The sequence below is a fragment of the Leopardus geoffroyi genome, chromosome D4, assembly GCF_018350155.1.
Source record: "Leopardus geoffroyi isolate Oge1 chromosome D4, O.geoffroyi_Oge1_pat1.0, whole genome shotgun sequence".
NCBI classification, from domain to species: Eukaryota; Metazoa; Chordata; class Mammalia; order Carnivora; family Felidae; genus Leopardus; species Leopardus geoffroyi.
In genome coordinates this window covers 30,023,797-30,312,154 of record NC_059342.1, presented here as the reverse complement: position 1 = coordinate 30,312,154, position 288,358 = coordinate 30,023,797, and the positions used below count along the sequence as shown (strand labels likewise).

Below are 288,358 nucleotides of genomic sequence, written 5' to 3'. Positions count from 1 at the left end.
TATTCATAAATAGCGAAGGAGTTAAAGAAGAAATCAAAAAGAAAATTATAAAAGGCTATGAAATGAAAGAAAATGAAGATGCAACATATGAAAACTCATGGGATTCAGCTAAAGCAGTACTCAGAGGGAACTCTAAAGGTGTAAATGGCCATATTAAGAAAGAAGAAAGATTTTAAGTCAATAATCTAACCTTTTACTTTAAGACCCTGGAAAAGGGAAAGCAAACTAAACCTGAAGCAAGCAAAAGAAAAGAAATAACAAAGATTAGAGCAGAAATTAATGACAGACAATAGAGAAAATCATTTAAATCTGATTCTTTGGAAAGGTCAACAAAATTGACAAACTCTTAGTTAAGGGTCAATAAAAATAAAGATTGTCAATAAAAATAAAAAGAGAGAAAACTCGAACTGCCAAAATCAGAAAAAAGAAAAGGGACATTACTACTGATTTTAAGAAATAAAAGCATTACAAAGGAATACTATAAACAATTGTACTCCAACAAATTAAATACCTTAGATGAAATGGACAATTCCTAGAAAGACAGAAACTAATGAAACTGACTGAAGAAAAAATAGACAATGTGAATAGAACTATGCCAAGTGAAGAAACTGAATTAGTAATAATAATAATAAAACTAACCAAAAAAAGCTGATACCCAGATGACTCCACTGAATGCTACCAAACATTTATAAAGAAGAATTAATACCAATTCCTCACAAACTCTTTCAAAAAATAGAAGAGAAAGAAACTTCTTAGCTAATTTCATGAGGCCAGTATTACTCTGATACCCAAACCAGGCAAAGGCATCATAAGAAAACATAATTGCATACTAGTATCTCTTATGAACATGGACATAAAATTCCTCAACAAGATACTAGCAAACAATCCAGCAACATCTAAAAAGAATTATACATCCTGACCATGTGGGATTTATCCCAGGGATGCAAGGTTGGTTAAACACCCAATTATCAGTTAATGAAAAATAAAATATTAATAGAATAAAAAAGAAATATCACATGATTGTCTTATGGATGCAGAACAAGAATTTGACAAAATCCAACATTTTTCGTGATAAAAAGACTGAATAAACTAGGGATAAAGGGGACTTTCTCAAACTGATGAAGGGCATCTATGAAAAATCCACAGCTAACATCATAATTAATGGTGAAAGACTGGATGCTTTCCCACCATGGTCACGAACAAGACAAGGGTATTTGCTCTGTCATTTCTATTCGACATTGTACTTGAAGTTCTAGCCAGGGTAATTAGGCAAGAGAAAGTAATAAAAGGCATACAGATTAGAAAAGAAGAAATTAAATTATCTCTATTCTCAGATGACATGATCTTCTATACAAAACACCTAAGAAATCGATTAAAAAACTGTTAAAACTAATGAACAATTTTATTGAGTTTGTAGGATACAAGATCAATACATAGCAATAAATTATATTTCTATACATTTGCAATGAACAATCCAAAAATAAAATTAAGAAAATAATTCTATTTACAATAGCACCAAAAATGCTTAGAAATAAATCTAACAAAAGAAGTACATAACTTACCCTTTGAAAACTGTAAAGATAATTCAAATAATTGGAAAAACGTTTCATGTTTATGGATCAGAAGGTTTAACATTGTTAAGGTGACAATACTTCTAAAACTGATCAACAGATTCTGTGAAATTTCATCAAAATTTCAGCTGGCTTCTTTGTAGAAGTTTACAAGCTGATTCTAAAATTCATATGGAATTTTTAGGGTACTAGAATAGCCAAAATAATCTTAAGAAGGAATAACAAAGCAGAGGGTTCATACTTCTTTATTTCAAAACTTAACTATAAAGCAATGCTAAGACAGTATAGTACTGTCACAGGATAGACAAGTTGATAAATGGAAGAGAATTGAGATTCTAGAAATAAACCCATACATCTATGGTGAGTTGGTTTTTCAAAAGGGTGCCAAAACTATCCTATAGGTCAAGAATAGTCTTTACAATAAATGGTGCTGGGTCAATTGGATTGCCACATATGAAAGCTGGAGTTTGGATCTTTACCTGACACCATTTATAAAAATTAACTCAACATGGATCAAAGACCTAACTGTAAGGCTAAAACTATAAAACCGTTAGAAAAAAACCACAGCAGTACGACAGATTTGGCAAAAGATATAAACACCAAAAGCACTAGCAACAAAGAAAAGTGAGGTTAGACTTCATCAAAATTGTAAATTTTTGTGCTTCCAAAGACACTATAAAGAGAATGAAAAGATAACGGACAGAATGACAAAAAATATTTTAAAATCATATATCAGGTAAGAGACTTAGACCCACAGCATATAAAGAACTCTTACAACTCAATAATAAAAAGCCAAATAATACAATTAAGAAATAAGGAAAGGATCTGAAGAAGCATTTCTTTAAAGAAGACATATAAATGGTCAATAGCACATAAAAAATGGTTGATATCATTAATCATCAGAGAAATGCAAGTCAAAACAACAAGATACCACTTCACACCTATTAGGATGGTTGTAATCAAAATGTCAGAAAATTACAAGTGTTGATGAGGATGTAGAAAGGTTGAAACCTTTCCTACACTGCTGGTAGGAATGTAAATTTGTGCAGCCATTTTGGAAAACATTTCCTAAAATGATTAAAGATAGAATTACCATGTAACCCAGCAATGCTACTCTTAGGAATATATCCAAGAGAACTAAAAACATATATGCACACAAAATCTTGTACATTAATATTTATAGCAATATTATCCATAATAGCCGAAAGAAGGAAACAGTCTAAGTGTCCATCAATGACAAATAGATAAATGAAATGTGTTGTAACAATGCAATGGAATATTATTCAGCTATAAAAAAGGAATGAAAAACTGATATATGCTACAACATGGATAAATCTTGAAAACACTGTGCTAAGTGAAAGAAACCAGCCACAAAAGATCACATATTATATTGTTGCATTCATATGAAATGGGAAGAAGAGGGAAATCTATAGAAGAGGGAAATCTATAAAGACAGAAGGTGTTTGTGGTTGCCTAGAATTGGGGAAGCTGGGGATGGCAAATAGAAGGTGATAGCTAGAGTACCAGGTTTCTTTTTGAGGTGATGAAAATATTTTAAAATGGACTGGTGGTGATGGCACATATCTGTGAATACATTTTAAAAACGATTGAATTTTATACTTTAGGTAGTATTGTATATGAGCCATATCTTAATTAAACTGTTAAAAACAAAACAAAAAAAACCCTACCCAGAATGAAAATATAGCCTAACACCAGAATTCCAGCAATGTAATACACCCTCCTACAATAAGGGCAGACCCACGCAGGGCAACCATCTGTGAAATCTCTATAAATTGGAGTATTGCTTGAGATGGGGGTGGGGAGGGTGCTGTCTTAATGCTACTTCTCTTCATTGAGTGTATGCAAATGCTTCGACAGAGTTCCATCTACCTTCTTCTCTTTGTTTTCCTGCTGTTCTATTATTCTTCCTCCACTTAGCTCCATAGTCATAATTCTGAGGACTGAAGAAGAACCATTTCATTTCCCATTTGTCTGGCTAAAGCTGGTTGTTGTGACGGAGGCTCTGGTCAGGCAAAAACAGAAGAGCCATTTTGGATCTTTTCTGAGATCTTACCCTCAACTCTCCCATCATTTGTGAGCTCCACAGTTTATTTGTACCTTTAAAGCCCTTTTTTGCCTTTTCTTTTTGCTTTATATAATGCACATTTATGTCACAATAGAGCCTGATTTTCTACAATAGGCTTTTATGTGTGCTTTGATTCAAACACAAAAGCTCCACTTCAATGTAATAAATAAATACCCAGTCATTATGGTACTAAATAATTCACAAGCCTCAAACACACTTGGACTCAGACACACTTCCTGTCCTCCTTGCTGAAGTCCACTAACATGTCCCCTCCCCCAACCTCATTACGGAGCTTGAGAACAAATTACTGTGCTTTTCAGACAATGAGTCTACATTTCATCATTGAGGATAAGTAAATTTGCAGTTTGCTGGTCACTGTCACTGCTATGCCTGCTGGAAGTCATGCAGGCAGGACTTGGATTCTGGGTCTGGATATGCCACTGATTTATTCTTGGGCTGATTCTGTTTGGAGCATTTTCTATGCTCTAATCAATATTACACACTTACACCCTCATGTGCTGCTGGAGACTTGGAAAGGAAGGTCCACCTGTTGTCCATCATGTGAGTTACTCAGCTCCAGACACACCTTGCTGCTTCTTATCTCTGACACTGAACTCAGTTTGGCTTACTCACTTTGGCATATATTGTGCTCCTTATCTTAATGGATGGGGCCACAAACCAGTGCACACCACTAATTTTCCTACTTTTTACGTGAGAGAGATTTTAATCTGGTTTAAGCTGCCATATTTTACTTGGTGTACCAGTTATCCTAACTGTCAAATGTATCTCTACATGTATAATGCTTGGACTCAAGCTGGTATCCACAAGGAAGGACATCCACCCAACTAAATTTCAGAGGTTCTGTCATTGAAGAAAGAAGGGGGCATTAGGATATTAGGAAACATTGCACTTCATATAAAACAACCCCAAGCCCCACTGACCAAACTAACAGGAGATCCAGAGCCTCCCAAGGCGGCTTCCTTGATTTGTCAGAGGTCCTCCGAGGTGCTTCAGTGTTGGGTCCTCATTGCTCACTTGCGTGGATTCCTACAGCAGCTACGGAGCTTCCTCGGCACCAGGCTAAATACGGATTCTGTAGCAGATGTGCCTCTGTGCTGTCTCAGCCACTGCTGCTGCCAGTGACCCTCAGAATACTGAACACTGGGCAGAGCTGTCCCCAGTGAGGACCAGAGTGAGGGATGTTTTCCTCTGTACCACCAACCAGCCTTTCCCCTTAATTCTCCATACACAGCAGAGACCAGACAGTACCCTCAAGAGAATTTTCTGAACTTTGAAGACAGTGAGATGGAAATAAAACAAGGACAAGGGCTTACAGTGACCACACAGGCCCAGACATTCCAGGTTTCTTTATCAGACTGCTCCCTCCTACCATCTTTGGAGGTACTCTGAACATCTCCTCACTTCAAACTCTAGAAAATGACCCTAAGAATGTGGGGAGGAGGAAATAAAAAATCTCATCTCTAAGATCCGCGTCTAGAGCCCCTATTCCTTAGACGAGAACATCCACTCCCCAGGGTGGTAACATCTGTTCCTTAGACAACCACCTACAGCGTGAAGCCCCCACAAGAATTACATAATCACCAGAATGTTTGCAGGGTCTGGACTACTGACTGTAAGTATCCTCAGCCCAGCCGAGCAGGGCTGAAGGAAGATCAGCCCTGCTTCTCTGCAGTCTCGTCTCTCAACTGCTCAACCCAGTTACTCAATCTCAGCCGTGCTCATAAACAAGCACCTTCCTTTCCACAGAACTCTGATTCAGTCCACATAGCTTGGCAGGCAAAACAGCCTCCCTTGTTTTTCCCTGAATTTGTCTATCTCTGTTGATGCAGGAGTTTTCTCAATGAGGATGTGCCCGATAGCAAGTCAAGTCTCTCGTGAGGCGAGGAGTCGGAGTCTGGCACTGTTCCTGGGAGGAGAGGGAGTTAGGAGGTCAGATGTGACAGGAAGCCATGCAGCAGCCCTGTTTTACACATTTATGTTCTGGAATCGGCCTTCTGGCAGTTCTGTCTACCTAATTCATGGTGACAGTTTCTCCTACAAGAGAACTAGGGGACAGATACAAGGGCATTTAAGGAGGGAAGTGTATCCTTCTGGATCCAGCACCCCCTGGAAACTGTTTCTGCTGACTAAAGTAATAACCTCTTGACTTGCGAAGTCACCTCTGAGAATCCTAGAAATAGAAAGCATGGTCTAGCTGCAAAAGGGCAGCTCTGGGTTGCGCCTACTTTCATGTGGATTTTTGTCCTTGTTTTCATGACACTAGCGCAATGAAACGGTTCATCCATTACAGGGGTAAAAATACGAGATTTAAATATTCATTTTCTGCTCATGTGATGAAATCTTCGCGTATCTGAAATTTTATGGTCTCCTGTCATTGGAGACTCATGTTTATTTTATGTGAAAGGTGACCCCACACTGAACTTTGTAAACCCTTTACATAGCTGAAACTGTGTCTCTCTTCTATATTCACCGGTGCACATTTATATTTCTTTCTCCTTGCGCCTTTACCATCTGTTATTCATGGGAATTATCTTGCTATTGGGATGAAATTGTCTTTAGCTGGAATCTCCTCTGTGGGAAAGCAGTGCAAGAATGTGCTTACCTTTGGTGGTGGTGATGCTTTGGCATACGAGAAATGGAAAAAGAAATGGTGGAAGGGAAGAGACTGTGGGGCCTAGGAATGGGGTGATTTCTATGTTTAGCAGGAAATGTCTCTGCCACATGTAATAGAACAGGAGGCCTCAGGGGTGCCTAGGGAGTGACACCCCGCAGGGAGCTCTCTGTTTCCAGGCCCTGACGAAGCAGGTTAGAGTTTTCTCTCCATGGATATAATTTTATTGTTGAAACACCAATCAGAAAACAAGCAGAAAAGCACAGAGGATAATAAATAGGCATCCAAGAATCAGCTGTCCCAAATGATCAAATGTGAATCTTCGAACACATTTACTTCTAACCTTTTTTTCTAAAAAAGAAAATATTATAGACATTTTGGAGCCTACAAAGTTCCTCTCTCAGTTATCCCTGCTTCATCCCCACTCACCATCCCTATGGTATCATTCCAGCCAGGTTATCAAATGTTTATGCATTTATGTGTCTACACATGCTAAAGAGATTTACTTTGCTGTTTTTTTTTTTAAAGACCACATAAATGGCATCAAACTGTACCAACATTCTGCAGCTAGCTTTGTTCACTCTAGATTGTTTTCTAGATCTATCTATGTTGAGACGTACAGAACTAGTTATTTGTACTGTTGTATAGTGTTCCTTTATATGACTATGTTAAATTTATTTATCCATTTCTCTACTAACAGACAATTGGGGAGAGCTTTCTTTCTTTTTCTATTGTAAATAGTGCCCTTGTGCTATTATTTCTAGAATTGGAATTATAGACATGTCTCGGAGATATTGCAGATTTGGCTCCAGACTATGCAATAAAGTGAATATTGCAATAAAGCAAGTCAAATGAATTTTTTCTTGTTTATATGTTTACTCTATACTGTAGTCTATGAAGTGTGTGATAACATTATGTCTAAACAATGTATTTACCTTAATTAAAAGGTAATTAAAAAATACTTTATTGCTAAAAAATGCTAACCATCATCTGAGCTTTCGGTGAATTGTAATCACTGATCACAGATCACTATAACAAATACAGTAATAATGAAAAAGTTTGAAATATTTCACGAATTACCAAAATGTGACACGGAGACATGAAATGAGCAAATGCTGTTGGAAAAATGGTGCCGATTGACTTGATCAATGCAGGGTTGCTACAAACCTTCAATTTGTAACAAAACCACAGGATTTGAGAAGCACAGTAAAACAAGGCACAATAGAATAAAATATGCCTGTACCGGGTTACCGAGTTTATTAATCAGGGTAGCAAGAGATAGTGTAACAAATGCAAATGTATAATGGCTCAGACAAGCCAGGAACTTACGTCTCCTTCCTGTGAAGACTAAAATGGATTGTCCTTATTGGGAAGTTGCTGTCCTCCAAGTGGGTTTCAGGGATTAGGCTCCTTCTCTCTTTGGGTTTTTCACCACAGGAATTCCCAGGTAGCCATGTTGGCCCAAATCCAGCTGGTGGAAGAAAGGAGACGGGGTATGAAGTCATACCCTTCTCAACCACCTCAGCCTGGAAATGGTACACATCACTGGGTCACATGGCCCCACGTAGATGCCAGGCAGGCTATTTCCAACACACGGGTAAACCTAACAATATCAAAGTTTGGGGGAAATGTAGGAAAACAGAAACTCTCATATACCGTTCTGGGGATGTGAATTAATACACCACTTTGGAAAGCAGACATTCAGTGAAGGTTTGGGTTCTGGAGAGAGATTAGGTCCCTGCATGTGGAACAAAGGACTTGCTAATGGAGATTAGGACCCCATCTCTGGATGTTTTCTGACTCCTACTGTCATTCTGGCTCTCCACCTTGCTTACTGTACTTCCTGTAGGTCATTTCTTCTTCTCAGCCTTCCTGGGGCAGTTAGGATATTTTAGTTGCTGCAACAAAAACTTCTGACCCAGTAAGCAAAAAGGACAAAAACGTAATTTCTAGGAAGGATAAGGAATGAGTGAGGAAATGGAAGGATTAGCTGAAGAACGGGACCCCAGCATGGATGGGAACCAGGATTTCCTGGATTCAGGGGGCAGGACATAAGGGAGAGTCACTGGGATGGGTTAACTCCACCCTCCCATCCCTCTACTCCAAGAAGAGGTCTGATTGGCTGAGGTTGGGTCACCAACCCCTCTCCCCACCCCCCACCCCCCACCTTGACTAGAGAGTTGGAGCACAAGTGATTGACACTAAACCAAATCAGATTCACCTGTGCTGGTGCCTGGGGATACTCTGGTGCCTTTGCCAGAAGAGGGCGAGTGGGTGCTAAGCAGGCACTAACATAAATCTCAGCCTCTGGCCTCCTGCTTCCTCTCTTCACTGACCATCCTCAGAGCCATGTCCTTTGGAACACAGAACCTCAAAATTCTTCCCATGCTACTTCACAGAGCTAGTCACCTCTTTTTCTCTCCCCCAGGCTGACTTGTCCAAGCCTTTTGGAGATAAATTATGCCACTCCACTCTGAGACACATCTGGATGCAAGAAGTTGTGGTTCCAAGGAATGCCTTTGCCTCTGCTCTACACTCACACTGAAGAGAGAGGGCATGTTCCTGCGACAGTCTCTTGTATGGTTGGGTGGTGTTGAGGATAACAGCAGGAGAGAGAATAAATATTGGGTAGAAAAAAGGAAAAGGAGGGTGGGGAAGAGTGACAGAAAACAGAGAGCCTAAGAGAAGACAGCACGACAGTAGATTGAACTGTGTGTTTTTTCCAGGTGATGGGTTGGGTTGGGTTGGATTGAGATTCTTAACTATTTTTATGGCATTGGAGTACATTTCTGGTCGCCTTATCAGAAAAAAAATGTTTTTTTTTTAATGCATGAGATGAAATACATAGAATTACAAAGGAAACTAATTATATTGAAATACAGTTATGAAAACTTGTTTCGTCAAATAGTAATATGTGTGCTTCTTAATGTTTAAATGACGACCTAGTGGTGGGTCTAATTGCTGTAATGCGAAGAAGTGATGAGCTTATGTGATATAAAGATATCCATGATTTTACTGGTGACAAAATTTCTGTACTGCAATTGGTCCTAGAAGGAAATGCTACATTTCAGTTAGAGGTTCATGAAAATAAAGATGGGGGGCCGGTTTCCCCTGCAAGTCTACCAGGCTCCTGAATTCTATCTTGATAGACACCAAGTTCAGAATTTCTGCTCTGAGTGGAGGGTGAAGAAGCTATTTCCATGAGACACTTTGGAACAAGGAGCTTAGGCTGCGCTGCTTCAAAGCACCAAGTATGGTCCCGAGGCAGGCAGAGGGCCATGCCCTCCTCTGTGTGGGACTCTGCCCTGATGTGGCAACTGGGGAATAGCGGCTTTGGGAGGACCACTAGTGGCCTTGTCACATGGATGTGCTCAGTGGTACCCATCTTTTGGTTCCTCCAAGTGAAACCCCACACAGGGTAAGAGCAACATGGTGGTCAAGGTCTGTGGAGGAGGTGGAAGGGAGTGAGTGGCCTGTTTCCTTTTCAGCACCTGGCACCACAAGGGGCCTTCAGGCTCCAGGAAGAAGCCTGTCAGATTTTTGAGAGCTTTTTCAACATAGGTAGGGATTTTAACCAATCTTCTGCACCCAGTGACATTAGCCAGATTTAGGATCGTCTTGCTCATCTTCTTCCTGGAGTTGATGCAAAGCTCTGGGAGTTCACACGGGTGCTTTGAGGGCATTGGTTTGAAGGGGCCTCTGCATCTTGATCTTAATCTTGGTCCTAAACTGAAATAGAATTTAACCTCTCTGGTCCATGGGTGGTTCTACAGACATGTGAGGATGTCCCATGTGAACCCTGGCTCCAGGATCCCCTTGTCTTAGATGTCTTTCTCTCTCTCTCTCTTTCCTCCTCCTACTTCATGAGCTCAGGAAACACTCAAATGCTTTTCACATGGGGGACACTGTGGGCTTTTGCTGGATCTTTAATGCCTGGACCCCATACATGTCATGACCTACTACAGCACCATAATGGAGCAGAGGCTGCCCTGTGAGGTCTGATGACTCTGCTTGGGAAAGAAGGGGCAGGTGAACTCCATCCTGGCGTCTCCAAACTTGAAGAGAGATTGCATTATTTTTTCTTTTCTTGGACTTAGCTGGTGAATGGGAAGGGCAAGCAGAGGCACCTCACACATGAATCGCCCTTTTGCCTCCCCAGCTCCTCCCTCCCCAGTTCAGACCATATTTATCCAGTCTTCCATGGGCATGTGCTTTGTCTACTTCTCTTTCCAGTCTTGTTATGACACAAACTATCTGTTTTCATGTTTTGGGAGGGGGTAGCCTTTTGCAATACAACCCGCCTCCCTTCTCTCAAAATTCTCAACTTTTACAAGTTAGGATATGGGCTTTCAAGGCCATTAATTCTGAGTTTCAGGAGCCTATTTAACACCAAAAATCCAATAATTCTTTTTTTTTTTTTTGGTTTCTGAATCTGGCTCTTGTCCTGCAGCCATGAGTAAAAGCAGGTAGGCAACAAAAGACAGAGTGGGTCACAGGGTAACTTTTGTATGAGGAAATGATTTTGTATCTCAGATTGTCATATCAGCATCCTGAGATGTAAAATCTCTGGACATTCATGGGCATGTGAGCATTCTAGCATCAGCCACATTTTCTGTCCCAGAAATGACACTATTCCTTCTTGTAAAGCATGAACATATTGTAAATTCTAATTTCTGTTTTATTGCATACCAACCGCAGAGAGAGAAGGTATATGATGTTGATGACAAGACAGGTCTCATTCCATTTGGAGATACACTAGAAGTGTTTTTATCAAGAAGAAAGAGAATGAGGGGAAGGGGAAGAATAAAAAGAAGAAGGAGGAGGAAGAAAAAATGAAGGCAATTAGCATGTTGAGAAACTCATCCATGCAATGGACAGCACAGGAGATAAGGGGTGTTGGGGGAAGAGGCCACATGTATCATTGGGAGAAATAGTGCCCTGGCCTTGCTGATGGCCTAGAACATGGACTTTGGCCATGAACACCTTTTTCAAGGAGCTAAGTGGAGGCTTGGGTATCTGATCCCAGGAAGATGCAATTCCTGCCTGCATTTATGTGCTCGTGCTTTTCAGTCTTCTCAGGGAAACCACCTCTACTCTCCAGAATCTTCATTCCTAAGAGGCTCAGCCAGACTCTTCCGGAGTCCTGGTGAACACTCAGCAAGGACAGCAGGACAGGCAGTTTGGCTGAGGGAGCTGTGAGCAGCATCACCCCCTCAACCCCACTGGTGCCTGAAGTTATGTGAGGGAGGAACACTCTGTCTCCACAGGGTGGGCCCCAGTTGGGAAACATCATGTGGTCAGGGCTGAGGGTAAAGATGGCAGTGTGCCCCCGCATGAGCTTGTTCCCACAAAGAGTGCCAGTCAGAAAGTTTCCTTGGTGGGGACAAATCAGTGGAGTGTGAATGGGGCCCAAGCAGCACATAGGCATCACGGGCCAGCAGCTTCCCAGTGTCCCAGATAAAACTCACAGTGCCTTACACCCAGCAGAAAGCAATGGATGCTCCCTAATAAATGCTCTCATGCATTTATTAAATGTTCCTCATGCCGAGGAACGCTCCCTTGACTCCCACTTTGAATGGATTTCCTGCATCTCAGTAAGCAACCAAACAACCTTAGCTGGAGGGCACTGAGAGCCCAGGGACAATGCGTGCCTGGGCTGAGGGTGAGTGTCTCCCTAGCTGTCTTGTTTTCCTCAACTCTGTGTCAATAAAGTATTTCCTCCTACAAGGCAGGACTCCCTGGGAAGTTTGCATTTTCATATCACACTACCCCCAGAAAACCAGTACGTCACGGAGGTAAGGGTGTGGGCACCAGAGATCTGGGGCCTCTGTCTTCTCATCTGGGAAGGGAGACTGCTGCCAGTACCTACCTCACAGGTGACGTAGGACTAAGTGAGATGACACATGAAAAGTGCCTTAAAACGGTGGCCACCAGGAGTGCTCTTCAGCTGTTTCCTGACTGCACCTCAAGCAAATCCAAAGCCACAAGGCTATAGCAAGCAGCAGAGAGTTATTTACAATTTCATGGAGACACAAGTTTGTACATAAGTCCTATGCCACAGGCAAAATTCTCGTTGGTCACTTCTGTCCTCTGCCCAAAATTCCCTAAGGTTGTCGTCCTTGGGCACTGCCTTTCAATCACATCCACCTGTCTTCAATATGACTGTTATCATGAAAGTTTTCGTTTGTGATAATAGTGGAAAGTCTTAGCAAGACCATTTTATAGTGAGGCAAGGGCTGTTTAAGGCAGTCTGATAGCACTTAAGTGAAGTTCACCTAAGATCCACACCCAGCAATTCTGCGTCTATGCACCCAAGAAACTCGCCCATGTGTTGTGGGGTCATATACCTCAGTGGCTGTGAGGTTCATCACAGCATGACCTGGAAGTGAGAGAAAAAGCATGAGGGGTGCTGGCTTTGGAGCAACAGACTAGGTGCACAGCCATGCAGGAGAAAGGCTCTTCAACTGGCTCTCAGTGAAAAGGTAGAAACAAAATATCTAGAGGCTCCCAGTGCTCAAAGTGATAGTGGGGACCGGCGCATGGATGCAGGCCTCACCTGGTGGTCTGTTAAAAAGGCAGCCTCTGTGGCCACCAGACCGCCCCATTCCAGACCTGCACGTTAACAAGATGCCCAGGTGAGCACATTAAGGTTGGAGAAGCGTCATCTGCTGCAAATAAGGCAACAGCATGCTCTTCCCACAGCCTCGGAAAATAGAGGGACTCACGTCAACACCTTAAATGTTTGCCTTTGGGAGAAGAGGGATGGGACAGGAGAATGGAGATAAAGGTTACTACAGAAAGTAAATGAAAACTAAGCGGTGAAATGTGTCTCCTGGGGATGGGGATGTGGGCACTTTCTGCCAGCAAGATTATTGAAGATGCAGATATATTTTTGCCTCTTCCCTCCTGGTCCACAAGCCCCTAAAGGAATCTCTGACCTGAGGACAAGCTTGGGGTCAAGGTCTCAGCGTTGTAGACACACTTGCTTTGCCGAAGCTGGGCAGGGGCATCAGGCTTGGACTCTTGTGGTCCATTTGCTGGGGCTGCTCGTAAGTTCCAAGTACTTGCACATGGAGCCGCGTGGAAAAACAGGCGGGGCACTTAAGACAGAGCATTTGCAAGACACACACAGAAGAAGAGAGGCCTTTTCATCTAGCGCTGATTCCCAGTCAAAGCAAAATTCCAGAGATTGTGAAGAGCAAAATAGTATTAAGCAGAAAATCATTTTGTGTTGAGAGACTCCGTACTCTGCCATTTGCTTGCAGTCTGTCTATTGCTTTATATAGTTACTTCAAAGCGCTGGATGGTGGGTTCAGAAGGAACTATTAGTAACAGAAGCATGGTTTAAAAAAGAAAGCGTGGGGAAGGAGGGTTGGGGGAGGACGGGATGGACCCAGACCACTTCAATAATGCCCAGAATATCCACAATGAAGCTGGAGCTGGAACTCCTCGTTTATGGAGCTAGAATAACAAGAAGCTGGCTTTTTGGCATCCTTATTTGGCTCTGTGTGTGGTGTGTGTGTGTGTGTGTGTGTGTGTGTGTGTGTCTTTTCAAATCTTGGAAAACTGAGGATAATTCAAACACAGGCTCTGAACTCTCCAGCTCAGAGTCAAGAAAACCCTGGATGAGATTACCATGGACAATTACTCTTCCAAAATAGTTAATGTAGGAAGTGTCACTAAGTAACTTTTCAAAACCTAGGCCCATGCCTGCCATGCTTCATTTGCATGGCCCTGGTGGGGATGAGCAAGACAGGGTTATTGCAGAGGAGAGAAGCTGCCTTTTAGGAAGGAAATGGAGACTGAGCCCTGGGGCAGGGCCAAAGAGCCTTGGCCCTGTTTGCAGCAGAGAAATGGTTGGGGGCCTGCCCACCACTGAGAAGAAAACCTAAGGACTTGGAGACACCATAAGGATTCTTTCCACTTTGCTTTTCCTTTCATCAGAGAAGCTCAGAAACCCTTTTACAGAAATTAATGAGGCCCTCATTGTCATTGAGTATTATCATTTCCGTTCTACAGATGGGGTAACATCTAAGGTTATAAAATGAATGAGTGATGGAGTCATCCTTGTTTTTCAGGAATCCCAGTTTTCCAAACCCATTCTGTGGATATTGAACATGGGCTGTAGTAAAAAGTTTCCAAAAAAGAAAAAAAAAAGTTTTGGAGTAGTCTTTGGAATTCTGTATGTGGTACTGTTTAGTCTGTAAGATGCATGGTGCATCTTTTCTGCTTAACTTGTAGAGTTTCGGAGCAAATCAAAAGAGGTTAAAGGGATGTGTAAATACCTTGTAAAGTCTACCACGAGACCCAAACATAAGGTACTAGCACCAATAAAGGATATGTTTTCTGTTGTGTAATTCTGCTTACCCAAGACCCTTTGGGGAGGAGAGTCATCTAAGGGCTGTGCTGCCAGGCCTCTCCCTCTGGTTTCTGTTCCGACCTTTCATTACCCTGTGCAACTGTCCTGAGCCATTTTATTCACCTGGACTCCCGAGAACCTGTGAGAACCTGTGCCCCTGGAGGCAGAGTTTTTAAGGTCCTTCACAAAATGTTCAAAATAAAGGCCATGCAGTGGGATTTTTTTTCTACAAAGCCAAATTTATTCAACTGAAAAAAACCTGTCCTTAAATCTGAGGCCCCCATTCCTTTACTTGGCGTTACAATGCCATTCTAACATTTGGTGCTAAAATGATGGTGTCAGTGGATGGTAACTTTTTCCCCCCTTAATGTGTTTACTTGGAAAAATTACAAGTTGGCCGCTTTATATAAGTCCTCTAGTTTTGTTTTGTGTTTGAAATTTTATGGGTCCATTAAATTCCACAGTCTGGGAATCACTGCTAAATGCTCTATTGCTTGCTTTCTGAAGGCCTGAACTTGTGCCTGTGGGAAGCAATGAAGTGCATATACTAGACCCTTTATAGGACACTGATGAGGAGGGGTATTTGGGCTGGGCAGTCTCTGACTTAGGAACGCAGGCTTCCCAGAATTTGGGTAAGCAAATGGGCGTCAGAGCTCTCATCAACAAGAGGCAACTGCTTGGACCATGATTCAGATCTCAGAGGGTGGCCTTGCCGCAAAAGTGTGGCGGGGGTGGTGGGGAGGACACCTGCTTCGACCTGCTGCCTGGGTTAGAGTTTATTCACAGCATCCTTAGAGCTAGCAGAAAATAACATTTTGGGTGATCATTAGGGGTAATTCAAGCCACACTGTGTTTGACAGGTCTATTGCCCATTAATTAGGGCTTTGTGGGCAGGCCCAATACTTTAATGGCCATTTATAGTGTTGTTTCTAAGGAAAATTGCCTTCTGATTCCAAATCGCTATATTAAAATTAAACTCTTGAAATGGTTCATACAAGGTAGGATCTGGGCCCCATCCAAGAGACCCAAATGAATGAAAACCAATAATTAGCTTTTCTATCGTGTATTCTTACGTGTCAGCATTAAGGTCTGGTGAGCTTTCTGAGGTAGACAGAAATGCTGGGTTCTAGACCTGGGGGTTCTCTATGCAGCCACCAGCCACATGTGGTCCCAGCTGTGATGGGCTCTATTAAGTACACACTGGATTTCAAATATGTAAAAAAAAAAAAAAAAAAATATATATATATATATATATATCTCATTAATAATTTTTAAAATATTGATAGCACATTGAAATAATATTTTGGATTTATTGTGTTTAAAATATAATATTAAAATTAGTTTCACCTGTCTCTTTGAAATTTTTAAAATATGACTAGAAAATACAAATTACATAAAATTTTAAATTACATATGTAATCTGTGTAATTTATGGCTTGCTTTATTTCTATTGGAAAGCACTTCTCTAGACCAGGGAGGTTGGCAAAGTACAGCCCATAGCCAAATATAGGTCATTGCCTGTTTTTGCAATAAAGATTTATTGGAACACAGCCACACCCATTTGTTTACATATTGTCCCTAGCTGTTTTTGAGCTATAACAGCACAGTCAGTAGTTGTACAGAGACTGTGTGGCTTGCAAAACCTAAAATATCTACTATTTGCCCTTTGACAAAGTTTGTCAACATTTGGTCTAGACTATCAGGGTTCAAATCCTGGTTTCTAGATTTACTAGCTGTGTGACTTGGGCAACTTTATCTATGTGTGCTTCTGTGCTTTCTTTCTTTCTCTCTTTCTTTTGTTAGAACAACTCAGCAAAATAGAATTCCGGAATTATTTTTGAACAACACTGTTTCACACATAAATCAAACAGGCCAAAAAAATAAAAATAAAAAGCAACTTCATAGACAAAAAAGCTAAAAACAAAAGAAAACTTTCATGTTTTGCCTTTTTAACCATCTTCTATAAGCCAACTACTTATTTAAAAAAATTTTTTTTGAGTTATTTATTTATTTTTTAGAGCGAGGGAGAGAGACAGGGAGAGAGAGAGCATGAGCAGGGGAGGGGCAGAGAGAGGGAGTAAGAGAGAACCCCAACCAGTCTCCACACTCCTAGCACAGAGCCAGTTTTGAGCTCGAACTCACAAATCGTGAGATCATGCCCCAAGCCGAAATCAGAAGTCAGATGCTTAACCAACCGAGCCACCCAGAACTACTTATAGTACAACTAAGTATATACACACAAAAAGCTACTGGAATGCTGGGAATAAGATTGTTTTGTTGTTGTTGTTTTCACTTTTCTTATAACGTTTGTCTTCTTGAAATTATAATGGACATAGTCACAGCACAAGTAAGGCCAGAAGTAGGACAGAGAATGCTGGGAAGTCTGGTTAGGTCATCAGAGATGACCCCTAACAATATGTACAAAAATATAAAATGTAAATAAAAAATAAAATTTTCCTTTTTAAAATACTTAAAAAAAAATAAAGCAGGGCCTTGGAAGTTTTGGTTCTTTTTTCCTCCCCTGATGTAGATTTCCAGTGTGGTTTGGATGGGTGGCCAGGTGCACGTGTCACTTGTGGTGGCACCACTGGGTGGGACTGTCCACTGGAGGGTGACCAAGTTTAGCGTCTGAGATGGGAAGTGGAGGGTGAATAGGTCACAATGGCCTTTTGTTGTTGTTAAGTTTAACTTTTCCTTTCTTGCTGGCTAGTCACCCTCGTTGGTCTTCTGCTTCTCGGTATGGACATCAACATCCTCATCATCTTCAGCTGCTGTGTGCCCGCAGCTGCCTCAGCTTCCTCATCTTCCTCTCCATCCCCTTCCTCGCCATTGCTTTCCTCCTCTTCCTCCTCCCCCTGCCCTTCTCCCTCTTCTTCATCTACCTCATTGTCGGCCTCCTGCTCCCCATTTGCCTCACAAGCTTCCCATCACCAGGTGTGGCTCTTCCAGTCTCCACCTCCTGCACAATTTTCTTCTCTTGCAAGTCCTTGCTGGTCATCCTGAAGCTGGTGCCCAGGGAGTCTGACAGGAGGAGACCCCAGTAATCCCATGCAGAGGGTCAAAAGGAAAGGAAGAGGAAGAGAGGTGCCTGGGTGGCTCAGTGGGTTAAATGTCAGACTCTTCATTTCAGCTCAAGCCATGGTCTCAGGGTTTGGGAGGTCCAGGTCCACTTTGGGTTCTGCACTGACAGAGCCTACTTGGGATTCTCTCTCTCCCTCTCTCTGTCCCCGTGCTTGGTCTCTCTCTCTCTCTCTCTCTCACTCTCGCTCTCTCTCACAAAATAAATAAATATTTTTTTTTTTTTTTTTTTAAGGAAAGCATGAGTTGGAGGACTCTGGCCACAAAACTGCAGGAGTCCAAGGTGGCAGAGGTGGTTGTGGTCAACCGAGAGCAATGTAAACATGGCTTTTCAGAGCAGCAGTTGGGGGGGTGCTCCATGTTTTCATCTGTAAAATGGGGGTAATGATGAAGCTGACCTTATTCCAAGAGGTTGTGGTGAGGATCAAGAGAAATAGTACGTTGGGGCACCTGGGTGGCTCAGTCGGTTGGGTGTCCGACTTCGGCTCAGGTCATGATCTCGTGGTCCATGAGTTCGAGCCCCACATGGGGCTCTGGGCTGACGGCTCAGAGCCTGGAGCCTGTTTCAGATTCTGTGTCTCCCTCTCTCTCTGACCCTGTCATGCTCGTGCTCTGTCCCTGTCTCAAAAATAAATAAATGTTAAAAAAAAAAAAAAAAAAAAAAGAGAAATAGTACGTATCAACCATAGAGTCAATGTTGGATAAATGCATCATCGTCATTTTTCAGATGACATGACTAGAAATCAGAGAAAACAAAAGAGGCATGCCTGGGTGGCTCAGCCAATTGAGCCTCTGACTCTAGATTTCGGCTGGGGTCATGATCCCAGGGTTGCGAGATCAAGCCCAGGGTGGGGCTCCACACTGAGCATGAAGCCTGCTTAAGATTCTCTCTCTCCCATGGGGCACCTAGGTGGCTTAGTTGGTTGAGCATCCGACTTCGGCTTAGGTCATGATCTCACAGTTTGTGGGTTCGAGCCCCGCATCAAGCTCTGTGCTGACAGCTTGCTCAGAGCCCGCAGCCTGCTTCAGATTCTGTGTCTCCTTCGCTCTCTGCCCCTCCCCCACTCATGCTTTGTCTCACTCTGTTTCTCAAAAATAAATACATGTAAAAAAAAAAAAAGATTCTCTCTCTCCCTCTGCTCCTCTCCCCGCCACCCCTGCTCACACTCTTTCTTAAAAAAAAATTAAAAATTAAAAAATATATTAAAAACAAAAGAAAAAGTCCTTTAAAAAAAAGGATTATTAGTGCCAAGAGGGTAAATTCACAGCCTGCATGAATACCGTCTCCCTGCTCAGATGTGTCCTCAGAATCGTTCTCAACACAGTTTTCCAGGCAGTAAACACAACTGGGCCTGGCATGTGGGCAGAAACCTCTTTGTAATTTCTGCTCCAAAGACATGGAATTTGAGGTCAGTTGTAGACCTGTAGATTCTGTAGACAGAATCCAATGTAAGTCGCTCTTGGCATATCAAATAAAAACATATTGTACTTTTGATGTCCCCTAAGAGTTATAGAGTTTTTTTTTAATTAGGGGCATAAAATACAAATAATATTTTGCATTTACAAAGTCCTTTGCAATTTGTAAAACATTCAGATAAAGTTAGTAGAGCAGACACTGTTATTCTACTTTCGAAGATGGGAAGATTGAAGGTCAGAGAATTGATGATTTCTCACCAGTAGAAAGCTAGAGAGAAAGAAGCAGGACTTAGGCCCTGGTCTGCAGGTCCATGATCTTGTATCTCTGGCCACCCTTAGAGCCAGAGCCCTCAACAGAAATGCTTTAGAGAACTGGCAGTATAAAATTTTGAAGCAAGCTGGGTATTTGTGTACAAATTCTGTAGGAATTTGTCTTCAGCTCCAAAAATGTTTACTTTCTTCAAATTTTCCAGAGATATGTCTCCTTCTTACATACCTTTCTTTTCTCCCTAAATTTGATAATGATAGGGTGTTTAAAAAATTTTTTTTTAACGTTTATTCATTTTTGAGACAGAGAGAGACAGAGCATGAACGGGGGAGGGTCAGAAAGAGAGGGAGACACAGAATCTGAAACAGGCTCCAGGCTCTGAGCTGTCAGCACAGAGCCCGACGCGGGGCTCCAACTCACGGACTGCAAGATCATGACCTGAGCCGAAGTCGGACGCCCAACCGACTGAGCCACCCAGGTGCCCCAATGATAGGGTGTTTTGATTAGCTATTGCTACAGAAGAAACCACCCCCAAACCTAGTGACATAAAATAACCACCAGCCACTTACTACATCTCACAATTCTGTGGGTGGGCTGGGCTCTGCTGGGTGTTTCTTTCACATCATGGTGTATTAGCTTGAGCGGTGGTCAACAGAAGGCTCGACCAGGCCGGAATGTCCAGGATTGCTCATTTATATGGCTGAGAATTAGGTTGGCTGTTGGCTGGGAGCTCAACTGGGGTTCTGGAATGTAATGTTCTATTCCTTTCTAGATGGCCTCAATAAGTGGAGTGGGCAGGATGGCTGAGTTCCAAGATGGAGTGTCCCAAGTATGTGGAAGCAGAAACTGCTAGGGTCTTATGACCCCATTTAAGATTAAGATTAAAGAAGTTGTGCAGCATCACTTCTACTACATTCTGTTGGAAAGAGCAAGTCACTGGCCAGTCTTGATTCAAAAGGGGAAATTGATTTCACTTTTCGATGGGAAGAATGACAATGTATTTGCAGCCATCTTCAATTCATAACGTATGGGCAGAGAAAAAATATGTCTCTGCTGTAAGGAAAACAACAGAGCAAATAAAATGATAAATTACATCTGACGTTCAGCTGTGGTCTGAAGAGATAAGAGAAAGTGTGAGACCATGGCACTGAGGGACAGGCAGGCCTAGGCAACTACTGCCGGGTAGGAATGTGGGCTCACCATTTCCAAAGGACCTCTCAATTTCCAAGAGAAGGCCAGAATATGAATTTTCATGTGAAGCCTCTACTTTTTCCATGTGAGCTCAACTTTTAACATCATATTGCATGGGGCGAATTGACCTGTGAGCTTCCAGTTTTCAACATCTGCCTTATACTCTCATGGGACAGCTCGTCTTTTATGTGAAACTCCTGTTGGCAAGACAGTTGTGAGCAACCCATTTACCAGAGAATATAATGTCACTGCTTTGTGGTTGGTAATAAAGGGAGGAGAAAAGAACAAGTTAATTATCATGAAGCAGAGTAGTCGCCAGGGGGAAAAGGCATTTCTGTCATTTATTTACTAGTATTTACTTATAGGACAATAAATCAAAGTCTCATGTCTACCAGGGGAAGCAGCAGTGGCCACAGCTGTGTCAGACACAGGTTTTTATATGATGAACACCTGGGGAAGATGGTTTCCAATTATTTCATGCAACTCTTATCAGATTCCAGGCTGGAGAAGACTAGGGAAGGGACAAGAAGGGCAGACTGAGTGGGGGGAGCCTAAGAGGAGATGCCCCAGCTCCCGGAGAGATGCGCTGCTGTCTGCAACAGAATGGAAGAAATGGGCAGAAGAGGGACACCCTGGCTCGAGTGGTGTTCAGACCTATGGCCACCCGAAGTGATCCACCTGCCTGGGCAGGAGGTCCTCACACCCTCCCCAGCCCCACGCTCAATGTCTGGGCCTTTTCTCCCCATGGAAACCAAAGAGCATTCAGTTCAGCAATGGAAAAAAATCTTTCCTGCAGGATAGGGAAGAGACACCCCTGTTGAAGAGCTCCCTAAACAGACACTGGCTGTGGCGGGTAGTGGAGAGAACGCTTTGAAATCTGACTCCTGGGATACTGCACACACCAAACAATTCACAACATGTAAGGCCACCGGCGACTGGTGCCTTCTGATGGGAACTCTAGAGGGGACAGAAGCCACACTGGGGATAACATCCTCCTCCAGGGGGCTGCTTGAAGGGTTTCCCAGGGTGGGAATAGGAGCCAGGGATCTCTCCTTGCCTGCCGCCCATCCACACAGTATGTATGGGTACACATGCCAGGGCCTGGTGGGGCGTTTGTGCCTTCATTTGCTCCAGTCGTTCACTCAAGAGGGTTTATGAGCCAGGTGATTCTCCGGGCTCTGGGAACCCAGTCTTGACCTTGAGATGAGTGCAGGCTTTCCCTGCAGGACCCGCACTGCACAGCCCAGGAGGATGGGGTTATAGGCCAGGCGTCACCCCCGCTGCTCCCTGACCGCCAGGTGGATTAGGAATGGGGCTGCTGTCCCCGTGACCTCAGTGAGCCAGAGGGCCAAAAGGATGTAGGTCATATTTTCCAAATGTAAACAGGAGTTAAAGTTGAAATTAAAAATATATGTATTTTAGTCTCCGCTTTGGGGTGAAAGAGGCAGTCTGGGAGATGTAGTTTGGGTGAGGAAAATATTTTGTTTCTAAATGTTTATGAGGACTGTTGGTCAGGATATTTGAAATTAGGGCCCTCTAGTGAATTCCTGACTACGTGGGATAAAATACTTCTGGGAAGAGCAGTAGAAACATGGAAAACAAAAGAAGAATTGTAATTCTGGGGACAGAATTCTTATTTGTAATATTTATATAGCATATTCATTGCTGGATGGGAAAACTGCCCTTATTTTGTATACGAGCATGAGAAGTAATTAATAACTAATAATAGCTGACATTTGTTGGACTCTTATTCTGTGCCAGATATTATCTTAGTAACTTTGCTATATTGTCTTATTTAATTCTTGCAGCAACCATCTGGGATGGGTACTCTCATCACTCCCAGAGGTAAGACACTCCCCCAAAGTTTCCCAGTTCATAACTGGCAGAACCTAAAATCAAACTCAGGAAATCTGAAAGAGAGAGAGAGAGAGAGAGAGAGAGAGAAGGAGTGGGAGATGGAGAGAGAATCCCAAGTAGGCTCCATACTCAGCATGGAGCCCGACGTGGGGCTCGATCCCTAGGATCACGAACTGAGCTGAAATTAAGAGTCAGATGCTTAACTGACTGAGATACCCAGGCACCTCTTTTGTATTTCTTTTTTAAAAAGTAATTGCCTTTAAGGAAACATACATACAAATGACTTGGGAAGTGCTTAACACATTCAAAGGAGCAAACTATTTTTGAGCAATCCAATTTCTTAGGTGAAACAACATAGAAGTACAGGACTTTCCCTGTTTATTACAGCAGTTTTGTCCAGGGTGTCTCCAGCAAAGTACTCCACCAGCACTTCCATGAATAAGTACTGCTAGGTTTGGAAACCACGAGACCATGTGGTTACGTCTTCTAACGTATTTTGTATGACATAATCATTTCCCTAAATCTCTGTGTGCCCCCCTCCCAGCCCATATCAACACAATTTCATTATAATCTCCAGCCAATTCCATTTTAGCACAATAAAAACTAGCGAGTTAATGGCCGGCAACTGAGGGTTCTGTTGAAAGTTTCATCTGGGAAAAGATATAGAAGATAGAGCTTTTGATCATCTTTGAGAACGCTCTTGCCTGCAGGCTGACGTGGTGGTCTGGACTTCCTCTGTGTTTATAGAACAGCCCTCCCGTGCTGGTCTTCTAGCGCAAAGCCACAGCCACATCTGCAGTGCCTCTGGTTTTAGAGCCTGCAACTGAAGCACTAGAAATGTTACATTTGTCCCCTGTTGCCCACCTCTCATTTTAGGTTTTTTTTTTTTTTCCTTCCTATTCCCAAAGGGGGACCATCTATTTTTGGTTAGATAAATGGTTCATCATCTATTGCTGTGGACTTCCTTTTATGATCAATTAGTTTGAGGCTGTCAGCGCTGCTTCAAAGCTACCATGTATCTTTCACACCCCTCTACCCTGTAATTTATAAGCCCTATGGGTTTCAAGAAAAAGAAAAAAAAAAAAGAAAGAAAAGAAACCCTCCAGTACTTTTATTAGCTGCTGAAATGCATCAGGGTACGTACACTTTGAACTGCACAGAAGAAGATAACCATGCCTATAATTGGAATAACTCACATCGGTCCCCTCTTGGCTCCCTTTAATAACCTCTGCATTGTTTTATCCCCGGGATTTATTGATGACCTGCAGTACCCTCTCCCAGGCCCCAGCCCACTGGGGTGTTTGTGGGGGAAAGGGCAATGCGCGTGGCCCACTCCCTGACCTGAGCCGCCCCATAAATCAGGGCCTGCATTCGTCTGTGATGGTGAGCCAGATGGCAGCTGTTGTTGGAGGAGCTCAACAGGAATCAAGGCCTGTGATCTTTCCTGTTGCTAACAGGCCTGATTTTTTATGGCTGTCAGCATCCTTGGAATGGCTGAGGGAGGCATGCAGGGAGGCAGGGGGCGGGGGCCCAGTGGCTCTAGATCTCTGCTTTCTTCTCCCAAGGGGGCAAGGCACAAAGGTCTTTCTCTCTTCTTCACTGGCCAGGGGGCTTGGCCTTATACTGTGTTTCTGAAGAAGTTTCCTAGGGTGTGCGAGAGGAAAGCTAAACATAACCAAATACCTTGTTACAAAGGAAAATGGCGGTCAGCTTCCCTTTGCTGTTGGTACATAGGCCCTGAGCATCAACCTACCTGAAAGATGAGTGGCCCTTTCTGTTGGAATATTGCCTAAAACTCAGTAGCTTCTTAAAACATAGTCTTGTTTCCCAAATATCTTTTATATGGAAATAAAAGCAATAAAGCTAGTTGGTGGGTCCAACATTTGGATTTTTTGCTTTTCCAGAGTGAATGGACAGAAAATTCAGGAAGGATATAAGGGTAAAGGATGAAAAGCAAAGAGCTGGCCAGACTAAAGAAAGAAACCCCAGCTAGTTCTGAGGCACCTGATTAGGGGGTGTTAGCTGCAGAGATCCGGTCATTAAGGTGGAGTTGGACCACAGTGGGTGTACCGGCCTGAACACCAGTGTGGAGTAAACAGTTTATTAACAGTCCTTGTGTGGTCCAACAGCCTGCCTCTAACAGATGCAACCTCCCAGCAAGAACAGAGCCGGCCACAGGGCAGGGCTGTGTGGCCAACACCAAACAGAGCCTACAGAAGCCCAGAGGAGATAGTAATAGAATCCCAGATGCAGCCAAGTAGTTTATAGCACAGGAGAGTGAATCTATTTATTTATTTATGTAGGGCTTGAAGCTAGCCTCAGACCATAGCGACACTAAGCTTACAGATAAAGCAGGCATACCCAAGAAATCACATGCAGAAAGTTCTGGGGGTGGGGGGGAGGTGGACATCCAAGTTCTTAGAAACATTGTGGGTCCACTGAGACTCTTGGCTGTGACAATATTTGCTGCAGTGGGATTTAGCCTGCAGCCAAGTGTCCACTTTTCAAGTGTTGAGTCCAATGGACCACAGGTCCACTCCGATTTGGGATTGTCTGTAGGCCAGTGTCATGGCTCTTATAATCTTTAGAGGTCTTGCTTGTTTAAGAAAGAAAATTACTGAAACAGCCTCAGGGACAGTTTACCAGTATAAGGCATGTTCAAGACAGGCTGGCCGGAAGAAAACCATTCAGACGTTTCCCCCAAAGGGCAGGTGGTCTGCTTTCCTCCAGACCAATCGGGGAAGGGCCCAGGTGCTGTTGTCAAGGGGATCAGGCCACAGGTTAGACCTTCCTGACTAATATCAGGGCAGGTAGGCAGGGGTGAAGGTAGGCGTGAAGAATTCTTTTCCCAGAGCCAGGCATTTTGGCTTTCTGAGACACCTGTGAGATGCGCCATTGACTCATAATGTAAAAATGGTGGTCAGACTCTGCCTTCATCTGGGCCCACCTAAGCAGATGCAGCGGAGGGTACAAACACAGGCAGACATTTTTTACTCCTCCTTGATTCAAGTGCTCTGACCAGGACTATGTTTGAACCCCTCCCATTGTAAAGCTTTCAGGAAGGATTTCCCATGTATGACCCACATGATTATATTGGGCTTTCTGGGGGAGTGCAGAAAGGCATCCACAGAGTGGCCATAGTGAGAGCCCGGGAACCTGAAGAGATAGAAGAGCCGTTGTGGTGGGCAGGATAATGGCCTCTAAGGATGTCCATGTTCTAATCCTTGGAACCTGTGAATATGTTACCTTACATGACAAAATGGGCTTTGCAGGTGCGATGACGTTAGGGGTCTCAAGATGGGACATCATCCTGGTGGGCCCAGTGGAATTGCTAGAGTCCTTAAAAAGGGCAGAGGAGGGAGGAGAGTCAGGGGAGAGGTGACAATGGAAGCAGGGGTTGGCATGATGTGACGGATGGCCAAAGGGGCCAAGAGCCAAGGAATGGGGCAGCCTCTAGAAGCTGGAGAAATAAGGAAATGGATTCTGTCTTAGAGCAGAACACAGACCTACTGACACCTTGATTTTAGCCCAGTGAGATCCATTTTGTACTTCTGATGTCCTAAACTGGAAAGGTAAAAAATTTGTGTTGTTTCAAGCTTCTAAGTTTGCAGTAACAAACTTGTGACAGCAGAAACAGGAAGCAAGTACACTCATCACTTATGAAATGGTCTTTCCATGTGTTCACCTCCCTTGTAAAAAGGCTTTGTTTCCCCTCCTATGATTGGACACCCATGATGTTCTGAACAACTCTGAACAGGTGAGAAATGAAGAAATGAGGGCTAATAGTAAAGAATTTGTTGTCTGAGAACAGATTCAGTGGCTATTTTAACAATCAGAACAAATAAGCCTTGCACGTGAGACCCAAGGTCAAGAACTAGCAAAGACAGACAAGGGGGCTAGTCAGAGACTCAGCTGGGGAGTTCACTTTCATTCTGGAATAAATATGCTGGCACAGAAGTATTTTCCCCTCGGGCATCTCTGTCCAAGAAAAAAATACTTATTTTTTTCCCTAATTGTTAAATCTGACTTAAGCAAACATACACATGCAAATACATACACAATTTGGTCCTTGTTGAATTTCATTTTACATCTGACATAATGACCTTGGCTTTGTAAAAGCTGTTGAATAGGAAGGCAGTATCTTATAGTGGTTTGAGCGTGGGCTATGGAGTCAGAGAGCTGGGTATGGATAAATGGCCTCTTTTCACATTAATGATTGACCATGGGTAGTTCATCACCATCCCCAAATCCCCATTGCCCCCATGTAAAAGGGGGCTAAATCCTGGTCCCTACATCACAGCATCATTGAAAATATTAAATGACATTGATGTCCTGGGCCCTTATCAGAGTTCTCAGCCCATAGACACATAGCTGGTGCTCTACAAATATAAACTGGTTATCTTAATAATTATATTTGGTATAACTAAATGTGCAGTTTAGTTAATTACTCATTTAACTAAGTTCATAATCTGACCCAAAGGTGATGAAGGTGGCTATGACCAAAAGAGCAAGCATTTGGGGTGCTGGGTGGCTCAGTTGGTGAAGCGTCCCACTCTTGATTTCAGTTGAGGTCATGATCTCACAGTTTATGAGATTTAATCCCGAGGCGGGCTCTGTACTGACAGTGTGGAGCCTGCTTGGCATTCTCTGTCTCCCTCTCTTTCTGCTCCTCCCCCCACTTGCTATAAAAAAAACATTAAAAAAAAGCAAGCATTTATTGATCACTTGCTGTGTGCCAGACATTCTTTGAAATACTTTACCATGCAATAATGGAAGCTCAGGGAATTTGAGTAACTTGCCCAGTCACCTGGCTAGTCAGCAGCAGAACTCGGATTTGAACCCAAGCAGTCTCAGCTTAGAGCCTAACTAACCACTCTGCCATGCTGACTTTCAAGGGATACCCTCTCAAGGCTTATGCCACGATTCCTATGACCACGGGATAACCAGCAGATTCACTTCAGCTCCTGGTTTTCTTATGTTCTATAGGGTCAGTGTGGTGCCCTGGGCATTTTCCTTAAGATTAAATGATGCTGATTAATATCTTGGAGATGCCATGCAATTAAAATCTTGGCTTCCCAGTGGAATACAGGTGGAGATGTGGGAGAGGGTAAATGATTTTTTGGCCAGGTGAGCTTGAAGCAAGTCTTCCAGGCGTCTCTCCAGCATTGTGGTCAGGGCAATCCCCAGGACTGCTAGTGATAGTTTAGGAATGATTCACTTGGCATTGTATTCTGGACACAGGGTGAGTACTAGGGCACTCACCTTTCATGGGTAGTCATTTCCATGATTACAGACAAGCATGTGCTTTCCAGGATTCTGGAACATGTGGGTGTAAGGAGCTATAAGTGTGATTTAATACCACTCTCATACTCAACTGGTGGCAGTGCACAGAGAAGCATGGGAAAGACAAGAATCTTCTACTGAAGGAAGCGATATTTAAGAATGATTTCTTTTTCTTTGCTGTCATACTTTGAGTTTAAAACTAACAGTTTATATTCATAAAGTAAAGTGAAATGAAATGAAATGAAATGAAATGAAATGAAATGAATAATGAGTTCCTGGTGTCTTGCAGTGTAATTAGGCTGTCCTTGGGGGTGGAGAATCCCCCAGTGCACTAAGTTCAAAGTTTGCACTTTGCTTCAGTAGTAGGGAGGCTGCAGATTCCATTGCATGACAGTAACATTTCAGACTCAGCTTGTGAACCCTGATGGGTTCTGTTGCTATGAATATTATTGCCGTTGGATTATTTTGTGTTGAGGCCTGTGTTCTGTTAGTATTTTCAGAATCTTATTTCAGTTTGCACATGTTTTAAATACCAGGAAGAGTTTAATGGGGAAGCCGGGCTTATGTAGGCTTCATAAACTGCAGGAAAATGAGCTGTCCTAGAGTCTTGGTCAGTTTTGTTGCCAATTTGGAGAGCCAGGGACTTTTGTCTCAGAAACAACCAGACAGAACAGCTCAATGCCAGCAGGGGCCTTGGGGAAGAAGTGGGAAAACCTAATGAAACAATGAAACAATGGGTACCCAGGAGGAGCCAAACTAATAGAAACTAAGGACAGAGAAAACTGAATGATAGAATAAATAGGGCAAAGGTGATTTTATACCCTCTCAAGCTCTTCTTACACACCCACATATGCTACTCAGTACGTCATTCATTCATTCATTCATTCATTCATCAGATTCACTTCCATCTGATCATCACTTTCAGGAAAGATTCAGAAATAATGGATCATCGGGGCGCCTGGGTGGCGCAGTCGGTTAAGCGTCCGACTTCAGCCAGGTCACGATCTCGCGGTCCGTGAGTTCGAGCCCCGCGTCAGGCTCTGGGCTGATGGCTCGGAGCCTGGAGCCTGTTTCCGATTCTGTGTCTCCCTCTCTCTGCCCCTCCCCCTTTCATGCTCTGTCTCTCTCTGTCCCAAAAATAAATAAACGTTTAAAAAAAAATTAAAAAAAAAAAAAAAAAGAAAGAATGGATCATCAAAAATAAAAGCCACAGCATGAATGCAATGAGTGAGGGGAACATACAGAAGGCAAACTAAGGCATGAAACTTAACAGAGAAGTTAGGCAAAGGAACATTGTTCTCTCCAGTTCAATACAGTCAAATGTCAGAGTGGATCTGGTGGTTGGCCTATGAGCATTTTTTACTTGCTAAAAAAAAAAAAAAATAGGATAAAAGCAACCACTTTGTTTATTTTCATATTCCTCACTTCCATGTAAATAATGGAAGGATTGGGAAATAAGAGCGGTAAACTCCAGGAGATGAGAAAAAGAAGGGAATTAGCAAGACGTGGGAATCAAATGGGAAGTCACCAGAGGGTGGCTCAGAGAGAGGGGACAAGGAGGAGAGGAAGTCACAGAGAAAGGCTCCACAGAGTATAGCATCACAGAGTGGAAAGAGCCCTGTCTGTACTCTCTAGCATCTCAACGTTCATCAGAAGGATCCATATTCAGTGAAATACTCTTTTAGCTTCTGTCTCCCCATTAGTCTATCAATTTCTCCCTAGGGAAGTTTCTAACCCATAGTACATCCATAAATGCTTGTTGGACTCGGGTCTAAAAACGATAAATGGAAAAACAAGTACAAGGAAAACATGTGTGAGATAGAGATGATGGAAAATAATAGTAAGGGACAAAAGGAAAGAGACATCTTTCAGGTGTTGGTTTGGATCTTTCCTGACCGTTCTAGAATCAAGTGCCCCTCCTGTAGGTTTCCCCAGCACTGTGCACTTCCTTCACCGCAGTCTATGGTGGCCTGGTCTGTGTCCACCCGACTCTCTTCCCCAATGGACTTCAAGCTTTGAGCAGATGGCAAGTGTGCCCATCTGGCTCATTAGGGTGTTCTAGAAGCTAGCGTGGTGACTGGCTTCTTGTAGTTGTTCAATCTATATTATTTTGAATGAATAAGAAAATGAGGCAAAAGTTTTAATTCATCATGAAGAATCACATGATGAAATAAGGAAATTTGTTTTCAAAACACCTGAGGGCATGAAAAGGTGTTTAGGCACCTCTGAATGAAGAGATTTAATTTGAAAATTAAAAAAGAAAAATTAAGGCTCTTTGGTGAAAAAGCAGGGAAAGCTGCTATAATAATAAAGATGTGTAGTATGATCTGGAATTTTGGTTTCTTTATCTTTAAAATAAATTAAGTCATCACCATATTCTTTTTGGGAGGGTTCAATGACACTGTGTGTAGAGTGTTGAGCGTTTACAATTTATTGGCCTTTACAATGAAGTTGAGTGAGATAGAAGCCCAATTTGAAGTGATTTATGAGAAAGAAAGGGGGGGTTGCTTTCCTGGCTTGTGTACCCAGGCCAAGAGGATGGCAGGAGGGGGCAGTATGGGTGAACCCCAGATTCTCTTGGTGTCTCCACAACTCTGGCTGTCTCCACAAACCTGTCACTGTGGCCACCAGCAGCTCCAGACTCATGTCAACAGTTTCACAGACAGAGAGGGAAATGGGGCTTCTCTCTATGGGCCCCAATTCAACAAAGCCCGAGAAGGTCTGTGATGAGCCCCACCCAGTTATGTCCTCACCTCCTATGCTCCACACCATGCTCAGGAACCTGATGCACCATGGATGCCCTACTCTGGGGCACATGCTCACCTTTCAAAAGAGGGCCAAAGCATTGCAGAAATCATTATAGGTCAGGAACTCATCCCAATTTCTGTCTCTGATATTCAGTAAATGGAAGCTTTTAATGATAGAAGCAGTCACAACAAAATGCAGTGAAGGAAGTGAAGGAGAGGAAATGACCAACTTTTCCCTCAATTTTTCCACTTTATTCTTAGTTTTATAGCATGGACCTGCCCCTGGCTTTACATCTCAATCCCTACTCTGTATCTGAAAGCTTAATAAATTGGAAGTCACATTCTGCACTTTGTAAATAACAATGTTCCAATTTGATCAATCTGCCAGCCACACTCAAGGTAACTGGCATCTTGTAGCCACTTCCCTTTTCCCTCCTCCTCTTGTTTGAATAAGTAAGTGTCAAGTTCCACAGAAGGAGGCACCATGCCTCCTGTTTTCTTTTGTGTACCTTGCCTTACCCACAGAGTACTGTGTTCCCAGGAAGTGTTTACTGAGTGCTTTTTAATAACTGAATGAACAAGCAAATCGATGAGCAAGCATGAATGGTGTTGCAAGATGAAACTCATGTGTCAAAACGTTTTCTCTAAAAGTAACTTGAGGTGCCTGGCTGGCTCAGTTAGAAGAGCAGGGGACTCTTGAGTTTTAGCCCAATGTCGGGTGTAGAGATTACTTAAGAAAATAAAAAACTTTAAAAAATAAAAGATAAAATAGAAATAACTCACTGAAAATAATTAAAAATTCTGCTTTAGAAAATATGTCTCCTAAGCCAGTTAAACATATTTGTTGGATGACTAAGATGTACAGATCCGTGAGTTTGGCACACTTCCTGAAGATTTGGCCTCTGAAAAGTTTCCAATTAATGACTTCTTATTGTTTGTAAAGTAAGCTATTTTAATATTTCTCAGTGAAAGATTAATTTATCCCCTCGTATTTCAATTCTGAGCTGTTTTTGCTAATCCTACAAGTAAAACGTAGTCTGAAAAGGCAGCATGGAAATCCAAAGAACACATTTACAAAAGAGCTCATCAACAAGGGAACATTAACACAGTGCCCTTGAATAGCTAAGTTCCGGGGGGCAACCAGCAAAGGAATGAATCAATTCATGTGCAATCAGTCCTGAAATGTTTCCTGAACGAGGTGAGTTTGGAGTCATATTTTAAGGGAAGTTAGAACTGTGCATTGAAATTAGGAGTGGGGACAGGAAACTGGAAAAAGGAATCATCTAGTCACAAACATGAATTTTAAAACAAGACCGATAGATCTCTTTCTCCCTGTCCTTAGGAAAATACATTACCTCTGAGATTAATGAGGGGAAGGGGGGGTGTGAGAGCAGATGGAGGAAACTCGTGGGCAGTTGCTCAGTGAGCCCCCTCCTCCCTCTGGGCTGTTTCTAGAAGTAGGATCGCTGTGAGACGTCGGCACCAGGAGGAGGATATGAGACATTGGACTAGAGTAGCTGGAGTTTGAACACTGTCAGGATGCTGACAGGCTGTGAAACTCGGCATCTCTCAAAGCAGCAGAGGTAATCACTGGGGTGTTTGGGCAGAGACAGCCAGGTAACTAGGAGAGGTAACAAAGTACGTCAGAGGCACACTAAAACCCCAGTCCAAGCGTCAGTCTGGATTTACAGAGGTGATTAGTCTGCATGAAACAAACAAACATGACAGAGAGAGAATAAGAGACAACTGACTCGTTAGAAGAGCCTTAGGCTATGCTTCGTAACAAACAATGCCCACATATCTGTGGTTCAAACAAAAGTTTGCTTCTTGCTGACACTTCTTGTCCATTGCATGTCAGCATCACAGTCGCTTGTGAGGAGAACCGCAGCGGTTCTTCAAGCTTGCGCCCAGAAATGACGCACATCTCTTCCTCTCGCATCTCATTGGCCAGAACAAGTCACGTGGCCGTGACGAACTTCAAAGTTCTCCATCATCTCCTTTTAGTTTAATTTGCTAATAAAACTCGCTTCAGATTCTCAAGCTTCACACACTGTATTTTTTCTTTAAAGCCAGTCTTCATCTGGATTTATGTTAATATCTGTGAATAAATAAGTTATAATAAATGAAGAAAGCTTGGATTGTGTTCTGTGAGGAGTCGTCTTCTATGCCGAGTGAAGGGCATTGCTACAATAGAATATTCTTTGGGAGGCAGAAGTTTCAGGTTGAGAGGCTGTTATGGTTGGTTAAGGACTGGCCAAGGGGAATTCCCTAAGTGGAAGGACCTTTGCTTTGGGTTATGCAAGAGCAGGTCCACAGCCAATGGTGCCTCAGTGTTAGGGGGAGAGCCTGCATGCGTGTAGTGGCCGGTGAAGGCAAACAGTCCACCCCTGGGTGAGTGGGGTCAAGGAGTGTCTGATAAATAGGTGTTTCTGTCAGTCTCTCTGTTTTGGCCTAAGACACTTGGGACAGTGAGGATAAGATCTGTCTCCTGTCCACTTATCTGCTCCAAGATTAATGAAGTAATGTCCTTTAGGGATTGAAATTTAAGATTAAACATAATAGCTTGGAGTGGAAATACAATGGTTATTCAAAGGGCACAGCCTGAATCTCAATCCACTAAGATTCATCTGCCAAAAACTTATTGAATTCCTTCCTGTGGACCAGGTACTGTTGTAGGCACCTGAGGCGTGGTGATGAGCAAGACAGATGTGGTGGATGCTGTGAGGTGCCACCCACGTTCCCCTTTAGGAATGCAACTACTGGGAGTTCTAATGGCAGATGGCCCTCAGGTGTCTGCCCTCTGGGGACTGCCTCAGCCACAGGAAGCTGCCTCCCTCAAGGTCATGTCCACTTTAGACAGCAGCCCACATCCAGTGACTGATCAATGAGGGGCAACCTGAGGCGGAGAGGACAAGTGTAAGGGTCCTGAGGTGGAAATAGACTTCAGGAATCCGAGGAAGCGCACTATGGCTAGAGTGGCATGAGCAGAGGGAAGTCGCCACGAGCTTAGTGAGGTAGGTGGGGACAGTCCATAGAGGCCAGGGCCATGGCAAGCACTTTAGATTTTAAGGGCAGTTAGAGACAGGGCACCACTAGTCCATAAGGGGCTGTCCGTGATTTAGAAAAGCATATTCATGTCTCAAGTTTAAAAAGAAAAAGAAAGAAAAGTTCTATTAATGACCAGGTTAGTGCACAGTTTGAACAACCATTCCTAGGATCCCTACTGGGAATATCAGGAATGAAGCTGACCGTGGCAGCTGAGACATGGAAATGGGAGGGGACAGGGGTAAGAGGGTAGGAAGAATATCAACGCTGGAGTTTAATCAGCAGCATCCAGCCTAGGTTGACCCAAACAGTGATTCCAAAATTCAAACTGCATTTTAAATCGATGGCCAAACATATGTATCCTATTAGGACTCAGGCAAAGCTGCTGCTGTGTGGATGCACCGTTGACTCAGCCTGGCTCTCCCCACATGCACACTCTTAACCCCTTGACATGGGGGTGCACATGCAGTCAGTAGTGTGCATACCCTTCCCACATACCCCCTCCACCTGTGCATGTCCCAGCTTATTTAACACAGCTGGAGAAGGCTGTGTTTCTTTGGATGGTTAGTTCCATATCTCTAAGTAAAATGGTGTATTTCTTGTATCAGATAGGAATTGTGTCCATCTGCCAGGACAGAGATCCAGCAAAAGCTGCTTAAACAAGATAAAGGTTTGTTTATCTCTCACATAAGAGAAACCAGACACAGGGAGCAGAATGATAGAAGGAAGCCCGATCCTGAATGATTATAGAGCTACCATAGAAACCCTGGACTCTACATCTGGCAAGAAAAGAGATGAGAGAAAGGAAAAGGGGAATGCCCACATGCTTTTTGACCTTTTAAGGAGCTTTTCCATAAGTCCTACCAACAACTTGGTAGGATTCAGATTTCATTGGCCCTTAGTTACATCTTCTCTCTACCTCTGTCCTGACACAGATATGTCACTATTTATAGTTAAATTAATAATCAAAATTTCTATTTCTATTTTTATGACTATGTAAATATTGTTTCAGCTCCAAGAAATGAACCATTTCTTTTCTTACAAAGAAAAATTCTTGTAAAGTTGTTGGGTTTTCCTAGAGTTTTGACTAGCCTCTCCTTTTTTGTACTGCCATTATTATAGCCCCCAGCTTCCCTCCACCCCCACCCTGACCCAGGGTCTCCATCACATTAAGTATTCTCTCTTTCTTCTTCCTCACAAAGTCCATTCTCCCAGGACCTCTTGTTCTTCAGTCTCACCCTCTACTGGTTGATCTCAGTCTGCTGCAAAACTGTCATCCTTGGACTTGTCATTACCGCTCTAATGGGTCACAGGCAGTGTGTATTGGGTTCCATATCTTCTTTCTTTGTTTACTCTAACATTTTGTTGGAACCTAGGAACTTGATCATCATAGATCAGCAACCAAAGAGGTGCTGGACTAGGCACCAGACATATGGACATCAGTGAAACATAATATAATCCTTGTCCTGAAGGGTTTCAGTCTAGTGATGGAGACAGGTGGAAAGATAAGTAATATTACTTAAGTGCACTTACATGTGCTAGTAGCTAAAGCACAAGGCAGCACATGAGCAGGAGCAATGAAATCTATTTGTGAAATCAAGAAAAGCTTCATAGTAAAGGTGATACCAGGTCCTGAAAGAAGACGAAGTGTTTGCCGAATAGAGAAGTGGAGGAAGGGAATTCCAGGCAGAGGTAACAACATGTGCAAATTCACGGAGGCACAGAAGCCAAAGCCAGTTAGAGGAATACAAATTCAGAGATACTGAAGGATAAAACACATAAGATAAGGGTGCCTATGTGGCTCAGTTGGCTGAGCATCCAACTTTTGCTTTTGGTTCAGGTCATGGTCCCAGGATTGTGGGATCGAGCACCATGTTGGGCTCCGTGCTGATGTGGAGCATACTTGGGATTCTGTCTGTCTGTCTGTCTGTTTCTCTCTCTCTCTCTTTCTCTCCCTCTGCCCTTCTCCCCCACTCAAATGCTCTCTTTCTCTAAAATTAAAAAACAGCAGCAGGGCACCTGGGTGGTTCAGTTGGTTGGGTGTCTGACTTCGGCTCAGGTCATGATCTCATGGTTTGTGAGTTTGAGTCCCGCCTCGGGCTCTGTGCTGACAGCTCAGAGCCTGAAGCCTGCTTCGGATTCTGTGTCTCCCTCTCTCACTGTTCCTCCCTTGCCTGTTCTCTGTCTCTCAAAAATTAATAGACATTAAAAAAAAGTTTTTTGAAATTAAAAACAGCAGCAGCAGCAGCAGCAACAACAACAACAACATATAAGGTAGTCAGTTAGGCTGGTGAAGTAGGTTATGGCCAGAGGATACAGGACATAATATGCTTTCCAAGTTCCAAAAACCCCTGTAAACTTATGAGTGTGTCTTATTTGCAAATTGTGGGTGGCCTAAGCAGATCTATAAATGTAGGCAGGGCATTAGAAACCCCAAACATTTCTGTAAAAGAAATAAAGTCTCTTCAATTCTGGTTGTTGATTGTTGGTTTCTCAGTCCCGATTCAGACAGAGGAGGCCGAGATGCTTCCATCGGGTTTACACACCCCTCACTAACAGACTGCTTGAAGTTTTTCAAGAGATAGAGTTTTATTAGAATGTAAAAAAGAATAATTGGTTTAGTTAATCTAGTATGCAAAATCTTTGGTGTTCCTATGGCACTATAAAATGTTAGGATTCGAAATAATTACAGATCTCTCTAGCACTCTAAATTTTCCCTGCTTCAAAATGCTAAAATGATTTTTACCTAGATGCATACTTTGCTTTCCCTTCAAAAGACAGAGTTAAACCAAGTCACAGAGGGTAAGGCCTTCCCCTTTCCACCTTTGCAGATTATTGGGTTTGTTCTATATTTGCAACATTTCTAAGTGCTTCAAAGGGGCTGTGGCAGACATAACCTCACCTCATAGTCTCCTTCTGGCTCCACATCACAAGTCTCCTGGGTATTTTTACAATATTATTAGTTGAAAACCATTTAAAATATCTTTCCTGCATAAATGCATGCGTATATAGCTTCCCTGTTTCCCTGCAATCCCCACATTATTGGTAGGAAGTAGCCAATCGGACAACTGTTTTATGAAGAGGCTCATACCTGGAGAAAAAACTCCCTCACATTCCTTAAGGGTAGACCCCAGAAAAGGTACTTCATGGTTACTCCCTTTTCAAATTAGGTTTTGCCCTCATGGATCAAAGTGTTCCATGGATTCTGCCATAATAGCTCTTTAGAGAAGAAAATAGTCAATTATTGACTGAGGGAATGGTGGAAAGGTATATGCGTAGAGGGGAAGATTATACTAACAATATTTTGAAATCTACTCCTAAACTAAAACCTAATTCATAAGTTTTGTTAGGTACATTTGAAAGTATTGGGTTCATTCATTTACTTTTCCAACTATTATTGAATGTGTATCTAGTTTAACGCTAGGCACTTGCTGGACAATGAACAATGTCCTGCCCTCAAGGACCTTAGTTGTCCCCTGGGTGGTAGATGAGGGAGACTTTCTGCCACACAGTGTTGTCAGTGCATGGCGGAGGAGTTAGAGCCCGCCACCCCTCACTGTTGCGCTCACATTTTCAGATTTAATTTCCACTCCTAAAATGACATCCTCTGTCCAATTCAACAAATTCCACTGTTATAAAATGTCTTCAAAAAAATTTTTAAGGCTTTCTGGTCATTGCTCAACTGCAGATGATTTTCTTTGGGTTCAACCTACTTTAATATGGCTTTTCTTGGCCTGAAAATCTCGGCATTGCCACTGAGGACTCTCCTTCCTTCTGGAAAAGAATGTCAACTGCTTCAGGCTTCCATTCCAAAATTCTAAACCAATCCAATATCGTTCTGGAATCATTTCTAGGCATGTGTGCATGTATATTTATACATATATATTAAAGTATATATATTCATGTACATATATGTAATATGTACACATATGCAAGTGTATATTTACACTTCTGGTTTTGCCCCTTTTTTCTTCATACTAGAAAAAATGCAGTACAGATAAAGAAACTAAAACATGAACTGGTTTAAGGCTCCAGATTTCACAACTCAGTGAATGGAAGGAATTTCGTAATGACCGAAAGAGGAGTATCCCCACGGTGTCCCACCTCTAAGCTTGCGGGGGAGACACCCTTTGGAAGTGAGTGTTATTATACAATTGTAGTTAATGAGACCATTTGGAGTTATCTTGACCCAAATCCTCATGTGGCAGACAGGAAACATCTGCGAGGGGAGAAGCTTATCCTGACAGCCAAATCCCTACAGGGCTTATCAGTTTTATGGGAACAATCGTCGACAAACACCCGTTCCATTTTGTACCCCGATCGGATACCCTGCTGTGGGGCAGCAGTTCTCAACTTTTCTGGCACTCTGGAGTCACCTGCAGAGATTCTAAAGGCATTCCTGTTGGCGTGCTGCCTGCAAGGAGTCTTCCCGGAGTGGGATGGGTGGGGCTGGGCACTGGACGCTTGAATAGTGATTCTGAAAATCAGCCCAGTTTGGGAACCACTGTGATGGAGTCATTGACCTAGCAGCTCCTGATATTTAGGGGCTGAGACTACCAAGGTGACCTATGTTCCGTCTCCCTCTCTTTTTCAAGAGTGAAAGGTCCTGGAAGCAGGACAGGGATATGTGGAGCTGCCTGGACACCAAGTGTCTGGGCGTCCCTGCTGCTGTGGCCGTGTGGATGCCGCCACACACCTGGCCCGGAGCCCCACGTGGACTGTTGTAATGGGGAAAGATAAGCTTCTTGGAATAAAAAGAAGGCAGCCTGCCTTTTCTAGATTCTTGTGCCAAAGCAAGAGGTCTCAGAACCACAGGGTGGGGGCAAGCTGGTTTGTGGACACAAAAAAGCCAAAGGACAAGAGGGCTCTGTGTTAGCAGATTCATTTATAAGGAAAATATCAGAAGCAAAAGGCACACATGGGAATATTGTTATTGGAAAGAGTATTTTGCTAAAGAATTTTTATAAATGGAAACTGCTTCAAGTTCAAGCCATATTTAAAAACACAACCACATGGGTGGCAGGAAGGAGGGTAACAGCTGTGTTCAAATATTTTTCTGAAGGGATGAACACCCGACCTCTTTCAGCTGTCCCTCCAGCAGGCCTGAAGTGGCTCTGTGGGTCTTGCTTGTGCTTGGACTGGCCCCCTCACCCCCTCTGAGGCCTCTGTGACCTGGTGAGGATGATAAAACATGGTGGTTGGTAAAAAAGATGTCCATTTTTTTTCACCCGGGTGATTCAAGAACAGTTCATTTTGGAGGTGCCTGGGTGGTTCAGGTGGTTAAGTGTCCGACTCTTGGTTTCAGCTCAGGTCATGAATGATCTCATGGTTCGTGAGTTCAAGCCCCACGTTGGGCTCCACACTGACAATGCGGAGCCTGCTTGGGATTCTCTGTCTCCATTTCACTCTGTCCCTTCTCTCCTTGCGCTTTCTCTCTCAAAATAAATAAACATAAAAAAAGAAAGAATGGCTCATTTTGGTACTAGAGGGGAGAAATGGACAGAAACTATGTACAAGTTAGTGGAAAAGTCAAGGAGTCAGATTGCCTATGAAATTCACACCCAAGGAAGATCAAAGTCTGCTCAGGAATGTTTTTTTTCTCTCTCTCTTCTTTTGACCCATGGTAGAATGGACTGGGTTAATTTTGGGTGTTTCCGGGTGGCTTTTGAGGATGGGGGTTGAGGGGATTTGGGGAACTTGAAGAAAATAACTGTTTGTGAATAGAGCAAAAGTGAAGGCTTGCTGTGGCGTGCAGCCCAAAGCATAGTGTAGGCCTTCCTTGGTGGTATTTTTGGAAATTGCTCTGATTTGATACAATCTTTTTTGGCCTACTGGAACTTTGCTTATCTAGAAAAATACATTTCTGTGTGAAACAAGGTATACGGCCCACCGCTAGACATGAGCTTCATGAGGGCAGGCGTTCTGGTCGGCTGCTCCCATGCAGTGTGCTCTGTGCCCAGACCAGTGCCTGGCACCAGGGGCAGGTACTCCAAATATATTTGTTGAACAAATGAAAGAGTAAATGCCTGCCCTATGAACTCCCAGGAAGCATTTCTGAAGTAGACAGAAGACCCTTAATACCCATTTTCTCCAAAATTAATAATTTCAGTTCCCAGGAAACAAAAACTTTTCTGACCTTCTATGTATTGTCTTATAGCATATAAATGTAATTAATGTAAATAAAATCTGTTCCATCCTATTTATAATAATTAACATTGTGTGAGCACATACTGTAGAATCAGGCATTGTTGAAGGAGCTGTGCCTATATTAACCCATTTTCATCCTATACGACTGTATAGACGAAAAAGCTCTTCCCATTTCACAGATGAGGCAATGGAGGCACAGAGGATTTAGTACCTTACTTAGGGATAGTCTGCTAATGAGTGGCAGAATTGGGACTCCAGCCCAGGCAGTCTAACTCTGGACTTTGTTCTCCTGACCACTGCCCGGCCCTGTATCCAGGGCTCATCAAGGGGACCCCTCATGGGTTTGTCTGCCTACATCACACTCCTTCCTTCTGGACCAGCCATATCTGCCACCCTAAGGAGAAAGCTGTCTGCAACCAGAGAGTGAGCAGAAGGAAGCCAGATGCTCAGAGAAACATGCAGGAGAGACCAAGAGTACTGGAGCATCGAACCTCTGCTTCCCAATGTCCTGGAGACCCGCCATGTTCCTGCCATGGGATCCATGATCTCTGCAATGTTTCCCCTTTTGGCCGAAGCTAATTTAAATGGGGTTTCTGTCACTAATGACCTAAAGTGTTCGAACTGGCAGAGGCAGAAGCTCAACTCTGAGCTCTACACCCAGGATTTCAGAGCCCTTTGCCTTTTTATAAAGAAACAGGCCTCTGTCTAGAGAGGGATGTGAGCCCCTCTCACATGGCCTTCCCCACAAGGTGGGACTGTTCAGGAGTTGCTACCCCAGATGCTTTCAAAGATGCTGCAGCACTTTGTCTTGTGATGTCTTGTGAAGGGACTTTAAGATTCCTTTCATCAAGAGGGGGAGTCTGTTTCTCTCCCTCTTAAATTTGGGCCTGACACATGACTTGCTTTGACCAATTGACAGTTATCAGAGGTAGGTTATGTGACCTTCAAGACTAGGCCTTAAAAGTCCTTGCAGCTTTTGCTCTTGCTCTCTTGGGGCCCTGCCCTGAGGCCCCCATATAAGGAAGGCACCAGCCCCTGAAGGATCAGGGGCCTCGTGGAAGAAAACTGAAATGTCCCAGCTCAGAGACAGTGGCGTCTGCCAGCAAGTGCGAGTTGAGCGTGAGTCCCTGTTGGACCTTCCGGCCCAGCTAACCCTCCAGCTGAATGCAGCCACGAGAGTGAGCTCAGGTGGCCCAGCAGAGAAACCAACTTTCAGAATCAAAAGAAATAACAAGTCATGTCATTTTAAGCCACTAAGTCTTGGATTGGTTTCTTTCACAGCAACAGATAAGTGATACAGCCAGGTTCCATGTTGTAATTTTTCAAGTTGTTTAGCTAATATTCCTAATGGGAACAAATACAGCTGGCAGGGAGCAGGAAGCTTCCAAATGGCCTCTCCCTAGGTGCCTGGGTTTTGTTATTGGTGAAGAGGTATGGGGATAGAAGGCATGACAGGAAAGGAATAATAACTTACAAAGCAGAGAGGCAATCGTTTTTTGGGTTTGTTTTTTTTTCTACGTTCAATTCCAGGAATTTTATTTTTTTATTTTTTTATATTTGTTAATATGAAATTTATTGTCAAATTTGTTTCCATATAACACCCAGTGCTCATCCCAACAGGTGTCCTCCTCATTGCCCATCACCCACCCTCCCCTCCCTCCCACGCCCCCATTAACTGTCAGATTGTTCTCAGTTTTTAAGAGTCCCTTATGGTTTGGCTCCCTGCCTCTCAAACTTGTTTTTTTCCCTTCCCCTCCCCCATGGTCTTATGTTAAGTTTCTCAGGATCCACATAAGAGTGAAAACATATGGTATCTGTCTTTCTCTGTATGACTTATTTCATTTAGCATAACACTCTCCAGTTCAATCCACATTGGTACAAAAGGCCATGTTTCATTCTTTCTCATTGCCAAGTAGTATTCCATTGTATGTATAAACCACAACTTCTTTATCCATTCATCAGTTGATGGACATGTAGGCTCTTTCTATAATTTGGCTATTGTTGAAAGTGCTGCTATAAACATTGGGGTACCTGTGCCCGTATGCATTAGCACTCCTGTATTCTTTGGATAAATACTAGCAGTGCTATTGCTGGGTCATAGGGTGGATCTATTTTGAATTTTTTGAGGAACCTCCACACTGTTTTCCAGAGTGGCTGTGCCAGTTTGCATTCCCACCAACAGTGCAAGAGGGTTCCCGTTTCTCCACATCTTTGCCAGCATCTATAGTCTCCTGATTTGTTCGTTTTAGCCACTCTGACCAGTGTGAGGTGGTATCTCAGTGTAGCTTTGATTTATATTTTCCTGATGTTGAATGACGTTGAGCATCGTTTCATGTGTCTGTTGGCCATCTGGAAGTCTTCTTTTTGAGTTTATCTTTGTGAATGGTGTAAGAAAGTGGTCTCGTTTCATTCTTCTGCATGTTGCTGTCCAGTTCTCCCAGCACCATTTGTTAAGGAGACTGTCTTTTTTCCATTGGATATTCTTTCCTGATTTGTCAAAGATTAGTTAGCCATACATTAGTGGGTACAGTTCTGGAGTCTCTATTCTATTCCATTGGTCTATGTGTCTGTTTTTGTGCCAATACCATGCTGTCTTGATGATTACAGCTTTGTAGTAGAGCCTAAGTCTGGGATTTTGATGCCTCCTGCTCTGGTCTTCTTCTTCAATATTACTTTGGCTATCCGGGGTCTTTTGTGGTTCCATACAAATTTTAGGATTGCTTGTTCTAGCTTCAAGAAGAATGCTGGTACAATTTTGACTGAGATTGCATTGAATGTGTAGATTACTTTGGTAGTATTGACATTTTAACAATATTTATTCTTCCAATCCATGAGCATGGAATGTTTTTCCATTTCTTTGTATCTTCTTCAATTTCCTTATAGGCTTTCTATAGTTTTCAGCATACAGATATTTTACATCTTTGGTTAGGTTTATTCCTAGGTATTTTATGATTCTTGGTGCAGTTGTGAATAGGATCAGTTTCTTTATTTGTCTTTCTTTTGCTTCATTATTAGTGTATAAGAATGCAACTGATTTCTGTACATTAATTTTGTATCCTGCGACTGCTGAATTCATGTATCAGTTCTAGCAGACTTTTGGTGGAATCTTTCAGGTTTTCCATGTATAGTATCATGTCATCTGCAAAAAGTGAAAGCTTGACTTCATCTGAGAAGCAATAGTTTGACTGTACAGGTAAAATGCCTTGGCACATGAGACACCTGGCTGACTCACTTGGTTAAGCATCCAACTCTTGATCTCAGCTTACGTCATGATCTTATGGTTTGTGAGTTTGAGCCCTGCATCAGGCTGACAACACAGAGTCTGCTTGGGATTCTCTCTCTCCCTCTTTCTCTGCCCATCCCTCCCACTTGCACTCTGTCTCCCACAAAGTAAATAAACTAAAAAAAAAAAAAGGTAACAAAGGGTTCTTGTTTCCTGGCATTAAGTCTGAACTAAACGTCAGATGCCTTACCAGGTGCATAAGGAGAAACAGTACCTGCCTGGGAGAATGGGTATGTTAGCTGTGCAGTGTGAATCTATGTGGATAAAGCCCTGGGTGTCATTCAAGTGCTGGTCTGATGAAGTGCCCTTGCTAGAAAAGAATGTTCTGGGTGAGCCCTGAAAATATTTGCACTTAGAGTCCCAGGATCACATGGCCATGCATCCACTCTATCAGACCCTGTAATACTTGTGCTTCAGGAGAACCTGATACAGAACTAAGGTGGTCAAAACTTGGGATATGTTAAGCTTCCAAATCTGGAGTTCTTGACTCAGCCAGAATGCTTATAAATTTAATGTGTTTTATACATCTCTTCTGATTGTACCAGTTCGTTCAGGAAAAGGCTTTCCAATGCTTTGCTGTTTTTCCTCCTGGTTTGCTAGAATGCCATGGAATATAGAGCCACGGAGCCTTGAGATATAAGGGAGGAAAGGTCCTTGTTTTCTGTGAGGTTGGGGGCGTCTCCAATGGCTAGAGACAGACTTGAGGGGTGTGGAGTTGGATGTTGGCTCCTAGGGAATCTCTGTGTACTCAGGGCCGAGAAAAATGCCTTACTTAATTGTGATCAAATTCTCATGGCCACATAAACTGGTGTCCAGCCAGATCTCTTGGGTTTCCTGGGATCTCACTAAAAAACGTAGGCCACAGGTGTGATTCAAGTGTCTGAAGGACTCGGGAGAAGGAGATTGCACGGAAATCTCTGGGAACGAGACTGTAGACAAATCTATAAGGGGACAGTTTCCTTGCATGGGGAAGGTATTCAGCATGTTGCAGGCTGCATGTTGGGTGTGGTGTGAGGAACGATTGGGGTCCAGGCAGGAATGTTCCCCCTCTGTCCCCAATGACACCAAAGCCTCTTTTTAAAAAAAGAATTTTTTTAACATTTACTTATTTTTGAGAGACAGAGAGAGACAGAGAATGAGCAGGGGAGGGACAGAGAGAGAGGGAGACACAGAATCTGAAGCAGGCTCCAGGATCTGAGCTGGAGCTGTCAGCACAGAGCCCGACAGGGGGCTAGAACCCATGAACTGTGAGATCATGACGTGAGCCGAAGTCAGTTGCTTAACTGACTGAGCCACCCAGACGCCCCTTCTTTTTTTTAAATTTTTTTTTAACATTTATTTATTTTTGAGAGACAGAGCATGAGCAGGGGAGGGACAGAGAGAGAGGGAGACACAGAATCTGAAGACGCCAAGGCCTCTTTGCCAGGAATCTTTGCCCTACGGGGATAAAACTATAGCTTCAGGGACAAAGAAACAGTGCTGCGGGAGGGATGTTTTCATGCCTGCTGGGGAGATGGACTCTCCCAGGGGTGAGGCCGGCAGAGATTAAGAGCAGGTGGCCTGGGGTGTGGAGGGCACTATGGTTGGCATGTGTGTTGAGAAGTTTGGCCACGGAGCCCACAGATCCCTGTGTAGAGCTTTAGCAGCAAGGCCATACCCTTAGTGCAGGCTGGTGAAATGAGCACAGACAGCCTGGTGGATGGATGTGGGGGCCACACACAGAAGAGGGATTACAGGGTTATTTATGTCTAAATCGTACAGCTATAGATATAGATGTAGATACAGATGTAGATGTAGATATATAGATATAGACATATAGATATATACTGTATATATGTACATGTACATACACACACATCCACTGTTGGATTCTAAGGCACACAATAAGAGAGGGCTGATGTCCCATCCCAGAGCAAGTGGGGATTCCAGTCAAATTGTTCCAATGATTCTACCAGGGACCTACAAGCTGAAAGGTCACAACGTCCTCTGGACAATTTCTAGATGAAGACCTTAGGGCTCAGAGAGTAAAGTGATGTGTCAACAAAGGACAATACTGTAGACCTCACAGGCTAAATGTGGTCCAGGTCTGTTTTTGTAGATAAAGCTGTATGGGCACCCAGCCACAGCCAGTCAGTATTCAGAGGAGGGAAGGTTGGCATGTGGCTCCATCAAGGGCTTCGTTCCAGAGGAGAAGGTATCCCCACGCTCTCCATCATGATCGCAGAGTAACGACCAGGGTGAAACCCAATGGCAATTCTGAATAGAAGTCATCAAAACAAGGGCATCTTGGAGCAAAAGATTTTATAGCTCATGTCGCTTGCGGCGTTGAAGGCTGAGAGTGGCCTTGGCAGCTATGCTGAGACAATGGCTTGGGATGGAGTCAGCACAAACAGCACAGGCACTGCGGGTCCCCAGACAAGCTTCCTTTAAATTAGCTCATTCCAACCAGTAACCTGTAGCAGCTTGAATGTCAGTTGATGTGTGCTTTTCTTGCCAAGGGAGAGAGAAATGGCATAAGAAACTTGTGAAAAGCTGCTAGAGAAGACATGATCCAATCTTTGGCAACTGTGTTTGGACTCAGAGCTTTGTGCCAGAGGTATCTCTACCTTTATTATGCACCATAGATATGCCAGAGAGCCGGGCAAGAAGGACTCAGCGGGGGAGAAGTGAGGAGGAGGGAAATTACGGAAAGAAACCGATGAACTTTATAGTCTTCAAGTGGCCGCTTCACAACATCTGGAGGCTGACAATCCCCAGACACGCAGCCATCGATCCTCTCAGACAGGCCTGGATGCAGAGGCGACCCAGGCCACAGGGCCAGAAGTGCAGCCAGCACTGGGCTGTGCGGGGTGGGAGGGTTAGGAGGATGGCCTCTGCACCTGGGAGGCCACACGGGGCGGTCTGATCCCCGAGGCTGCAGCAGAATGGGTCACGGCTGTCCCTGCTGATGTTCAGAGCCAACACAGCTCAGGTCCTTCTGCAGGAGCCGTGACGCAGCCTCACAGTGGCTCCAGTCCAGCTCCCCACTCTTCTTCCCTCGTTTTCTCCTTCAACCTCCAAGACAGCAAAATGTGCCACAGGAAAGGGCCTTGAGACTGCAAAGAAACCATTTCTGTGGGCACTGGCACTGTCACATGTGAAATGAGACAGGTGTGGAAGGGAACAATGAATTTCCAAACTATTTATTTATTTATTTATTTATTTAGAATGTGCTAATCTCTAACTTTTTAAAAATGTTTTTATATTTTTGAGAGAGAGAAATCACATGTGAGCATGCAAGCGGGGGAAAGGTAGAGAGAGTGGGGAACAGAAGACCCCAAGCAGGCTCTGTGCTGACGGCAGAGAGCTTCACGCGTGGCTCGAACCCACCAACTATGAAATCATGACCAGAGCCAAAGTCGGATGCTTAAGCTTAACTGACAGAGCCACCGAAACGCCCGACTAAACTTTTATTTTAAACCAATAGAATGGGTTTTTCAAACGAGATGTTAATCAAAGCGAAGTGGAAACTTTGGGTTGGGGGATGGCCGAGGGGTGACACACAGCCTGGCAAAGCTGCTATAACAAAGTACCCCAAACAGCAGGGACAAATTGTCTCCCAGTTCTGGAGGCCAGACATCCTGAAACCAGTGTCCACTCGGCTGGTTCCTGCGGGGGCTGTGGGACCGATCTGCCCCAGGCTTCTCTCTAGCTTGTAGATGGCGCCTTCTCTCTTCACGGTGTCCCTTCCTCTGAACATTTCCCCTTTTTATAAGGACATCGTTTGGGTGGGTTAGGGCCTGCCACCTAACACCTCACCTTGATTTGATTGCCTCTGTAAATACCCTGTCTCCAAATAGTTCATATTCTAAAGTACTGGGGTCAGGGCTTATCTGAATTTGGAGGGGACACAATTCGACCCAGAACAGAGTCTTTCCTGCTTTGGCCCACCACCTTCTGAAAATGGAAACACAGAGCTCCAGATGCATTGCAAAGCCACATGGAGAACCTTATCAGCCGCTTCCCTGAGCTGGAACAATCTACTTTGGCACAGACCTGTGCTAAATGAAACCCTTTGAGAATATGGGTGGTTACTTGGTGGCCTGATGTTGGTTTCTAAATGCCGTTTGTATGGAGTAATGCCCAGGGAAAGGTCAGGTTCCACGGCTGGCATAGGGAAATTAAAAGACAAGTCTGACATAAATGTTTGTGCTAGCAAGTAATGATGGGAGCATGTCAAAAGGACACAGCACGGGGCATGGAGGTAGAAAGTAGAGAGAGAGAAAAGAAAAAAGGACACAGAAGCCTGCTTGAAAGGGGCGTCATTAGTGAATCTAGAATCATATGAAGAGCAAAAGAAACAGTGCTTGTAACTGATTATAGCCTTTTGAATAAAACAGTGATCTAGGAGTTTATATTGATAGAAATGAAGGAATTGAAGAAAGAAACAAATGTGGAGAAAGCCATGTGCTTTCTTATAGCCATGTTAACTAATGCCAACTAATAGTTTAATAATTAGTTAGATTTAGAAAATCACCATTTGTAGCTGTCACAGTAATAATTAGCTCAGGCGCGAATGACCATTACATGTTAACACCAGTGGGGGAGAATGTGATGGCAAAGAGGGTATTTAGATACTCTCAAAGTCTCTTCCCACAGGTTATTTATTCCTTTCCAAGGGAAAAATAGTAACTTTACAGTACAGAAACCTGAGGGACATCACCTCAACTGAGTGATCATTGTTAACAAAATGACGAATGAAACAAAGTATCATCTTGTGCCTCCTCATATGATGCAGTAAGGACACAACAGCATGTCTGTGCTATTCCGCCTATTTGTTTTTTATGGCTGCTGTAAAAAAAAAAATTACAGCAAACTTGGTGGCTTAAAAAAACAGAAACTTATTCTCTCACAGCTCTGGAGGCCAGACGTCTGAAACGGGCGTCAGTGATCCAACATCACTAGTTATCAGGGAAATAGAAATCAAAACTGTAAGATATCACCTCACTCCAGTCAGAATAGCTACTATCAGAAAGACAAGAAATAAGAAGTGTTGGTGAGGATGTGGAGAAAAGGGAGCCCTTGTGCACTGTTAGTGGGAATGCAAATTGGTGCAGCTGCTGTGGAAAACAGTCTAGAGGTTCCTCAAAAAAACTAAAAAATAGGGGTGCCTGGGTGGCTCAGTCAGTTAAGGATCTGACTTTGGCTCAGGTCATGATCTCACAGTTTGTGTTTTCAAGCCCTGCATCGGGCTCTGTGCTGATAGCTCGAAGTATGGAGCCTGCTTTGGATTCTGTGTCTCCCTCTCTCTGCCCCTCCCCTGCTCATGCTCTGTCTCTCAAAAATAAATAAATGTTAAAAAAAAAAATAATAAAACAACTAAAAAATAGAATAGAATAGAAATATCATATGACCTAGTAATTCCACTTCTGGTTATTTCTCTGAAGAAAATGAGAATGCTAGTTCAAAAAGAGCCTTTAAAAAAAAAGTGTTCTTTTGGGAACACTGTATTGAGATATAAGGCACATACATACAATTCATGCATTTAAAGTGTACAATTCAAAGGTTTTTCGTATATTCACAGACTTGTGCAACCATTGCCACTACAACTTTGGAACATTTTCATTGCCCCCAACCCCCTTCCCTCCCCCAACCCCCAGCCCAGCCCAAGGCAACCACTAATCTACATTCTGTCTCTAGAGATTTGTCTGTCCTGTGCATCTCATAAGGAACCCTATATGTGCTCTTTTGTGTTTGGCTTCTTTCACTTCACATCATGTTTTCAAGGTTCATCTGTGTCGGAACGTGTATCAGCACTTCATTCCTATTACACGCATAGGCTTATTTGTGTAAAATTGTGTAAAATGGCCCGAGGTTACTTATTTCCTCACAGCAGGCTGAGACCCCTTAGTTCAAAAGTCACCGGCGCCACACTCAAATTGTGCACACCCAGTTGTTTTAAGAAGAGCTTAAACTAGCAAATTTTTAGCCAGTTGGGGCCTGCCTGCTTTTCATGCTGTGGGAATCTACTAGAGGCTTGTGGTCTTAAGGCCCAAGGGTGCTAAGGTCCTTCTGAGTTCTCTGACCTGAAGGCTGCCCGCCATGCTACTGAATGGCAACACCTAGATATATCCATCCCCTTTCTGGCCCCTCCCCTGGGGTTGCCTTTGCCCTCTTCCGCTTCAGGCTGGTGGGCGCCTTGCCATCAGCCTCTTCAGGGCTCATGTTGTGAGGAACTTCTCCTTGCACGCAACCCTGTCCAAGTGCTCCCCAGGAGAGTCTGCTGTGTGTTACTGTCACTCGTGGCTATTTCCTTTTTTTTTTTATTTAAACATTTTTTTTAATGTTTATTTTTGAGAGACAGACACATGGCATGAGTGGGGGAGGGGTAGAGAGAGGGAGATACAGAATCTGAAGCAGGCTCCAGGCTCCGAGCTGTCAGCACAGAGCCCGACGCGGGGCTCGAACTCACGAGCTGTGAGATCATGACTTGAACCGAAGTCGTTGGACGCTCAGCCAACTGAGCCACCCAGGCGCCCCAACTCATGGCTATTTTTCCTTGATCACCTCCGCAAATCACTCAGAACTCTTACAATTCCTTTTTATTGCTGAATAACATTCTGTTGTATGGATATACCACTTTCTGCTTATCCTTTCATCCCTCGATGGACACTTGGGTTGTTCCTAGCTTTTGGCTGTTGTCAATAGTGCTGCTATGAACATTCCTGAGCAAGCTTGTTTGAATGCTTGTTTTCACTTCTCTTGGGCAGAGGTGTACAATTGCTGGGTCATATGGTAATTCTATGTTTAATTCTTTGAGGAAGTGCCAGACTGTTTTCCAAAGCGGCTGCACCCATTTTGCATCCTTACCAGCAATGTATGAGGGTTCCAATTTTTCCATGTCCTTGCTAACACTGGTTATGATCTGACTTTCTAGTTATAGGCACCCTAGGGGAAGCGAAGTAGTATCTGATTGTGCTTTTGATTTTCATTTTCCTGATGACTGATGAGGTCAAGCATCTCTTCATGTGCTGTTGGCCATTTGCATATCTTCCTTAGAAAAATGTCTATTCAGATCCTTTGCTGATTTTTAAATTGGGTTATTTGGATTTTTATTATTGAGTTGTAAGAATTCTTGATACATTCTAGGAACAAATCCCTCATTTATATATATGATTTTCAAATATTTTCTCCCATTCTGAGGGTTGTCTTTTCACTTTCTTGATGATGTCCTTTGAAGCACAAAAGTTTATATTTTGATGGTGTCCCATTCATGTACTTTTTTCTTGGGTTGCTTTTGCTAAGAATCATTTTAGTTCTTCCATTTTGAGTTAATTTTTTTAATATAGTGTATGTTCTTTTGCATGTGACTATCCACTTGTCTCAATGCCATTTATTTAAAATACAACCATTGAATTGTTTCAGCGTCCTTGTTCAAACTCAATTGAGTGTAGACACATGGGTTTGTTCCTGGACTCTTCATTCTGTTCCATGCATCTATAAGTTTGTCCCTTTTTTTTTTTTCCAAACAATTTTTTTTTTATTTGAGAGAGAGTGAGAGAGAGAGCATGAGTGGGGAAGAGGGGTACTGGGAGTGAGAGACAGAATCCTAAGCAGGCTCCATGCTTAGCATGGGGCTCAATCCCATGGCCCTGGGATCATGACCTGAGTTGAAATCAAGAGTTGAAATGACTGAGCCACCCAGGTGCGCCTGTAAGTTTATCCTTATGCCAGGACCACAATGCCTTAATGCTTGGAGATGAAGTCTCTTGTGTGACTCATTCCCCCACCTAATGAACTGCTCAGGTCAGGATTCACCTCAAGCCCAGTGCCCAGCACCTGAAGGTGTGGTGTCTTTTTAGGGTGCTACTGCTCTAGGTATTAGGATTTGGCTATACTCTGTCAATGTCCTTTGATTTTTCTTCTTTCCAGCCCTTCTGTGGTCTTTGTTGCCAACAGCCATTCCATTTCTCAGGAGTGTTCCCCTTAGACTGGGGCAGTGACTCCTGCTTCCTTGAAGCAGTAAGAGATCTGGTAGAGGGTAGTGGTCAAACCCACTGTCTACAAAGGGTGGGGGGCTTCCTCTGTGCTCCCCAACTCCCATGGACACATCTGCACCTCATTTTTGTAGCTCTGGTTTAAGAATACTAACATCAAGGGGTGCCTGGGTGGCTCTGTCGGTTAAGCATCAGACTTCGGGTCAGGTCATGATCTCACAGTTCGTGAGTTGAAGCCCCACATTGGGGTCTCTGCTGTCAGTGCAGAGCTCACTTCAGATCCTGTCTTTCTCTCTCTCTGCTTCTTCCCCACGTGCATTCTCTCTCTTCCTCTCTCTCTCTCTCTCAAAAATAAATAAACATTAAAAAAATAAGAAAAAACATAATGCCAAAGTTGAACCCAAGGTATGAAATGGCCTAATTAGAGAACTGGCAAAGATGTTCAAGAAGTAGGGGAATAATCCTTGGAAGGAAAGAAAAAGGGCCCAATTCCTCAATATTTAGGCTTTTAGCTATCAAATGTTCTCCAGCCTTCTACCCCTTTGAAAGGAGGTTAAAAAAAATGCTGAGAATTGAATTCATTCGTCATCAGGAATACTGTGCCTTTAAAAACCTTCCCCAACCTGAAACATTTCCAAAAAGGGTAACTTTAAAGACTCACAAAATAGAATCTAGAACTAGAAGGGCAACTGAAAAGAGGCAAACATCACCGCTTCAGGAGCAAAATACTGGGGAAAGGAGACCTCCCCAAAGAATGTTTTCATGGGAAAGAGGGATGTGCAGAAAGCTGAGATTGTACATCTCCAGAACAAGGTCACTTTAGGTAGTTTGCTAGAAACTGAGAAGATCTTATATGATCTGGGAATGTCTTCAGTGAAAGCATCACCTGCAGTGATTTTAGACAGACGAAGTGTTGTTAATGTTTCTCATCTGGAGCCCAGCTGGAAGGGAATGGGGTGCGGGAGGGAGTCCAGGGACACCTAGAAGAGCTTCTTTGTTTCTTGGATGAAAAAACAGCATCATCATTTTGCAAATAGGAAGTGAAACATAAAGGGGTAAGAGACCAATACAAGATTTAAGTTGTGCGATCAGAATTTCAGAGTCTATGCCCAAGCTATAACCACTAGACCCTGACCCCAGAGGGCATAGGAAGGAAAAATGGAAAAGGCGTAGACTGGCTAGACTGGCCCGATGTATCCAGGATGGCTCATCTTGGGTCCCCCACCCTCCTCTGCTGGGACACGGGGATCGGTCTTTTCCCCTTGTCTATAACAAGGTGTAATTTTTTTTGGTTTAAAGAGGTTTATTTAAGTATAATTTATTGTCAGATTGGCTTACATACAACACCCAGTGCACATCCCAGCAAGTGCCCTCTTCAATGCCCACCACCCATTTTCCCCTCCCCGCCCCCCCCCCCCCCCCCCCCCCGCCAATCCACCCTCAGTTTGTTCTATTTAAGAGTCTCTTGTGGTTTGTCTCCCTCCCTCTCTGTTTGTAACTTTCTCTCCCCTTTCCTTCCCCCATGGACTTCTACTAAATTTCTCAAGATCCACATATGAGTGAAAACATATGGTATCTGTCCTTCTCTGACTGACTTATTTCACTCAGCATAATACCTTCCAGCTCCATTCACGTTGCTGCAAATGGCAGGATTTCATTCTTTCTCATTGCCAGGTAGTATTCCATTGACTATATAAACTACATCTTCTTTATCCATTTGTCAGTTGATGGACATTTAGACTCTTTCCATAATTTGGTTATTGTTGAAAGTGCTGCTATGAACATTGGGGTACATGTGCCCGTATGCATCAGCACTCCTGTATCCTTGGGTATTTTTAATAAGCACCAGGATAGACAAAGGGGTGGATTGAAATCTTTAAGGGGTCCCCTTTGCCCAAGATTAAGAGAATACCATATGATCAGAGCTCTATGGGATCTCTGGGGTTTTGGTCTGTTTCAAGGTGTTCTAAGCAGGGATTACCAACTTTTTTACATGATAAATACATGTTGATTTAAAAAGTGCAAGTAAGCAAAAGGATAATAATTACCTGGAACTCCACCTGATAAGATAACCATTGATGATATTTTCATCTCTACTCTTCACAACTTAAAAATACACACACACAGAGACACACATGTGAACACATATTTGATTTCTTCAAATATTGAGTCTCACTGTACGATAGTCTTTTGTAGTTTTTTTTCCCACTCAGCTGTGTATGATGACTGTCTTCCCTTGTCAACTGAAAGTTTTCACATCATTTTTTAGTGGTTTCTACCTATGAATGTATCACAGCCTTCTAGTGATACATTCTAGTATTTTTTAAAGTTTATTTATTTATTTTTAGAGAGAGAGAGAGAGAGAGCACGAGCAGGGAAGGGACAGAGAGAATGGGAGAGAGAGAGAATCCCAAACAGCATAGAGGTAGATGAGGGGCTCAAACCCATGAACCATGTGATCATGACCTGAGCTGAGATCAAGAGTCGAATGCTTAACTGACTGAGCCACCCAGGCACCCCTAGTGGATTGTATTTTAGATCAATTATCATGATCATAGCAGCATGTTTTTGCCTCTCCTGAGCACAGCCAGAACAGGGCTCTCTGTTGTACGTCCCTCTTGCTTTTCTTAATGTCTTAACTTTTCTTAATGAAACAAGGGTCTATAAGAGGGAGAACCAGTGACCTCATCCCAGGCAGACACGGAAATCCTGTTTAAGGATTCTTTATTTCTGGTGGTTCCCTTCCTTAAGCTCCAATGAAATTAATAGCTTTCTTTGAACAGATAATACTCAAATGGGATAATACATTTGGGATGATATGTAAGATACAAAATTGCTATATAATTGTTATAATAATAATAACAATATTGTTATTATAGATTAAGCTCTCGATTTTGGAATCCCATAGAACATTTAGAATTACACAAAGCAATATCTTGCCTCACTTTAGCCATAGATGTGCTCCTGAAATTTTGGGACAAACTAAACATTTAATGAATCAAATCATACATTCAAACCTAAATTTTAAAATGGTTTTTTTCTTCCTTTCTGATGGGTGTTCAGTTTTCCCTTCAGACTTCTAGTTCTCCCTTCAACTTTAGTTTCCTTTCAAACTTTAGTTTTAAGCCCCCACCCCCTTCCCACCAGAGGTGAAGGGTGGGCAAACACTGAAACCTTCTAGAGGGACCTGTTAAAGGGCTGGTCTACGAGCAGGGCAACCTGTTTGCTGCCCCCCAGCCCTCCCCACTCTCTCCTCCCCAAGGAGTCTGTCCTGTGCGGACTGCACCCTACAGCTCCTGGGTTCTTTGCCTTATGGGTGGATTTGGCCAGTGGCAGCAGGAGATCGGAAGGAGGGGAGAGTGAGGCCAGGGCGTTCATTGCTCTCACTTTGTCTCTGCAAAGTCATTTCTCAAGGAGATATCCTCCTCATGACTTCTCTCACCTTCTAGGTTCCCATAACCTCTCCCTCCCTCACCCCATTGGGTTTGGTGGTGGCAAAAGTTTCACTGCCTTAGCCCACACTTTGTAAGTAGCCCCTCTGTAAAGAAACCCTCTTCTCTCTTCCTAATTTGAGCATGCCTCTGTTTCCTATTGGGACTCTACTCAATAAAGTCTAGAGAGTTTAGAAACCCTTTGCTAGCAGATTGAATCCTTCCTTGATTTTGTGGCCAGAACTCAGGGGAGGCTTTGCTATTTCTCACAAGGGCTCTGTGAGTAAAGATAAGGGCATGCAGAAGAGGGATAGGCACAGGGTCAGGCATCAAGGATCTGGGTGCTGAACAAATGGCAAAACCATCAGTGGAAAGAAGAGCATAGAGTTTAGGTATGTAAGCATTGGTGCCACGCTGCCTGGGTTCAAATACAGCACACTGCTTACTATGGCAGCCAACTTGAAGATGGCCGCCAGTAATCCTGCCTCCTGTATTTTGTCCTTTTGTAATCCCTCCCTTTGAGTGGGGGTGGGAACTTGTGACTTTCTAACCAACAGAATACCACAAAGGTGATGAGATATCATTTCCATGATTATGTTGCATAAGATTATAACTTCCATGCAAGCCGACCCTCTCCCAGCTGGCTTTGATGATGCCAACTGCCATACCGTGAATTATCATTTAAAAAGGCCCATCAATCAACAGTCAGTAGGGAACTGAGGTCCTCTCCTGAACATCCCTCAAGGAATGGCCACTGGCCAACAACCCTATGAACTTGGAAGCAGGTCCTTCCCCAGTCGAGTCTCCAGATGAAACCCAGCTGATAGCCTCTTGAAAGACCCTGAGCTGGATCACTCAGCAATGCTGTGCCTGGGGTTCTGGCTCACAGAAGATGTGAGATCATAAATGTGCTTTGTTTTAAGCCATTAAGTATGTGGTGATTTGGGGCACCTGGGTGGATCAGTCGGTTAAGCATCCGACTTTGGCTCAGGTCATGATCTCGCTGTTCCCAAGTTCAAGCCCTGCATTGAGCTCTGTGCTGACATCTGGAACATGGAGACTATTTCTGATTCTGTTTTTCTTTCTCTCTCTCTGCCCCTCCTCCACTCACACTCTGTCTCTCACTCTCAAAAATAAACATTAAAAAAAATTTTTTTTAAGTACGGTGATATGTTGGCAACAAAAGATAACTACTATGGGGCACCTGGGTGGCTCAGTCAGTTAAACGTCTGACTTCGGCTCAGGTCATGATCTCACAGTTCGTGGGTTTGAGCCCCGTGTTGGGCTCTGTGCTGACAGCTCAGAGCCTGGAGCCTGTTTCAGATTCTGTGTCTCCCTTTCTCTCTGTCCCTCCCCTGTTCATGCTCTCTGTCTCAAAAATAAACATTAAAAAAATTTTTTTAATAAAAAAATAACTAATATACTTATTATCTGTGTAATTGCAAGGAAGCCACTAAACCAATTTATGTCTTAGTTTCCTTACCTCTAAGACCAGAATTAAGATAACAATCAAACGCTTCTGCTTTGCAGGGCAGACACAAGAACAAATTAAGATAACTAATATGCTTAAAGTAGCACCTGTCACAGAAGTGGCTCATCACATATCAATGTTGGCTAAGATTTTCAGAGCAGACTCTAGCCTCTTCAGGACTACAGCACCTTACCTGATCATAAGACTTGGTTGGCCCTTCTTCCTCTGCTCCTGTCCCTCAAGTTCACCTCAACTTTTTGCCCATTTGTCTCTTTGGTTAGCGTGGTATTCAATGACAGATTTCCACAGAGCAGAAAGCACCTTGCAGAGCCCTAAAGCATGAGAGTACTTCCCCAAACCTTTTCCAAGACTTGGCCACCCCTTCTGTCATTTTCTCTGTGGGCTCTCCTCCACTGCCATCTCTGAATTCCTTAGAAAACCAACTAAAACACAGCTTGGTTAACGTGTGGACAGCCCAGGAGCAGAGCACAAATCTGGATGTCTGTTCAACGGCATTTATTATAATGCATCCCTCTAGGGGCCAGCAGAGCATCAGAGAACCATAGCATGCATGAAGCTGGAGAGGAGTGTTTTCCAGCCTTGTGTCCCTCAAAACATAGTGTTCAGCTCAAATGTCACTTCACTGTTCTGCCCAGATCTTGGATCCGTTTCTCTTCCTAGAGTCTGAGAGATTTTTAGATCTCAAGGATCCTTTCCTGTCAGTCCTCTTTTCCTATACCTCCCCCACCACCCATACGCTCCAAACTTTCAGATCCATCTTTTCAACACAATGAGGTTAAGGTCTCTGAGCCACTTCTTTTCTTCTCATACCCACCCTTGTACCTTGTCTCTCACAGCACTTACATGCAAAACGATGTCTCCTTTCCCATTCAGCAACCCACTCTATTCACTTCCGCCTCCTGTTCCTACCTACCTTGGTAGATTTGGTAGACATGGCTTTTTCTCATTGTCCCAAAAGTCAACCTCCCAAAATAAACGCACACCTGTTTACCCATGCAAATAAGCCAGAAAGAGGATTAATGGTTGTCTCATCTCCATGCACAATATTTTTTCTGAGTATACGCTGCCCCACAGGCTGTGGTGGCGGGGGTGGGGTGGGGGCAAACCAAAAGAGGAAAAGGGACCTGTCCTAAATTAGCCACTTACCTAAATTAGCTCATTACCACTTCAGGAGTAAAACTCAGGGGTCCTGACCCAGAGCAGATTCTGTTAGACAACAGGATTGGCCTGTTGTCTGGGTCCAATCAGCTGGGCAACAGTTATGGTTCTTTCTGAGCTGTCAGGTAGGACAGGCCCACAGTGAATTGGAAATCCCAAAGGTCAAGGGTTACCTCCTATTTACATTCACCACAGAGAGCTGGATGTAAGAAGTACTCAGGAAACATGAGTGGATGTGACTCTGTTGTTTCTTTCAGAGAAGAAGGCAGGGAACCTACAAGAGGTTGGAGCTGGTTTGGAAAAAACAAGACCGAACTTGAACTTCCGGATGGAGTCTTTCTAGAAGTTGTTTCATTGTAGCTATTTTGCCTTTTAGTGCACCCATCGCTTCAGGGGGCTCTACTGTACCCATTCTGTGTGATCACCAGGAAAATGATTCTTGTCCTTATCAGCCATGGTTTTTTAACATGTGAGTAAGCGGATCTTCTGCATCTTTTAAATCTCCTCCAGCGGAGCAAGGAACCCTGGCACTGAGGGGAGAAGGGGAGTAATGCAGAGTGGGTTTGTCCACAGATTTATTCACTTAGCAACATCTTTGCTTTTTTCTGCTCCCCATTTTTTGGGTGGCGGAGGGGAGGACACTACAATACTGGGATGGGTGAGCTGACAAGTGGGTGGATAGACAGAAGAAGGAGTTTCCTCCTTGAGATTCTCATAATTGGTGTGTGGTTTTACATCCCACTTATCTGGAGGGTGCTGATAGGAATTGGAAACAGTTTGAGCTGAATTTGCCTCTGGTGACACAAGGTGCCAATCTCAGCTTGTCAGTGGTCTCTTGTCTCCTTCACACCCATCAGCTCCTGCTTTATTTTAAACAAAACTCCCTCCAGTGTCCTTAACCTCAAGTAACCAGCACATGAAGCTCTTCACATTTAAACTGAAAGCACGATGACGTACATAGAGTTTTAAAAAAATAGCAGGAGAAAGGTGCAATGAAGTCCCAGGTGTCCCTCTCCAAAAGAAGCTTTTAATGGCTGAAAACTTGCAGAAAAATGTTAACCTCCCAAACCAGGAAACAGTACGTACTTTCCATTTACATGAAAGGAATTTCTCTATATCCACAACTCTGGCTCTTGCTGAGTTTGCTTACTACCTATGAGAGAGCATTCAAATCCACTCTGGTTCATTCTTTTCAATGCAATATATTCCATCGTATAGTTATATTTAATTGATCTATTTCTATTGATGGTAGTTTTGGTGGCTTGCAGTTTCTCACGGGGTGGCTTTGGGGACAGAAGTCTCCTGGCTGGAACATGGGACCTCGTGGTCATTTGTGTGTTTGTCTTGTTGAAGGCATCTGTCAGCCAACAGCCAAGCACACAGACTCTTCGAGATACTCCATCTGGCAGTGCAGGCCCACCATGGGAGAGGTCAAGGCCCAGAAACTGAAAGCCAAAGAGGTACAGATAAAGGCACTTGGGCCCCTGGGTCCCATATGGAGATGCCACCACATAGGGGCCTCTGTGGGGAGTGGGGGAACGCTGTCTGGGAGTCTGAGACATGCACTCTAGTCCTACGTCTGCAGAAGAGTAAGGAACACAAGGAGCCTTTGTTGTGCTCCGACTTAGAGCCAGCCACCTTGACATGCCATGGCTTTCCTCCCCGTCCCAGGGACAGGTGTTACCAGCCCCTTGCAAGTAGAGGTGGAGTCACCTATCCCAGGCCAACACTACTGTGGTCCTGTGGTGCATGCTGGGGTCCCTTCTCAGATAATTCTGAGTCTGAAATTCTTTCCCTCCCACCCCTGCCCTGGCCTCCTTTGTAACTTTTCTTGCCCTCTCCTTTCAGGATAAACTAAATGAAGTCAACACGTGTGTATTAGCTCCTACTCTTTGCAGGGCACTTTTTCTCCCTCTCCTGTGGGTTTCCAAATGGGAGGCACCGTTGCCTAAGGGGCTCCAAGGTTTCGGATCACCCTCATGGGCCATAGATTCAAGAAGTCCCCCTTCTGGCAGCCTCCTTGGGAAGTTGTCACAGGATGCCCTCCTGACATATGGGACAACTGGTGTGAGGGCGGGGTGGGTAGGGAAGTGGGTCCTCCCTGCCTTCAGCCTCTCCTGCCAACCCGAGGAGCCCACGGCTCCTCCAGGCCACGCTGTGAGCTCCAGCTCTGAGTGTGCTGAAGGCTGGGCATCAGAGGCTGCACCAGGGCTCAGGCTTGGACTTGGAAGGGAGGGATCTTAGAGGTTCCTAGAGCCCAAGGTGGGGGATGGGTTGGTGAGGACAGACGGCACGCTTCCCCAGGTCTGGAGACTGAAGGAAGAGGTGCCTGCTGTCAGGAAATGTCAGACACCTGCCCTCTCCGCACCGCCCACCCCGCCAGCGCCCACCCGGCCAGTGCCCGTGGGAAACCGACGGGGAGAAGTGGATTGACAGCCAGTAGCCCTGGCCTCAGGCCTCCCGCTGCCATCCAGCCCCTGTGCTGTCAGCAAGGCTGTGGGACCTCCCCAGACTGCTTCAAGGTTTGAATAATAACAAGGGCAGCCTTTCACGGAGAAGTTACCAAGGCGGGAGCTCTCTAAGCCGAGGCCTTTTCTAAACCCCAGGACAGCAGGCAGGCCGGGTACCAACACCCACATTTTACAGATAGGAAAACGGAAGCTAGAGCGGGGTCCAGCTCTGCGTCTCAGTGCACAGCGCACTTGGGAGCTAGGCGGACAAAGCGCGAGGCTGAGGAGGGAGGAAACCTGGGTGGCAGGCCGGGGTGGCTGAGAGGTGGCTCTGGCTGGGGCACGGGGAAGCAGTTGCATTATAAAAGCCCTTTGGGCCTTGTCTTTCTTGAATGGGGCTATTTAGTGGTGAATCCATAATGTTGGAGCAGATTGGACTCCTTGGCAAATCCCTTGGCAAAGCCCTTGGCAGGCTCCCTCTAATGGAACATCCAGGAGAAAAAGTCCCCTGTCCTCCTCCGCGGCCCTCGTAACCTCCGGCCCCACCCACGAGGATCTTGTTTGCTCTGGCAGACAGGGAGCCCATTCAGAGCCCTCGGGTGGCACAGGCAGAGTCTGGCCCGGGATCCTGGCCAGGCCGCGTCTGGTGGGGGGGTGGGGGGGCGGGGGGCCCTCTAGGAGGCCGCCCTGGCTGGGGAGGGGGCGGGGTGCTGACTTTACTCTGGTCTGTGAGAATGACTGACTACAGTAAACCAGAAAGCCACTTCCAGCTGGTGGTACGAGGTCTGGTGGGCGGGTGTCCGGTGCCATCCTGCCGCGGGCGGGGCTGCGGTCTGTGCCAGCCGCCGGGAAGGCTGTTCCAGGGCCAGCAGCAGCCCCGGGCGGGTGCCGGGCTGCGCACACAGGGAGGATGTTCACTGTACCTGCCCCCCGGCTTTGGACACCCACAGCTTCCCAGCTTAGCACTTTAATTACGCTGCCATCAGAGGGCTTTGTTTTTATACAAGGAGGGGCTGCCTAGGCCTTTGTATTTTTCCACAGATGGGAAATACTACCTTACCTTAGGCTCAAACCATCTGATTATGACGGGGCTGTGAGCGAAAGTCACAGGCTGGCGCCCAAACTGCCCCCAGGGGTCTCCCAGCCTTGGGAGTCAGGTCCTCATTTCCAGCCTCTTGCTGGGGCAGCCCAGCCCCCACGCGGTAAGAAACCTGGCTGCCCAGGGGTGTCCCCTCACAGGAGAGCAGACGCAGCATAAGGAATATTGGCGGCTTCTGCCTCCTGCCTTTCTTGTTTGCCACAAGTGTCATGACTAGCTGAAGGTTATTATGTTTAAATATTAAAAAATGCTTAGCTAAATACATCGGCTTGTTTGCTTTTGCTGATAGTAACAGTCTACCCACAGAACCCTTTCAAACCTCTTCAGTGTTTTGGAAAGTGGATAAGGGACTCATTCAGTGACGTGCAAGTTTGACCAGAGCCAGGAATGAAGCATGGATTTCATGAAATGAGGAATAGCCTCAGACCACACACAGAGACATTTCTGAACTCAAGGCCTCCCTCTCTCCCTCTCTCTCTCTCTCTCTCTCTCTGTGTGTGTGTCTCTGTCTCTCTCTGTCTCTCTCTCTCTGTCTCTCTCTCTCTCTCTCTCACACACACACACACACACACACACACACACACTCCCCTCTTCTGACCCTGGCAAGCTAAACTGGCTGGGACTGACAGCGGGAAAGCCCTTAGTGGCATCCATAGCCAAAGGCTGAGGGGGCTTCCAGGGCTTAGGTGGCCCTTTGTTGGCAACAAGCTGATGAAAAAATGGATTAGTACAGTGTGCACCCCACCCTAAAGAGAGCTCACACACACACACAAGGCCAGCGCCACCTGAACACAGCTGTTTCAGAAGGAAAAGTTGGAGCTGAATGGAAGGTTGAAATCGCCTTTGTGCGGGGAGGCAGGAAACACACACACGTTTTCCCCAAGAATGAGGCTGATTTTTTGGCGACTTCTCCCGAGTTCAGTGATCCGGGGAGTGCCCTTGGCAGCCCTACTGCCCAGGCAACAGTCACAGGAATCAGGTGGCCCTACTGGACATAGCATTTCTTCGTATCATATGCGGTACTGTAGGTCACGAGGAACACAGGGCTGCACAAAAATGAGATTATCAGATCTTCTGGGAGACACTGGGGCAAAACTATGTATCCACCCCTTCGTTGCAAACTTCAAATGGAGTGAACTGAACCTGACTGGAGCCCTGTTTGAAGTTTGGAAGATCTTAAGTTTTCTTTTTCCCTTTTGAACTTTTATGTAAATGGAGGTTCCAATGTATCCAGAGAGAAAATGAGGCAGTTTATTCCAGAAAGATTTATGGTGCTTTCCCAGGCACAATGAGTGGGGGTGAGTATGTGGGATGAGGGCAGGGTGAAGGAGCACAGCCCCCTGTCCCTACAGCCCCAGAGTCCTAGTCACATGCCATAGGGCAGCTCATTATTAAAGCGATGAGCTCCCCCAAAGCCTCGGCCCAGGCAGATATCACCATCATATTTGGCTTGGCAAAGCCTGCAGGCTTTTTGTGGCTCTTGTTTCTCCCCCTCACCATCCACTGCCTCACACTGTGATTGTCCTTGGGGAGGTGGGAGAGGGGAATTGCCAGCACCTTCTCAGGCTGTCCCCACTTGCCTCTCCTCAGGGAGCTTCAAGGACAGTGACCTGGAAAGAAGACTTGCGTGCCTTCTTTCTTCTTACGCTCACGCTTTTGAAATGAGAAGATGATTTTGCCAAGAATAAATACAAAGTTGGAAGCCCCGAGGTTCTGGTTTCGTTTGGAATGAAGAACCCACATAGTTCCAGGATGTCTCAATAGGTCACACGAGTTCTTCACCTCAAGCAGCACAGACCATCAGGGGAAGGAGTTCTCTCTCCTGAGCTTTCTCCAGGTTTTCCTGAAGCTTCCTCACATTCTGTGACCGTGCGGGTGAGATCGTTGATCCTGGCTTCTCCTGGCTACAGCATGAACCATGGAGATGGAACAAGAGCCAAACTCAGAGGTTCCTGGCTGAGCGGCCACTAAGCATTCAGGAAGGTTTCCTCCCTCCATTCTCTTCCTGGATTGACGCCAGCTCTGACGATGATGTTACCTCCCGTGATAAACTCACTCATATTGTAACCCAAGACCTACCCTTCAATCCCTTTGCTCTCTACCCTTACGAATTTGTGTCCACAATTCATGTCCCAAACCTCTGCCTCCAAGGCAGCTCTGCTCCTGTACCTCTACCATCCCATGCACGTCGCTGCCACCTCTCAGGCACCCGGTGAACAGAGAGCTGGCTCAATAGCAGCCACATGTCCTCCTGGGAACCAGCTTCTCATCTGTGGCCCCACTGAGTCACTCTCAGGTCAACCCGACTCCACAGGCCTCCCAGAAAGGGCAGAAGAACACCTTGTCCTCCAGCAGTGAAACAGAGACCATAATTTTGACCTTGTAGGACAGTGTGAAGACCAGGTGAGATTTCCCCCTTTTCTTTATGTCAGCAAATATTTATCAAATATCTATTATGTTCCAGGCCCAGAAAAATCGCTAATTCCCAGGTATTTAATAAACATTCTGGAACACATTAGCAGAAAAAGGAGTAAGAGAGAGGGAAGGACTTTTTTCCACACAGCCATTCAAGGATCCAGACCCCCCCCCCACCCCTCCCTCTTATGGTCCTGGAAGTGTCTCCATCCATCCCGTGGAAGGGGGAAAGGGCCAAGATCGTGTGCGGGAGGGGTACTGGGAGTGGTAATCAAACTTTTGAGACAGTTGTAGAGTTACACGAAATTATAAGAAATACAGAAAGATCCTGTGGACCCTTTACATCCAGGGTGCTGCCATGGGCCAGGGTGGGGGGTCCTGGAGGGCTGTGTCCTGGCCGAGAATCGTGAGATGTGAGTGGTGCCCGTGACAGGTGCTTGTCACCCCACTCAAATCAGCTCCCTGATGGGTACTCATGCTGGGTTGAGGACTGGAGCCCAGGCTGTGAGCAATCATGGGACACCTACAGGAGGCAAGCTGGTGTGACGTGACAGACCATCCTTAGCTCATAGGTGAGATGAGGGTGATGTGCAAATAAAGCAGGTGGAGAAAGAGGGATGCAAATATTCACTTACTTATCTGAAGCTGAAGGGGTTCCATGGATGGAATTAGAGGGCTGTGTGGTCTTTGACAAATCATTCAACCTCTCTGAGCCTGTTTCCACATCATCAATAAAATAAAAAGCACAACACCTTCCTCCAGGGCCTTATGAGGCTAAATGAGAGCCTTCATGAGAAGAACTTTGTGTGGTCCATGCACATATACTCTATTTTAAATAGACAAATACCAGTTGTAACCTTACCTTGCCTCATGAAGAATATACTCCACATTTTCAGAGTTAAAAATTACATTAATCTTTAATACAGTCTGCTTCTTGGGTTTTGCCATTGACATTGTTTTTAGAGAAACAAGTTAAACCAGAAGCAACTTTAAAATGGCTTCTAAGCCTGCATTTCAGTTTCAAGATGTTGATAGACAAATTCACTCAAAAGATGGGATAAAATCCAGCCATTGACAGATTAATTTAGTTCAAAAGTTGTCTGTTTATACTTTGAAAATGTCTGATGGTCTGTTAATCCCATGAGTAAGGATTTACCTGCCGGTAAGACCTTTTAAATATCAGCAGATAATTTAAAAGATGAGAAAGACAGAAAAGAAGAAAAAGAGAAAGAAGAAGAAAGTTCTGGCTCTGGTTGATTGGTCTGAAAAATCATATAAATTGCTTTTTTATAGGTAGTAAAATTAATACATAGATATTGATGGATATATAAAGAAATATAAAAGGAAAAAGTAATAGTCACTCTTATTTCCACTGCCCAGAAGTAAACACCACTATTTTTTAAAAATGTTTATTTTTGAGAGAGAGAGGACAGACTATGAGAGGGGGAGGGGCAGAGAGAGAGGGAGACATAGAATCTGAAGCAGGCCCCAGGCTCTGAGCCTGACATGGGGCTTGAACCCACAAATCAAGAGATCATGACCTGAGCCGAAGTCGGATGCTTAACTGATTGAACCATCCTGGTGCCCCAACACCACTATTTTTTTTTAATTCCCTCCTACTGTTTCATTTTTAGCCAGCAAGAATAAAGTGATTTTCATACTGTGCTGATATACCACAAAGTACTACCAAAGTAGACAACTCACTTTAGTTAACATCAGAAGACCTTTTGGGGTTTTTTAACCATTAAATATATATATATATATATATATATATATATATATATATATATATATGTACCCTCCAATATATCTAGTTGTCTAACTTTTAATTTCACCCACATTTTCCATTTTTTTTTTTTTTTTGGTCTCTCTTAAACTTTCCTAAAAACTTCTAGTACTCTCTATCTCACTGGTGTAAAAGAACACAGCTTTTAGAACCACACTGGGATTCCTCCATGACCACAGATGCTGAGGAGCCCAGTGACAACAAATATAGGGAGAGAAGGGGACACATGAGTCCTGCCTCACATGACTCTGTCCCCACAGATATATTTCATGACCACCATGGTAGGATGGTGGTTGGGGCTCGGTCCTTCCTTCCATTCACCCTCCTCAATTGCAGGGGTTGTAATGCTACACAACTTTACCAAACTCTCTTGCAGCTGAGCTTTCGCACATGACTTTGAGTCAGCCACTCAGATCTACCTGTGATAGGTTTAGAAGATGTGAGTGAAGTGGGGACAGCATCTGTGGAATCTGGGCAAGCCTGTGGACATCAGGAGGCACAGGGGCCTTCCACTTAGCTGGGCTGGGTGGTAGTGAGCAGGTGTGTTTTCTGGAGCCTGCAGTGGTAGTGGCTGTTTCTAGATTACTGAAGAGGCAGCAGCTCCTTGGCGGCTCAGTTCTGCAGAGTGGTTTGGGGATCATCCCTGAAAGCTCAGCCTATGGGTTTTTTTTTTTTTTTTTTTTTTTTAGCCCTTTCACTGATTCTGTAAGCCATTTTGCTTAATTAAGCCCAACTCAGTCACACTAGCTAGAGTGGATTCTGTTCTCTGCAACTGAGCCTCCCACTGATACTGCTGTTGTATTGGATCTATTTTGATCATCTGTGATGAGTTCATGTCCTATGAAGCAAGAAGGGGTCTGTCAGAGAAGTGCTATGATGGCTTGCAATGTGCCAAAGTAATGTTAAGTTAATCCTCTCAATAGCCATATGAGCTTTGTACCATTATCCCTCCTAACATCCAGAAGAGGAAACTGAGTCACAGACGGATTATTTTATTTTCCTGGGGTAAAGAGACAAAAGCCAGCTTTGTCCCTGTGCAGTCTGGGTGCAGGAGGTATGCCACCTTACACCACCCGGCCTATGGTGCCTACATCAGGCTAGACAGTCTGATGGTTGGTCTAATGTGTCTGTTCTTTTGCAAGGACTAAAACCAAACACCATAAAGTACACAGTTACGAAGTGGGCTGTGTTTTGACTCTTTGATTTTGTTCATCTTAATAAAAGTTTTATAAATCAGGTTTATAAATCAGACCTGAGAGATTTTCAGATCTGAACTTAAACAAGAGACCACAAAGATCTCACTCCTACTATGTTTTCCCATGTGGAGAATTCACACTCTCTTTCCCACCCTCCCCTAACACCATGCCTCAGCAGAAGGACTTACCATAAGAAGACTTTTAGCTCTTAAAAACTGATTTCTTTCGTCTTGCATTTGAAGTCTGGACTATTAACCAAGTTAATAACATATTTTTAGTCTGTTCCCAAAGAGGGCTGGGAGTATGAATCACACATACTGTATGGTCTTGCTTTCTTTGTAGGGAAAATTAGTGGGGAAAATGCTTTTCTCACCACTCCTCCACAGAGATAATTTATCACTACTTGAGGAGTTGTGTGTTTCTGTGGCGGCTTGGTTTGGAATTGCAACAAACTCTCGGACTTCTGCAAAATTCCATTTATTTTCTGCATGGAATGCAGCTCAATGCACCGACGTCTTCCATACAGCAGTCATAGCCTATTAATAACAGTCCTCAGACCCCACTTACACTGAGAGCCTCGCCACTGCTGGCATCAAGTAGCTTGAGCTCGTAAGTTCACTGTACATATCTAAGATCTTCCCCTCACCCCCTGTCCTACTCCAACCAGCACAAAAAAGGGCAATGCTAACTTGATGGAATTAAAAAACTGCCAAAACCACATAAAAGAATTCAGGCCTGGGTGTAGCACTCAACTGCTAAGTCTGAAATCTTCCCCCGAGTGAATCCTCCACAAACCAGGTCAGTCCCCAAAGCTGACACTACCTTAGCCAGAGAGGGGCCCATGGCGCCATTAAAAACTCTTGCCAGTGGTTACTCCAGACAATGTAAATACAAAACTGGTTCTTGTGTTTACTTAAAGTTATTGGCATCAGACTCATTCCTGGTAGACAAAGATTATCTTGTTTACAGCAGCATCCAGATGATGGACAAGACTCTGTATAATATAAATTGAACTATGCAGGGTTGGGGGGGCACCCGTTAGCGTAAACAACTTCCCTCAAGCGAAACAAATCCTGCCAAGGCTCAAGCTGGAATTCATTTATTCTACTGTTTCAAGTTGACTTGCTCCAACATTAAACAACCACAAAAGCAGAGGGATAAGAACTGATGTCCGAGGCATGTGAGCCTGTCCCTTGAACTTCTGCATTTTTTTGCAGAAGGTGTTTCTGGCCTTGCCATGTTGCAGTGTTCACTTCTCTGCAAATGTTTCACCCCTGTCGCTTCCCAGGATGCTGTGGCTGTGAGCTGGGCATCCATACAGAGGCAGGAAGGGGCAGGGGCCCCCCTGAAGAGTTGCTATTGTCCACTCGAAAGCATTTGGCCTGGTGGCTAAACCCAGACTTGGGAACCTTAGTGAACTGAGTGATATAGAGACAGATTTTAGGATTTCAGGGTAAATGTGAAGAGCTTGATGATGAGCTCCACCCAGTCTGGGATTCAGACTTGCTTGGCATTGGTGACACGGCCTTGCTGAGATTTATTCACATGAACAGCCGCAGGGCCTGCTAGGAAAGACTCATCTACGTGAAGACAGAATCCAGCAAAAGAGCCAGTCCCGTAGAGAGGCGTGACTCCAGGGTCCCTCTGGTGACATGGCAGCAAAGACCCCTGAGCAGGAGAAGTCCTGTTGGGGAACACAGTGACCCCCCAGAAGGCTGTGGGGACAGGAAGGAAGAGCAGCAGTAGCAGAGGTCACATCCGGGAGCCACCCAAGGAAAAGGAGACTCTGTGTGGGGGTGGGGTGAGTGGGGGAGGAACAGGACAGAGGGAGATCATGATCCTGCCTCAGAACAGGAGAGGAATAAATGAATGAATGAATGAATGAATGTGTCCCTTGCTCCAGCACAATGAAGGTGATCCAAGAACTGAAAGGAGACAGGCTGGGAGGGGCCGGCAGGACTTTGTTTCTCTGAAAGTCCTTTCCCTCTCAGGTTTTCTCCCTCTGCTGCCTGTATCTTCTGTAGATTAGGCCCACGTCTTTATTTTGGTGCCTTTGGTGCCTTTGGTGTCTTGCAGATGGTGGGATCTGGCACGGTGAAATGACTCCAGGCCAACTCTACCATCCGATCACCGCCCTGCCCTGCTTTCTTCTGGCTGCCCCCTTAGGGCGGCCGGAGTTTGGAGTGCTCCTCTTGGCCATGTACAGGCCAGTATGCCTCCACTCTTTGGAAAAATCTCCCTGAGGCCCCAAGCCACAAAGAAGAGCCACATTTACCCCCATCATCTCTTGGCTTGTACCACTCCCCACAAGTGTTGAGACCTTTGGCATCCTAGGGTAGGTTTTTCTCTGCAGCCTGAGCCCCACCCTTGTCTTGGCTGGTTCCACCGTCCATGAGCCTTGACTCCACTGATCCTCTCCTATCCTTAGCCTCATCCACCCATACACGTTCCCCCAGACTGGAAAGCCCACTCTGACTTTACTATGGCTTGCCCACCCACCTCTATTCCCATGCATGTGTGCTTTGATTTCACAGACAGCTCTAGGCGTGTGGCTTCTCCATGTCCTTCTCATCTACAAGACAGGAGCCTTCTGGCCCCATTTGATTCTCTGATTCTCATGCCACCAACCCCTCTATCTTCATGCCCCTCAGACCTCTGCCAGGGCTCGCATGCCAAAGCTGGACTCTGGATCAGGCCCCTTGTCTGCCCTCTCTGCGCTCACACTTGGCCAGTATATGGTTTATCCGTTGCTCATAGAGATTACCCCAAAGCTTAACAGCTTACTACAACAAACACGTATTACCTCACACAGTTTCTATGGGCTTGGCTGGTGGCTGTGGTTTAGGGTCTCTCATGAGGTTGCAGAGGAGGTGTTGGCCAGGGCCATGGTACCTGAAGGCTCGACTTGAGGCTGCTCCACACAGGGCTGCTGGCAGGGGGCCTCAGCTCCTGGCCACGAGGGTGACCCTGTATGACTCCTTGAGCATCCTTATGACATGGCAGCTGTCTTCCCCAAAGCAAGTGATCCAAGCAGGAAAAAGGGCAAAAGGGAAGCCACATGGGCTTTTGTGACCTGGCATTGGAAGTCTCACACTTCACTGTCACTTCTGCTACATTTTGTTCCTTAGAAGCAAGTCCCCAAGGCCAGCCCACATTCATGGGAGTGGCATACTTTAAAACCACCACAGTTCACCTTATTCTCTTCCTCTCATGAGAGCAATCAAACCGTTTTCCTGCCCCCTTGACTGCAGCCAGAGCCAATTTAGGAAATCTTAATACTGGGTAGAAATTGCATCCATCTTCCAGAGACGGTGCACAGGCAGATGAACCCTGATGGATTCCACAAACAAGCCACGGGGGCAATGCTGATGCGTTTGCTCCAGCCTAGCTGGACCCTTCTGCTTCTGGTGCATCCTCTCCATGACCCCAGGGGACTCTCACTGCTGTTCCTTGGTGGCACATCCAAGTCCGTATCTCTCCTCACTACCAGACACCACTACTCCCAGCAGACAGTTTGCCTCTGACTTCATTGCCTCCTCTCCTCTTGCACAAATGAACCTATATCATAAACTTACTTTTCCTCCCATCTTAGTGGAAGAGGGGCTTCTCTCCTTTTATTCAAGTTGGATCATTCTGGATCTAATTCCATCCTTCCAGCAATTGGCACAGATTCCTCTCAATCTTTCATCTTTATGCTGGATTCCCTGCCCAACTATGAACAAACTCATGTTTGTTCCAGACTTTTCTTTTTTAAAGACAAAACAAAATAGCAATCCATTCTTGGCCCACTCCCTCTTCTACCACCACAACACACCCACAGCATCCTTCAGGACTGTCCTCTGTCTTCTCCACTTCACAGTTGGGCTTCTAGAAAGAGTGATCTGCACTTTGGTTACTTCTCCCATTCTTTTTCACCACTTCCCACCTCTCAATCCCCTGAAGTCTAGCCTCTACATCCCCAGCCTCCATGATATTGATGGGGCCATCATTCCACAGAATATTCCACAGAATATTCTGCTTTGTGTGGCTTCCACATAGCCCCAGGCTCCTTGTTGATACTTCCTTTCTGTTGACACACTGTCTCCCCATCCCTTTTGGCTCCTCACTCCCCTCTGGCTCCCTGATTCCTCATAGAATGCTCTTGGTGTCTCTGAGGGATCTCACCAAACTCATGCTCTATCCCCTCCCTGGCCTTTCTCGACTAAACAGTCTTTGCTCGGGAGCTCAGAACTTACTGCCCAGATGCCCTTGGCACCATTCCACCTGGATGTCACTTGTGAACATTAACCTTAACATGTCCCAAACCAGACCAGTTGTGTTCCCTCTCAAACATAGCATCCTTGTCCAACTCAAGCCAGATCCTGGGAGCCTTCCATCTTTCCCCCACATATGGCCAATCAATTAAGCAATCTTGGGAAACAAAGCAAAACAACAACAACAACAACAACAACAACAACAACGATAAAGGCTGAGGCCATATTGCTGGGGTTCCCAGCTCCCTCTGCCACCTCTCAAGCTGCTGACATAGATCAGGCAAGGTCCTTAATCTCTGGGCCTCTGTTCTCTCATTGGTAAACTGGGCATAATAACAGTATCTACTCTGTAGGCATGTTATGCTGGTAACAGGGAATAAGAGCCGAGAAAGGGTGGCTCTGACCATTCGGTCCTCTTCCCCCCAGTGGCAGGCATTGGCCAAGCAGTGCTACTCAGGGTCTGAGTCACAGACCAGAGCCAATTTGGGAAATGCTTCTTAATTGGTCTGTAATGGGGTAAGTGCAGAAGTTGAGAGTCAGTGTTTTAACATTATAACCCTAAAGTGTTTTAAACAGTTACAGGGCCCAATGGATAATTTTATACATGTTAAATCTCATAATAAAAAGCTGGGGCTTCACTTCACACCCGTTAGGTTGTCAACTATCAAAAAACCAGAAGGTAGCAAGTGTTGGTGAGGATGTGGAGACATTGCAACCCTTGTGCATTGTTAGTGGGATTGTAAAATCCCAGTACAGTCGCTGTAGAAAAGAGTATGGAGGTTCCTCAAAAAACTTTTAAAAATGTATTTCTTTGTTCTTGAAAGAGAGAGAGAGAGAGGAAGCAGGGGAGGGGCAGAGAGAGAGAATCCCAAACAGGCTCTGAGCTAACAGTGCGGACGCAGGGCTTGATCCCATGAACCATGAGATCATGACCTGAGCCAAAATCAAGAGTTGTATGCTTAACTGACTGAGCACCCCCCAGGCGTCCCTCCAAAAAATTTTTTTTAAATTACCATGTGATCTAGCGATTGTACTTCAGGGTATATTCCCCAAAGAATTGAAAGCAGGAAAGTGAAGAGATATTTGCACCCTCATGTTCGTAGCAGCATTATTCATAACAGCCAAAAGGTAGAAGAAACCCAAGTATCCATTATAGGATGAACGGATAAACAAAATGTGGAATAATATTCAGCCTTAAAAAGGAAGGAAAACTGGTCACGTGCTACAACATGAGTGAATTTGAGGACACTATACTAAGTAAAACAAGCTGTATGCAAAAGGACAAATACTGTATCATTCTGCTTATAGGAGGTCCTCATCTAGGATAGTCAAAGTCACAGAGGCAGAGGGGAGAGTGGCTGTCAGGGGCTGGTGGAGGGGGTGGGGAGCTGCTGTTTAATGGGTAGTTTCAGTTTGGCCAGATGGAAAAGTTCCAGAGATTGTCTGCCCAGCAATGTGGCTATACTGAACTCTACTGAACTGTATACTTTTAAATATTGTTTTAAGTTTATTTCTTAGGGACAGCACACGTGAGCAGGGGAGGGGCAGAGAGAGAGAGAGAAAGAGAGAGGGAGGATCCTAAGCATGCTCCATGCATCAGCGCAGAGCCCTATGCTGGGCTCGAACTCACAAGCTGTGAGATCATGACCTGAGCTGAGATTAAGAGCTGGATGTTCAACCGACTGAGCCACCCAGGTGCCCCTACTGAAATGGATACTTAAAAACGATTACAATGGTAAATTTTATGCGTGTTTTATCTCAATTAAAAATTTTTTTTGATAGAATATTAGGGCTTATATTTTGTATGTATTTTAAAATTACATTTTTCAGAGAATTCATTTTATAAAAGTATCTATCCAAGAATTGGGACCAAAACACTGCACACTACAGATGCCTCCAGAGGCACTGGCCTGGGTCAGGTTCACCTCCATTCCTTACTGGTTTGCCTGCTTGCACTCTGACCCCTCTTCCACCCATTCTCAACGTTGACCAGAGTGAGCTTTACTAAACAGCAAGGTTAACCTTGTGTCTGTCTGTCTTGGGCAAAGATTTTCAGTTGTTTCATACTTGCTTTAAGGGAAATCTCAACCCCCTTAGCTGGGCACATGGAGCCCCCTGGTCTCCAGCGATGCCCCTGCCCGGCCTCATGGATCCTCATCCTGTGATGGATCTGCCATCCCATCCAGCGCCCTGGCACCTTCTCTTGATTGCAGTGCCTTTGCCCCCGTGTCCCACCCACCTAATTCTTGTTTGTGTGTTAAAGGCCAAGGAAGCCTCTGAAAGTCTAGGCCTCACCATTGCCACATGTGTGATTAATCACGGGGAAACGAGCCTCCTTGGCATTGACAAAAATGTAAGACGCTGTAAAGTAAGAGGTCAGGCACTGTGATGGGCCACATGAGGGAAGCTTCAGGCAAGTGGGCACTCCTCAAATGTGGCTGGAAGATCCTCTGGCCTCTAGCATGTGTTTCTGGGTCTCCCCTGTTTCCTTCTCCAGATACATTAGCAAGCTGGAATGATCTGGGGGTCCTTCAAAGCTGGCAGGTGGTGGCATCAGACAACAGGACCTGTTGGCATGAACCCGTTGTCATGAAGTGCTCGGAAGATTCTGTCTTTCCTTTCAACCTGGGAGGACAGAGAGAGGTTTTGGGCCAGCTTTCTGATGTGCTTTCCAATGCGCAGGTTGCTGACTGGGCCGAGCCGGTCATCACAACCCGGTGTGACCTCTGGCTCCTTCTTGGCTTCTTCCTGGGCCTCCCTCCCCATCCTGTGGGAGAAACCCACTCGCTGCCAGCCGGTGCTGGCCAAGATCCTGCTCTGGGAGCCTGGATTCGAACTGTGTGCCCAACTCAGAATAGGTTTTTGAATGACTACTGAACGACCATAGACAGAAAGGGCCTCTCTTACTTCATGATGCCTACAAGAAGGGGCATTGTCATTCTGAGGCCAGCTGTCCTTCCTGGAGGCCTAGTTCCCAGCCTCCTGGTGACAGTGTTTTTTGTTTTTTTGCTTTTTTTAAACAGTAAAAAAATCTTTATATTATACGTAGATCTAATGGAGGAATTAGGAATTATTTATGGTTTCCTGCAATCCTCCCAGGTATAATATGTCAGATTCAAACTGGAAACTATGCCTGGAATGAAATCCTACTTGAAACAGTTTCTTGTGGTTCGTATTAATGACTGGCGACTAGCGGGTTTACCCAAACAAAATGAATATTATAATTTGGTGGATAAGCAAATAAATTACTTTTATAGGGTTTAGACACTTTCCATGGAAGCTTTGATTTATCCAAAGAGGCGTCTATGCATGCAGGTTACTAAATTGCCAACATGAAACCCTTGAGTCTTGGTTCTTAGATTAAACGGGAGCTTGGGCCCTCTTCTCTGCAGACTTCTTGTTTAAATGGGGAAATAAAATACTTGATAAGTAGAAAGATTCTTTGTTGACATTTTTAAGCCAGCTGGGAGCCTTGAGAATTTGAGAATGGACCTTTTCACAGGCCATCAAGGGCCTGATGGAGTCTGTGGAAGACAAAGGCATTTTAGAGATGGCCAGCATTGTCTCTTGCCCACTCTGGAGCTGTCTTTGGCTCTGCCATCCCCAGGCTTTTGGTGAGATTTCAGCTGGTTTTAACTGCCCCAAGGTAAGACAGGGTGTTTTGGGTTTTCATTGCCCTGGAGCATGACGTTACTGACAGATAAAAAGGCTCTCCCAGGACAGCTATTAAAGCTGAAGGGCTGCATTTGTATAAATACCCAAACAAACCCATCAGGGAGATATATGGCGAGAGACAAACTCTCAGAATCTCAGAGACAAAGATAAACAAAGCCGGTTGAAATGACAGAGCCAGACCAGACTGGGGTTCACAAGAAATGTCCCCTGAAGGAGCTGTCGCAGGCACACCTATGCGGAGAGACCAGGCTGAGAAAAAAAGGCTGAGCGAGGTGCTCAGTGTAACTTCTGTTTTAACAAAGCAGGACTCGCTCAGCTCAGCTCAAGTTGTACCAAATGAGATGAATTTGCTCTTTCCTGGAGGATCTGGTGGGAGACATGGGGGGGGGGTGACTTTTCAGATCTGGGGTCCCTGGTCTTTTCTTGATGAAGGAATGCTGGCCTTGGAGCTCATGGTGTGTGTAGAAGGTTCCCAGTGGCGGGGTAGCTGGGTCTAGCCCGGGAGCTCTGAGGAAGGGGCGTGTGCAAGCTGCCACCATTGTCCCCCACCCCCTGCCTCCAGGCACATACAGAGCTCAGGGGCAGGCCTCCAGACAAATCCATGCTACCCCAGTGACCCATGATGTGCCACTGCTCAGCCGGGGGCCTGTGATTTAGTTTTTCTACCCTAATATGATTCTAATCTTGTCCACAGTAAGCTGGATCTAATAAAAAAAATGGTGGAATGCCTGTGTGCAGTTAATGTGGATGGAGGATGACCAGCCAGCCGCTCCCGGAATAGGCCCAGATAAAGAGCTCCCAGACCAGGTCTTGGGACAACAGGCAGGGGGGCAGGTCTGCAGTGAGCAGGGAAGGCTTGTGTTACTGCAAAGCTGAACTAGGCGGTGGGTCCTCAGGGATGCGGAGCGAAGAGGGCTCAGGAATCTGTACGCTTACTTTTTCTTTGCAACCAGTTATATAAATACATATGCAAGCTGGTTGCTGCCCGAAGGGTTCTGGCATGCAGCCAAACCATCCCCTGGGTCCTGGCACTTGGACACCTCAGCTTTCTAGCATTTAGAAGGCAACTTGATTGGAGTAGGCTGTGGATTTTGCTGATGCCGGGAAATTATTTTCTCTTGGATTCAAACCCTGCTTTGCTTGTCGAGAAAGGGAGACGGTGTGTTCTGGATAGGCATTGGCGAGAGATACCTCATTCTGGTTATTTTGGATGCCTCCAAACACCCAGCATGGATCTCTGGGTGCCCTTGGTATACAAGCAAGAATTGAGGCCTTGACTTGAGTGTCATCTCCTTGGGGACATCTTCCCTGACCAGTCTTGCTCAAAAAGCAACAAAAAAACAAAACAAACAAAACAGACAGAACAACATAAAATGACCCACCCTGGCATCTTTCATTTACACCACTTAACGCTATCTGGAAATATTTATTTCTTTGCTTGTTTATTATGTCTGTCCCTCTGGACATGAGGTCCAGGAGAGCAGGGACCTTATTTGCATGGTCATGGTTCTATCCCTAGCATCTAAAACAGTACAGACACACTGTGGAATGAATGGATATACTTTAAAACATACCCAGGGTTTGTATTTATCAGGTTGGTAAGATACGCAGAAATGACTGTCATGAAGGATGAAGCCTATACTCACAGGTTCCTAGAAACAGGAGGCACGGCACAACACCATGCAGGGAGACCTAGGGGAACAGCAGTTATCCAACAGGAGGTAGAAGGAGAGAGGAGGAAGCATGGGCATGAGTCTTTACTGTGGTTTTCAAGGGGAAGGAGTCAGTGAGCAGGCTAAGCAGCTGAGCAGATTTAGGATTGGCTAGTATGCATAATTTCTGCAGACTGAGTCATGAGGGTGGTCCCTCATTGTCTAGCACCAGGAATATTGCCTATAGTGCCTCCCAGACTGTAAAAGCCAGAAAGAAGAGGTGGTTTGGAGTCTAGGTTCCGGAGGGGGTAGTTTGCATATGAAAGACATGCAGGCAAGTTGTTTGCTATCTGCAGAAAATAGCTAATTCTGGGAAGGGCAGTCCCTTGCTTGGTTGGTCCCCAGGTTCCCAAGATGTCAAAGTATCATAAAGCACAGGCAGTAGAAAACATGATCGAGACAGAATGACGCTTTGACATGCATAGAAATGTAGACGTTTACACAAATGTGAGAGAACCTTACATACTTGGAATGAGCTAAGACAACTAGGGCATCGTTCTATTTCTACAGGTCCCGAAATTGCCATGTTTCCTTTGGGTGGTGTTGCCAATGGAATACTCAGTGGGGAAAGATCTTTTCTGACATCACCTCTCCCCAACTTTTATTGAAGTATAACGTGTTTTCAGGGAATTGTATAAGGTACAGCTCATGAATGTTCATAAACTGAATAGACCCAGGAAACCAGCACCCGGATAAAAAAAAGAGAACATTACCAGCAGTTGGAAGTCCTTCTTGTGTCCCTTCCATTTCCTACGGCAACGTCGTGATGGTGCACAGGTTAGTTTTATCTGTTTTTTAACTTCACATATATGGATTCATCATTTTTTTCTAATTATATTTGCAAAATTCATGCATATCATTGCATATGGTAGAAAACAGTTGCTTCTTACTGCTATACAGTATCCCATTGTGTGTACACACCCCAACTTATTTATCCATTCAAATGTCAAGGGCCATTTGGGAAATTTCCAGTTTGGTACTAGGACCCCTCCACTGACTTTTTCCCACTCGTGTGTCAGCCAGTCTTGCAGCTGAGAGCAACAGACCTTTCCCTGGGCAATTTGACTCAGAAAGATGTATTTATTGGAACTGTTCAACGTAGCTCATAGAAGAAAAGGAGGGAACAGCCAGGCTTTGAAAAGGGATGGACAAAGAGCAGGCATTTGGTGGAGCTGTGGAGTTATATGGACACAGCTGGGATGTCTACACCATTGCAAGCAAGGCCCTTCTCCGTGAGTCATGAGCGGGGAGAGGAGGAGGGCAGGCTGCAGGCTGGGGCCGCCATGTGCAATCTGACTCAGGGCTCACAAATGTTAGGAAAGGAAGGTGACTAGGAAGGAAGGAAGGAGAAGGAAGGAAAGAAGGAAGGAAGGAAGGAAGGGAGGAAGGAAGGAAGGAAGGAAGGACCTTTTACTCGTGGCAACTCTGAATGACCACCCATCCTAACCTGGTATGGACCTGTAGGACTGGCCACTGGTTAGCAGTTACCAGGCTAGGAGGATGGCGGCGCACTCGTGGCATTTCCGGAGCCCCCGGACACTTGTGACTGACTCCCAGGAGCAAGAGTCTGAAATCCAGTCTCCCAGGCATCAGATTGGGATGACTCTGGGCACAACTGACCCTCCAGAGTCCCCAGCAGAATCAGGCTGAGCCTACTCTCAGGAGATGTAGCCTGAAATCATGCCCTTGTTTGGCTTCCCCTTCTTTCCTCCGGGCTTCTCTCCCTCCATGACCCATCTACTCTGGTGCACTTCTTTAGTATGTCACGTGCAGACCGCATCTAGTCCTGGAACTGCTCCTAGAGAACTGGACCTGAGCTAAGGAATCTCATGAGCAAAAGTATGGTATGCATGTGTCTGTGGTGGATGGTATATGTAGGTATGGTGTGTGTGTGTGTGTGTGTGTGTGTGTGTGTGTGGTGTGGTGTGGTATATGTGTGTGTGCTGTATGTGTATGTGGTGTGTGTGCATGGTGTGTTTATGTGTGTGGCGTGTGTCACTAAGTCCGGGCTGTGAGGTGGAAGGGGAAGGGCTCTGATGCTGCCCTATGTCTTGAGGGTGTTTTCTCTTCTGTGCCTTCTGCAGCCCAGAAGAAGTGACTGAGGTGGGGGAACTCTCCCACCCGCTCCCACAGCTCTGTCTCTTCCCCTCCTCATGATCCTGCTCCCAATCTCCTCCCTCTACCCTCTTCTCCCCTGTGCTAGGTATTAAGCTCCCAATCCACCCCATCCGCTCTCCTCCACAGGACTCCCAACCCTCCATTATGCGGGTCGCCCTTTGGGCTCTGCCAATAGGGGGCACCAGAGGGAGGCTGCAGGACCTGTCCCCTTCTGTTTGTTCCTGTTCCTGTCAGCATCACCCCACAACAGTCGACTGTGACCCCAACAGTGGTTGGGGGTTCCAGTTTTCCAGTTTGCTTCCCTCACTCCTGGGGTCTGCCTTATCCCCTCCCTCAGGGAGGCCAGCACCTGCTGGCAGGGAGGTCCACTTCAGAGACGTGAGCCCAGTCCTGGGGAGGTCTACCTCCGAGCTTCCAAAGCTCCAGTGCCAGCTGGCACTGAGGTCTGGTTCCAACTCCTCAGGGCCCCTTCTCCAGGCTTCTAGGACCTGGGTTCTAAGATGCTGCCTTCTTCCCTTTGTTCCTCGGGAATGCCAGCTGCTTTCTTCAGTGATTCTCTGTGTGTCTCTTTTTAGAGTCTTTCAGCCCTCCAACACCTGTTCAACCAATTCACTATATTTAGCTGTCTCTATTAAAGTATGGGGCGGGGTCTGTCTTCCTGACAGGCTCCTAACTGGAAGTCCACTCTCCCTCTCCCCAGGGCTCCCAGAGGCACGGTCTCATGCATTGCTCAGGATTCCCTTGCAAGTCAAGAGAGAAATCCAAATGATCAGTTTTAAAATTCAAATTTTGGGGCATCTGGTTGGCTTAGTTGGTAGAGCATATGACTCTTGATCTCAGGGTTGTAAGTTTGAGCCCCATGTTGGGTGGAGAGATGACTTAAAAATAAAATCTTAAAAAAAAATTCAACTCTTATTCAAGATTACTGATGAAACTATCAATGCAAACAAAGTGAAAAAGCTCCACAATGACTAAAATTGTGTATCGACAGAAGTCAAATCACCTGACAATGTTTTGATTGTTAAAGTCTGACTTAGGGAGTTGTTGGAAAATTCTATGTAGAGGAATAACAGGGTCAGATGTGTGGTGGGCTTCTGATGTGTTTTGGTTGCTCACTGTCTGTTCACACTACTCCCACCAACTGGCTCCATTCCATGCCGCCACCACTTTCAGTCCATGAGGTCAGGAGCTACTCTCCCCAGCCCAGAGGGAACATGTGACTCAGGCCTGGCTCCTTCCTACAGGACTTGGAGTTGGCAGCACGCAAGCTGGAGTTTTCTGTTGCCACTTTGCCACTGCATGCAGCCTGACGATGAAGCCAGCTTTGGAAGAAGGGTAGAGCTGAGTGGTGAGAAGGAGGCCCTGGGCCTCAGTGATGGCCATTGAGTATCCATATCAAACCAGTCCTGAAACTAGCCTCACACCAATAATTTTTCTTTTTGGTTAAGTCAGTTTGTGTCACTGCAATCAAAAGAGTTCTACCAGATGGATCTACAGATTTTTCTAGAAGACTTAAGAAGTGAAAGACGTGAAGGCACTGCAATGGTTGAAGCATTAGGACAGTGGTAGGAAATTCGAAAGGAGGAGATAGAGTCAAGAAATATTAAGACTTGGTTTCTGAGTAAACACAGTAATTGAGAGAAATGGAGACAACCAGTGAAAAAGATGGCACTCAGATTTGGGAAATAAGGTTGAAGATTGATGGTGAAATCACTGAGTTGGGAGTTAAACACAGGAGCAAGATGAGTGCAGAGCCGGAGATGAAGAAGTCCACTTTGGACACGAGTTGCCCGTGGATCGCCCAAGGCACTATGGTCACACCAGAGCAGCTGGGTGTGAGTGTGAAACTCAGGAGAGAGTGGGGGGTGGCACTGAAGGTTGGCAATCACCCCCACATAGACTGGTCACAACCATGGCAGTGAATGGAGATCGTCTGGTATGAGACTAACCCCAGGTTGAAGGCAGCCTGGCAGGACATGGAAAGGACAAGCTGAAAAATAGGAGCCTACCAGGGCAAGACTGACAGAGGTATAACGACAGACAGATGTGCAAGGACAGCCAGGAGAACAGCTTTCAAGGAAGGGAGCAAAACATTCAAGAAGGAGGTAGCGATTTGCTGTGTGATGTCATGGGCCACCCATCCCATCTAGAAAGCCAAGAGAGTTCTCTCCTGAATGACCAGACTGATGAGGCAGATTTCAAATAATGTTCATCTCTCACTTCCCTTCATACCCTCTGCTTATATCTTCTCCTCTTCCCAGTCACCAGTGCCTCCACCAAGGTGCTGGAAGGAAGGAAGGGGGAAAAAAAAGAATGAAGGGAAAAAGGTACTGATATAGGGACTCTGGCCAGGGAAAGGAAAGCTTTGGTTGCATGGTGTATGCAGCTCTGCCTCTGTTTATGATGTGACCAGACTATGGCACAGGAGTTGAATCATTTGGCTACTGGAGCAATAAGTTAGTAGCATTTCATAGGAGGTGCTTTGGTTCACTTTTGGTAAGCAATTAGTGTTTAAAAGAGGTAAAGTTAGGAAGGACCTAACTTTAGACCATCTTTGTAGATAAATGCCAATATGAAAACACCCCTCACCAGAAAAATAGTAAAATTCGTCTTGAGAAAAGAGAAAGCCACTCTTGTTTGGTTAGGATCTCTGGTTACTCTTTCATTTGATGGACATCCAGGGGTTCTTAGATTCCAGCACCCAGCAAACCCTCCTATCGTGATTCTTTCCAAACCTTGTATGTTGCACATCCTGCTGTATTTTTTGTTCTGGCCCCAGAGGAGACTGGGAAAACCTTTCAGCCTCTATTGGAGGTGGACGCCTCCTCATTCCTGCTGCAGCCCCATTTGAGAATAGAGCTTAGGCCACAGGATACAAGCTCCAAGCTGAGAATCTCAGGGCTCCATGCTGAAATTGTGCTGATTTTTTTTCCAAAGCATCAATTAGTATACTTTTTAGGTGTTAATACAAAAGACATCAAAAATGCAGTTAAAAGAAATGACACGTGTTTACACATGTGTGGACTATTTCTGAAAAAGACATACAGGAAGCTGCTAACAGTTAGGGATGGAAAAGCTTGCCCCTGGTTGAGAAGGAGGGAAACTGTATGCTTTTTTGTACCGTTTGAATTTCATTTTATGGATGTATACCCCCAAATTAATTAAAAACTCTATAAAAAAAAAAGCAATAAAGCTGCTGATAGGGTATGTATTCCAGGAAGGAAAAGACAGCATAAGCATTACATAACAGATAAGGTCACAGAATTAAAACACAGGGATTCACTAGGGCAAATGCTAATCACATAGTCCCTGTTCACTGTTGGCCTGGAGCCTCTGCCCATCTTACCCAGGTCATGGAAGAATGGGTGGGGAGGAATCACCCTAATTCCCAGGCAGGAAATGGGGGCAGGGTGGGTCCTGGAAAGGGGACTACTGCTGACTCCTGATTTCCCAGCCACTAATTAGTGATGAAAATCCAACCCCCACCCAGGACAAAGGCAGCCCAGACATGGCCTCATTTATATGCAAAGGAAGTGGCCACAGGCTGATGCTTGGCAGGGGCTCGGGATGAGAGGACACTAGTGATGCCTGTGTTTGTGGGAGAATGAGGAATATGTTGCTAGTCCTCCCTGTGGGTGGGACACCTGTGGTGTCTCCAGGATGCTCCCAAGCAAGAGGAGCTGACTGAGGATAATAGAGAAAGCTGTCAGGTGAGCACAGGAGGGGGAGATAAATGTGGAGATGGTTCTAACTTGTCCAGGCCCAGAAATTCAGACCACTAATCCACTAAAGGCTGGTGGAAGAGCAATGGGGCCTCTGAGGCATTCCAGATCAAACCTTACCTGACATCCACCTGCCCCATCCATTTAGTACTGCTGTTAACAGATCGTTTGCTGCCACCTGGCCCCCAGGATACAGCTGGTACTGTGGGTCATTCCATCACCGTTGGGAAGGTCAAGGTTTCTGCAGAAGAGCACTGCAGTGGTAGAGAAACAGACTCAAGGGCAGACTGCCTGGTTCCATATTGCCTCTGCTACTCTGTGTCTCAATTTCTTCTTCTACAAAGCAGAGATAGAAATAATACCTGATAATATCTACCCGGAAGGATTGTTGGCAGTTGAATGAGAATATCCATCTGAAGTGTTTAACAATGACGTGTATAGGAAGTCTTGCTCAATAAACGTGAGCCGAAGCCCTCAGTTTTTATTCCCCAGCCCAAGCATGCTTAACCTGAGTAACAGGGGAAATATGAGGTTTACAATCACCGAGGTCCCTGTGTGCTTTAACACGCTTTGGGGGGAAATTGGTGTTGAAAATAGATTAGGAAGGGGAAGAGGCTAAAGACTAGAAATCCAGGGAGAAGTCTGCAGGCATCCAGACGGAAGGTGGAGGGGCGGGAACTCGGGCCCTTGGCCGCAGGATTCGGGAAATATTTTGGAGAAATTCTCTCTAGGACTTGATAACAGGCTGCGAACGGGCACTTGGCCGAGGGCACCGGCTTTGCTGGCGGGAGGAAGGTTGGAAGGTAGGGAGGCAGCTGCGGGGCAGATCTTAAAGGTGTGGGAAGGAGACCGGCGGCTTGGGACTGGAAGCTGAAACAGCAGGCCCGGAGGCGGCGGTGAGTGCAGGGGTGGGGTTCGGGCTGGAGTCGGGGGACGGGGTGCCGGTTCCCGAGTGTAGCTGGCGCTCGTCTAGGTGCAGTGTGCGTAGGCGCTAAGCCCGATTTCCAACTCCGACAGTCAGCTGCGCGGCAGTCGGGTGGGCGTGGCGGAGCCGCAAGGGGCGCTCGGCGACCCAGCGCTGGGGGCCGGCCGGGAGTTCCCCGCTTCCCGCTCCCTCCCTCCCTTCCTCCGCCCCTCGCCGGGCACAGGGCTCCCATTCCGCCCAGCCCCCGGCGCCTCCGCCCTCCCGCTTCCCATGACCTCAGTTAGACGCGCTCGGGATCAAGTTCAGGCTGGTTTTCCAGCGGGCCGCGTGCCAGACCGCAGAAACCGCCGCCGTTCACACCCGGCGGCCGCGCGCCTCCCGCGGCCAGGGCGGGTCCGACGCGGGCGGCGGGGGACGGACCTCTCGGCTCGGCCCCCAGCCCCGGCGGCGGCTGGCCAAGGGGCTCGCCTTTCACTACCCGCTCAGTTCTAACCCGGCGGGGCCCGAGGGGTCTGCGCGCGGGGGAGATACGCCTCTGTGCGCCGCTAACTGGGGTGGGTGGGCCTGCAGGAACTCGCGCCCACCTCCTGTCCGGGCTCCCCCCGCCCCAGTCCAGTGCTAGTCACGGCCCACCCCCACCCCCAGCCACCGCAGGCCCCGGTCCACCCCGAGTCCCAGCCACCGCGAGCCCGAGATTTCCGCACCCCCACCCGCCGCCGCTCCCCGCCCACCTCCAACCAGCGATCCTCTCCCTCCCCAACACTAGCCGGGATTCTCCGCTCCGCTCCCCGAAAGCCCAGGATCCCTTTCCACCTCAAGCCCCTCGCGAGCCGGGATTCCCGCCCCCACGCCACACAGCCTACCGCAAGCCCAGGAGTTCCCCCTTCCACAGCCCACTGCAAACTAAGGGTCACTTCCCCTCCACCCCCGGCTCCACGCAGGTCCAGGATCTCTCCCCGCAATCCCCGAGCCATCGCAAGTCTGAGATCTCCCTCCAAGCTCTCGCTCACCACAAACTTGGGAACCCTTGCCCCGCCCCCCCCCGCCAGTTTTGGATCCCTTCCCATCCGTAGCCCTTTACAAGCCCCGTATACCCCCGACCCCGCTTGCCCCCCCCGCACCCCCCCCCCCCCCGCCGCGGGATTCCAAGACCGGTCCAGTGCCCCAGACCTGAGGAGCGGGTTGGGTATTATCACGCGCGGCACACTCTCCCAAGCTCAAGGGGGAGGCAGGACCCCACAAAGGGCTGCCCCTCCTCCCAGCCTCACGTTTCGCGGTGCACAAGCCTCCAGGCGCGACTGGGAACGGCAGCCGGCCACCCAGGGCTTCCTACGAACCCTAGAACTTAGGACTTTCCCGAGGTTTTCGGCTAACGGCAGATAACGCGCCCTGGAGGCGCAAGCCCCTGGAGTCTGCCTTCATGTTTTCCATCACTACAGCCAGAGCGTAACTTAATTAGCTTCTCCTTTCCCCAAAGGGAGAAAATGAACCTGATTCGGAGGAGCAGATTGTCTCCTCCGCCTGGGTGCGATGAATCCCGGGCTCGGGTGTTGCGGCCCCGCAGCCCGGGTTTCCAGCGAAGATTCTCAGCGGCGGTGGGTGGCCTTCTGCAAACTTCAAACGGCTTTACTTTATTTGACACAATTTCTACACATAGGCACCCTCTAATATTTGCCTGCGGGGCGGTGGGGTTGGAGGGAGGCGGGGCCCGGGGCGAGGCGGACCCTCCCGGGAAAGGAACGCAGGCCGAGGGGGCAGAGCGCGGCGCACCCTCCGCGCCCAGTGCGGGGCTCCGGCCCCGCAGAGCGGCAGCTGCGCGGCTCCCGGGGCCGACCCCGCCCTGCAGTCAGTCACACGCGCGAAAGGAAAGGCGAAAGAGCTCCCCTTGCCCGGACTCTGGAGGTGCTCCAGGGCCGGACTCCCGCGGGAAGCGCTGTCCCAGACATTCAGAGCACTTCCAGTTAAACTCCCTCCCTCTCCTCCCGCCGCCTGTTTCTCGCTCTCCTTTGGCACTTGTGTCTCCCGCTCCTTTGCGTAAGTTGGAGGTTAGGTTAATCAGAAGCGTTATGTTTGGCCAATCCCAAACTCAAACTTCTCTACAAGGCGCACATTCCTTGTCATTTGGCCTTTTAAAGTCCAGGGGAGACTGGAGGAAGTGATGCTCTGGCCTTCTCATTCTTTCAGGCTTGGCCCCCAGCCTATCCCCAGAATTTGGGGTGACCTTTTCTGATCACTCTAGCTCAAGCAGGTTTCTTCTCCCTCTTTTGGACTCTGGAAGCCACCTTGTTTCCACCAGTCAGAAAGCACACATCATTTTGTACTTGGGTTCCTTGTGGCTCTTTCCTTTTACCCACAGACCTGCTCCTCCACTCCAACATGCCCTAGCACACTGCCATGCCCTAAGGTGTCTTTTAGGAGCTGTTGTACCTTTCAGGGCAATCTGGCAGCTCCCGGCCATTTCAGGAGGTCCCTGGCACCCTTGCAGGGCTGTTTTCGACTTCTCCGGGCAGGTTAGTGAACTACTGCCCCTGGAAAGGACTTGCCTGGTGATCTGACTTCTGGAGGGTCCTGGGTTTGACATTCAGTGTTCCTCCCACCTCACTCAACCTGCTCAACTTTGCTGCTGGCATTTCCCTTGGTGTGTGTGTGGGGGGGGGGGGGGGGTGAGGGGAATGAGGGAGTGAAGAGGTTTGAGTAGGATGAGGTGTTTGGGGGAGAGCAGGGAAAGCTGATTTAGTGGGGGAAGCTATGAAGTGGCTGGACAGGGGACTGAGGCTCCACAACACTGGTGAGTGGGATGCTGGGGAGAGGGGGTGGACTTGGGAGTCAGGGACTGACCTGAAAGGATGGGGGGGGGGGGCTTTGCCAGGCAGCACTAAAGGGAGACTACTTAAGGGGTTGGCAATGGGGAGAGAGGACAGTGAGTGCTGGATGCAGAGAAAGAGTCAACTATTGGAAGAATAGGGAAGGCGCTGGCAAGTGGGTGGGTGGCAGGATGGGGCCGGTGGGCATCCTCTGATCATGTGAAATCAGTTCTCAAGGAGCATGTGTTGGCATTTATGTTTTGAAAAATTACAACCTCTTCTTGTTCTTATCAATGCTTTTATAGTTTTAGGAAAGAAAGAAATTATGAATTAGCTGTTATGAACCTTCTTTTGGAAGTCTTTCAGTCCAGAAGCATGTATCACTTTACAAAAAAATAAAATCAAAGTTAAAAGATATATTGGGGGGGGACTAATTCATATTTTGATAGGATGACTCACTAGAATTTTCTTAGAAACATATAAGACATTTAGAGATGCACACTTTCCCCCTTGTTTACATGAGTGAAAACATTATACAGTGAGTTAGTTATTTCTTTCAACAAGGGGCCCATTTAGTTAACTGAAAAGATGTCTGTAGAAAGAGGCATTCTTGATTTTTAACCATGAGAGACAGCAGTACAAAACCAAGAATGTCAGTTGGGCATTATCTGTGTCAGTGACAGAAAGGCATCAAACTCCCATAATTAAGACTAAATTTTCAAATTCAGGGGATAAATATAACCACTGCAATTGGTTAACCTACAGCAAAGCAAATAAAGTACATATTAGAAAGCTGAAAAACAATGCCAACGATAACTTTGGGTCTTGAAAAAGAACAGTGTGGCTCCACGATGATCTCTGTTGTATGTCCATGGGTGAGGGGGCTCACTGAGAATGTCAGGTAGGTGAGTCCTGCCCAGTGACAGACTCAGACATCATATCATAGTGTGAAACTTAAAAAAAAAACCAAATAGGTGCTTGTGTTGACCCCTAGACCTCCTGCACTAGAATCTCTTGGGGATGCACTTGGGCACCTATGTATGGAAAAGCCTCTGCAGGTGGCTCTGACTTGCCACTTTGGGCTGGGAACCACACAGCCTCTGACTTCCTTGAGAGGGAGGGTCAGTCTGAGTCTTTCCTCTGAAGGGCAGACAAAACACCCAAAGGGCTGTTTTTATATTTAAAACTCTGTAAGACCTTGTGAGGCAAGACAGCCCTCCTGTGGTTGCCCATTAACAGAGAAAAAGTGTGTTCTTCCCACCTGCCATAAACACCACATGAAGCCAGCACTGAGTATGTGTATGTGTGTGTGTGTGTGTGGGGGGGGGGGTTGGGTAGTGCACAAGGCTGTCACCCTGAGCAAATGCATGTCACTAGTGACAAGATGTGTTTCTGAACTTATGAGTCTTCTCTTTAAGGCTCCCAGAGGCACTGGGTAGAGGATGCTTTGCAAAAGCAGGTGGGGATGGAACTGGGGAATGAGATTACATCAATGATAACCCAGTGAGAATTAGGTGAGGGCTTAACAGGTGCCCTGCATGCTGGGCTCTTTGAAGGCAGATCCATCATACAGGATCTTATAGATTCACTGGCATCCTTGGTGGGTCCTAGACCTACTGTTACCTGGATTTATGACATTGGTAATAGCCATGGAGGTCTATTCATGAACTTTGAAGCAGGCAGTTATTATATTCTTAACGATTTTATAGACTAGTAAATGTCGAATAAAACTTTTGGGTACTGACATATGGTTATCAACTTTTATATCAAGTAAGGACAATGAAAAAGACTGAAAATTACAATCTACCATCATTTCATACAAAGAAGACAATTTTAATATCATAAAGGAAGGATAACTTCAGAATTTAAAAACTGCACACACTGAATTTTTAAACTATACTGCCCTTGGCTTTCTCATTTTGTGTGGACTGGGGAAAAGTTTATCACCAAACTCCGCTCTGCAAAGTGAGGCTCCATTGTCTTGAACACTTAGGGGCAGCCACACTGCTTGCAGATGATGTTAATTTACTCTGAGAAGTGGTTTCAAGGCTTTAAGGGAAACCTAAGGAATTCAAGTGCAAAAGTCTCTCAGTATTTTGCCTCAGTTTCCAATAGAGTGCTTTAAAAAGAAGTAAACAAAACAGACTATGGCAAATAAAATCTTGGAAACCTGAAGTTGGAAGGTTTTTTAGTAGTGATATGGTCCATGTGGGGTTTTTGTTGGTAAGTTTATTTATTTTGAGAGAGGGAGAGAGAGAGGGAGAGAGCACAAACAGGGGAGGGGCAGAGAGAGGGGGAGAGAGAGAATATACCAAGCTGGCTCTGAGCTGGCAGCCCAGAGCCCAATCAGGGCTTGAACTTACAAAACCATGAGATCATGACCTGAGCCAAAACCAGGAGTCAGAAGCCGAAGTGCCTGAACCACCCAGGTGCCTCTGGGCAGGATTCTTATTGTCAGCCCTTCATAGTGTCTGTTCCCAGATTCATCAATGGTTTCTCCAACTCCTCCTACTGTTCCAGTGCAGGGAAAGTCAACCCTTACAGTTTCTCTCCTGGAACTCTGACTGGCTCCTCTTCATACCGGACCCTGTACTCTGCTTGACACACTGTGCCTGCATGAAAATAATGACATATTTCACTGATAACTGCTGAAAACTAATTTTTAAACTCCAGGTCTGTATTTTTGCTTTCATTTTGACTTTTACTGATAAAAATATCTTTAATTGTATTTCATTATATTGTGTGAATATCATTTTATGACTTGAAAGTCATTATATTAAATTTTTTTTTTTGAAATTTATTTTTGAGACAGAGACAGCGTGAGCGGGGCAGGGGCAGAAAGAGAGAGAGAGAGAAAGTGAGAAAGAGAGAGGGAGAGGGAGAGAGAGAGAGAGAGAGAGAATCTCAAGCAGGCTCTGCACCATCAGCACAGAGCCGATGCGGGGCTCGAACTCATGAAACCATGAGATCATGCCCTGAGCCGAAACCAAGAGTTGGATGCTTAACCAACTGAGCCACCCAGGCACCCCTATATTAAAAAATGTAAAAGCATTTTATTTTATGAAAGGTCCACTTTCATTAAAAGTGGTGTAAAAGCTGAGATGAAGGGTCATCTACTTGCTTATCCAACCTCCTCCCAACAGCTAGTCCCACAGCAGGCTGACAGCATTTCTATGTCAAGTCTACCACAGACTACACAACACATTCATTTTGTAGCAAGCACCTCAGTGGTGAAACTCAGCATCTGATAAATTTGAACACAACTCAGCTGCAAGTAGGAAAAAAAAAAGATTAATCTAAAACAATGATTTGCAAGCTGTGATTTTCAATCATTAATGGGTTGTAAAATCAATTCAGTGGGTTATGAGAGCATTAAAAACCACACATACACAAGAGCCAAAAGAGCAAATTCCTACACATCTTTTCTAGATCAAAGTACAACTGCATGCCTGACAGGTAAATACTCTTTCATAAACATTTTGTTTCATCACATATATACTACGTCATGACATAAAATATACTTCACAGCCCTCAACCACATCACATTGAAAAACATATTTGGTTATTCAGTCTCTTAAAAGATTTCTTTGTTTCTTTGTTTTTGTTTTGTTTTGTTTTTTCCATTTCTCAGCCATGGCTTCCCACTGCAATGGCTGGGTACTCTGAAGCTCTCCCCGCTCAACACAACAATTTACGGTGCTCTTAGTACCACCATTTCCTGGTTCACTGCTATTTTCTATTTTTCCTCCTCTATTTTTCCACAGCTCCAGGAGCTCAACTTAAGGGAATTGCCACTGGGCATCTGCATGTGGATCAGGTCCCTGCTGCCATGTGCCAGGCATGACGCCAGGGGCTCTACACACATGACTCTTTACAGATATGGTTCCTTATCTTTCACCCGTAGCAGTATCTCACCTATCCCTCTCGAGGCACTGGCACAGGACACATAGGGACTGAGTGAATGTTTCCATGTAAATGAATTCAACAATAAGCACATTCTGTTGATTGTAAACCACATAAATTCAATTCAGCAAAAGAGAATAGTTTCAAATAAAATGTTTCCTCATTTCGCCATACTTAATACAAAAGTACTATACAAAGCTTAATTTACATTGATTAAATCCTAATTGTTGTATAAAAAGTTGAGGCATTGGTGTTCTGTGGCTACTAGTAGTAGTTATATTACTTCAGTGTCATATCTCATATAGTATAGTTATACAACATTAACCCTTTGATTTTGAGCAGTTATAAACTTATTTTAACACAACATCATATATTCATTACTAGTTATTACTCTCACCTAAAATAATTTAGCAATAGTACATGATACTGAGGGAAAGGGAAAACAGTTAACTTAATACTTTTCTAAATGCTAGTAAGAAAGAAACACATCAATGCACACCTGATTTGGGGGATGACCATAACTCGGCCTGTGACTTCAAATGGAATCTGGGAAAGTAAACCAAAGGTGTTTTTAAGCTGAAAGGACACAAATGTTGAGTTCAAACCCTTCATCTTTCATATTAGGCAGTATCTACACACGAAGGTAAATGACTTATCTACAGGCACATAATTACACAGTAAGAGAGATGTCCAAGGTCTCCTGATAACAAATCTAGACTTTTTCTATTTCATAACAGAGGTTCATACTATAATACAATCATATTTTTAAAAGATCAAATCAGATATCAAGGAAAACAAATCCATCATAACCTTTTAGGCTAAAAACAACCCTAGAGCAAGAGTTTAATAAAAATGCATGACAGCTGTGTTCAAGATAACATAGTGTGGAATACAGTGTTGTAAACATGGATGGCAGAAGTTCATGGTTACAGTAATTCATTGTGTGTTTATGCATTAGTTTTGTGCATTAGTTGTGTTTTCATCTGTATCACTTAAGCTAAATTTTTTCCACAAAAATTTCTCATTTGATTTCCAAAGCGAAGTTTCCAGCTCCTCTTTCCTTTTGGAGGATGCGGCAAGGGGCACTTTTTCACATAGAGTCTCTATCACTGCCAAGTCAGTGAGTTTACTAAGGCTGTCGTCATTCTGTTCATTCAAGATGTCCCAGAAATCTTTTGGTCTCTGTTTTGCTTTTTCCATGGGCCCTGAAAGAACTTTCTTTGGCAGTTGTGTGGGACTGTTCCCATAACTATTAAAGAGGTCATCAAGAATAGATGTGTCGCCAAGTAAGCCTACCACAGAAGTGTTTCCTAACACTGGATTTTCTACCTTCTTGTTTTCCACTTTGAAAAGGGGTCCGTTTCTTGAAATGCCTGTTCTTGTTGGGTTTTGTTGCTCTTTCATAGTATATTCTAATTTTTCTAACTCATATGCTTCAGACTTACTGTTCAGGGAACAGGATACTACAGTATCTTTGGATGCTTGGCTGTTTTTTCCATTGTCAGTCTCTTGGGTAGAGCTCATACGTGATTTGGTAGTCTCTCCATCATTAGAAAGTACCTGTTCCCTATGGGAACCGTGATTTTGAAACTCAATGGATTTTTCTTTATATATTTTTGGGCTGCAAATTTGAGAAACTCTTTTGGGAGAATCTTTAAGTGCCAAAGTTGCAGAATCTGACAGCCCTTCTTTTATAAGAGATTCTGTTTTTTCAGATTTATTCCTGACTCTCTCTCTTTTCTGACAGGAAGTTTTAATGCATTCTGAAGCAAAATCCACAAAAAATTCTTTTACCTCCGGATACTGAGAAGCATAAAAGTCTTTTAGCATTTTCTGTCGTTCTTCTGATGTAGCATTAGTTATATTTTTAGCAAATTCCTTTACAGAAGGCAAGTTAAAATAAGAAGCCATTTCTTCAAATTGTTTTCTGAAGATTTAATGAACAAAACCAGTAGTTATTTTTATTATTTTATTTTTAAAGAACTCACCGTCAGTGATATTAAAAAAAGACACAAAGCAATGTTCAGTTGATCCGTGAACAACACAGGTGTTAGGTTCCCTGTGTAGTCAAAAATCTGAATATAACTTTTGACTTTCCCCCAAATTAGCCTACTGTTGACCAGAAGCCTTATTGATAATGTAGAGAGTCAATTAATACATATTTTGTATGTTACATATATTATATATACTGTATCCTTACAATAAAGTAAGCTAGAGAAAAGAAAGTGTTTTGAGAAAATCACAAGGAAGAAAAAATATATTTGCAGTACTGTATTTACTGGAAAAAAACCTGCCAGTAAGTGGACCCACATAGTTCAAACCTGTGTTGTCCAAGGGTCAACTGTAATCTTATTGATTTAGTATATATTAACTTAATTCCATAATGAAAATGCATTTTACACTAGCAGAATGTGACCTCTTTCCTTATGCTAGTGAAAAAAAAATCTAGTTCATGAAATCACCAGCTTTGGAAGTTATTTTGATTTATACTATTAGGCATTTCCTGGGAATGATGGGATCCCAGCATGCTGCTCCTCCAGTCAGCCAACTTACGGCTGACATGAGAATCATAATTTATATAATCTGTCTGAAAATCTATATTGCATTCAAGTCCTATGAAATAAAATTGTCAAAAAAAGGTCTTAATGAAAAGAGAAAATTCTGAAAAATAAAGGGATTTTTTTCTTCTCTCCTTTTTTCCCTTTTTCCACAAATACAACAAAGAAATTTCATACAACTTTTTGATGGTCCTAAAGGAAAATTCTAAACTGATAAACCTAGATTCTTTCTTCCCCCAACTGGCCTGCCTTGAGTATAGACAGCTAAACTAAGAAATGAGATGTCATTTAAAGGAGTGAGTTTTACTCTTAGTATAAGATACTAACAAAAGCTGTTGTATGCATGTGTGAGAAAATGGACCTTCCAGAACCCTGGTAAGACAGAAGCAGAAAGATTGTTTCACAACCCTGGACACCAGACTGTGCTCCTTTCCCCAGGTGAGGGTGCTATGGACTGAACTGCAACACCCTCAAATTCATTATGTTGAAGCCCTAAACCGCAGTCTGACTATATGGAGATAGGGCCTTTAGAAGGTAATTAAGGTTAAATGAGGTCATAAGAAGCCATCAGAAATATCTTTCTCGGCCAAGAGAGGACACGATGAGGTCACCATCTGCAAGTCAGGAGAGCCCTCACCAGGAGCCAAATCAGCTGGCACCCTGATCTTCAACTTCCCAGGCTCTAGAACTGTGAGAAATAACTTTCTATTGTTTAAGCCCCAGTCTATAGTATTTTGCTATGGCAGATGGAGCAGACAAAGACAGAGGGTATTGCTTTGCTGATGCTGAGTTGGGCCATGAATCAGGAGAGCTCAGTGTTTGTAAACATTCTTTTAAAAAAAGCCAGATGGTGTTGTAACACATGATTAAAAGTCCCAAAGTTTTAGAATTATGTTTATATTTGATATAGTTCCTTAAAACATTCATTTATACATTCAACAAACATTTATAGACCCTCTATGTGCTAGGCACCATAGAGTTATACAGCAGTGAACAGCCGACCACCATATTCTTCAAGGAGTTTATAGTCAAGCTGGAGGAGACAGACACATGAAAACCAAACCAGAAGAGAGTGATAAATCCCACTACAGATGTAAATACAGGGCCCTGTGGGTTCCCACAGAAGGGGTACCTGAGCCAGTGATGGATCATGGGTAAGGTAGCAGGGAAGGCCTCTCTGGTGTCACCAGTCAGGCAAGGGTAAGTGAGGAAACCGTCCAGGGAACGGGGAACATGCACAGGTCCACTTCAGAGAGACCCTGGTACACAGAGGGGCAGGAGAAATTGCCAAGGAAGAGGCTGACTATCATGAAGGGTCCGTATGTCAATTTCGAAAGTTTGAATTTTATCCTGCACACACAACAGAGAATCCTGAGGGTAAAATAATGATTTATTTGTAATGTATGTAATTTGGAGCTTTAAAGCCACTATTATTTTGCTGCTCAGGCCAGGTTATGTCAAGTTTGTGTTTCCTGTGATTTTAGTGGCATCCATCGTGCATGCTCATGACTTTTGTGGCTTCAGATGAGCACCGTGCCTTCTAGTCCTCTTCACTGCACTGGTCCTTTTCACTGTTCCAAGTCCAGATATTATCTATGCCTGAGCAACAGCCACTCTTACTGCCAAGAGAATATTTAATAACACAAATACAAGCTTCCAAATTTCTGTCCTGGAAATTGCCAATGTTCTTGTTGGAAAGCAACAAGCACGTTCTTAAAAGGTTCCAGTTTTTACTTCATATGAAGTAACGAGGTATTATTTTGTTTATTAATCATCTCCAAATCCATTTTCATGGCCTTTCTAATAAATATTTGTGCTGCGAAGATTAAGTTATTGGCAAAGTTACAGGCTGATGTCTTATTTATCCAAGACTTGGTGGTATCTCAGCAGCTGCCAGAATACTTCACCTTTGCTGTGCTGACCTCACTCAGAATCTTACAATTCTGTCCCTTTTGGGAGGAGAGCTTCTGACCCCATGTTATACCAGTAGTATGCAAGTGAATTAGGCTGGGAGGTTGTCCTTTACAGGATGAATATGATTGATTATAATTCATTTTATTTTTGCCTTCTAACTTGCTTTCATAATTCTTGGTCTTTAAAAGAATTTTCTCTAAGTATTTAAGGAAGGTACACTCAGGAGGTATAAACTAGCCACTTTGTAAGGAAAATTTAATAAACTAAAGTAGACACTCATAAGTCACTAGAAGAAAGGAAAAAAAAAAGGAAATCAAAGACAGGTATATTTTAGCAAATATATCCAGAGTAGTTGTGTGTCATGTATATAATTCAAGTTCTCTCCCCTTTTCATGAGAACTGAGGGAAAATGGTGGGACACAGCTAAGTCATCTCTTTGCCTGAGCTTTCTTAAGTGAAGGGAGGACTGAAACTTCATTCTGATGACCTGACGGCCACAGCTGGTACGGATTCGTGATTCTCATAAAGGAGGATGATTAGTGGGAAAGATGTGTCAGCAGTTCTGACATCGATCCCTAGGTCAGAGGTTGGCATTCTAACATTAGTCTTTCACTTAGCCTAAGGCATTTATTCCCTGGGATGGGCAGAGAAGAAAGTGAGAGAAGAAAAATCTAATCATTTGTTAATAGTTTTATTTTTATATACAGTGCTAATGGAGATAAAGACACTTGTGCTCTTTAAAAACTGGTAAAATCCATTATGGTCTGCCTCTGAACAAAATAATTGCCCAAAGCAAATTACCCCAAATTTGCCCAGAATCATCATTGTAAGTCTATTTATGAGGAGAGATGCTACTGTAGCATGTAGGGTGTTTGCCTTTCTGGGCAATGGTGGGTAGCTGAGAGCCACACTCTAGCCTACCACACCAGCACCCAAGGGCTGAGGAGCTACCAAACCCGTGAGGAAAGAATTTGGAACAGGGAGAACCATCACCATTTGCCCATTGTCTGCAGAGGCCTTCAGGGTCAATTCAACCATGCCTTTCATCCCTGCTTAGCTCAGTCACTACTCCTCTGTCACCTGTAACCCCAGGCCTTTTCCTGGTCCTAGTCTCTTCCTCCCCAATCTAATCGAATCCCTCAGCCTTCCAGACCATTCCTCAGCCCCTGGAATGAGGCTATGCTCTACCAACTCCCTTGTTCTTCTCCCCAGATGGTCCCTCTATCCCCTCATGATGCCACCTCTTCCCATACGGCCCTCACAAGATAAGGCTCTTATACCTCACATCTTAAACCTCAGGGTTCATGCTTCACATGCTGCTTCCAGACCATTTTTTTTTTTTCTTAAAGATTCCTTTCCCTTTTGCAGGTTTATGCTATCCTGCTAATCCATTCTTTCCCTCAATTTGTCAACTGACCTCTTAGTCGCTTCCTCCTAGTGACTGAACTCATGATCAATCCTGTTTCCTTTCCCGTCTCCTGCCATCACTCTTGACAACACCAACATCCATGTGGATGGCCCATGTAACTCCAACTCCTAGCCCACCAATTTCTTTACCACCATCCCCCACTCCCCAAGACTCAACAGAATGTCAGGTCCCTATTCCTAAGGACATATACTGCCATTGCCATTACCATTAATTGCACAACCTGCAAATCCCTGAATTTAGTCACCTCATAATCCAGCTCAACTGTTTAATTCCCCCATGACAACAATGCTGGAAGATACTTCTGACCTCATCAAGCCTCCCCTTGTTTAGCTTAGGTTCTACTTTATAATTACTCCTTTGCAAACATCTTTCAGCTTCTTTGCTTCTCTCTCCCTCCATTCTAACCCCTGATAAACCCCAGCCATCTCCCTATTCTGTGTCTGTAACTGAGCAGTTGAAGCCTGGCTGAACAAAGTCTGCACAACTGCATGGATGCTTTTACTGGAATTACTCTCCAACAGGGACTTAACATGACCCATGAATTCTAGTCTCACCAAGCTTACTGTTCTAATTGATAAATGATTTATTTCATGACTTTTCTCTCCTGAAATTTCTCTCCCTCTGATTTGATACTTTAATTTTCAGTTAATTGAGAAAATATCACATCTATGCCCATCTTCCATCCCTCCTCTTCTGATGCCTCTCAAAGGCTAGACCTTCTTCAGTAGTCTGGATCCCACCCTCTCCTGCTCTGCAGGACTTCTGTTACCACTTCTCCAGCATGATCTCTTTTTTTCCATATTGGTTTTTTCCCTCAACACACAAATAGGTTCTATTGTCTTCCCAACTTAAAAAAATTTACCTTTGACTGCACAATGCCCTCCAACTACCACAACTTTTCACACTCACAGAGCAGTCTCAAGATCTGCCCATCCCCTGCTTCTCACCTCACCCCGAGTCTGCCTAGGGATTTGTAGACTGCTTACATCAAGGCAGCCAGTGAATTCTCCTGCCAGTTCTGGAAGGCACTTTTCCACTTCATCTGATTCTGGTTCTCAGCAGCATTTAATAAAATGAAGTGCTTCCTCCATTTTGAAATTTTCACTCCTCTTGGACTTCAGGACCTTATAGTGTGCCTCCTACCCAGCAGGCCACTGTCCCCTTAAGGCTCAGTCCTAGCTTCTCTTCTGTCTGTGCTGGGTTCCTAGGCTGTTCACATAACCTGTGGCTCTAAAACCATTTAAAATCTCAATGCTGATGACTTCCACATTTAGATCTCTAGTCCCCAAATCCTATTTCCATAGAACCTCAAATTTAATACAAGCAAAAGAGAACTCTTGATTTTTTTTCAGTCCAAACTCCTAGTTTTCCCCATTTTAGTAAATCCAGTCTGTTGCTCCATGGAAAAGTTAAGAGTAGTCTTGTTTTCTCTCTTTCCCAACAACCAGTCCATACCAAACTGAATTCATCCACCAAACTCTATCTCCATGGGAACCACTCTACCGTAAACCACCATTGGCTAGTTCCTTATGGTCTTCCCTAGTCTGCTGTCTTCCACAAAGAAACTAGAACAATCTTTGAGAAACATACACCAGATCATGTTCATGCCTCAATAGCTTTGACACACCTGGGACAAAATCCAAACTCTTATCCACAACCTACAGGGCTTTGCATGCTCCAGCCCCATCTATGTCTTGGCCTTCAGCTCATGTCTTTCTGCTTGGTTTATTATGCACAAGTACACTAGTCTTCTCTCAGTTCCTTGAGCACATCAAACCTCTTTGCTCCCTAGGGATGTCCTTAACCTAGTTCTTTGCCTGGTTATCCCTCAGGTCTCAGATGCCAACTCTGTTGCGAGGTCTTACTCTCTACCCAGTAGAAAGCCATTGGCCCCCCTCCAGATCACCTTATTCTCTACCAACCAGGCCTGTCCACTTCTTTCCTATAATAAACCATTTTATAATTATTTATAATTTTTTTTTTTACTTTTGAAAGTTTTATGGTTTAACTCTCACTGCACTGTAAACTCTGTCCTTTTTTATCCTGTCTGTGTAAAATCTAGCACAATGCCTGAGTGCATATTAGGTGCTCAATATTCAAAGAGTAAATAAAATGCAATTAAGTGTTTCATTTATCCATATAAAGTGATTTCATTTTTTTATCAATTGAGGGATTAGCTTTCTAAAAACATCTAAAACATTTTGAATTTATTTTTTGAAGTATACAAATTCAGCTGCCAGGTATGGTTAAGATTCAAATTATTTGTGTATTTTATTAAGTAGCTATATTTCTTTTGAGAATAATTTTTAAAGTCCAGTGTTGCTATACACATACCTGCGGATCCCTTTTGGCGTTTCTCCAATTATAAAGGTGGTCTGGTCTGTGCGGTAGACTTTTTTCTTCTTTTGGCTTACAGGGTGTGAAATGTAAAGGGGAAATGAAATGTTTCCGTCACTTAGTTGTTGGTCTTTCTTTGAAAGTGTCAATATATCTGTCTTCATTTTTTCTTTATGTGTCTGGAAAGAGAAGGAATGCAAAACCTAAGTCTGAAAAAATAGTCATTTTTGGTCAAATGAGGAGATGGCCTTATTTTTTTCAAAACCTCTTTATAATCAAGTATATCATATTCTCTAGTTGATAACAATATGAGAGATGTTAGTTAACTTAGATTTTTAAAAAGAAGATATAGGAATAAGTTACTTTTATATATTACTTTTATATATTTCATAAATATATATTCATATTTTATATATTTTATATAAATATAAACATTTATATTTATAAAATAAATATTTCATATAAATATATATCTTATATATTTATATTTTATATATTTCATAAATACATATTTATATAAATATATACTTTATAAATATATATATATTTATATTTTATATATTTATGAAATATATAAAGTAATGCCAATACTATGATGTTTCCATGGTGTCCATCGTTTAAAATATATGTTACAGAATATATCTTTCTTAAAGATATAATAAAAGTAATAGCAATAATATGATGCCTTCATTGTCAAGTTTGTTGGGATATTATATACATGCTGATATCCACAATCCTAAATGAGGATAAAAATTAATGATTATAAAAATAATGGCATAAAAACGAGATATTTAAAATTCTTAAATCAGTAATTTCCCTCAATATTATTAATCAGATTTTTGTTATTTAATTTTACATAAGTAGCCAAACTTTAAAATAACAATCTTTATGTGATAATTAAATAAGAAACCATTTTCATAAATCCTACCTTTTAATCTCTACTAGATTGCCAGAATATTTAGTGATTTTAAGATGCTAACTACAGTTGGTTGACACTATATATAGAATTATATTTATTTTACAGACTATACTTGTTGCTTGTCTAACATAAATTGTTAAAAACACTGAGTCAAGAAAAAAATAATTTTAATTATTGGTTCCAATTTCCCTGAGAAGATGGTACAGTGAATACATGGAAAGCCCCACCCCACTCCAAAATGAGAAGACTAGATACAATTTGGTAACAACAACAAAATTACATTTGAGCTCAGAAGTGAGAAAGGTAAATCTCTAGGTGCCAAAAACAAAGAAGTGGTGAATAGGAGCTGATGCTCAGCAGCCCAGAGTTAGGGCCTTAAGTTATAGTTTACAGGACCCCATGTATAGAGGGGAGATGGAAATGACTGAACTCCCTGCATTAAAAAACAAACAAACCAAAAACACAGTAGGAATTAAGAGGCTATCATTTGCAAATTAAAGCTAGGAAAGTCCAAACTGGGAACACAGAAGAGAAGCAGGCTACCTTCCTATTCTAGATAGGAAGAATCATTGGAATGCCCAGCCTGTGCCATTTGTGGAATCTGATTTTGTAGCACCTGGGTGGAATGGAAAATCTAAGCTAAAAACCAACATAAAAAACTGGTCCAGAATCAGTGAAAACCATAGATCTCAATGAGGAGTGAATATAAAAACATACCATGGGAAGATTTCTATAATCCAGAGAATGCTTTTGATTCTGATGGGTGGTGGTGGCAGGGCTGGGGGGGGGGGGGTTGGGCAAAAATTATGAAGAATATATAAAACCCACCACCATGAAAATGGGCAGAAGCAACAAGTGTGAGAATATGTATCTGAGGAATTATAGATAACAAAGCAATCTGCAAGAGACTTTAAATCATTAGCAAGTCCAGAAAGATAAAGGAAAGAATAGAATATACTAGGGCTGGTATTATATAGACAGATCTGAAAGAGCCAAACACAAACTCTAAAAAGGAAATGTGGTTTTGAAATAAAAATAGAGATAGGAACAAACTCAAACATGGGTTAAGCAGCAGACTAAACAGCCTTACAATGATAGTTGATAAAGTGGTAGAGAAAGAAGACATGGCAGAAGACATACCAAAGTTTGTAAAATATTAGAAGGTAAGACCAGAGAAAACAGAAGAGATAATATAAAGACATAATGGCAGGTAACTGAAGAAGGCATGAATCCTCAAACTAAAAAGGGAAAGCAAATCTCTCGTGGGAAAAATAAAAATAAATCTGTACTTTGTTATATCACAGAGAATATCTTAAAAACTGCCAGAAAGAAAAAACAAGATATCCCACAAAGAAATGACAATCAACCTGAAGACAGACTTCTCATGAATACCACCACCACCAGAAGACAATACCTTCTACATGCAGACAGGAAAAAAAATATAAACTTAGAATTCTATACTCAGTTAAACTATCTTTAAAGAATTCTTTTTTTCAGACATACATACAGGAGTTTGCTAGACACAGATTCTTGCTGATGACATAATTATTTCTTTTAAAGGAGTTCAATGGGATTGAAATGGCACATATAAATGAATGTGTGTAGGGAAGAGTTTTTCATTCCACAAATATTTACTGAGCACTTGTTATCTTCCTGTCACCATGCTATGCAGTTGAGAACAAAAATATTTACATATACAAAGAGGCCTTTCCCTTAAGGGACTTAAAAATGACAAGCCAATTTTTAAATTTTAAGATGGAACATTTAGTTTTTTTTTTTTAATAAATCACTTATCTCTTCAACTTATTATATTTAAATTCATTTTATTGACATAAACTGAACACTGGATAACATGTAAGATATAACTGTATGCTATTTATTTTATTTTATTTTATTTTATTTTATTTTATTTTATTTTATTTTAAAGTGATCTCTATCTAACATGGGTACCAAACTTATGACCCGAGATCAAGATTCACGTGCTCTACACAGCCAGCCAGGCACCCTGTAACTGTATGTTTTTTTTTTTTTAATTTTTTTTTTTTTCAACGTTTATTTATTCTGGGGACAGAGAGAGACAGAGCATGAACGAGGGAGGGGCAGAGAGAGAGGGAGACACAGAATCGGAAACAGGCTCCAGGCTCTGAGCCATCAGCCCAGAGCCTGACGCGGGGCTCGAACTCACGGACCGCGAGATCGTGACCTGGCTGAAGTCGGACGCTTAACCGACTGCGCCACCCAGGCGCCCCAAATCTGTAAGAGATTTGACACACTTATTTTACCTCACGAGAAAACAGATGACTGTTATAAGTTTCTAATAAAAAGGCTCATCATCTTAAGATGATTCCCAAGAAATGATCTATTATTGTAAGGAGAGACGGTATGTTTACGTGAGGATAAGTGAAATAAACAGAAAAAGAAGGAACTGGGCCAACCAAGAACACTCCCTCCTCATATACTGCAATTTCTGAAGCCATGGAGAAATCATGCCAGACAATGGTAATTTTCAATAATTTACATGATTACTCTTGGTCTTTCTGACTCTGGCAAAGCATTACAAAGCTCACATTTTGTATGGATACATTTTTTTTTAAGTCAGTTTTATAAATTCTTCAGGAAAATTCAGCTTTTCAACACAGGTATCAAACAGGTGGATCTTTAATTTTGCCAAGAATTCTATATTTAAAAACTTGATTGTGTTAGATAATCATTCTTTTCACACATGGGCTTAATACCCTATCCTTCATTAAAAACAAACCAAAAAAAAACCTATCTAGGTTCAGATAGGTTCATTTTAGTAGAGTACTTTGTACTGAAACAAGATTGTAAACAAAATTTTGTTTGTTAATTAACTTAATAAACATTTTAGTGGCCTTGTTACAAAGCTGGTTTCACTACTTTATAGTAGAATGGTATCCTTTACAATAGTGGATACAAGGAAAAAAGTTCCAAAGTTTAGTTCCAATTGCAGTGATAGTTATGCCATAAAGCAAAATTCAAGGCCTATGGCCAAGATGAAAAGTTTCCAGATTATGTGAATTGGACTCAAACTCATTCATTACCACTTATGTCAAAGCTGTGAAGTCATATGACACTGAGGCAACACAATGAAGTAGCAACAGTTATAAAGGCTCGAGTAATGAAAAGTTCAGTAAAAAAGACTGGATTAGGAATTTAAAAGACAATACTGTCCCTCCTTAACACTAGGAGAGAGGGTGAGGTTGCTTGCTAAAGAAAGCAAAATAAATCCACTCCTCTTTCTGCTAAAGAGTAGAATGGCCAACAACTGGAATACTATGCCTGTATTTAAAAGGAAATTTTGCAATCATGACCTGAATAAGAAAGAAATGCCAGTTTCTGCAAAAGCCCCTAACTGTTCCTAATGTTTTCTTAAAAAGTTTCTTCAAAACTATCCATCAAGATTTGTCTTGAGGAAGTACTTCTATATTCTGTGATTCTGATGAGTTTTCCGTCATATTACAATTTATGATTATAATAATAAGGAAATATAAAGATAAGAACTTTGTACATTGTATTGTATAAATATTTCTGCTAAGTATTTTAGAAAGCTTGACACTATTAGAGTATAATTTATAACTTAGTAATTGCTACATTCATGATTATTTGCCTAAGTTATTGGGTATTGTTAGGTGTTTCTACTATAGTGTTTTTATGAAAAAAATCAAATTCAATTTGTGGAATCTTTATTAAAAATAAAATCTAGTAGGTGGTTTACCCCTAGGAAATGTAAAAATACAGTTAAAAATTCATTTGATGATGAGATTAGTTGAATGGAAATGGGGGGATACTTAAGAAGAAGCTGGATTTATCGGAGAATTCTGAAATAATCATTCTAATCTATGGGTGGTAATATGTCTTCCTCCTTTGGACATACACATACTATATGCAGCCATCAGTTGAGAACTAAAAAAGTAAAGGAAAAACTGTCCCCCTTCAGACCACAGTTAACCAGGGCTAAAAAGGTAAAAGATAGGCTATGTCTGATTATGGTAAATCCTAATCTCATTCATATAATTAAGAATTTAAACACATGATATGCTGTTTTTACAAAAATAATGATTTATTATTAAAACTAAAGTTCATAAATATAAAAATTGTTTAATTCAGTTAAAACATTAAGTATATATCATTTCTGTAAAGGATAATTGTTCTAATATATTTTGGCCAAAATAGTCTCCTCATCTATTCACAGTTAAATGCTTAACTTGGAAATGGCTCACTTCAAAGACTTTATGAATATCACCTTTGATTTCATTTTCATGAAGTTATAAAATCATTATTGATTTTTCTGATTTGTCTGTAAATTGTGTTTGAAAATATATCATAAAAATTACTACTTAAAAATGTACAGGGGTGCTTGGGTGGCTGAAGCATCCAACTCTTGATTTCGGTTCAGGTCATGATCTTACAGTTTGTGGGGACATGCCCCTGTGTAGGGCTCTGCACTGACAGCACGGAACCTGCTTAGGACTCTCTCTCTCTCTCTCTCTCTCTCTCTCTGCCCTTCCTTTGCTCATGTGCAAATATGCACGTGTGGGTGCACTCTCTCTCAAAAAAAACAAAAACATAAAAAATGTATTTTGTATACATGTATACATGTATGTATATTTTGTAAAAAATATAAAAAATGTACAATGTATACATTCTAAAAAATAAAACCTATAATTATTTTAAATTATAAAAGATCTACATTAGGATTATAGTGAATAAGAGAGCACTTTTGTAGGGGAAAATTCCTTCTTCTAGAGTAGCCCAAATGAATCCACAGTAGACCTAAGCAACTGCATATAATTCTGTATAATTTATTTCTTACTGAGAAGTTCTAGGTTTATGTTGGTTCTATGAGGAAAGTTCCTTATCTTACTCATTGCTCTAAAGATCAATAGTAAGAAAGATTCAAATAACTTTTGATAATACTCTTTTGCCTTTGAACCAAAATTCTGTGTTTCAAGGCATTAGATCTAAGCCAAGTTACGTTACTTTAAATGAAATAAGAGTTATTTTTTGAAAGGCAAAACTAAAAAGGAGATAAAGTATATATAGATTTTCAATATGAAAGTAAGAAAAAATAAAACTGACTCTTAAAAAGTTTAAAGATGGGGCGCCTGGGTGGCGCAGTCGGTTAAGCGTCCGACTTCAGCCAGGTCACGATCTCGCGGTCCATGAGTTCGAGCCCCGCGTCAGGCTCTGGGCTGATGGCTCGGAGCCTGGAGCCTGTTTCTGATTCTGTGTCTCCCTCTCTCTGCCCCTCCCCCGTTCATGCTCTGTCTCTCTCTGTCCCAAAAATAAATAAACGTTGAAAAAAAAAAATTAAAAAAAAAAAAAAGTTTAAAGATAGCAATCTTTACTGTCAATGTGCTGAGAAAAGAAAAAAAGAATATTCCTCTTACCTCACAGCCATATGATTACATTAGCATGTTTCTATTTGCTCTGTAGGAAATCTATCTTTATGTACTAGGAAGCTTCACTGGGAATAGTGCAGAGAATGTTTAAGTTAAAAAAACAACAACAAAATTTTCTACTAACAGTCTTTGAGGTAAAAAAAAAAAAACAACTTTGGAGGTAAATTACTGAAGAACTGCAGAGAGCACCTAGATAGGAATAGCAAGGAAATGAGCAGAGCTGATGGGGATCAATCTGTCCTATAGCCACCTACCTGTAACAAGTGGGGGCAAGAAACAGAACAATCCAGGAGAGTGAGTTTCAAAAGGAATCATGAACAGCCTCCAATTCCCATTTTAGCAAGAGAAATATTATTGTAATTTCTGCCATCTTTTTTTTAAAGTATTGATTTATTGATTTTAATATGAAATTTATTGTCAAATTGGTTTCCATACAACATCCAGTGCTCATCCCAACAGGTGCCCTCCTCAATGCCCATCACCCACTTTCCCCTGCCTCCAACCCCACATCAACCCTTAGTTTATTCTGTTTTTAAGAGTGTCTTATGGTTTGCCTCCCTCCCTCTCTTTTTTTTTTTTCCTTCCCCTCCCCCATGGTCTTCTGTTAAGTTTCTCAGGATCCACATAAGAGTGAAAACGTATGCTATCTGTCTTTCTCTGTATGGCTTATTTCACTTAGCGTAACACGCTCCAGTTCCATCCACGTTGCTACAAAAGGCCATATTTCATTCTTTCTCATTGCCAAGTAGTACTCCACTGTGTATATAAACCACAATTTCTTTATCCATTCAAATAATCCAGTGAAGAAATCTGCCATCTTTCTAAAGCTCCTCAGGGCTAATTCCTGGAGACACAGCCAGAGCCAATGTAGACACTGCGACTCTTCCTCCCCTGCTCATCTATCCATACCCTCTACGGAAGAAGCCTGGACAGGGATAACGTACAATGCAGAACAGCCTCATAAGGATGGGTAGCCTTATCATAGTGGGCCACTGGGAATTACGGAAAAGTTTTATTAAGCAATTTTAGAATGGCTCTGTCTGCTAAGTTGGTCTCTCCAAAAAACACCATGTAGAACATATACCAGAACAAGGAGCAATAGATATGTAACAGACACATTCACTGTTTTGTTTTGTTTTGTTTTTCCCCCATAACCAGATGTTTAGGTTTGAATAGTCATTGACAAAACTGGAAAGAGAGAGACTTTCAAAGGGATTGGAAGGTCCTGATGGCTTGGACCCACTGAGAAGCCTGAGTTTGGATTCTAAGATCACCAGAGTATCTGCCCATTATAGGAAAGCTCTTGGTCTACACCTTGTTCCTGAGAATGGCACAGAGCCTCACAAGCCACTCTACAGTCACTGCCATGTGTGGGTGTGGGTACACCATGTAGCCACAGGTCCTCACAGTGTCCTGATCACACCAACTTTGCCATAAAGACTAGAAAAAAAAATCAGTGTTTTTTTCTTCATTAAATCTTAAATAGTGAAGTCTGAGAGGCAGCAATGCTTTTGTTTACACATCTGTTCAAACAAAAGATTAAAAAAGAAATCTCCCTTTGGGTAAGGGCCAAACTCTATAAACACATAAGAAGTCATAAACTTCTTTGTCTTTGCAAAGCAGGGAATCAGGAGTACTATAAAAATATATAGCACATGTAAATACATTCATTCAAATGGCATCTGAGTGTCTAAAAGGACAAAAACTTTTAAGGGTCTTTGCACAGGTGTGAAAAAGCTCCTATCCTGAAAGTAATCATTCAAGATTTTTGCCTGGAGGTAGGAAATATTCCTGTAAATGCAGTTTTCCAATATTCATGAAAGCCTAAGGCAACTATGAACTACTCCTGAATTGTCTTTACTCATCCTCTGGTTGAAAGCCAGGTGGTTAGAGGACCCACCACAAATACATATTAAAGTCAAATTTTCTGCATGTTTAAAAATGACATTCAAATCTGAAAAAAAAAAACCCACTTAGATTCAAATCCAAAATCTTTTTGGGGGGGTTGTTATTGCCATTCTGCTTTACTCCTGGAAGAAGTAATAGTTACAATCCAGCTATATCTATGTATCTCTACCTGTATCTATATCTCTCTATATTTTTAATAGTATTTTGCTTTCTAAGTGAGTCACAACAGAACAACTTTATAATGGCTGTCCTGAGCCTAGGTTCCTTTTTTTATCCACAACAGTCCATTTCTCATTATCTGATAGACGTATATATCTAACCCTGGGAGAGCAGGTGAGTATTATGGGGCATGCAGCACACACTGCAAACAGAAATAGAAAAGCCCCATCTCCTTGGGATCTGTGACCCTGAAGACACTGCCAGAACAGTCATCTGTGGGAACAGGCCGGGTGAGACAGTGGCAGTCAGAGCACTGGACTCAGCACCTTGGGCCCTAGGGTCCAGAGGAAACTGGGGAAGTTTTGTTAACTTTTTGAGCCTCATTACCCTGGGGGATAATGAGTGATTTGGGGATCAGGACCTAAGCAGGTAGGAATTTGGATCAGGGACTCCCATTGGTCTCTTTCATATTTAAAATTCACAATTCTGGGGCGCTCAGTTGGTTGAGCATCCGACTTCGGCTCAGGTCATGACCTCACTGCTCATAAGTTGGAGTCCTATGCTGGGCTCTATGCTGACAGCTCAGAGCCTGGAGGCTGCTTTGGATTCTGTGTCTCCCTCTCTCCCTCTGCCCCTCCCCTGCTTGTGTTCTCTCTTTCAAAAATAAACATTAAAAAAAAACAAAATAAAATTCACAGTTCTAGCAGTCCTTATAAGATCTTGAGAAGGTAGTAATCAGTAGGTCCTTAGCATCTTGTAGCCCTGACACAGTTTCAAATCTTTATATGTATTACTTGCATTATGGTAAAACTTTATCTAAAGACCATTTGAAGGTCCTGTACTTAATATTAATAATACCTGGTATGTGAAAAGATCACAGAAGGTGGTGCTGATGGAAAAATATTTAAAGAAAGCCTTCCTTGGCAGGCATCTGTCCCTACCTGCCTTTTCAGCAGCTGGCATTTCCCACAGGGAGCTTAGGCTCCTCCCTTGCTTCCTTCAGGCCTCTGGCTGGAGTTAAGGCTTCTAAATGTAGGCTGACAAAGCCACCAATGGTTCTCTAGCATCTTGGGAAGATCATTTCAAGCATGTCCCAAATGAGAGACATTGCAATTAGCTGTGATGTTTGATGCAGATTATTATTAATAATAAAGTACTGAAATTTGATTATTATTAATAATAAAGTACTGAAATTAGCAAATTAGAGTGGATTCTGTATGGCCACATCATTCTGATGTGCCTTCTTGAATCCTGTAGAAAAGGAAGTAAAGCTTTTACACAGAGAAAGGCCAATTAAAAGTATATCCCACTAGAAGTGAATTTAATGATCAGGATCCTCTCTTCATATGGTCCAAGATGGCAGTTCTGAAACTATGGGTCTTAAAACCTCTTTACACTTTAAAAATTATTAAGGACCCCAAAGAGCTTTTGTTTGTGTGTGTTTTACCTATTAAACATTCAAAAATATTAGTTAATCCATTAAAAATAACAATAAGCTGGGGCACCTGGGTGGCTCAGTTGAGCGTCTGACTTCAGCTCAGGTCATGATTTCGCAGTTTGTGAGTTCGAGCCCCACATTGGGCGCTGCACTGTCAGCGCAGAGCCGGCTTCGGATCCTCTGTCCCCCTCTCTCTGCCCCTCCCCCACTTGTACCATCCCCAAAATAAATTATTAAAAAAAATAAATAACAATAAGCCAATTACATGTTAACCTGAAAAACTCTTTTTATTTTTATTTATTTTTAAATGTTTATTTATTTTGCAAGAGTGAGCATGTGCACATGCACTTGCATGACACAAGCAGGGGAGGGGCAGAGAGAGAGGGAGAGAGAGAATCTGCACCATCAGTGTGGGGCCTGAATCAGGGTTTGATATCACGAACTGTGAGATTGTGACCTTAACCAAAATCAAGAGTTGGATGCTTAATTGACTGAGCCACCCAGGCTGCCCCTGAATAACTTTTTTAACAACAATAACAACAAAACATTTTACATTTTCCAAGCAAACAAAAAATTAACATGAATAGTGGCTATTGTTTTTATATTTTTGTAACTATCTTTAACATCTGGATTAATAAAAGACAGCTAGAGTCTCATATCTGGCTTCTGCATTCAATCTGTTGCAACAAGGTTGTTTTGGTTGGAGTATATGAAGAAAATCAGCATCATGTAGACATGTCGTTAGAAAAGGGAAGAATATTTTAATGGCCTTTTCAGATAATTGTAAATATTTTTTGATACTATATCAAAACTCAGTTAAGGTTAGTTTCATGTAAAATCTGAAACCATATCAGTAAATTTTTACATTATTAAAATTCATTGGCATATGTTGTACTTTGGCCGGATTTTTTTCCCCAAGCATGACAGTGATATTTACTTGGTCATTTGGAAATACCAATGAACTGAGTTATGTAGATCTTTAAAATGTGACACATTCAATTACACAGCATTGGTAATTCATATTTGTTGTTATCACCACCTATTGCATCAGGAAAAAATATGTAAGTATGGGGAATGTGTCATGGTCATGGTGGAAGATACAAGATTTTCAACATTTTAATTGAAAGTTTGAATTTATCCCTGGCAACACGTCCATGCCCACTGGTTTCCTTGAAGCACCAAACTCACTAGGTTCATTTTTAAGAAATTACCTACCAAATCCAAATAACCAGTCTGTCTGTCAGCCATTCTTTCAAGTACAAACGATGTTTTATTAAAAAAAAAGGTGGCTAGTTCACTTTGCAGCTCAGGTGTACAAGTGCTTATGTACACTCCCTATTTTAGCAAACAGAATAGAATGAAAGATGAGTATAAAAGGTTGAGATTTGATAAAACCAGCCATTTTTATCAAGGATAAAAATCAATCAAAGATACTCATCAGACAGTCGGTTAAGCGGCCAACTTCAGCTCGGGTCATGATCTCGCGGTCCGTGAGTTCGAGCCCCGCGTCGGGCTCTGTGCTGACAGCTCAGAACCTGGAGCCTGTTTGAGATTCTGTCTCCCTCTCTCTGACCCTCCCCCGTTCATGCTCTGTCTCTCTCTGTCTCAAAAATAAATAAATGTTAAAAAAAAAAAAAAGATATTCATCAGAGAAACTAGCTTCCTTGTCCTGCAAGTATGTACAGAATCCAGAGACTACTAGGTATGATTTGGGGCCACTGAATGATTCATGATAAGCTGCCAGCAGTTTTCTCACCATTACTTTTACACCATTTGCACAATGTCAGCAAGTGAAAAAGGCACTTCAAGTTATTCTGAGAATAGTTCGGACCTTGCAGACCCCTGAAGGAGTCTCAGATACTTTAGGGGTCCATGGACCACATTTTGGGAACTGCTCATCTACAATAAGCTGACATGCCTTCAATCAGCACATACATGATACCTCCATGCTGGAAATTCTGACCAGGATGATCGAGAGTGGATTTTGGTTTTACCCAGCTTTATGCCTACACACAGGAAAAGGCTTCCCCCCTTCTTGAGTGAAAACAGAAGGGTCTTTCTGTCTAGAATAATGATTACCAGCTCCAGGCCTGGCTCTTAGCCTTCTTCACCAGGGAATGGTTAGATATTATGCACATGTTGAAAGTTACTTGTCGGAGTATAAACTCTAACATTTCAGTCTGTTCAGGTCAGTTTAACATCTTTTGATTATTTCTCTACATGCAAGGCCTTTCATGATGTGTTCCCTCAATGCAGTCTTACTCTTCCTGATGTCCAATAGATGCTGGCTTGGTTAGGCTAATCTTCTCGCTACTGCCAAACACATCATGGATATTCATTTCTGGAGCCAAATTTCCTCAGCCTTGCCTTCTGCCCAACATAGTTCTACCCATGCTTGAAGGTCCAGATTCATGAGACTTTCCTTGCGTACTTTTTTTTTCTTGCATTGTTATTTCAATTTCTCATTTGATAGCTTTATTATATAAATGGAATCTACCTTTATTTAAAATGTTATATAATCACATACAACATACCAAGCCAAGCAGCAACAATGTTGCACGTAGGCCAAAAATCCTAATTTCACCCACCAAAGGAATACAAGACCAGGGTGCTCTCTTTGAATAGGTAGGGCCCCTATTCTATTGGAAACTATTTTGATTGCTTAGACCTTACCTATGTAACTGGAGCTATACATGCCTCTAACACAGAGAGCAACCATGTATATATTTTTTCATATTGAGTCCTGAGTCATTTAGCTGACAGCCTTTCAATAAATGAATGTTGGATGAAAAAACATAATGCAAGTAAGAAAAATTTTTGGAAGACAATTTACCAAAAGCAAAAAGTTCTTCCTCTTAAGGTATTCATTACTTCACCTGGCAACAGTAAGAGATAGCCTTATATGCTGAATAAAAAGCAGGTTATGGCTTTCCAATTCCATTTTTTAAGCAGTTGCTGCTACAGTCATGAAAATTGTTTACAGATTAATTGAAAGTTGATTCTGATGGTAACTTGGCTACGAGATGAGAGTACCTTTTTTTATTAAAAAAATTTTTTTTTAATTTTTTTAATGTTTTATTTGTTTTTGACACAGAGAGAGAGACAGAGCATGAGCAGGGGAGGGGCAGAGAGAGAGGGAGACACAGAATCCAAAGCAGGCTCCAGGCTCTGAACTGTCAGCACAGAGCCCGACGCGGGGCTCGAACTCACAGACCATGAGATCATGACCTGGGCCGAAGTTGGACGCTCAACCGACTGAGCCACCCAGGTGCCTCAAGAGTACCTTTAAAATAAAACATCAGCTTGCCAACAATCTTAACATAAAAGTGGTGAGAGCTGACTCTGGTCATGTTAAAGGGGATATTATCCTCATCAGGAAAATTGCAAAAATATCACAAATTCCAATGTTAGATTAGGGACCACAGTTCAAACATATTTATCCTGCCTAAAGCCACTCCACTGCACAAGAATTCATGTTCATATTAAAAATTAGAGTAATTCCTCACATTTTTTATTTGTAGACTCTCTTTGAGAAGGCTGTATTTAATAGCTACTAGAAATTCAATTAAAATCAGTAAGCTCTGATTGAATATCTATGTACCAGGTACTGTTCTAGCTCCAGGGAATAAGAGAATAAGCTTCCATTCCTAACACAAATGAGTTTCACAGTCTAACCAGGAATATAATGGCAGACATTGTTGATGGCCTATCAACAGCCACTGTTACTTTCTTTGTTGTCTGAACAAAATTGGAGTTCTCTTAGAGATGTGCTCTGGGATGGTGGATTGCTCTCTCAGTTCTTGGGGTGGGGGGGCTGGGGGGTGGGGAATAAATGGAGATTAGGCAAGCTAGTCATGTTTTGCAACAAAGATTGTTCTCCTCAACAAAAGGAGACATGTATGAGAGAACCATACCTTTCTGTCTTTGGATGATGCATTTGTATAAGAGAATGAGTTCTTGAGATGCAGTGGTCATCCTGCAACATGAGTCAAAAGCCCCAGGCACTAAATGTTGACTTACCAAGGCCAATGACGCAGAAAATGAGAAAGCCTGAATCCTTATGATGTCATTGGGCTATAGCACTAAACCTAGAAATAGCCCTCAACAGGCTTGCCATTATGTGAACTAGTTAATGGCCCACTGTATACGTCACTTTTATTAATTAATCAATTATCTTTATTGAAATATAACTGACATACAATGTTAGTTTCATAGTGATTTGATATGTCTATACATTGTACTAGGCTCACCACAAGTGTAGCTACCATCTGTCACCACTATTATAATACCATTGACTGTATTCCCTATGCTGTACCTTTCAGCCCTGGGACTATTCATTCCAGAACTGGAAGCCTGTATCTCCCACTTTCCTTCACCCATTTTGCCCATCCCCCCACCCTCTCTCCTCTGGCAACTATCAGTTTGTTCTCTGTATTTATGGGTCTGTTTCTGCTTTTTGTTTATTTATTCGTTTGTTTTGTTTTTTAGATTCCACATGTAAGTGAAGTCATATGGTGTTTGTCTTTCTCTGACTTATTTTACTTGGCATAGTGTCCTCTAGGTCCATTCATGTTGTTGCAAATGGCAAGATCTCATTCTTTTTTGTGGCTGAGTAAAATTCCATTGTGTGCATACACCACATCTTCTTTATCCATTCATCTATTGATAGACACTTGTGTTGCTTCCCTATCTCTGCCACTGTAAATAATGCTACAATAAACATAAGGGTGCATCTATCTTTTTGAACTAGTGTTTTCATTTTGGGGGGGGGGGACAAATACCCAGTAGTGGAATTACTGGATCCATTTTTTTAAATTTTTTGAGGAACCTCCCTACTGTTTTCTGTAGTGGCTGTACCAGTTTGCATTCCCATCAACAGTGCACGAGGGTTCCTTTTTCTCCATGTGCTCACCAACACTTGTTGTTTCTTGTGTTTCTGATTTTAGCCATTCTGACAGGTGTGAGGTGATATCTCATTGTATTTTTTATTTGCATTTCCCTGATGATTAGTGATGTTGAGCATCTTTTCACGTGCCTGTTTGTATAGGCTAATTGTAGATGGTTATCCTATTCCTTGCAGCTGAAAGTATCCTGTAGACATATATACAGTATCACATAATACAATGGTAAGTACTATAGCAGATACACACACGTAAAAATGAAGATGAGGAAGACATTTACACTGCTTTGGAGAGGCCTTAGGGGACAGCTGTCTTTGATGATACAAGGGGGAGGAGTTCAATAAGCAGACACAGGTGAAATGGAATTTTAAGCAAAAGCAGCACAGGAACAAAGGCATGGCAGGGTAAAAGTCCACGGTGTGCCCGTAGACTGGTTCACAGTCTGAAAGCTGTCCAGAAGAGTCTGTTCATCTTTACATCCCCAGTGTCGAGCACAGTGCCTGGTACAGAGTATCAATAATTTTGAATGAGTGTCTCAGAATGAGAATGAAAAAGCAGGCTAGGGCCAAATTGAGATCGGCCTTATATGCCATGGAAAAGAAGCACGATAAGACATTTCACATAACTTTGGAAGGCAGAAACTTGAGGTCCTAAGTGATTGTTTAGATGTATTACTGCTAGATGAGGAAAGCTCACAAAGTCATAAATGGGTAGGGATATATTTTCTGGCACTGTTACCCATGTTCTCCCTTCTTGAGTGGGTTTCCTATACCAGCACTGCAGCCAACAAATGGCACGTATGGAGTGCAAATGAAGAATACCAGCATTTATGCTGCTCTAAAATGACTAAGATCTTTACATGATCTGCCAGTGTACTCTATTTAACGTTAACTTGTGGAGCTAAGACTTGAGAAGCCTTGACTTCATGGTGAAGATGGTTGTGCCTTATGTAATACTTTCACGCAGGAATTCAAGTGACCATCATTTTCTGCACTCCCACTCTGTGCTGCCTGTTGCTAGGCTGTGGTGTTTATGGAAGTGTACACAATGGTCCTAATCCTTAAGCAGCCTGTAACCTACCCAAGGAGAGAACAAACGCATTTGAGGTAAGCAACACTAATATGGTGTCCACCGTGTCTACAATGATGACTGGCGCAGAGTATGGGTGTGAAGCGAACTTGGAACAGAGTGATCTCTGAAGACTGAGGCTTTATGAAGGGAAGTGGAACTTGAACTGGGTCCACCTGGAGTGGAGGATCAGACAGTAGATGATATGGATATAGAGGTGTAGACCGAGTAAATTTATTGAAGAGCATGGGTGCCAGGCAACCTGAGAATACTTCTCATTCAATAAGGAGGGACCATTTTCCCTGGCTCAAGTAATATGTCCAGTGGTAGCTCTGACAACGTTTAAGTCATCTGCAGAGGATTTCCAGGAAAACCAGGAAAGTTGTTCATGGAATAGTGTCAACCACTTAAAATTCTCAAAACATAGTGATGGGTTCACTGTAACCTTACTGCAACTGAAAACATAAATTTATTCATAAGGTATCAATTATATATATATATATATATATATATATATATATATATATATATACACATATATGACTATTTTAAATCTCTGTGGTTATCAAAAATGAGTCAGGGATATATCCTGCTATTTAGAAGTCCAGAGTTTCATTAGAAAAGAAGAAGAAGAGGGGCGCCTGGGTGGCACAGTCGGTTAAGCGTCCGACTTCAGCCAGGTCACGATCTCGCGGTCTGGGAGTTCGAGCCCCGCGTCAGGCTCTGGGCTGATGGCTCAAGAGCCTGGAGCCTGCTTCCGATTCTGTGTCTCCCTCTCTCTCTGCCCCTCCCCCGTTCATGCTCTGTCTCTTTCTGTCCCAAAAATAAATAAACGTTGAAAAAAAAATTAAAAAAAAAAAAAAAAAGAAAAGAAGAAGAAGATGTGTACTTAGAAAACAAATTTGGAAGTCATATTTTATTTTATTTTATTTTTTTAATGTTTTTTATTCATTTTTGAGACGGAGAGAGACAGAGCATGAACGGGGGAGGGGCAGAGAGAGGGAGACACAGAATTGGAAGCAGGCTCCAGGCTCTGAGCCATCAGCCCAGAGCCCGACGCGGGGCTCGAACTCACGGACCGCGAGATCGTGACCTGGCTGAAGTCGGACGCTTAACCGACTGCGCCACCCAGGCGCCCCTGGAAGTCATATTTTAGAATAACAGGCCATAGAAAGTACTATTGGGTGAAGCAGAAAGAGTGTAAGAAGAAGGACATCTTAGTTCCAACTTAGGGAGAAGCTGGGTCAGGCTTTGTGGAAGAGACAACAGGATCTGAGGTAGGTTCTGAAAGGTAAAGAGATATGGAGATTTGGGGGGATGAAAAAATTAAGGCTCAAGGTTATTCCTGGTAGAGAAAAAGCATAAGAGAAAAAAGGAAAAAATCATGCCTTTGCCAAAACATCTTTGGCACAGTAGATAGTGCCAACAGTGTGACTGTTATTTCTTGAGTCCAGACAGAGCTTTAACTATCTAACAAAATATTTTTTAAAGTGAAGGATACATTCAGTCCACTTAAATTTTTTTGTTTAACTGCTAAAGTGAGGGTGATTCTTCACAAGCAAGTTATTTTGAAAAATCAGACTGATTTGTCATATTTGAAAAGTAAAATGGAGGAAAAAAAAAAAAGTAAAACCACCAGAACAAAATAGAAGCCAAAGAAACTGAAGAAAAAGGCACAAGAGAAGATAGATGGATTGAAAGACTAGGGATTTAAATTGACTGACACTATTGAGCCTGAGGGAAGTCACTTACCCTCTCATTTTTAAAAATCAGTAAAATGATACTTTTGCATTAAATAGTCTCCAAGAATCCTCCAAATTCTGAAATACTATGTTTTGCTAGTCTTATAATTTTGCCTCATTCATCCTATAAAAATTCAGAATTCATATGTTTAGAAACAAGATTCTCAGATGAAAAGGCAATAGGTATTTCCATTAAGTGGCCATTCCAATTGCTAACTGGTTTTCATAGAAGGATAAAATATACGTTGAAAAGGGCTATTAAGTGCTTAAATTTCTTTAAGTTATGAGGTAAAGTCAATCAGAGTTCAATGAGGTCTTATATCTCTAAGCTTTTATATTGTTAATGAGAAGGCATTATTTGAAGAAATAGTATTTTTTAACTATTTAGAATTAATCTTCCAGCTATTTAAACAGAGAAATTGTTCCAAGAAGCGACATCTATCTACTGTGCAATTGGAACAATGGCCAGCTGGGAGAGTTAGAATACAACTATTTCCTGATAGGCAAAGATTATTTTTTCTCAGTTCAGTTCACTGTGACATTAGTTAATAATTCTTTTCAAATATAATTTTTTTTCTATAGAATTCTTCATGAAAAATGAGTCCTAGCTCAAGGTAGGTCCTTTGTCTATACAATTAGAGAATGCTAGATATCTTTTATGGTATTCTAACATATGCTATTATTGGTACTATCAGCAACAGAAATTGTATTGGGTCATTGCAGAGAATAAGAGAGGGAGTTTCACTTATCACCCTTACTGATCAGCAATAATAATAATTACAAAAAATAAAAATTTATATTTTGAGTAGTTTTAATGCCTTTATCACAAGGAGCTGAATGTGTTTTATACACATCAGGTCAGTAGTCCCGTTTCTCTGTTAGTCCTGGTAATACCACTGCGAGGAAGAACACCACATCTACTTGTAGCCATCAGGTAGGAGGGAAGTAGGTGTGCATGTTTAAAGGTAACAGCAGATTCTCCTTGCTCTGACTAGGTAACAGGTGTTCTTCACAAATGATACACTATCTTTCTGAATCAATCCTAGTTCCAAAGAATCAAACTTGTCATGCCAACACTAGTTACATAATTTCATACATATACACACAAAATTTAAACACTCTTGATCTCTCCTAAGATTATGTGAAGGCATAACTTTCTAATATAAATACCATAAAATTAACATCTAGCTACAGAAAGAAAAATGATGAAACCATGAAAAATCCCACCCAGTAAGAGTTAATTCCGTTACATGCTGAAACCATAAACCTTCCTTACTCAACTACTTCATAAACCAGTCATTTGTGAACGATTACTTTAAACCATCATGCCATTCAGTATCCTGAAAAATAGGATAATGGAATGCTATATCTCCCCAAAGTCTGCTTCATTGTAAACAGTCCATCCCTCCTTGCTGACTCCAAAAGCTGTATAAACATACTGCAATCAAATCCACCATAGCTCATAGAGAGCCTTTCTTTAAGTAATCTACAAAATGCCAACCTAATACAAATACAAGAAAGAGGAGTTCTTACTAACACGACATTTTGTATTTACAGTATTCTGAACAGTGCTTAAACCTGCACGGGTTATAAAAGGCACCCTTCCCCACGCTCCCCCCCTCTGGCCTGGGCCGACAGCATGCGTAGGCCTCTCGTTTACACCACACTGCAATAACATAAAGAAGGGTTTACTATTAATCCAGGTTTTACTACAAAGCGACCCGTTATTTCTCTGTCAAACACTGGCAAGAGTGCCAAGTGTCTGTCATCCAATTCAGGGGATTAAGTCTTCTTTTATAGTCTGATACTTGTACCAATTTATAAAAATACAGATATAGTTTCTTAGAGTTGGTCACAGTCTATATTTTGGCTTGGATTCAGGCAGCAGAGGTTGACCATGACAGCTGGCAGGAAACTGAGTGAGAATACATCCTCCCCCTCTCAGTCACCGGGTCTCAGTTGCCATAGTGATTAATCCTTAATTGAATGCTGTCTTTGTACATTTCTTTTCAGAAAACTTTAAGTATACTTAAGTTGAAAACATGCAGTTGACTGAAAAAATGAGGCAGCACATCACAAACAGGTATAGCTAAATTCTGTGACATACTTCCATATATTAAAGGAACAAATTAGCTCTAATAAAGGTATTATCAGTTCTTCCAAATGCTTAAAGTGTTTCTTTCTGGTCTGAGGTTAGACCTAAATCATACAGGTTTTCCCTCTTGTTACCAGACATTTCATCTTTTAAAATAAGCTGTCTTCAGACATGGTTCTAAAATATCTAAGTACAATTTAAGGCAAAACGAGTTCTTATCTTACATAGTTTGCATTACTCAATAACAAAGGTATGATCAGAAATTTATTATAGGAGAGACAGGTTTTCATTCAAGACATCTATAAAATATGTTACATAAATAGAAATTAATTTATATAAAGTATAAACTATAAGAAAGCGAAGGCAACATGGAAAAGACTGTGTATTTTAGGCCTCTTCTTAATATATGGTTGAATTTGAAAAGCAGGTTCAGAGCTCTTGTCATTTTGGCTATCAATAATTATATCAAAAGGACTGAGAAACTCTGAAGACCACAGGAGTTTATCAAGGATTGTGGTATACACTACTTCTCTTTTGTAACTCTTCCATTTAGTGTATTTCTTTGCAATTTAGTTAAAAGCCCTTACTTGGATTCAACTACAGTATTCCTTGGAAAGTGAAACATCTGCATATTGTGACCATTTGCTAATCGCGTATTACCTTCATACAAAGAAATAGGATTTGTTTTCTTTTTCTTAGGAAACGAGACAACATATCTGCCTCTGGCTGCAGACACACACACAGACACACACAGACCACACACACACACACACACACACACACACACACACACACACAGTCTTTTCAAACACAAACAAAGGTCTCTAATAAAACTTTGGTGACAGACAAGAAGCACTCAGAAGAATTCTCAGTAATAAAGGTTCTGGATGTGAGCTCTAAGATGAAAGATACTGTACTGTAGGTGGGAGGTCTGGGGATTTCTGGAGACTTTAGAAGCAAGAGGTTTGCAGATAATTTCTGACACTATTGCTTTTACCTTGCTTTGTTTCCCTTTACCTTATTCTCTTTTCCTTCCTTAACCATTTTTAATTTTTTTTCAAAACTGCAAATTCACTGTTGCCACCCACCACGCACTACAAGCTGCAAAACCTCTCAGGGAGTGACACCCAAATCTCTAATCGAAGATGATGGTATGTTTCACTGACTTACTCATTAAAGGCGCTGAAGTAATTTTGACCAGATACGATGAAATCAGTGAATGTGAACATTTTTTTTTTTTTTTTAAATTCTGAGATGGCTTTGAAACGTTGTCAATATCTCATATATGTAAAATAATGTATTTTTTTAAAAGTATCTTCAGAAATCCTTAATTTAACCATCTTTATAAGTAGTTTTAGTAAAGAGAAAAATGATACTATCATTGTTCCATTTCCCTGACATTACTGAGGTAGTCTTTAATTTCCAGAAGACTTATAATGAGGAGAACCAAGAATATTATGTACAGAGATTAATGCAAAAGGATTAGTCTGATGGCAGAGTGATGTCTCACTCATTTGAATGTCTGTCAGCAGCTATGCAATATCTTGAATTAAAAGCAGTGACTTCAATTGAAGAATCAAAACAGAAAATAATCTATCAGCTTTAAATAGAAAAGTTACTATTATCTTCAATTCTAACACAGAATATCTAAAATAAACTATTATAAAGTAATGAGTGGCTTTCTATTTTCATAAGCAAAAACTCAGTAGTCACATACAAAATTATGAAAGATATTCTACCAGGAATATTCTTGTTTTTCTTTTTTTTTATTTAAAAAACTTTTTTAATGTTTATTTATTTTTGAGACAGAGAGAGAGAGAGGAGGCGGGGAGGGAGGGAGGGAGAAGGGCAGAGAGAGAGGGAGACACAGAGTCCAAAGCAGGCTCAGGCTCTGAGCTGTCAGCACAGAGCCCAATGCAGGGCTCAAACTCATGAGCTGTGAGATCATGACCTGCATCAAAGTCAGATGCTTACCCAACTGAGCCACCCAGGTGCCCTTCTTGTTTTCCCTTTAAAGGGAGTCCAAAGCCCCAGATCTGCTAATATCACCCATTTTTAAAATTTATAATTAAATATGGCTGCATACAACTATTTATGGATTATTTTTCCTCATTAAGCCGCACCTTCCAGGAGAATTAGAGACCTGACATTAGTCTTATCCAGTGGTAATAATAACAATACTTATTATTCATTGAGTGCTTACTTTGTGTCAGGTACTGTTCAGAGCATTTTTACCTCAGTCTTTGCAACTTTTTGAGGTAATAAGTATAATTATTTGTATTTTAAACACAAAGAAAGTGAAGCACAGAGAAAGTAAGTCCCTTTCTCATGGTCACACAAGAAGTATGCGAGAGAGCTAGAATTTAAACTCTGACATTCTGAGTAGAGTGCATGCCATAGGCTAACTGTAGCTATCAAAATTCCTCCTGCCCCCAGAAGAGTACAGAGTTCAACAAACTGAAAAAGGATGAGCTATGTCTCAGGGGTTGTAGTTTTATGTAAAAAATACAGTAGGTTTAGTTTCTGAGGTTGGTGAAAAACTAAGAACATCATAAATATGTATGAGCACTATCTATTTTGAAAACTCTGATTTTCTTATAATAAGATTTTTCTTTTTGAATGCTAAATTTATATACTGTCCCCAGGTGATTTTTGCATATAGGTAATACATTACAACTTTCAAGAAAGTACAGCCATATTATTAACCTGATGTATTAAACAGTAGAGGTAAAATCTGAGGGACTCAATCTTATTCTGTTGGAATTTTACTGTATCAAGTATTGATTTAAAGAAGTTGGCCACTGTAATCAGTGTGTTTGTACAGACTGTTCTTGGCCTGCTAGCATTGGTGGCATGGGATTGGACCTCCTGCTTAGTGGCTTTAAAACTTCCCTGAATATTTTACACCCACTATGATTTAGTCACTAAACAACACATTTCTTCATACTCCCTTCTTCAGGTTTACTAAGTTGGTCTGTGTGTGATGGGGAGACATACAGCCTCAAAGGGCATATTAGAAATCCTAGAGGATGAATATTACAACTTGTTTCTCAGTAAGAAATGTGCCTCACTCTGAAAATCACTGTGAAGAGACAAAGTTCCTGATGAGATTGTGCTGCCACCCTCAAGAATTTGGGGGCTAAAAAAGATTCAGAACTACTGGTATTAAGGGCAAAGCATATTTCTAGCATTTTCATTTTTATAACTTTCCTGAAGAAGTTTCCAAAGGGATATTTTACTGCTTTTATATGTAGGGGGTTGCTTCTCAGGTCCATTGTGGGAAGAATCATTTGAGGCTGCAAATTTCTTCTCTGAGAAATATGTAAATAAACTAACAACCAATATCCAATTAAATTATTTCATTGACATCTACTATAGGGGTTTGCCAAATTATGTGACATTTTCACATTAAAATTTGTTTGGATAAGGGCATGATTTAAAAAAAAAAAAAAAAGGTATGGTTGAAAAAAAAAAGCCCTAATAAAAAATCAGTTGTCTATTTAAGAAATTCTGCTGGCTCTAATACAGCCAATTTCTGGCAAACACAGCATATTGCTGATTAGTTTTGTCAGAGAGTTCCTACAAGATAGGCAAAGTAGAGAAATGTTCTCTACAGTGTTGCTTGAGAAATGGTATCTAGGTGAAATGAGAATATAAAAAAGCAGCACACTTGGGTCATGAAACTATACCTTCATGCATTGCATTGTCCCTTTGGATTACAATAAAAAATGCTAAAAGCATGGTCTTCCAAAATCTGTTATTTACATTTACTCCAAGCATATTATAAGACAACTGGCTGTTCACTAGATCATTCAATGTCCTCATTTAAAATTCCAGGTGACAAATTTCCTCAAATTAAGTGCTTCGAAGGGAGTTTTCCTCCTCCCTAGAAGAGTTAGCTTTTTTTTTCCCCCCTTTTTCTAAAGGACAACCATTTAGCTCAGTGTTTCTCAGCAGGGTGTTATGGCATTTTGAGCAGAACAATTCTTGGCATGTGGGATGGCCCTTCCCACTCCCCCACCCACAACAGCCATTTAGTATCCCTGGCCTTCAGATATTAATGCCAGCCGGGCACTCAGTCACTGTGACCACCCAAAGTGCCCACACACATTTCCAAATGAGAAAACACTAAATGGTTTACTTCCTTTGTTTTGTCTACCAAGAAACTCGATCAAATTTGTCATTAAAAAAAAAAAAATATCTAGGTAAGAACACTATGTCTTATATATCTGCATTCTAACTTTCTTTTAGTCCTGAACTTCCAGTTTAATTTGTATTTTCCTTGGTTCTGAGTTTCATTTTGTATTCTGATTTTATTGTTAAGACAATCCAAATTCTTTGTGGAACCAGAGGAGGAACAAATAAATAAAGACAGCTTGACAGTTCAGAGGCATTCCCCCCTACCCCTTCATTCTTGAAAGTAGAACTAACTAGAAACAAAGTATGTATCCTTGTTATATACAGTACCCACTTTTAACTCCTACAGGTAAAGTGGTAGAAAAACTAATCCTCAGATACTCAGCTTAGAAATAAAGAACAGCAAGCCAAAGAGAAAAAAATATTTTTCAGACATTTGATGAAAGTGACTATGTGTAAATGAAATACATTTATGTAAAGCCTTATTTTTATATAACAGCAATTTTAAATGAGAAAATCATATAGAAAGTATTTATTACTTTTAACATTATATGAATCCTTTTGTTAAAAATACAAATTCTGTATGCAGCTAGTTCTTCCATGTGTGTCTTTATGTAGGGTAAAACATTTTGAAGGGCATCTAATTATACACTTCTCTTTTTCTGTATGAGCAGAAGTGGTTTTGGTTCTGATTTAACTGCATGATCCCCTCAGATTTCTCAGTTTTTAGCAATCTTTTATTGGGGGGATAATTCAACATTATTAGGCATTTAGATATAGATTTGCCTTTTATTATTTATTTAAAAACATTTTTTTTTAATGTTTATTTATTTTGAGACAGAGTGCAAGCAGGGGAGGGGCAGAGAGAGAGGAAGACACAGAATCCAACGGAGGCTCCAGGCTCTGAGCTGTCAGCACAGCACTCAACGTGGGACTTGAACCCACGAACTACAAGATCATGACCTGAGCCAAAGATGGATGTTTGACCAACTGAGCCACCCAGGCACCCCTAGATTTGCCTTTTAATATAAAACATAATTTAGTGACTACAGTGCTCCAAATGGTGTTCTGTTTTTCATACTTATTTGTATGTCACTTATAGTCTAAGTAGCTACTTTCGAGGGAGTATTTAGAGAAGATCCTATGAAGTAACTTCTATGAAGATGAGATTAAATACTAAAGATGTCTGTACCCTATGTTCTCTTACCTTAGAAGTGCAAACGGCTATGTTAGCAGGAAGCTGGGAAAACTGCTTCAATTCAAAGACATCACGTGCTGCCCATCGGCTCATGTGATTTTCAGCTTTGCTTGATCCAATCACATTCTGGTTTGAGTGAATATAAGCCACTTCCTGAACGCCATCTAGGAGGTAATTGATGTTTATTAAGTGATGTCTCGTTGTGAAGCAATATGGTTGCGTATATATTTTAAAAATTATCAGCAATACCACTAAAAAGAGGTTATGCTTTATTTTTTATCCTCAAGAAAAACGCTGAATCAGTATGTTAACATCACAATATTCTTTAAAAAAAAAAATTGAAAAGAGAAAGAGTCCTAATATATTGGTCTAGGTTATCTTAGAAATGACTTTTCATTCTCATCTATATGAGAACTTCTGAGATTAGGTAAAAATCTTTTGATTTAAACCTGAAATAAGGGGTTTTGGTGAAGAGAAAAGTCATGGTGAAGGGTCATCTCTATGGATTTGTTGTTTCTGTTGATTTAAAAATTCTTTTACTAATTTAAACAGCAGTCTAGCCTTATCTATCTAGCAATGGAGTGGAAGAGTGAGGTTTGTGACCAGGGAGTTTCATTTGGTTGGCTTTGTTCAGTTTTACTCTTTGTATTCTGTCTTTTTTGTACATATGCCCAGAGAATGTCAAGATTGGGAGCTTTTTAGGGAATGAAAAAAATTAACTGACAGCTTTTATCTGAAAGAAGTTTAAAAAATGGCTAGAGTTTTCATTGCTTTGCTTCTAGGTACCTATAACTTACTTTTAAATTGTGGTCCTAAAAAAGAAGGCTAGAACTGAGGTCTGTAAAGGCTCCTAAAACATCCCTGGCAATGGACCTCAGTTTTGACCTTCAACACTTGTGCTGTTTCAGTCTTGAACCTCTCTCAACCCAAATTGGCAATCACAAGAAAACAAGATGATGTTAAATAAGGTAGCTAAAAGGGCAACTAAGATAAAATTCTCCCTAAATTTCAAAACATCAGGTAGCGTGTATGGCAACAATTTAAAAACTCCAGAAGGATTCAAGGATTCTTCTGGTAGAACATTTACTCCGATTTCTTAATTTTGATGACATGTTTTATGCATTATTCAAAATAGCATTAGTTCCACACTACTGACATCTTTTACACAGTAAAAAACAAAAACAAAACTCAGTTGATCTTTTACAGAATGGTTTCTGCAATAATTCCTCAAACCTAAATCTAATTGTAGCACACACACCAAAGGACAGTCCAGTACTTAGTTACAAGGGTACCAAAAAATATATCAAATCGAACTTTTGAATAACCACAAAAGAAAGCTTGCTTTGTAAATAAGTCAAATACTTATGATTAAAGTTTTTACATCAAACTATCCTTGCTTATATATCAGCTTCTTTCACATAGTGTTTTTGGGAATGAGTCAGATACTTTTAAAAGCAGCATTAACTCTTAAAATGACTAAACAGGTTCTCAGCAGATGGTGGTGGCAGGGGACACAGTTTTTCAATCTCCCTGAATCCCTACATAGAATGGACAGCAATGAGTCAGCAAAACAAAAGGCCATGCACAACACATACAACGAACTAAGATGACAAGATAACCCCCTATACTTTGCCCTAAAATACAAATAGATGGGGACAATCCACCAATAGTACACTGTGCACAGCATCAGGGTGTGTGTGAAGGAAGCAACAGGGTGGCGTGTGATGATTTTGAAAATAGGAGAGCCTAGAACACCCAGCAGGTGTTCCCCGGAAAGCACAGTGAGCCACTTACTGTGAGTAGCTGAATCTGGGTTTTCCATTCTTTAAAGCTGAGTGGGTACAGGGGGCTTATGAAAAGAAGGCCTGAGAGAATGAAGCAAACTCGCTCTGAGGAACCCCCAAACTGACCCACCAGGGCTCCCAGGTCAGGCCCACACAATGAAGAAAACTGCTGGGAGGGAGTCAAAATGTGCAGGGTAGGAAGATCAGGAAGGGGGGAAAGAGAAGGCCTAGAGCGGAGCAGTGGGCAGGGATAGAGGCAGGAAATCCCACCACGGTTTTGAGCACTGCACAAAAAACCAGTTATGGATCTTTGTGAAACTGGAAAAGATTTCCTAAATTATGCCTCACTTAAAAAACTCAGGGAAGGGGCAACTGGGTGGCTCAGTCGGTTAAGCGGCCGACTTCGGCTCAGGTCATGATCTCGCAGTCCGTGAGTTCGAGCCCTGCGTCAGGCTCTGTGCTGACAGCTCAGAGCCTGGAGCCTGTTTCAGATTCTGTGTCTCCCTCTCTCCGACCCTCCCCCGTTCATGCTCTGTCTCTCTCTGTCTCAAAAATAAATAAACGTTAAAAAAAAATTAAAAAAAAAAAAAACTCAGGGAAAATAATGTCTATGAAAATAAGCAAGAGGGTCAAATATCATAAAAATTATTACAAGAGAAAAAAGAATAAGCAGCAGAATGAAAACATGCCAGAAACATGTGCTCACAAAGCAGATTAAAATTGTAATTTCAAAACAGGTAACAGACATTAAGAAAATGGTAAGACACAGGAACCAACAACATTAAGTCATAATTAGAATAACTCAGAAATGGGTGACAAGACTCAGGAAAAATTTAGAAGTTAAAAAAAATTCAGAAATGAAGACAACTAGAAGGAACACAGAGGGAATTAACACAACTACTGCTTTCAGAGAATGGAAGGGTATTTTTAAAAAGCAGAAAGAAACAAAAAAAAGAAAAGAAAAAGGGCTTGAGATAATGTGACAAATACTGAAAACAGGTAAAGAAAGTTGAATATTTGAATACCAGGCGTCTCTGTAGCAAAAGGCCAAAGCAAAGGAATAGAAAAAGTAAGTAAAAATACTAGTACAAGAAAGCTTTCCTGATATAAAACCCGAGTTGAAACTACATTATGACAATCTTGACCCAAGAATAACCAACAGTGCCAGGGTATGAATGTCTTTAGGAGCCCTGATAAATGGGACTAGTGCCCTTGCAAATAGAGACATAAGAGAGGTGAGTTCTGTCTCCACTAGGTGAGGACACAGCAGCCTTCTTTAGACCAGGATGAGGGCCCTCACCAAGAACCTGACCATGCTGGCATCCAGATCTTGGACTTCCAGCCTCCAGAACTATGAGAAATAAATGCTTAAGCCCCCCAGCCTGTAGTAGTTTGTTATAGCAACTTGAACAAAGATAAACAGTCAAACACAATCTGGTAAATTTACTAGGCAAGAATGAAAAGAAAAAAATTATTTGGGTATCAAGGGGGAAGAAAAATGACATGATAGGAAACTTCATGGCAAAAGAAAATGAAGCCTCATGTTAAAATACTTCAGAGAAAGAAAGCGTGAGTCAATGATTTCATATCTGGCAAAAATGACTTTTAAGTATAAAAGGGCATAAATAGTTATCAACAGGAATCTCAGGGAATATTATTCTCATGAGCACTTCCTGAGGGAGCTACTAGAAAATAAGCTCCTGACGAAATTGACAGGAGAGACACTGACAGAAGGACTGAAGAGGAGCACTAAATTTATAGTTACCTACAGGTCAAAACTAAATGAAGTCTGGTGGCGGGACGGGGACGGTGATTCAGATGGGGCACGTGGAGGGAGTCCTGGGATGGATGACAAAGTTCTCCATCTTGACCTACGTGGTCTTCCCTTTATCCTGCCACCCCCCATGTCCTCATTTGCACCTCAGTGTAGCATCTTGATTATAGAGCTGTTTTACAAGCTAATTTAAGAAACTTTCCCAGAACTATTTGATTGCACAAAACAAATATGTAACATAAAGTTTTCAAAATGTCTATAGTTACCTAAAAATTTATCCATTGATTCATACATTTGCTCTTGATTGACAACTCTCTCATTTGAAAATTGCATTGATTGTTTTGGCATAAAAGTGCTATTTTTCTTATGGCTAGGTAATTTTGAAGAGAAACCGACCCTATCTTTTAGAGTTTTTCGTGTATGGCTCTGTTTAGAGAAACTGATGTGGCGAACAGTTAAATCATCATCTGAGGATGAAAAATCATCGATAGCCTGAGAGCTACAATCCCCATCTGCTGCATACAGTTGATTTGTTTTCTTCATGGTTTTAGGACAAGTGTGACGTTCCTTTTTATCTTCCTTTTTTCTCTTAAACCTCAAAGAACTAGTAGGTCTTTGCTTTCTTGCTCTTGACTCAGAGAAAATTTCAATGTCATCAGACTCGTCACTAATATCACTACTGCCTTTTCTTCTCATAATAGATTTCAGGGTCACATTCTCAGGGTTTAATTGTTTTGAAATTAGGCTATTTCCTTTGACATCAGTATTTCTATCATCCCCATTATTTCTTATTTCAACAGGATGTTCTGTTTCAGAACCTTCAGATCCATCCACGAGTGGCTTAAACTTTACACCATTCTTGGGGCATCTCTGAGTTGTATACTGTGTGGGAAAGATGACATCACTATCTTCTGATTCTGTGACGTTCTGTAAAATGTGATGGTGGTCAGCTGTATTTTTTAAATTGTTGCCATCATCAGACTCAGAAGAAATATTTTGTTCTAAAATGTTCTGACTTTTATCAAAGATATATTTTTCATTTGGATTTAGGACGTTAGCTAACCTCTGATGTTTTGAAGTACCAAGAGAGTCACGACTTTTCTGATAACTAACGTCTTTGGCTTCTGTTGAAAGACATATGGGCTGTTCATCAGGACTGTCATCATCAGAGGCAATATTTCCATCACTTTCCTCAACTGTATTATATTTTGTTTCAAACAATTTAGAGAAACCACACTGGAGTAAGGTAAGCTGTCCAGGAGGACCTGAAGCTTTGCTTGAGTCAGAGGCTTTCTTTTTAGCAGTCTTTATTCTTGAGCTTCCCACTGATTCATCATCACTAAAATCACTGCAGAGATTACATGCTTCTTCTGTCGGCAACTCTGCAGGCTGCTCCAGACCTCTGTGTTCTTGACAGTCAGGGTCTCTAGGCTATAAAAGAAGCAGTCACAGAAACGTTAGAAAATGTCCAGATAATATCAAATCTATCATACTGCAAGGGAATGAAATTTGGGTGGAAGATAACTTATGTACTAATATACCACTTGGTATTTTTTAAAAGTACAACATTTAATAAACAAATGTAAAGGATTTAATATTACAGTCTGGTACACTCTTTTTTCAAGTTGAATAACTTTCCAAAATAAAAGTTTAGCATATGACATAATCAAGTTATCTATAAGGAAAAAACAGAACAGAGCAGTCAGCTTCTAAGATGCAGGGACTGATTCTGGTCTCAAAAGTAAGAAGTACACAACTCATTGTTTTCCATGGTCCAGCACAAACTTCTAACCACGTTTTAAGAAAAAAATAAATTTTCAGGCATTAACAAAGTAAAGAATTCACAACTGGAAAATGGTTCTAATAGATTAAAAATAAGATCTGATAGGATCGTGCCCATCAGAAATAAAATATTTTTGATATTTTGAAGTAAAATTTGCTACAAATTTAAATCTAGTATTTATTATTTTTACATCAATTGGAGCTAAATACATCCTTCAGTTTCTTAAAGCTGAGGCTTTATTAGTAAACAATTTGGGGAAACTATTATCCAGTAATTACTCCTTTTTAGAAATCCAGTAATACATTTGATGTTTGTATATTTCTATAAAGTTAGAAAAACATTCACTGATATTCCAAATCACTAAACTAGCATGAATTTACACTTAAATTCCTAAATGCAAGAAAAACCCAGCAACAACATAAACAAAATAAGAAAAAACCTTCTACATGTACATTCTTTACTTCTGAAGAGGGCTTATGATGATAATATAGACTTTGTAGTATGTGAGATGACAAACTACCAGAAAGATCACAAGATCAAGGATGCAAATAAAATAAAATACCTGTCAGAGAGTAATTCTGATGTTTGGATTTAATAATCTTAAACACACAATGATTACTATTTTTCTATTTAATTTGTTGTTTGTAGTTTAATTAATTAACTATTTAATTAGGTTTGATTGGCGTATTTAATTTTGGATTTACAGTTTGGTATAGTTAAAATTCTAGTTTGGATGCAAATGACTGGTGATTGTTCCCGAATGTGTTCTTATGATACGAAATGTTAAATTAGCCTAAATTATTTTTTAAAGATTCTTAAAAGTTTATTTTTAAAACAGAGAGAGAGAGAGGGCACGTGAACGCACAGGGGAGGGGCAGAGAGAGAGGGGGACAGAGGATCTGCACTGGGCTCCATACTGAAAGTAGAGAGCCCGATGGGCTGGGCTCAAACTCACAAACCGCGAGATCATAACCTAGCTGAAGTCAGATGCTTAACTGACTGAGCCACCCAGACGCCCCAAATTCACCTAAACTATTAATTTTACTGATCGTCTGCTCTGTATCCTCGACTTTTTTTCAAAGACTTTTTTCTTTACACGTTGAAAAATAAAGAAAAAGGAAAAATAGCTTAAAATTATCCCAGTACATGTTTTATAGCAGTTGTAGGCTACAGATTAAAAAATTGCTTACCGTTTCTTGTTTGTGTACTGGAGGCTCCTCTTTCAACCATGTTGTGGCTGTCATGATCCCTGCTTCCACTTTGCCTTCTCTCTGAAAGAATGCAAAAGAATTGTAAAATATGGGGTAAAAACAACCAAATAAACAATAGCAATGGCATGCTAAAGCTTAGGATTAACTGAGAGCAGCTTGCTTTAGCTCTGCTTCTAACACGAAATGCTTCAGAAATTGGTGTGCCATCCTTGTGCAGGTCTATGCTAATCTTCTCTGTATTGTTCTAATTTTAGTATATGTGCTGTCCAAGTGAGCACTGCTTTAACTTTCTCTCTTAAGTTTTTTTTTTTTTAATTTATTTTTTGAGAGAGAGAGAAATGTGAGCAGGGGAGGGGCCGGGAGAGGCTGACAGAGGATCCCAAGTGGGTTCTGCACTGACAGGCTGACAGCAGTGATACTGAAGCTGGGCTCAAACTCACAAATCATGAGATCATTACCTGAGCCAAAGTTGGATGCTCAACTGACTGAGCCACCCAGGTGCCCCTACTTCAGCTTTCTTAATGTTATTTTTCCATTTTGTTAATTAATATAAACTCATATGTAGTTTATATAACATTTTAAAATGCTCATAATTTTAAGTAGTACAGAGGTACAGTGGAAGTGTGCTGGGCTCATAAAGTACACTTATTTCTTGTATTAAAGCTTCTTTTTAAGTTAGAAAATAATACTTTCCAGCCAACTCCACTAAAAGTTCTGGTACAGGAGGGAGAATGAAAACAATGTTACATATTTACCCAGTAACAATATCCATAGTAACTATGTCTACACAATAGCTAAGGTAAGGACATATTAACAACATTTCAAACACTACAGATAATGTTGAATATTGGGAATTTGATATTCTAGCCTATATTGCTAATGTATTTATTTAGTTCATATTCATTAAAATTTATTTTATTCATTTAGTTCATATTCATTAAAATGTTTATTGATTCCTTCAGTGTAACAGACATCAAATGAAAAGGACCATCTAATATGAAACTAAAAAAAAAAAAAAAGATCTTAATTGTGTAACAGGCTTGCTACATCCTTTGGGAAAGTATTTATGCTTTTAAAGCTTTTGGTGTATCATTCAGCAAAGGTATTTAATGGCCTAGATTCTAGAATATTAAATTCTCCTTCAAAAGGAAATCAATTTATTTTTCTATTTAAGGCTCTGTTTACTGAACAAGAGGAAATAACCACTACCATCACCAGAGTTACAAATGCCCAACTTACAGATACGCATATGTACCGGTGGCATGATTCCAGCCACCTGGTATCCAGGGCAACAAGTGAGAATCTCCCCTACAGAACTCTGGAGAATGATAAATAGTTTGTTGAGATATTTTCTCTCAATGCCTAGAGGCTGTTACTGCAAGGGACATGGGCGGGCGGGGGAGGGGGTCTGCTTCCCAGTACTGCCTTTATTCTTTCAACAGAAGCCAAATGGCTACAACAGATGGAACAGGGAATACCAGAAATCCTCAATCCTGTTGCAACCCTCTTGTGAAAGGTAAATGGCAACTCTGGTCTTTTGTTTCTCAGGCCAACCATGTTGGTATCATCCTTAACTCCTCTTTTTTTCTCAGACCCTATACCTAATCCATCAGCAAATCCTGTCAGCGGCACCTGAGTAATATATTCAGACTCCAATCACTTCTCACACCATCTACCATGATCGCTCTAGTCCAAATCACCATCATCCCTTGGCTAGATTATTGCAGTATCCTCCTACCTGGCATTTTGCTTCTGCTTTTGTACTGTGATAGCGTAATTCGTAATATTTAATCTAGATGTATAGGTCAGACTATGTTTCTCTTCTGTTCAGAACCCTCTAATTGCTTTTTGTCTCACTCAAAGTTCTCGCGTGGTCTGGCTTCCTCTCATCTCTCCGGCCCCATCTCTTGCTCTCTTGTTCACTCCACTCCAGCCACTCGGGCCTTCCTGCCGTTTTGAAATTATGCTGGGCATGTTTGTCCTGCGGGGCTTTTGCATTTGTTGCTCTACGTAGAATACATCTTCCTCCTGCCATCTCCTCAAAGAATCAGTTGCAACCTCACAGTGAGCGCTTCCTTGGCTACTCCATTTAAAACTGCAATGCTCTTTCCTTGACAGTCTCCCAATTTCCCTTCCCGGCTCTATTTTTAAAAATTAGGATACAATTTACATATAACACTGTGTACGTTTAAGGTGTATAACGTGTTTTGATACATTTATATATTGCCATATGATTACCACCATAGTTTTAGCTACCTCTATTATGCCATAGAATTAGCATTTCTTTTTTGTGGGGAGAACATTTAAGATCTAGTCCGTTAGCAATTTTGAAACGTATAATACAGTGTTATTGACTATAATCACAATGCTGGGCATTCGATCTCCAGAAGTCATTCATCTTCTACCTGCTCTATTTTTATCTTCAGAGCCTGTCATCATAATAAACTCTATGCATCATTATTTTTTCTGCTTGTTTCCCCAAAATAGAAGGTAAGTTTTTCAGTGAGTAGAGCTTTTTGTCTATTTCATTCATTTCTGTATGCCTAGCTCTATGATGTATAGTACTTGACACTTGGCATACACTCAGTAAATATTTGTGAAATTAGCTCTCAATATCTGTCTCTAAAGTGGGACCATGACAAAGATAACAAAGTTAGTGCAAAGTAGAACTAAGCTGCCTGGACACTTGGTGGGATGAGCACTGGGTGTTGTATGTAAGTGATGAATCACTGGGTTCTTCTCCAGAAACCAATACCACACTGTATGTTAATAACTTGAAGTTAAGTGAATAAATGAAAAAGAAAAAAACGAAAAAACCAAAACTAAGCAACCAAATGAAAAAAAAAAAAAAAAAGAACTGTCTGGAAATCATCAGGTTAAAAGTGTTGTATAAATTAAAATTTCTACATCTTAAAACATTTTAAAAGGGATTTTCTACAGCCTTTAAAAATTAAAAATGTCTCACAGGAAGTAAAATAATTATTTTACTTTGTGATATATGCTTCCATTATACAGGGCTTAGAATATTTTAAAACACTGTTTGGCCAAAAGCAGCATGAATCTAATGAGGCCTGAATAATTTTGCTATTTATTGTTTATTTATTTATTTTACTTTATTTTTTTAGATCAAAAGACTGCCCTGTAAGCACCTGGCCTGAATAATTTTAAATTCTTACTCATAACAAATATCGCGGTGCTGATAATGTGCCTGGCAAGAAGTTAAGCACATTTTGCCACAAGAAAAATGTAAGACATGGAGAGTCCTGTCATTCGTCAACAATCCTGGAGGAGAAACAAGATATACTTAGGACAACCAGAAAACAAGCGAACATCCCATTTAATAACTTGTCATACTGAATGTCTTACTTAACATTTGCTTGAGGAATAGGTTGCTATTCTGTTAAAATAGAGGACTCAACTATTTGATAAATAAGAGAAAACAGGAGAAGTAATATAATGCTAACATATTTTATAGATAATAATTTCAAATGGAAAACACAAATACAAGTTGGTATGTTGGGTAGTATTCTGAGATGGAAGTAGGATCTGAGGGGTGGCCTGGAATACTGGAATACTAACAAGGCTACTGATTATAAAAGAGAAATGGGAAAGAAGAAGTCCATGAAATAGCATACTCAAAACAAGAAAAAGACAGGGGGACTTTATTTTTATTTATTTGTTTATAAGTAATCTCTACACCCAACGTGGGCCTTGAACTCACGACTCTTAAGATCAAGAGTCACATGCACTTCTGACTGAGCCAGACAGGCAACTCAAGACAGGGGGACTTTAAATGGGCCACTCAATTCAAATCAAATAGTTACTATAAAATAAAAATTCAGCAGTATACACCAGACACTGTATAATAGTTGCAATATTCACAGAATACATACAATACACGTCTTCCTCTTAGCCATCTTGCTTACCATGCTTATTGATGTTACATGTTCATTATGTAAGTGTTCTCTTTCACCTCTCATCAAGATGGTCTACTACGTTCTTTAAGGACAGGGACCAATAACTGTTTTTATGAAACTCACTAAATCAATCAAGTACGTGAAGCTTTTGAAAAGCTAAGGGAAACATCCTTGAGTTTTCTGAGGCTCATTTTCCTCATCTATATGAAAAGGAAGTTGATACATATGATATTCCAGGATTTTATGATACTCATATCAATATCAACTGGAAAATAGGTTAATATGCATAGTATTCTGCTATATCAAAGAATTTAAGCAATTAAAAAAAAGATATAAATTTCTGTTTGAAGAATAAGAAACATCTGTATGCTAAGGATGAACACAACTGGGAGAGTTTGAAATATTGGTGTGGAATTTTTATTGGGAACAGAAAACAAAAATCTCCATGAGACATGAGAGTGCATCTCAGGGAGTATTTGGTAACTTTTAATCAAAACACATTTTATAATTTTGTTTATTTAGGAAAGTCTCTCTCTCTCTTTTTTTTTTTAAGTTCCTGACTTAGCAGCTGTTTTCAAAATACTACATTTCTCTCTGCCAGTCTGAAAATGGTCTTGGGAGGTCATACTATGTACTATATGTATCTGTATTTGTGTGCAGACATTACTTATAACTATGCATGGGGAAATCTTAGTTTTGAGGTACAATAATTCATTTCCTATTTCTAAAAGTAGAAATTCTAAACACAAGGCATTTTTTACAAGAAAACCCCAAAGTTCTTTGAAAAGATACCAGCAGTTATATTTCAAGGTTCCTGTTGGAGAAAATTGTATTTAAAATAGTACTGAAAAGGTCAGGCAACAATTTCACACCTCCAGGATGTCCCTTGTAAGGCAAGACGCTTGGGACCTTAGTTTGAACAGATTATAAACCCCAAAAAGCTCTCCTCGATGTTCTTTTGATCCTTGAACTGCTTCAAAATATCGCTTGGCATTTTCACTTCCAACCACCACACAGTGAAGTTGCTAAAACAGAAAAAAACACAAGATATTTTTGAAGTGTTTGCTCCAACAATATGTCAGAATTTCCTGGCATTCTCTGTATATACACAGCTTTAGCTGGAGCAGGCAGAATCTCCTTAGGGAGGAAATTTTATTTTAATTTCGCTGGCAGATGTTGCCATTATGGCGAAATAAATAATAATAAACTGGCCAGTCTTATTGAAGAAGAGATCTTACATTTCCTATTTTATCTGTGTTCTACCAACCGAGTCAAGATCCCATTGCTATGCAATATTCACTTGATGTAAAATGTTTAATGATAAAGGAATGTAATACATCTGAATACACTTTTCTCCTTTCTAGACTCATTACAATAAGAACTACTAAAACTGACAAAAATCATCACTATTTCACCAAAGTTAAATTATAACTTAGTAACTACATGATAACCACATTAGTATCAAACCCTAATTGTAGCCATTGTTATACTGTCAACTAACAGCAAACCCAATCACTGTTTAGAAACATTTAGGCATCTTTGAAACAATTTGAAATACAGAAGGAATCCTGAAGGACATATATCACTTTAGTAACATTAGTGTATTTCTTTATTTGCTAGATATTTTGCTAAATATAATCTGATTAACCCCATGTACACTTTAAAATTTCTTGAAAGAAACAAAGAATGCACAGAGTGGAAAATAACTGTAGTCTGTTGTTAATGTAAGGATTAGTAACAAGTTGCTTTGCACTATACTAAATTACTATAGGCAACTGAAATAATTCTTTTTTTAATTTGAGGGAGTGTGTGTAAGCACGTATGAGTGGGGGAGAGGGGCAGAGGAAGCAGGAAGGGGGGAGAGGGAGAGGGAAGGAGGGGGGGTGAAGCAAAGAGGGAGGGAAGAAGGGAGAGAGGGAGGAGGAGAGAGAAAGAGAGAGAGAGAGATTGAGGGAGAGAAAATCTCAAGCAGGCTCCACACTCAGCATGGAGCCCAATGCAACATGGGGCTCAATCCCACAACCCTGGTATTATGACCCTAGCCAAAATCAAGAGTCAGATGCTCAACCCACTGAGGTGCTCATGAAATAATTCTTATTAATAATATTTATTTTTTGAATACTTACTACCTGTGTAGCATTTGTACATTCTCTCATTTAATGCCTACAACCCTATAAGACATTGCTATTTTCTTTTTGGAAATAAAGACTAAAGTTTGGAGAAATTAAGTGCCTTCTCACAGCTGTCTAGCCAAGAAGTGTCATTTCTAGAATTTATACCTGGATTTGTCTGAATTCAAAATTTATACTTGTAACAATTTCTCATCTCCAGGAGTTCCCTTTTATTTATTTTTTACTAAAGAAATTTTTTAACGTTTATTTTTGAGAGAGAGAGAGAGAGAGAGCACATGCACGCGAATGGGGGAGGGGCAGAGAGAGAGGGAGACACAGAATCTGAAGCAGGCTCCAGGCTCTGAGCTGTCAGCACAGAGCCCAACGCGGGGCTTGAACCCACAAGCCATGAGATCATGATCTGAGCCAAAGTCGGATGTTCAACCGACTGAGCTACCCAGGTGCCTCCAAGATGTCCTTTTTAAAACAAGACCCTTGAGGGGCACCTGGGTAGCTCAGTCAGTTGAGTATCTGGCTTTGGCTCAAGTCATGATCTCACAGTTTTATGGGTTCAAGCCCCGCATCAGATTCTCTGCTGTCAGCACATAGCCCACTTCGGATCCTCTGTCCTCTCTCTCTGTGCCTCCCCTGCTCACATGCATGCACACATGTGTTCTCTCTCTCTCACAAAAATAAACAAACATTAAAAAATAATAAAAATAAAACAAGATCCTTGGGACCTTAGTTTGAGGAAGCTTTGAATCAACATCCAAGTTGATCAGTTGGTTTCAATGCCCCAGAAACATGGACTATAGTCCAGGAAATATGGAATCACAACAATAGCAACTGATGTACCTGATAGTCCAGATGATTTCACTCTTTGCTCCTGACTCTTTCTTTTTTTTTTTTTTTTTTCAACATTTATTTATTTTTGGGACAGAGAGAGACAGAGCATGAGCGGGGGAGGGGCAGAGAGAGAGGGAGACACAGAATCGGAAACAGGCTCCAGGCTCTGAGCCATCAGCCCAGAGCCCGACGCGGGGCTCGAACTCACGGACCGCGAGATCGTGACCTGGCTGAAGTCGGACGCTTAACCGACTGCGCCACCCAGGCGCCCCAACTCCTGACTCTTTCTTAAACACTGTATTGTCACACTGCAACTACTTAATGTAATCACCAATTTGTAAGCGTTAATCTGAATCTTTAGAAGTTCCCTACTTTATCGCAAAATTTATAAAAGGCACATTGTTTTATACTTAAAAGAAGTTTTTCAAAGTGGCTTCCCTAAAAGTGAAGGTCAGATACATCCATCTGTAGGCTGCTATAAAAAATAGGGTTGGAATTAAAGAGGGGAAGGGAAAAAAGTCAGTAATTGGAAAATGTAGCTTAGTTTCTGGCTTAAGAAAAACCCATTCAAGGATACAAAATGTTTGGATTTCTTCCTAACAACATTCAGGATACGCAAGAGGTAGAAAGAAAAGTAGTGTTCACCATGTTAAAAAGTCATGGCCCCTTCTTCCATCTTCAAGGCAGTAGCATGACATCTTCATATAATCCTCTATGACCCCTTGCTTCTGCTGTCACATCTCCTTCTCTCCTTTCTCTGATCCTCCTGCATACTCCCACTCCCTTTAGTGATTACATTGGCCCACCCAGAGAATCCAGGTGGATTTGATGTAGATATCTTTGGGAGAACATTACTCAGCCTACCACCATAAGGACATGCATAATGAATGATGGAGGCTTGACAAATGACACAGAGGCCAGCTTGAAGGGGTTCTCACTGGACAAAACTGAGACAGTTTGAACACCAAAATACACAGTGATATTCAATAGGTTGTAATGTAATCTATTACTAATATAGAGTAATATTACTAATATCCCCTGAGTCCAAATATATTAAATAAATAGAAAAGAAGGGCAAGCTCTTTTTTATGGTAGAATAGCAACAAATAAAGAAGGAATCCTGGAAATTAAAAAATCACCATCTGGCAATCATCACAGTGGTGGCTGATTCAGGTGGGTTTCATCAGTGAATGCTAGGGCTGATGGGTATGGGCTTGACAAGGAACAGGATATTGGCATAGTCTCAGAGGATGTCCCCATAAAATACTTACTAAGGGAAAAAATGGTGACTCTGCAGTGAAGAAAGCTGGCAGGCACAAAACTGGTGATCAAGGTTAGCATCACCAATGGTGGGACAGGTCATCACCAGGTGCCTTCTGACCAACGCAATGAGAAGAACATAGAGTCATTTCTGTACTATTCTTGCCAGGGGTTCCTGGCTTGAATCTGGACATGAGGAAACATCAAATGGACCTATTTTAAAAGAGAGCTAACACAAGGAAAGGCCTTACTCTTTTTATTTATTTATTTATTTTATTTTATTTTTTTTTAATATATGAAATTTATTGTCAAATTGGTTTCCATACAACACCCAGTGCTCATCCCGGAAAGGCCTTACTCTTTAACACTGTGAAAGTCATGACAGACAAAGGGGGTTTGGGTAACTAACTACTCCAGTTGAAGAAAACTAAAGAGACATAAAAAGAAAAAGTTGGTAACCATGATCCTGGATTGGATCCTGAACCAGAAATGAAAAAGGAGACAAGAAATTTCCAGGAAAGTTAGTGAAATCTGAATGAGTTTTGTGGTTTACAAGGTAATGTTGTATCAATGTTAATTTCTTGATTTGGATAACTGCATTCTGGAGAGGGTAATAGGGGGACAAAGCAAGTGCAAAACAACACATAAAATTGAATGTTTAGAATGCATAAAACTATTTTTATATGTACATCTAAACAGGAGAGTGTCCTTTGGAGGGAATACACACTAGAGAACTTAGAGGTGATAAATCTGCAACTTTCTCTCAAATGGTTCAGAAAAATAAATAAAGATCATGGCTGAGGGAAAGAGAAAAGCAAACGTGAATAATGTTAACAACTGGGAAATTTGGGTGAAGTTAATTGGGTGTTCTTTGTGGTATTCTTGGACTTCTTCTGCCAATACAAATATATTTCTAAATTACATATATATATATATGTACATATATACATATACATATATATACACACACACACACATATATATTCACCTTTCATATATACATGTACACATGTAAAAATGAAAGGTGAATTTCTGAATGCCAAACTTTAGATTATGCTCCAAACATGAAGACAGTTGCTATGTAAGTGATGTTTTTATTTTTTAAAAGTATAAAATGTCTGAATGCATTATCACAACAAATACGAACAAAAACATCAAAGTGAAATTTCCCTTTGAATAATACAGATCATCCTTTATCAGTCTTAGCAACACTGTAATATTTAGGTATATCCTTCTAGATCTTTTTCAGTGCAGTTAGAGCTATTTATATACATATACAGAGATAACTTTATGCATCAACATAACTGATATACTTGTTCTGCAAGTTGTGTTGTTTTGTTTTGTTTTGTTTTAATCTCACTTAGAAATGTCTTGGAGATCTTGCCAGATCAGTATGTCTGCTCTATAGTTTTTTTTTCTGCTATTGGGTGTATCAGAATTTATGTTACCATTGTTATTATTGGACATTAAGGCTGTTTCTTTTTTCATTTTTTATTTAAAAAAAAATTTTTTTTTTCAACGTTTATTTATTTTTGGGACAGAGAGAGACAGAGCATGAACGGGGGAGGGGCAGAGAGAGAGGGAGACACAGAATCGGAAACAGGTTCCAGGCTCTGAGCCATCAGCCCAGAGCCTGACGCGGGGCTCGAACTCCCGGACTGCGAGATCGTGACCTGGCCGAAGTCGGACGCTTAACCGACTGCGCCACCCAGGCGCCCCTTTTCATTTTTTAAACAAATACTAACAATACCAAATATAAATCCTTGTCATCTTTCACTGTGCATATGTGAGAATATTTCTGTAAGGTAGATAGGGAGAACGTACTATGTGTTTTAATATGTTGTGATATTAGCCTGTAAAATCAGTGTACCAAGTTATATTCTCAAAAATAGTATATGAGTATATCTGTACAAATACTCTCACCAATAATGAATATCACTGATCTCCCTGCCTCCCTAAACACATACACACACTCACACACAACCTCACTAAGTCTTTGCAGAATATGTGTAACACATTATTATTTTATATTTCTAAATTACAACTGTGGTTAAGCATCTTTTCATATATGGGTTAACCATTTGTGTTTTTTCTTCAATAAAATGCAAAATTATAGTCTTTTTATTGATTTGTGGAAGTTCTTTATGTATTATAGATGCTAATCCTTTGTTTATCATATGTGGAAATTTTCTTCCTAGACACTTTTTAAATTTGGCTTGTTGTTCCTCTGTCGTACATAAGTTTTACATTAAAAATGTAGTTAAATTTACAATATCTGCCTTTAAGACTGTATTGGTTTCCTAAGACTGCTTTAACAAAATGTCACAAACTGGGTGGCTTAAAACAACAGAAATTTATTCCTTCACAGTTGTGGAGGCTAAAGGTCTGTAATCAAGATGCTGGCAGGACCACACTCTCTCTGAAGGTTCCAAGTGAAGACCCTTCCAAATGTCTAGTGGTTGCTGCCAATCTTTGGCATTCTTGGTTTGTGACTGCACCACTCCAATCCTTGCCTCCTTCATCACGTGGCATTCTCCCTCTGTGTCGGTCTGTATCCAGATTTCCCTCTTATAATGGTATCAGTCACTGGATTAGGGTCTACCCTAATCCAGTATGACCTTATTTTAACTTGATTACATCTGCAAAGACAGATCCTACTTGGTTCAAACGCCAATCTTTCAATCACATCTATTGCCTTTTCCACACACAACTGCCATATTATCTTTATTTGTGCCTACCAAGTTGTATGGCTGAACCTTCCCTAAATGGCTCACACTTAAAAAAATATTTTAGTAAGCACCTAAAGCATACAAAGTTCTGAAAACTGACATTATCCTCATCTTCTGAAGCCTTTTTGTTATTAGTAACATATAATAGGCTATCTTATTTCAATAAATGAGTGAGATAAATAGGCAAATGTATATAAAGTAATGGGACTGAGAAAAATTACTACATGATTGAAGAAAGACTCTTACCTGTGAAAGTCCAAGACAGTATTCTAAAGAACTACTCCTAAGATGAAAAGAATAATGTCCTACTTTTTCCCAAGATTGGTTAAATATACCTGAACAAAATAATGTTCAAGTAGTTGTGCTATACCCAAGAACAAAAAGATGAAAGGTTTCTTATAGAGCTAAGTGCTTTAAGAAAAAACAAAAACTGCTGTGTACAATTCTATTTTTAGAATTAAGAAAATAGCATAAATTTAAGATTGGATCATTCTTAGGTTAACTACCACCACATGTGGCAGATGTTTGCTCTTAAATAGATGCCAACAGAATATATAGGGAGTAATTCAAATTTAACATTTATAATTAAACTTGAGCCTCATTCCAGATCTTCTCAAGTAAGCAATTATAAACTAAATAAATTTTATTTAGAGATATAAATGGTGAAGTAATTAATACCGTAAGGATATTAAAGAGTTAATGCAATTTCAGATGAACACTAAAAGCACCAGCACAGTAGTTAATACACTTGTGTTGTATTCCTATAATTCCATTTACTGGGGTATCCCTGGGTCCCAGTTTCATTATGTACAACATGAGATGATTGCATTAGATATCTTTAAGGCATTTTCCCCCAGTTTTCTTCATGTCATGGTACACACGGAAAAGGGTAACATATGAACACCTACCTGGAAAGGTTTCTTAAGGTTGGAAGTCAGTTTAGGTAATCTTGCCGCCCAGAGAGCTGTGTGATCATTGTGTCGGTGCACCTGTGTCCCGCCTGTAGCATATCATGTCTTGGCCCACAGGCTGGGAAGCTGTGACCTTGCTACTCAAATTATAGTCTGCAGTAGTGTTGGCACTCCTGGGAGCTTGTTAAAAATTTGAATCTTGGGCTCCACCCAGAGCTACTAAATTAGAATCTGTAGTTTGAACATCCCTAAGTAATTCATGTACACATTAAAGCTCAAGAAGCACTACTCAAAGAAAATTTCAGCTCTAAAATTCAATGAAAGTAAGAATCTGTTTTACAGGATTTATTCTACAGTATATTTCATAATCTTACTAAATTCCATATTACAGTTAAAACGAAATTAAAAACATTTTTACACAAATTTCTGGAAGTTTTGATATAGACAAACGTTTACTTCTTAATCTGGAAAAGGGAAATATATTTACCTGCTTGTATAGCTGTCGTAAGTACATGATCTCCTCCACAGTTCCCAAAGATATCAGCCTAAATACTTTCACATCCCTGCATTGCCCAATCCTATATGCTCTGTAAAAAGATTTTTAAAAAAGCCAACAAAAAACAAGTGAAGCAAGGTTCAGGAGGTAGCTTTAGGACAAAAAAAAAAAAAAAAAAACGGAACATTACTAAAATTTTAACTTAAAAAGAAACATATGTGCAGTTTATTCTATGTTAATTATACCTCAATGACACTGTTTAAAATGGGGGAGGGGAACAGTTAATCAACTGGCAAGCCTACAGAAGTGCAGATTTGCAGCCCTAATTTCACAGAGATTTCTGTCTGAATTCACTCAGTTGACTACCAGCAGCCCAGGTATTTTGACAGGGACTATAGTGCTAATTAAGACAATAATCCATAGATCTAGTCCTGGCAGCTTCTCTCAGGTGAAGGCTTTATTGGATGCTCTGAATGAGGTCACCTGTTTCTAAATACCTGTTACAGTCACAATTTGGGGAATGCGGGTACTGATGTTTGAAACTGAAAATTTTTGACCTTATAAAGTCACTCTATGTTGTTGTATCTGATGCTCTCTCTGCCTCCTTCACCCAGTACAGTACTCCTAATAGAAAAGGACTTTACTACTAGATATCTTGGGGCCCTGCACATCTTGTACCCGAAGAGGGGGATGGGGCCTCCTGTGGCACAGCACAGCCAGGGTAAATTACTGCATTCTCACTTTCATCCTGCAGGCTAGATATAGAGGGGCTCATAATCCCTTTCTTTCTCACGGCGGATTTGAGTCTTAACATTTTTTTTAAATGGATCTAAGGAAATGTCTTTTGGGTGTGTGCTCAATTGTTTCGTAAATAGGATAGATTCTGTTAGAATACATATTCTTTACAGACAAAAACCTTACAACATGTTACTTTAGACCTATGCTTCATCAATTTCTGGGTCCATTAAGTAGGGATATGTTAAGTGATGGTCTTTTTACCATGAAAATAAGAACTGAGGAACTGTTATACAGTATGGAGGTCAAAATCTTCCTTTCTCTTCTTGGTTCCTCCTGCCAGAGTCAATTGAAGGGCAGGGAGGAAAAGAGAAATGTTGTTCATTTAGTTTTATTGTCAACTAATTTAAACTGAATACCAAAACACAGTACCCTAGGATAAATAAGATATTATTAGGTCTTGATATGTTGTTAAGACAAAAGAAAAAAAAAGTGAAAATTTTTCTGTGGCTTTCATTTGATTATTTTCCTTGATAGCTGTCAGTGGTGTGAAGCTGGTTAAAAGTGTGGGCTCTGTAAGAGCGCATGAATTCAGATCCTGAAATCATTGGCTGTGAACTTCAGCAAGTTACTTCAGTTTGTTGTGCCTCAGCTTCCTCACATGTAAAATGGGTAGGATAACACTGCCTATCCCATAAAAGCTTTGATATCAGGGTAATGCTGGCCTCACAGAATGAATTAGGAAGTGTTCAAGTTTTTGTAAGAGCCTGGGGAAGAATGGTATTAATTCTTTTTTAAATGCTTGGTAGCATTCATCAGTGAAACCATTTGGTCATGGGTTTCTGTTTGTTGGCATTTTTAATTACTGATTCAATCTTCTAGTTGTTAGTCTATTCATATTTTCTATTTCTTCATGTTTCAGTCTTGGTAGGTTATATGATTCTTCAAATTTGTTCATTTCATCTGGATCATCCAATTTGCTGATGTACAACCATTTATAGTACTTATAATCCTTTCTATTACATCAATAGTAACATCTCCTTTTCCACTTCTGATTTCAGTTATTTCAGTCTTCTCTTAGTCAATCTAGCTAAAGGTTTGTCAAGTTTGTTGATCATTTTGAAAAAGAGCTCATGGTTTTGTTGTTTTCTATTGTTTTTAGTCTATTTCATTTATCCTGTTTTATTCATTCATTCATTCATTTATCTCTGTTTTAATCTTTATTACTTCTTTTTGCTAGCCTTAGGTTTAATTTGTTCTTTTTCTAGCTCCTTAAGGTATAAGGTTGGAGAGTTGATTTCAGACCTTTCTTCTTTTTTAATGTGTTTACAGCTATAAAATTAGCACTGCTTTCACTGCATTGAATAAGTTTGAATATGTTGTGTTTTCCTTTTCCTTTTTCTCAATTTTCTAATTTCTTTTGTGATTTCTTTTTAAAACCATTGGATGTTTAAGAGCATGTTGTTTAATTTCAACATATCTGTGGATTTTCCAGTGTTTCTTCTGCTGTTGATTTCTAATTTCATTCTATTGTGTTTGGAAAAGAAACTGTAAGATTTCAATCTTTTAAAATGTATTAACATGTTTTGTAACCTAACATATGCCCTATTATGAAGAATGTTCCCTGTGCACTTGAGAAAAATGTGTAATTTCAACAATCTAAAATTGTTGGAAGGAGAATTCTGTATATGTCTGTTAGGTCCAACTTGTCTATAATGTCATTCGAGTCTTTCTTCCCTTATTGATCTTCTGACCAGATGTTCTATCCATTATTGAGAGTGGAGTACTGAAGTCTCCTACTATTGTAGAGTTGTGTACTGCTCCTTTCAATTCTGTCAATGTTTGCTTTATACATTTTACAGCTTGTTTATTTGGTATATTTATGTTTCTAATTGTCATAGCTTCTGGGTGAGTTAAATCAAGAATTATCATTGTATATCATCCTTTGTCTCTTATAACAGTTTTCAATTTAAAGTTTATTTTGTCTGATATTAGAATAACTACCCCTCCTGTCTTTTGGTTAGTATTTGGATGAAATATCTTTTTTCATCCTTTCACTTTTAACTCATGCATGTCCTTAAACCTAAAGTGAATGTCTTATAGACAGCGTAAGTTGGCATGCCGTGTGTTGTTGTTTTTAATTTATCTTGCCAATCTGTATCTTTTGATTGGAAAGTTTAATCCATTTACATTTAAATGTATTAATGACAGGGAAGGATTTACTTTTGCTATTTTGTTTTCTGTATGTCTCATGGCTATTTTGTCCCTCATTTCCTCCATTACTGCCTTCCTTTGTGTTATGTGATTTTTTAGTGACACATTTTGACTCCTTTCTCATTTCCGTTTGTGTATATTTTATAGATATTTTCTTTATTAAGATTACATATAACATCCAAAAGTTATAACAATCTACCTTAAACTGATACCAACTTAACTTCAATTGCATTAAAAAACTCTCCTTTGCAGCTTTGTCCCCACTTTTGTGCTTGATATCAAAAATTAAATCTTTATATTCATTATTCATTAACACAGATTTATATTTATTTTCATGCATTTGTGTTTTATGTTTTTAAAAGATTTTATTTTTAGGTCATCTCAACACCCAGCGTGGGGCTTGAACCCACAACCTCGATATCAAGATTGCATGCTCTACCAACTAAGCCAGCCAGATGCCCCTGCATTTGTCTTTTAAATTAAAAAAAAAAAAATAGGGGTGCCTTGGGTGGCTCTCAGTCAGTTAAGTGTCCAACTCTTGATTTTGGCTCAGGTCATAATCTCATGGTTCATGAGTTTGAGTGCTATGTTGGGCTCTGTGCTGACAGTGTGGAGCCTGCTTGGGACTCTCTCTGCCCCTACTCACCTCTCAAATAAATAAAGAAACTTAAAAACAAACTGTGAAAGTTTCATTAAATAAAAAATAAAAAGTAGATTTATAAACCAAAATTATAGTAAGACTGGTTTTTTATATTTGTCCCTGTACTTCCTAGCACTGGAGAATTTTATATTTTTATATGGTTTTGAGTCACTGTTAGAGTCCTTTAATTTGAACTTGAAAGTCTCTCAGCGTTTCTTTTAGGGAAGGTCGAGTGGTAATAAACTCAGCTTCTGTTTGGGAATGTTTTAGTTTCTCCCTCAGTTTTGAAGGACAGTTTTGGCTGATATAGAATTCTTTGTTGATGTTCTTTTCTTTTGGCACTTTAAACATATCATTCTACTGCCTCCTGGCTTGTAAGGTTTCTGTTGAGAATCTGCTAATAATCTTACTGGGGAATCTCTTGTACACTACAGGTCATTTTTCTCTTGCTGCTTTCAAGATCTGTCTTAGACTTTCTCCAGTTTGATAACCTGTCTCAGTGTGAGTTTCTTTGGGTTTACCCTCCGTGGTGTTTGTTAAGCTTCCTGTATTTGCATATTAATGTCTTTCCTTTGAATTTGGGACATTATTATTTCAGTTATTATCTCTTCAAATAGCTTTGTGCTTTTCTCTCTCTTCTTTTGTATTCCTACAATGTGTATATTGGTCTATTTAATATGTTCCATGAGTTCCTTAAGCTACGTTCATTTTCCTTTGTTTCAGTCTTTTGGTTTGTTGCTCCTCAGATCTGTCTTCAAGTTTGCTGCCCAAATATGATGACTCTTTCTAGTGACTTTTTTTTTCATTTCAGTTATTATATTTTTCAGGTTCAGAGTTTCTACTTTGTTCTTTTTGTATATACATAATTTCAATCTCTTTGCTAATATTTTAATTTTGTTTATATGTTGTTTTCCTGATTTCCTTTAGATCTTTGTCCATGTTTCCATTTAGCTCTTTAAGATAGTTGTTTTAAACTCTTTGTCTAGTAAGTCCTATGCCTGTGTTTCTTTAGAAGATTTAATTTGTTCCTCTGAATGAGCTAGTTTTCCTCTTTATAAATGCCTTGTACTTTTTTGTTAAAAATTGGCCATTGATAAAACAGCTACTTCTAGTCTTTGCAAACTATTATTGAAAACATTCATTAATTAGCAGGCTGGGTCTTGAGTCTTAGGAGCAGCTCAGGGTAAGGATTAAAAAATTGTCTTTGGGGGGCACCTGGGTGGCTCAGTCGGTTAAGCAGCCGACTTTGGCTCGGGTCATGATTTCGCGGTCTGCGAGTTCTAGCCCCGCGTCGGGCTCTGTGCTGACAGCTCAGAGCCTGGAGCCTGTTTCAGATTCTGTATCTCCCCCTCTCTGACCCTCCCCCGTTCGTGCTCTGTCTCTCTCTGTTTTAAAAATAAATAAACGTTAAAAAAAAAAATTAAAAAAAAATGTCTTTGGTCATTTTTGGTTATGTGTGACCAGGGCCTGTGTGTTTGGGTGTGTATGTTTTCCGATATCTCCTGTATACACAACTGCTTTTAAATGTCTTACTTTCTCAAAAAGTCTCATCTCAGCCTCTTCTCAGGGCTTTAGATATATTCTACTGTATTCCTCTACTGTAATATACAGTCCCACTACTGCTTTCATGCACAATGGGGCCTATAACTGTCTTCAACAGCTTCTGCCAGTCTGAGATCCAAGCTATGCCACTGTTTCTTACCTAAGCATTGTCAGGTGAAAAAGAAACCATTCCCTCTGGCAGCTCACAGATAGGTTAGAAAGTTGCAAAGGAGTTCCACACTGCTCTTTCCAACCTGAGAGGGAGGGAACAGGGAACTAACTGTTACTTACTCTTCCTAGCTGTGCTGTGCCAGGAAATGGGGTGAGGCAAAAATGGGTAAAAATGACATGAAATTTCCTACAGTTTTGAATATAGCTTCTTCTTGATTGGGAATTTGCTTGATAACTGTAGATCTCTGATTTAAATAGCTTCCATAAAGTTATTTTAATCAGTGTCTAGTTTTTTAAATCCACCCATGGGGAAACATATACCTAGAGCTTCCAGTCTGCCATCTTGCTGGCATCACTCTTTGATTTCCTCTTTAATACAAGAGTTATTTAAAAATATATTTTATATTTTAAAATGTCCATATGGAGAGATTTTTATTACCTACAAGCTCATTGTTACTTTCTAGGGTCTTGTCTTTTGTATTAATTAGAGGCATGTAATCTAGTCCTTGTGGTTTCTATTAAAATATATAGTTATTTAAAAGTATGCTCTAAAATGTTTTTTGAAAGAGTGGGTATTTTCAGTTATTATATGGTTAAATACATTTATTAAGTTAAAGGCTAAATAACTGTTAATCAAATAATTTACATACTTCCTTTTTTTGCCTAGTTGATCTATTAATCTTTGAGAGAAGGATATTAAGTTTCCCATCATGATTGTAGATTTGCCCATTTCTCATCATAAAAGAGTTTTGTCTTTGTTATGTAGTGACTATTATACTTTCCTCATCGATTGTTCCATTTTGTTTTCCTCAATGCATTTGCCTTGAAGTCTATTAATATTTTGCCGTTCTTACTTTTTATCATCATCTCCCTGATGAGATTTTAAATATATTTTATTTTTAACCTTCTATGTATTTTTGAATTTTATAAATATATAAAATTATATCTATAGCAATAAGCATAAATCTGAATCTAACATTTCATTTTTACCTTCTTTTTTTGTTTAAAAGGAAGTTTTACGTTTGGCTTTATTTCTCACAGTTTACATTAGGTTTTATATTTGCCATGCTTAGTTTCTTTTACCTCTTGCTATACACTCATATTTCCAATCATTTTACTGAAATAATCACATTTTCTCAGTGATTTTTAAAAAATTTCTTTTAGTTGTTGCCCTTAAATTTTTGGCTAAAATTTTAAGAACACTTTTTTTTGGCATAAATTTGAAATCTGACCAGGATATCCAAATTCTTTTTTGATGAAATATAACTTCTAACACAATTACCCCCACCCTCCCAATGTTTTATTGAAATTATATGAAATTTTAGTGTTTGATTCTTATTAATTTTCTCATACCATCCCTTTATATTTCTCAGAATCCTTTCTTTATAACTGCATTAAGTCTCTCAACTAAACCATCAATAATTATTTAGACTTAAATATAAATTTTTCAGTTCCTAGATGTCAACAGATGATTTATTTCCCCTCACATATTGATATTTTAGTCATTGATTACAACTATAAGTCAAAATTATTTTCTTGCAGATACATCATATGAATTTTGTCACTTCGACAACTGCTGTTGTCTTCTAGAATTCTATAATGCAGATGAAAAGTCAGTTCTTCAAAGTCTATTTTGCAGGAACAGTGGGATTTGCAGAAATGAGTGGGATTCTCATTTGTTGGTAATCTGTTTTGTTCTTTTTTCTTTTCTTTTCTTTTCTTTTTTTTTTTTTTTATAAATAATTTCCTCTCCCTCTTTCTCATTCAGGCATTGTTTAGTCCCCTTATCTTTGGAACTTAGAAATATCAGCAAGATGTGTTTCTGTTTTTTCTCCTGCTCTGTCACTGTGTTTTCAAATATTCATTCCTTTTATTTTCCATATCAATTTTCACTTTTAGTCTTCTCCATTTTATTACTCAGACCTTGTAATGAGTTATTTGGTAACACTTTTAAATTCTAAGCATTTCTAGTTTTCTTTTCCATGCACTTTTTTTCAGGGTGCCCTATTCTTATTTTATTTCCTTCAGGGTCAGTTTTTTCATCTTGGCCCTTTTCTTTCATACTGCTGGTTTTATTAAACTGTCTCACAATTATTTTTTTTTTTAATTTTTTTAATGCTTATTTGAGAGGGAGAGAGAGAAGAGTGTGAGTGGGGTAGGGGCAGACAGAGAGGATGACACAGAATCCGAAGCAGGCTCCAGGCTCCAAGCCATCAGCACAGAACCCAACTCAGGGTTTGAACTCATGAACCATGAGCCAAAGTTGGAAGCTTAACGGACTGAGCCACCTAGGCGCTCCATAAAAGGTCTCATAACTCTTAGTTTTTCATTCATAATTACAAATGAAGAACTGGGTGGATTGCACAGGAAAGCTGGTCTGGATGTCCATGAAGGTACATAAGTCTATTTAATCATTTCCCCATTTGTGTTCCACAGAGACCTGGGAAGCAATCCTTCAGGTTCAGTTCTGCTTTATGATCTGATCCTAATGCCCACTGTAAAAACCTTTTGTCAGTCAGATTCCCCACTTACTTATAAAATTTATGAAACAATTCTTTCAGTTTTGATCAAGGGGCATCTGTTGTAGGCCAACCTCTCTTTATATTGGGTATGGGAGAGGAAATTGTTTTAGAGTTAGCACATTAATTAATTTCTAACAAGAATTCACTCTGGTCTGTTTCTACATCCTATAGTTACTGGCCCCAAGCTTGAAATTTCTCTGTGCTCTCCTGCTGACTTTGGATTGTGGCTTTTCTCTGCTGGTTTCTTGATTACACAGATGCTGTTGTAAGACAGATTCTGCCTTCTACCTTCTGAGAGTTTCTCCAAACTTCTGATCTACTAGTAGTGACCTTTCCTATCTTCCTGCAGTATGATGGGTTTGTTCCCTTTTTTTTTTTTTTTAAGTTTTTACTTATTTATTTTGAGAGAGCGAGCAAGTGCAAATGGGAGAGGGGCAGAGAGAGAGAGAGAGAGAGAGAGAGAGAGAGAGAGAATCCCAAGCAGGCACCATGCTGTCAGTGCAGAGCCCGAGATGGGGCTCGAACCCACAGAGCCGTGAAATCATTACCTGAGCCCAGACCAAGAGTTGGACACTTAACTGACTGAGTCACCTGTCCTACTTAAATCAATCCTGTCAAAATGGGATTCTGAGACAGAAAGAAAATAAATTGCCGTTATCAGCCTGCCATTTGGGTTCAGATCTGAATACAATTTTTAATTACTTTTTTTTTTTTTAAGTAGGCTCCATGCCCAGCAGGGCCCAACTCATGACCTGAGATCAAGACCTGAGCTGAGATCAAGAGTTGGATACTTAGGGGCACCTGGGTGGCTCAGTCGGTTAAGCATCTGACTTCAGCTTAGGTCATGATCTCACAGCTTGTGAGTTCGGGCCTTGCATTGGGCTCTGTGTTGACAGCTCAGAGCCTGGAGCCTGCTTTGGATTCTTTGTCTCCCTCTCTCTCTGCCCCTCACCAACTCATGCTCGGTCTCTCTCTCAAAAATAAATAAACATTAAAAAAAAAAAAAAAGAGTTGGACACTTAACTGAATCACCCCGATGCCCCTTAAATGCAATTTTTTTAAATAAGGTTTTCTCTGTCTTCTAATCATAGTCATATTATAAAAGCAACTTAAGAGAATCACAAGGGGGTATTTTCAGATTCAAAGTATTTGCAAGTCACTTTAAATTTTGTCAGTATTATACCTGTCAATTGCTTGAAGATCATTGGCTGGATTCCAAGTAGGATCAAACAATACAACAACATTGGCACCAACAAAATTGAGGCCTAGTCCACCAGCCCTGAGGAAACAGAATTGGGCACATTAAAATAGCAAAAGCATAGTCATTGCCTTCTAATTCAATTGTGCCAGGTTTCTGTAACCAAATCAACACAATACTGCATTAACATCATAAAAGATAATTAAAACACAAACATGCCACAAACAAAACAGCTACAGAATAGTTTTTCTACCATTCTAGAATAATCCTAAAAGAAATTGACCATTAAAGCCCACGTAAATAGGTTGTACTGTTTTTTTTTCATTGTTTTGGATATTCAAATACGATGCTGTAAGGTCTTCCTAACATAATTTTTAAAAATTGTAAGTATGGTCCAACTAAATAAAGTAATATACACATTTTTAAAAACCAAGGCAGGAGTAGATGCACTTCTTACTCCTCTCAGTAAGTGCAGCTTAAAATGCTGGGCATCATATATAAAATAAATGTAAGACCTGAAGGGTAGAAAGAACAAAGCATGGCTAGAGACTATAAGAACTAAGGAAGGACATGGCAGTGAGTTCTCCAGCTTTGTTTTTGCTTAAAAATCCCAGACTGGGTTCTGGAGAAACCAGCAAACTGGAAATGCCAACAGTCAAGACCAAAAAAAAAAAAAAAAAAAAGGCCCAAGAAAAGCCCTTGTCCTTTAGCTAAAGAACCAGGAAAGGTATAGACTTTTAACACAGAAAATGTTAGATAATAACCCGCCTATTTTTGGAAACACCATGGAAAAAAAATCTATGACCTGAATCCCAACCTGGTCAGTAAAGGCTGAGTGAGGAGATTAGATTTCCACTCTTGCTTGACTAAAATGGGGTGCCTCTCACCTCCACTCAGAGGATATCACAGAAGACTGAGGAGCTGGGACATTCATTTCTGCCCAGCTATAACCCAGTCGCCTCTGTAATGTCAGTGGAGGACATACAAAAACAGTAATCAAGTGCCTCACTCTTGGGATGTCAATAAAAGCCAAGCAAGAAACATGGATTCCCATCCCTATGTGGCTGGGATGATGTCTGGCTAAAATAGAGGGAGAAAGCCCCTCTATAGATAGATAAGCTCAAAATAAAAAATTACAAAATGTGTGAAGAAACCATGTACCATGAGCAAGAGCAAGAGGGAACAACAGAAGGATTAGCAGCCCCAATTCAGGAGTTAACAGAGCAAAAATGCCATTTAAAAAGGGATTTTAAAAAATAATGATTGAAATTACTAAAGAAACAAAAGAAAAGCTAGAAAACATAAAGAACAAAATATAAGTAAAAATGATTAGGCAGATTTGAAAAATATCAATAGGGCTTTAAACATGAAAAATACAGTCTTTAAAAATTCACTGAATGGGTTAAATAGCAATTTCTAATATAGAGATAATTAGGAGCCTTATGGCAGATCTCATCAAATTAGATGGGGGTGAGCAGACAAGGAATGGCAGATGACAGCTTGTCTAGAAGTTCTGTACTATTTGAAGTATTGTTGAAGGCATTTGTTACTTGGAGACATTATTTAAGAAATTAAGCATGTTTATGTACTTTATAAAACTTAACAGAAGACAATATCCTATGTCATTTAATGCTCGTAGGTAAGGGCTCATATGAGAAATTACTTCTTGAATCCATTCACAGGAAAATGGGAATCCAGAGTGCCTCTCAATGCAAGAGTTCAAGGAGAATTTCAGTGTTCAATAGTAAGTAGCGCATTCATCATATATATAATTTTATGCCTCATTTTAAGTAATTTTTGTGTTGACTTTTTACGTTTTACATATGTTTGCTTTTAACTTTTTTTTTTTTTTTTAAATTATTATCCTTGAGAGAGACAGCACAAACAGGGGAGGGGCAGAGAGAGAGGACAAAGGATCCAAAGCAGACTCTATGCCAAAGCACCCAGCCTGATGTGGGGCTCAAACTCACAAACTGTGAGATCATGACCTGAGCCAAAGTTGGACACTCAATGACTGAGCCACCCAGGCACCCTGCTACATTTGTTTTTAAAGTCCTCTGAAATTCTTTTTGCAAGATAGTGGGGGTAAATCTATAAAGTACTTATTACATTAGATGTCAAAAGTTAAGGATTTGTTGCCCCCCAAAAGGGATTAATCTTCTTAGGTGTTTATACTGGCATAAATCTTGCTCTAAAGTGTATATATTCTTTAAAAGGTTTTAATGAGAGATTCATAAATAGGTGTTAGAACTGACTTAACGTTTATAAAACCTATTAATGTAGAGCTGCTATGGTTGAGACCAGGTAGACAGAGGGAGGAAATACCTGGCCCACTAACCCTAGTGAACTCTCTAGGGCTGCTTGAGCATACTTTAAAAGCCACTGCTACAAATGATTCTTAGTTATTTGATTAATAACTCAATTACTCAATTAAGTCTGACTGTTCTGACCACAGACATGAATAAAAACACTACCACAGAAAATTCCTGGGAGGAAACATCCATTTCTTTTGATTGTTATCTTTATAAACCCAGACATATAAAGAGAATCCAGTGATGATAAGGAAATTGAGAAAAAAGGTTAGGTAAAACTCAAGATATTGTTATTTCAGTCATAATTAATATAATAGCATTTTTGCTGCTTCTCCTCAAAGCCAAATAAAACAAGGCAATATAATCATAACCACTGAAAATTAATCCAGTAATAATTTTTAAATTACCCTAAATCTTAAAAGCAATTACATAAAAATCAAGTTATCAAATTTTATTTTCTTACATTGTGGAGACAAGGCAAATGTTAACATCTTGTGTACTGTTGAACTCTTTCACGATCTTGATTCTTTCCTCTGATTTCGTACTTCCATCAAGTCGTCGGTAATCAAGGCCAGCTGCCATACAGTATTGCTGCAGAACATCAAGTAACTAGAGAAAAGGTATGGAAATGGGCAAAGACAAATGTATGGTTTAATAAATTTCGTACCACTATAGAGAGAAGATTTACTAAGTATTAATAATTGCTGCTCACAAGTTCTTTCTTATAATTACAAGAGCAACAAATATTTTCCTGACTTCTGGCTTATGTATTTCTCCCCATTATCCTGAAACTGACTTTAATATTCACCAATGTTTGTTTTTTAAATCAATCTTTCAGGGAAAAAAAGTCAAACTTTATTTTTTTTTTTAAATAAAACCAAATAAAAAGTATTGGCCAAATAATTTATGTAAGTGAATTTCATTATTTGTGCTATTTTCCAAGTTCTAAAATCTCTTACATGCCTTAAAGAACACTTTAATTATTAATAAAAACATCAACAGAGAATTAAAAATCTTTGAGTTTGCTCTTTGACAGTAATCTTGATATCATTGAGATTTAAGTGTCTGTTTTAAAAGTTGCTTATGTCACTACTATTTTCTACAGTATGTATAAGATAAAACTGTGGCTGGACACTGTTATGTCTCTTAGGATTTATGCCTCAAGAGTTAGGGCTGGGCCAATTAAGAGTATATACTTCAGAAGGAACTTACCTTGGTGGAAAAGGAGAAAAGAAGTATTTTATCTTTGTTTTTCCTACAATGATTTAAAAGCTGCTGAAGGACCTAGAAATGAACCACAGAAATCAACCACCAATGAACCAGTTCCAACTAAAAGCACACTTTATACATATAAACATCACTAGAGAATTTCTTTTTTTTTTAAATTTTTTTTTCCAACGTTTATTTATTTTGGGGACAGAGAGAGACAGAGCATGAACGGGGGAGGGGCAGAGAGAGAGGGAGACACAGAATCGGAAACAGGCTCCAGGCTCTGAGCCATCAGCCCAGAGCCCGACGCGGGGCTCGAACTCCCGGACCGCGAGATCGTGACCTGGCTGAAGTCGGACGCTTAACCGACTGCGCCACCCAGGCGCCCCTAGAATTTCTTAAAAATTATTTTTATACAACATAACCTCAGTCCTCTTTCCTAATTCCCTTCATTTTTGCCAAGTTAGAGAAATAAAGTATTAGATATTACATGAAATGTTATTCATCATCATACTGTCAATAATGAGGTAAGTTTCCCAAAGACTTTTGTTTCATCTCATCTGGTTTTAATAAAAAGGAAACATTTTAGATTATGGGATGCATTTAAATGAATTAATTTAATTTCCAAAAAACACTTTCTTTATACCTACAATATGTTCAGAAACTAAATTACAGAACAGCATTCCTTTTAGGAAGTATTTAAATTTTTTCTAGATAGATGTAATGAAATGTGTTTAATTACATCTAGGTCTTGATATTTGTTTTCTTAAAATAATCAGTCACATATACACCTCTTCTTATTTTATCCTCTCTGCTTCTCTATTTACAGTGAGTCCTGACTTCCAGATTTGATTCTGACCTCAAAATGTCAATAATTTGCCCCAAATACAGTGCTTTTAGGGAGGAAACAAATAATCCAAACCTGTGTATAACAGTATCACTGTTATTTTTAAAATAGGCATTTCCACATCTGGCAGTGACAGTTCCAGAACACTGTGGAAAAGTAATCCACAAAGTAAAGAAAAGGAATTTTCTGTACTAAGCCTATAAAGTTTTTCTGAATTATGCAATAAACACTTCAACTTTGTTTATTCACTGATAAGCATTTAAACTTAAACAAAAAATCATATTCAATATAACACTCTTTTAATAATTGACTAAGAGAAGATATTGTGCTAACTCTGACCCCCATGGTCCAATCCCCCAGAAAAAGCTATAGAAAAAAAAAAAGCTACTCAAATAACCAAACGGTGATAAAAATGTCACAGATCAAGTCAACATAATTTTATTTATTTATTTATTTATTTATTTATTTATTTTTTAAATTTTTTTTTTCAACGTTTATTTTTTATTTTTGGGACAGAGAGAGACAGAGCATGAATGGGGGAGGGGCAGAGAGAGGGAGACACAGAATCGGAAACAGGCTCCAGGCTCTGAGCTGTCAGCACAGAGCCCGACGCGGGGCTCGAACTCACGGACTGCGAGATCGTGACCTGGCTGAAGTCGGACGCTTAACCGACTGCGCCACCCAGGCGCCCCAAGTCAACATAATTTTAATACTTGCAAAACTTATAAAGTAAGTTTTGCATTAGCTTTATTTTTTAATAAAATAACTGATTCTGTATAAAGGATGTGCATTTGAACTTCACATAATACAATAACTTTTTAAAATTAAAGACTTTTTTAGAGCAATATTGGATTTTCAGAAGAACAGAGTAAAATATACAGAGAATTTGCCCAGAATCCCTCTCCCGCATCTTATATCCCTGCCCCTCCCTGCACAAAGTTTTCCCTATTATTAACATCTTGCATTAGGGTGGTACATTTGTAACAACTGATGGACGAATAAATTGTTATTAATAAATTATTATTATAAACTATTATTAAATTATTAACTATTATTATTAACTAAAGTCTGTTAACATTATTTATAATAGGGCTCATTCCTTATGGTGTACATTCCATGAGTTTTGACAAATGTATAATGACATGTATTCACCATTAAAGTATTATATGGAATTGTTTCACTGCCCTAAAAATTCCCTGTGCTCTATGTATCCCTCTTTGCAAACTCCTGACAACCATTTATTATTTTATTTTCTCTACAGTTTTGCATTTTCCAGAATATCAGAGTTAGAATCATACAGTAAGTAGCCTTTCAGACTAGCTTCTTTCACTTAGTAATATGCATTTAAGGTGACCATGTCTTTTCATAGCTTGATAGTTCATTTCTTTTGATTGTTGAATAATAGTCTATTGTCTGAATGTATCACAACTTATCTATTCATCTACTGAAGGACATCTTGGTTGCTTCCAAGTTTTGGCAATTATAAATAAAATTGCTAAAAGTATCTGTGTACAGGTTCTTGTGTGAACTAAGTTTTTAATTTACTTGGGTAAATATCAAGGAGTGCTGTAAATAACAATGTTCCCACTAAGAAATCTTGAACGTAACTTTTCTCAAATTAGTCAAGCCTAGAGAAGAACATGACCCCTATATGATCCCAACAGCACTAAACTCGGTTTTCTAAGCCTTTTCCCCCACCCCTCACAGTAAGTGGCTCTGTGGTATTTCCCAAGGGAAGGGAAAATGAGGATTCTTATCAGGGGAATAAGTGCAATTTTTGACCATCTGCTTGAATAGTAGTTGAGGTCAAAAAAAGACCTTCACATTTAACAGAAAGAGCTGGAGTTCATGAGTATAGTTCTGAGGGTATGAAGGGTACAGTGAGCATTATATCAACAAATAAATTGCAGCTGTAGGCTGACCTATAATAAGAGAAGCAGAACTAGTATCTTTCATCACTTGAATTCAAGAAGTACATGCAACTGGGATTTCTTAACCCCAGAGACAATAGATTATAAGCCTATACATTTTGTATCACGAAACTACCAGGTGATGTTGATAATCAAATGATGAAACACAATTTTAAAAATATAACCTTAGGTTATTAATATCAGTCTCTTTCTTGTTGGTGTTCTCTCACAAAGTAAATTATAGGCGCCTTTCACATATAAAGACATCAACCCAGACTCCATCAATAATTCATGCTTGCTTTTTCCCTTCTAAAACTCATAACAAAAAAAATGTAATAATTATTTTAATCAGACATTATTTCTAAATATACATTAATGAGTAGTTATAAAATTCCATTTAATATCAAGAGTAACTTTTTAGTGAAGAGTCACAATGAATGATATTTAAATATATAACAATAGATAATACAGTTTTCATAAGGAGGCCATGATTTCTGAAAATATTCTATTGGCTTGAATTATGGGATAATAAGTGCTCAGTTCCAAATTAATTGAGCTTTTTATATAGTTTTATTTAAAATAAATAAAGTCGGGGCACCTGGGTGGCTCAGTCAGTTGAACTTTCCACTCTTGATTTTAGCTCAGGTCATGATCTCACAGTTTGTGAGATCAAGCCGCCGGCTCTGTTCTGACAGCATGGAGCCTGCTTGGAATTCTCTTTCTCCATCTCTCTCTGTCCCTCCACCATTCATTCTCTCTCTTTCTCTCCCAAAATAAGTAAACATTAAATAAATATGTAAATAAATAAAAGTCAATAAAATGGATGACAAAAATAGATTTATTATTGTTAGGAAATATTGGTAGGAAAATTACTACTATTAGTTTGAATTATTTATTGTGATAATAAAACAGAATATTCTCACTAATACAAACTTATTTATTTAAAAATACACAACTCTCAACAAAGTGGGTATAGAGAGAACATACCTCAATATAATAAAGGCCATATGTGACAAGCTTACAGCTAATGTAATATCCACTGGTAAAAACAAAGCTTTTCCTCCAAGATCAGGAATAAGACAAGGATGCCTACTCTTGTCACTGTTATTCAACACTGTACTGGAAGTCCTAGCTAGAGCAATAAGGCAAGACAAGGAAATAAAAGGCATCCAAATGGCAAAGGAAAAAGTAAAAGTGTCTCTGTTTACATATGGCATGATCTTATATATCAAAAACCTAGACTCCACAAAAAACTGTTAAAACTAACAAATTCAGTAAAATTACAGGATACAAAATCAATCTACAAAAATTCATTGCATTTCTGTACATTAATAAGGAACCATAAGAAGAAGAAATTAAGAAAACAATCCCATTTACAAATGCATAAAAAAGAACCAAGTAAAAATAAATTTAACCAAGGAGATGAAAGGCCTATACATTGAGAATGATAAGACACTGAAGAAGACACAAAAAAATAGAAAGGTATTCAGTGTTCATAGGCTGGGAATGTTGGAAAATGTCCATACTACTCAAAGCAATCTATAGATTCAATGCAATCCCCATCAAAATTCCAATGGCATTTTCCACAGAAATAAGAACAAACAATACTAAAATTTGCATGGACTCACAAAAAAACCTGAATAGTCAAAGCAATCTTGAGAAAGAGTAACAAAACTGGAGGCCTTGTTGGAAACCACACTTCCTGATTTCAAACCATACTACAAAGTTATGGTACTATATGGTACTATATGGCACTGACATTAAAACAGACAGGTCAATGGAACAAAACAGAGAGTCCAAGAATAAACCCAAACATATATAGTCACTTAATTTTTGACAAAGAAGCCAAGAATATACAAAGGGGAAAGGATACTCTCTTTAATAAATGGTGCTGGGAAAACTGGACAGCCACATGCAAAAGAGTGAAATTGATCTCGGTAAGACATCTGCACCCCCATGTTTACTGCAGCATTGTTTATAACAGCCAAGACTTGGAAAAAATGTTAGGTGTCTATTGACAGATAAATGGATAAAGAAAACATGAAATACACATATACAATGGAATATTCGGTCATAAAAAAAGAAAGAAATCCTGGCATTGCAACAACATGAATGACATTATGCTTCATGAAATAAGAGAGACCAAGAAATATAGATACTGTATGATCTCACTTATATGTGGAAACTAAAAAAAAAAAAAAAAAGTTTGAGGGGTGCCTGCATGGCTCAGTCATTTGAACGTCCGACTTTGGCTCAGGTCATGATCTCACCATTCATGAGTTCAAGCCCCGCATTGGGCTCTGTGCTGACAGTTCAGAGCCTGGAGCCTGCTTCAGATTCTGTGTCACCCTCTCTCTCTGCTCCTCCCCCGCTCACACTTTGTCTCTCTCTCTCTCTAAAAAATAAAAAATTTAAAAAAATTTTTTAAAAAGTTTGAATTTATAGGTGCAGCGAACAGATTGGTGGTTGCCAGAAGCTAGGGGTGGAGGCAGGCAAAATCGATGAAGGTGGTCAAAAGGTACTTTTCAATTGTAAGATAAACAGGTGCTATGGATTTAATGTACAGCATGGTGACTATAGTTAACAATGCTGTATTATATATCTGAATGTTGCTAAGAGAGTTGATCTTAATAGGCCTCATCATAAGAAAAAATAACTATGTGTGGTGATTGATATTAAATAAACTTATTGTGATAATTATTTAGCCATATACATATGTATCAAATCATTATTTTGCACCCCTAAAACCAAAACAATGTTATATGCCAATTATATCTCAATTAAAAAAATACATACCCAAGTATTTAAGGTAATCTTGGCTTTTATTCTATTTTATTGAATTTAGAGGTCCAAGTAAACTACACTATGATGAATTTATGTAGATTAACTGCTAAAAATATTTCCAGGATTTTAGAAACAACAACAACCTACCTCGAATTACTTCTTATTTTATTTATTTAGCCAAAAGAAATAACTTACTTCTTAAAAAAATTAAACCATAAAGTTGAGAATTGTTCTGTAATAGTCCCTGAATCCATAAAGATTCTTGACAGTTATTAAAGAGTTAAACAAGCAAAGTCTGCTGCAAAAAGGCTGGAAGCTGTCAGCAATCATGCAGCTGTCACAGGCCTACGTCATGGGTGGAGAACCTAGCCATACTTTTCACACCTTCCCTTAGTAATATATCACCAAGGGCAGCACCTACAGGTCAGTTTCCTAGTGTACAACAAATGCTCCCTTGCCACAAATGAGATTAGCAACCTTCCAATACAGATTGGCAAGTGAAACCAAGAGGCAGAAAATTCAGTATAGACAGAAAGGTCTTGTCCACCTTGAACTCTTTAAGAAGTTCCTTTCTCTAAGTCCAAGCTATTGTATAGCCTCCTCCTCGTATTTGGCATTAGCGTTTGTATTTCTGGTAGATTATCTCCTTAAACATTTGAAGACAAGCTATTATATATGCAGCACAACAGCGCACATTTTTAAGCAGGCATACGTCTAATACATTGATAAGGAGAGTCTAAAGTGTATTTGATGTAACCACTAAGTGAGACCCTACTGCATGTATGGTTCATTGTGAGCTAGTAAATGCTGACACAGCTACGCCAGTCATCTTTGGCCAGTCTCTTCTGAATGATTGGGTATCTGTTCTGATTAGTTGGTGTCCCTGTCACACTACCGATAAATATTTTGAATATCATCCTTGTGTGTATGTAGCCTGAGAGAAGAGCACTTACCTTCATCTTCCCACTGTATTTTGGGTCAGAGAGTGTTTCAAAGGCTGCATCTTTGCTTTTCTGCACAAAATCTGGGAATTTGGAAAATACCTGATCACATATCCTTTTGATAAGTGTTTCCTTAAGGGGAAAAGGTAGAAGAAAAGAAATTTCAACTTAACACATTTAAACCTATATAAATTGAGATTGTTTATGAAAAAAATTCTATTTAGAAGGAACATATTACTTTGAAGATATTATCTTCTCTAAGTCAGACTAATAATTCAGAAAACCTTAAAGTGATAATGTTAATTACATATGGTTTTGATGAGTTCTGAGATAATGATAGGACTAATAACGTTATCATTATTCTTTTATGATTTCCAAAACAAGGAATCAAATACTTCCTAAAGAGCAAACAGTACTATCAAAGAACAGTATTAAATTCTTATTAAATTTTAAAATTACATTTAAACAGCATTAAGATTATAACACAAAAAGAAAATAGAAAATCATTAGGTAAAAAGCTTTAAAGAAGTTTTTATTTTTTTTTATTTTTTTTATTTTTTTTTAACGTTTATTTATTTTTGAGACAGAGAGAGACAGAGCATGAACAGGGGAGGGGCAGAGAGAGAGGGAGACACAGAATCTGAAACAGGCTCCAGGCTCTGAGCTGTCAGCACAGAGCCCGATGCGGGGCTCGAACTCACAGACCGTGAGATCATGACCCGAGCCGAAGTCGGACGCTTAACCGACCGAGCCACCCAGGCGCCCCTAAAGAAGTTTTTTAAATTTATGTTGTGCTCTAGAATAAGATACAATCGAAATGACCAAAGTAAATGATTGCATTTGTCTAAACTTTGAAATTACTCATTTATGCCAGCTTGGGAAATACTCCTAATATTTAATATACAGGTTATTACAAATACATTTTAATCCAATAGATTGAACAGATGGAATTAGACACAGATTAGTGGAAGAGGACTGACTCATCAAATATCTTACTTAGTAATTACATCAAAATATGTTAGGAAAACGAATATATGAACGTTATCACAGGTATAAAAAAAGAACTGTTATTTTAACTTAGGCTTTAATTTTCTCACTTCAATTAAAAACATATGAGCATATATTTCTTTGACACCTAAATTTAAAAATGAGCAAGTTCAGTTTCCTCTTTAATTGCATACAAAAATAAAGATATCTTTATTGGCTAAGACATTTTATACCAAATATAAAATCTTTATACCAGTAGCATCATGAAGAAGTACAAAAAGCCAACTCAAACCTGTTGTTTGGAGGTGCTAGCAGTCTGCAGTAGTGCAACATGGTTAGCTACCTTTTGAAGGACTGCAAGGTAACTGAAATACAAGGTTTTCACTGTTTCGCCATGTGAATTGGTCTGTAACCAGAAAGACAGAAAAAAAAAAACAGCAAGGAACTAACATGGCTATGTAACTACTTACTTCATGAAATCTATCACTTAACACTAGTATTTATCATCTGGTTACTACTAGCACAATACATTTTGAGAAAATAATGGTCAACTGTTACACAAAATATCCATGCATCACTAATGTGGAATCATACTGTTGGTGAACCATAATACAGTGATGTTTAAAAAATAAAAAAAAAAAAAAAGAGGGGAGAAAGTCCTCATTTCAGAAAGTATTTATCCTCATGACACACAGTGATAGAAATGCTGCCAGAAGAGGTCCCTGGTAATAAAACTATGGCATGGAGGCAGGGCTGTAACAGAGCCCTTCACTATTCTCATTTATATTCCAAGGCTTCCTAGGAAACTGTGCATTTACAAAAGAGTGAGGTGGCTAAAAACAGCAAAATAAATGAGAGGTGGAACAAATATCAATCTAGAGAAATATTTATTTAGGGTCCCTCTATGTACATGGATATTTGATAGATAACTTGATAATAAAATAGGTGAAAACGGGCAGGAAATATAGATAGGTTAAAAAAATACAAAGTATATTTGTTTCTAAATAAAAATAAAATACTCTATTATACCAAAACACAGTTCTTATTAATATTCTATCAGAATATTTTAAGCCTGCTATCAAAGAGTAAGTTTACTAGTAAGGGATAATGAGAAAGTTTTAAAAATTAGATGAAATTTCAAGATGAAAGTAGGCTACTTTCTAACAAAAGTTGAAAGGGAGGATATCAAATTGAAGCTACTAGTTTCTGAGAGCTACTGAAAAACTGGTTTACTGAAAAGATATATGAATATTGTATTTTGCTATGATTACCATTTGATATTGTAAAATATTTTTGAAAACTATTCCTTTTTATTAATTTATGGTTTCTAAATTTAGGGAACTGAGGAAAAGTTATTTTATCTGCTCCTCACTCTTACAGTAGAATAGACAACTGTGTAATCAAAACCAAGATCGTGAATAGACCACACAGAAATGCTTGCCTTGAAACAACAATTTCTCTTTTTCCGGCCACTGTTACAGCTACAAGGCTCAGAAGACTGAAGTATCAAAGTCACATCTTTTGTTTCTAATACTGTTTGATAGACAGCTTTCTGAAAATCTGTCAGAGAACAATACACCATCTGCCAAGATAAAACACAAGGTGATTATCGGTACTCTTTGCTACCATCTTACCCTAAACTACATAAATATAACTTTATTTTCAAATAAATCTCACAGAACTTTTTTTTCAACTGAAAGGAATCAAACTATGAAAAAATAAGTTAAGTGTTTTCCTTATATATTTATATACAGAATGTACTCTATATTTCAGGGTTTCATACTATTAGCCCATCATGCAAATATATGACTACAGTTTAGGTCAGATAAAAAAGTAGATGAGAAAAGGGAAAACTTTAGAACAATCGTATGAATAGTATTTAATGAATTACTTGAAAATTTATACTAAAAACAGCATAAAGTATTTGTATTTTATATCCTGGTATAAATTTCTAATATTAGTAAAGGTAAGAATTAAAAAATACACATAAAACAACTACAAGTTTCTATTTTGTGTCCAATTCCAAGAAAAGAAGAAAATATGATAAAATAATGCCACTAAGTTATGTGGGATATAATTTACCCTAGATTTCTAGTAGCACTGGAAACTGGTAAACGTCTTCTAGATGTAGCTCTATATAATCAGGGTCATAAAACTCATAATAAGATTTTGAAAAATGTGAACAAAAAGGAAAAGCCATCTGTCTATAAATATTTATGTATTTATATCACTACAACAGAATAGTATTGCTAAAAAATGACAAATTCTGTTGTTTCTTTTGCTATAAAGAAGCTTTTTAGTTTGATTAACCTCACTTTTTAAATTTTTGCTTTTGTTGCTTATGCTTTTGATGCCACATTCAAAAAAATCATCAGCAATCATCACAAGATCAACGTCAAGGAGCTTTTTCCCTGTTTTTCTAGGAGTTTTACAAGATCACATCTTGTGTTTTAATCTTTAACCCATTTACAGTTACTTTTTGTGAGTAGTAGAAGATAGGAGTCCATATAAATATACAATTTTCCCACTACCACTTATTGAAAAGAGCATCTTACTGAGTATTCTTGGCTCCCTTGTCAAATATTAGTTGACTGTATATACATGGGTTTATTTCTGGGCTCTTTATTCCACTCTACTGGTCTATGTGTCTGTTTTTATGCCAGTTCCATACTGTTTTGATTACTATAGCCTTGTAATATAGTTTGAAACCAGGAAATGTGACACCTGACAACTTAGCTGTTCCTGCTCAAGATTGCTTTGGCTATTTTGGGGTATATGGTGGTTCCATACAAATTTTAGGATTGTTTGTTCTATTTCTGAAAAAAACTGCCATAGGAATTTTTATTGGGATTGCATGGACATTTTAACAATACTAATTCTTCCAATCCATGAACATGAGTATCCTTCCATTCATGTGTGTCTTCTTCAATCTCTTTCATCAGTTTCTTATAGTTTTCAGTGTATAGGTCTTTCACCTCCTTGGTTAAATTTATTCCCAAGTATTTTAAAACAGGTAGTAACATTTACTAAACACTTCTTACATGCCACACACTTCAGAGCAACCATGTGAGGCAAAAACTATCACCATTCCCATTTAACAGATGGGAGCTAAGGTTTGAGAGACTTAGCAAATTGCTCAAGGTCATAAAACTCGTAAGTAGGGAGCCAGGATTCAAGCCTATAATATTTGACTCTAGAGCCCAAGCTCTAGACACTCTGTGCACAACTCTTTCTTCATATTTTAGTTGTTGTTCCTACTGGATAGACAAATAATATACATAAAATTGCACAAAATATTTTTAAAAGTGAGGGTTCATTAAGTATTCCAATTAAATGACAATATCTGCTTTAGATCAAAAAGTCAAATGTTGGGGCACCTGGGTGGCTCAGTTGGTTAAGCATTCAACTCTTGATTTCGGCTTAGGTCATGATCTCACAGTTCATGAGACTGAGTCCTGTGTCAGGCTCCGCAATGCGTGGAGCCTCCTTGGGATTCTCTCTCTGCCCTCCCCTGCTCGCACTTTCTCTCAAAAATAAAGAAATGAACTTAAAAAAAAGTCAAACATTTAATCATTTTCCCCAACTTGCATATCAGTAACATATTTTCCTTTCAAGTCTATCTTTCTAAAGTAATAATCAACAGGACATCCTAAGACTACAGAGTATTTGATAGCATTGTCCTTATTTGGGACAACATTAATTAAACTTAGTTCATGGTAATTTATAAAACCTTTTTTCCATTACCTGACCAAGAAGAACTACCAGATTAAAAACTATACAAGAGGACCACAACATTAAAAAAAAAAAATCTCTTAAGGTTTACTCTTCAAATGTTCTTAAATAATTAACAGAATTTAATTATAACTTTCCTAAAGTTCTTCAAACTAAGTTAGTTGTATAACTGCAAATGGCATTCTAAAAAAAACAAAGCTTTTAATCACTGTGGTCCTATAGCTGTAATTAAGGTCTCATGGAATATACTGGGCTGTGGATAGTAGACAATATATGAAGCATAAAATATGAATGGATAACAAATTAGGGACAGAGCTCTTCTTTTCCAACTGAGGAAGAACTGCAGCAAAAGCCTTCTTATAAGAGAAATGAATTTAATGCATACTAACAATAAACCTGCTAGCTAACCTGCTAGATTGGGTTCAATTAACGTTTTCTGAAATTTTGCACATAATATTTTTTTCCATACTACTCAGGCAAAAAAACCCCTATATTCATAAAATACCATAGGAGACAGATTTTCTTTTAAAGAGAATTTGTTCAGGAAAAAAACAAAATATGAGAAATTAATAATTTAAACAAATGCAGTTCTCACCCGGTCTTCCTTCTTAGGCAACTGATCCTTGATCAGAGTCTTGGTACGCCGGAGAAACCAGCCAGACATCTTCTTTGCAAGCCTTTGCATGGCCTTTCGGCCAGTAGCTAGTTCTCTTTTTGTTGCTGTGTGTCTCTGACCATGTTCTACTGGGTCAGAAAACTGCTTCTTGAAGTAGATCCTACTACCTAAAAGTCCTGGCACAGCCCTATATAAAGGCAATAACAAAAATATTAGGGCTTTGGTCAATTATCTAAAAAGAAATACATTGACTTCTTTCTAAGTCTAAGAAATATACTAAGTCGCTTGTTCATGAATGCTAACAATAACAAAATAAAAGAAAACAGAGTGTTCTTTCTTTATGACAGTTTCAGTAAATAACTATAAGATGACAGAATTGGTAAATACGTTCAGATATTTACTTCAAGGACCGAGACTAATATATAAAGAAAGGTTTTCATGGGACTCTACTCTGTATATCATGTTTGGGACAAATACATCTGTAAACATAGCTGTATTTGGGTCCCCCCTCCCCACCCCAGAAACTATTAATTAGCAAACAAGGTAACACTAAGTTAAAGAAATATTAAAAATTTTCCAAAACATAAAAAGTGTTTTTACTCACCAGTCCATAACACACCACAGTTCTTTCATGTTGTTCTGAAGAATGGTTCCAGTGAGGCCAATGCGGACATTACATTTTAAAGCTTTCATAACTTCTGTTACTCTAGCCTTTGGATTCTTAATTCTATGAGCTTCATCCACAATGACAGCTGACCATTCCAAACTACAAAGTGAGAAAAAAGGGGGAAAAAGTTTAGAAAACTTATCCCACATGGTGAATGAATACCTTATTACATTTATGTAAGTGCAGAACATCTTTTGGGGTCATATAATATGTTAAATAAAAGCTCAAGTTCTGGAATTAGATGGTCAAAGTTTAAATTTAATGTCTACCACTGACAGCTGTTGTAGGCTTAGGTGAGTTACTTCTCCGTGCCTCAGATTGCCCCTTTCTGACAGCTTTCTTGAAACAGGAGCATACTATTATTAGCTTCTAAGTGAAGTAAAGTCAAATCCTAGATCTGACAAAAATGGTAAATCTAAATCAACTTTAATAAATATATCAAATGTAAACGGATTAAACACTCCAAATAAAAGGCAGGTTATCAGAATGGATACGAAAGCAAGATCGAACTATACATTAACCACTAAAGGCTCACTTTAAATATATAAAAATATATTCAAATAAAAAGATAGCAAATGATAAATATTCAGTAAGTACAAGAAGACTATATTGTCCATATTGATATCAGATAAAATTTCACAATTATTAGATATAAAATGGAGCATGTTTTTTAAAGATAAAAGGATTAATTCATAAGAAAAAATGCTAACCATAAATGTGTGTGTACCTAATAAGAGTTTCAAAACACTGTATATAGGGGCGCCTGGGCGGCTCAGTCGGTTAAGCGGCCGACTTCGGCTCAGGTCATGATCTCGCGGTCCGTGAGTTCAAGCCCCGCGTCGGGCTCTGTGCTGACAGCTCAGAGCCTGGAGCCTGTTTCGGATTCTGTGTCTCCCTCTCTCTGACCCTCCCCCGTTCATGCTCTGTCTCTCTCTGTCTCAAAAATAAATAAACGTTAAAAAAAAAAATTAAAAAAAAAAAACAACACTGTATATAAATTGAAAGCTGACAGAACTGAAAGGAGAAATTTAACAATACTCAAGTATAATTGAAGATTCCAACATTCTTGTCTCAGAAATCGTAAAACAACTAGAAAATCAGTAAGAAAGAGAACACTTAAGTGTTAACAGCTCCTAACTTTATTGATATTTATAGAATACTACACCTAACAACTGTAGAATAAACATTTTTTTTTCATGAATACATAGGCCAGAAAAATGCAAATTATACAACAGAATACCACCACAGACACACTAAAATATCTAAAAACAAAAAGACCGACAATGCTAAATGTTAGTGAATATACAAAGTAACTGAAGTCTTGTAGATCACTAGTTGGAATAGAATGATACAACCACTCAAGAAAATGGTTTGGGAGTTTCTTCTAAAGTTAAACCTATGCTTAACCATAAAACCCCAAAGTTCCACTCCCAGGAAATGAAAATATGTCTACCCAGGATAAATGAAAATGTATGTTTAAAAAAAGGCTTATAAATAACTAACTATTCCTTACAGTTTTACTTATAATAATGAACTGGAAAACCCAAATATAAATATCCATCCTCAAATAAATGGGTAACAAAATACGGTATACTCATAAACTGCAATACAACTCAACATTAAAAAAGAACAAATACATTCAATAGCACGGATGAATCTCAAAAATATTATGGTGAGCAAAAGATGTCAGATACAACAGTTCTAGAATCTAGAAATCCAAGATCAAGGTGTTGGCAGGCTTGGTTTCTTCTGAAGCCTCTCTCCTTGGCTTAAAGATGACTGCCTTCCTGCTGTGTCCCCATGTATTCTTTCCTCTGTGCACTTAAATTCCTGGTATCTCTTTCTCTTCTAAGGACACAAGGCAGATTGGACAAGGGCCTCCCCTTAACGGCCTCATTTTGACTTAATTGCTTCTTTAAGAATATTTTCTCCAAATACGGTTACATTTTGGGGTCCCTGAGGTTGGGACTTGAACCTACAAATTTGGAGGGGACATGAGTTAACTCAAAATAAGCCTCCTAATTGGTCTTTCTCCATTTAGTTTGGCTCTCCTTGGTCTGTATACACAACAACTAGATTACTTATAAAATGCAAATCTAGGGGCGTCTGGGTGGCTCAGTTAGGTGAGTGTCTTGGTTTCAGCTCAGTCATGATCTCATGGTTCATGAAATTGAGGGAACTTTCTCTCTTTCAAAATAGATAAATAAGGGGCACCTGAGTGGCTCAGTTGGTTAAGTGTCTGACTCTTGGTTTTGGCTCAGGTCATGATCTCACTTGTGAGTTTAAGCCCCACACTGAGCTGACAGTGCAGAGCCTGCTTGGGACTTTCGGTCTCCCTCTCTCTCTGCCCCTCGCCCACTCACGCTGTCTCTGTCTCTCTCAGGATGAATAAATAACTTAAAATAAATAGATAAATAAACCTTAAAAAATAAAATAAAATGCAAATCTGACCATTTTTATCATATTAGTAATCTACTGAAAACATTTCAAGGGTACTCTATCATTCTAAGAATAAAGACCCCTAGGGGTGCCTGGGTGTTCTGTCAGTTAAGAGTCCAACTCTTGAATTTGGCTCAGGTCATGATCTCACAGTTCATGGGGTTCAAGCCCCACATGGGGCTCTGCGCTGGCAGCATGAAGCCTGCTTGGTATTCTCTCTCTCCCTCTCTCTTTCTCTGCCCTTCTCTCTCTCTCTCTCAAATAAATATTTAAAAAAAAAGAATAGGGGCGCCTGGGTAGCTCAGTCGGTTAAGCATCCGACTTCAGCTCAGGTCATGATATCACAGCTCAGGAGTTCAAGCCCCGTGTTGGGCTCTGTGCTGACAGCTAAGAGCCTGGAGCCTGCTTTGGATTCTATGTCTCCCCATCTCTCTCTGCCCCTCCCCCATTCACTCTGTCTCCCTCTCTCAAAAATAAATAAAAACATTAAATTTTTTTAAAAAAAACTAAAAAAAAGAATAAAGATCCTTAGCTCTCCAGAAAGCTTTCAATACCCTTTATGATGTTCCTTGCTTACCACACTGTTGTTGCCTCCCAGCCACTTCCCTCTTACACGTATGCTGCAGCCATGAGATACAGAAAGCATCAAAACTGCTTTCATTTATTCAAAAGTAATGTGATCTTTATTGTTTGAAGGCCTCTGCAAATGCTGCTTGTTCCCTCTTCCTGCATTACTCCCCTACTTTTCAACTCTTACTTATCCTTCAATTCTTTTTTTTTTTTTTAAGTTTATTTATCTTGAAAGAGAGAGAACATGCACAAACAGGGGAAGGGGAGAGAGAGAGAGGCAGAGAAAGAGACAATCCCTGCCAGCTCTGCACTGGCAGTGTGGAGCCCAATACAGGGCCTCAAACTCACAAACCGTGAGATGATGACCTGAGCCAAAATCAAGAGTCACACATTTAACCCGACTGAGCCACCCAGGCACCCTTCGTCATTCAATTCTTACCCAGCTCATAGGTCATCTTCTCTGGGAAGCTCCCTGACAACTCTCCTCACTCTGCAGCAAAGTTAGGTTCCTTATGTTCTTTCTTACAAAGGATGCTCCCACTGCATCCTTTCTTACATACTGCAACACTCATATGCCTTTATAATTATGTCTCTAGATGCCTCATTAAAATCTTAAGATGCACGTAGGCATTAAGTCAGTTCATTTCTTTTGGGTACTTATAGTCCTGGAATACTGATTCTCAATATGTATATGTATTTTTTGCCAATCTACATTCACAACAAACTCCCATAATTAAAATCATTCATGAAAATCACCAGCTTAGTCTAGAGGTGCCATATGCATAAAAGGTTGTACGTGAGATTTAGGACAATCTTATCCTTCTGTAACAAGCATTGTTTGGAGAGGGAATAAAGGAAATACAATGGACTGTATAAAATCTGAAGGTTTTTCCTTCTTAGAAAATAAGTTATTATAAATTTGTTCAGTAATTCTTAAATGAAATTAAATTATGCTCTGGATATTTGGAGCTTTTTTGAAAATCACAATATAAAGGGATGTAAACAGAATATTAATGTAATCATTCTCATTATTCCCATTACCTGTTCAGTTCATCCAGACATAAGCGCAGTGTTTCATAAGTTGTTAGAGCAATTTCACATTTCCTCTGCTTTACACGAATCAGTTCATAGTCTTTTTTGTTACCATGTAAAACAGTGACTCTGAAATATCCCCAGGTGTCCAATTCATCTCTCCAGTTGTAGAGTACAGAAAGAGGAGCAACTATTAAGAACATCTAAAAGAAGAAGAAAAAAATTATGATATATTTTTTAAATGAAAAAAAAAAAAACAAAAAAAAAAACCAGAAATCCAGAATACCAATAGTCCTGTTCTTTAGTTTCTGGCACTGCAGTTAATAAGAATAAATACAACTTAGTGATTGGATATATCTGGATATAGAAGACTGTCAAAAATACTTTGTCATCCACTTCTCTTTTATTAGGATAAAACAGATATCTAACTCTGTCCAAAGGAAGAGTTGTTTTTTATTTCCCCCCCTCTCCCCGCCAAAAAAAAAAAAAGGAGCTGAGAGATAAGAGAGAAGCAATTTTCCAAAAGAGAAGAGTATAATCAGGACCCAAATAATAACTTCAAGAGCCAAGGGGGTAATATATAAAGGACAGGTTTTTTCTTGAAATACATGGTTTTCTGAAGCTCTTTCCTTTGCATTGCCCTAGTCCATTTCCTCTTTCCCTCTTTCAGATACTGTCAGTTGGAGACCTGGAAAATTCTTACCATTAGGTCAATAATCTACCTGTATTTATTTTCATGTATTCTGCCCTCCCACACATTACCATGGATGAATTGTCCATGTTCTTATCTGAAAATAAACCTTAAACTTACACCGTGGCTGCCATCATTTCTTGCCAACATAAAATCAATGCTGGAGAAACTGCCTCCAACTGCCCTATGAGACTAACTTTCCCTTTTTAAAATTTTTTTTTTTTTTTTAACGTTTATTTATTTTTGAGACAGAGAGAGACAGAGCATGAACGGGGGAGGGGCAGAGAGAGAGGGAGACACAGAATCGGAAACAGGCTCCAGGCTCTGAGCCATCAGCCCAGAGCCCGACGCGGGGCTCGAACTCACGGACCGCGAGATCGTGACCTGGCTGAAGTCGGACGCTTAACCGACTGCGCCACCCAGGCGCCCCTAACTTTCCCTTTTTAATGTACCACATCCATCCACAAGCAAGTAAGTTCTAATTTTTCCCAGAGTTAAAAAACAAAACAATACCCCAAATCCTCTTCCTTAAACGTATAACTCTCTTCAGCTATCCCCTATTACCTTACCATCTTTATAGCAATGATCCCTACGAGTTATCAATACTTACTGTTTTTACTTAATCTCCTCCAGTTCTCCCTTGAATTCATATAAATGGGACTTATGTCCTAACCCTCCAACCAAAGCAGTCCTTGTGAAGATTAACAATGTATCTGTGTTTAGTTTTCACATGAATATTTTGGGGTTCCACTGACCTTCCCTGTACTAACCCCAAATCCTGCTGTCATCACCCATTTTAATTTTTTAATGTTTTTATTTCTCACTATTATCACTCTTTCTAAGCTATTATATTTAATAGTGTTACAAGTTTCTTTCCTAAAGTTTTATATTTGTCCTACTCGATAAAGATCAGCAAATTAAACGTACTGAAAATTTTCAGTTTAGCAAAAATTAACTAATACTAGTCTAAATCTTGCTCTCTCTTCTATGAAATATTTCGGCTAGGCCATTTGTCAGGTATAAGAATTCAAAGCTGTGATTGTATTTTGGAAAGAGAAAGAAGAAGAAAGAACAGAAGATTAACCTACTGAATGGCAGAGCTCCTTTTTCCCACCCCAACATCAAACACACATAAATACTTTCTTGTCATACTTGATTCATCTCAAATACTTTTGCCTTTTGGCTTGGAGTTTATCCTATGAATTCTATTATTCTCTTACCTTCAAATACAAAATCTGGGATACAAATACTAAGTCCAAGTATAGTCTCATCCCATCTCCCCCATTTCTGTTATTACAAAATGAAAATGATGGGTCCAAACTCCATCTGAGCACTTTGAGCAGTTTTCCACTTCAGATATCATTCATCAAAGTTGCCAATGAATCTAAAGATTCCTAGAATCAGCCCTAAGATTCAACAAGTTTTAAAACGAAGACATTTCTTATTATTGGTCTTTGAAATTGCAAAAGGTAAATAAAATAGTTCAGTAACTCGTTTTAGTACTGAGAGGTTAGAGAACTGAGCTATGCCATTTGCAAAGTCCAGAGAATGTTTTTAAGAAGAATGTAAAGTCTTTACTACCATGCTATGAATAATATTTCATTTAGCAAGCCTTACTTAAGCCCAAGATGTCAAAACAATAAAATGGAAAGCAGTGTCCAGCTGCTAAGTCACTGCACATAAAACAACATTATTTGTTATTCTGAAGCTAAGAAACAATTTTATAAAACTAGATCTAAAATGTAACATACATAGAATTAAAAGTTGCTCACTTAAATATTACTAACATCAACAGAGGCCACATTTAATCCTTCAACTAGAGAATACTGAATTACTTTTATCTCTTTCAACAAATCTAGTTCAATAACTGAAACACATGCTTTTAAATCTTGAATCTTCTTGTACTATGGCTTTAGGAAAATGACGTGATGTGGGCTGTGACAAAATACCCAAAGATGTTTTTCATGTGATGATTTCTACGGTAGGAGGTACAGTATTAACGATAATTACCATACCATTATTGAGCACTTGCTGTATGCCAAGGACTGTGCAAAGTAGTTGACAAATATTAACACAAGGACTTTACATAGAAATGCTACAAAGTAGGAGTATTTAGTATTTTCCTAATAAAGGATGAGATGAGATAACTAAGGTATAGAGATGTTAAATAACACACCCAAGGTCCTACTCCTATTAGATGGCAAAATAAGTATTTGAACCCATGTCTGTCTAATTCTAAAACTCAGCCACTACTATATATCATATTAGTATTGTAATTTGCAAAGTCCATGACCATGAGATACAGAGCTCTCTTATTTACCACTATAACTCCAGAACTTTGTATAGTGTTTAAAAACAAAGGTGTTCAAATGATAAATGAAATAATAAATGCAACAATGCATGTCAGTGCCAGAATAGAAACAGCAATGTATATTTAGAGAACAACAATAGACAAACAGAACCAAAGCAAAGGTCTCACATGGGAGGAAGTGAAGATATCAAAGTGAAAAATAATATGTACCTTTACAGAGAGAAACTATAGACCATAAAATTGAAATTTTTGCCATACATAACTCAAAGTTCTAAAAAATATTCCCTGTAATTGCCTCTACAATGTTAATTCCTTAAAAAAATGCCAAACCTTAAGAAAGAAAGAAAGAAAGAAAGAAAGAAAGAAAGAAAGAAAGAAAGAAAATGCCAAACCTGGAGTGCCTCGGTGGCTTAGTCAGTTACACATCCAACTACTGATTTTAGCTCAGGTCATGATCTCATGGTTCATGGGATTGAGACCCATGTCAGGTTCTGTGCTAACAGTGTGGAGCCTGCTTCAGATCCTCTGTCGCCCACTCTCTCTGCCCCTCCCCACTCATGTGTGTTCATTCTCTCTCACACACACACACAAAATAAACAAACTTTAAAAAACTTTTATTAAAAAATGCCAAAACTAATTAATTTAAACCCTATAATACGTAATTGATAACTTTTCCTTTGGAATACTGTGGCTGCCCAGAGTTGGGCTCTGTGCTGATAGCTTGCAGCCTGAAGCCTGTTTCAGATTCTGTGTCTCTCTCGCTCTCTCTCTCTTCCCTATTCCTCTCATGCAGCTCCTCTCTCTCTCAAAAATAAACATTAAAAAAATTAATATATATATTAAATATATATGGGAATTTAAGTTTAGAATCCATTCTAGTCATGAGCCTCTCCAAATCTTTTTTTTTAAAGTTTATTTATTTTGAGAGAGAGCACACGGGGGAGGGGCAGAGAGAGAGAATCCCAAGCAGGCTCCACACTGTCAGCACAGAGCCTGTTGTGGGGCTCAATCTCACGAACTGTAAGATCATGACCCAAGCCGAAATCAAGATTCAGATGTTTAACCAACTGAGTCACCCAGGTGCTCCCAAATCTTTTTTTTAAAGTAGCAGAAGAATTTTACCAAAACTTGACATTCTTTAAAAATATAAAATTACAGACCAATAGCACTTAAATTAATGGACACCAAACCAATAGATCTCAAATATTGCAATTAAATAAATAAGGTATGAAAATGAAAATGACAAGTAAAAGTATAAATATTCATAGAAAATATATGTAAAGCAATAAAATGAACAGTAAATCAACTATTAAGAACAGTAAAATAATTAAGAAAGTGGAATTTATAAAATATATGTCTCACTTCAAATGACACATTAGACCTGTTGGATTTAATATATACAGAATATTCTATCCCAAAGGAGCAGAATATACATTCTCTTCAAGTGCACATTACAGTTTTTGGTATAGACCATATGTTAGGCCACAGAACAAATCTTAATAAACTTAAGGAGACTGAAATCATATCAAGCATCTTTTCCTACCACAATGCTATGAAACTAAAAAGGAAAAGGGGAGAATTCACAAATATGTAGAGATTAAACAACATGCTACTCATGATAAAAACCCTCAACAAGGTAGGTTTAGAGGGAACACACCTCAACATCATAAAGGCCATAGATGAAAAGCCCATAATCAACATCATCCTCAATGGGGAAAAACAGAGCTTTTCCTCTATGGTCAGGAACAAGGCAGGGATGTCCACTCTCACCACTGTTATTTAACATAGTACAGGAAGTCCTAGCCATAGCAATCAGACAACAAAAAGAAATAAAAGGTATCCAAATCAGAAAAGAAGAAGTAAAACTTTCACTATTTGCAGATGACATGGCATACTATATAGAAAACCTGAAAGGCTCCACCAAAAATACTGCTAAAACTGATTGATATGTGCAGTCAGTAAATTTCTGTGAGTTGATTTCAGGACACAAAGTCAATGCACAGAAATCTGTTGCAATTCTATATACCAATAATAAAGCAGCAGAAAGAGAAATTAAGGAATCAACCCCATTTACAATTGCACCAAAAATAATAAGATACCTAGGAATAAACCTAACCAAAAAGATAAAGGACCTGTACCCTGAAAACTATAAAACACTGGTAAAAGAAACTGAAGATGTAGAGAGCCCAGAAATAACCAATATTTATATGGCTAATTAATTTATAACACAGGAGGCTAAAATATCCAATAAGAAAGGACAGTCATGGGGCACCTGCATGGCTCAGTCAGTTAGGTGTCCAACTCTTGATTTTGGCTCAGGTCATAATCTCAAGGTTAGTGAGATTGAGCCCAGAGTTAAGGTGCATGTTGACAGCATGGAGCCTGCTTGGGATTCTCTCCCTCTCTCTCTGTCCCTCCCCTGCTCATGTGTGCTCTCTCTCTCTCTGGCTCTCAAAATAAATAAATAAACTTAAAAAACAGAGAAAGGACAGTCAAGTCAATGAATGGTGTTGGGGAAACTATACAGCCACAAACAAAAGAATGGAACTACTATCTCCTACGGCACACAAAAGTTAACTCAAAATGGATTAAAGACTTGAATGTAAGACCTGAAACCATAAAACTCCTAGAAGAAAACATTGGCAGTAAGCTCTTTGATATTGGTCTTAGTGATAATTTTTTTATATGTGACTCCAAAAGCAAAGGCAACAAAAACAAAAATAAACAAGCAGTACTACATCAAACTAAAAAGCTTCTGCACAGAAAAGGATATCATCGACAAAATGAAAAGACCACCAATTGAATGGGAGAAAATATTTGCCAATCCTATATCTGATAAGGGGTTAATAACCAAAATATTAAAGAACACATACAACTCAGTAGCCAAAAAAATCTAATTTAAAAATGGGCAGAGAGAATCTGTATAGATGTTTTTCCAAAGAAAAGGAAATGGCCAACAGGCACATAAAAAATATAACTGATCATCAGGGAAATGCAAATCAAAACCACAATGAGATATCACCTCACATCTGTTAGACTGCCTATTTTCAAAAAGACAAGAAATAACAAGTGGTAACAATGATTCTGAGGCAAGGAAATCCTTATGCACTACTGGTAGGAATTAAAATTGGTGCAGCTACTATGAAAAACAAAAAATTAAAAACAGAACTACCATATGATCTAGCACTTTCACTTCTGGGTAGTTATCTGAAGAAAACAAAAACATTAACTTGAAAAGATATATGTACTCCCATGCTCATTTCAGCACCATTTACAACAGCCAAGATATGGAAACATCTAAGTATCCAGTGATGGATGATAAAGAAGATGTGAGGGGCGCCTGGGTGGCGCAGTCGGTTGGGCGTCCGACTTCAGCCAGGTCACGATCTCGCGGTCCGTGAGTTCGAGCCCCGCGTCGGGCTCTGGGCTGATGGCTCAGAGCCTAGAGCCTGTTTCCGATTCTGTGTCTCCCTCTCTCTCTGCCCCTCCCCCGTTCATGCTCTGTCTCTCTCTGTCTCAAAAATAAATAAACGTTAAAAAAAAAAAAAATTTAAAAATTAAAAAAAAAAAGATGTGATACATATGTATCACATATATATAAAACATGTCACATATGTACATATACATGTATACACACACACACACACACACACATACAAATGTGGAATACTATTCAGCCTGGACCTTAAGGGCATTATGCTAAGTGAAACAAGTCAGACCTAGAAAGAGAAATACCATTTGACTTACTTATATGTGAAATCTACAAAATAAAACAAACCAAAAATCAAGCTCATATATCACATATATATCACACATCACATATATATGTATCATATATATGTGTATATATATATATATATATCTATATATCTCACATATCACACACACACACACACATATACATACATATATACATGTAGAATACTATTTCGCCATTAAAAAGAATGGAATTCTGTCATTTGTGATAACCTGGATGGACCTTGAGGGCATTACGCTAAGTGAAACAAGTCAGACCTCGAAAGAGAAATAGCATTTGATTTCACTTATATGTGGAGCCTACAAAATAAAACAAACCAACAAATCAAGCTCATAGATACAGAGAACAAATCGGTGGTCGCTGGGGTGAGGGGGTGGTATGCAAAACAGGTGAATGGGGTCAAAAGTACAAGTATCCAGTTATAAAATGAGTAAGTCATGAAGATGTAATATATGCCATGATGACTGTAGTTAATAATACTGTATTACATGTTTTAAAGTTGCTAATACAGATTTTAAAAGTCCTCCTCACAAGAAAAAAAATAAAAAAAAATTTCTAACTATGTATGGTGACAAATGTTAACTAAACTAGACTTATTTACTGTGGTGATCATTTTGCAATCATTATGCTGCATACCTGGAACTAATACATCAATAATACTTCAAAAAAAAAAAAAGCCTGATAAAGCATGTGGCTTTAACATATATATACACACACACACACACACACACACACACACACACACACATATGTTTATATATACATATATATATGTGTGTGTATATATATAAACATGACCAATTAGAATATAAAATTTTAAAAATTCCATTTGAAATAGCAACCAAAAAGAAAGAATACCCAGTTAAACTTAATGAACAATAAACAAGGTCATACAAAGAAAGCTAGAAACTCTGAGGGGCATAAAATAAAACTTAAGCAAATGATACAACTACTCTAGGATATGCAGTATTTACAGTGTAAAGATGTTCACTCTCCCTACATCAATCAATAAATTCAGAAATATTACCTAAAATATCAATAGGTTTTTAAGAGAAAGTTGAGAAAATTTGAAGATAAACTAGTCTTACCAAACATTAAAACATATTATAAACCCAAAAAAGTCAAAACTGTTTAGCACTGAAAGAGAAAGGAGCAAATAAATCAATAGGACAAAACAATATATCTAGAAATATACCCACAAATATGGTGTTGTTTTACTCAAAAGTGACCCTTCAAATCATTGTGAAAAAGAGGGCTTATGCAATAAATGACAGTTAAAATAATTGGCTAGCCATCTGAAAAAAAAATAAAGCTGAATTAATAGATTAGTCATTATAGCAACATAAATTCAAGCTTACACAAAGATGTAAAGGTATAAAATAAAATCATATACATTACAAAAGAATCGTGGGTGAACTTACAATCTTAGGTACAAAAGACTTCTAGGCAGGCATAAAACCCAGAAGCTATAAAGATAAATATATTTAACTACCCAATTTTTTTTTTTAAATGCAACCAACAAGTCAAAAGCTGACTCTGAAAAAGCAAGAAAGAAATATTTACAGAATATATAATGGACAAAAGATTAGTTTGTAGAACATATGATTAAGGACTATTAAGAAATATGATTAAAACTAGAACTTGATTTTTTTAAAAACTATTAAAAATGTCTTTTAAGATTCTGAAAAGATACTCGACTTCACTCATAATTAAAAGAATAGAAATCAAAGCAAGATATAATTTTTCTAAATCTCTGACATAATTTATGTAACAAACATAAATCCCTTGGATAAATAAAAAGGTGGGAAATAGACACTATTCTGTTTTCCAAAGTGATTTTCCAAAGTGATTCTGTTTTCCAAAATGATACACTATCGGTAAGAATACAAACTAAAACAAGCTTTTGAAAGGCTATTTGACTCTAGCTATCAAAATATAATATGTAAATACTTAATTTCAGTATCACAGATTGTGTGATTCCAGTACCAAGAATTTATATGGGTATGATGGCAAGACATGTGCATGAAGATTTTCACAGTAGCATATATCTTTATTTTCTCATGAATACCAAGAGGATTATCTTGGTATACATCAGAAACTAAAGAAATAGTGTGTAGCAAATGCTGGAAACTTATTTTTTGTTCAGTCACCATTGAAACTGCTTCTCATACTGTGATTATTAGAAAAATTCTCTGCGTTAATACTGATTATGAATTTTCATAGATTCTCTGAAGTTTTATCATATAATATTTTAAAATTAATTTACCTTGATTCATTTTCTTAAAGACTGAATTCCAATCCTAATAGCCTAAATCTAAAGAATCATTCCAAGAATTAATATTTGAAATGCATACTTTGTGTCTTTTCATTTAGGAATTTGCTCTTGGCACAAAGCATTTATTTATTTCATGCATTCCTAGATGACTTATGCACACTTGAAAAGTTTCAAAATGTATATGAGATGTATCATATCACACACACATACCTCAAATCTACCACTCCTTAATTTGTTGCATTTAATTCATTAAAGGATTTTTTGCAAGGAGTTCCAACATTAATTTTTCAGGATTCCATTGCAATTCTTGCATTAGCATAATAAATATAAAGTAATTTATTTTTTCTCTAGCTATTTCATAGCCCATCTTTTATTTTTTTATTTTTTATTTTTTTTTTAAGAGAATCTTTTTTTTTTTTTTTAATTTTTTTTTTCAACGTTTATTTATTTTTGGGACAGAGAGAGACAGAGCATGAACGGGGGAGGGGCAGAGAGAGAGGGAGACACAGAATCGGAAACAGGCTCCAGGCTCTGAGCCATCAGCCCAGAACCCGACGCGGGGCTCAAACCCACGGACCGCGAGATCGTGACCTGGCTGAAGTCGGACGCTTAACCGACTGCGCCACCCAGGCGCCCCTAGCCCATCTTTTAAAAATGCACAAGATTTTATTTTTTTTTTTTAAGTTTATTTATTTATATTTGAGAGAGAGAGACAGAGCACATGAGTGGGGGAGGGACAGGGAGAAAGAATCCCAAGAAGGCTCTGCACTACAAGTGCAGAGCCTGACGCGGGGCTCGAACTCACAAACAGTGAGATCATGACCTGAGCTGAAACCAAGAGTCAAATACTTAAGCAACTCAGCTACCCAGGCACCCCTAAAAATGCACAAAATTTTAAGTGGACCAATACAAATTTATCTTTTAAGAATTTCATCACACAAAATTATAGTATTTGAATTCACTTCTGGGGAATACTTTAGGATGTCATTGGCAATCCCATTAAAAGCTTTATGAGGGGCGCCTGGGTGGCGCGGTCGGTTAGGCGTCCGACTTAAGCCAGGTCACGATCTCGCGGTCCGTGAGTTCGAGCCCCGCGTCAGGCTCTGGGCTGATGGCTCAGAGCCTGGAGCCTGTTTCCGATTCTGTGTCTCCCTCTTTCTCTGCCCCTCCCCCGTTCATGCTGTCTCTCTCTGTCCCAAAAATGAATAAACGTTGAAAAAAAAAAAACTTTATGAAATTCCAGTTCACATGATCAACTAAACACATGTATTTATTGATGCCACTTGAAACAAAAGAACAAATATAAAAATAAATCCATAATAGTGTAAAATGCTTCGAAGGGGCACTGCCAGAGGACCAGAAGTGTGTAAGAGGATACGAAAACTGCCATACTTAAAGAACTGAGGAATCCATCCTATACTATGTAAGAGAAAACTTCCCCAAAAAACACAAAGTGAATTTTCCTAAAAAATAGACTTCAAGCCAAACACTGTAACAAGAGACAAAGATCATCAGATTATAATAAAGGGGTCAATTCATTAACAGAATATAACAACTGTAAATATTATATGCAACATCAGAACATCTAACTATATAAAGCAAATAACAGATAGGAAGAGAGAAAATGACAGAAATATAATAATAATATGGGACTTCAACACCCTACTTTCAACAATGGATAGATCATCCAGAGAGAAAATCAGTAAGGTAACATCAGACTTAAACTATACATTACACCAGATTGGACCTAAGAGGCATATATACAACATTTCACCTAAGAGGAGCATAATATATATTCTTCTCAAGCACATATGGGACTTTCTCCAGGATAGATAAGATGTTAGGCCACAAAAGAAGTCTTAAATCATATCAAAAGTATTTTCAGACCACAATGGTATGAAAGTAGAAATCAATGACAAGAGGAAAACTAAAAAATCCACAAATGTGGAGATTAAACAGTATGCTCCTGAATGATGAATGGACCAAAGAAATCAAAAGGGAAATAAAAAAAATCAAGACAAATAAAAATTGAAACACATATCAAAACTTTTGGGATGCAGCAAAAGGAGTTCTAAAAAGAAAACTTTCTACATTAAGAAAAAAGAAAATTCTCAACTAAACAACCTAACTTTACACCTCAAGAAACTATAAAGAGAAAAGCAAATTGAGCCCAAAGTTAGTAGAAGGCAACCACAAAGGTCAGAGTGGAAATGAATGAAATACAGACTAAAAAAACACTAGAGAAGATCAGTGAAACTAAGAGCTGGTTCTTTGAAAAAAAAACAAAATTAGCAAACCTTTAGCTAGAATAAGAAAAAAGAGAACACTCAAAATTAGAAATGAAAGAAGAGACCTTATCACTGATAACAAAGAAATACAAAGGATCATATAAAATTACACAGGTATATACCACAAAACAGGTAACCCAGAGGAAATGAATACATTCCTTGGAAATACATAACCCAACAAGACTGAATCATGAAGAAAGACAATCTGAACAGATCAATTACTAGTAAAGAAACTGAATCAATAACCAAAAACCTACCAGTATAGAAAAGTCCAGGACCAGATGGCATCACTAGCAAATTCTACCAAATATTTGAATAAGTAATGTCAATCCTTCTCAACAATCCTAAACTCATTTTTCAAGACTAATGTTATCCTGCTATCAAAGACAAGGATAGCACAAGAAAAGAAAATTATAGATGTAAAAATCCTCAACAAAACATTAAACAAACAGATTTGTCAGTCCATTAAAAGGACCATACACCATGATCAAAGTGGGATTTGTTTCTGAGATGCATTGATAGTTCAAACATAAGAAAATCAATAAATGTGATACATCACATCAACAAAATGAAGGATAAAAATCATATTTCAATAATTGCAAAAAAAAAGCATTTGACAAAATTCAACATCCTTTAATGATAAAAACTCTCAACAAATTGGACACAGAGAATACATACCTTAACAAAATAAAGACCATGTGGGTACCTCGGTGGCTCAGTCATTAAGCATCTAACTTCGGCTCAGGTCATGATCTCACAGTTTGTGATTTCGAATCCTATATCGAGTGAGCCCCAGCCCTGCTTCAGATGAGCTCGAGCCCCACTTTGGGTGAACTCAAGTCCCACTTTGGGTATGAGCTCCAGGTGAGCCCCACTTCCCTCTCTCTCTCTCCCCATCTCTCTCTTCCCCTCACTCACTTGCACTCTCTCTCAAAACAAAACAAAACAAAACAAAAAGCCTATATATGACAAGCCCACAGTTATCATCATGCTCAACAGTGAAAAGCTGAATACTTTTCCTCTTAAGATCAGTAACAAGACAAAGATGCCTCTTCTTTTTTTTTTTTTTTTTTTACGTAATTTATTGTCAAGTTGGCTAACATAAAGTGTATACAATATAAAGTATATTCATAAAGTGTATACAGTATAAAGTGTATTCAGTTCTTGGTTTTGGGGGTAGATTCCTGTAATTCATCGCTTACAGATGACATGCAATGCCTATTCTTGCCCAGTTTATTCAACATATTTCTAGAAGTCCTAGCCAGAGCAATTAGGCAAGAAAAATAAACAAAAGGCATTCAAATTGTAAAGAAAGAAGTAAAATGTGTGTTTGCAGATGACATTACACGTAGTACATCCTAAGATGACAAAAACAAACAACAACAACAACAACAAACAACCACTTAGAACGCAGTAAAATCAGTTCAGTAAATATGCAGGACACAAAATCAATACCCAAAAATCACTTGTGTTTATATACATTAGTAATAAATTACTGAAAAAAAGAAATTAAGAAAACAATGTAAAGAAATAGCAGAGTAATTTATTAAAGGAGAAACAATTATGCCAATCATCTGCTCCAGAGAAGCAGCACTCTGCTTCCCCTACATAAAGTACTGTGTATATTTTTCCAAAGCAGGAGAACATCTTCAAAATTCATAGTGAGTGTTCGGGCTAAGGAAATATCTGAATTTCAAGGTTGAATAAAAAGTCCTATATACTTGAAAACAAAAAGAAAATTTCCTTTCCAAGGAAAAAGTCAATTCAGTATTGAATCCTCATCTATGACAAGGAGTGACAAAAGAAAATAAAATTATTTTGGTCAAGTTTTAAGAGAAAATCCTTAATTTAGAATTCTACACACAGATAAACTATCAATCCAGTATGACAGCAATGTAAAAGTACACAAAATTTTTGAAACAAATAATAAAGTTGTTAAACAAGCAAAAAACTGATACAAATGCAAGAAAAAATGAGAAAGCTAAAAGATATAGTGGAAATTTAATCCATTTCTCTCAGGATCTAATTGCTCAAATAGATTTAAAAAAGAAAAGCATTAATTTTAACAATACAATTAACAAGCCTGATCGAAATATTTATAACTATGTGGCCATAATAACAAAGAATGCACAAAATACTAGCAAACATTTAAAATTAAAAAAAATTAATGTTTATTTATTTTTGAAAGAGACAGGGCTTGAGTAGGGGAAGGGCAGAGAGAGAGAGGGAGACACAGAATCTGAAGCAGGCTCCAGGCTCTGAGCTGTCAGCACAAAGCCCAACACAGGGCTCGAACTCACAGACTGCAAAATCACGATCTGAGCCAAAGTTGGGCACTTAACTGACTGAGCCACCCAGGCACCCCAGCAAATATTTTAAAATAAGTGAAACTACATAATATTCACAGCATTAAAAACACTTGACCATGGATTTAGCCACACACACACAAAATACCAACCCTATTATCCCAAAAACAAAAGTAGAAAGTAGAAATCAACAATAGAGGCTAAATACTCCCATCATTCTCCATTCCCCAATGATATCTATTTACTTGGAAATTTTACACTTTGCTTTATTTTTTTTAAGTTTATTTATTTATTTTGGGAGAGAGAGAAAAAGTGTGAGTGGGGGAGGGGCAGAGAGCGGGAGAGAGAGAATCCCAAGCAGGCTGTGCACAGGCAAGATCATGACCTGAGCCAAAGTCGGACACTTAACCAACAGAGTCACACAGCTGCCCCTAAACTTTGCATTAAATAGTACTTGAGTAAAAGCTATAACTGGAGTCACAGATAATTTAGAAAAGAATACTGAAAGACTACATAGTAAAAACTATGGAATGCAGCCAAAGTAGTACTCAAAAAAACATTTACAGCTTTAATGAAATTTATTAGAATATAAGAAAGATGAAAAATAAATAATTAAGAATTGAACTGAAGGAGATAGAAAAATACCAGTGTATATATATGTGCCTATATAAATATATAAATGTAAATAAATATATATTACAAATACACATTACATATAAATATCTTTAAATACTTAAAGTATTACTTTTCCCTGCTGTTTACTCTGTCTGCTAATTATCACAACTGACATAAGATATTCATAAACTCTGCACGGATATTTATTTATTTTTTTTTTAATTTTTTTTTTTTCAACGTTTATTTATTTTTGAGACAGAGAGAGACAGAGCATGAACGGGGGAGGGTCAGAGAGAAAGGGAGACACAGAATCGGAAACAGGCTCCAGGCTCTGAGCCATCAGCCCAGAGCCTGACGCGGGGCTCGAACTCACGGACCGCGAGATCGTGACCTGGCTGAAGTCGGACGCTCAACCGACTGCGCCACCCAGGCGCCCCACTGCACGGATATTTAGAATCAAATAACAACTAAAAACAGGACTTGAACTCTAGAAGATTTAAAACACATCAAGAATATGTTTTAAAAAAAGAAATTAAATTTGACATAGGATGTATTTATAATATTAAAAATAATAAAAAATTTAAAGTAATAATAATACCATAAGCCATTACTTCTCAAAATTTTGCACAAAATTGCCCCACTGATAGACAAGAGTAAATTGGTCTTCTCAACAATCTTATGTATATATAAGACTTATGGAGGAGACTGTTTTAAAACTTGTAGAAAGTGATTCATTACCATAATATAACAAAGATTTCATAAAATCACTTCATCTTTATTTCTATCCAGTTTCCTGGTGCTGAGAACATAAAAGTCAGACACAAAAGTACACCTTTTTCTTTCATTATTTTATTAGAAATATATTATTTTTATGAGTCATATATGAGATATCTATAAACATATATTTATAGAGGAGAAAGATGATGTACAGCTATGAAGAGCATTTATAGTCACATGGGCAAAGATAAGTTAAGACCTTAATTGTTCTGACTCCAACTTCAATGGTCCTGATATAGGAAGAACTTGTTACATATTTTCAGGATGTAATTACTCTGCTAACAACTTTACCAGTTAACATACCTTTGTTAGCAACATCTACAACTGTCTTCCTTTCATTCTCCCATAAATAAAAAACAGGATAATAGACTTCAATGAACTTAACATACACAACAATGGAAATTTAACAAATTAATGAAAGTAAGTCCTGTAAATCCAGCCAAGGAAAAGACTGAAACCCTCTAAAACAATTTAAGCTAAAATTGTACTTTCCCATTTTGAGAGTCAATCATACTTAATTTGAGGATGAAATTGATAATCCTTCAAGAATTAGGCCTATAAAACAAGTATTTTAACAATGTCTTTAGATTCTATGTTTTAAATTTATACTATAATGTGTGATGTTTATAAGTTTCTATATACTTTTCTAATACCAGCTTCAATAGATGTATGCTTCTAAACATCTTACCTTTTTTGCTATAGAAGGGGTTTCCTTTTTCATACTTCTTAGTAAAAACTCTGGCATGTTGTTTTCAATATCCTCACGAGTTCCCTTTTTATGCAATACTGCAGCCAAAAATGAAATAACCTGGGAGAAAAAAAAAAAACAAACCAACGTTTCAATTACTGGGTAAACGTTTCAAGATGGACAAATTTCATGGCTTACATGATTAACTACCCAATTAGTGACAATTTGAGTATGTACAAATAGATTTGTTACAGGGAAAAACAACATGAAATACTAGTATTGGTTTTCTTTATATATATCAACAACTAAATGTACAGTACACATTACCCTTCAATATAGTATAAAAGAATTTTCACGTTGCTGTCTCTTCCACCATAAGTTCTAGCTACTCAATGAATTCTTCCTTGATCTCATCAGTCAGGACATTACCTTATTTGTTTCTCTCCATGGAAACTAGCTCTTCATATATCCTATTAGAATGAACTATATATATTCTTTTTCCCTGTAGAAAACAAAGCCCTTAAGGGAGTAATATTTGGCTCATAAAGTTGTGCACTTCTGTTTATCTAATAAGTATAGATGGAATGATAGAATGTTATTTCAGGATAGACTAAGACAATTCACTCATAGACACACCACTTTGAATAACAGCTATTCTCCAAATATCAAGTAAGAGAGACAAAGAGACATTATAAAAGAAATATAATCCTCATAATGAAGAGCAAGAAACATTTAATCAACTGGACGTTGGTTCAGATTTTAGCATTAGTTGCCTGGCAGCTATGTAAACTTGGGCAAGATGGTTAACCTCTTAGAATAACTGTAAAAATACTTGAAAATAGCAAAAATAAATATTTGCAGAGTTGTAGTAAAGATTGGGGGGGAGGGGCACCTGGATGGCTCAGTCAGTTGAGCGTAGGACTTTGTCAGGTCATGATCTCATGATCTCATGGTTCATGAGTTTGAGCCCCACATTGGGCTTGCTGCTGTCAGCCCAGAGCCCGCTTCAGGTCCTCTGTTCCCCCCCTCTCTGTCCCTCCCCTGCTCACATGCTCTCTCTCAAAAATAAAATAAACATTAAAAAAATAAATAAATAAAAATAAAAAATAAAATAAACATTAAAAAAAAAGTTGGGGGAAAGTATTTGAGGTATCCATATGGGAGAAAAGAATTAATCATTACTTTAGAAAGATAAATTATATAAATATTAAAACCTAAAGAAAAAATTTTCAGAAAATTAGGAAAAAACCCAGAAAGGTGTTTTTAACATGAGTATGATTACCTATAATCTCAATCCCAAATGACAGAAGAAAAAAATGGTGTAAGAGAAGTAGTTGAAGAGATAAAGGCTGAAAACTTCTAAAAACTGATTTAGAAAACATTAAGCCATATATTCTAGATCCACGAAGAACATTAAACCAATAAACAAGTAATAAATAAATAAATAAACAGACAAGCAATCCACAAGTAGGTGTTTCATAGAAAACCTGGCCAAAACTTGAGACAAAAAAAAAAAAAAACAAAAAAAAAAAACAAGAGAGGGGGACAGGAGTTAAGCTGGCAGAGGCGTAGAGAAACCCTAAGCTTGTCCTGTCCCTCCAACATAGCTAGACAGTTATTATATATCATTCTGAATACCCAAGAAGTCAATCAGAGGTCTGAGAGAACAAAAACTGCAAGTCTACAAATACAAAAGTGACCACCTTCTGGAAGGTAGGAGGTGTGGAGAGTTGATATGGAGGAGACAGCTTCAGGTACAGCAGCAGGGAGGGAGGCCGCTTACGGAGGCTACCACAAAGTATTATAAGCAGCAGAACACAAAATCTGAAATTTTAGAAGTACGTTATAATGGGGGATGTGCCTGGCTTAAAGGTGCTCAGGTGGTGAAGCTGGGCAGAATCCCAGATGTGACAGTGTGGTCTTAGGATCCCCTGGGTCGCAGGAAGAATGAGTGGCACCAATGTACTGCACTTTTTCTAGGCATAGGAGTGGGGACTCAGGCTGAGGGCAGCAAGCAGGGGTGACAGCTTTTGGCTCTGTTTTGTCATAAACGTTGAAGTACTATAGGGTCATGCAACCACTTTCCTCACATAGGCCAGCAAAAGCTCGCTGAGACTCTCCCCCAGAGGAACAGTGTGGGTCTGCACCATGGGATTCCCTAAAATTTGGAGTTTTGAGACTCCTGAGATAAAAACAAAAACAAAACAAAAAAACAACAACCCTCAGACATGGGTGGCAGGGTGAACGCAGGGTTCTGCTGGAAACCAGGTACACAAGGGGGGTGAATGACTGCTCTTCTGTGAGCATTCCCTGAAGGAGGGGGCATGATTTTCAGCTCCAGGGCTAGAGACTGGGACACCACCATATACATCCCGCCCCTCAGCACTGAAAGCCTTCAGTGAACAAAACAGCGCCACCTGGTGAAGGTCAGAGCCACTTCACCAAGTGCTGTCCCCTTGCGCCCTGAGGCACATTTGTATTGCAACAAGTCAGCCTGAGAATCAGCACAGCAGGCTCCTCCCCCAGAAGGCCCGCACTTGTTTGCACCAAGTCTACTAATCATAGAGTGCTACAAAGCTTCAGTTCTAGGGGAAATAGGATCTAGCTTCCTGTTTACTTTTATCCTTTATTTTTTATTATTATTTATTCATTTATTCTCAGTTTTTTCTATTCCTTTTACTTATTTTTATTTTTTCTATTTTTACTTTTTTTTTTAAGTTTATTCATTTATTTTGAGGGAGGAGAGCATGTATGAGCAAGGAAGGAGCCTAGGTGGGGGAAGAGAGAAAGAGAATATCCCAAGCAGGCTCTGGGCAGAGCCCAATGTGGGGCTCAATCTCACCAACTGTGAGATCATGACCTGAGTGCTTAACTGACTGAGCCACCCCAGGCACCCTGCAGACAAGAATTCTTTACCCAACAAGGCTCTCATGCAGAATAAAAGGAGAGATAAAGAGTTTCCCAAACAAACAAAAACTAAAGGAGTTCATGACCACTAAACCAGCCCTGTAAGAAATTTCATGGGGGACTCTGAGTGGAGGGGAAAAAAAAAAAAGACAAAAAGCAACAACAAAGGCTAGAAAGAACCAGAGGGCATCACCAGAAACACCAACTTAACAGATAGCACAATGGCACTAAGTTCATATCTTTCAATAATCACTCTGAATATAAATGGACTAAATGCTCTGATCAAAAGACACAGGGTATGGATAAAAAATAAAGATCTGACTATATGCTGCCTACAAGAGACTCACTAAAGACCTAAAGACACCTGCAGATAAAAAATGAGGGGAACCATCTATCATGCATGGATGTCAAAAGAAAGTTGGAGTAGCCATACTTACATGAGAGACCAGATTTTAAAATAAAGACTGTAACAAGAGATGAAGAAGAGCATTATATCATAATTAAGGGGTCTATCCACCAAGAAGATCTAACAATTGTAAATATTTATGCCCCCCAAATATTTATGCACACAAATATATAAATCAATTAATAACACATAAACAAACTCATTGAAAATAATACACTGATAGTAGGAGACTTTAACACACTACTTAACAGCAATGGACAGATCATCTAAGCAGAAAACCAACAAAGAAACAACAGCTTTGAATGACACACTGGACCAGATGGAGTTAGCAGATATATTCAGAAGATTTCATCCTAAAGCAGCAGAATACACATCCTTTTTGAGTGCACAAGGAACATTCTCCAGAGCAGACCACATACTGGGTCACAAATCAGCCCTTAAAAAGTACAAGAAGACCAAGATCTTACCATGCATATTTTCAGATCACAATGCTATCAAACTTAGTCAACTACAAATGTGGAAAGCTCTAAAATACATGGAAGTTAAAGAACATCTGACCCAAGAATGAATGAGTTAACCAGTATATTAAAAAAGAAAAAAAATATATACAGAAGCAAATGAAAATGAAAACATGATAGTCCAAACCCTTTTTGATGCAGCAAAGGCATATTGCAATTAAGGCCTATCTCAAGAAGCCATAAAGGTTTCAAATACACGACCTAACCTTACACGTAAGAGAGCTAGAAAAGGAACAGCAAATAAAGCCTAAAGCCAGCAGAAGAAGGGAAATAATAAAGATTAGAGCAAAAATAAATGATATAGAAACAAACAAAAAACAGAACAGAGCAACAAAACTAAGAGCTGGTTCTTTGAAAGAATAAAATTGATAACCCCAGATCCAGACTTATCAAAAAGAAAAGAGAAAGGACCCAAACAGATAAAATAATGAATGAAAAAGGAGAGATCACAACATCACAGAAATACAAGCAATTATAAGAGAATACTATGAAAAATTATATGTCAACAGACTGGGCAATCCGGAAGAAATGGAAAAATCCCTAGAAACTCACAACTACCAAAACTAAAACAGGAAGAAAACCAGCAAAGAAATTGAATCAGTAATCAAAAACCTCCCAACAAACAAGAGTCCTGGGCTAGATGGCTTCTCAGGGGAATTCTATCACACACTTAAAGAACAGTTAATACCTATTCTTTTCTAACTGTTCCAAAAAATAGAAATGGAAGGAAAACTTCCAAACTCCTTCTATGAAGCCAACATTACCTTAATTCCAAAACCAGACAAAGATCCCTCTGAAAAGGAAAATTACAAGTCAATATCTCTGATGAACATGGATGCAAAAATTCTCAATTACTGCTAGCAAATCAAGGGGCACCTGGATGGCTCAGTCAGTTCAGTGTCTGACTCCTGATTTTGGCTCAGGTCATGATCTCTCGGTTCATGGGATTGAGCTCCATGTCAGGCTCTGCACTGACAGAGCCCCCACATCAGGCTTTGTGCTGACAGTGCGGATCCTGCTTTAGATTCTCTCTCTCCTCTCTGCCCCTGCCCTGCTCACGCTCTCTCGCTCTCTCTGTCTCTCTCAAAATAAATAAACATAAAACATTTTTTAACTTAAAAAATTAAAAAAAAATACTAGCAAATTGAATTCAACAGTATATTAGAAGAATTATTCACCACGATCAAGTGGGATTTATTACCAGGCTTCAGGGCTGGTTCAATATTCACAAATTAATCAACATGATATACCACACTAATAAAAGAAAGAATAAAAACTATATGATCCTGTCAACAGATACAGAAAAATCATTTGACGAAATACAGCATCCATTCTTGATGAAAACCCTCATCATACAAAGGATAGATGGAACACACATCAACATCATAAAGACCACAGATGAAAACCCCACAGTCAACATCATCCTCAGTGGGGAAAACTGCGAGTCTTCCCTTCTATAGTCAGGAACAAGACAAGGATGTCTATTCTCACCATTACTATTTAACATAGTACTGGAAGTCTTAGCCTCAGCAATCTGACAAAAAGAAAGAAAAGCCATCCATATTGACAAGAAAAAAGTCAAACTTTCACTGTTTGCAGATGACATGATATTTTATGTAGAAAACCCCAAAGACTCCAAAAACAAACTGCTAGAACTAATACATGAGTTCAGCAAAGTTGCAGTATATAAAATCAACATGCAGAAATCTGCCGCATGTCTATACACAAATAACGAAGCAGCAAAAAAAGAATTCAAGAAATCAATCCCATTTGCAATTGTACCAAAATCAATCAGATATCTAGGAATAAAACTAAAGAGGTAAAAGATCCAAAAACTATAGAACACTTATGAAAGAAATTGAAGAATACACCAGTAAATGAAAAAGCATTCCATGCTCATGGATTGGACAAACTTTGTTAAAATTTCTATAGTACTGAAAGCAATCTATACATTTAATGCAATCCCTATCAAAATACCACCAGCATTTTTCACAGAGCTAGAACAAACAATCTTAAAATTTGTATGGAACCACAAAAGACCCAAGTTAGCCAAAGCAACCTTGAAAAAAGAAAAACAAAACTGGAGACATCACAATTGAGGATTTCAAGCTATATTACAAAGCTGCAGTCATCAAGACAGAATGGTACTGGCACAAAACACACAGATCAAGAGAACAGAATAGAAAACCTAGAAATGGACCCACAACTATATAGTCAACTAATCTTCAACAGGAAAGCAGGAAAGAATATTCAATGGAAAAAAGACAGTCTCTTCAACAAATGGCTTTGGGAAAACTGGATGGCAAACATGTAGAAGAAAGAAACTGGACCACTTTCTTATACCATACACACAAAAAAATCAGAATGGATGAAAGATCCAAACGTGAGACAGGAAACCATGAAACTTCTAGAGGACAACACAGGCAACCACCACTTTGACCTTCGCTGCAGCAACTCCTTACTAGACACATCACCAAAGGCAAGGGAAACAAAAGCAAACATGAACTATCAGGAATTCATCAAGATAAAAGGCTTCTGCACAGCAAAGGAAACAATCAATAAAACTAAAAGGCAGCCTATGGAATGGGAGACGATATTTGCAAACAAGATATCTAATAAACGGTTAGCATCCAAAATCTATAAAGAACTTATCAAACTCAACACCCAAAATACAAACAACCCCATTAAGAAACGGGCAGAAGAAATGAATAGACATTTTTCCAAAGAAGACATCCGGGTGGCTAACAGACACATGAAAAGATGCTCAACATCACTCATCATCAGGAAAATATAAATCAAAACCACAACAAGATACCACCTCACACCTGTCATGACTAAAACTAACAACACAAGAAGCAACAGGTGTTGGCAAGGATGCAGAGAAAGGGGAACCTTCTTGCATTGTTGGTGGGAATGCAAACTTGTGCAACCACTCCAGATAACACTATGGAAACTCCTCAAAAAACTAAAAATAGAACTACCCCATGATCCAGGAAGTACACTATTAGGTATTTATCCAAACAACACAAAGATACAGATTTGAAGGGGTATGAGCACCCCGATGTTTATAGCAGCACTATGAACAAGAGCAAAAGTATAGAGAGAGCCCAAATGTCCACTGACTGATGAATGGATAAAGATATGGTATAAATATGCAATGGAATATTACTCAGCCATCAAAAAGAATGAAATCTTCCCAGTTGCAATGACGTGGATGGAGCTAGAACGTATTATACTAAGCAAAATAAGTCAATAAGAGAAAGACAAATACCATTTGATTTCACTCATATGTGGAATTTAAGAAACAAAACAGATGAACATATGGGAAGGGGGGTAACAGGAGACAGGGAAACAAACACAAGAGTCACTTAAGAATACAGAACAAACAGGGTTGATGGAGGGAGGAGGGTGGAAGATGGCCTAGATGGGTGATGGGTATTAAGGAGGGCACTGAATGTGATGAGCACTGGGCGTTGTACATAAGTGATAAATCACTGAATTCTACTCCTGAAACCAATATTGCACTGTATGTTACCTAAAATTTAAATTTAAAAAAAGGTAGCAAGAGGAAAAACACAATAGATTATCTACCAAAAAAGCAAAAATTGGACAAAGCAGCTGACCTTCCAGAAAAAAAAAAATGAAAGGCACTGTATGATAGATATTTTCAAAATAGTAAAGAAAATAAAACAACGTATTTTTATACCCAGTGAAGATATCGTTCAAGAATAAAGATGAAGATATTTTCAGACAACAAAACCTGAACAAATTTCTAATCAAAAGAGTCACACTAAGGAAAATAACTAAAGGATGTTTTCAGGCACAAGGAAAATTATCCTATGTAGACATTCAGTGATGCAAGAAAAAATTAAGAGCAACAAAAATGGTAAATACATAGAAAATATAAATATATTTTGATATTATTAAACAAAACTAAAATGTCTTCTTGAAATAAAAGTATTGAAACATATGACAACAAATGTATATGAGTCAGAAAGGGTCCGATGAAGTTATAATATTCTGAGGTACTTATGCTGTCCAGGAGGAAATAATAAATACTAATTTATATTAGATTTTGATTAGTGAAACATGTCTTATAATCTCTAGAAGGAAAACATCAATGTATAAGTACTAACCTATTAAGCGAGAAATAACAGAATAATATGAAATAATCTATTCAAGGGGCACCTGGGTGGCTCAGTTGGTTAGGCATTGACTCTTGATCTTGGTTCAGGTCATGATCTCATGGTTCATGAGCATGGTCATGCTTGGGAGTTTTTCTCTCCCTCTCTCTCTGTCCCACCCATGCTCATGCTCTCTGCCTGTCTTCTAAAATAAATAAATAAACTTAAAAAAATCTACCCATAAGGGGGCAAAAAAGAGGATGCAAATAAACATAGGTAGAATGCAACAAATAAAAAGCAATAGTAAAATAGTAGGCTTAAATCCAAATATATTGAAAGCACATTACATGGAAGGACTAAGTGTTCCAATTAAAAGACAAAGATTGTCAGATCCATAAAATATACAAGCCATTTACACAAAAACATTTAAAACAAGGGATGAAGTTGTAAGTATAAAAATTAAAAAGGACCATGTGAATAAAAACCGAAAGCAAGCTGATACAGCTGTATTAACAGACTCTAAGGCAAAAACATCACTAAATTAAAAGGACACACTTCAAGCTTTGATATTGATTTAAAATTTTAATTCACTTGGAAGATCTAAGAAGTGTAAATTGTTAAACAAAAGAAAAATTTACTGAAACGAGTAGACAAATCCACAAGCACAATGGTAGATTTTGAAATAACTCCATAAGAACAAACAAAGTAATCAGTAAAGATACAGAATATTTGAGAAAGATGGTTAGCAAATTTGACCTAATGAACATCTGATCAAATACTGTACACAATTGCAAAACACAGTTTCATTTAAAGCACACATTATTCTCTCTCTAAAAAAAATAAATGAATAAAAATAAAAAGAAATGCCTGGGTGGTTCAGTCAGTTAAGCATCTGACTCTTGATTTAGGCTCATGTCATGATTCCAGGGTTATGGGATCGAGCCCCGCATCAAGCTCTGTACTGAGTGTGGAGCCTGCTTAAGATTCTCTCCGCCTCTCTCTCTCTCTCTCTCTCTCTCTCCCCCTCTCTCTCTCTCTCCCTCTGTGCCTCTCCCCTGCTTAAGCTCTCTCTCTCTCTAAAAATAAAAAATTAAAAGGGACACCTGGGTGGCTCAGTTGGTTGAGCATCTTACTCTTAATCAGCTCAGATCATGATCCCAGGGTTGTGAGATCAAGTCCTGCATCAGGCCCTGCACTGAGCATGGAGCATGCTTAAAATTCTCTCTCTCCCTCTGCTCTTCTACCCCACTTATGCATGCTCTCTCTCTCCCTAAAATTAAAAAAAAATTAGAAAAAATTTAAATTAACCTAAAAAAGCAAAAAACTAAAGTATAAATGAAATATTTACCAAAATATCATACAAGATCATAGAGCAAATATGAATACTCTAACACATTTCAACAGAAATCATATAGAATATGTTATTTGATGCAAGAAACTAGAAATAACAAAGGTATAAGAAGTAAATCCACAAATATTTGTGAAGAAATATACTTCAAAGAAGAAATAAAATTTAAAGTAGAATTTACTTCTAATCTCACAATTGAGATTACATATTAAATTACATATTAATTACATAATAAACTTGCTGAATACACCTAAAATCATGTTTTAGGGACATAAATGTCTATAATAGGAAAAAAAAGAAGCTGTTAATAAGGTATCTAAGAATCTACTTCAAAAATCTATAAAAATGCAGAAAACATAACACACACACACACACAAAACAATTATGAACACAATAAGTAAAAAAGCATATATTATAAAAGGATCAACACAGCCAAATGATCATTCCATGAAAGAATTTATTTAAAAAGACCTAGAAAATTAATAAAGAAGTAAAAACTAAGAGAAGAAGCAAACACACAACACCACACACACACACACACACACACACACACACACACACACAGGATATAGTAAATAATGTCATGCCAACAACTGAAAATTTAGAAAAAATGGAGGAACAGAACTTATCAACACTGACACAAGAAAAAAGAGAAAATTTACATATTCATAAAACTATTAAAGAAATCTAAATACATAATTATAAACCTTACACAAAGAAAACTAAAGATCAAATGGTTTCACCAATAAAGTCTACCAATCCTTAAGAAAGATGTAATGCCAGTCTTAAACTCTTCCAGGTGTTAGAAAGGAAGAAGTGGTCTCAACTCATTTTATGAATTGAACATGATTTTGATAAGAAAATATGACAAGAATATTATATGCAGGAGATTTACATGCCAATTTTTTTTACACAGAAGCAAAACCCTTAAAATATTAACAAATGTAACCCAGAAATATAAAAAAGAAATACAGACCAAAACCAAGTTGGACTGATTCTGGGAATGTAAATTTGGTTTAATCTTCAAAATTTAGATATTGGATAGTTATTAGTTAGGTATCTTAGATATTACACTTAGCTTTCCTAACATTAATTTCCTTAAAGTAAGACTAGGACAATCTATTTCATTACAAGATAATTACATTTTACATGAAGTGCTACATTATTAACTTTAAGCACATTGTGAAAAGTTGGGAATGGATATTTTTATCACTAGTTCAACCACCAAAAAAATGTAGAAGGTATAGTTAAAAAGCCAATAGAAGAACTGAAATCAAAAATTTTTAATATCTTATCAAACCACAAGAAAGCATGAATGGAGGAAGAGTAAAACAGAAAACAGAGTTCAAATAAATAACAAATGATAAAATGGTATGTACAAATACAAACATAATAGAAATTAAATTAAATGTAAATGGACTAAACACTCCAATTAAATATCAAAGATTGCCAGAATGGATAAAGATTGATCTATAAGAAACATGCTTTATTTTTTTTTAATTTTAATTCCATTATAGTTAGCATACAGTGTTATATTATTTTCACATGTATAATATACTAATTCAACAAATCTATGTATTATTCAGTGCTCATAATCAAGATGAGTGTATTCTTACTCTCCACCTATCCACCCACCCTCCTCCCCTCTGGTAACCCACCTGTTTGTTCTTTATAGTTAAAAGTCTATTTTTTGGCATGTCTTTTTTTCTCTTTGGTTGTTTTCTTAAATTCCACATGAGTGAAATTATATGGTATTTGTCTTTCTCTGACTGACTACTTCACTTAGCATTATACTCTCTATCTCTGTTTGTGTTGTTGCAAATGGCAAGATTTCATTCTTTATGGCTGAATAATATTCCATTGTGTGTATGTGTGTGTGTGTGTGTGCACACGCACACGTGTGTGTACACATCTTCATCCATTCATCTTTCGATGGATGCTTGGGCTGCTTCCATAATTTGGCTATTGTAAATAATGCTGCAATAAACATAAGAGTGTATATATCCTTTTTTTTAATTTTATTTTTTTAATTTACATCAAAATTAGTATATAGTGCAATAATGATTTCAGGAGTAGATTCCTTAATGCCCCTTACCCATTTAGCCCATCCCCCCCCCCACAACCCCTCCAGTGACCCTCTGTTCTCCATATTTAAGAGTCTCTTATGTTTTGTCCCCCTCCATTTTATAGTATTTTGCTTCCCTTCTCTTATGTTCATCTGTTGTGTCTTAAAGTCCTCACATGAGTGAAGTCATATGATATCTGTCTTTCTCTGACTAATTTCGCTTAGCATAATATCCTCCAGTTCCATCCACGTAGTTGCAAATGGCAAGATTTCATTCTTTTGATTGCTGAGTAATACTCCATTGTATGTATATAGCACCTTTTCTTTATCCATTCATCCATTGATGGACATTTGGGCTCTTTCCATACTTTGGCTATTGTTGATAGGGCTTCTATAAACATTGGGGTGCATGTGTCCCTTTGAAACAGCATACCTGTATTCCTTGGATAAATACTTAGTAGTGCAATTGCTGGGTCATAGGGTAGTTCTAGTTTTAATTTTTTGAGGAACCTCCACACTGTTTTCCAGATGCACCAGTTTGCATTCCCACAAGCAGTGCAAAAGAGATCTTCTTTCTCCACATCCTCACCAACATCTGTTGTTGCTTGAGTTGTTAACATTAGCCATTCTGACAGGTGTGAGGTGATATCTCATTGTGGTTTTGACTTGTATTTCCCTGATGATGAGTGATGTTGAGCATTTTTTTCATGTGTCTGTTGGCCATCTGGATGTCTTCTTTGAAGAAGTGTCTATTCATGTCTTTTACCCATTTCTTCACCAGATTATTTGTTTTTTGGGGTGTTGAGTTTGATAAGTTCTTTATAGATTTTGGATACTAACTCTTTATCTGATATGTCATTTGCAACTATCGTCTCCCATTCCTTCGGTTGCCTTTTAGTTTTGCTGATAGTTTCCTTCACTGTGCAGAACCTTTTTATCTTGAGGAAGTCCCAATAGTTCATTTTTACTTTTGTTTCCCTTGTCTCTGGAGACGTGTTGAGTAAGAAGTGGCTACAGGCAAAGTCAAAGAGGTTTTTGCCTGCTTTCTCCTCAAGGATTTTGATGGCTTCCTGTCTTATGTTTAGGTCTTTCATCCATTTTGAGTTTATTTTTGTGTATGGTGTAATAAAGTGGTCCAGGTTCACTCTTCTGCATGTTGCTGTCCAGTTTTCCCAGTACCACTTGCTGAAGAGATTGTCTTTACTCCATTGGATATTCTTTCCTGCTTTGTCAAAGATTAGTTGGCCATACACTTGTGGGTCCATTTCTGAGTTCTCTATTCTGTTCCATTGATCTGAGGGTCTGTTTTGGTGCCAAGGAGTATATATATCCTTTTGAATTACTGCTTTTGTATTCTTTGGGTAAATACCCAGTAGTACAATAAGTGGATCATAGGGTAGTTCCATTTTTAATTTTTTGAGGAACCTCCATACTGTTTTCCACAGTGGCTGTACCAGTTTGCATTCCCACCAACAGTGCAAGAGGGTTCCTTTTTCTCCATGTCCTCTCCAACACTTGTTGCTTCTTGTGTTTTTGGTTTTAGCCATTCTGATGGGGTAAGGTGTATTTTTCATTTGCATTTCTCTAATGATGAATGAGGATGAGAATATTTCATATGTCTGTTGGCCATTTGTAGGTCTTCCTTGGGGAAATGTCTGGTCATGTCTTCTGCTCACTTTAAATGGATTACTCATTTTTCTGGTGTTGTGTTTTAAAGGTTCTTGACAGATTTTGGATACAAATCCTTTCTTTCTGTCATTTGCAAGTATTTTTGCCATTAAGCAGGTTGACTTTTAGTTTTGTTGACTGTTTCCTTTCTTGTGCAGAAGCTTATTTTGATTTAGTCCCAATAGTTTATTTTTGCTTGTTTCCCTTGCCACAGGAGACACATCTAGAAAAATACTGTTACAACCAATGTCAGACAAATTACAGTACTGCCTGTATTGTCTTCTAGAATTTTTATGGTTTCAGGTCTCACATTTAGGTCCTTAATTCATTTCGAGTTTATTTTTGTGTCTGGTGTGGATAGTAGTCCAGTTTCATTCTTTTGCATGTACCTGTCAAGATTTCCCAACACTATTTGTTGAAGAGACTTTTTCCCACTTGCCATCTTTGTTGAAGATTATTTGGCCATATAACTGTGAGTTTGTTTCTGGGTTTTCTATCCTGTTCCGTTGATCTATGTGTCTGTTTTTGTACCAGCACCATACTGTTTTGCTTAGTACAGCTTTGGAGTATAACTTGAAGTCTGGAATTGTGATACCTCCAGATTTTTTTCTTTTTCAAGGTTGCTTTGGCTATTCAGAGTCTTCTTTGGTTCTGCACAAATTTTAGGTCTGTTTTAGTTCTATGAAAAAATGCTGGTGGTATTTTGATAGGGATTGCATTACATCTGTACATTGCTTTGGGTAGTAAGAACATTCTAACAATATTTGTTCTTCCAATCCATGAGCATGGAATGTCTTTCCATTTGTTTGTGTCATCTTCAATTTCTTTCATCAATATTTTATAGTTTTTAGACTACAGGTCTTTCATCCCCTTGGTTAAGTTTATTCCTAGGTATTTTATGATTTTTGATGCAATTGTAAATGGAATAGTTTAAATTTCTCTTTCTGCTGCTTCATTTGTGGTGTACAGAAATGTGACAGGGGCACCTGGGTGACTTACTCAGTTGTATCCAACTTCGGCTCAGGTCATGATCTCACAATTTGTGAGTTCAAGACCTATGTCGGGCTCTGTGCTGACAGCTCAGAGCCTGGAGCCTGCTTCAAATTCTGTGTCTCCCTCTCTCTCTGCCCCTCCCCTGCTCACGCTGTGTCTCAAAAATAAATATTTTTTAAAAATGTGACAGACTTCAATATATTTATTTTTGTATCCTGTGGCCTTATTGAATTCCTTTACCAGTTCTAGTTTTTTTGGTGGAATCTTTAGGGTATTTTATATATAGTATCATGTCATCTGCAAATAGGGAACATTTTACTTCCTCCTTACCAAATGGATGACTTTTAGTCCCTTTTCTTACCTCATTGTTGTGGCTAGAATTTTCAGGACTATGTTAAATAAAAGTGGTAAGAGTGAAGCTCTTTGTCTTGTTCCTAACCTTAAGGGAAAAGCTCTCGGTTTTTTCCCATTGAGTATGATGCTCACTGTGGGTTTTTCATATATGGCCTTTATTATGCTGAGGTATGTTCCCTCTAGATCTACTTTGTTGAGGGTTTTTGTCATAAATGGATATTGTACTTTGTCAAATGCTTTTATGTTTTACTGCATCTATTAAAGTGATATGGTTTTTATACTTTCTCTTATTGATGTGATGTATCACATTAATCGATTTGTGAATATTGGACCACTCTTGCATCCTGGGAATAAAACCAACTTGATTGTAGTGAATGATCTTTTTAATGTATTGTTGAATTTGGTTAATATTTTGTTGAGGAATTTTGCATCTATATTCATCAGAAATATTGGCCTGTAGTTCTCATTTCTGCAGTGTTTTTATCTTGTTTGGTATCAGGATAATGCTGACCTCATGGAATGGATTTGGAAGTTTCCCTTGCTCTTCTATTTTTTGGAATAGTTTGAGAAAAATAGGTATTAACTCTTCTTTAAATGTTTGGCAGAATTCACCTATGAAGACATTTGGTCCTGGATTTTTGTTTGTTGGGAGCTTTTTGGGTTTTTTTTACTGATTCAATTTTATTGCTGGTAATAGGTCTGTTCAAATTTTTGCATCCTTCCTGATTCAGTTTTGGGAGGTTACATGTTTCTAGAAATTTATCCATTTCTTCTAGGTTGTCCAATTTGTTGGCATATAATTTTTATAATATTCTCTTACAATCCTTTGTATTTCTGTTGTGTCAATTATTTATCTTCTTTCATTTATGATGCTGTTTATTTGAGTCCTCTTTTTTTGTTGTTGTTTTCTGTTTGCTTTTGATAAGTCCAGATAAGGTTTATCAATTTCTTTTATCTTTTAAAAAAACCAGCTTCTGGTTTCATTGATCTGTTCTATTGTGTGTGTGTGTGTCTGTGTGTGTCTGTTTTAAGTTTCTATTTTGTTTATTTCTGCCAAATGAGACACACTTTAAAAACACAAATACACAGAAAGCTTGAAGTAAAGGACTGTAAAAAAGCATACTTTGCAAACAGCAAGCATAAGAATACTGGAGTGGTTATCTTTATATCAGATAAAGTAGATTTCAAATAGCATTACCAGAAATAGACATTTCATAATAATAGCAGACTCAATTCCTGATTGAAGATACAATGATTATAAATATTTATAACCCTAGTAACATAATTTCAAAATACATGAAAATGAAATTGACAAAATTAAAGGGAGAAATAGACAAACCCACAATCATAGATTTTAACCTCCCTCTCTCAGTAATACTAAAAACATAGAAAATCTGAACATTATCAATTACCTTGATTGCTAATTTATAGAAAACTATAACTGAAAAATGCATTTTCTCTTCAAATGTACATACTATATTCAATAAAATGGACCATTAAAAAAACCCTCAATAAAATTTTCAAAATGCTGACAACTTGGAGAATGTATTCTGTAAACACTATGGAATTAGAAATCAATGATGAAATATCTTAAAAAAGAATAAATATTGGCAAATCAAACACTTGTAAATAATTCAAGGACCAAAGGAAAAAATCACAAGAAAAATTAGAAAATAATTTGAATTATATGAAAATGAAAATATAACATCAAAATGTATGAAATATAGATAAAGCAAAGTTTGGACATAAATTTAGGGAATAAGAAGATAGGTATGAAATTAATGACCCAAGGTTCTACTTTAATAAGCTAGAAATTCTAGAGCAAAATACATCCAAAGTAAGTAATAGGAAAATAAAAGAAATAATTGCAAAAATTCATGAAATACCAAAAAAAAAAAAAAAAAAAAGGAAGAAAGAAAGAAAGAAAAGAAAAACAAAGAAAAAGCTTAAAGTTAGTTCCTTGAAAAGATCAACAAAATCAATAAACCTCATTGGGCTATCAAGAATAAAACAGATAGGGGCGCCTGGGTGGCTCAGTCGGTTGAGCATCCGACTTCAGCTCAGGTCATGATCTTGTGCTTTGTGAGTTCGAGCCCCATGTCAGGCTCTGTGCTGACAACTCGGAGCCTGGAGCCTGCTTCCGATTCTGTGTCTCCCTCTCTCTCTGCCCCTAACCCACTCACATTCTGCCTCTGTCTCTCTCAAAGATAAACAAACATTAAAAAAAAAAAAAATAAAACAGATAGAGGAGGAGGGGCTGAGATGGTAGAACAGCATGGAAGTTTTTTTTCCACCTCTCCTCCCCAAAATGTAGCCAAATCAACACTAAATCATCTTGCACACCTACAAACCTGATTTGAGGATTAACACAACAATCTGCACAACCTGAACCACAGAACTCAGCAGGTAGAAGTGAACTGGGGGAGAGAGAAGACACAGAGGGCAGGGATCTATTTTTGCTTGCAGAGAGAGGACAAACACAGGGGGAGAGTATGGGAAAAGCAACCCCCCCCCCCCCCCCCCCGCAAAGCAACTGGAGAGAAAAAGAGTGAAAACAGCCACAGGAACTGAACAAAAAAAGGAGAAAGGATAAAGGAGAGGGTTTAAATTCCACTAAGACTCTATAAACAGAGGGAGCGCAAAGTCTGAAACTCCGCAGCTTGATACCTGGCAGTGCTCTGGTGGGAAGGGTGAATCCCTGGGAGAACAATCCGAGGGGTCCTTGGGCCACACAGGGAGAGGCGGTTCCCCTGCTGGGAGAACATTAGGTAGAGGTGGTGCAGCCTCCCCACAGGCAAAGGTCCCAGCAGACCCTGGAGAATGGCCACGTTCACTGGTGTTGGAGTGAGGACGTTAAGGATGAAAACTGGTGCCACATGTGTGTTGTGATTTGCCATAATCCCTGAAACGCTGCTGCTACACGATCCCATGAGCTTTTTCTGGGGTGGATGGGCTTATGCCCAGTCAGTCTCTGGGCATGGCAATGGCCTGGTCTCACCAACATTCCTGAGGGTGGGCTAGCACCCAGCCATTACTCAGTGAGACACTCCTCCAGAGAGTTAGAACGGGTCAAAGCTGTAGTCCTTCAGAAGTGAGGTTTGGAAAAAACAGTTCCATCTGAGATAAAACTCAGGACGGAGGTGCCACCTGGAAGCCTAATAGCTTGGTCATGGACAGTGTGGAAGCAGGACAGTGTAGAAGCTGGGAGTGGACGGAAACCAGAGAAGAGAGGGGTGCTTGATTGCCAACTGGGGAGAGCACAGAGTTCTGATTCTAGATACTGGGTAGCTGGGTGACGCCATTTTCATCCCTCCTGTGCATGCACATAGCATACAAGCCTACACGCACCACAACAATCCACCGCAGTAAGCTACGCAGCGCCACCTAGTGGAGAATGGAGCTATTACACTAAGTGCTGCCCAAGTGGGCCAACCACACCCTTGAGGAACACAAATCTCTCTGCCTGCTTAGTTTATGTACTATAAAGTGCTTCACAGTTGGACTTCTAGGGGAAACCAAACGTAATTTCAATCATATTTGATTCTGTTTGCTGGTCCATGTATTCAATTTTTTTTCTTTTCTTATTGTTGAATACAGAAAGGGAAAATGTTTTTATTTTCCATTTTTATTAAGATTTTTCTTTAATTTTTTTCTACTATATTTCTTACTTTTTTGTAAACTTTTATATTATATTTTACTTCCATTATCTAATTTTATTGTTTTACTATATTCATTTTTCCAAATTTTCAAACTTTTTTCCCTTTTTTTTTAATCTTTTCCTTTTTTTCTCTAATCTATCAAGTTTCCTTCAACAACCAGACCCATCCTTTATTTAATTTCCTTATTGTTTTTAATGGTTTAATTTTTATTATTTTTTTACTTTATTAATTCCTTTTCTTCCTTCAAAATGATGAAATGAAGGAATTCACCCCGAAAGAAAAAACAAGAAGAAATGACAGCTAAGCACTTAATCAACAAAGATACAAGCAAGATGTCTGAGCCAGAATTTAGAATCACGACAGTAAGAATACTAGCTGGGGTTGAAAATAGATTAGAAACCCTTTCTGTGGAGATAGTAAAAGGTAGCCAGGATAAAAATCAAAAATGCTACAACTCAGATGCAATCTCGAATAGATGCCACGGTACAAGGATGGATGAAGCAGAGAAGCAATTCAGCAATATAGAGAACAAATATATGGAGAATAATGAAGCAAAAAAAAAAGAGGGAGACTAAGGCAAAAGAGCACAATACGAGAATTAGAGAATTCAGTGACTCATTACAAAGGAATAACATTAGAATCATAGGGGCCCCAAAAGATGAAGAGAGAGAAAAAGGGGTAGTATGTTTAAGTGAGCAAATCATAATGGAACACTTTCCTAACACAGGGAAAGACACAAACATCAAAATCCAGGAAGCACAGAGGACACCCGTTAGATTCAACAAAAACAGACCATGAACGAGGCATATCATAGTCAAATTCACAAAATACTCAGGCACGGAAAGAATTATGAAAGCAACAAGGGAAAAAAAGTCCTTAACCTACAAGGGAAGACAGATCAGGATCGTACCAGACCTATCCACAGAAACTTGGCAGGCCAGAAAGGAGTGGCAGGTTATATTCAATGTGCTGATTGGAAAAATATGCAGCCAAGAATTCTTTATCCAGCAAGGCTGTCATTCAAAACAGGAGAGATAAAAGAGTTTCCCAGACAAACAAAAATTAAAGGAGTTTGTGACCACCAAACCAGCCCTGCAAGAAATTTTAAGGGGTACTTTCTGAAGGGGGAAAAGATAGGAAAAAAAAAAAGACCAAAAGCAACAAAGACTAGAAAGGACCAGAGAACACCACCATAAACTCCAACTCTTCAGGCAACATAATGGCAATAAATTCATATCTTTCAGTACTCACTCTAAACATCAATGGACTAAACACTCCAATCAGAAGGCTAAGAAAAGAAGATCCATCTATATGCTGTTTACAAGAGACCCATTTTAGACCTAAACACACCTTCAGATTGAAACTAAGGGGATGGAGAACCATCTATCATGCAAATGATCGCCAAAAGAAGGTGGATTAGCCATACATATATCAGACAATCTATATTTTAAAATAAAGACTCTAACAAGGGATGAAGAAGGACATTATATCATTTTAAGGGGCCTATCCACCAAGAAGATCTAACAATTATAAACATTTATGCTCCAAATGTGGCACACCCAAATGTATAAATCAATTAATGACAAACATAAAGAAACTCATTGATAATAATACCGTAATAGTAGGAGACCTCAACGTCCCACTTATAGCAACGGGCAGCTCATCTAAGCAGAAAATCAACAAGGAAACAATGGCTTTGAATGACACACTGTACCAAATGGACTTAACAGATATATACAGAACATTCTCATCCTAAAGCAGTGCACATTCTTCTCGAGTGCACATGGAACATTCTCCAGAATAGATCACATACTGGGACACAAATCAGCCGTCAACAAATACAAAAAGATGGAGATCATACCATGCATATTTTTAGACCACAATGCTATGAAACTTGAAATCCACCACAAGAAAAAATGTGGAAAGACAATAAATACTTGGGGCCTAAAGAATATCCTACTGAAGAATGAATGGGCTAACCCAAGAAGTTAAAGAGGAAATTACAAAGTTCATGGAAGCCAATGAAAATGCTAACATCACAGACCAAAACCTCTGGGACGCAGCAATGGGTGGTCATAAGAGGGAAGTATATAGCTATCCAGGTCTTCCTAAAGAAGGAAGAAAGGTCTCAGATACACAACCTAACCTTACACCTTACATCTTAAAGACCTGGAAAAAGAACAGCAAATAAAACTCAAAACCAGGAGAAGGCAGTAAGCAATAAAGATTAGAGCAGAAATCAATGCTATTGAAACAAAAAAAAAAAAAAAGAAAAGAAAAGAAAAGAAAAGAAAAGAAAAGAAAAGAAAACAGTAGAACAGATCAATGAAACCAGAAGCTGGTTCTGTGAGAGAATTAACAAAATTGATAAAACCCTAGCCAATTTGATCATAAAGAAAAAGGAAAGGACCCACATAAATAAAATCAAGAATGAAAGAGGAAAGATCAAAACCAACACAGCAGATATAAAAACAATAATTAAAGAATATTACGAGATGGGGCGCCTGGGTGGCTCAGTCAGTTAAGTGTCCGACTTCAGCTCAGGTCATGATCTTGCGGTTCGTGAGTTCAAGCCCCGCGTCAGGCTCTGTGCTGACAGCTCAGAGCCTGGAGCCTGTTTCCGATTCTGTGTCTCCCTCTCTCTCTGACCCTCCCCCGTTCATGCTCTGTCTCAAAAATAAATAAACGTTAAAAAAAAAAAGAATATTATGAGCAATTATACGCCAATAAAATGGGAAATCTGGAAGAAATTGAAAATTCCTAGAAACACATAAACTACCAAAACTGAAACATGAAGAAATAGAAAATTTGAATAGGCCCATAACCAGTAAGGAAATCAAACTAGTAATAAAAAATCTCCCAAAAAACAAGAGTCCAGGGCCAGATGGCTTTCCAGGGAATTCTACCAAACATTTAAAAAAGAGTTAACATCTATTCTTTCAAAGCCGTTCCAAAAAACACAAATGGAAGGGAAGCTTTCAAACTCATTCTATGAACCCAGCATTATCTTGATTCCAAAACCAGACAAAGACCCCACTAGAAAGGAGAACTACAGACCAATTTCCCTGATGAACATGGATGCTAAAATCATCAACAAGATACTAGCCAACCGGATCCAACAATACCTTAAAAGAATTATTCACCATGACCAAGTGGGATTTATATCTGGGATGCAGGTCTGGTTCAATATATGCAAAACAATCAATGTGATACATCACATCCATAAAAGAAAGGATAAGACCCAACGATCCTCTCAATAGATGCAAAGAAAGCATTTGACAAAATACAGCATCCTCTCTTGATAAAAACCCTCAGGAAAGTAGAGATAGAAGGATTATACCTCAAGATCATACGAAAGACCCACTGCTAATATCATCCTTAATTGGGAAAAACTGAGAGCTTTTCCCCCAAGGTCAGGAACACAACAGGGATGTCCACTCTTGCCACTGCTATTTAACACAGTATTGGAAGACTTAGCCTCAGCAATCAGACAACACAAAGGAATAAAAGGCATCCAAATCGGCCAGGAGGAAGTCAAACTTTCACTCTTCACAGATGATACAATACTCTATATGGAAAACCCAAAAGATTCCACCAAAAAACTGCTAGAACTGATCCATGAACTCAGCAAAGTTGCAGCATATAAAAATCAATGCACAGAAATCAGTTGCATTCCTATACACCAATAATGAAGGAAAAGAAAGAGAAATCAAGGAATCTATCCCATTTACAACTGCACCAAACCCCACAAAATACCTAGGAACAAATCTAACCAAAGAGGTGAAAAATCTATACACTGAAAACTATAGAAAGCTTATGAAAGAAATCGAAGAAGACACACACAAAAAAGGAAAAATATTCCATGTTCCTGGATTGGAACAACAAACATTGTTAAAATGTCAATACTACCCAAAGCAATCTACATACTCAATGCAATCCCTATCAAAATAACAGCAGCATCTTCACAGAGCTAGAACAAACAATCCTAAAATTTGTATGGAAACAGAAAAGACCCCGAATAGCCAGAGCAATCTTGAAGAAGAAAAGCAAAGCTGGAGGCATCACAATCCCAGACTTCAAGACATATTACAAAGCTGTAATCATCAAGACAGTATGGTACTGGCACAAGAACAGACACTCAGATCAATGGAACAGAATAGAGAACCCAGAAATGGGGCTCACAAACGTATGGCCAACTAACCTTTGACAAAGCAGGAAAGAATATCTAATGGAATAAATACAGACTCTTCAGCAAATTGTGCTGGGAAAACTGGACAGTGATATGTACAAAAATGAACCTGGACCACTTTGTTACACCATACACAAAAATAAACTCAAAATGGATGAAAGACCTCAATGTAAGACAGGAAGCCATCAAATTCCTGGAGGAGAAAGCAGGCAAAACCTCTTTGACTTCGGCTGCAACTTCTTACTCAACATGTCTCCAGAGGCAAGAGAAACAAAAGCAAAAACGAACTATTGGTACCTCATCAAAATTAAAAGCTCTGCACAGGAAAGGAAACAATCAGCAAAACTAAAAGACAACCGAAGGAATGGGAGATGATATTTGCAAATGATATATCAGATAAAGGGTTAGTATCCAAAATCTATAAAGAACTTACCAAACTCAATACCCAAAAAACAAATAATCTGGTGAAGAAATGGGCAGGAGATATGAATAGACACTTCTCTAAAGAAGACACCCAGATAGCCAACAGACACATGAAAAAATGCTCAACATCACTCATCATCAGGGAAATACAAGTCAAAACCACAATGAGATATCACCTCACACCCATCAGAATGGCTAACATTAACAACTCAGGCAACAACAGATGTTGGTGAGGATGTGGAGAAAGAGGATCTCTTTTGCACTGCTTGTGGGAATGCAAACTGGTGCAGCCACTCTGGAAAACAGTGTGGAGGTTCCTCAAAAATTAAAACTCGAACTACCCTATGACCCAGCAATTGCACTACTAAGTATTTATCCAAGAGATACAGGTGTGCTGTTTCAAAGGGGCACATACACCCCAATGTTTGTAGCAGCACAATTGACAATAGTCACAGTATGGAAAGAGCCCAAACGTCCATCAACAGATGAATGGATAAAGAAGAGGTGGTATATATATACAATGGAGTATTCAGAAAGAATGAAATCTTGCCATTTGCAACTCTGTGTATGGAACTACTGGGTATTATGCTAAGTGAAATTAGAGAAAGACAAACATCATATGACATCATTCACATGAGACATTTAAGATACAAAACAGATGAACATAGGGAAGGGAAGCAAAAATACTATAAAACAGAGAGGGGGACAAAACATAAGAGACTCTTAAATATGGAGAACAAACAGAGAGTTGCTGGAGGGGTTGTGGGAGGAGGAATGGGCTAAATGGGTAAGGGACATTAAGGAATCTACTCCTGAAATCACTGTTGCACTATATGCTAACTAACTTGGAGGTAAATTAAAAAACTAACTAATTAAATAAATATATATATGTTAAATTAATTAAATAAATATATATATATACATATATATATATATATATATATATACACACACACATATATATATTTATTGCTGGAAAAAAGAATAAAAGAGATAGAATATAAAATATTCACATAAAAAACACAGAGGTATCATTCAGATCCTACAAACACTAAAAAATAAAGAAGGAGTATCATGGAAAACTTTGTCAATTTGACAACTTAGATGAAATAGATAAATTCCTTGAAAAATAAATTTGCAAAAAATGATATAGCGAGAAGTAGAAAATCTGAATAGCTTCATATCTCTTAACGTAATTGAATTCATTATCTAAAACCTTCCCTTGAAGAAAACTCCAAGTCCAAAAGATGTCACTAGTAAATTCCTTGAAGAAAACTCCAAGTCCAAAAGATGTCACTAGTAAATTCCATCAAATAAGTATAAAATAACACAAACTTTACTCAATTCTTTTTAAAAAAAGAGAAGAAAGAAATACTTACCAATTTATTTGATGAGGTCTGCATAACTTCAATACCAAAACCAGACAAACATGAGAAAATTATAGATCGATATCCATAGTAAAGGCAAAAATTCTGAAAATATTAGCCAATCAAATCCAGCAACTATAAAAACCATACTTCATGATCAAATTGGGCTTATCTTAAAAATACAAAACTGGTTTAACATTAAAAAAAACAATCAATATAAATCGTATTGACTCATATAATATGTTAACAGAGAAAAGGAGAAAAAACGATTATCTCAACAGACACAGAAAAAGTATTTAATAAAATTCAGTACACATTAACTACAAAAAAAAAATCTCAGCAATCAGGACTAGAAGAAAGCATCAAGCAACTTATAAAAGATGGTATGAAAATCCTACAGCTAATGTTACTGTTAAAATATTGAATGTTTTCTAAGACAGGAATGAGATAAGGATGTCACTGATTGTATTCAAATTGTCCTAGAATCACTACCTAGGCAGTGAAATAAGGCAAGAATAGAAATAAAAGACGTAAAAATTAAAGAAGTAAAACTGTCTATTTGTGAATGACATATACCATTTACATAGAATATCCTAAGGTATGGCGCCTGGGTGGCTCAGTCAGTTAAGCCTCCAACTTTGGCTCAGGTCATGATGTCCTAGCTTGTGGGTTCGAACTCTGCTCAGGCTCTGTGCTGACAGCTCAGAGCCTGGCATCTGCTTCAGAATCTGTGTGTGTCTCTCTCTCTCTCTGCCTCTCCTCTGCTCTCTCTCTCTCTCTCTCTCTCAAAAATAAACATTAAGAAAAAAAAAGAAAATCCTAAGGCATCTACCAAACAACTACTAGAACTAATTAAGTGATGAATTTAGCAAGGTAGCAGGATACGAGCTCAATATATAAAAATAAATTTGACTTTTATACTACTGGCAGAAAATCAGGATATTAAAATTTTAAATTCCACAAAAAACAGCATCGAAAATATACAATTACCTATGACAAAATATGTGTAAGGCCCACATATAAAACTATAAAGCCCTGCTGAGAAAAATTAAATAGCTAAATGAATGGAGCTATCATTCCATGTTAATTCTCCTCAAACTGTTCTATAAATTCAATATAATTGAACTCCACAATCCTAATAACACCCTAAAAGATATGTTCTTGGAACATGACAAACTGATTAAAATTTTACATCAAAATACAAAGGGGGAAAGATAGACTATGTATAGCAAGAAAGTAATTAACACAAAATTGAGCATAAGGATAGTCAAACTGAAATTGTATAGAAGAAAAAGACCAGAAAAAAACCTCATACGTATATGGACAAGCAACTCAGTTTAAAAATGGGCAAAGGACTTGTATCTTAGTCACTTTGGGGCACTGTAACAAATTACCATAGACTGCGTAGTTTAAATTTTTTTTTTCTTTTTTTTTTAATTTCAACGTTTATTTGGGACAGAGAGAGACAGAGCATGAACGGGGGAGGGGCAGAGAGAGAGGGAGACACAGAATCGGAAACAGGCTCCAGGCTCTGAGCCATCAGCCCAGAGCCTGACGCGGGGCTCGAACTCACAGACCGCGAGATCGTGACCTGGCTGAAGTCGGACGCTTAACCGACTGCGCCACCCAGGCGCCCCTAAATTTTTTTTTTTTTTAATGTTTTATTTACTTTTGAGACAGGGAGAGACAGAGCATGAATGGGGGAGGGCCAGAGAGAGGGAGACACAGAATCTGAAACAGGTTCCAGGCTCTGAGCTGTCAGCACAGAGCCCAACGCGGGGCTCGAATTCACGGACCGCGAGATCATGACCGGAGCGATGTCGGACGCTTAACCGACTGAGCCACCCAGGCGCCCCTAGACTGCGTAGTTTAAAAAACACTCTTACTTCTCACAGTTCTGCAGTCAAAGTGCTGGCAGATCTGGTGTCTGGTGAGGGCCCACTTTCTGGTTTGCAGACAGCATGCAGTGTTCTTATTGTAACCTCAGATGATAGCAGAAAGGGGAAGCAAACTTTCTCCTATCTCTTCTTACAATACCACTAATCATCCCTAATTACTCCTCAAAGGCCCCACCTCCAATACTATCACATGGGGGATTAGAGTCTCAACACATGAATTTTGCAGGGACACATTCAGTCTATATATCAACTTGAATACACATTTCCCCAGGAAGACATACAAATGACCAAAAAGCACATGAAAAGTTGTTCAACACCCTTGGTCATTATACAAATACAGATAAAAACCACAATGAGATACCACTTCACATGCATTAGGGTGGCTATAATGAAGAAAACAAAATAATAAGTACTGACAAGGATATGCAGAAATAGGAAACGTCACACATTGCTGTTGGGAATGTAGAGTGGTACAAACACTGTGGAAAATGGTATAGAAGTTCCTCAAAAAAAATAAACATAGAAATACCATATTACCTAGTAATTCCACTACTAGGTATATATGCAAAAGAAATGAAAGCATATGTCCACACAGAATCTTGTACATGATAGTAGCCTTTTTCATAATAACCCAAAGGTAGAAATAATCCAAATGTCTGCCAAAAGATGAATAGACGAGCAAATTGTGGTATTTACATACAATAGAATATTTCTCAGCCATAAAAGGAATGAAGTACTGATGCATCCTACAACTTGGATAAGCCTCAAAACATTACACTAAGTGAAAGAAACCAGGCACAAATGGTCACAACTGAATGATGCCTTTTACATGAAATATTCAAGAAAGGCAAATCCATTCGAATAAAAGGCCAATTAGTCGTCACCAGGGAAATGAAGATGATTACTTCTGGGGTGTTCTGTGCTGACGAAAAATTTTGAAACAGAGAGAGATGGAGTTGCATAATATTGTGAAGGCATTAAGTGACTTGTACACTTTAAAATGGTTGTTTATGTTATGTGAATTTCACCTCAATTAAAAAATTTTTAATTTTATTTTACATTTTTATAAGATGCATTTGTGCATTCAAGGTATAATCAGCATTATTTTAGTTCCTGAAAAAAGTTAAAACACGTAAAGTGTCAAGCTAATACATATCAATGATTCATAAGCAGGAGCTATTTTTGTTAGCATCATTCCACTGTGATAAGGAGACCTGTATACTATCTTGTATACCACAATAAATAGATTTTTCGGTAAATTATGTTATCTAAAAGATTATAAAATAATGATATACAAGAATGGTCAAAACTTGTGTTGAGTTTTAAAATATGCTAACGAAATTTGCATTTCTAACACATATTATATAAAGCAGTATAATGCAGGAGTTATGGCAAAGATTTTGTAGTCTGACCAACCAGCTTTATACCAGCTATGTGACCTTGGGCAATTTTCATAATGTCTCCATAAATTTCAATTTTTTCATCAATAAAATGGGAGCAATAATGCCTAATTAACATGTATGTTTAACAGAAAATGCCTGTCATAGAGCCTAAGGGATTATTAAACATAAGCTATAACACATGATTACCTAATTCAACTTAAAATTCATTAATGCATTCAATAAAAATATATTTATTACCTACTACATGCTGGGTACTAGGCTAGGCGCTGGAAAAGTTTAGATGAAAGGCTTATTTCTATCTGCCAGCAGTTTGAAATCAGTTGATTTGGGGGTGGGGAACCATGGAAAAGGAGATGAGTTGAGGAAGCGTGACGAAGAAAAAAACTGATGAGCAGAAAAAATTGATGAGCAGAAAACAGGTATTAAATTCAGCAAGAGATTGATGTGAACAAAATGGCTGATGCAGAACTTAGGAGATAGAAAGGATATTTCACAAATGATGGAGCTTAAGCATTGGACAACATGAAAAGTTTGGTACTAACTAGAAAGGGACATGAAGAAACTCTATGATGAAGGAAATGTTCTGTATCTTATTACAGTACTGGTTATATATATGAGTTAAATATGTATAACTGTATACTTTATATCCATGCATTTTACTGTTTGTAATTAAAGACATAATGACATAATTAAAGACAGAATGACAGACACACATGCACACATACAGATATACATATTCTTTTGAATTACAGGCAAACTGGTCCTCAGACTACTGAAAAGGCAGACACAATACCTATTGGATACCATGTGACCATTTAAATGAGGCAATATAAAACCTAATCCATTGTTTTGCTCTTAAGTCACCTGCAGATTGTTTCATTATAAGAAAACTATATTATGGGACGCCTGGGTGGCTCAGTCAGTTAAATGTCCGACTTCAGCTCAGATCATGATCTCACAGCTCATGAATTCAGGCCCCAGGTCAGGCTCTGTGCTGACAGCTCAGAGCCTGGAGCCTGCTTCAGATTCCATGTCTCCCTCTCTCTCTCTGCCCCTCCCCCACTCACACTGTCTCTCAAAAATGAATAAATGTTAAAAAAAAAAAACCCTTTTTTTAAATAAGGAAACTCTATTCCCAATTATAATTCATAATTCAATCTATTTATATATCCAAGATGATACAAATCTTAATTTTAACTTGTCAAATTCCATGAATTTGAGAATTCTGTAAAATATTGGGAAATTTTAATAAAAATCTAGGATTTTGCATCCATTCTCAATTTTAATTTCTTAGTCAAGTTAAAAACCAAAAGTGAAAACAGTAGATGATGAATTACTGATGTTGAACACATTATGGGCACAATGTATACAAGGAAACTTCTGGGGTGATAGATATGTTCATTATCTGGACGGTGGTATTGTTGTGATCATTTCTTGGGTGCATATATTTGTAAAACGTGCCAAACTACATAGTGTAAATTTATCCACTTTACTGTGTATCAATTATACCTTTAAAAAGTACATAAACAACATCCAAACATAAATATACACACACCCCCAACAAGTATGCTAAAACTAATAAGCCTGACAGAACCAAATTTTGTGAGGCTATGGAGCAACCATGATGTCATAGATTGTTGGCAGGAATGCAGAATGGTACAAACACTTTGGAAAGGCTTGGCAATTTCTTATAAAAGTAAGCACACATCAGTTTTTGACCAAGTAATTCCATCCATAATTATTTACTCAAGAGAAATGAATACACAAAAGATTGTTCAAGAAAGTTCTTAACAGTTTTCTTCATAACAACTAAAAACCAGAAATAGCTCAGATGTCCGTCAGCCAGCGGGAGGATGGATAAACAAAACGCGGTATCTATACAATGGAATACCACTCAGCAATAAAAAGGAACAAACTATTTATGCACTCAATAACATGGATGGGTCTCAAATACTATGTTAAGTAAAAGAAGCCTTACACAAGAGTGCACATGTATGATCCTATTTATATGAAAAAGCAAAACTAATCTATGACAAAAAAGCAGAACAGTGATTGCCTCTTAGGAGTGTTGGGAAGACCAGTAAGAAACAGAATAACCTTTTCTGGAGTGATGATAAAATTCTATATCTTGAAAGGGTTTATTTGGCTTATGCAGAAATACATATTGGCCAAAACTCATGGAAGGGTGGGTACACTAAGATTTGTGCATTTCATTATAAATTTTACTTCAAAATGAAAAAAAAGAATTGTAAATAAATACTGACTAGCTAATGACATGTATGCTCAAGTGTTTAGGGCTAGGATATGCTAATGTCTGCTGCTTTAAAATGCAACAAAACATGGCTTGATGGGACAGATAAGTGATAAGCCATGTATAATGACACATTAACAGAATCTAGGTAGTGGGTATTCCTTGTACAATTCTTCTAACTCTTCTATAAGTTTGAAAAATCAGTTTGTAAGATCGTAGTGATACCATTTTTTTGCACATTTATGTATCTGTGTTTCATGGACATGTATATATGAAGTATATGCATGTGTATGTTTATGTGTGGTATATTCAACTGCTCCCTCTCAAATCAGTTCCTTCCAATTCACTTAAAAAATACTCAAGTTGCTCCTATTCCCAAATAATACAAAACAAACAAAAAGAAACTTCCTCAAAATCTTATCCTCCTTCAGCTACTACTAGATCACTCTTGTTCCTTTCAAAGCCACATTTCTTAGAGAGGTAAATACACTTCCTATATCTATGCCTTCACCCTATCTCATCTGGCTTGTGATTCCCCCACCTCCCAAATTCCAGAAAAATAGCTCTTGTTCAAGATACCAATGCTTTCCAATGTCACTAAATCAAATGGGCATTTTAAAATCCTCATCCCTTGAAGAATGTAAAATAACAAATTGACTTTTTAAAACTTTGAAATGAGGGAAGCAAACTTTATATGGTTTGTAAACCAAGCTTTTTTGAGAGGGGGGAGGAAGGAGGGAGGGAGGGAGAGAGAGGGAGGGAGAGGCAGAGAGAAAGAGAGGGGGAGAGAGAGCACATGCATGTGCATGAACAGGGGAGGGGCAGAAAGAGGGGCAGACTCCTTGCTCATCACAGCGTCCAATGCAGGGTTCGATCTCACGACCATGAGATCATGACCTGAGCTGAAAGCAAGACTCAGATGCTTAACCGACTGAGCCACACAAGTGCCCCTGTAAACCAAGCTTGTTTAAAAATAAAAGCTCAATTTCACATTATAGCCAAGTCAGAACGTGAGAAGGGGAAAGCTTAAAGGATGATATCAGAAAAAGGGGGAAAAAATGAAGATTATACTATAGTCCAAATGGTAAATGCCACTAGGAAAATTTCATAGACCATTTTCACCTAATTCTACTGTATTTTTGAAATTCTACTAAACTTATGAACTACTGTTAACATTTCTTCAACTGGTTTACTCACTGTATCTATAGAAACTCCATCGTAAATGAATCTCCCAAATCACCTATTTATGCAGAAATTTTTTCTTAACTTTTTTCAACGTTTATTTACTTTTGAGAGACAGAGCAAAAGCAGGGAAGGGGCAGAGAGAGAGAAGAAGACACAGAATCCGAAGCAGGCTCCAGGCTCTAAGTTGTCAGCACAGAGGCTGAGATGGGGCTCAAACCCATGAACCGTGAGATCATGACCTTAACCGACTGAGCCACCCAGGCCACCCTATTTATGCAGAAATTATTACCTGAGTGACAAGAATAATAACCAGAGATGTTATTCTCCAAGGATAAAAAAAATCCAGCGAAGTATCAAAACTAGTATAGAAACTATGTCCTAATCTTCAGAAGATAAGCCCTCAAGCTTTTCACAGCACATTTGTAACACAATTCAAAGCCTTTCAATGATTTTGGTGTATCGGGTAACAGAAAACTGTACAGTAAAATCACTTTTAAAATATATATCATAAAATAAGGGGAGTTTCTTTATAACATGGACTTCAGAGATGAAAGCCAAATTTGAGCTTAAAACATGCAAAAGATTTTGAATTGTATTTAGTAGTTTTAGTGGGAGGAGATTCCCAGATACTCCCCAAAACAGTCACTCTTTGTAGCACACTCGTGTTTCTGATTTTGCAGATACTCAGGCAATGGGTAGTAAAGAAATGCTGGAAAGGACTTTCCACCGTGGGCAAAAACAATAAAGTATATGTAAAGATAGTCACAGAGGGACTTTATCATCTATTTTCCTCTGGTATTCATCTATATACCCTAGTCACAGATGATAGTTTCCTAAAGGCTCCTTTCTTTATTCTTGCCACCTATTCTCCTGAGAAAGTAAATTTGCTTATTCCACAAGCAATTATTTAGCACCTTCAACGTGCAAGCCTAGAACTGTATGCATTGCCTGGGCTGAAAGGGACAAACAGTATGGCTAATGGTAATACACTACAATTATTGAAGGACTTAATTTTACTCTAACTTTTTACATCAGAGCTTTATACATAATTGTATTAGACTATTTTTAAATGTTAAAATTAGTTGTTCACTTACCTTTGAGTTCCACTAACAATGGAAGTGTCATGAAGAATAAAATAGCTTAAATTCAATTATAAGGAAGGAAACATGGAAGGATTTAATCACAAACGAGACAAACAACCCTGAAAATCCAGAGTGATTGTATAGTATAAAGTCTAGCTTCAGAACTCTAATCTTTTTGGATCACAAACCTTTGTGAAAAGCAGCTTCTGACAGGGCTCCCAATAATCCCCAACTGTTGGTATCCACAGCCTTGTTAATATCCCCCCTTGAGTAAGAGCTGAATTTAGCACTTGCTTCTAAAGAAGCAAATATGGCAGGGTTCCTGGGTAGCTCAGTAGGTTAAGTGCCTGACTCTTGATTTCAGCTCAGGTCATGATCTCATGGTTCTTGAGATCTAGCCCCAAGTTGGGGCTGCTTGGGATGCTCTCCCCTGCCTCTCCCCTACTTACATGTGCACCCGCTCTTGCACTCTCTCAAAAATAAATAAACATAAAAAAATAAAGAAGCAGGGGCGCCTGGGTGGCTCAGTGGGTCGAGTGACCGACTTCAACTCAGGTCATGATCTCACAGCTTGTGAGTTCGAGCCCCGCGTCGGGCTCTGTGCTGACAGCTCAGAGCCTGGGGCCTGCTTCGGATTCTGTGTCTCCCTCTCTCTCTGCCCCTAACCCACTCACATTCGATCTCTGTCTCTCTCAAAAATAAATAAACATTAAAAAAATAAAATAAAAAATAAAAAAGCAAATTTGGCAAAAGTGAAGGGCTATCTCTTGTGTGATTAGGTTACAAAAGACCACAAAAGAAGGTAAGTGCTCTCTCTTACCCTCTAGCTCTCCCTGATGAAGCATGCTGCCATGTTATAAGAAACTCTATAAAGAGGCCCATGTAGTAAGGAACCAAGGGAAGCCTTCACCAATAAATAGCTCACAGTGAACCGAATCCTGCCAACAACCATGTGGCCAGGAAGGGAATCCTCCCTAATCCAACCTTGAGGTGACTGCTGCCTTCTGAGAGGTGGAGCCAGAGGACCCAGCTAACCTATACCTGAATTCCTGACCCACAGAAAGTAACGATCAATGTGTACTGCTGTACGCTGCTGAATTTTGGAGTAACTTGTTACACAGCAATAGATAACTAGCATATATCCCCTCTGAAGAAAAGTACATCAGTAGGGGCGCCTGGGGGGCTCAGTCAGTTGAGCGTCTGACTCTTGGTTTCAGCTCAGGTCATGTCATGGCTTGTGAGTTTGAGCCCCGTGTGGGGCTCCATGCTGGCAGCACGGAGCCTGCTTGAGATCCTCTCTCTGCCCTTTCCCTGCTCACACCCTCTCTCAAAAAAAAAATAAATGAACTTAAAAAAAATAATAAAAGAGGGGTGCCTGGGTGGCTCAGTCAGTTGGGCATCCAACTTCAGCTCAGGTCATGATCTCATGGCTCGTGAGTTCAGGCCCCAGGTCAGACTCTGTGCTGATAGCTCAGAGCCTGAAGCTGCTTCAGATTCTGTGTCTCCCTCTCTCTCTGCCCCTCCCCTGCTCCTACTCTGTCTCTCTGTCTCTCAAAAATGAGCAAACATTAAAAAAAAACAAAATTTTTTTAATTAAAAAAAAGAAAAGTATAGAAGTTTACAAATTCTGGCACATATTATGGGGAAATAGGAAGCCTCTCTGAAGTCCACCAATAGAACTCCTAGTGGGACTCCAGGGATCCCAGATCAAGAAACTTCTGATATGATAAACTCTAAACAATATACATAAAAGTCCTGCAGAAAATCAACTTAATTATGCTAGTAACTTAACAAATGTCAGAATACCTTCTTTCCATACAGTATTGCTAAGAAAGTTCAATTATTTTAAATATAAGCTGATATCTTAGTACCACTATTACCAAAGGTAAAATTAAGTCAAGTTATACCAAATCATTATTTTCAATAATGTATTTCATAGATACTAAATAAGTACTGAGGATAAAATAATGACTAAACACCATCCTAACTTTGAGAATTTTCCTGTTCAGTGTGTGAGAAACATAGGCACACACAAAATAGCTATTATAAGATTTGGGAGTACAAATAAAGAATTGTATATGGTATCTACTCATGGACATAATAAAATGACTTTAATGAATTTTAATTATAAAGCAATTTTAAAAAATACCTGTACTGTTTTCCCAAGTCCCATGTCATCACCAAGAATACATCCTTTTCCTTGGATGAAGTGTGCATAGAGAAACTGGGCTCCTTCCCTTTGGTAGTCTCTCAAATACCTGTTAATAGTATAAGGAATAGAGTCTCCGTCTTCAGATAATGGAAAAGCAACGGCAGATGATGGAAATTTTCGGTCTGGGAAATAAGGTTTTTCCAAATCTTCATCATCAAATATAAAATTCCTGGAGCAATCTTTAACAGATTTAACTTCATGAATTCTTTTAAGAGGTACTTTCCTTTCTTGAAAATCTGAATATAAGATGATTGCAAATGATTTCCCATTTTCATCCACTGTGACAGATTTTATGCTTGCTTCACAAAGTGTCTCATTATCTGGAGAAGGGGCAAGACATCTTTCTCCTGGATGCCATATGTCTGTAATAATACAGAAGAAAATAAAATTTCCAAATATAACTTATAAAGTAACCCCCCATTTAACCACTGCTATGAGAAAAAAAAAAAAATGTAACTCACACAAATACCCTTTCCAAATTACTGAAACAAGATAAGTTATAACACATATAGATATCTTCCTAAAATATATTATCAGATATTCTCCTATAATAATCAGAATAAAGGGTATATAATTTATTTCCAGTTGTTCTCACCCTGGCTGTGTGTCATAATCTCCTCAAACATGCTTGAACACTAAACCACAGTGGTTTAGCGGATATGGGCCATGGGCATCTGGTTTTATTACTTTGGCAGATATTGTTGAATTCAAAGGGTGATTCTGATTCACAGCCATGGTTGAGAACCACTGACTGAGATATTCATGATGATTCATGAACATTATATATATTATTCATGATATGATAGACTAATAGTAAACGGGACTTGATAATGAGTAAGCTAAAATCCTCTAGACAGCAACACTTTTGTGATTCTTGTGTCTGCTTTTTTAGTTATCTCATCGCCTTTCTCTGGAGACAGCTTCTTATTGTCAATATTGCTGCTTCTAAACCATTGCTTGAAATTGTATACAACTAACCAAGGCAATCTCCAGTTCAACTACAAAGTTATGTGTGCCAGCTTTGTCACAGCTTTCTTCCCTTCTAGGTTTTGAAGGGTTCCAGTTCTTAAAAAAGAGATGAATTCTAAGATCTCTTTCTGCTAAGATTCTATTACTGTTTGAAAATTCTGACCCCTTTCTATATGTGTATTTATCCCATCCTTAATTGTACAGCTTTCTGTTTTATTTTCTATTCAGAAAATACAGCACTATGACTAGGGAGGGGAATATCTTTAGAGCATACAGCTAGTATAATTAAAAGACATGAATAGAGGAAATAAAGTAAAAATAATTTTCCAAATGGAATTTCTTATAACAAGAACTCCAGAGGAATTATATGGCTACAAGTGTATGAATAATAGGAATTTTTTTTTTTTTTTTTAAGTAGGCCTCACACCCAGTGTGGAGCCTAATGCCAGGCTTGAATTTACCATCTTAATTGCAGAATTAAGACCTGAGCTGAGATCAAGGAGTTGGATGCTTAACTGACTGAGCCACCCAAGTACCCCTCTCAAATATTTCTTATTGAAATCAGACGATTATTGGTAATTTCTTAGGGTCTTTCCAATGATTTCTTGTTAGGTTTTTATGACATTCATGATTATAATATGACTCGTATATCTATACTGTCTTAAGCATGAATAGCTCACTAAGCTATTCCTCATCGATTGTTCCTCAAAAGTTAAGTCATTATTCCTACCAACTTTGGTAAGGTTGTTTTACATAACAATCAGAAGTACACCAAGAAAAATCTGTTCTCCTACTCTGATCTCTGGATCCACACAATTTGAGAATTGTCACACAATTCTAAAAACATAGTTTAACGTGAAACTAAAACCTGGATCCACCGTAGAGGGCTAACAGATAGATCTGTGGGCTCTATTTTCATAACAGTACTGTTTGAGCCTTCAAACCTCTATTAATCCCTATAGCAATTCTTAACACATTTCTGTTTCACATGATTTGTTTGCCTATCCAGAAAATGCTTTCTAACTTTTAGGCTTAAGTCATTAATGTGTGTACTATTCAATGTATGTTTTAACATCAATTATCTGCCAAATACTGTACCACACAATAGGTATAAAATGAAAAAAACCAATGTCAAAAATAATGATTAAACCTTACTCAGAACTAGTCTTTCCTAATCTCGTTAAATGGCATCATCACCTAGCCAACTTGTCATGGTAGAAAACAGTCAGCCAGTCCTTATTCCTCTTTTTATATTACTCCCTACATTCACCACCTCAGAAAGTCCTGCTGGTTCTACCTCAAAATATATCACTTTCCTTCATCATGCTACCACCTCTCTAAAACAACTGTTGGCAAACTTTTTCTGTAAAGAGTCAGATTTTAGCTATTTGTTATTTTAGTTTTGCAGACTATACTGTCTCCTACCCTTGTAACACAAAAGCAGGGACAGAAAACACATAAACAAATGTGCCTGGTTAGTTTGAGGGAAGGCTGGAACCTCTCTGTATCAAACTCTAAAACAAATAGTTTAAACTGGGAGGATTTCCTGTTGGATTGGAGAGTCATCTTTAACTTCGTTTCCTCCTGTCCTTCATTCCAAACTGGCCTCCTCGCTGTTCCTCAACCATGGCAAGCATGCTCCCACCTCAGGGCCCCAGAGCATTCTTTCTGTTCCTTCCACCTGCACTCTCCCAAAATACCCAAATGACTGACTCATTCACTTCATTCAGGTCTCTGCTCAAATGACATCTCCTAAGAGGTGCTTTTTCTGACCACTGAACCTAACATAACACTCGCCACCACTCTTACTTTACCCTGCTTAATTCCATTTTCAGAGAAAAATATGAAATGTTTGTTGTTTATCTCAACTTCGTTCCCTAGAGCAAGGACTTAACTTTGTTCACTGCTATATCCTGGGCACCTAGAACAATGTTTGAATCTCAAATACCTATAGAATTAACAAATACATATAGCTAACATGTGAAGACTGATGTGTGCCAGGCATGTGCTTCAGATGCAGTAGTTCATTTAAGCCTCACCACCACCCTTTCATTAGTTCATGTAAGTAATATTGTTAGTTTCACCTTACAAATGGTGAAACAGATAAAGGCTAACCAGCTTGCCAATGGTTACACAGCTAAAAGCTGGCAGATCCTGGATTTGAACCAAGCAATCTAACCCTGTAGCTACCACCGGTACCATTCACACATGGACGAACAAGTCCCTGGAACTGAATGGTCCCTGCCCCTTTTAACTGAGAGATGAGCATCCCAGTCCCTACAAGCTCCATTCATCAGCTTCATTACTTAATTCATCTGCCAGGCTTCTATGAGCGCTTATATTTGTGATCCTTGAGTTATAGCGTCATCAATTCCCAGCATTCAGAGTTGAGGCTTGTTGTATAGACCTCTAAACTTCTGCTCTGAATTCTTCATCTATTTAATAAGATCGATATCTTCCTCAAAGGAAAGCATGTAGATGAACAATCAGCATATTGCTGGGCACAGCATTCAGTATCTGATAGCTTTTACTGTATCACTTTTAATAATGAAAGCTATTAATTTGGGGGGCAAGAAGGCATCCCTTTTGACCTGTAGCAGATAACCACATCCTCTTTAAACTCTCTCTTGATTGCCCATTAAAGGTTGACCGTAAGGCTCTTACTCAGTACATCATATATTAAGCTCTTTGTGAAATAAAGTGAACTGAGTATCTCAACCTTTAGTCACCTACGTCACAAATTTCTACCACTCGCTAAGAACTGGGGCATATAAGGATAAAGAATAAGCATACCATATATTTATTGAGTGCTTACTATGGGCCAGAGCTGGGTCACGTTAAGTGCTTTGCATACACCATCTTATTTAGTAATCACAAGAACTCAGCAATGTTCTCAATTTTACAGATGTGGAAACTGCCCAAAGTTTCTCAGCAACTGTCAGAGCCAGCACTAGATCCAGTCTGACTCCAGAGTCTAGGTTCTCAACACCAAGTCCCAAAGAACTGGTCCCAGACTCCAGGAGCCACTCAGAAGAGCCACGGGTAAAACCCCAACCCCAAGGGAACTGGCAGGAATGGGTCCAACCCGGCGCAATAAAGACAGGTGTCTAGGCGGAGAGGTGAGCTCGGAGCTTGTTGTACCTTTGCCGGCGGCTTCCGCGCGAGGCTTGGGGGCAGAGGCATCCATCTGGCCAAGGGGAGGGGCTGGGCGGCCTGGTTGCGTAGAACACCCAACAGGAGGCCGAGGACCCCGAGGAGGCGGCAGGCGGGAAGACCACTTCCTGCAGCCCTCCGTACATCGCCCCCCTGAAGTGCGACGCCGCGGGACAAAAGGGAGCACAGGTGGGGCCCTAGAGAGAAGGGATGGCGGCGTCCGAGGCAGCGGCAGAGCCGGAGGGCGCTGTGTTGGCTGGCAAGGCGGCGCTCACCTAGTCGTCTCGAATTCGGCCAGTGGGGGAGCGGGGGAAAACAAGCCAGCAAGTGGACCCCTCACCCTCCCTCTCACAGTTGGCCCTCCCCGTCTCTACTTTCCCCAGCAATTTCCAACCCTAAATCGGAAAATCCCGCGAGATCAGGCTCCTGAACTGTCATTGGGATCTCGCGATAACAAAATCTTGGTTCACAAGGGCGGAGCAATCTGCCTGCCATCTTTGCACGGGGAAGCCGGTGAAAGGTTCGCGACAGTTGCAATTATCGCGAAGTTTAATATGGCTTTCCTTCCCCGCGCGGAGCTTGCGGGATACAAGGAAGCCGGAAGACAGATGTGGGCTAACACCTACCGTGGTCTTTTAAGGGCAGACCTATAGCGGGAGACCAGCTCCGCGATCGTGGCCTGCTGGTTTATGTTTGGTGCTTCCCCGTGTATGCATACGCCTTGGAACCTGAGGTGGCGAGTGATTCCCTCCTGGAGTGCTGTCTCAGCCGGGTGGATCATCCACCCGGATGCTGACGCTTCACGGCACCCACGAGAGGCTGAGTACATTCAGCGCGTTTTCTTGGGTCACACAGTAAATAAAATACAGTCCTAAGTAACCTGAGTGCAAAACCAGCAACACATGCCATAAGTAGAAGACAAAGGTTAAAAAATACTATGAAAAGGTAAAGTGTTTTTGCGTGTACCGTCTAGTTATAGTGGTTTGTGTGACACATTATGGAAAAACACTAGGCCGACTTTCGGGCTGTGTTTGTAAAAGCATCATCAGAGCAGCACGCTACTCACAAGTTAAGGGATACGGCTTATTTATACCACAAATTTTAGTGGCTTAAAACAGCCCAGAAGGATTAGGGACAAGACAAATTTATTATGGTACACTTTGGTAAGTCAGAAGTCTAACTGGGGTGTCTTGAGGCTAAAATCGAGGAATCAGCTGGATTGCATCTTTCCTGGAGGCTCTCCAGCAGAATCCCTTTCTTTGCCTTTCTACACATTCCTGCCACCTGCCTTCTATCTTCAAAGCCAGAGCTGTTGCATCTCTCTGATTCTTCCATAGTCACATCCTGGGTAAAATACTTAGATCCTAAGAGCTCTTACAAGATTGGGGCTGCCGGAATAATCCAGAATAATCTTCCCATTTGAAGGACTGTACCCTCAATTACATCAGCAAATTCCTTTGCCAGGTAAAGTAATATATTCATGGGTTCCAAGATTAGGATGTGAACATTTTGGGGGGCTCATTATTCTGCCTACCAAAGGGTCTAAATGAGGAAAGCTATATGGCTGTTTGCTCTGCAATAGATAACTATTCTTTGAGAGATACAAATAATTAGCAGTATGTTTTCATAAAACCCTTCATCTAGAATAGCACTTGTTTCTGTTTACCAACAGGCAGAAACCTTATATCTAAGAAAAACATCTAATTCATCCACTATGTGTGAGATGTTGGCCCTCACACATCTGGAGAGGTTATGTCATTTAACCTCATTGCTTCAGCGTCCTCACCTATGATAGCAAGTACTTGGTCATAGGAAGGAATGTGTGGATTGCTATTAATGTTATTGATGGAATGCATCCTCTTGAACGTTGCATGATTCTGCATAAGCATTGCTTCATTTTAATATTTTGGCTAATTTTAATATTTTGGTAGTATAGCTATTAGATTTATTCTAATCTATTAGATTAGAATTTTAGACTACCTTCTAATTTCAAACACCATGGACTGTAAGGCATATTATTTAGGTACAGCCAAAAAAAAGAAAAACTGCTCTTTATATAAATTGTAACTCTTAATTTTTAACGTGCATCCTGATACTGGAAATCTTTTTTTTAATTTTTTTAATGTTTATTTTTGAGGGAGAGAGAGACAGAGTGTGAGCAGGGGAGGGGCAGAGACAGAGGGAGACACAGAATCCAAAGCAGGTTCCAGGCTCTGAGCTGTCAGCACAGAGCCCAATGCAGGGTTCGAACCCACAGGCTGTGAGATCATGACCTAAACCGAAGTCGGACGCTCAACCAACTGAGCCACCCAGGTGCTCCCTAGAAATTTTTAAACATAGGAAAAAAATTTGCTTCTTGGAACTGATGAAATACATCTGTTATACTTAAACTCTTCTCAAAATTGTTTCTAAAATCAATGGCGATTGGAAATTTCAACCAAGCTTACTTTTTCTTTTTACAACTACCAGAGAAGTTTGATGTATTCCCCAACTGAAATAACTAGTTGTGTAATACTTACTCTTCCAGAAGTCTACTAATTTAAGATCTTGATCTTTAAAAATCAAGTGGTAAGACAAAACCAGAAGTAAATTTTTTATTTTTTATTTATTTATTTTTTTAAGTAGGCTCCACACACAGCATGGAGCCCAGTGCAGGGCCTAAACTCACAACTCTGAGGTCAAGACCTAAGCTGAGATCAAGAGTCAGACGCTTAACTGACTGAGCCATCCAGGTGCCCCAGAATTTTTATTTTATTTATTATTTTTTAAAAATATTTAATATTTATTTATTTTTGATAGAGACAGAGAGAGTGTGAGTGGGGTAGTGGCAGAGAGAGAGGGAGATACAGAATCCAAAGCAGGCTCCAGGCTCTGAGTCAGCTCAGAGCTTAATACGAAGCTCAAACTCATGAACGGTGGGATCATGACCTGAGTCAAAGTCAGATGCTCAACCCACTGAGCCACTCAGGCACCCCTAAATTTTTATTTTAATGAAAGAGATCATCTGGTTGAAGGAATACTCTTGTGACTAACAAAGGAAAAGGGGTCTTCAGTTTCTGAGTATTTATTTTTTAACCTCACCACCATGTTTGTAATGCATAGTGAAGCAGAAAAAATCATGACATAAAAATATGTTTTAATGGGGCGCCTGGGTGGCTCAGTCGGTTGAGCGTCCGACTTCAGCTCAGGTCATGATCTCACAGCTCATTAGTTCAAGCCCTGCGTCAGGCTCTGTGCTGACAGCTTGGAGCCTGCAGCCTGCTTCAGATTCTGTGCCTTCCTCTCTCTCTGCCCCAACCCACTCGCATTCTGTCTCTGTCTCTCTCAAAAATAAATAAACATCAAAAAAAATTTTTTTTAAATATGTTTTAGTGAATTAGATGCTTCACAAAATTAGATATCCTTAAACATCCCTTCTCCCAGGTAACAATAGCTGTTGTCTGAGGCCATTGCAATGACGTCCTTGTCTAGGTGCTGGTGTTACAAACATCTAACACTGTAATACTAATGACTGCAAAGTGAAATTCAAAGTCTTGGGAAATACTTGGGAATTCCTGAAGCCAATATAAAAAATAAAAAAGGATCTAGCAAAATTAAGCCTATTAAAACAAAAAGAGGGGGCGCCTGGGTGGCTCAGTCGGTTGAGCGTCCAACTTCAGCTCAGGTCATGATCTCGCGGTCTGTGGGTTCGAGCCCTGCGTTGGGCTCTGTGCTGACAGCTCAGAGCCTGGAGCCTGCTTCTGATTCTGTGTCTCCCTTTCTCTCTGCCCCTCCCCCACTCATGCTCAGTCTCTCTCTGTCTCAGAAATAAATAAATATTAAAAAACAAAAACAAAAACAACAAAAAGAGAAGAAGCACAGATGACGATAACAAAGACATTTCAAAAGAATATTACTTCGATATCAAAGAGGCCCTTGAGAAAGATGATTAAACCTTCTAATATTTTACCAAAAAGTCTTTCTTTATGCTTACACTGCAAAATTCGGACATATATCTATATGTGGTTCATAAACCTCCAAAATTGTGAGTTAATTAATCAGAAGGGCTCAAGAAAAAAATAGGTGTTTCAGTCCATTTGTGCTGCTGTAACAATACCACAGTCTGGATATCTGATAAACAACAGGAATTTATTTCTCACAGTTCTGGAGGCTGGGAAATCCAAGATGAAGGCATGAGTGAGCATGGTTGTGTTCTGGTGAGGCCCCTTTTCCTGGTTGATAGCTGGCAACTTCTTGATATATCTTCATATGGTGGAAGGGGCCAGAGAACTCTGTGGTATCTCTTTTTTTAAGGGCACTAATCCTATTCATGAATACTCCACGTATGTGTGCGACATCACATTGGGCATTAGGATTTCAGCATATGAATTTTGAGGGGACACCAACATTCAGGCCATAGCAATATGAAAACTTTGAATAAGAAATTCTTAGTTAGATGATTTTAAGTTGTAGCATTTCTCCCTTGATATAATGTTCCAGCCACTGTATCAAGGGAAAGAAAGGGAGAAGAGATGAGTAATTTCTTGTTCTTACTCATCTAGGCATGGTAGAAATAGATATGTTCTTTACCAATAAATGATCTACACCCTGAAGTTTCAAAGTCAACATTATTCAACAGTATTAATATACCTAACATTACTGAACTGTAAAGTTAAAAATGATTAAGAAGGTAAATTTTGTGCGTGTGTGTGGCAGGGGTGGGGGGTGGTAACTGCAATTGAAAAAAAAAAACAAACCAACTAAAGACCTGGGTCAACAGAAGGACAATTTAAGACTTGACCAAGTGTAGTGAAAGACCCGTAGTAAATGGCAGTACTAGGAATATAATGAGTATTGTTACATCTTGAGTCTTCACCAATGCCATTTTTACTTCATAGACTCATTTAACATTAAAACTTGAGGAAATCTCAGAGATCCCTTGATCCAATGTTCTAATTTGAAGATAATAAGGTAATTTGAAGGGCACCTGGCTGGCTCAGTTGGAAAAGCATGCTACTCTAGATCTTGGGGTCATGAATTTGAGCCCCATGTTGCGTGTAGAGATTATTTTAAAAAAATCTTAAAAAAAGAAAATGTTTAAAGATAATAAGATAGTTTGAGAAACATTAGCATATTTTCCCCAAGGTTGCAAATAGCAAAGTCAGGACTAGAACATGATTCCTCATTCTCATTCCAATATGATAGGTGTATATAAATATTATTTCACAGGAGATATTTTTAGATTTGAAAAGTTAAAACTTTTGAGTTTGTTTCCTATAATATTTCATATCTCATGTCATATAATAAGCCTAAAAATCCTGTAACAAAACACCAAGACCTGCAGATTGAAATACTTTTATTAAAATACTCAAAATGCATTGCTGGCTGAGCAGAAAAAAAATGTAGAATACTCAGAGGCCAAAAATAAGGAGGAAACTGAAAACCAGCTTTTCTTTTTTTAATTTTTAACGTTTATTCATTTTTGAGAGACAGAGCATGAGCGGGGAAGGGGCAGAGAGAGGGAGACACAGAATCTGAAACAGGCTCCAGCCTGAGCTGTCAGCACAGAGCCCAACGTGGGGCTCAAACTCATGAACTGTGAGATCCTGACCTGAGCTAAAGTCTGACGCGCAACCCACCAAGCCACCCAGGCTCCCCTGGAAACCAGCTTTTTAAGCTGACACTTATGCCACTGCTGTCCTGGAGGCATTTGCCCATCTCAGTTACAGAAAAGGTCTGAGTTTTATCTGTCCTATGGGGACAGAAGACATGATCTTAACCTCTTACAAGGTCGCAAATTGTAACTGAGACCCTCATTTGAAATCAGACGCCCTGAAAGGCCACTCTGTCAGCGAAATACTGGGTGGAAGAAAATCTGGACAGCAGAAATGGGGGAAGATGAAGAAAAGTGACTTGTCTGTCTTGGCATCGGCTCTTCCAACAGGGTGTGCGTGTGTGTGAATTTCCTTTGATATTTTGACACCACCGCCATGCCCTCAAATGGATTTAGGATTTGAATTCATATAACCTGTATGATCTAGGAAACTCCAAGCCAAGGTAATAATGTAGTGCCAGGTTAATTGCATCCAGGCTGGTAAAAAGAAGCAAGCTCATGCTCTCTAAAGGAAAACAAAGATTTGTTAAAACAAAGATTTCTCAGGGCGCCTGGGTGGCTCAGTCAGTTGAGCATCTGACTCTTGATCTCGACTCAGGTCAAGATTTCACCATTCACGAGATCAAGCCCCGTGTCCAGCTCTGTGCTGACAGCATGGAGCCTGCTTGGGACTCTCTCTCCCTGTTTATCTTCCTATCCCCTACTTGCTCTCTCTTAAAATAAATGAATAAGCTTAAATAAATAAATAAATAAATGTCCCTCAAAGTTCTCAGAGATAAATCCCAAACAATTTACAATCCCCAAACTGCAAAACATGCACAAAACAAGCCACCATGAACAAAAGCCAGGAAGGAAAACATGCAACAGAAATAGACTCTTAGTAAGTTCAGTTAACAGAAGTATTAGATACAAGTGTTTTTGTGTATGTGTGATTAAAATATTTACTGATATTTTTGGAAGTGGAACTGAAAACATGAGAAAGAAAAAAAAGACACTGTCAGAAAACAGCAAATAGATTTGTTAAAAGAGCCAGAGCTTCTGGAAATGAAAATTTTATTATTGATATTTCAAACTCTATGGTAAATTAAACAGCAGATTAAACACACCCTAATAGAGAATTCATGAACTGAAATATCTAAAGAAGTGACTCCAAATGCAGAGTAGAAAGTCACGTCGATGGAAAATACAAAAGAAAAGTTAAGAGAAATGCAGGCTAGAATTGAATTTTCACAAGTAATGAATAGAAAGGCTGAGAGGAAAAAATATTGAAAGAAATGATAGTTGAAAATTCAGAATCAGTCGGGAATCATAATGAATTAAGTGCAATACAAAGAAAAAGATCAGTAGTTAGAACATTGTAGTAAAATTACAGAAGCAACAAAGAATCTTGGAAGCAGCCATTAGCAAAGACAGATTACCTATCTAAAATAGAATGACAGTTTGATAACAGTTAACTGATAGCAGTTAATAGTAACAAGAAAGCCAGAAGACACTGGGATAGTAACTTCAAAGTGCAAAGAAAATAACTATCAACCTAGAATTTTATAGTCAGCCTAACCATAATGAGCAAAACAAGAATATTTTCAGACAAAACAAAACACCTATGGACTCTCACTACAGGCCTTTTTTAAGGATTTTGAACTAAAAAAAAAAAAATCTGAAATGTAAGAATGATTAAGCCTAACAAAATGAACAAATAACCATTGACTGTATAAAACTATAACTGATGATGTAATTTGGATATATAAAAAATAAAGGAAAATTAAAACACTGGACAGATATAACTTAAAAATATGATAACAGTGGAAGACTTTAAGATGTTGAGATAAAGAGAAGAGATATTGATCAATTTTACTGACCGGAGTATTCACGTTGTCAGAGTATATGTAATGGAATAGTAAAGGAATACATAAGTTCTTAATAAAAATGTGGGTAATAAAGTTCAATTAATCCAATACAAGGCAGGAAAGGAGGGAAAAAAGCAAAAGCACAATTAATAGCACAAAATAGGAAAAATTCTTGTATTTCAGTAAAAGTAATAATGTCTTAAACAGATTAACATTTTTGGTAAAAGTGACACTCAGATTGGATAAAAACTAAATCCAGCTACATGTCACTTATAAGATATAAACTACATCTATCTACATGTCACTTATAAGATATACACTTAACAAAATAAAGGCAAGGTTGAAAGTAAAGTAAACCAGATATAATAGAGAAATAGTAGAGAAAAAGAGTTAAAGTAGCTAAGAATATTAATATCAGACAAAGCAAGCTTTAATGTAAAATGCATTAAATATAAAGAAATTAACCACATAAATGATAAAAATCTTAGTTTGCCAAAGAGGTATAAAGTTTTCAATGTATCATCACCTCTTAACAGTCCCAAATATATGAAAGTTGTCAGAATTTCAAGGGGTAATTGATAAATCCACAAACATGGTAGGAATTTTTAATATTATTCACAACAATTGAAAACTAAGAAGAAAAGTAGAATCAAGCCACACAATTAACAGTCTTCATCTAATAGACATATATAGAATATTCCATTCTACTGTTAGAGAATAAACATCTTCACAAGCACATAGGGAACACACATAAAAATTGACCATGAATGTGTCATCAAGCAAGTCTCAACAGCTTTCCAGCAATCTGCTTCACACAGATCACATTCTCTGATCCCATGAATTGTTATGAGTCAACATTTAAAAAATATTTTTTTAAGGTTATATATTTGGAAATTTAAAAACACTTCTAGGGGCGCCTGGGTGGCGCAGTCGGTTAAGCGTCCGACTTCAGCCAGGTCGCGATCTCGCGGTCCGTGAGTTCGAGCCCCGCGTCAGGCTCTGGGCTGATGGCTCAGAGCCTGGAGCCTGTTTCCGATTCTGTGTCTCCCTCTCTCTCTGCCCCTCCCCCGTTCATGCTCTGTCTCTCTCTGTCCCAAAAATAAATAAACGTTGAAAAAAAAAAATAAATAAATAAATAATAACACTTCTAAATAACTTAGAGGTCAAAGAAAAAAATCATCGTGGAAATTAGAAAATAATTGTACAGCAGAATTTAAAACATGTTTTTAGGCTCTTTCAGCTGAAGCCATACTAAGACAAACCCCACATATTAATGTAAGATAGTCTTCCATATAATATTTCCAAAGAAATTCACCAACATAGATTTTATGATCCTAACTCCTCATCTACATTGACGATACGAAAGGGTTGGATGAGAAGAATTGGAAGAAGGGAATGGGAGATTAGAGAAAGAGATTGATAAGGCTATTGCAGTACTAAGTCCCACACTTCAAGAAAAACAAAAGTGATTCAGAGGAATCACTTGCGAAGTTTAATATGCATCCCCTCGAATATGTGGGACATGGCGGGGGGGGGGAGGGGCATTTGCCTCAAACCTTAGAAATCTGAAGGACAAGTACTGTGGTTGGCTAACTGCAACTGCCCTGAAGTTGAATAAGAAAAGTTGAGGCATTGGGGGGCCACCTTACAAAAGATGACAAAAAGATACACATTTCCCCTGGAGCAGTGGTAGGTCTTGGGTGAGAGGAAGCCAGCAGAGACTTCAAGATGACCCTATTTGGGGCCCTGGATAGCCTGTGCCTAGGGGTAAAGCAGTGACTGAAGAACAGAGAAAAGCATCCTGTGAGAGGAAGATGTTTAAGGAGAGCCTATGCAATTTCATGGCAGTTAAGTAAGACCTTTGCTGTTCCTTACTTTATCTCCTTTTCCCAGGATCAATCCTGAAAAAGTCAGAAGCAGCTTAGTAAGTAGGGGCAGAAGGCAGAGGCATAATTCTTATGAAACAAGCAGTCATCCCCACTTTTTTCATGGCACACAACTCATCTGAGGCAGATATGAGCTCTGGTAGAGGAAGACATTTGGGTTTGAATGAGTGTAGAAATCTTAATTTTAATATCACAGTCGACTTAACTGCTAAACTGAGGCTTTCTGTTTGTCTAGTGGCTGAAACTAACCACACAATTTTTAATTGAGAGATACCAAGAAGACTCTGTGGTTTTTCCTAATTTTCTTTCAAGGGTATGGAGAAAAACTAGCTCTCAAAGTGGGTTTGAATGAACAGCAAATAAACAAATTTCTATTCTAATTTCGTCTCATGGGCCCTGCTGTTTCAACATCCATTAGGACTGAATAAATAATAGAAATACCACACATCAAAGCTAGTAGGAAATTAGTACTTAGGAAGTAAGAAAATGCTTATACTGAGAAAGAAGAAAAGCTGAATGATCTATACCTAAAACATAAGTTACAAAAGAACAACTAGTCCTAAAGAAAATACAAGAAAAATAAAGAAAAGAAATTAATGAAAGAATAATAAAAAATACAATAGTGATAATAAAGCCAAAGGTTAACTTCTAAAAGAATAAAAAACTAGGCAAACCACTGGTGAAATGCATCAGGAAAAAGAAAAAATACAAATAAACATTACGAATGAAAAATAGGGCAAAACTAAAGACAATCCAAAGATTAGAAAAATATGGGAGTATACTACAAATAATTTCATGCCAAAATTTTAAATGTATATTTCCTTAAAAATATATCAAAAAATAAAAAGAGGCCCTGAATGAAACTATAACTGTTAAATAACTTGAGTCAGCAATTGAAAATGCCCCTCTAAGGAAAGACCAAATCCACATGGCTACATAGGCAAATTCTTCTACTAAATATTCAAGGAAATAAATAAATTCAGTATTATTAAACTCTTCCAGAGAATAGATGAAAAGCTTCCCAACTTATTTTATTAACTTAGTGAAATCTTGACAAAGGACTGTATGACAAATGAAAATTACAAGGCCAACTGTAGTTATGGTTACTGATGTAAAAATTCTTTTAAAAAAATTTTTTTTTAATGTTTATTTTTGAGAGAGAGAGAGAGAGCGCGAGAAGGGGCAGAGAGAGAGAGAGAGAGAGAGGGAGATACAGATACGGAATCTGAAGCAGGCTTCAGGCTCTGAGCTGTCAGCACAGAGCACAAACGCAGGGCTCGAACCCATGAACTGTGAGATCATGACCTGAACTGAAATCGATGCCTTAACCACCTAAGCTACCCAGGCGCTCCTCAAAAATTCTAAGCGAAATATTAGTGAATCAAATCTAACGCTGAATAACAACAACAATAATAATAATGCATCATGACCAAGTTAAGTTTATCTGAGGATTTCAAGTATAGTTTCAAATTGGAAAATCTAATAGTGTAATTGATTAGCAGATTAAAGGAGAAAAATTCTAAGATCATCTCAGTAGATGGGAAGATCATTTTATAATATTCAAACAAATATTAGCAAGATAGCAATAGAAGTAAACTTCTTTAACTTAATAAAGGTGTCTATTCCAAAAATGTAGGAAACACTATGCTTAATGGTATACACGATCCTTTTAAAACCATGAACACACGATTATCAGTTATTTCCACATCTGTTTAACATTGGTCCAAGTCATTTCAATAATAAAAGAAAGCTAAATATAAATTATAGATATTAGAAAGGAAAAATCGAAACTGCTGTTACTCAGGAGAGGATTCTGGGTAGATGGTGGAGTAGGAAGCACCAGGAATCTGTCTCTCCACTTGGGCAGTAATTGAGCTGGAAGAATCTGCCTGATGTAACTATTTTGGAACTCCAGAGTTTGTTGAAGGCTTGCAACTTCCAGGGGAAGACTTGGAGAGGTAACTGTGGTTAATTTTCGACAATTTCAGATCTTAGCACAGTAGCAGCAATCTATCCACCTCCCCCAGCCGCTAACAGGTAGTTGTGCATGTGTTCCTCGCACAGTTTGCACAAAGCTGTGAGAACTAGGGTGGACTTAAGGACTCTGTCCTCTGACTATTGGATATCTCGGATCTGATTGCTGATTGTCCCTTCCAATCACAGAAGTACAAAGAGGAAGCAACCATCATTGCACCTACCCCCATTTTTGCAAGCTCCTCCTTCTCTGGCTGAAGTGATAGACAGGATTTAAAGGGTTAGCCACCCTTTTTTCCCTGCTTCATTTTTTGGCCATTTTCTCTTTCAGAAGCCAGACATTAAAGAGTAAAACATCCAAAAACAACTGTATACATTAGAGACTGACCACACATGCCCAGGGAAAGGCTCAGAAGAGACCTGAGAATACATTATTTACACCTCAGGTTGATTCTCAGCACAGAGACAGCCCACAAAAAAAAACAAAAACAAAAGCAATAAAAGATAGCAAATCTTGGAGAAGGTAAGAATCTGGTTTCCAGAGTTACTACATTATTAGATTTAAATGTCCAACATTCAACCAAAAAGATCACAAGACAGAAAGAGAAACTAGAAAATATGGCCCCTTCAAAAGAAAAAAATAAATGTGCAGTGACTGTCCTCAAAAAAGCACTAATGGGAGATATATAAGATAAAAACTTTTTAAACACCATCTTAAAGATGCTAAAAGAACTATAGGAAGGTTTGGAGAAAGTCAAGAAAATGATGTGGGAAGAAATTAGAAATCAAAGAGATAGAAAACCTAAACAAAATAAAAAAAGAAATTCTGGAGCTGAAAAGTACAATAACTAAAATGGGAAACTCACTAGAAGAATTCAAAAGCAGATTTGAGCAGCCAGAAGAATAAGTAGACTTGAAGATAAGACAATGGAAATTACTGAGGCTGAGGAACAAAAACTTCAATACTCCATTCACAATAATGGACAGAACAACCAGACAAAAGGTAAGTAAGGACTTAACACAATAAATCAACTAGGTAGACACAAAGAATATTCTGCCCCAAAACAACAGCATATACATTCTTCTCAGGTGCACATGGAACATTTTCCAGGATAGACAATATGTTAGGCCACAAATTCTCAATAGATTAAAAAGATAGATATCATACAAAATATAATATAAAGTATCTTCTTTGACTAAAATGGAATGAAGTTAGAATTGATAACAAAAATAAAACTGGAAAATTCACGAAATGATGGAAATTAAATAATACACTTTTGAACAACTAATGGATCAAAGAAGAAATAGTAAGGGAAATTAGAAAATCCTTAGAGAATAATAAAAACAAAAACACAATGTACCAAAATTTATGGAATGCAGCAAAACCAGTGCTATAGGAAATTTATAACTATAAATTCTTACATTAAAAAAGAAGAAATCTCAAATCAACAACTTTAACTTTACAACTTAAAGAACTAGAAATAGAGCAAAAAAATCCAAAGCCAACAAAGGAAGGAAATAAAAATTAGAGGGAGGTACATGAAATAGAAAATAGATAAACAGTAGAGAAAATCAATGAAAACAAAAAAATGGGTTCTTCAAAAAGACCAATAACATTGACAAACCATTAGCTAGATGAACTAAAAAAAAGAAAACTCAATTTAGTAAAATCAGAAATGAAAGTGGGGAAAAATTATAAGAGAGTACTATGTATGATATGTATGCCAAAAAATTGGATAACCTACTTGAAGTGAACGACTTCCTAGAAACAAAAAACTTACCAAGACTGAATCATGAAGAGAGGCACCTGGGTGGGTCAGTCAGTTAAGCATCTGACTCTTGATGTCAGCTCAGGTCATGATCTCATGGTTCCTGGGATCGAGCCCTGTGTTGGGCTCTGTGGGCTCTGTGCTGACAGTACTGAGCCTACTTGGGACTTTCTCTCTCCTTCTCTCTCTGCCCCCCCCTCCTTTTCTCTCAAAATAAATAAACTAATTTCTTCAAAAAAAGGATAGGGGCTCCTGGGTGGCTCAGCCAGTTAAGTGCCAACTTTGACTCAGGTCATGATCTTCTGGGTTTGGGGGTTTGAGTCCCACATCAGGTTCTGTGCTGACAACTCAGAGCCTGGAGGCTGCTTTGGATTCTGTATCTCCCTCTCTCTCTTCCCCTCCCCCACTCATGCGCGTGCGCTCTCTCTCTCTCAAATGTAAATAAAAAACATAAAAAAATAAAAAATTACATAGACTAAATCATGAAGAAATAGAAAATCTGAATAGACCTATACCCAGTAAGAAGATTGAATCAGTAATTGAAATCTCCCAGCAGAGGAAAGTCGTGGACTTTATGGCTTCATTGGTGAATTCTACCAAACATTTAAAGAACTAATGCCAATTTGTCTCAAATTTTTCTAAAAAATTGAAGAGGAAGGAACATGTCCTAACTTTATGGATCCAGCATAACTGTAATATCAAAGCCAGAAAAACTCACTATGAGAAAAGAAAACTAAAGGCCAAATCCCTATGAACATTGGTGCAAAAATCCTCAACAAAATACTAGCAAACAGGATTCAGGAGCATATTAAAAGGATTATACACCATGACCAAGTGGAATTTACTCCTGGAATGCAAGGATGATTCAACACATAATATTTGATCAATGTAATACTCCATATGAACAACATGAAGGAAAAAACCACATGATCATCTCAATTGATGCAGAAAAAGCATTTGACAAAATTCAACAGCCTTTCATGATTAAAAAGAACACTCAACAAACTAGGGATAGAAGGAAACTACTTCAACATACTAAAACCCATTCATGGAAAATCCTGACATAACATTGTACTCAATGGTGAAAGACTGAATGTTTTTCCTCTATCAGGAACAAGTATGCTGACTCTCACCATTTCCATTCAACATACTACTGGAAGTTTTAACCAGAGCAATTAGGCAAGAAAAAGAAATAAAAGAAATCCAAATGAGAAAGGAAGAAGTAAAATTATGTTTGCAGATGACATTCTCCTAAACACACCACAGAAAACAGCTGTTAAGACTAATAAATGAATTCAGCAAAGTAGCAGGATGCAAAGTCAATACACAAAAATCAGTTGCATTCTATACACATGAACAATCTAGAAAGTAAATTACAAAAGATTTCTATTTATAATACCATCAGGAAGAATAAATACTTAAGAATTAACAAAGGAGATGAAAGACTGTACACTGAAAACTACAAAACATTTCTGAAAGAAATTAAAGAAGACAAATAAATGGAAACACTGCCTATGTTCATGGATTAGAAGACTTAATACTGTTAAGATGTCAGTAGTACCCAAGGCGATATACAGATTCAATGTAATCCTTATCAAAATATCAAGTTTTTTTTGATGCAGAAATAGAAAATCCATCCCAAAATTCATATGGAATATCAGGGTACCCATAACACCAAAAAAAAAAAAAAATCTTGAAAGAGAAGAACAAAGCCAGAGAGGCTCACACTTCCTGATATCAAAACTTAACTACAAAGCTACAATAATCAAAACAGTGTTACTGGCAAAATGAGAGATCAGTGGAGTAGAACAGACAGCTCATAAAGGAACCCTCACATATATGGCCAAGTGATTTTAAACAAGGATGCCAAAACTATTCAATGGAAAAAAGGACAGTCTTTTCAACAAGTGGTACTGGGAAAACTATGCAAAAAATGAAGTTGAACCCTTACCTAACACCATATACAAAAATCCACTCAAAATGGATCCAGGACCTAACTTTAAGACTTAATACTTAATAAGACTCTTAGAAGAAAATAGAATAAAATCTTCACAACATTGGATTTCTTCTTGATTTCTTGGATATAACACTAAAAGCACAAGTAACAGACGAAAAAACAGACAAATTGGACTTCAGAAAAATTTTGTGCATCAAAAAACTATTCACAGGGTAAAAATACAACCCACAGAATGTAAGAAAATGTTTGCAAATCATATATCTGACAAGAGATTAATATCCAGAATATTAAGATTAATATCCCGAAGTTCTTTATGAACTTCTAAAAGTCATAAACAAAAACCAACCTTATTAAAATTTTTTTAACATTTGTTCATTTTTGAGAGTGAGAGAGACAGAGCATGAGCAGAGGGCAGAGAGAGAGGGAGACACAGAATCCGAAGCAGGCTCCAGGCTCTGAGCTGTATAGCACAGAGCCCGACGTGGGGCTTGAACTCAGAGTGTGAGATCGTGACCTGAGCTGAAGTCAGACCCTTAACTGACTGAGCCACCCAGGCGCCCAAAAACCAACCTGATTTAAAAAGGACAAAAGGTTGAATAGTTATTTCTCCAAAGAAGATATACAAATGGCCAATAAGCACATGAAAAGATGCTTAAAATCTTTAATCATTAGGGAAATACAAATCAAAACTACAAAAAATTAAATTAATTAGTTAATTTTTTAAAAATTAAAAATAGAATTGCCACGTGATCCAGCAATTCTATTTCTGGGAATATACCCCAAAGAATTGAGAACAGGGTCTCAAAGAGACATTTTTACACCCATGTTTGTAGGTGTTATGGACAATAGCTAAATGTGGAAGCAACCCAAGTGTCCATTGATCAACAAATGGATAAGCAAAATGTGTTATATGCATACAATGGAATATTACTCCACTTTAAAAAAGAAGGAAATTATGCAACATGCTACAACACTGATGAAACTTGAGGACATTGTGCTGAGTGATATAAGCCAGTTACAAGAAATCAAATATTGTATGATTCCACTAATATGAGGTATTTAGTGTAGTCAAAATCATAAAGACAGAAAGTGGAATAGTGGTTTCCATGGGCTGGGGTGAGGGAAGGGTGTGGAGTTATAGTTTATCAGGTACAGAATTTCAGTATTGTAAGATGACAAGCTTTATGGGGATGTATGGTGATTATGGATGCGCAACAATATGCATGTATTGAATACCACTGAATGGTACACTTAGAAATGTTTAAGATGGTAAATTTTATGTTACGTGTATTTCACCACAATAAGAAAAAGAAAAACTACTATTATTTACAAACAATATGCACATTTACACGAAAAACAAGAGAATATACAGATACATTTTTAGAATAAGAGAATTCAACAAGGTTTGTGGGTGCAAGTGCAGTTTATGAAAATCAACTGCAGTCCTACACCAGCAATATAAATTAAAACATAAAATATTTAAAAGATACTATTTATGGTAGCAACCACAAATATCTGAGAATAGCTAATAATTATCTTTAAGACTGCATGCGACATATTTGTAGAGGGAATAATAAAATTTTATTGGAAGTCTCCAAAAGGAGAGATATGCTATGGTATGAAACTTTAATATGATAAAAATTTTAGCTTTCTTCTAATGCAGTTCCCTTTTGAATTACTGCAAAGTTTTTCCCCTTGTCAAGGGGACTGTAAAGGGGAAGTGTAACACGCCAAGAATAATCAAGATGATTTTGATAAAATATCAAAGGAAGGGAGGAACTGTTCAATAAATGACTTCAATACTGGAACAATTGATTTTTCACAGGGAAGAGAAATGGAGTTGAATTTTTATCTAATGCCACACACAAAGTTAAATTGCAAGTAAATGAAAAACCAAATGTAATATGCAAAACTCGAAAATTTTTAGAAAGGTTTAAATTTAGAGAGAAAGAAAAGAAACAAACACTGACCCAAGATTCTTTTTCACATGCTCAAAATTTCTAGTAAGCCCAGCACAGCTATCAAATACCAAATGAGTGGTAAAGGAATAGAATGATGAAGGAAGTGATATAATAATACCATTTGTAGGACTACATAAAAAGCAGTTACCTTACTACACATGCATATATGTTTATATGACTGTTTTATTGTTTATAGGTCAAATATTGCATGTTAATGACACATATATGGTTGTGTTTGAAGTATTTCTTTTAGCATATTTTTATTTCAGTAAATATTTTAGTATATTTTAATTTAAGCAGAGTCAAATAAAAGAGTTAGGAACATAGAAGTGTTTATAAAAGGTCTGTATCATATATAATTAACTTATGAAAACAATCAGCATAAAACCCTACTTGTAACTATGCAAGAACATGCTACTCAAATTTAAGTTAGCATTATAGGAATGAGATAGATTGCTTAAAATTAAACTGTAAATCAATAGTTAATATTGCTTTAACTAAATACATCAAATACAGGCTTAATCACATGACATTTTAAAATGCCAAAACTAACGTTTAAAAACTAAATTAAAAATTGAATGTAATTTCAGATAAAATATTGAAAAATAATACTTGGACTATCTCCCTTCACTCATTTACCTAAAAGTGTGGCAGCATAGAAAATTAGCTGATATAAGTACCATAGAAAGACTTTTTGCCCAACTAGGAAAATACTAATGAAGATGTATTTTCCCAAGGAATTAAGTAAACTCCAAAAATCCATTACATATTTATAATAGAATCTTTTTTCCCAAAAGATTCCAGTTAAAATAGTGAGGACTACATTTGAATAACATCTAGATAATGCAAAAAATGTAGATTTATTTTCATTAAACAGGATAGAAACATTAAATACTGGGGTACATTAAAAATTATAAAATTTTTACAATTGAAAAAGATTTCAGATTACATGATTTGTAAGGTCCATTTCACGTCTAAAATTTTATGTGATTTCTGGGTGCCTGGGTGGCTCGGTTGGTTAAGCATCTGACTTTGGCTCAAGTCATGATTTCGCAGTTCATGAGTTTGAGTCCGGTGTCGGGCTCTGTGCTGACAGCTTGGAGCCTGGAGCCTGTTTCAGTTTCTGTGTCTCCCTCTGTCTGCCCCTCTCCTGTTCATGCTCTGTCTCTTTGTGTCTTTCTCAAAAATAAATAAAACATTAAAAGTATTTAAAAAATAAAATTCTATGTGATTTCTGTAAAAGATAACCTTTTCCCAACTTATTTTAAATTTTTTTTTTTAACGTTTATTTATTTTTGAGGCAGAGAGAGACAGAGCATGAACCGGGGAGGGTCAGAGAGAGAGGGAGACACAGAATCTGAAACAGGCTCCAGGCTCTGAGCGGTCAGCACAGAGCCCGACGCGGGGCTCGAACTCACGGAGTGTGAGATCGTGACCTGAGCCGAAGTCAGCCGCCCAACCGACTGAGCCACCCAGGCGCCCCTCCCAAGTTATTTTAGACCACGTTACCTCATCATTGATGACTTTACCTGGACATTCATTGCTTAAATTCTTTCAACAAGGCAACTGTTTCAAAAGAGAATCTGTACATGGTTTAAAATGTTAACACTCACATTTTTAACAGTATGCCTGTGTACTTTATAAAGATGGTTGCCAAAGTTTTACTTTTCAAATATGTTTCTAAAGGGAGTGATACCTTAGGAACCATGAAACAATGGTAAAAGGGAATTCTGTGGTCATTAAAGGATGTACAGGCTTGAATAGGAGTTTATTTTGAAAGCAAATATAATATTGTGCTTCCTTAGTATCATTTTAGCACATTGCCCTATATTTATCAATATATTTGAATGAGATGGCATAAGGTGGGAAATGACAGTGTTTGGTTAATAAGAAGTTAACTCAAGGAACTAATTAAAACAGGGAAATATGAAAAGCATGTAAAAGTTAAATGAGTTTATTTTTAAACTGGACACTATTTTTGTTAATATAAAGCAACTCTTTCAGGCGAACTACTCTTTCCAATTTATGCATAGATTATTTGACAGACTGGTTGAAATACTCCATACCACTTTTGCACAGTAGAAATGCAAAACCCAAAGAATTCATATTTTGAAGACTGTTAGCACTTTCTTAAATTTCAATAATTTATTCAATTTCTGCAGAAAAACATGGGCTTTCTTTTTCTTTTTCTTCTGTTAGTTATTTACATAGTTTATTTTTACAGATTCTCAATGTCTAACAGCCTGCAATAATACCATCATTTAAAGCATTTTCTTAAGATCTTCTTGCATTTAACATTGTTGTCACAATAATGCCTCTTGTGGCTGTGAATTGTCCTGAGTCTTTCCATATTCACAATCATGATAGGATCTACCTTTTCTTTTCCTATCAACCTTTTTATTACTTTTCTTCAGGAAAGATTATATCAGTTCCTAAGTCTGTGACAATTTGCATATCTGTTAAAGTTGGACATTATTGCCATTATTTTAGACGGTAATTAAAAGAAGCAGAGAATATGATGCTGGGGCTAATACGTGGTTGTTTATTATTAGAAAAAAAATTATATGTTGAAGCAGAATAAGCCTAGAACCAAAACAAAGTGATTTAAGTGAAGGAAGTCCCCATTCTCTCTTCCATTTCCTAAAAAACTTAGCATTCATTCATATATATGGATATTATTTTTTTATTTATTGAGATATAATTGATATATACCATTCCAATAATTTCAGGTGTAACACATAATGATTCAATATTTGTATATATCATGGGGTGCCTGGGAGGCTCTGTCATTAAGCGTCTGACTCTTGGTTTCTGCTCAGGTTATGATCTCATGGTTCCTGAGTTTAAGCCTCCGCATAGGGCTTTGCACTGGCATGGCAGAGCCTGCTTGGGATTCTCTCCCTCCCTCTCTCTCTGCCCTTTTCCAACTCGCTGCACATGTGCTCTCTCTCTCAAAATAAATAAACTTAAAAAACATTGTATATATTGTGAAATGATCACCATAGTATAGTTAACATCTGTCATCATACGTAGCTATAAATTTTTTTTCTTGGATGAAAATTTTTAAGATTTACCCTTTTAGCATCTTTCAAATATGAAAAATACAGTATTATTAACTGTAGTCACCATGGTGTATGTTACATTCTAAGTGGATATTCTTGAAGTAAGAAAAGAAAACCACCACTTCTTTCTAAAGGGTTTTAATTATTATATAGTGATACATATTACTAAAGGAGTAAAGTACAAATTTTGTCATCTATATTATTCAAAACAGGTCGTCCCTCCAAGCTGATCATAGTTTAGTAGAGGAGAAAAGGCTATAGACCAATGTGATAAATGACATGTACAAAGGGTTGCTGAATGTTTTACTGAAACTAGTATCTTTCAGACTATGGATACAACTGTATAAACCAATGATAATTTGGATGGTTCTTTTCTCAACTATGTAATTTTTTATATTATATATAACCTAACCAATAGACCATTTTAATAGAGTAACCCAGTTTAATGTTAAATTCTATGAAATATCAATTTCTTTTCTGCCATAAAAATTCTCTAGCTATTGGGGCTCCTGGGTGTCTCAGTCGGGTGAGCGTCCAACTTCGGCTCAGGTCATGATCTCACAGTTTCTGAGTTCAGGCCCCGTGTCAGGCTCTATGCTGACAGCTCAGAGCCTACAGCCTGCTTTGGATTCTGTGTCTCTCCCTCTCTCTGCCCCTCCCGTGCTCATGCTCTGTCTGTTTCTATCTCTCAAAAATAAATAAATGTTAAAAAAAATTTAAAAAATTCTCTAGCTATTGAGAAAAATTACAAAAGAAATATTAATAAATGTTACAGAATCTTAGAAAAGTTGGCAGTCCCCTTAGTGTCTAATTCATTCAACAAATATTTATTTTGTATATCTAGCATAAGTCAGAAAACTTGCTAGGCACTGAAGATACAGCCATGAACCAGAAAGACATGGTCCCTGCCCTATTAAAACTCCAAGTCAATAACTTGTCCAAAATTGTTAAAGCATAAAGGTTTCATATACTTCCAAACAGTTAATTAACACAGATTGCTATTATTGGAATAATTTTTATACTTAGCCCCATTATAGTAGAACTTAAGAATATCAAGGTGCACTTGGGTGGCTCAGTCAGTTGAGCATCCTACTCTGGATTTAGGCTCAGATCATGATCCCAGGGTTATTACCAAGCCCCATGTTGGGCTCCCTACTGAGCATGGGGCCTGCTTAAGATTCTCTCTCTCTCTCTCTCTCTCTCTCTCTTTCTCTCCCCCACTGCCCCTCTCCCCCATTCATGCTCATTTGTGTACTCTCTTTCTCTCTCTCTTTCTAAAAAAAAAAAGAAAAAAAATTTAAAGATCATCAAAATGAAGAAAACCTTCCAGAAAGAAAGAGAAGATTACTTGCAGATGAATAGATAATATTCATTTTAGACACTTCGAAAACTTCTGCAAGAGGACCACTGAGATACACACACACACACATACACACACACGCACACTGAAGGAGAGAAAAATTTCCAAAACCAGTATTTTGGACACTTATCCAGACTGTCATTTAAATATGAGAGTGCAGTAAATCTGCTACTTAAGGCCTCAGAAACTTTGCCACACAAGCACCTTATTTATGAAAAACGATTCTTGAGCACAATAATAGTAGGCAAGTTTAGTACACCATTTTTAATAGTGAATAGAATAACTAGACAGAAGATCAATAAGGAATGACTACACTTGAATGACATTGTGGACAAATTGGACCTAGCAGACATAAACAGAATTCTCCTTCCAGCAACCATGTATTACACGTTTTTCTCAAGTGCATAAGTAATATTCTCCATGATAGATAGATAGGCCACCAAATAAGTCTTAATAAATTTTAAAAGACTGAAACCACACAAAGTGTCTTTTCTAATCATAATGAAATGAAACAGGAAATCAACAGCAGAAGGGGAACTAGAAAATTCATAAATATACAGACATAAAACAAAGTCTTAAATAACCCATAGGTCATAAAACAAATCACAGGGAAATTAAAAATATCTTGAGAAAAATGAAAAAAAGACAACAACTTATGGGATGCAGCAAAAGTCGTGCCAAGTACGAAGTTTATAGCTGTAAACATATTAAAGAGGAAAAGTCTCAGATCAACAGCCTAACTTTACAACTTAAGGAACTAAAAAAAGAAAAATGAATTAAATGCAAGGCCAGCAAAAGGAAGGAAATAACAAAGATTAGAGCAGATATAAATAGAGAGTAGAAAAACAATAGAGAAAATGAAACCAAGAGTTCATTTTTTGAAAAAGATCAACAAAATTGACACTCAGCTTATATTAACTAAAGAAGAGAGAAGACTGAAATAACTAATTAGAAATGAAAAGGAATATATTATTTCTGATGTTACAGAAATAGAGAGAATTATAAGAGAGTAATAAACAACTGTACACCACAAGTTCAATAACCTAAATGAAATGGACAAATTCCTAGAAACATACAACCTACCAAGACTGAATCATGAAGAAGTAGAAAATCTGAATAGACTTTTTACTAGTAAGGAGATTGAAGCACAAATGTCAACAAACAAAAGCCCAGGACCAGATGGCTTCACTTGTAATTTCTACCAAACATTTAAATAAGAATTAGTACCAATCCTTCACAAACAGTTCCAAAAATTTAAAGAGGAGGAACACTTCTTAACTCACTTTACGAGGCCATTATTATGCTGAACTAAAATAAACTAAGAAAATTATCAATCAATATTTCTTATGAATGAAGTCCTCAACAAAGTACTAGCAAACCAAATTCGACAGCATATTAAAAGGATTGATTATACACTATAACTGAATGGGATTTATTCCTGAGTGCAAGGGTGGTTCAACATCCAAAAATCAATGTAGTACACCATATTAACAGAATGAAAATCAAAACAAAACATGATTGATTGATGTAGAAAAAGCATTTGACAAAATTCAATACCCTTTTACACTCAACAAACTGGGGACAGACACTAATTTAACGTAATAGAGCCCATTTATGGAAAGCCTACAGCAAAAATCATACTTAATCAAAGACTGAGTGCTTTTCTTCTAAGATCAGAACAAGGCAAGTATGTCCACTTTCACCATTTCTATTTAACATAGTACTGGAAGTCCTAGCCAGAGGAATTAGGCATGAAAAAAAAATAAATAAAAGGAATCCAAACTGGAAAGGAAGAAGTAAGATTATTTCTGCTTGCAGATGATATAATCTTATATAAAGAAAACCCAAAAGACTACATACACACTCAAAAAAAGCTGTTACAACTAATATACGAATTCAACAAAGTAGCAAGATATGAAGTCAAAATGCAAAAATCAGTTCCATATACATTCACAAGCAATGAACAATCTGAAAACAACCCCATTTAAAAATGGGCAAAGGACTTTAATAGACATTTCTCCAAAGGCAATATGCAAATGGCCAGTAAATACATGAAAAGATGCTCAATATCACTAATCATTAGGGAAAGTCAAGTCAAAACCACGATGAGCTACCTCACTTCACACCATTAAGATGGGTATTAAAAAAGACAACAACAACAACCTACAAAACATCAAGTGTTAGGATGTGGAGAAATTGGAACCCCTGTGCTTTGGTGATAAGAATGTTGATGTAAAACTGTGCAGATGCTATGCAAAACAGTCAGTTCCTCAAAAACTTAAACATAGAATAATCATAAGAATCTAGAATTCTAAATTCTAGACTTCTAAATTCTAGGATTGCCATAGATCCAGCAATTACACTTCTGTATATATACCCAAAAGAATTAAAAGTACAGACTCAAATAGGTATTTGTATACTGGTGTTCATGTCAACATCATTCTCAATAGCCAGAAGGTTGAAGCAATCTACGTGCCCATCAATGCATGAATGAATAAATAAAATGTGATACAATAGAATATTATTTGGCCTTAAAAAAGAAGGAAATTCTGACACATGCTGTAGCATGGATAAACTTTGAAGACATTATGCTAAATGAAATAAGCCAGACCCAGAAGAATAAATGGTATATGATTCCACTCAGATGAGGTACATAGAGTAGACAAATCTATACAGATAGGAAGTAGAATAGGGTTTGACAGGGGCTGAAGGGAGGAAGGAATGGGAACTTACTGTTTAACGGGTACAGAGTTTCAGCTTGAGAAGATGAAAAAAGTTCCTGAGTAGAAGAGTGGAGATGGTTGCACAAAAATGTGAATGTACTTAACACTACTGAGTTGTACACCTAAAAATGGTTAAGATGGTAAATTTTATGTTATGTGTACTTTACCACAACTAAAAATTTAAAAATGATTAAAATGGTAAATTTTATGTCACATATATTTTACCACAATTGAAAAATATATAAAAACTTCTCAAAGAACTCCAACAAGGGGCGCCTGGGTGGCGCAGTCGGTTAAGCGTCCGACTTCAGCCAGGTCACGATCTCGCGGTCCGGGAGTTCGAGCCCCACGTCGGGCTCTGGGCTGATGGCTCGGAGCCTGGAGCCTGTTTCCGATTCTGTGTCTCCCTCTCTCTCTGCCCCTCCCCCGTTCATGCTCTGTCTCTCTCTGTCCCAAAAATAAATAAACGTTGAAAAAAAAATTAAAAAAAAAAAGAACTCCAACAAGAGAAGTAAATTCTGTATGATGTTATACAGATAGGGGAAACAAAGGGTGAGCAAGTAACTTCTTAAATTTATTATTGTCTAAAAATGTAAGGACAAAACAATAAAGAACAAAAAGGGAAAAAAGAGGATAAAAATGAGAAAAACCACATTCATAACAACCCAAAGCAGATGTGAACTGAAACATTTCAGAGAGGAGCTAGAAAGAGAGGAGAGAATACTAAATGATTTGTATTGTTTGAGGCAAGGTATAGATATTGATAAACTTGGGAAATAGAAAAATAAGACAAAATGTAACAATAGGTCTTAATAAGGTAGAGGTAATCCTTTAGAAGAATAAAATTAGAATGTAAACCTCAAACCAGCAGAAGAAATTTTTATCTGGAAGAAGGAAAGACTAGGAAGACGAAATATGAAACGCAGAAATAAATCCTGTTATAACACTAATTACAGTAAATGTAGAAAGTACTCCTATTGGATCACAAAACAAAATGTTAAGAACAAAAATAAGAGACATTTAAAACAAAAAATTACAGAAAGGTGGAATTTAAAAGCATTGAAAAAATATAGTACTCAGGAAATATAAACAATGATCATAAAAAGGATTAACGTAATAATCTTAATATCTATCAGAAGAGAATTCGAGGCAAAATATCATAAAGGGCAAAGAGCAATATTATATATGATCTTACACAGGTCAAGAAGGTAAAGCAAATCATGAAGTTTAGCAAAGATCAATTTTAAGTCAGTAACATTTCTCTATACCATCAATGAGCATCTAGAAAACATAATAGAAAATAAGCTACTATACAGAGCAGTAGAAAAACAGTGAAGTGTCTAGTAATAAACTTTTAAAATAATATGCAAGATCTCTATGGAGAAAGTTTTCAAAGCCCAATTATGGGATATAAAGATCTAAATAAATGGAGAAATTGTTTATCCTCATAGAAAAGATCACTTGCCATTCTAAAATGCATCGATTATTTTGAATATATGTATTCATGGACTCATTTTAAGGAACATTCGACTTGTAGCGAGTGAGGACATAGGCAGTCTAGTGTACTTTTGACCATTTTCTTCTAGCGTAGACTTTTTAATAAGCATTGACAAAGAAATTTGTCTTTAGGTTCTTTGCATTTGCTGTTCCTTCAGCCTGACTACTCTTCCCTCAGATATCTTCATGGCTCACATTCCAAGTTTATTCTGATTTCTGTTGAAATGCCACGTTTTCAGATGCTTCACTGAATCCATCTATTTAAAATAGCACCCCCGTCACTCATCTAAGGTAAGGACCATGGATCCATATGTAACTTTAGCAGTGTCACTTTCTTGACTTTCTCAGCTGCTTGTCAGGGGATGGATACCTGATCCAGACCACTGACATCTAGTCAGGAAAGAAAGGAACAGGAGGTATGGGTGGGACTTTTTAGCACTTATCACTACCTGATATTACTTTTTATATATTTTATGTATTCATTGTCCATGTCCCTTAGGCACCATGAGGGTAGAAGACTTCTTGTTATTGACGCTTCCTGTTACAGGCACAACACATAGGACATTGCTGGATATAGTAGGCACTCAATAAATATTTGTTGAATGAATCAATATATACAATAATAATTTATTCCTAGTGGGAAAATTATATGCAAGAAGAATATCAGCTAAAATTAATTTTTGGCAAATTAGTAAATTGACTTTTAATAAACTGATTTTTAGAATGTTGGCTTCTCAACCACCAGATAATGCACCCCAAGGAGTTACCAACTCTATTTAATTCTCAATTTAAATGACTAATTGAATGGATAAAAAGATATCCTTTTCTGGCTTTAATTCTTTTCTATACTATGTATAATGATTCTCAGATCCAAGATACTGTGTAGTGATTCATATTGTACATTTTACTATGTCTTTTTATAATTGAGTTTATGCCCCCTAGACCAGCAACATGTATATTTATCTATAAAAGGCTAATTACCCCTCAATATCTCGTTAAGAGGCAAATTTTGAAAAGACTGAAATGTTGCCCTAAAACAGATATTACATAGTCACATCAGTCATAAATACACATTCAGCTTTCATCTTACCTTGAGAAGAGCTTAAAGAACGAACTTATCAATTGTAATAGATTTGTAATTAATGTGCAGTCACTCTGAAACCTTTCAGACATAAGTTTTCCAGATACTCATAGCTTAGATGAACTTACAATGTCACAATTATTTAGAGACTTCATGTTACTTCATGTTACATTATAGAGCAACATACGGATTTCCCTCACACTTAGTTGGTGCACTAAAGAATTTAGTTATTTTTGCATATTGTTTTCATTTTTGTATATTCACAATATATATTATTACTCTAGAGGCAAATATCTTGCTGTCCAGATAGTTCTAAGACCTACTACCTATCAGTACAAAAAAGTATATTTAATTAAAAGTCACAAACAGATTACAAAGGGGAAAAACAAAGATTGTATGCTGACAGGAAAAGACTAATTTTTAGTATAATATACCACATTCTAAATGAAAATGTTTGGATGACTTACAGGAATGCAAAGAGCTTAAATATGAATGGCATGATTCAACTGGTAAATGTGTAGTATATATTTTGCTAAGAAATTATAAAGCAGAGGAGAGAGGTCTTAATGCCACTTATAGCTATATCTTATGAAATCAGAAAGACTTTAGTTTGTTGAATAAGGCCAAGTCTTATGTCCATGCAATGATAAAAAAGCCAACCTAAGTGGCTATAACTCAGGTAAAATGTTTAAGATGAATCTGAAGGACTCACAGTTCACAAGAAATACATAGGGGAGGTAAACAAGTTAACACTCTGAAGAAGTAATCAAACAGATCTGGAATGTAGAACATTACATAAAACAACTGGCTTGGACCCTTTAAAAGTTAAATGCCAAAGAAAAGAAAACGTGTATTGAGGAGTGGGGAATACTGGGGAGAACTCTGTTCTAAATTAAAAGAGATTAAAGAGGGGCACCTGGGTGCCTCCATCAGTTGAGCATCTGACTCTTGTTTCAGCTCAGGTCATGGTCTCAGGATTCATGGGTTTGAGCCCCATGTTGGGCTCTGCACTGAGAGCAGGAAGCCTGCTTGGGATTCTGTCTCATTTTCTCTCTGCCCCTTCCCCACTCGTGCTCTCTCTCCCTCTCAAAATAAAAAAAATAAACATCTAAAAAAGAGAGAGAGATTAAAGACACACACAACAAAAAAAAACCCCAACTATACAATATATTGGGGAACAAATGAAGAAATTTGTATGTGGTCTGGGTATTGGATAATATGATATTATTACTGTTAATTTTCTTGAGTTGTATTAATGATATGATTATGTAGTAGAATGATGTTTTTAGGAGATGAGGCTGAAATATTTAGGGAAGAGTATCATAAAGCCTGCAGCTTATTTTGAAATGGATTCAGCAAACATACACATAACATGCACACAAGCCTATATAGCAAAATGTTAACAACTGTTGAATCTAGATGGTAGGTATGTGAGTGATATGAGTGTTCATTGTATTTTTATTCCAAACTTTCTATACGCTTAAAAATATTCACAATTCACAATAAAAAGTTGAAAGGGGCTCCTGGCTGGCTCAGTCAGAAGAGCGTGTGAGTTTTGATGTTAGGGTTGTAAGTTTGATGCCCAAGTTGGGTGTAGAGATTACTTACATAAATACTTTTTTAAAAAAGTTGAAAAAAACAAAAATTATTTAAGCATTCATAATAAAATTTTCTTTAGAATTAAAAAAATATTAAAGATAAAGAGCTAAGCTCAAATATGAACGAGCACTCTTTACAAAGGATGCCATTGGCCTATTACTAAACAAAATGCCAAGAAAATAATGATAGTCTTCCTTAAGATACAGGTAATTGGCCTTACAATATCAATTATCTGTGTTTCTAAGTATTATATATGCTTTCTGGATAAACAAGGATGCCAGTGGCTTACACAGCACGAGGATGTGTGGCTACACAACTTTAAGCTCACAGAGGTCAGTATATTAATTATTTCCACTATGATAGATACCCAACCTTTACATAAATTTTATACAGGAGTCACATGAAATTCTTAGTATAAAATCTAAAAATCTTTGTAAGCAGAATGAGTAAATATTTTACCATTTAGCTAACATAGCACATGAATTAGTGGGTTTACCTGAGTAACTGTGGATCTCACTGAAATGGTGTCTTGGCATCTCTGTTAATACTGTATTAAGTGCAAAATGCTTCCTAGAGGATGCTGGTTTCTTTACAGCCCAGGCTGGAGAAACAAACTGAGAAGCAAACTGGTCTACCTGTTAAATATAAAAGCAAAACATTTAGCTAAAGAAATACATTAGTGTTGTACATTGGTGATAAAAATTACTCCCTGAATATCTGGCATTTACATTTATTAATGTCAGGGGTAAGTTATTTATTAAGTCAGGGGCTTTTGAGAAAATGTAATAATAATTATATAATTTAAAATAAGGTTTATGGGAGTGCCTGAGTGGCTCAGTCAGTTAAGCATCAGACTTTGGCTCAGGTTATGCTCTCATGGTTTGTGAGTTCAAGCCCCCCATCGGGCTCTCTGCTGTCCACTCAGAGCCTACTTCAGATTCTCTGTGCCCCTCTCTCTGCTCCTCCCCCACCTCAAAAATAAATTAAAAAATAAACTAAATTAAGGCTGATGCACAAACTATGTCATATGCTATGATCTAAGTAAGCATGAAAGATCTATAATTAAATAACTGATGCTAAATAATTCTGATTATCCTTGCAATTTACTCTGAAATTAATACTCAATTACTCTTTCATGTTTTTCTATTTATCTTGCTTTTATTCTACCACCCTGTATACCTTTCTGTTTTCTTTTTCCCTTCACTTTAAGCATGTGTGGAAAATATGTCATGACATCCCATTGTTTCCAACAAGCCCTGAGAGTGTTGAAAGTATTGAGTCATCGTCCCTCCATCATCTTCTCAAACCCACTCTATCACAGTAGCTTCATTTTACACCTGAGCTTCCCTGTCATCCCCTTCTTAAGTGCCTTGATGATCCAGGTCTGCTTTGAAACCCACCATGAATAATACACAAGGTTTCTCAGGGTGGTTAGGAAGAGAGGACCTGGCTCTTACGGCATCGTAGTAATAAACATTAGCGTTCTGGTTACCTTAAACTGATTGTAGATTTCCACCTTGCATGCAAAAGCCTGCTTTCCAGTCAGCTGCATTCAGAGACCTTATGCTGGTGAGCTCTTCTTAGGAAGAATGTTCTTATTTTTCTGAAAATCTGAAGCACGAGGAAAAAATATTATTGTCGGGTGCCAAGTAAAGAACTCTTTAAAAAAGATCTCTACAGGAACAGAAAGTCAGTGTCTTCTGCCATTTTGCAAGGTAGAATTTGGCAGCAATAAGTACTTTGCACTAATATAGCATTCTGATCTCTTGAAAAGAAAGTCTCCTATTATAGAATTGGTTATTTGTTAAAATTGAGGTAAAGGCCACCTGAAGGGAAACTTCTACACAGCAACTCATTTCTTCTACTGGAAGATGTCAAAAGTAGAGGCTGGTTAGTCATAGTGAGATTGCTTATCACCAATGAACATGTCAACTGAGTCATTTAAGAAACATCTAAAATGGACTTTTAAGAGGTTGAAAAGTTTGCTTCTCTTGATCGGTAGAGCAGGGAGGGGATAAATAGGTATTTAATGACTAATTGGTAAATGTCCTTTCCCACACTCAGGACAACTGAGGAAGTCCAGGAATGCCAGTAGTGCCAGTATAAAAGAGAATCCTTTCTTTTCTTGTGGCTACGAAGACTGTCTTTTTGTCTATAGATTCTTACTACTGCAATAATCCAGAGAATAGGGGATATTATGCCAAAGGTTAAAATAAAACTTGAAGAATCACCTTAAGTATCTAATTATGGTTTTAGAAATTACCCATCTTGATTTGCCAGAAGTTTAGACCCAAGGCTTTTGCAAAATTTTGACATAGAGGCAGCTTCTAACAACTTTGCCTCCATCTTTCCTTGTGGTAGCACTTGTAGTTCCTGCCTCTCCCTCACTGGTGTCCCTTCTGGTCATGTCCCCCGTCTGCACCTCCAGAATCTTCTCTGATTCCTTCACCACAACTTCTCTGCTCTCTCAAGGATGGGTTATATGACTGGCTTGATGATCTGCCCAGCAGAGGATTTGAATTCCTCTATTTTTCTTTCATGGCACGGTTGATTATGGGGTACTGGAGTTGTGTTAAAAAAAAATTAAAGCATATCTTTCCAGTGAATTCTATTTTGTGATGTGGTTGTTGACTTTCATTATAAAATTAGACATACATTATCCTGAAAGTAATCTGATAAGGTTTAATGCAGCAGCTGTTAAAATCACATATTTAAATGAACGATTATGGGTAGAAATATGAATGATTCTCAGAAATATTAATAACTTCCAACACGTTAAAAAATTCTAGACAGTAATACCTGAAAATAAGATGCCCCAGGTCCAATTTTTGTAAAGTATCTGAAATTTAGTATTTTCCACACATTGTTCACATAATTGTGGCAATTTGGTACTTTTCACACATTGTTCACATAATTGTGACAATTCTGTATCTTTACCTTTAAAACTTTACAGCAATTCAGTTCATCTTCCCCCAGCTTGAAATGACCTTAAACCTAAGTTTATTTTCTGTATTGAAATATGTAACTTTCTAAGCACACTGAGATTTTCCCCTGCTTATAACTGGAGCCCTGCCCCAGAAGTCTGAACAGCTTTCTGCTCCTATTTTAGAAGAGACAGAGAGGTTGGATTTGACATGTTCATGGCTGTCCAGATGACAGACCCCTGAAAATAGATCTCCTCCCCCTCCACAGGCCCACCTGTAATACTCCTTTTCCAGTCACCTTGGGGCAAGAGGCATCTGGTATTGTGACAATTGCGTTCTGACTCAAATCTAAGGCTGCCTTTTTTTTTTTTTTATTCCTCACAAACAGACAAAAAATATCATCTTTCTCCTGTTGCCTCCTGATACCCTCTCAGGCCCCTGATGTAAGATGATGACAGCCAGATGTCATCACAAAATATCCTAAATTCAGGGTGTGCCATTCCTTTGCAACATAATTCCAAGGTCACACCATCGTCTGACTAAAAATAGACCATAGTGATAATGACAGCTCTAGGAGAACTCAAAATTCTCATATTCCTGCCAGATACGTGGGGCAGTTGCTGGAAGGCACTCATTCTCCATTGCTGAGGTTTCCAGGTAGAGATCATCTGTTCATGAGGCACGGTGCTACCTCGCTTTCTCCTTCTTTGAGTAGGGAGCTTGGGATAATAAACTGGACACTTACAGCTTAGGTCCTTCCTCCTTTGTTATGGGGTCTGCTTGCTTGCAGAGGAATGTGCTTTAGGCTGCTCTAGATCATGAGGTAAATAAGAAAGGCTTTGTGACTGCAGGGGAGAAAGGGCTGTGGTTTTCCAGCACTGCCTTTAATGGGTGGGTCAACCTGTCTAATCCTGAGGTTAGGTATTGGGAATCTCCTTCTCGTGTTTGTTCACCTTCTTCTCCCAGTGCTCTATCAAAAATGATAGAGCCATCTGTCTGGTTCCATCTGTCTGGTTCCACTTTCTATCTTGAATGACTCAGAACTCTAGTGGAAGATAAAGGTGTAAATGCATGGACCTCCTTGTGTGTCACCAGTCTCCAGAAGATGTGGACTCCACAAACTGGTTCTCCTGGCCCCCATAAGGTAGCCTCCATTTTCCCCTTCCGCCTCGGTGCTAAAATCTCCACTCCCTGAGAATATCAAAAACAGCTGAGATGCCCCCAATGCCACAACAGCTGTAATGAAAGGTACTGTTCCTGCTGTTGATGTGGGAACAAAAGCTGTAAATGCTTGACAATGAGGACATTACTGTCCATGTAAAGGATTCTCTCTATTGCTGCTGGTGGTACCACTCCTTGTTATTACCAAAGCTGCTGACACCTTCAGCTCTCAATGTCCCACATGATTTCAACTGATGAGCTCCAAACATCCTTTACCCTGGGGTCCAGGCATGAGGATATGGGGACCAGTGTGAAGAACAATCTGAGGGAAAAAGTTCTTGCTGTTCAGCAAAGTGCACAAATATGTACAGCTAGATGAATTTTATATATAAATACAATGGTGTAACCACCACCCAGATCTAAAATACAGAATATTTTCAGCACTCCAGAAGATTCTCTCATGCTTCCTCCTAGCTCAAGAGTCCCCCTACCCAAAGGTAATCATGAACCTAATTTCTATCACTATAGATTAGTTAAGCCTATTCTTCAACTTGATGTAAATAGAACAATAAAATGTGTATCTTCTTTTGTCTTTTATATGGGACCTAAAATGTGAATCATCTACCCTGTTGTATGCAGCTGTAGCTTTTTCTTTTTCATTGCCCTATATAATATTCCATTGTGAAAATGCCATCATTTATGTTTCCATTCTGCTGCTTTGATTGTTGTAAAATATGTCTTTTGATGGGCAAAGCACTCTTTTCGTTTTAGTGGACTTTATGTTATAGAGCAGTTTTAGGTTCACAGCAGTATTGAGCAGAAGGTATAGAGATTTCCCATCCCCTTCCCCCACACATGTACAGCCATCCCACTAACAACATCCCCCACGACAGTGGTACATTTGTTATAATCAATGAACCTACGTTGACACACCATTACCTAAAGTCCAGAGTCTACATTAGGTTTTACTCTTGGTGTTTTGTACGCTTAGTGGGTTTTAACAAATGTATGATGATGTGTATCCACCATTATAACATCACACAAAATAGTTCCCCTGCTCTAAAAACCTTCTGTGCTCTGCTTATTCATCTCTTCCTTCTCCCTAATCCCTGGCAACCACTGATTCTTTTACTGTCTCCTTACTTTTACCTTTTCCAGAATGTTGTATGGTTGGAATCCTGTAGTGTGTAGCCTTTTCAGATTAGCTTCTTCTACTTAGTGAAATGCATTTAAGTTTCTTCCATATTTTCTTATGGATTGATAACTTAGTACTTTTTAGAACTGAATATTATCCCATTGTCTGGATGTTCCATAGTTTATTTATCCAGTCACCTACTGAAGGACATTTTGGTTCCTTTTTTTTTTTTTTTTTAATAATGCTTATTTATTCTTGAGAGAGAGACCAACAGAGCATGAGTGGGGGAGGGACAGAGAGAGAGGGAGACACAGAATCCAAAGCAGGCTCCAGGCTCTGAGCTGTTAGCACAGAGCCAGATGTGGGGCTCAAACTCATGAACCACAAGATCATGATCTGAGCCAAAGTCAGACGCCCAACCGGACTAAGCCACCCAAGCACCCCTTGGTTACTTCTAACTTTTGGCATTTATGAATAAGGCTGCTGTAAACATCTATGTGCAGGTTTTTGTGTGAACATAGTTTTCAACTTCTTTGGATACATTCTAAGAAGTACAGTAGCTGGATTGTATGGTAAGAATACATTTAGTTTTGTAAGAAACTGCCAATCATCTTCCACAATGGCTGTACATTTTGCACTCCCACCAGCAATGGATACAAGTTGCTGCTGCTCCTTATCGACATTTGGTATTTGTTGGTATTCCAGATTTTGGCCGTTCTAACAGGTTTGTAGTGGTAACTTGTTATTTTTAATTTTCATTTTCCTAATGATATATGGTGTAGAGAATCTTTATATGTGCTTACATACTATCTGTGTGTCTTCTTCTGTTAAAGTCTGTGACCCATTTTTTTAATTAGGTAGTTGTTTTCTTATCGTTGGTTTTTGAGAATTCTTTGTACATTAAAAATAATTTTTTAACGTTTATTCATTTTTGAGAGAGAGAGAGAAAGAGAGAGAGAGAGAGAGAGAGAAAGAGCAGGGAAGGGGCATAGAGAGAGGGAGACACAGACTCCAAAGCAGGCTCCAGGATCTGAGCTGTCAGCACAGAGCCTGATGCAGGGCTCAAACTCACGAACCACAAGATCATGACCTGAGCCGAAGTCGGACGCTTAGCCGACTGAGCCACCCAGGCACCTGGAATTTTGAATAACAGTCCTTTATCAGATGTGTGTTTTACAAACACCTTCTCCAATCTGTTGCTTATCTCTTCATTCTCTTAAGAGTGTCTTTTGCAGAACGGAAGTTTTTAATTTTAATAAAGTTTTTCAGCAGATACTCTTAAAATGATTTTTACCAAGCTTCATCTCAAATTTGTTTATGGTAAGCAATGTTCATCCCAAGTTTTGCTGGTGGGGAGTTATGTTTCTTATATAGATTATGCTTCTGGTATTGCATCTAAAAAGTCATCACCATACCTAAGGTCACCTAGATTTTCTCATATGTTATCTTCTAGGGATTATATAGTTTTTCATTTTAAATTTAGTTCTATGATTCATTTTGAGTTAATTTTTGTGAAAGCTAAAGTCTGTCTAGATTTTTTTCATGTGGGTGTCCAGTTGTTCTAGGATGTCTAGTTGTCTAGACATTCCATTTGTTGAAAAGACTATCTTTTCTCCATTGTATTGCTTTTGCTCCTTTGTCAAAGGTCAGCTTCTTATATTTATGTGGGACTATTCTGGGGTTTCTGTTCTGTTCTATTTATCTATTTGTCAATTCTATCTGTCTATTCACCAATACCACACTTGATTACTACAGCTTTATAGTAGGTCTTGAAGTCTAGTATTATCAGTTCTGTGACCTTGTTCTCCTTCAATATTATGTTCCCTATTCTGCATGTTTTGACTCTCATAAAAAGTTTAGATTCAGTTTGTTGATATCCACAAAATAATTTACTGGAAACTTGATTGGGATTGTGTTGATCTATTAGACTGTATTGGGAAGAACTGGCATCTTGATGCTATTGAATTTTCCTATCCATGAACATGGAAAATATCTATTTAGTTCTTGCTTGATTTCTTTCATCAGAGTTTTATAGTTCTCATATAGATCTTATACATATATATTAGATTTATACTTAAGTATTTCATTTTGAGGGTGCTAATGTTCATGGTATTATTTTTAATTTCAAATTCTATTCATTCATGCTGGCATATAGGAAAGTGACTGACTTTTATATATTAATATTATATCCTGCCATCTTACTATAATTACTTATTAGTTTCAGGAATGTTTCTGTCAATTCTTTCAGATTTTCTTCAGAGACAATCATGTTGTCTACAAACAAAAGACAGTTTTATTTCTTCCTTCCCAATCTTTATAACTTATATTCCCTTTTCTTTTATCAATTAGTTGATACTTCCAGTACAATGTGAAACAGCAATGCTGAGAGGGGTCATCCTTGCCTTGGTCTTGTTCTTAGCAGGAGTTTCTAGTGTTTCACCATTAAGTATGATATTAACAGTATGTTTTTTGTAGGTACACCTTATCAAGTTGGGGAAGTTCCACTCTATTCTTAGTTTGATGAGAGTTTTTATCACAAATGGGTGTTCAATTTTGGCAAATACTTCTGTATCTACTGATATGATCATGTAATTTTTCTTTTTAGCCTGTTGATGTGATGAATTACATTAATTGAATTTTGAATGTTGAAACAGCCTTGCATATGTGGCATAAATCCCACTTAGTTGTGGTATGTAATTCATTTTATATAGTGTTGAATTCAATTTTTTAATAATTTGTTGAGGATGTTTGCATCTATGTTTATGAGGGGTATTGTTCTATAGTTTTATTATAATATCTTTTCTGCCTTTGGTGTTAGTGTAATTCTAGCCTCAGAATAAGTTAGGAAGTATTCCCACTGCTTTTACACTATGGAAAAGATTAAGGAGAATTGGTATAATTCCTCTTTACATGTTTGGTAGAATTCACCAGCGAACCCATCTGGGCCCAATGCTTTCTGTTTTGGAAGGTGATTAATTATTGATTTAATTTAGTTAATATGCATAGGCCCATTTAGAGAGTCTATTTTCTATTGTGTATGTTTTGACAAATTGTGTCTTTCAAGGACCTGGTTCATTAAATCTAGGTTATCAAATTTGTGTGCATGATTATTCATAATATTTCTTTATTATTCTTTTAATTTCCATGTGATCAGTAGTGATGTCCCCTATTTCTGATAGTAATGATTTGTATCTCCTCTCTTGTTTTCTTAGCACAACCAGAGGCTTATCAATTTCATGAATCTTTTCAAAGAATGAGTTTTTGGTTTCATTGATTTTCTCTATTGATTTCCTGTTTAAATTTCATTGGTTTCTACTGTAATTTTTATTATTTATAAATTTATTATATTTTATTTATTTATTTATATTATAAATTTATTATATTTATTATTATTTATTATTTATAAATAAATTTTAGATTTAATTAGTTCTTTTTTTAAAAACTTTCCTAAGGTGGAAGCTTAGATTATTGATTATTGATTTTAGATCTTTCTTCTTTTCTAATACATACAATTCAATGCTATAAATTTCCCTCTAAGCACTTCTTTTGCTGAATCCCACAAATCTGGTAAGTTGTATTTTAATTTTCATTTAGTTAAAATTATTTTTTAAATTTATCTTGAGATTTCTTCTTTGACCTGTGTTTTATTTAAAGGTGTGTTGCTTAATCTTCAAGTATTTTGGGATTTTCTAGCTATCTTTCTATTACTGATCTCTGGTTTAATTTTATTGTGCTCTGACAGTAGACATTAAATGATCTCTCTTCTCTTAACTTCATTTAGGTGATTTTTATAGCCCATAATGTGGTCTGTCTTAGTGGATGTTTCATGTGAGTTTAAGAATATGTGTTCTTTTGTTGTTGGCCAAAGTAAGCCAAAGATGTTAATTATATACATTTGATCGATGATTCTATTGAATTCAGCTATGTCTTTACTGTTTTCTGTCTGCTAGATCTGTCCACTTTTGACAGAGAGTGCTGAAATCTCCAATCATAATAATGGATTAACCTATTTCTCCTTGTATGTGTACCAGTTTTTGCCCCATGTATTTTTCAGCTCTGTTGTTAGGTGCATATACATTAAGGATCGTATGTCCTCTTGGAGAATTGACCCCTTTATCATTATGGAATACCCTTCTTTATTCCTAATACCTATTCTTGCTCTGAAATAGCTAGCTATTCCTGCTTTCTTTTGATTAATGTTAGCATAGTATATCTTTCTCCATCCATTTACTTTTTATCTATGAATGTCTGTATTAAGGTGGTTTTCTTATAGACAATATATAGTTAAGTTTTGTTCCTTGATCTGCTCTGACAGTTTCTCTTCTAATAATATATGAATCACTATATCGTATCCCTGAAATTAACATAATACTTTAAAAAATAAAAATAAAGTTACACTTACATAAAAATAGTATGCTTGACCATTGGCTTTAAAGTTACTGCTATAGTTGGATTAATAGCTACCATTTTTGTTACTGTTCTCAATTTGTTGCCTTTGTTCTTTGTTCCTATATGTTATTGAGGTATAGTTGACATATGACATTATATTAACTTCATGTATACAGGATAATGATTGGATATTTATATATGGTGCAAAATGATCACCACAAGTCTAGTTGACATCTATCCCCATACATAGTTACATTCCTTTTCTTGTGATGAGGACTTTTAAGATCTACTCTTAGCCACTTTCACTTTGTTCCTATCTTTACATCCCATTATTTTCCATATTTTGTGATTGTAATTAAGCATTTTACATGGTTATATTTTCTCTCCTTTCTTAGTGTATTGATTATACTTCTTTTTTTTTAACTTTTTTTGTTTGCCCTAGAGATTGCAATATATACTGACAATTATTCCAAGTCTACTTTTGAATAACAGTATACCACTCAATGTGTAAAGCAAATACCTTTCAATATCAAAATAGTCCCCCAATTTTATATATATATATATATATACATATGTATATATATATATGTGTATATATATATATATATGTATTTGCTATTATTATTTTGAACAAACTATTATCTGGTAGATAATATCTTCTTACTTTTACTTACTTTATGTAGATCCTAGTTTCTGACATATATCATTTTCCTTTCTCTAAAGAATTTGTTTTAGCATTTCCTGTACGCTTGTTTGCCTGAAGAAGTCTATTTCTCTCTCACTTCTGAAGGATAATTTGGCAGGATACAGAATTATGAGTTGGTGGAGTTTTTCTCTCAACACAGGCAATATTTCACTGCACTTTCTTCTTGTTTGTGTGATTTCTGATAGGAATCTGATATCATTCTTATCTTTGTTCCTTTATAGATAAGGTGTATTTTTCTTCCAGCTTTTTTCGGAACGTTTTCTTTATCTTTGATTTTCTGAAGTTTGAATATGATAGGCCTAGGTGTGTGGGTTTTTTTTTTTTAAGTTTATTTGTTTATTTTGAGAGATAGAGAGCAGGAGAGAGTAGAGAGAGAGAGGTAGAGAAAGAATTCCAAGCAGGCTCTGCACTATCAGCACAAAGTGTGACATGGGGCTCCAACTCATGAACCACATCATGACCTGAGCTGAAATCAAGAGTTGAATGCTTTACCAACTGAGCCACCCAAGTGCCCCATAATATGGGGGTTTTTGTTTGTTTTTGTGTGTTTGTTTGCTTTGGCATTTATCCTACTTGGTGTTCTCTGAACTCCCTGATTCTGTATCTGTGGTTTGGTGTCTGACTAATCTGGGGAAATTCTCAGTCATTATTGCTTCCAATATTGTTTCTGTTCCTTTCACTCTTTCTTCTTCTTGTACTCCCATTGTGTGCATCTTTTTTTTAGTTGTCCCACAGTTCTTGGGACACAGAATAAAATTCTATATATTTTTTCAGTCTCTCTTCTCTTTGCTTTTTTAAGCAAAAAGCAGTTTTTAAAAAAATTTTTTTTAATGTTTATTTATTTTTGAGACAGAGCGCAAGTGGGGGAGGGGCATAGAGAGAGGGAGACACAGAATCTGAAACAGGCTCCAGGCTCTGAGCTGTCAGCACAGAGCCCGATGCAGGGCTCAAACCCACAAACCGTGAGATCATGACCTGAGCCGAAGTTGGGCACTTAACCGACTGAGCCACCCGGGTGCCCCTCTTTGCTTCTCAGTTTTGAAAGTTCCTATCAACATATCCTCAAGCTCAGAGATGCTTTCCTCAGTCATGTCCAGTTTACTGAGTCCATCAAAGGCACTCTACAGTTCTGTTACAGTGTTTTGTTTTATCTTTAGCATTGCTTTTTGGTTTTTAGAATTTTCATCTGTCTGTTTACATTACCCATTTGTTCTTCTATGTTGTATCCTTTATCCATCAGAACCCTGTAATACTGTGATAGAATAAGAAGTATGTATTTCATCTTCATCTCTTCCTGGTAGACCTTCTAAAACTTGTAAATTCTAGAGTGATAGGGATAATAGCAGTGTCTTTTGTTATTCATAATAAGCCCCTTTCAACCATACAAGAATTTATGCAAATAAGTTGATACTTGGAGCACTGGAACTTTCAGCTCCACCCCCTGAACTCCAGGGATGGGAGGCAGGAAGGAAACTGAGTTAATCACCAATGGCCAATGACTTCGTCAGTCATGCCTACCTAATGGAAACTCCATAAAACCCCAAATGATGGGATTTGAAGAGCTTCCAGATCAGTAAATGCATCCACATGCTGGGAGTGTGGCACACCCCAAACTCTATGGTGACAGAAGCTCCTGTGCTTGGAACTCTTCTGGACCTCACTCTATGTATTGCTTCATTTGGCTATTAATTTGTATCCTTTAAAATAAACCGGTAAATGTATGTAAAGTGTTTCCCTGAGTTCTATGAGCTGTTATAGCAAATTATCAAACTCAAGGAGAGGTTGTGGGAACTCCTGATTTGTATCCAAGTCAGACGACCTGGGAGCCACTACTTCCAATTAGCATCTGAGATGGAGAACAGTCTTGTGGGACTGGGCCCTTAACCTATGAGGTCTGTGCTAACTCTGGGTAGTTAGCGTCAGGCTCGAATTAAATTGCAGGGCACCCAGTTGGTGTCCACAGAGAATTGGAGAATTGCTCAGTGTGGAAAAACCACACATTCAGTGTCAGAAGTATTGTGAGTAGAGATATAATCTTCCTTTCATCCTTTAGCATATTAATCACAATTGTTTTAAATTTGTAGTCTGATATGTCCAACGTCCCTGCCATAGCTGATTGTGATTTCAGATACTTGCCGTATTTCTTCAAAGTGTGTATGTCTTGTGACTTTGTCTTGATAGCTGGGCATGATGTACTAGGTAAAAGGAACCTCAGCATATAGGGCATTAGTGGTGTGGTGCTAGAGGAAGGGAAGCATTCTACCTACCATCTTGTGATTAGCTCTCAGTGTCTTTTTGTGAGCAGTGTCCCTGGGCTGTGAACTTCACGAGTGCTTCTCAGTTCTCCCCTGACCCAAGGCTAGAGTGAGCTGGGGTTGCATGTTTCTTTTCTCCCAAAATCAGTCTCTGACAAAACTCAACAGGCTAGGCTCTGGTAAGTTTCTCTTGAGGTTAGTCCTTGCTAAGAAGAATGGAATGCTCTGGTTTATTTCAAAATGGTTTCTTTTCCCCTCTCCTTTGCTGAAAGCACAAGGGGATTTTTCTCTGACATTCACTATGAGAATCTGTTAATGCTCCTAGAGCCCAAACTCACAACAGCATGCCTCCTTCCAGGGGTGCCTGGGTGGCTCAGTATGTTGGGGGTCTGACTTGGGCTCATGTCAGGATCTCACGAGCCCCATATCAGGCTCTGTGCTGACAGCTCGGAAGCTGAAGCCTGCTTCAGATTTTGTGTCTCCCTCTCTCTCTGTCCCTCCCATGCTCACTCTTTCTCTCTCAAAAATAGATGAAAACATTAAAAGAAAATTTTTAAAGTATGCCTCCTTCCAGACTAGACCCCTTCCCCTGAGGTTTTAAGCCTCAGAGAGGTCCACACCAAGCTTCCAACTATTTGTGGGTTACAGTTCAGGTTTTCCTACCTCATTACTGGTTCCCGTGGAAGTTTTTGCTCATGGATTGCAGCTCCAGTAAAAATTGTGATTCTCTGTATTTGCCCCCTCCAATATGGGGGCAGCTCTTTGCCCTATGACTTCACTTCTCTGACAGACCAAAGAAGAAGAGTTGTTGATTATTCTGTTTGTTTACCTTGTTAGGATGGAGTGGTGACTTTCAATCTCCTTATATTCCAGACTGGAAACTGGGCTATGCACTTATTTTTGTCACCTAAGAATGGAATTTCTGGGTCATGAAACATTTGCACTTATGTTTATATTGATGGGGAGTTTTCCAAAGTGGTCATACCAGTATACCCTATCTTGAGCAGTGTGTAAGACTTCTAGTTGATCCACAATGTCACCAGCTCTTGGAATTGGCCATGTTTTTATTTTAACCATTCCGCTGTGTGTGTAGTGGTATTGTATTGTGAGAGATGATGATCACGATGCTGAGCACGTTTTTATTCCATGCTGTGTTTACCTTCTATTTAAGTCCCTTCACTTTGGATTTATTTACCTAAACTTCTTCTTGCTTTCTGAAGGTATTTGACTTATATTTCCCCTTCACTTCATGCTTACTGCTATGTGCTGGCTCTGCACAGTAAATTCTCCTTTAGCTTCCAGGGTATTTCAGCCTGCCTTCTGCTCCAACACCTGGAAGGGTAGTTAAGAAAGAACTAAATGCCAACACTCTCTTCCTCCAATAACCTTCACCCTACAACTTCCCACCAAAGTTCCCTGGATTCTTCTGTGAAGAGACCCCTGGGAGACCAGCAAGTTTCTTTGACATATTTAATTATGCCCAAGTCACACAGTGAGTACGGTCCCATCTCAAGCTGGGGTTCTGCTACCCTTAAGTAAGTCAGAGGCACAATTAAAGAGTTTTGAAATTTGATTCTGTGGATTTTTATTGAACAGAAAGTACCAGAGATAGAATTAACTCCTCTTGGACATGGCTAGGTGTTTCCCCAAAAAGCCAGTTGGATTTTGCAATTCACAAAGACCCTCAAACCCAAAATTTAACTATTGAAGTGACTGTCATCGACTTCTGCTATTGTAACTGGTTATTGTGATGCCACAGGCTTGATGAAGTCCTTTTGCTAATAGAGATTGTCTTGTACCTTTGTACTAATAAAAATATATTTTTGCCTGGGGATGATTTTAGTTTGGAGAAGGTAGTAAAAGTCAATTATAGAGAAAATTGGCTTAATTTGGAATGAAGTTGTTTCCAGTTGCAGTACTCATGCATACTACTAGTCACTATATTGAACTGAGATACCCATTCTTTGGGCAAACTAAAAGTGATACATTTTCCACAGTGAATTATGAAAAACTATAAACCTTACCAAGAATACACAGAGTATATAAAAATAGCTGAAGGGAACAGAGAATATCATGAGTTTTAAAGTTAAGTAAGCAAAATCTTTTTTTTTAAGCTTTATTCATGATTTGAAGATTGTTTTCACTAGTAAATTGCTCAATTTTTCTCTGTGTAGCATTGAACTAGCTCCAAAATAAAAATTAAAGACTTGGTCTCAAACCCATAATAGTGAATCTTCTGTATTTTAATAGCCTGGAACAAACTCCACAACATCAATCATTATGCATCTTTGAAATATAGAAAATTATTGTTATGAAAGTTGAAATGAAATTTTAAGGGTTTCAGCGGGTCTTTTTTAACATGTTAATTGTAGCATTCATTCCCCAAAGTGAATTCTAAAATAATAAAATGCACCCGGGGATATTGTAAAAATGTAGATTCTGATTCATTAGAACCTGGGAGGGGCCTCAGATTCCATATGTCCACAAACTCTCAAGAAATGCCATATTGCTGGTCCACAGATCATACTTAGAGTAGAAAGGGTAGGTGACCCCTAATGAGCCCTCATTATTTATGAAAGCACAGTGGGGAAGGTAATGTGTTGCAACAGGAAGAGCAATGCCCCAGTATCAAATGACATTAGTTCAAGTTTAAGTTCTGCTACTTGCTTGCTGTGCATCCTGGAATAAAATCATGCACTGATAGTGAACTTCTGTTTTCTCATCTACTATGTGTGTGCAATTTCTGCCCCTACCCAGCTCAAAATAGGGAGGGGTTCTTCCAACTTGAAGTTTACATTCTAAGTAAATGTGTAAGGCAGAAATGTATACATGCATATACTCTGTGTGTGTGTGTGTGTGTGTGTGTGTGTGTGTGATCTGTATGTATATATGTGGAAGGACATTTAAATCTCCCATTGTGTATATTATTTCAATAAATCCAACACAAGTACATAGAGGCTTTGTGTACTCACCTAGACGATGATCTCTTCCTGGACAATTGGCATCATGGTTTGTTGTGACATCTTTTAGTTCCAGTGAGGTTCACATTACCTTCTATCACCAGGAAAGGGTGGAGAATACAGTAATAGTACAAATCCCCTAGGGATTGCCCTCTGATCCCCAAAGACACAAGAGTAATTTCAAATTAACTTTCAAATACATTTGTATAAACGGTTGTTTCCTTTTTCAGAAAGAATAATCCACAACATTCACTTATAAACAGAAACTTAAATTGCAACAGATGTTTCCCTTTTTGAAAAGGTTCTTGAATTCATTGACAGACCTTTGGCTAAACTGATGAATTAATTTGTCCAGGCCAGAATTCATAAATCCTCTAATAATTCTTCCCTTTACACATGTTGACTTGATTTTTGAGAACTACAGCATGTGGTTTCAAAGTTTGAACCTTTACTACTTTAATCAACTAACATTTATTGTGGGGCTGGATGATGACCGATCACCAAAAGATAGTTAACTCAGACATAAAGTCCAATTTGTCAATTAAACAAGCCTGGATATCTAAATAATAAGCAGAAATCAATCAGTGTCACTGAATTTTGAAATGTTTGGCCATTTTGATATAACTCTTTTTCTTCCAACTATATTGAAGATAAATTTCTAGGTATTACTACAAAGCTTGGAAATGTATATCATTGCTACATTTAGATGTGGTTGGTTTAGCCTAGCTGTATACAAGCCAGCTATTAACTATACAAAAAATTTTTAACTAAACTGTAAATAGATTTATTTATAATTCGTCAGTTTCTTTTTTTTCATTAATACATGAAAGCTAAATAGCAATTTAGCAGGGTTCAAGCCAGGCTTCAATAAAACATTTAGCAAAGCTTTAAAAATTTTAGTCTTGTTAACTCCCTACACTAAAACCAGAGGTAAACATTGCTTACCATAAACAAGTTTAAGATCATGTTGGGTAAAAATCTTTTTAAGATTATCCGTTAGAAAACTTCATTTCTACAACCAAGTTAACCAGTTATCATGGGTCTTTCCTTGTGGTTAATTCTAACAGGCCAATGGGGAAAATGTACTGGATCACTTACTAGTTACAACAAATATGGATTTAAATTGGTAACACTTTCCTTTTTGATATGAATCAAATGTCTTGGAATCCTGTTAAATAATTGTGTGAGACTAGTCATAATTTCAAGATTAAATGCCTTCTATGCATTGGGAAGTCCAGATTATGACTGTCCCATTCTTATGTTGGTTAAGTATAAGATAAAGGATAAAACCCACTCAGAATAGTGGTTCTTAAATTTGGGGATACATTAGAGCCACCTGGAGGTCTAGTTAAAAACACAGATTGTTACCAGGGTGCCAAGATCGTTCAATGGGAAAAGGATAATCTTTTCAATAAATGATACTGGCAAAATAGAACATCCACATACAAAAGAATGAAGCTGAATCCTTGTACCACATACAAAATTTAACTCAAAATGGATCAAGGACCTAAGAGCTAAAACTAAAACAAATTCAGTCTATACATACAATGGAATATTATTCTGCTGTAAAAAAACAAACAAACAAACAAACAAACAATGAAACTCAGATAGATGCTACAACATATATGAGCCTTGGAAACATTATGCTAAGTGAAATGATCCAGATACAGAAAAAAAAGTGTTGTATGATTGCATTTATACGAGGTATATAGAAAAGGCAAATTTATAGAGATAGAAAAGTAGAAGTAAACAGAGAGACTCAGGAGTGGGGTGGGAGGAATGCGGAGTTATTATGTTTAGGATGATGTTATGTTTAGAGCTTATGTTTAAGATGATGAAAACGTTCTGGAAATGGATAGTGGTGATGGCTGTACTACAATAGCTGTGCATTTAATGCTACTGAACTGTATACTATACAAATGGTTAAAGGGTATATTTATATTACGTTTATTTTGTAACAATAAAAAAGATAAAACTCATGGACTCCTAGGCTCTGTCCCCAGAGTATGTAACTAGGTCTGGGTTAGAGCCGGAGAACTTACATTTCCTTTTTTTTCTTTTCTTTTTTAATGTTCTATTTATTTTAGAGAGAGAGAGAAACAGAGTATGAGCAGGGGAGGGGCAGAGGGAGAGGGAGACACAGAATCTAATGCAGGCTCCAGGCTCTGAGTTGTCAGCACAGAGCCTGACACAGGGCTCAAACTCACAAACCACAAGATCATGACCTGAGCCAAAGTCAGACACTTAACCGACTGAGCCACCCAGGCGCCCCCATGAGAACTTACATTTCTAATAAATTCCCTGGTGATGCTTATGCTACTGGCTTAGAAACCACACTTGAAGAAACCTTTCGTTTAAAGACTAGTTCTTCCCACCCAATAAAAGAAGGCATTCGAAAAAGGATTTAAAAATATATGTACTCCAAATTGTGGACCAATTCTGGTTGAAAGTGGTAGGTACGGTGTTCAGAAGGATTTTTTTTAATGTTTTTTTATTTTTGAGAGAGACAGAGACAGAATGTGAGTGGGTTAGGGGCAGAGAGAGAGGGAGACACAGAATCCAAAGCAGGCTCCAGGATCTAAGCTGTCAGCACAGAGCCCGATGTGGGGCTTTAACTCACGAGCTGTGAGATCATGACCTGAACCAAAGTTGGTCACTCAACCCACTGAGCCATCCAGGTGCCCCCAGATGGATTCTTGAACAATGTCCAGGCTCAGTGGGAAAGAGCTTTAGGACAGAGTAGCAGTGCACATGATATACAGGAGGAGCGGTGGACAGAACAAATGCCACATATTTATTATCTACAAGGTTGGTTGGTTTTGATCTTGTTCTTATTGTATCCATTTTATAATACAGAGTCATTCTTGCACTTGAATTTAATTCGTATCACAGAACTATAGCTCTTTGGTGCTGGCTTCAGCCAAAGTTAAGTCGATGCTGCCCAGCCAGGTCAGGGTGTAGGTTTGTCTTGTGTAGGGGTTGGGGAAGATGGTGAGGTGGGGGAATGGAGGAGGAGAGAAGAGAATCGGACTAAAGACAGTGAAAGCTGATAGGATCAAGTTGGAGAAAAGAGTAGCAAGTAGAAAAGCATGTGCAAAGATTTCTTGTGAATTCTCAAGCACTCAATTAAAAGCAGGCCAAAGCTTGAGAACTGGGTTGAAGGCTAAAGACTGTGTGTGGGAAGCAGAGGTGGGTTAAGGGTATGCAATGCATTTTTCAGGGACAGGCCCCAATACTGGCTCAGAATCTCTTAGGCATGGCTTTTTTAAGGCAAGTCGTACCCAAAGCCTGGTTTACATCTGGAATTCAAGAACTCTCCGTGTTTTGAATATGGCCTAGAGAACACATGTGGTCCACATGCTGCATTTTTGCCACCCACAACTTTGGGCCACATTTGTAAGAGCCAGCAAAAGAATCAATCTGCTGAGTCAGGATAAAATCTCACATTTTAGAAAATATTATCCAAATAGGCATTCATACATGTTGCCATATTAAGCACTCGAGTGGCCCCGTTAATAATAAACTCTTTAGACACAGAAGCACTTACATCACAAATTATGTTATGAATCATAAATAGAGGATAAAACAGCTGAGAATGTGAAGCCAGGAGTTCTAAGTTCTGTTGCTAGCTCAAGCATAGGCCTAAAAAAAGGCACACACCTCTCAGTTCAGTTTAAGAATTTTCCTTGAGTATTTTTTTACAAGGCACTTAGGCAAATGGTATATAAATGAGACCAAGTGTCTGTCTTGAAAGTGCTTAAAATCTAGGAAGGGGGTAAAATAAATACACAAATCAATACGTGCTAGACATGGAAATAAAATGTTATGAGAGAGACACAAGCAAAACACTGACTAAGGTTCAACAAAGGAACAAACAAAAACAGTGCATTATTAACTTCTCTGTATCCATTAGATTCTCTCAGCATGTCTGGTTCCCAGGACAGAGTAAGCATTTGATAAATGGTTTTTTGAATGACCTAAATGATCATGTCTCTTCCAGTCCTAAACAGTCTGCTAGTGGCCCGGTCGGCAATTTATTTACTCTTAATTTGCATTATTAGACCCAGTATCTATTTCTGTGCCACAAAGTCACACATAGGTCAGTGCATTAATAATCGTGAACTGGTTTATAGTCCTGTGCTCCTCCGGTGGAAGATAAGCAATTTTGGTACAATCTATTAAATAGAATATAATTCAAAGAGGGATTTAAATAAAAGAAGATATTGATAGACCCATAAATACAAATACAGGAAAGAGAAGTTAAGAATTGCATGTAGGGTCAGTAGAGTTGGAGGAAATGATTATGTACAGTTTACCTCCAAAACTCACGTCTATTTCTACCAGAGGAGCTTGGAACAATTCTTACAACTGTGAAATACTAAGAGCCATGTATGAATCAGTCATGCAAGTTCCTCTTAGCATCCGATTCATATCACATATCATATTTGGCACACTGACCCATTTTTGCAGGAGGCCAAGCTGGAATGTGCCTGATAGTTGAAATCCTTTCATTTTGCAGACTGGAGATTCCTGCAGATGAGGTTTCATGTGCTTGGCAATATGGAGACCATGTTGCAAAGGAAAAGCAAAAGGAGTTCGGTTGCTTGGAATTTCTTGGCTGTGGAAAACATCTTTTAAAGAGAAGTGACTTCAAGGCAGTGTTCTCAAAAGTTATGAAGTTCTAAATATGTTTTAGCAACTTTTTCTTAAAGGCAAAGCTCAAAACTGATTAATTTATTTCTGTTCCACTGAAGAGTACAATAAATATGTTATGGTTCTTAATCTTACTAGGCAAAATTAATCTTTCTAATTACATAAGCAAACATGAATCCAGAGCTAGTAAAACTGCAACCACAAAGGATAACAAATGGAGAGAATCAAGCCTTTTGGCAGAATATTATGATACAGTGTTGCAATACAAGAATTTTATTATCTGCTCCACAGTTTTTATGATAACAAAATTACAATTCCTTTCACTTTTTTGTCTATTTATTGCATGACTATTTGACAAATAATTCAAAGTCTAAGTCACTAACATAACAATATCACATCTTACCATATAAATTTTTAGGTGAATAAGGCATCCCTTCGGCCACTGACCAAGCATCTACACCTAGGGAAATTACCTGGCTTCTCCAAACTTTATTTTTTTTTGTTTTTATGTTCCCCAAGAAGCAGACCCTGAAACAAAGATCTGAGTGCAAGCAGTTCTTTAGGAGGGGGGAGAGAAGGGGTGGGTGTGGAAAGCTGGAGGCAGCTCCTACTGGCTGGTGAGAACTGACTGTACACATTTCTTCTCAGGTCCATGTTCAGTGATGTCACACTGAGAGCTTGAAATAGGCCACGGCGGGAGCGTTTACACCATGGAAAGCAGCAAGTGCTAAACATCAAGGCTGTTTTTGTTTTTGTTTTTGTTTTTTGTTTCCTTTATGCTTTGAGCACCATTAGTACGGGATACACAGTAACAGAGTGGAGACGTAAGACAGGAAAGAGACACACTATTAAGGACACACTAATAAGCCTGTTGTCTGTGGATTTAAGCTGCAGTTTAATTCTGGGGAGAAACTGTGGGCAGTGATAGAGGACACACTGCAAAATTGTAGCACTGCTGAAGGTAGAATGAGCTGGGGCATTTATATACCCACTCAATCATTGGAAAGGTGTCTGGGCATGGGTGGTTGATTCCCCCTGACATAGCTGCCTCTAGTAAGTGGGGAAAAGAGGCCTTGCCTATCCTCACCCAAGAGACACAGGTCCCAGCAGCTAGAAAGTGGCCCAGTGGCCACTGAAACAATAGGACCCAGGAATATGGGTGGGGCCCCAACAGCATCTGCTATAGTTTCTTTATAAAATAAAAATAAAAGCATCTACCATCTCATTTCACTTTTTTAAAAACATTTTTAAACGTTTATTTATTCTTGAGAAAGATAGAGACAGAGTACAAGCAGGGGAGGGGCAGAGAGAGAGGGAGACACAGAATCTGAAGGAGTTCCAGGCTCTGAGCTGTCAGCACAGAGCCCGATGTGGGGCTTGAACCCACAAACCATGAGATCATAACCCGAGGCAAAGTCAGATGCTTAACCAACTGAACCACCCAGGTGTCCCTTTTTCACTTTAAATTAATGGAAATATTCTAATGTAAATATATATATGCTTACATATGGGTATTTATTTATTAATTATATATATATTTTTTCTGATTTTTTAGTTGATGCACAATGTTACATTAGTTTTTTATAGAAATACTTGGCATTCCTAAGAGAAAGGCAGGATGTTCACTCATTGTATTACTGTTATCATCATAAACATGATAATGAATAATAGCAACCCATCAATTTAGAGAGCCAGAGAAATGAAAGAAAAAAACAATTCCTTAATGGAAAGACTAGTTTACTTTTTTATAAGTAGAATGTCACCACTGAAGACCAACAGTTTGTGAAGGTGACATTGACAGGTAGGCACGTTAGGGGCACAGACAAGACCTCTACTTAAAATTACCTCCTCTGGACTATTTTGACCCCCAAAATCTCCCCCATTGGTTCTCTGTATGGGTTTGGAGCCTGACAGGCCCTGATGATGATTAAGTAGGATATTTAAAAATAATACATGAACCCACAAACTTCACTGATATTGGTGCCCTGATGATTTGCCAGGATACTGGATGCTAAGGAATCAGACTGTAAAAGGAATTTTTATAGGAGAAGAAGGTTGGGAAAGTTCAGAGCCTGGAATTCTGGGTGAGGACAAGGCAAGTGCAGAATGCAGAGGTCAGAAGAATGTCACTCTTGTCCCAGCTTTTTCCAGAGCTGTCCCTGCATCCCCTTGGCCCTCCCAATAATTGCCTACCACTGTCGCGGGCTGGTCTTAACATATTGGATGAAAGTGGTTGGGTGGCAACAGACCCTAAATTACCTCCCTTACTCTTTTTCTGATGCTTGAAGTTCTATTGTCAAAATTTCTTTCTTGGACTTAAAAGAGAATTCTCTGAAACCGTAAGCAACTAAGTCTTAACAATACGTTAATAGTTTGCTCCCAGGTGTGTGGGTGAGGGGAGAAGGCAGAGAGGAGAGGAGAGGACCAAGAGGTAGGAGAGCACAAGAGTGCAGGATCCCTGCAAAGTCCGTAGGGTTTGAAGAAGATACTCAGAGAGGATAGAAGTAAGGACACTAGGAAGAGAAGAAACAGACATGTTCCAAAATGACCCAAGCCAATCTGGCCATATACCACTCGTAGGTTCCCTTTGGTCCTAGGTGAGAGCTGCTGAGGATGAAGTTTTCCATGGTAAGGGTTAGTGGCATCCCTCCAAACTCACTGTCAGGTTATAACAAAAGCAATTCTCAGCGAATTCTGCTACCTTACAAACATTTATCAAACACACATTCGCAGGCAAGAAGGTCCCAAACATTTCTTACCACCTGTTTCATTGGCCCCACAAGGTCCCAGCCTCCTATCCTTCTAGGTGCTCTGACCACTACGTTTCATGAAAGGCTCACCTGAGAAAAATGCGACAATATTCTAAAGGCAGGATTCTATTCATCTTATTAGTTCTCTCATCAGAACATAAACCAAAGACTGGACATAGGACTGTTTAGGGATTAAGGACCATTTAGGGATCAAGCATGAACATTATTGCAAAGGGCACAGGCTATAGACTCATTAGATTCTTACATCCCTTACATTCGGGGGGTGAAGGGGGAGAGAATGTTTAAATTAAAAACAAACTTTTGATTAATCTTTAAAAATTCAACATTTAGAGCTCATGTATGGCGTTTGCCACGACAGTCAACAGGCCATTATTTTAATCAATAAAAACTCATTTCAACATTCACTAGCTAATTAGAAAAGCCCCATGTGTTGGTCAAGGAATGGCCTCTGAGTGTGCCCTCTCTGTTAGGATGCAAGCTCACCATCTTAGATGGGAAATCCTGGTTAGAGCAACTCATAGTGGCGGACTCAAGGCCAAATATTTTGTGGCCAAGTGCAGACATTCTAATCATCAGCTTTCGGAGTGGAGAGGGGAGTGGGGGAGCACCAAAGACAAAATCCACGAACTTAACAATTTTGAGTAAAACTAACCTACCGATTGGAGTTTCCCATCCAAGTATTTTTCTGTTTAACTTTATTAAAAACATTCTATCAATTTGATTTCTCAGGCTTTGTGTTTCGAACAAATAAAACTGTTGGCTCTTCTCCAACGAAGAAAAATGTATTCTCTTTTCTAATCACTCCTGGAGACGTGTACTTTTCTCACTTCACTCCTTCAGTTAAGCCTAAAAGATAAAAAGTTGAAATCCTAACAGACTTTAAAGAATATACTTTAATCTTATCCACTGCCTGGAGTGCAACTGCAGGTTACCTAGCTGATTTTTATAGTTATCTTTCAATAACAATTTGGGACGAATGACTACTTTTCATTGTTGTGTCTTCTTGGAGTTAAGACATCAAAACTGCAGAGATATTATGCTCACATCGGGTTGGAGGCATTCTGGGCAAGTAATCTAAATCTTACTAATCTGGGCAATGGTTCTGCTAATCTACCAACAAATAATCTAAACTGAAAAACTAAGTGAAGAGTCAGGAAAGGAGGAGTCAGAGAAGAAAACACTTGTCCAAATCCATGTGCAATCACAAGTAATACTGTTTATTGGCAGAAAAGTACAAGGGAACTTCTACTGTCATTTCCCATCAAGAGAACAGATGTAGGGATTATTTATAATTAACCCATGAACTAGGCAGCAAGATCGTTAATTCCTACTTAACATATCCATGAACATTCAGGTTCGGAAGGGTAACTAATCATGTGTTGAATAACTACAAGGGTTAATGAAACTGAAACAAAGTGAAGGTGTCCTGAAGTTCATAAAACTTGGTGGAGCCAAGAATTCATGAGCCTTGACTTGGCTCTTTTGTTGGAGCAGCTTCCTCACTAGCCATGGTAATGGGCAGTCTAATAGACAAGCTGTGACTACGCCACTCCTGGCAGCCCTGGCCTTGATTTAGTAGACACTTCTGGAACAAATAGTCTGGCTAAGTAAGAAAGCTTCATAACTAGAATTCTCAAAAACAAACAAGTCCACTTAATTTTGAAAGTAAATTCATCTTTTAAAATATAGAAGTAAATCAAATCTCAGTGGAAGACAGCCACCCAGGCTACGAGTGAGTGAGGATGTAGGGCCATGATGCTGCATGATGGGGATCTGGTGTGAGATTCAGGGTTTCATAGTTAGAGTCTGGTAACTTTCGGTTCTACCCATCCTCAGTACAATACAAATGGTTATTAGTAATCATTTGGAAAATGGCATTCAATGAAGATCTTTATGCCTTCAGAACTGTTAAAATCCTGCTATGGATTTGAATCTTCCATAACTATTTATTGCAATGAAACAACAGGTATCACTCGTTCCAGGTGGACTCACAGGTACCCCATCTGATTTTCAGAAGAGTCACTCTCCACCTTGCTCAATCACATGGCTGACTCAGCATGTCCACATCCCCAGGCTGGAGGTGTCTTCATCTGATGTTTTGCAGGAGGGTCAAGCAGCCTTTTTTTTAGTGGCAATGAGTTTCCGTAGATCTTTTCCATACTCAGCTTTTTCTTATTGAGAAAGTGCTTGAAATGTTTCTCAGTATTTACTAATCTGACATGGTAGGCTAAGCTGTATGATCTCAGAAGATTCCAGAACACAAATATTCTGTCAAAGACTGTGTGGTTAAACTCTAGTAGAAGCATGTATATCAGAAAAATAAAAATCAGATTCCATTCTTAAGTGGTATAAAATTAAGATACTGTCCTAGCTCTCCTTCCTGTTAAACTTAAATCTGTATACTAATACAACATGCCAATGTCATGGTTTTTAATAATATAATCCAGTAGGTATGATGAGAAACAATGACTGTTGGTTAAGTGTTATTGGGAAAAATGCCAAAGAGGTTACTGCCTGTGTTCTCTTCTAGGATTTTTTATGTTGCAGGTCTCACACTTAGATCTTTAATCCATTTTGAATTTATTTTTGTGGATGGTGTAAGAAAGTGGCCCAGTTTTCCTAACACCATTAATTGAAGAAATTATCCTTTCCCCATTGTAGATTCTTGGCTCCCTTGTTGTAAATCAGTAGGGCATATATACCTGGGTTTATTTCTGGGCTCTCTATTCTGTTCCATTGATCAATGTGCCTGTTTTTATGCCAATACCATACTGTTTTGATTACTATAACTTTGTAATACGGTATGAAATCAGAGCATGATGCCTCCAGCTTTGTTATTCTTTCTCAAAATTGCTTGGGCCATATGGGATCTTTTGCGGTTCTATACACATTTTAGGATTGTTTCTTTCATTTCTGTGGAAAATGCCACTGGAATTTGGGTAGGGATTGCATTGAATCTGGAGATTGCTTTGGGTAGTATGAACATTTTAACAATATTAATTCTTCCAATCCATGGGCGCAGAATATCTTTTCACTTATTTATGACGTTTTCAATTTCTTTCATCAATGTCTCTAAGTTTTCAGTATATAGATCTTTAACTTCCTTGGTTAAATTTATTCCTAGGTATTCCATCTTTCTACCTCTTGTCTCTCATTGTTCGAAGTTTGCCAGGCAGCTTCTTTTTGGTGCTGGAGAGACCAAAGGTGAGAATGCATGGGGCTTTCTATCTAGCAAGAGTGAGGAGCAGAGGGGGTCAAGTGAAGCTAGGGAAGCTGGGGTCAGTGACAGTGATGATCCCAAGTGTAGAATTTAGCGTCTGTCTTCACAATTTTCCTCTGATCAGTTCCCCTGGGCTCAGGCCTGAGTAATAATAATCAGGTGCTGCACCAGAAGAGAGTATGAAAACAAGAAGCTGTACCACTAAAGCCATTATAAGCGTCAGCAGCTTTGGACCCAGTGGCACCACAACATCAAGAGATAGTTACAGGTGCCATGGCAGAGATGCCTGGTTTCTGGCTTCTGTGGCCACTGAAGATAGTAACAGCAGTTTTAGCAGCAGTAACAGAGAGCTGCCTCGGTATTGACCATGCTAACTTTGACAAGAGACGTGAATGAGCCACCCCACTGTGGAAGGTCTGGGTGTCAGTGGCAGTGGCTGTGGCTGTTTCAGTGACATTAACTGTGGCTCTGACATGGACAGCAGGAGGAGACCTAGCTGCCGGGAGTCTGAGTGAGAGAGGGGGCAGTGGTGATGCCAGTGGCTCCAGTACACAGACCACCCTGCCAGGGTGACTGACTGGTATAATCACCATATTTTACCCTTAAGTGGGGTGGTTCTACCTGGCGTAAGAAAGATTTTGCTTCTTGCTATCAAGGAATGGATCTCTTAGGGTGAATCAGAAAGAGGTCTCTTCATCTCAGCAACCCAGAAACCTTCTTCTCATCAGAAATTAGCTTTTGAACTGTACAAAAGTCACGTTTTCAGCATCAACCAGAAGAAATATGAACTTAAACTTTAACATGCCAGGGGTGCCTGGGTGGCTCGGTAGGTTAAGCGTCCAACTTTGGCTCGGGTCATGATCTCATAGCTTATGAGTTCGAGCCCTACGTTGGGCTCTGTGCTGACAGGTCAGAGCCTGGAGCCTGCATCAGAATCTGTGTCTCCCTCTCCCTGTACCCTTCCCCCACTTGCACTCTGTCTCTTTCTCTCTCTCAAAGATAAATAAACATTAAAACATTTTTTTAAAAACTTTAACATGCCAAATCCCTGTTCCTCTTCTTGGATCCTCTTGTACTGCAGCGTCTGGGTGGCTTGGCCTTATCTTAGTATTCACCTTATTGGTCAAAGACATTGAAGAATCATATAGTTTCATTACATTTTTTGGGTAATTCTCAGCTCCTTGAAAGGGGTAGAGACCACACTTCCATGGAGAAGCGATTTTTTAAAAGGAATTTCATAGTCAAGAAGGAGAGGAACACTTGGAGTAACTGACTGAATTTATTCAAAGTCACATCCAAGAAGGACAAGTACCACTCAGGGGAGGAAGCAGACTATTCTGTAACATTTCATCTACTCATTGCAGATCTGGATCAAGAGGTGGGACATCTAGGCAGAGGTACAAGTGCAAACTGCCAAGTGATGAAGGCTCTGACATGTCTTCGGAAATGTTGCAGGATGTAGACCAGTGTCCTTATCAGGACTCCTCAAGGAGAGTGTGTCATGTGGCCAGGAGGTGGGGTGGGCTGGGGGAGACCCAGCCAAGCATAAGCTTAAGGAGAAAAAGATGGCCAGTAGTTTGTCTTCAAAAGCGTACAGCATTGCCTTGAAGAACTTCGGCTCTGCCACCACAGCACCTTCCCTGGTCTTCACACAACACTTTGATCCTCCTTTAGGTAGATATTGAGGAGCAACTATTGAAAAGCAGACACATCTGGGGCTGACAAATGACAAGCCTGCCCTAGGCTCCGCCCACTTTTACCCCATCCCGGGTGCTACCAGGCAGAGCTGGTTCTGGCCCCTCCGGCCTCTCCTCCAGACTGCATTTCCTGAGGCTCCAGCCATCTCGCTTCCATGTTCCCAAGCCCCCAGTGATTTCCCATCCACAACTTAAAGAGGCCCAGCACCTCATTCTACAGTGTCCAGAACCTGCTCCTGCCACCATTTTAACTTTATTTTCAGTTCCTCCCTCTCCGTATCCCTATTCTGGTCAAATTAATTTCTTACTGATTTGTTGCACACCATGTGCATCAGCTTTTTGTGGCTGTGCTCATGAAACTCCTTAGGTGACATTGCTCTTGGTGGCTTTCCTCCCTCACCGCACCCCTGCTCCTCCACATCCGAATCCATCCTGGCCTTCGCAGCCTGACTCTGTGCCACCCCCCCCCCCCACCCCACACGGAATCTTCCATGATCTACGAAGTCTAACAGCTGGACTTCAGGTGCATTTCATCTACACGACTCCCAAGAGATGGAATGTCGTGTAGATTGTGTCATGGCTGATCAATGTTTGTCTTATTCCCCCGTGATAAGCCTGTCAATTCTTGGAAGCTCCCCCAGGAGTCAGTGTGACTTCTTGGTGGCCATCTAATACAGGACCAAGCATCTTGCTCCTCCTATTGGAGGAATGTTGTCAATTAAAAAATGTTTAAAAGGAAATGCCTATGTGTAATTCTCCCTCGCCTACCACCAAAATAAGCTTATCATAGTGAATAATGATATAACCTGCCTTAATAATATGTGAGTATCATTTAAAAAGAAAATATAATCATAGGTATAATCAAGGGATGCAGAATGTCTGAGAGATCAATGAAAAAATTACCTTTTTACTTTTAATATTTATCACTCTTGCTCAGGTCTAAAACTATATACACAAAAGGAGTAGGGAAACAGTTCAAAATGGTCAAGAAAGAACTACCCAGCTGATTGGAATATTGACATTAAAGGAAAACACTCAGTGTGTCGAAAGGAATATTTCCATCCTGAATTGGGACAATCAGAAGTATGATTCTGATTTGCAGCTATGTGAATGCCTATTAAGTAAAGCAAAGTGAGAAACCCCCAATGAATAGAGAAAACCAGTAAAGCAGTACTTTGTGTTAGTGTAGGACTTTAGTAGATCTCTGCTGTCTTATTCTAGCCCATTCATTCACTATACACATAGTTATTAAGCTCCTATGAAGTGTCATTTACTTCTCTAAGCACTGGGGATATAACAGTGAACAAGGCCCTGCTTTCATGTGCTTCTATTTACAGAAGAGAAATGAGCCATAACCAGCAAACACATAAATGAGCAAGTTAATTTCGGGCAGTAAAAAGTGTTATGAAGAAAATAAAATAAGGTGATATGAGGGCAAGTGAGAGACAGACTATACATAGTCTGGATGGGTAGTCAGAGAAAACCTCAACAAGGAGGTGACTTTTATTCCGAGACTTGAGTGACACGGAACCAGCCATGGAAGGGCATACAGCAGGGTAACTCAACCATGACACCAGTGACATTTTGACAGGATGACTCCTTTGGGTGACTGTCCTGATATTGTAGGGTGCATATTAGTAGCATCCCTGGGTGCTGTTCTCCAGTAGCAGCAACCTCACCCTCCCCACACTTATGACAATCAAAATGCCTCCAGATTTTGCCAAATGACCCCTGGGGGCTAAAACTGTGGTTGGGAGCCATGGAACCGGAGTGAAGGCTCACAGTAACAATCAAACTTAAGGTGTCCAATGTACAGAGACAAGGTCAAGAGACACTTTTAGCACTTGCTCCCTCTATATGACAAAATTATTTTCTATAATAATTATGTAACAATCCATAGAAATCATTTTATTCATTCTTCAGTTATAAAATAACCGGCAATTAAAGAAGAAGAAATTTTGATTTTACATTTTGAATACAAATAAAAACTTCAAATAGATACATACAAAACAGAATAGAAACAAGTCAACTCCTGTTTTTCATCTTTACAAGCATTTCTGTCTCATCGGGTTGGCTACATACTGTGTCTAAAGAGAGCTTGAATGATCCCGAACTGTTACAAATTCACCCTTGGAACTAGCATGCATAGTAGAGTCCTCCCTAACTGCTGTATCTGGGAGTACTCCAAATTAACCTACACGTAAAATACAAAGTGCATTAAAGGATAAGGGATAAAAAATATGCTCCCTTAAAGCCTACCTATATATCATTAAAACTCTACATACTTTAAATAATTGTTCAGAACTCAGACCAACACATGCTTTTTGCAAGGAAGGAGTATTTTTACCACTTACATAGCTTAGAATTACTGGCTCATGGTGATAATAAAAAGCAGACTAAGTGGGTTTTACCACAGTTTTTAAATTTTCTGTAGCAAATGTATCCCCTTATTGTCCACACCCAGAACTGACCGTTCCCTTCACTCTGCCCTTGGGGCAGGCAAGGCCACAGCGTGTATGACTCTGGAAGCCCAGGGTAAGGGTTTGGGATTTTATTTTTACTTGAATGTTAAGTGCAGAAGAAAGCCCCGGGGGGGGGGGGCAGGGCGAGGGGGGATTATGGATCAGAAGAGTAACTTCACTTTCATTGTGGTTTCTAATGCAATCATGTTGGCAGGAGTAGACACAGGAAGATGAGTCAGAGACTGACACAGGAGTCCAGGTGAGCCCTAGCAGTGGCCAAGACGAGGAGGACAGTCAGGCAGAGCCATGTGAGCCAAGTCAGTAAAGGTAAAATCCAAAAGAGTGAAGTGCAGGTCCAGAGCCCAGGGGAGAGATCAGTACCTGGGATTTCCATTTGGGAGTCACTGGCATGCATATTGTATTTAACGCCTCAGGCGTCCAGGGAAACTGTAGCTAAAGGATTGTGGCCTCCTTGCAGACAAAGAGGAGCTAGCAAAGGAGGCAGGAAGGAGAAGTGACTGGATGAGGTGCCCTGGTTTAAGGAGGAGGGAGTGGCTCTATGTCATCCTGGTGAGATGCTAACAATGACAGATTACAACCTGGCTTTGCATGCTGGAGATTATCAGAGGACATGGGTGAACTTGGGGATGCCCATCTGTGCAGTAATGGAACAGAAGCCCACCAGGTGGATGATAAGAGCCCAAGGTTGTGACAATAGGCAATTCTTTTAAGACATTTTGCTGAATATGAACAAAGAAATAGGACAGAAGCTGGAGGAAGACATGGGAACATTTATTTTCCTTTCTTCTAGCCATGCCATTGACTTTTTTCCAAGGAACCTCTCCTCTCCCATGCTCAGCACATGTGGTTCAAGAAAGGCTCAACCCCTACTCCAGGGACAAAGCATGTGACCCAGCTTGACCAACTACAACATCATGTTCCATGGCCACAGTGATTGGTTAAGAAACGGGTACATGACTTGAGTTGGTACAACCCAGAACTTCTTTGGAAGCTACGGAGAAGTCACCTTCCTAATTCACCTGAATTTGATCTGGGAAGATGTGTGTCTGGATCTGCAAGCAGCTGCTACAGGAATTCTTAGAACACGATGAAATATTCTGAGCTGAGAGATAGAGTCCTTTGCCTGGATTCATCTACCCTTTGAGTCAGTGAATTTCCTTTGTTTTACTTTTCATTTTGAATTTTCTGTTTTCTTGAAAGAGAAAGTGTCCTGACCAGTAAGTTCCAAAATTTACAAAGGGCACCCCTACACAATTTGCATTAAGATGGTCAGGACGGGGGGTGCCTGGGTGACTCGATCTGTTAAGCATCTGACTCTTGACTCAGGTTAAGGTCATGGTCTCATGGCTATTTGAGTTTAAGGCCCACATGGGCTCTGTGCTGACAGCACCAAGCCTGCTTGAGATGCTCCCTCTTTCTCTGAACTTCCCCTGCCTTCACTGTTTCTGTCTGCCTCAAAATAAATATTTTTTAAAAAATTTTCCAAGTTTTTCTATAAAGTCCTTATTAATTTCCAAGAGAAATATAACTTACTTTTTTCTTTTTCATTTATTTATTTATTTATTTATTTATTTATTTATTTAATATGATTTATTGTCAAATTGGCTTACATACAATACCCAGTGCTCATCCCAACAAGTGCACTTCTCAATGCCCATCATCCACTTTCCCCTCTCCCGAACCCCCATCAACCCTTAGTTTGTTCTCCATATTTAAGAGTCTCTTAACAGTTTGCCTCCCTCCCCCTCTGTTTGTAACTATTTTCTTCCCCTTCCCTTCCCCCATGGTCATCTGTTAAGTTTCTCAAGATTCACATTTGAGTGAAAACATATGATATCTGTCTTTCTCTGACTGACTTATTTCACTTAGCATAACGCCCTCCAGTTCCATCCACGTTGCTGCAAATGGCATGATTTTATTCTTTCTCATTGCCAAATAGTATTCCATTGTATATATAAATCACATTTTCTTTATCCATTTGTCAGTTGATGGAGATTTAGGCTCTTTCATTAATTTGGCTATTGTTGAAAGTGCTGCTATAAACATGGGGGCACCTGTGCCCCTATGCATTAGCACTCCTGTATCCTTTGCATAAATACTAGTAGTGCTATTGCTGGGTCATAGGGTAGATCTATTTTTATTTTTTGAGGAACTTCCACACTGCTTTCCAGAGTGGCTGCACCAGTTTGCATTCCCACCAACAGTGCAAGAGGGTTCCCGTTTCTCCACATCCTCGTCAGCATCTATAATCTCCTGATTTGTTCATTTTAGCCACTCTGACCAGTGTGAGGTGGTATCTCAGTGTGGCTTTGATTTATATTTTCCTGATGGTGAATGACTTTGAGCATCATTTCATGTGTCTGTTGGCCATCTGGAAGTCTTCTTTGGAAAAATGTCTATTTATGTCTTATGCCCATCTCTTCACTGGATTATTTGTTTTTCAGGTGTGGAGTTTGGTGAGTTCTTTATAGATTTTGGATACTAACCGTTTATCCAATATGTCATTTGCAAATATCTTTTCCCATCCCATCAGTTGCCTTTTAGTTTTGTTGATTGTTTCCTTTGCAGTGCAGAAGCTTTTTATCTTCATGAGGTCCCAATAGTTCGTTTTTGTTTTTAATTCCCTTGCTTTTGGAGATGTGTTGAGTAAGAAATTGCTGCAGCCGAGGTCAAAAAGGTTGTTGCCTGCTTTCTCCTCTAGGGTTTTGATTGTTTCCTTTCTCACATTTAGGTGTTTCATCCATTTTAAGTTTATGTTTGTGTATGGTATAATAAAGTGGTCTAGTTTCATTCTTCTGCATGTTGCTGTCCAATTCTCCCAGAACCATTTGTTAAAGAGACTGTCTTTTTTCCATTGGAAACTCTTTCTTGCTTTGTCAAAGATTAGTTGGCCATACATTTGTGGGTACAGTTCTGGGTTCTCTATTCTATTCCATTGGTCTATGTCTGTTTTTTGTGCCAATACTATACTGTCTTGATGATTATAGCTTTGTATAGTAGAGGCTAAAGTCTGGGATTGTGATGCCTTCTGCTTTGGTTTCTTTTTCAATATTACTTTGGCTATTGGTGATCTTTTATGGTTTCATAGAAATTTTAGGATTGTTGTTCTAGCTTTGAGAAGAATGCCGATGCAATTTTAATTGGGGTTGCATTGAATGTGTAGATTGCTTTGGGTAGTATTGACATTTTAACAATATTTATTCTACCAATCCATGAGCATGGGATGTTTTTCCATTTCTTTGTGTCTCTTTCAATTTCTTTCATAAGCTTTCTATAGTTTTCAGCATACAGATCTTTTACATCTTTGGTTAGGTTTATTCCTAGATATTTTATGGTTCTTGGTGCAATTGTAAATGGGATCCATTTCTTTATTTCTGTTTCTGTTGTTTCATTTTTGGTGTAAGGAAATGCAACTGATTTCTGTACATTGATTTTTGTACCCTGTGACTTTGCTGAATTCACATATCAATTCTAGCAGTCTTTTGATGGAGTCTTTAGAGTTTTCCATGTAGAGTATCACATCATCTGCAAAAAGTGAAAGTTTGACTTCTTCTTTGCCAATTTTGATGACTTTTAGTTCATTTTGTTGTCTGATTGCTGATTGCTGACTTCCAACACTGTGTTAAAAAACAGTGGTGAGAGTGGACATCCCTGTCGTGTTCCTGATCTCAGGGGGAAAGCTCTGTTTTTCCCCCATTGAGGATGATATTAGCTGTGGGCTTTTCATATATGGCTTTTATGATGTTTAAGAATGTTCCTTCTATCCGGACTTTCTTGAGGGTTTTTATTAAGAAAGGATGCTGTATTTTGTCAAATGCTTTTTCTGCATTTATTGACAGGAACATATGGTTCTTATCCTTTCTTTTATTAATGTGATGTGTTACATTGATTGATTTGTGAATATTGAACCAACCCTGCAGCCCTGCAGGAATGAATCCCACTTGATCATGGTGAATAATTCTTTTTATATGCTGTTGAATTCGATTTGCTAGTATCTTGTTGAGAATTTTTGCATCCATGTTCATCAGGGATATTGGCCTATAGTTCTCCTTTTTTGTGGGGTCTGTGTCTGGTTTGGGAATCAAAGTAATTCTGGCTTTATAGAATGAGTCTGGAAGTTTTCCTTCCCTTTCTATTTTTTTGGAACATATCGAGAAGGACAGGTATGAACTCTGCTTTAAATGTCTCGTAGAATTTCCCAAGGAAGCCATCTGGTCCAGAACTCTTTTTTGTTGGGAGATTTTTGATAACTGATTCAATTTCTTTACTAGTTATGGGTATGTTCAAATTTTCTATTTCTTCCTGTTTGAGTTTTGGTAGTGTGTGGGTGTTTAGGAATTTGTCCATTTCTTCCAGGTTGTCCAGTTTGTTGGCATATAATTTTTCATTGTATTCTCTGATAATTGCTTGTATTTCTGAGGGATTGGTTGTAATAATTCCATTTTCATTCATGATTTTATCTATTTGGGTCATCTCCTTTTTCTTTCTGAGAAGCCTGGCTAGAGGTTTATCAATTTTGTTTATTTTTTTCAAAAAACCAACTCTTGGTTTCATTGATCTGTTCTACAGTTTTTTTGGATGCTATATTGTTTATTTCTGCTCTGATATTTATTATTTCTCTCCTTCTGCTGGGTTTGGAGTTTCTTTGCTGTTCTGCTTCTAGTTGCTTTAGGTGTGCTGTTAGATTTTATGTTTGGTGGTTTTTCTTGTTTTTTGAAATAGGCTTGGATTGCAATGTATTTTCCTCTTAGGACTGCGTTTGCTGCATCCCAAAGGGTTTGGACTGTTGTGTGTTCATTTTCATTTGTTTCCATATATTTTTAAATTTCTTCTCTAATTGCCTGGTTGACACATTCATTCTTTAGTAGGTGTTCTTTAACCTCCGTGCTTTTGGATGTTTTCCAGACTTTTTCCTGTGGTTGATTTCAAGTTTCATAGCATTGTGGTCTTAAAAGTGTGCATGGTATGATCTCAATTCTTTTATATTTATTGAGGGATGTTTTGTGACCCAGTACGTGATATATTTTGGAGAAATTTCCATGTGCACTCAAGAAGAATGTGTATTCTGCTGCTTTAGGATGAAAAGTTCTGAATATATCTGTCAAGTCCATCTGGTCCAGTGTATCATTCAGGGCCATTGTTTCTTTATTGATTTTTTGTCTGGATGATCTGCCCACTGTTGTAAGTGGAGTATTAAAGTCCTCTGCAATTACTACATTCTTACCAATAAGGTTCCTTATGTTTGTGATTAATTGTTTTATATGTTTGGGTGCCTCTGAATTCAGTGCATAGACATTTATAATTGATAGCTCTTCTTGATGGATAGACCCTGTAATTATGACATAATGCCCTTCTTCATCTCTTGTTACAGCCTTTAGTTTAAAATCCAGTTTGTCTGATATAAGTATGGCTATTCCAGCTTTCTTTTGACTTCCGGTAGCATGATAGATGGTTCTCCATCCCCTCACTTTCAATCTGAAGGTGTCCTCGGGTATAAAATGGATCTTTTGTAGACAGCAAATATATGGGTCTTGTTTTTTATACATTCTGATACCTCACGTCTTTTGATTGAAACATTTAGTCCATTTACATTCAGTGTTATTGTTGAAAGATATGGGTT

At 39.2% G+C, this 288,358-nt stretch overlaps 1 protein-coding gene, 3 long non-coding RNA genes and 1 other non-coding gene across 9 annotated transcripts; 1 reads left to right on the top strand and 4 right to left on the bottom strand.

The window, feature by feature from the left end:
• Positions 1–57,249: 57,249 nt before the first annotated feature.
• Positions 57,250–60,537, bottom strand: LOC123592990. The gene is made up of 2 exons (XR_006710038.1): positions 60,393–60,537; positions 57,250–58,464 (listed from the first exon to the last, which is right to left on the bottom strand). It is a non-coding gene; the product is annotated as an uncharacterized LOC123592990 (long non-coding RNA).
• A 12,905-nt stretch (positions 60,538–73,442) lies between these two features.
• On the bottom strand, positions 73,443–82,970 carry LOC123593061. Of its 2 annotated transcripts, XR_006710093.1 has the most exons (5): positions 82,646–82,970; positions 81,822–81,953; positions 81,566–81,699; positions 76,319–76,355; positions 73,443–73,742 (listed from the first exon to the last, which is right to left on the bottom strand). It is a non-coding gene; the product is annotated as an uncharacterized LOC123593061 (long non-coding RNA). The 2 variants fall into 2 exon arrangements; XR_006710092.1 differs by lacking the exon at positions 82,646–82,970 and having other exon boundaries at positions 81,822–82,635.
• Positions 82,971–86,990: 4,020 nt separating this feature from the next.
• Positions 86,991–224,566, bottom strand: ERCC6L2 (ERCC excision repair 6 like 2). Of its 4 annotated transcripts, none has more exons than XM_045470057.1 (19): positions 224,064–224,566; positions 219,891–220,315; positions 185,902–186,021; positions 170,203–170,396; positions 166,090–166,251; positions 165,465–165,672; positions 162,579–162,719; positions 161,430–161,543; positions 160,163–160,282; positions 153,672–153,743; positions 152,923–153,068; positions 150,133–150,228; positions 141,117–141,216; positions 133,645–133,797; positions 128,835–128,915; positions 126,128–127,292; positions 122,313–122,467; positions 97,313–97,494; positions 86,991–87,786 (listed from the first exon to the last, which is right to left on the bottom strand). In XM_045470057.1, the coding sequence occupies exons 1-19, from the start codon at positions 224,107–224,109 to the stop codon at positions 87,750–87,752; spliced, it is 3,717 nt and encodes a 1,238-aa protein (XP_045326013.1). In that variant the 5' UTR covers positions 224,110–224,566; the 3' UTR covers positions 86,991–87,749. The 4 variants fall into 4 exon arrangements, with proteins under 4 accessions (XP_045326013.1, XP_045326011.1, XP_045326012.1 ...); XM_045470055.1 differs by lacking the exon at positions 86,991–87,786 and adding an exon at positions 88,636–91,004 and having other exon boundaries at positions 224,064–224,561; XM_045470058.1 differs by lacking the exon at positions 86,991–87,786 and adding an exon at positions 91,348–93,835.
• On the bottom strand, positions 129,028–129,133 carry LOC123593955. The gene has a single exon (XR_006710629.1). It is a non-coding gene; the product is annotated as a U6 spliceosomal RNA (small nuclear RNA).
• LOC123593714 lies at positions 151,509–153,080 on the top strand. Its single transcript, XR_006710473.1, has 2 exons — positions 151,509–151,891; positions 153,015–153,080. It is a non-coding gene; the product is annotated as an uncharacterized LOC123593714 (long non-coding RNA).
• Positions 224,567–288,358: the final 63,792 nt, after the last annotated feature.

Excerpts from the sequence above, each read along its gene's own strand:
- ERCC6L2 (XM_045470055.1), bottom strand. The coding sequence starts at position 224,109 with ATGGATGCCTCTGCCCCCAAGCCTCGCGCGGAAGCCGCCGGCAAAG. Across the intron at positions 162,720-165,464 it reads TGCCTAAGAAGGAAGACCGG|ATGGTGTATTGTTCTCTGAC; the intron begins GTGAGAACTGCA and ends TTATCTTGGCAG. Across the intron at positions 153,744-160,162 it reads AATACAGTGGGAAGATGAAG|GTCCTTCAGCAGCTTTTAAA; the intron begins GTAAGTGCTCTT and ends GTTCATTTCTAG.